The 288,358-nt window shown below is 46.6% G+C and overlaps 1 protein-coding gene and 1 pseudogene across 3 annotated transcripts; one reads left to right on the top strand and one right to left on the bottom strand.

Moving 5' to 3' along the window:
* Window positions 1-44,895: 44,895 nt before the first annotated feature.
* CCBE1 (collagen and calcium binding EGF domains 1) lies at window positions 44,896-269,081 on the bottom strand. 2 transcript variants are annotated; one of them, XM_080821048.1, is made up of 11 exons: window positions 268,537-269,081; window positions 268,097-268,177; window positions 76,308-76,360; window positions 71,370-71,504; window positions 69,175-69,327; window positions 59,803-59,906; window positions 53,735-53,855; window positions 48,125-48,264; window positions 47,990-48,025; window positions 47,269-47,304; window positions 44,896-45,556 (listed from the first exon to the last, which is right to left on the bottom strand). In XM_080821048.1, the coding sequence occupies exons 1-11, from the start codon at window positions 268,665-268,667 to the stop codon at window positions 45,323-45,325; spliced, it is 1,224 nt and encodes a 407-aa protein (XP_080677174.1). In that variant the 5' UTR covers window positions 268,668-269,081; the 3' UTR covers window positions 44,896-45,322. The 2 variants fall into 2 exon arrangements, with proteins under 2 accessions (XP_080677174.1, XP_080677175.1); XM_080821049.1 differs by lacking the exon at window positions 44,896-45,556 and adding an exon at window positions 46,796-47,008.
* LOC308353922 (glyceraldehyde-3-phosphate dehydrogenase-like) lies at window positions 111,470-112,590 on the top strand (annotated as a pseudogene). Its single transcript has 2 exons — window positions 111,470-111,483; window positions 111,600-112,590. The product of its transcript is annotated as a glyceraldehyde-3-phosphate dehydrogenase-like (transcript).
* Window positions 269,082-288,358: the final 19,277 nt, after the last annotated feature.

Raw genomic sequence — 288,358 nt, 5'->3', positions numbered from 1 at the left:
CCAGTATTTTCATTTAACATCAAGGCTTTGCCCTACCTATTTCATTTACAAGAAACAGTCCTCTTTCTCAAACTATATGTCTATCTTCCCTAAAATAATACATTGAACATCTTAAAAGCCCTTCTTCAAGTTTTTCCCAATTATAAATCAGTCATGAATGGCTTCCCTTCCCTTCTTTACAACAGGATGACGTTTTACCTTTGGGTCAATACCATAAGGTTGGTTTTTTTGTTTGTTTGTCTTTTGTCTTTAATATCTAAGTTTTGTAAAATACAGCGAGAAGGGATTTTCTACCACCCTCTAGTGCCCGAGTCAACTTTCCAAAAAATTAAGCTCCAGTTTTTAAGCCAGAAAGGGGATAAAATTATGGAAGTCTCTCCCCATCCTACTGAGCCCAGCACAGAGATAAGACATGAAGTAGCAGCACTGTAGCTCACTTTGGTAACTGATTCCTTGTAAATCCTTCCTGGTAAGAGCAGTGACTCTTTGTGTGCCTCTCCTGGTTTTAGTGTCTTAGATGCCAGAAGACTGACTGGACTGTCCCACTCAACAAATCTATGGTGTTGCTTTGCTCTTAAATGAGTAAAAATACCAGGACCAGAGTGGGAGGCATCTTTTCTGTGGATCAATGTGTTGTTTTTCCATAATTGGTGATCAATTTAAAAAAAAAAATTTTTTTTAACCCATCTATATTACCCTTACCAGTGGTACTCATTCTTGTTGGCTAGAGTCACGGATAAAACTCTGTGGTCCATGAGACACTTCAGTAACCTTATAATAGATCCTCATTTTCATTTAAACTGGCTGGAAAAAATTTCACTTAGTTGCAGCAAATATTGCATTAAAACTAAGGCTACAGGGGCGCCTGGGTGGCTCAGTCGTTAAGTGTCTGCCTTCGGCTCAGGTCATGATCCCAGGGTCCTGGGATCCAGCCTCACATTGGACTCCCTGCTCAGGGAGAAGCCTGCTTCTCCCTCTCTCAATCCCCCTGCTTGTGTTCCCTCTCCCTTTGTAAACATACAAAATCTTAAAAAATAAATAAATAAAACTAAGGCTACATGAACATTCATTATTTGCATTAATGGATTAACTATTTCAGGGACCTCCTCATGACTCTAAATCAATCATATTTGATAAGAGAAATGACAATGATGATGTTATCTGCTTGATCCTTCAGCACGTGATCATTCATTCATGCGTGTGTCTGCTTGTATCACTCATTAAGCATAATTGAATACTGCACTTGCCAATTACTAGAGGCAAGGCAGTAAGAATACAACCTGTATAGAGAATTCAGATTTAATCTTAAACAATGAGAAAATTAGTATACATACTTTAATAAATGGGATCCTTGGGGCTACAAAAACAAAACAAACCAACAAGAAAAAAGACCAACTCAATGTAAAGTGTCTGAAACAATAACATAAACTGTAAGCTTTCCCCAGAACTGTAAATTACAGATAGGACTGGGTACAAGGCTCTGCTGTACATCTTTGAAATTTCCTTGGCTCTAACTTGTATTCACTTTGTCCTCAGTCTTCTCTCCAACCTCTAAGATGGCAGTTCCTTCTTCATATTCCATGGGAGAGAGAAAAAAATCTCTTCCAACCTTGGAATTTGTTCTTCTATTCTTTTTTGGGGGAGGAGGGTAAAGATTTTATTTATTTATTTGCAAGAGAGAGAAAGAGAGCGAGCTTGCACAGCCCGGGAAGGGGTAGAGGAGGAGGTAGAGGGAGAGAATCTCAAGCAGATGTTGCACCGAACGTGGAGCCTGATGCTGGGCTGATCCCAGGACCCCGAGATCATGACCTGAGCTGAAATCAAGAGTTGGGCCTTAAACAAGTGAGCCACCCAGGTGCCCCAAAACTTCTGTTCTTTATTCAGCTTAGGTTACATGCCTATCTTTAGAACATTAAGAGCAGCCAAGGGAAGACCACACACTGAATTAATTACTGATAAGAGTATGGGATTATTAGATTTGGTTAAGAACGGTGGTCCTCAAATCTTAGTGTGATTCAGGATTACCTGTGGGACTCCACCTGCAACGTTCCTAATTGAGTAGGTTGAGGATGGGGCTTATGGATTTGCATTGCTGGCAAGTTCCAGTGATGCTAAAGCTGCTTGTTTGGGGATCACACTTTGAGAATCACTGGTTTAGGCAAATCATGATCTACCTCAGGAACTGGGGATGGAATTGGCTCCCTTGAGCCACATGGGCTATGTGAGTATCTGACCAAAGTTGAGGTCCAGTTTAGAAAGAAGAGGGTTGAAATGAAAGATCAGAAGACAACCAACAGCATCTCCTACACTTGATTAAGCAAGAACATAATAATGTCAGAGATTTTATACATTAGTAAGGATGCAAGATCAAAGAGTGATCTAAATCAAGAGGACATGGTAGCATGATTATAAGGACAAAGAATTTTCAGTTCAAGATTACACCATAGTTCAAATAATCTGATCTTTTTAATCGACAGGGATGCACATGTAAGATTTCTAAGGAAGATGAGCGCGGAGTTGGACCGAGTCTCAGACAGAACAGTCATGTTCCCTCTCTAGATTGCCTCTCCTGGCTTTTGGAGCCCTAATTTTCTCTGTGAGCCTGGTGCTTAACTGCTAGGGCAGAGCCATAAGCAATTTGCTTAAATCCTTGTCAGGATGGTTTTTAATTAGGGTACCTTTTATAGGTGAGTGTGTAATAATGGAATGTTTGATTGGTCAATCTTTGTATCATTTGTATCTGCCCCCATTCGTCAAATCACAGTAAGGGAAACAAGTAAGTGTTTCCCAGAGTGTGCTGCTTAAAACTCCCCAGTGCCAAGAGATGCTATGAGATTCTATGAGGATGAAAGTTTTATAAGCAAATGAGTGTAGGACACTTGAGCTTGCCTGTGCGCATTAAAATGTGAAAAGCTCATAGAAATTCCCTAGTGGTGAAGTCCAAATGATTTTGTTTTAATACATTTACCAAAGCTATTTGGTCACAGGAGCCTTTTTGCATGAGGCTGTTCACATACGGGAGGACTCCTGTCTTGTGGAACGCGCTTTTGGAAATGGTGAGCGAAACTACTTAAAAATGTTATCAAAGAAATTCTCTTCCTATTAGGAACCACTCCAAGATTTGCCAAATTTCTCTCTAAAAACAAATTCACTGATGCCTAATCTGAATGTACCATCGTCAATTTCTGAGTATTTCACCCATGCCGTGATTAAGCTATGATCAAATCTAATAAAATGATTTTCATAGGACTTCGCTGCTAATTCCTCCTTTGACCACTACATACAGACAAAATGAGGGCTGCGGATGCCTTATACATAACAGATACTTAAATATTTTTAAAGGTGTCATACCGCTGAGGAATGTAATCATGAACACACAAAGCCTTATATGTCATCAGTGAACATTCTGGTTGAATAGGACTTTAGCAATTTGACAACTTCAAAATCTGCATGAATAATATGAGGTGTCCAATCACCAATGGTCTTTCTTCCTTCCTTCCTTCCTTTCTTTTTTTCTTTCTTCCCTTCCTTCTTTCTTTCTTAATGTGTTTATTTCTAACACATTCAATTCAGTTGTTTCCTAAACACTTCCAGAATGAATGCCTATGAGATTCTAGGGTCTCCACTATTTCTAGTTTGTTACTTTTATGTTGAGAACTACTCATAATATTTTAAATGTTCAGACAGTTTCTTTTTTTAACTTCTAGAACTACACTCGATGGTTTCGGTATAGTCTAGAAGAATAAACCATCAGTAACGCTAAATGGCATGCTGTCATGATATTCTCACTCAATACCTGCATTTACTCATATTTTACTTCCAAAACCCGTCTGAAAAGGCATCTTATTAGGTGCGTTCTGAAGGTCCCTCCTTCCACTAATCTCCCTTTGAGGCCTACATAATATAAGGGAGGACACGCTAGTGCCCCAACTTTTTTCCCCAAAGTGTTAATTCTGTTTTTAAAAATAGTTTCTCCCGTTCCCTTGCTCATCCCAAATTGGTACATGAAGCTTGATGATTGCACAGATGAAATGCATAGAGTAAAACCCTGCAATTATGGTAAAAATACGTACTTAAATTTAAAGCAGTTAGTTATCAAAGACAAATGGAGGCAGGATCCTGCACCAGAATGAGTCTGCTCAATATTGACATAGTGAATTGTCCCGAGGAGATTAAACCGCAACTAGAAAAGCAGGCGGAGGAACCGTGAGTGACAGGGGCTTTATGGGGGGGCAATGCCTCCCAGGGGGAGAGTTCATCTTCTTACTCAAAGAGACGCCTTCAGGGATCACGTAACTTGAATCCCCTGTGAATTCAGTGTCATCTTAGCTCGACCAGCTCTGGAAGAACATATTAACCTCCGCTTGTGATTTTCAGAAAACCGTTCTAATTTAGCAAGTAATTAAGGGTCACATGCAGGATAAAGAGCTAGATAATCTTGGATTACCCACAGGAAGCTTTGTCTCCAAGGCAACCCCCGGTGGAGGGGCTGCTAATGCAAAGGCCAGTCGGTTAATGAACTGGGAATGGTAACTGGCTCTCAGACCCGTTAGAGCCCGGGAAATAGAAATAACAATTATTTGCTACTGAATGATTCAGTGATAGAAAATTAATGCTTCAAAAGCCATAGCAGGCTAAACCTTTAGAGAAAGGATGTAGTTGTCACTATTCTGCTAGATCGAGTCTACAGATGTAAAATTAGCTTCTCTTGAATCCAGGCTACGCCAATCTTTATTTATGAATTTTAGACTTGTCTCCAGCTGAATCCTCTGGGTCCAGGGCTTCCTATGACCTAATTACCCCACAGCCTAGTTTCTCCAGAGGGGCAGCCTCAGTAACTATACCAGGCTGGGAGATTGGCCCAAGGGACCTTTGGAAGAGGAGACAAAGGTAGCATTGTGCATCAGAGGCTTTGAAATCTCACGCTGAGCTAAAAAATAAGATAAGGTTGCACAGATAAGCACGGTAAGAGGATTTCTGTCCAGGTTGGTAAAGATGGAAGGGAAGGGTGCCGAGGACCTAATGAGGAAGTGCTTTGGGAAGGTGGGGATGAAGAGGCAGCCCCAGGAGGAAACCTAAGTGGGACAGGTTGGAGACCTACGGCACCTCGCTGACTTCTTAAGGGGTCTCATTTTCTCCAGTGGCCGAGGTTGCGTCTTGTGTTCATTTCACAAAGCTTTCTACAACTCCGTGAACCCTGTTCACTTCCCTCCTTTAGAAGATTACTGAAACGCATTTCACACTCAGCTGTATGTTCTGTCTCGCCTGCCCTTGGTTTTGGGACTCTTTGCTTGTGATCATGCATATTTTGTCAATATTCTATGAACAGTTACAAAGAATCAGTCGCGAGGTGTGCACTGTGTTGGATGCTGGAGATAGCAAGATAAATGAGATATGGTCTCTGACAGCGGGAGTCCCCAGACTGGTGAAGAAGACCAGTGAGCAAGCAGGAATATACCGTAAACCCCGAGAGAGGGAAAAGCAGCCGGATGCTTCTTTTACAGGATATGCCGAAAGTTCTTGGATATTTAGTAATAAGAAAGAGAGCTAGTAGCATGTAAGATGGTTTATGACGAAGGCCAATGGCATGGTAGACTAAAACACAGCACTCAGGGAAACCTTGGCATCAAAAATTTCAGCTCATAATCACTAAATGAAGAGACAGACGAGAAGCAGAGGGTGATGAACTTCTGGGTTAAGGCAGAAAAGCGTAAAGAGGGAGGAAGATATTTTAGCAAAGATTTACTACAACCTCCTTCCCAGGAAAATCAGCCTAGTATGCTGTGTTTTCCCCATCCACTGAGGTAGACTACCACATTTTTGAGCATTTCAGGACAGATTTGAGTATGTGAGAGATGAAAATGATCCGAAAATGATCCAAAACTTACCAGGTTTAGATGACAGGAACTGGAAAGAGACAATTCACTTAAAGGTGACACCAAATTGGAAAAGGACAGATTTCACAGTTTTGGGGAACAGTCTTATGATTCCACAAAACAGAGATATACAAGCTGATGGGATTTATGAACATTGTGTGTTTCTCTAGGAAGCTGTTTTCATGATAAAGGAATGAATGCCCAGTGTTGGGGAAAAAAAACAAAAAACAAAAAACAACCCCCCCCCCCCCCCCCCCCCCCCCCCCCCCCGCCGAAAGACAAAAGGAAACCTGATACAACAAAACTCACAAGGCTCTGGGGAGTTGAGACCCAGATAAGATTGCTGAGTGAGAAGTAGGGCCCCAAGGAAGGGCCAAAGAAATTCAGTCTTTAGGCCTAAAGGCAAAGGAGAAGAAAGAGACACCAGCTCCACGGAAGGAAACTGAAAACATTTCGTGGTATAGTGGAGACACTCAAGTGAGGAAAACCTGCTGCTGTGTCAGATGGGGCTAGGGAAGGCTCTTCGTAGGGGTCAAGGACACCAGGGTGAGATGCTCACTCCGCCCACACATGTGCACTGTAAAGAGAAATGGGGCGGGTGGAGGTAAGGGGGCTTCCTACTTCCCTTTCCGTATTTGTAAACAGCTGCAAAAAGCACTGGGGTGGGGAGGGGAGTAGATCTGGGAGCAGATACAACACACAAGCCAGTTGGGAGGTAGAAGTAAACGGAAGCCTTTTGTCTGATGACTATTTAAATGGTCTGGAAGTATGCAGGAAGGTGCTCTGTGCCTATAATTATGGTCATGATTTATAACCTTCTCTGGGTTAAATTTCAGATATGCGTCACCACATCTAAAAACCATAACCAGGGCCTAAAACTGCAATCAACTGATTAACTCACCTGATTACCATTTATTATATTCCTCTATGTGTCGAGCACTGCTCCAAGCCTTAGGGGTAGAGCAATGAGCCAGACAGAGGAGACCTTGTTCTCACGGTGTGTTACATGCTCCTAACAGGAGATAGACAGTAAAACTATCAACAGATTTTTTTTAAGGAAAATTTCAAACTGTGATATCGATTAAGTGCCGTAAAACCCAACAACAATACCCAAAACCAACAGAAATAGGATTGAGAGTGACTGGTAGGGCTGGGTGGGGAGGTGGAGGGCTCTGGGAAGGCCTCACAATGGGGAGACATTTGATCTGAGGACTGAGGCATATACAGGCAGCCAAGTGAGGATCAGGCGACAGAGTGTCCCAGGCAGAAGGGACAGAAAGTGCAAAGTCCCTGGGGCGGGAAAGCTGTGGCTTGTGGCAAAACAGAAACCCAGAATGACTGGGGTGTGGTCCAAGGTTGGAAAGGGGTCCGAGACCATTCTGGGAGATTGCAGGTTCATTCTGAACATGGTGAGGGGTTTGAATCTTATTCGAATTACAGATGAAGAGTGCTGGAGTGTTTTCAGCAACTGACTACTATAATCTTCCTCTGTGATCTGTGCCGCATTAAATGAATCTCATGGACCAGTGGTCCCAGTATCATCCAGAAGTTTGTTAGAAATGCAGATCTCAGGGCGGCTGCATGGCTCAGTGGGTTAAGCCTCTGCCTTCAGCTCAGGTCATGATCTCAGGGTCCTGGGATCAAGCCCTGCATGGGCCTCTCTGCTCAGAAGGGACCCTGCTTCCCCCTCTCGCTCTGCCTGCCTCTCTGCCTAATTGTGATCTCTCTGTGTCAAATACATAAATAAAATCTTAAAAAAAAAAAAAAAAAGAAAGAAAAGAAATGCAGATCTCAGAGCACCTGGGTGGCTCAGTTGGTTAGATGTCTGCCTTTGATCCCAGGGTCCCCGGATCAAGTCCCACTTTGGGCTCCCTGCTCAGCGGGGAATCTGCTTCTCCCTCTGCACGGCCCCCCCCCCCACACTCATGTGCTCGTATTCTCTTTCTCTCGTCCTCTCTTATACATGCATGGGTGCAAAAATAAATAAATAAAATCTCTAAAAAGAAAGCATTGCAGATCTCAGATCCCACCCCAGATCAAGGGAATCAGAATCTTGTATGGTAACAAGATCACCAGGTCTTCGCGTGTACAGAAAACTCGGAGAACCACTGCTAGCATCATATTCATGCTTTAAAAGGACTCTAAGAACACCTAGTAAGATGGCCACAACTAAAAAAAAGAAAAGAAAAGAAGGGAGGTATTGGTGAGGTTGTGGAGAAGCCTGAACGCTCATACGTTGCTGATGAGAATGTGAAACAGTGTGGCGTTTTGGGAACCAGCCTGCCTATTGCTCAACCACGCAAACGTAAGTTATCACGTGACCCAGCAATTCCACTCCCGAGGTTACGTCTCCAAAAGAGTTGCAAACAGGTGTTCAAAGAGAAACTTGTCAGTGCATGTTCAGAACAGCACTATTTGCAATAGAAGTTGGAGACAGCTCAAAGGTCCCTTAGCTGCTGCAGGTAAACAAACGGTGACGTATTTGGCTAATGGTGTATTATTCAGCCCTAAAAGGCATGCAGAGCGCGTGTGTGTTACAATTCACATAACCCTCAAAAACATGTATGCTAAGTGAAAGAAGCCATACACGATAGGTCACTTACTACGTGGTTCCGTTTATAAGAAGTATTCAAAATAGGCAACTCTATGAGGACAAAAAAGCAGACTGGTGGTTCCCAGGGGCGGGGGGGGGGGGGGGGGGAGGGAGGATGGAGAGGGGCTGCTTCCAGGGTATAGGATTCCTGCTAGGGGTGATGAAAAATGTTCAGGAGCTAGATGGTGGTGATGGTTGGACAACACTGTAAGTGTACTAAATGTCACTAACGGTAAATTTTATGTTATGTGTATTGTACTGTCATTTTTAAAATGGACCGTAAAGAACAAAAGTGGGGGGCACCTTGTGGCTCAATGGGTTAAGCAACTGCCTTTGGCTTGGGTTGTGATCCCGGGGTCTTGGGATTGAGCCCCACATTGGGCTCTTTGCTCAGCAGGGAGCCCGCATGTGCCTCTGCCTGCTGCTCCCCTTGCTTATGCTTGCTCTCCCCCCACCACTGTTTCAAATAAATGAATTTTTTAAAAAAGAACAAGAGTGGAAAACACATCAGAAGGTACTTCTTCTAGGCCACTTGTGGGTGCAGCCTGTGGTTGCTAAGTGGTGTTTTAATTTTGTAGCATTTCATCGATGAGCAGCATAGTAAAACCTTGAAATGCACCTACATTGTTTTGAGAAAACAAGCTCATGGAACTCGTAGTACCTTGTTGAATGCTAAAATTAGAATGTGCTTGGCTAACTCAGATATGAATCAAGTCCAATGCAGTTCAGCAAGGTCAAGCAAAGGAAGGTAGAGTCGATGAGGGTGGGAGAGCGACAAAAGGTACGAGAGAGAAAAGGAATCAAGGAGTTAGAGGCCATGGCCAGAGGGAGCTCTGTGGACAGAAAGTCAATTTCCACAACTGGGTTTACGTCTGGATGAACTGCAGATCATGCAGAAACCACCAGATTCCCTTTGCCGTGCCATATGCAACGTCATTCGACGCATTCTCAAATTGTGCTTCCGACTCTGGGGTGGTAACTCGGGAAGCATAGGAGAACGATGACTTGGTTCGATTAAGATTATGAGCACCTGGGGCACCTGGGTGGCTCAGTCAGTTGGGCGTCGGCCTTCGGCTCAGATCATGATCCCAGAGTCCTGGGACCCAGCCCCACGTTGGGGGGGGGGTCCCCACTCAGCAGGGAGTCTGCTTCTCCCTCTCCCTCTGCTACTCCCCCTGACCCCCACTCATGCTCTCTCTTTCTCTTTTTCTCACTTTCCCTCTTAAATAAATAAATAAAATCTTTAAATAAAAAATAAATTTAAAGAAAAGATTATGAACACCTATCAAGTGAAGTTTTGCAAATCTGTTCATTTATTTGTTGCCGCCCTTTTCCCATCACCTTGCTCACCTATTTGAGAGCTCTGTCTGCCGTGGTCTTGGATCATGCTACCACCATTTATTGTGTGTGATACTGGGCAAGTCACTTAATTTTCTGTGCCTCTGTTTTCCCATCTGTGAAATAGGGACAGTGATTCAGCGTTGGGCGAATGTACTGAGTCAATGCATGGACAAGACTTGGAGCAATGCTTGGAACCTGATTCACTCAATCCCATTTGCTGCCATTACCATTACTCTGCAGGGTGCTGGGATGATGGAGTGAGTAAGACCTTCTCCCATCTACGGTGGGGCTCACATCTGTTAGGGAATCCACAGCAGTGCTGCCTGGCCAACATGAAGTAAGAGGCGGGCACAGAGTGCTTTGGGGTCCCAGAAGGACTTCAGTTCTGCCTGAGTGGAACTGTGAGGGTTCGAAGACTCTGGAACATCTGAGTAGATCAGGAAAGGGATCACTGTAGCCAGAGGGAACGATACATACAGAGGTCAGAGGGGATGAGGGTGTCATCCCTGCAGATGCGTGGGAGAGCTCCCAGCCTCTGGAGGCTGCCAGTGATTTGTGGCATTTCTTGACAGTGGCTACCTCACTTCAGTTGCAGACTCCGAGTTCCTGTGATCATCTTCCCTCTGTGTTTCTGTGTCTACTTTGATTCTTCTCATAAGGACACTAGTCATTGATTAAAATCACCCTAATCCCGGATGATCTCATTTTAACTTGATTGCCTCTGAAAAGACCCTGTTTCCAAGTGAGGTCACATTCACAGGTACTGGGGGTTAGGGCTAGAACATATCTTTTGTTGGGGGCGGGGAGATATAATTCAACCCACAGCAGGGCCTGCTCCGTTAGACCAGGGTAGAGACACACATAAATACATATTTTACATGGATTGTTCTGGGGCTTTGAGATGAGGCATCTGGAGGACCACAAGATGCTAGAGGACCAGATAGGGATATTGTTATTGCAAAACAGTGAGCACCTCTGAGCCCTGGACAAAGATTATCTTGGAGAACACGGAGCCATCAGATGCACGACCAACCTTGTTAGGATTTTTGGCAAGAATAGTTCATAGGCAGTGAGGAAAGTGTACTTCTATGAAGAGACACATCATGTCTGGTTCGGAGCAGCCACTGATGACTCTTTCCTCCATCCATTATTTCATTGGGTTTGATAAGATGATGACATTCTTTTTTTTTTTTGGCATATAAAATATGTTTTATAAATATTTGGATCAAAATTAAACTAAGGAAAAAACCAAATATATGGTAAGTAAATGCTACCAAAATGATCTAGAAGCAAAATAAAATATGACAAACCAAAACCAAGAACATCAAAACCATGTCTAGGTAAGAGGGTCATGTCACGGAGGACCCTCTGTCTATCCGAACTTACTGATTAACCTTTAGAACTCAGTCAAGTTCTGTCTTCTCCAGGGAGCAGTCCCCATCACTCCTAGTGTGCACCAGGATCACTTCTGAACTCCCGAATTCTGCCCTCTGCCCTTAAAGCTTCTCTTCTCCAGAAGAGCTTTAGTCCCTTCTACTGCTGCCCACAGGCCATCCTGTGGCGCCTTTGGCATCGAGGTCCTCCTCCTTCGGCTAAATTCCCGTTGAGCACTAGAATCCTTTGGCAGAAAGCGCCCTCCCAGCCATTCCAGATGGGAGGCCTCATTCTCCTTCCTCCCTTCCATTCCTGCTGCTGCGTTACCTCCAGGCTGTCATTGCCTCTCCGATACCTGTCACCTGCTACCTGCCAGACTTTGCCCTTCAAACTTGCATTTCCCCAACCCCCTTCAGAACCTGCTTAACACGAGCTGGTCAGGTCACATCTTTCCCCTCCTCTGACATCACAGAGCACAGCCCACACTCCAAAGAGGTTTGAAATGCAGGGACAACACAGTTAAATTGTTCCAAACCAAAGAGTTAGTTCCCAGGCATCATCTGGAAGTGATCTCTCTGCTTCTGCTGCTTGCTTTCATTGTTTTTCTGTTTGGTGGCATCATCTTGAACTCATGGCTTTTGATGCATTTTAATCCATTTCATTTATGATCCAGGAGCCCCATTCTCTAATCTTGCCATTGGCATGACCTGCGAGGAAGTCACTTGACCTTTCCGGATCTTCCTCTCTTCCTTGTCCAATTGGGAGACGGGTCCCTGCGATCTTCAAATTCCCCTCTCATGCTAAAATGCTGAGATCTTGGGGGTGCCTGGGTGGCTCAGTCGGTTAGGCGTCTGCCTTCAGCTCAGGCCATGATCCCAGGGTGTGGGATCAAGCCCCGAGTTGGACTCCCTGCTCAGTGGGGAGCCTGCTTCCCCCTCTCCCTCTGCCTGCTGCTCCCCCTGCTAGTGCTCTCTCTCTCTCTCTCTCTCTCATTAAAAAAAAGAAAATCTTTTAAAAAAATGTGGAGATCTTAATTTCTGGCTCTCATGTGTCTCAGTTCATATAAAGGTATTTTCCCACAGAAGTCAATTGAATCATCGTCTAACTAAGTTCAGTTTACTTTCTATCTGTGCAAATTATTTTATCAAATTAATCTGTAAAACATAAACATTGTCAGATGACTCGTTCCGTTTTTTTTTTTTTTAATATTAAAAAGCACAGCCACTGAACTGATAGAGGCCACATTGATTGACCCTGCTGCTCGCCCTTTCAGAAGCTGCCGTCAGCTGGCAAACAGCTTCCCCAGCCTCCTGCCGACGCACCTGCTGAGGATCTGCAGACCGTGGTGTGTCCTCCCTCTCCCTCCTGCCTCTCCCTCCCTCTGGCCCCCCTCCCCTACCTAGTCGCCCCCCCCCCTCAGGCTGCTCATTAACTCATTAGAAGCTGCTTTAAGAGCACCTGAGGGGAGGCTTTGTTGTCTGCTGGCCAGAGCTCAAAGCACCCGCCTCAGTGTCACCTGGAAACCTTGGTGAAGGTGTCCTCCAACGCCCACACTCTGGCCTCGCACGCTGCTTTTCCCCCATAGCATTTATGACAGCATCAGGAATCAGAGCATCTCTTGTGTAAATCTTTGTGCGATGCCTGCCCTCGCCCTGGACAAGAAGTTCCTTGAGGGCAGGTTGTGCAGGATTTCGCTCACCTTCATGTCCCCCACACTCAGCTCAGGTGGCCCTTGGCAGGCATCCCAGGATTTGTTGGCTTCGTGAGCCACTGGATGCGTCGATCTGGCGGAGATCCACGGGCACACACAGAGACCTTCCTCTTGATTTTCAAACTGTCCAGGTAAGATTAGAGCACGATGTCCCCCCAGCTGGCGCTGACATCGCAGGTCTGGGTGTCAAAATATGCGTGCAGATGTGTGCGTGTGTATTCAACGGACAGCGGGGCTCTCCTGTTCTAATCCAAGGTACTCAGGGACTTCAGAGGAGGAGACTGGCCAGTTTCTGGTTCTGTGGGGCACGGTATTCGGGGAAAAAAGCATTGACTTGGTAGGCTGAAGATCTTGTCCGGTGTGGACTCAGCCCCTCTCGGTGACCTGGGTCGTTGTGAGCTCCTCACTTCTTCCTCTGCAGACCAGTAGCTCCTGTAGGGGTCTTTCTAGCATGGTAATCCTAAGGTTCTCCATGTGGGGAGTGTGGTCTCACCGACCTAGAGCCAGGGTACTGGCCGGCTGCCTTCTCAGGCCCCAAATGACAGAAATGATGTTCATTCTAAATATCATCCCCTAAACGAAACTCTTCCTTTGGGTCATAATTTTCAGACCAGATGCTGCACAATCATTGTTGCCTTTTACGAGTCTGTCTGCTTCCCGGGTTTCTGTCTCTCCCTGAGTCTCCTTGAGCTGGCTTTAAGTTATTGACACGTAACTGCATGCCAGGCTCTGTTCCGAGCACTTGACGTGTATCAGCTCATTTCAACAAGGATAAACTGCGGTTGCCCTAGGGTTTGCACATGTCACGTGCTCACAGTGACAGGCTGACCTGTGGCATGTCAGCTTCCTAATTCTTTGACCCATGCCTATGGCGTGGCTGGATTTTACATTAAAGCAGCATGGAAAGATAACTTAAGCACTTGAATACTTAAGAGGGAGTGGAAGACAAACCACAGGGCTATGCCTTCAAGTAAGTTTCAGTGTGTCAAGAAATTAACCTGCAAGGAGGGTTTGACAGCAACGAGGTAATATATAAAGCGCTAAATCCTTCGGCATACTTTCTAAATCCTCCAAGAGATCAGGGAAGGGAGCATCAAAAGGCAGCCCCAGGTAGCCTATGTTCTCGATGCTTATCTCCAAGTCCCCCTGGCAGCCTTCCTTTCTGCTGGGTCCTGTTACACAGCAAGACAAGCCAGCCGCCCTGCCCGCCAGAAGGTGATTCTGGAAGTCCACTGTTCTAGAGCATGCCTCTCCTCCCTGCAACACACTTGGCTCTCATATCTTTGCTACTTAAAAAGGTAAACAGTGGGGGTGGGGGGGTAGTGATAGGGCAGTTGGGTTATGGACATTGGGGAGCGTATGTGCTATGGTGAGTGCTGTGAAATGTGTAGGTCTGATGATTCACAGACCTGTACCCCTGGGGCCAATAATACATTATATGTTAATAAAAATAATTAAAAAAAAAGGTAAACAGTCCCCTTGACTGAAGATAATTAAGATGCCATTTTTCTGAGGATGAAAGTTACACAGGTTCATTCTAAAGATTTAGAAAGCATAGAAAAGCATAAAGAAGAAGCAGAAAAAAAAATCAACACTTTCAACTCTCAGAGGCACTCTTGGTTAAGTCAGTGCTACCTTCTTTTCACTAATTCTTATTCCTTGAAGGCAAATAAATGTTCGTGACCACGTTTCACCCGGTGCCTGGGACCCAGGGGTAGTTTTGTTGGCAAATCACACCCAGCTGGCGGGAGGAGAACTACCCCCCCCCAGCCCCAGTCTGAGAAGGGGGACAAAGGTAGGGATGACACAGGCCTGTCTCAGTACAATCTCTCCCCACGGTTCTGAAAGGGAGCCAGGGAGTTGGAACATGAAGGTTTCAGCCTGAATTCAGCCCCGTATGGGAATGAAAGGACGGGCACAGCCCGACTCACCGGTGATTCCTGTTCTGGCTAACCTGGGAAGATGCTCTGGAAAGATCTGAAATTCAACTCTCTCCATCCATCGATGGAGCCCCTTCCTCCCCAACCAAACCTTTCCCTTTCACCCCTACTGGACACACACAGATGACAGCATTTTTTTTGTGGTCCGACTACACTTTATAGTTCTCTTTTTTTTTTTTCCTTTTTGGTCTCATTAACTCCACTCCCTCAGTCTCCCCAGATTTTCCAATGATTAAAGTAGTGGGCTTTTAAAAAAGACCTCCAATTAGCACCTCATCAGCTCCAATTAGAGGAGACAAAAGCCGTGTAAAGATAACTCAATGAGAGAGGCCAGCGCAACCTCATGTAATCACTTAAGACAAGCATTGAACATTCTCTTTGCTAACCACGCTGGGCCTATTCACCTTTCTTTCTTCCTTTTGGATGCATTTAAGACTGTTTTGCTGGGAAGACAGGCCTCCCGGGAGTCTCATAATTCCTTACTCAGAGGCTACCTGTTTACAGCTCCGGGAGCCGAGGACCTAAACAATCTTATATTGTCTGCCCAACGCTTCCCTAAACTTCAGCCTCTCTAATGGCCAGTTCCCTGGGAGCAGCCGAATCAGTTAAAGCCGGGCTTTATGCTCACAGAGGGTTCTCCTTGGAGTATCTTCTAATTACACAGGAGGGCAACAATGTATTTTTTTTCAATGAGAGTTCTTTGGAGCAGTTAATTTGGTGCCTGTACTAAATGCCCCCAAACATTAATTAGGGTGGAAGGAACCCTAATTTCCTCTGCAGCTTTCCCCTCCACTTACTTCCCTCGCTTTCACATAGGCCTGGGTGAGTCTCCATAATGAAATTACCTCATTAATGCCTTTATTCTTCACAGTAACTCATTCAAAACCGACCATTTAGCTTTAATTTAATGCTGTCAAAAGGAAAAAGGTGCATTCATGGCTTTGATTAGCAAAAAAATTCCCCCCCCCCCAAGGGGCGGACAGATTTAAATTATGAAGATGGTAAGTAGTGAGTTATAATTGGGCACAAGCAGCATTTCGGGAAAGCGTAAATGCTTTCAAAGCCGGGCCGGGCCGGTCTGCGGGCTATTAACTGTGTCCAGTGCCTTGTTCTCTCTATTTGAATTGATGGCAAGTTAACTATAAAAAAGAAAATGGGGTTTAATTTTTGTTTAATACACAGTGGGGTTGTATTTACCCACAGAGCAATAGCTTTTCGATGAGCTCAGTCTTTGTTCTCTTAATAATTTATTATCTGTGCTTTCTAGCATGAGTCTTGAAGGGCGCCGTGCGTGCCTCTGTTTCTAGGGAAAAACAAACCCTTAAGGGCACGGACTGAGCGGGGGGGTGGTTGACCCAACACCCCGACTGGGGCAGCACCAGATATGTGAGCTCGAACAACACGTTTCGTAAGGATTTTTAGAGTTATAGCACTGTGGGGATTTAACCTCTAAACACCTCTTTCCTCAACATTTTCTCAGTTGATACAACAATCTTAGGAGGAAAGGCTTCGATAGGACGTGCCCAGTGAAAAAGCAGATGTTCAGGGAGCCTGAGGGATTTACTAAAAAAAAAGAAAATCACGGTTAGAGGCAAATGCAGGACTAGAAGCCACTACACTGCAGGCTTGGGGAGCTCACAATATACAGTACTCCAATTTTGAGGACAGAGCTGCCTTTTTGTAACATCCAGAGTTTCAAGTGTGTTTATGTTGGCTCCATCTCAATTTGTCTGTAAAGAAAGGTCTGCATCACTAGGTAATACCAGCCTATCTGAAATATATTGTCTGGTGATGCAGATTTATATATGTATAATCATTTAGCACATGGTTTATTACACGGCCATGAATCACAAATGGATGGAGTGGGTCGTTTGGAAGCACAGAGGTGTTTAGTCACTAAGCAATGAGAGAGAGATCCGAACAAGATCAAGCAGCTTCTCTTAAAACCTTCTCATAACCATCAAAACAATATAGAGGCTCAATAGAAAGAGTATGGGACTTGGGGTCAGAGACATCTGCTTTAAAAATCCCACCTCGACCATGAACAGGGGCTTCTATTTTCTCAGTTTGAGTTGTCCAATCACAAAACCAGTTTGGGAGGATGAGATAACACATGAAACGAGTGAATATGTAAACAGCGCCTTGCAAGTTTCAGAGAGTAAGTGCTGGGGAGGAAATACTTTCCAACTACCCTCTTAGGTTCAATACCGGAGGCTTGCAAATAAAACGGAAAAACAATGGATTAGCAGGAGAAAAGACAGCTTTTTTATTGACTTAATGAGGAATCTGGGATTTACATACTATTTTAATAGGAGATGGGGAAGAGCAGAGGAGCACTTCTGGAACAAATGACTTCTTAGGAACAGGGTTGGGGAGCAGAAGAAAAGGGCATTGAAAAACAAATGATTTTTCCAAACAGTAAATGGGCCCTTGGGAGAACAGACAGCAGATGTGATGGTTTTGTGGTAGTGTATGTTTGGGTGTGGCAGAGACTCTTCCTCTCCAAGAAGAGATTAGAGTTGTTTGAGGGGAAAGGATTTATGACAACTGAATTCTTTTAGGGGACCCTGCTTTTAGGCAAATACAGGGTTTCAGGAACTTAAATGCTTTCAGCTTAAAATATCTTTTATGCCACCGTGGCTTATTCTGGACCCCTTCATAAGGAAAACATGGTATTAATAATAACCATTTATTGAACCAAGCTAAATCCCCTGTACCTTAGAAAAGCCCCCATATTGCATTAATTCATATATTTTTGCATTCATTCATATTTATGGCTTAGAAGATAATATTTTAAGTAATAACTATTTTAAAACTACCCCATTAAGCATGCCATTATAATACTTTATATGTTTCTGAGCACTTGAGATTACAAAATATTTTGGCAACAAATGTCAAATACAAATTGTTCTGCCCATATAGAAAATATCGACAATGGGGAAAATGTGTTTTCTACACCAAGTCCATGTAACTCCATCAGATAGTCGACAAATATTTAACCTCTTCTTTGTTGTCACAGTCAAGCATACCACTTGTTTAAAAAAAAAAGTATTCATTAGCAAAACAAAGTATCTCCTTTAATTAATGTAATATCGGTTGTTTCAGCCAGTAACCCATCATACCAATGTGAGAACCAATATTTTTCTGGCCTTTGGTCATAGTTTACCAGGCTTGGTCATTGTTGAAATGGCTATGGGGTGTTTTGGGTCAAGACCCTTATTTTCTTGCATTGGAAACCTGAAGCACACTCAGGTTTGGAATAGCACGGAACGCCAGATCTTCTTGGAGAAAACTTCCTGCATGTTGGCTGTTCTACTTAAATCGTCACAGCTTCCTGTTCCTTCCCCGTTTATGGTTGCTCTGTGTGTGTGTGTGTGTGTGTGAGAGAGAGAGAGAGAGAGAGAGAGAGAGATACTGAAAAAGATTAAAACCTCTGGCTTGGACTGTGAGCTTTCCTATCTTCCTGACATGTCAGGCACAGTGATGTGAACAACAAGCCTCGTTAAATGTAGTGGTATACACAATGGCATGTATAGGACTGCTGCTCCCCTCTCCCGTACCCCATTAGTGCAATTTTCAGACATGACCTCCGGCTTTTTATACTATAAGAGAAGGATTTGCAAAGCATCTTTTTGCGCATTTCCTCTTCATTTAGGACTTTCTGTGGGCACATCATTAACATCAGTAAATAATTACAGCAGAGTGATTTCTAGAATTAGAAACATATTGTATTATATGGGCGATGCATTCCACGTAAGATACCAAATTGCTTAAAGGCCACTGGAAAATAGGTACACCAAAGATTGCTGGTCACACCTGAAGCCAGGACAGACGCCTGGGGCAGATCCTCCCCCAGAGCCTTCAGAGGGAGTGTGTGGCCCTGCCAACATCTTGACTATGGACTTCTAGCCTCCAGGACTGCGAGATAATGAGTTTCTGCATTTTAAGCCACCCATTTTATGGTACTCTGTCTTGGCAGCCCTAAGAAATGAACACAGGTGCAATACAAATGTTCTTAGAAATGATTATTTAACCTCATTCTGAGTAATGAGCCTTACTCTTCTGTCATCATGACTATGACTAGGACAGAGATTTATTATACAAATAAGGTTCATATGCTCTTATTAGTACAATATTTGTGTATTTTTTCATCATATAATCCTTTTCTTTCAAAGATCTTTTTTTCTTTTAAGATTTTATTTATTTAGGGGCGCCTGGGTGGCTCAGTGGTTTAAGCCTCTGCCTTCGGCTCAGGTCATGATCCCAGCGTCCTGGGATCGAGCCCCACATCGGGCTCTCTGCTCAGCGGGGAGCCTGCTTCCTCCTCTCTCTCTGCCTGCCTCTCTGCCTACTTGTGATCTGTCTGTCAAATAAGTAAATAAAAAATTTAAAAAAAAACATTAAAAAAAAAAGATCATGACCTGAGCTGAAAGCAGAGACTTTACCCCACTGAGCCACCCAGGCGCCCCCCAAAGATTTTTGAGCAATAGCAGTTTGATCACTGCTGGATATTCGTCAGAAAAAAAAATTTTTTTCTGAGGCACTTCTCTGACATTCTCCCTTTCCCCATCACCCCCAAATAAAATATCCCATGTACAGGCCTCTTTGGTGTCTTGCCTTTACTCTGTGGTGTTCTTGACCATAGGGAAACACCAGATGTCAAGGCGACTTTCTCATTAAGGGAAGTCATTCCCATCTCTTGTTGTTAAAATGAAGGGAATATGTACATTTCAAAAAGTTTAGGAGAAATTACATACTTACAGCATTGACAGACTCAAGAACCATGGAGTAAGTGAAAATCTTTTCTGTAAATAAATGAGAAACAAAGTTGAAAGTGTCTAGTTCAAGGGCTGGTACACAGTACGTGCTTAATAGCTACCCATTTCTGTCCTTCCACTCCTCTTTTATTTAACAGCGCATTAGTGTAATAGAAACAGGGAAGTCAGGCAGCAAATCCATGCTTTTAAAAAATATTTCTTTATTTATTTTAGAGAGAGTGCACGCATGTGTGCACACTCTTGAGTGGGGGGAGGGGCAGAGGGCGAGAATCCCAAGCAGAGTACGGGCTGAGCGTGGATCTTGATATGGGGCTTGGTCTCATGACCCACAGGATCACAACCTGAGCCGAAACCAAGAGTGGGACGTTTAAGCAACTGAGCCACCCAGGTGCGCCAGGAAATCCACTTTGAGTCAAAGAGCTATGTGGGAGATACTCCAAGAATTTTGTAAACTCTTAAGACAAATTTAAAATACGCATGGTGTGAGCTTACAGGTGGCTCAGAGCCACGAGCTTCAAGCAAGCCTTTAAAAACATAGGTTAGACATACCCAGTGTACTTGGATGTGACCTCTCCCAGCCCTGACTATCCATGTTGTCTTGTTTTTCTAAACACAGTCTGCCTTGGAAGCTGTTTGTTTGTGTCTGTGAATGATCTCCTCTAACAGACCCCTGGAGGAAAGGAGCCCTTTTATTCAACATTTTCTTTTGGCCCACAATTACTTCTCTTTGTATGTTGCCCCAAGTATCGTCATTCCTACCTCTTCTACACTGTTCGCATGTCTGCTTTCTCCCATAAGCTATGAACTCCTCCAGGGCAAGGCCAGTCACACAGGTGCATTCTTACTCCCACATCCTGCTCCAGGATGCTGGCCAAATTCACCGCTGCTTCAAAGCCACTCTTGTTTCTGGCAAAATCCTCTTGGACCTGAGCTGGTTTCCTCCCCTGGGTCCGGGCCGAGAATTTTAACTCTGTGATCTTACTCTACGCAACGTGTTTCTACAACATAACTCAGTATGAGGCACATAAGGTTGATACTTAACCGTAAGAATAATGCTTGAGCGTGTTATCATTATACATTGTGAAGTCCTGTGACATCGGATTTTCAGACAAGGTCAGCTCGTAGATGCAGAAAAATGCCATACTTGCATGGTGGTATAGAGACCGTAGTAATTGAAGGCAAGTGATGTGTAAAGCTTTATTTCACTCTCCGTGTCCTCATCCAAACAATGAAAAAACAAACGCCAGTCCCCATTAAAAACACTGTATTCATTTTACAGGGGGTAATTTACCAATGAGTAAAGAACACTGAACCTTCCGGAATATTCATACCCTTGGATTGCTGGCTCGTTTGATTCATGCTAGACTAAGAGTCCGTTCTGAAGAACACAGAGACAGCCTGTAATTATGCCCTGGAAAGTACACGATTTCATTTTCTTCACCATGGCTGTGCTGGAAGGAAAACTGAACACAAACCCCTTCTTCTCTCTCCTTCTTCCCTTGTTGCATCTGGTCGATTCTAACAAATACGACCAGGCTGTCGTATTCGTCGAATGACCAGGCTGTATCGGCATCACCTAGTCAAGTAGCCCTTTCAGTCCGCTCAAAAGAGCGCACACGTCATCCCGCATTTGGCTGAATGCACAATTCACACTGAATAGGGCAAATATTTGGATTCAAGTATAGGTCAGCAGCGACCAATTGAAATATTGATAAAGGGAGCCTGTGGGAACTAAATGTACATAAAAGAAGGAAAGAAGGAAAGGGAAAAAAGGAGGTTCTCAAGGGGTGAGCCAGGGCACGGAGACGGCAGGGCTGACGGGTCTCTCCCACGAGTAGGTGGGTGGCTTAGCTCAGGAGTGAGGGGAGCCGGCCCTAGCAGCCTGTTCTCCTGGCTTCGGAAAGCACCATGTTCAAACTGGGCCACTTGGTTCCCACATGGAATTCATCATTTACTATGAAAGTACCGCAAAACTTTCCAATAGGATCCCCCCGCCCCCGCTCACCCAATTTTATTTAAAAAGAGAATGAGGCTGGAGTCTCTTTGTGGGTTTTTAAAAAATTGTCCTATTTAGCCCCCAGATCACACCGGGGTAGGTTTTATTGACTTGAGAAGGCTCCCGAGCATGGAGGAGTCCCCGGCAACCTCCTGGCTCCGACCCCCCACCGTGCACTCACCCGGGACGCCCAGCAAATCCAGACCCCTGTGGCTCAAAGTCAGTGTTTGCCGCTGTCACAGCCCATTTCTGATGCCTCGCTTTATGGGTGGTTTCATTCTCAAACACCCACTCTGCATGTGGGCATCAACGTGTCCCAGTGCCACACTCAGCCGCGTCCCTCTCCTCCTACAACAGTCAGAAAATCTCAGTCTCCGGCTTCACCAGAATGCTCTGCTTTCTTGCGTTCTCCGACCTGCGAGAGCCCGACTGCTGTGCGGGGCTAGCTTAATCCCTCCTCTCACCCCAATCTGAAACCCCTCAGTGAGCGTCCCAGTCCCTATTGGGGTCGGTCGGTGGGTTGTTCCCAGCCTGCTCCCCCGCCTTTGGAATTGCGGTGGCCAACAGGAACGCCAGGCAGCCGCTTGTCCCCGAGCTGAATTTGGGGGTGTGGAGCGGGGGTTGTAGGTAATCGTTAGGTATCCGGGGGTCCCTCCTTGGAAATGAAGACTCTGCCTGCAGCCTGCACCCCCGAAGACGGTAAATGGGCTTGAGAGAGGAAGACATTTAGTGCAGATGTCAGACTTGAAACCAATGAAAGGCACACTGACTTCTTTGAAATGTCTTCCAAAACCCAGACAGGGAATGTTGGTTTACTTAGCCTTCTATGAATCAGGCTTCTTTATCAAGCCTGGAGTTTTAACCCTATAAGATAAAGACCATTGATATTTATCGCAAAGAACCATAACATCTTGCAATGTCAAATTGTGCTCAGAATAAAATGTTCTCTTATAGTTCTTGGTATTTTTGTTTATGGAGCGTGCGATGTTTATCTAATAATCAGAATGTTTATCCAAATAGACCATGCCACCCTGGGTCACTTCTGATAACTTTTTGTTTGGCCTTGTAGCAAATAACAAATGGTTATTTAAATGCTAAATGAAACTGCCTTAACCCCGAACCCGCAGGCCAACCACTGGGGAGGGTTGGGGCCCACTGATCTCTAGTTCAGAAATTCTCACTCCTCTGGAGCACCACCTGTGTCTCTGGGGCGTTAGGAGCTTAGACAAGGAAGTGGATGAGTCAGTTAAATTCAGGATCACTTTAAGATTAGAGGCCAAGTCCGAACTGGAGAAATAGAGTAATGGGTGTGGGTGTGTGGGCAGCACTGGTGCCTCGACAGGACTTTTATGATCGTAGGAGCAGAACCCGATCCATGCAGAGAGTAAAAAAAGGGGGGTGAGTTATAGCAGGATGAAAGGGTGCCTCAGAGCCGGAAGGGCAGCGGGCCTTGCAAGCGAGAGGAATCACGGACGGGGAAGGCAGAGGTCCTTCCCCCGCCCCTCGGCTCCTTCTGGGGCAGCCGGGTCTTCCACTTTGCCTCTCACGTGATCGTGATCGCTGGATATTAGGGCAACTTCAGAATAGAGACAAGACTCACATTATGCCGATTTCCCTCATTTTCTTTGAAAAACGGGAGAGTGCCCTGCCTTATCAATTCTAAGAGGCCTCAGATTATAAGACCCATCATTAGCTGAAGTATCTCTAAAAAAGAAAAACCACCGCCCCCCCCCCCCCCCCCCCCGTTAAACCCTGACACCATCTTAACAATAGTCCTTTGCAATGCACAAATTGATGTCACTGGTCTCTCATTGCTTTGACATTTCTTTCATCCATTCTGAGGGATTTGGCCCTTTCTTCTGCCTTCTGTTGCGTTTCTTGGTAAGCAATCCTTATCTCAGTAAACAAAAGGTGGCACAGCTTCACTTGCTTGGTTGGTGTCTACATTTCTTAGCTCTTTGGAGGTGATTTGCAAGAAAATATAGAACTGCTGTTTATTTCCACCGAAGAACATTTGCTTTACTGACAGCAAATTCACACCCGGTTGTTCTAGTTCTGCACCTCTTGGTAGACACAATGACATTTTGTTTCAATGTTGAATCAGAGTGGAATTTTCTTAAAGCCATCTTAAAGGCCACAGGAGTACCCAAAATGCACCCAACTCAGTGGGAGGGATGATAATATGCACAGCTACAGGTGATTGGAAGACGCCACGAGTGACAGCAAGTACATGAAGACTGTCACCTGGTTGACAGCAATTATAAAATGCCTTTGATTTGTCAGAGGCATTTGATTTTGTAGATGTTAAAGTGGGAAATAATGTGCATGTCATTAAAGAGGTCATTAAATTCGGTGTTTGCGGGGTGAGTGTTGAGAATAGAGGTCCTCGAAGGAGACAGTGACCACGGTTCTTCCGGAGCAGACCTGCCTACTGCTGTGAGGGTGCAGCTAGCTAGGAGGGAACGTTTCCACTGCTGGTGTCCACGTAACTCGGGAGCTCTTACGATCTGTCTCCTGTGAGCCTCGTGACAAGACCTGGGAGTAGGCGTTAGATCTTTATTGAGCGGCGAGGAACTGGAATCCCAGGGAGTCAAAAGGCGGCTCCCATCACACTGTGAGGCTGGGAGCCAGTGCTTTCCCCAGACCACGGGGTGGGGCTGAGGCCGTTAAGGGTTTGCAGGCAATTCTGCATGGATGGATGAACCACGGGGAACAGCCTGTGCCAAGTACCCTAACAGGCCCTTGGCGTGTCTTGCACTGTGGCCTGGCAGCTTCTAGCCAGGTCTGGCTCCTTCCACCCTGTCTCACACAGGCCTTTCCTCTAACAGAACCCATGAACCTCGGAGTTCATCTGAGCTCCTTCTCCGAAGCCCCCGATGGACACAGCACGCATTACATTTACATCCAGCACGCAGAAAATAAGTTACTGTAGTAGAAAAATAGAAAACAACTGAAACAAAAAACTAACTAAACTTTCAGATTTCTTGAGATCTGAATCCACATAAAACAGTCTTTGATGCTGCCCTAGGCACCATCAGAGGTGAGGAGAAAGGGGTCCCAAATGATACAGTCATCTCAAACCAAAGCTTAGCCCTCTAGCATGCACATTTAAGCTGGGAAACCGGACTCGTGTGCCTTTCTATTGATATAGAAATAGTATAATTCCATTGTGGGACATTGGAAAAGAGACGAGAGAGGAAGGAATCTTGCTTGCGAGGCAAGTCACTGCTGTTTTGGTGAAGGGCGAATTCATGAGTTTTAGAACATTTTCCCAAGCATCAAAGCAAAGAGGCTTGTGAATCAGCTATCAAGTGACCAGAACATTCAATTAACTAGAGCCCGAACCAGGAGCTTCTTGACACCCCAGAATACCAGATAATCCCAGAGGCTGGCACAGAGCTGGGTCAGCCTTGTACTGTGAGGATCTGCTGCGGGCTTCGCTTCCAGGCCTTTCCTCAGTAGCCTGGCAAGGTGGGTGGGGTGGAAGTTGGCTCGGGAGAATGCACCAGGTGTCCCTTTTCGCCTGCATCTCTCAGGCTGATTGTGGTGGGTCACGCTGTATTTCCATCAGAGGTCAGAACCAGCAGTCACATCGCCATGCAGGCACCTAGGGCAGAGCCACCTGCCGTAGGTCTCTACCTTGTAATCAAATCTGGTACCAGGTGTGCAAGTCTTGGATTTTACAGTTGGGAAAGGCGTTAGGTAATTACCTGGAGGACCTGATGCTTTCTAGGAGGGCTGGAAGGCAGCTAAAGGCACTTCCCCTGCTTTGGGGGCACTCCCTGTTGGCCAGCCAATAGTTCTCAACAGTGACAATACTGCCTCCTAGCGGTTGCTTAGGAAATGATGTGCGGTGCATGGGGGTGTAGTCGTGTGCAGGAGGGACTGCTGTGGTCACAATGACTGAAGAGCCTACAGCCTCACTCTGCTTTCCATATAAACACAATTTATCTTTTAAAACTTTATAATTCTATGTAAATTAAGGAAAGATTATACTTACCCTTGGTTGGAATTTTACTGAGAGTTATTCACCCATATAATGCAGCTCATGGTCACCGACGTTCTGCTTTGCCGCTGTCATATTTGGGTGAGTGTGAACAGGTGCAAGCATCGGGATACTCCCTCGTGTCTTCTAGCGGCTGGAATACATATTAACTTATAACACCTTCTCTTTGATTTATATATTGTCAGGACATTAGAACGATGAACATAATATCTGTGTACATAACTGGGCATTTCATTTTAGGAAACTACAGGCTAGAGTTGCACAATATTTGCTGTAAAAGGGGAGCGCGTTGGGTCTGATGGGATCAGAAAGTGCTGCTCAAATTGGACTGACAGCCCCTAACAATTTTGCCGTGCAGCAATGCTTAAGAAATCAACTGTGTTCTGGAAGATGACTGCTGTGGGCTCTGCCCTGACACACTGCAGTGACTGTTCACAGGCTGGACATTCTGCTGCCGAAACACAGGTGCCCCGACTCAGTCTTCCACACACTGTGTTGGTCCAGTGCTAACCCAGCCTCTTGAAGCCTGGGCGACCTGATGATAGGTGCCCGATCCTGGAAAGTCGGCTGCTGGAGAGGAAGCATGAACTTCTGAGCACAGTCTCTGCATGGCCTGTTCCAATCTTATAGCCAGCCTAGAACATCAGCTTCCCTTCACCCAAGCAGACAAAACAATGGAGAGCCATCACATTCTCCTTGATTAAAAAAGCAAAACAAAACAAAACTTCCTTAAATCCAGGCAATTAGCAGTCTTCCTTACAGACAGAATATTAATGTGGTAAGGAGCTGGCCCCTTACGAAGTGCTCGGGAGCACGCCTGCCTAACAGCCCTTGGCATGAAAAACAACAGAGTTTGCGTCTGGTGGGGGCGAGGGCTCCAGGCAGCTCGGCTGGGTGTTTAGGTGAAACCTCAGACCGTGTAGCGACACTGCTATTGCAGCCTCCCGCCAGGACCGCTGCCCGCCTCTGAAGAACGTTCTAGAAGGAATGTAGGTTTCTCCCCAATGAAAGCAGCCTGGGGCAGGTACTTCTGGGGGGCGTGACCCGGGCTCACTGTGTGATTCAACTGCTCCACCTGGCGGCCGAGCTAGGAAATGCAGGAGGGGGTGAGGAGGGTGCTCAGGAGAGAAGGGAAACCGAGGCTGACCTGACAGCTCTGTGGTCCTCAGACTGAGCAGTGGGGAAAGCTAATTGCACGTTCCATGCTTATAGTCTCCGTGTATCTGTTAATTTCCCAAGTGCTGCATATGACCGAGGATTTGTGTCTGCTTCTGCTAAAACATAGTTTCACAACTCTATTCTTAAACACACACACATACACACACAAAACCTCACTATTTCTTTCTTTCCTACCCACTCGTTCACAGCAGCAGAACTAAACCTTAGCATTGTCCCCAAATTCCTCCTTCTCCTCCCAACCCTGCTGCCCAACTTCCACCAGGACTGCCTGGTCTCTTGGGCCATGCCTCCTCCAACAGACCCTTTGCTTCTGCTCCCCTTACTTATATTTTTATTTTTTTTAAGATTTTATTTATTTATTTGACAGACAGAGATCACAAGTAGGCAGAGAGGCAGGCAGAGAGAAAGAGAGAGAGAGGAGGAAACAGGCTCCCCGCTGAGCAGAGAGCCTGATGCATGACCTGAGCCAAAGGCAGAGGCTTTAACCCACTGAGCCACCCAGGCGCCCCTCCCCTTACCTTTAAAGAGATGCATTCTGAAGGAGTCTTTCTCTTTTCATTCATCCCTCTCTTCTTCAGTTCTGCTTTTGGGTAGAGGACCTTGACACCTGTTAATTATTTTTGTCCGCTTACACTTCCCTTGGCCAAAGAGAAAACCGATATTGAAAGGCTAGTCTATATATTTCTATATATAATCTAATGTAGGGGGTTCTGAAAGTGTGGTTCACAGAACTCGTTAGAAATGCAGATGTTCTGCCGAGACCGAGACCAGCTGAATGGCAAGATCTGGACGTGTGAGGCAGCAAGATGCTTTCACAAGCCCTCCAGTGATGTGGAGGCACACCCAGGCTTGAGAACCACAGGGCTAATGTCTTTCTTTTCTAGTTCCCTTCCCTCGCTTGTGCAGGTGCATTCCCCCGCAAATGCCCCTGGAGGTGCTGACAAGCACTGGGGTCTCTTCTAACAAATGCCGGGGTGGGAAAAGCAGATTTCCAAAGAGCAAGCATGCAAACACTCACATTGTAGCATTTAACCACCTCCCTTCCAAGGTTAGAGTCTGGGTGGGAAGTCTGAGAGCAGGCAGCCTCTCAAAGCTACTCAGGGCCCCAGCCAGAGAAAGTAGGCCAGTCCCCATCCTTTCAGAGCTCATGTCATGAACCCTGGGGCGATGGGCTGAATAACTCTCTCATTTCCACTGAAACACGTTATATCATGGTGTCCATTCCCGACCCGAGACAAGTTTGGGAAGGTCTTCTTTTTTCTTTAAATTCAATTAGTCATCATATAGTGAGTACATCATCAGTTTCAGAGGTAGAGTTCGATAATTTATGGGTTGCATATAGCACCCAGTGCTCATCACATCATGTACCTTCCTTAATGCCCATCTCCCAATTACCCCCTCCCCCTCCCCACCTCCTCTTGGAGGGTCTTCTAATTGGCTTTGAGGATTTGCTAATTTTCACTCTCAGAGAATTTGTCTGTTTACCAGATCAGATTAAGTTTGATTGAACATTACAGAAAACTAGAAACTATCCATAATTCCAGTGGTTAAAAGAAACAGAAGTAAAAAAGAGAGAGAGAGAGAGACAGAAGTTCCTTTTTCTCTCACATACAGGGCCAGAGGCAAGCAGTCAGGGATAATGTAATGGCTCCATGATCATCAGCAATCCTGGCTCCATTTTTTTTTTTTTTCTCTGCTTTACCATCCTTAATGGTTCAATTCATGGTGTATGAGGGCTGCTTGTGTTCTCAACATCACATCTAAATTCCAGCCAACAGAAAGGAGGAAAAGAGCATGTCCCCTTTCTTTGAGGACACGTTTGGAAGTTAAAGATAACATTTTGCTTGCATTCGTTGACTGGTACCTAGTCACAGGGCATCTCTAGTTGCAAGGAGGGCTGGGAAATGCAGTCTTTCTTTTGGATGGTCACAAGCTCAGTGAAAAACCGGAAGTTTTATTCATACTAAGGGGGAAGGTTGAGTATGATTAGCCATCTGCCTCAGAGGTCCAATTTTAAGGGCTATGGGTCACACCCGCATCATTTCTAGCTTCCGGGGTCTACCCCAGAGTCTCTTGGGGCCAGTTCTGCTGAAAGATTAACCCGTTTTTCTCACTCCTTTTTTGTCTTTTAAAAAAGATTTTCTTTATTTATTTGATAGAGAGAGAGCCCATGAGAGGAGAGCACCAGCCGGGGGAGGGGCAGGGAGAGAGGGAGAAGCAGACTCCCCGCTGAGCAGGGAGCCTGGCTTGGGGCTCGGTCCCAGGATCCTGAAATCATGACATTATTTCAATAATGGAAGGAATAAATAAGCAATTTGGAATTTCCTCACTTATCCAAAAGACCCGTATGATTTCTTGCTGTTGGTGAATCTCATTAGGAATGAGAAAAACAGGGGCGCCTGAGTGGCTCATTTGGTTAAGCGTCTGCCTTTGGCTCAGGTCATGATTTCAGGGTCCTGGGACTGAGCCCCAAGCCAGGCTTGGCTTGTGACCATCCAAAAGAAAGGCTGCATTTCCCAGCCCCCCTTGCAACGAGAGATGCCCTCTGACTAGGTACCAGCCAACGGATGCAAGCAAAATGTTATCTTTAACTTCCCAAACATGTCCTCATTAAGAGTCACCTGCGGGCTTCGGGCGCACAGATGGAAGCTCTGGGCCTCAGTTCCCTGGAACCCACTGAACACCCTTGACGGGGGCGGGAACCCAGGCCAGAGTCACGATCTGGGACCTGGAGGCAGAGACCGCTCTGCTTTATGTTCTGACAGAAAGAACCACGACGCTGTGCTCTTTTCCAGAGAATCACGGAAGGATTCTTGTGGCCTCAGATGTCTCCCAAGTCTCACTTCGGACTCTTAATGCCGAGGCCTCACGAATTTTCCTGCATGTAGCTTAGCCTCCCCCCTGTCCCTAAGCCTATCCGTTCTGGCCTCTGGGGTGTAGTCGAACCACTACTTAAAGCCTTTTTTTTTTTTTTCTGGGACCATTATACCTCACAAGTATTGTATCTCACATTTCTGAAATGTCTGGTGGCAGTTAGCTCCTAACGGGGGCTCTGGAGACCGCCTCACCGCATTTCCGCAGACAGACGGACGCATTGTGACTGAACACCGGGCCTGTGACAAAGAGCGCAGTGAGGACTCAGGGTCCACGGCCTCAGCTCTGCTGTGACAGGTGACAACTCCAACAGAGATAGCGAGACAGAGCACAAAGCAGGGGAAGGGGCAGAGGAGAGAGAGAACAGGGTCCTTGCTGAGCCTGGAGCCCCACACGGGATTTGATCCCAGGACTCTGGGATCGTGACATGAGCCGAAGGTAGACACTTAACTGACTGACCCACCCAGGCGCACCCACATTCATTTAGAACTAGAACTTGCTGAGTTGTCCAATGGGACAGAAAGGGAAAAAAAAAAAAAAAAAGGAAATCTTTTTGGCATCTTTTCCCATGAGACCCAGAGTCCCACTCCACTCATGTCCCTTCTGTCCAGGGCCAGAGGAAGCGGAGAGAAGCTGGTACAAATTTGTGGGACCTAGTGGTGTGGAAGGAGGGCTATGACAAATTCCATGTCAAGATTTTAGCTTGTTGGGGCTTGGAGAACTCTTTTCCCTGGGGACCAACCCTAATCCTCTTGCTTGTGGCCACACGGATGGTGGGGAAAGGACTGTGACAAATCCCCAAATTGATGAGCCTACTAGAACATTTTAGAGGAAAACCCTGCTCAGAAATGGCTGTGGAGGGCATATGACTGAGTTTCCTCCACGGATGGTGGGCCCGCTCTGTCGGGAAGGGACGCGAAGAGTGAGAAACAGAGAGATGGGATTTCATTTCCTCCAAAATGAAATGATTTCTCTAGGCCAGTGTCAGTTCCAAACAGTGGGAACTGCTCCAGAGGGAACCTCCAAGCTTCCCCTCAAGGGACAGACTCTGGCAGCCCTGGTGGGTACAGAACCTGGATCTCGACCTTAGGGTAGTAATGCCTCCAATTAATAAGCAGCCAATTATCTTTCCAAGCTACTAAATCTTCATACAATTTTATTTTTTTAACAGTTTTTATTTATTTATTTTTTAAAGATTTATTTATTTATTTATTTGACAGACAGAGATCACAAGTAGGCAGAGAGACAGGCAGAGAGAGAGGAGGAAACAGGCTCCATGTTGAGCAGAGAGCCCAATGCGGGGCTCGATCCCAGGACCCTGGGATTATGACCTGAGCCAAAGGCAGAGGCTTTAACCCACTGAGCCAACCAGGTACCCCTCTTCATACAATTTTGAAAGGTCTTTTTTTAAAAATAATTTTTAACAAGATTTTATTTATTTATTTGACGGGGGGGGGGGACACAAACAGAGAGAGTGGGAGAGGGAGAAGCAGGTTTCCCACTGAGCTGGGAGCCCAATGTGGGACTCTATCCCAGGACCCCGGGATCATGACTTGAGATGAAGGCAGCCGCTTAACGACTGAGCCACCCAGGCATCCCAAGGCTTATTTTAAAAGACATTTTCATGGGAACATTATAATGAACATCCACGTACCCACCAGTCAGCTTTATCAACCCAAGAACGTCTTATTTTATCTTTTTAAAAAAAATTTTAAAAAAGATTTTATTCTTTTGTCTGAGAGAGAGCACGAGCGAGCGAGCACACAAGCAGGGGGAGCAGCAGGCAGAGGGAGATGCGGGCTCTCTGCTAGGCAAGGAGTCTGATGAGGGACTCAACTCTAGGACCCGGGGATCATGACCTGAGCTGAAGGCGGATGCTTAACCAACTGCACCACCCAGGCATCCCTTTCTTGTTTTATCTACACTCCCACCCACAAATGGGTGGGAGTGTAGATAAATATAAAATAATCCCATGGGATTATTTTAAAGCTATCATTTAACACATCACAATATTTTAGGTAACTATTTTTTTTTTAGATTTTATTTATTTGGGATAAATTTTTTTTAAAGATTTTCAAAAAACGTAAAACACATGTAAAGTGTTTTGATGGTGTCTTGGACTGACTTCCACAAACTCACAAACCAAAATGAGATAAACAACCCCCTCCCTCCCATTCTGTTTTTATCCTTCCCACCCATCCTTCTGCCTTTCCCCAAGTGAGTCACTGCAGTCGAGACCAATCACGGAGCTATTTGGACTTTCCCTCTCCCGACAGCATCATCTCGGCTTTGCACGCCAGGTCCAAGAACTGGGAATCTTTGCAGGCGAATCTGCACATGCTTGCGTTTCTCCCTCCTATTTGGAAACCAAATGACCTCAATGTTTGGTTTGCCATGCAAGGCTTTCATTTTTCATCTTCCCCGGTTTTTGAAGGAAATCTCTGCCCGGGGCCTGGATTTCCTCATATGCATTCCCCGAGGCAGCGGGAGCTGGGAAACGCCAGGACGGCTACAGCCGAGATGTCTCTCTTCTGAAAACAGAGTGCAGAGTTCTGCGGGCCAACACAGGCGGAGGCAGGAGGCTCTATCTCCCAAAAACGTAGGGACATGCCTACATTTTCAGACCCACAGCTCCTCGGGCACTTGCCTTGGATTGGGGTCGGACCGACTGGGGCTTAAGAGATTGAAAGAATAGACAGTCTTTGGGCATAAATAAAAGTAAATGAATTCGAGCCTGGAGTCATTCTAAAGTGGATTGAAAGTGCTAAGTAAAGAATGCATCTCACCTGTAACTGGTTTATTGAAAATCCTAAATTGGCTGAGGACAGAGTGGTCTTTTAACTTTTGTTGAGCTGTGTCCGGCCTCCTTACCCCCCTTTTTTGTTGTGGCTCCTTTCATGAAATGTTGGCCAAATTTGAACTTTCTAGACACCTTTGGGATTTAAGACCTAGTTCTGTTCATTTAGAACACTTTAACCTTGAACTTGATTTAAATCTTGGCTCTACCCTGCTCCCCAGTTCCAGTGGGGCCAGGGCTGGGAGCCTGGCTGTTGGAAAGGAGCTGGGGTCTGGAGCTGAGAGTCCCCCACCCCCGGCCTCTACCAGTTCAAGCTTCCGGGGTGGGCTGGCATGGGGCAGGAGGTGTGAGGGCTGGCCTTGGTGACGCCCACGTGTCTGAGTGGGGAGGAGTCCCCAGCACTCCTCTTCCTTCTGTGCCCCTTCACATGCAGGCAGCCCTCCTTGCAAACACCTCCACATCCATCTCCTTCTTCTTCTCAGGGATGAGAAACATGGTTCTTCAGGCTCCGAGGGAGAGGCTGCTCTCGCTGGCTCTCTGACGTCATCATCACAGGCGCTCGTCTTTAGGTGTAAGTATGTCCCCTCTCTTGAAGGCACGTGTGCCAAGCACCATGCCTCCTTCCTCATGGGGTTGGGGTGCGTAGGTGGGAAAGGAAAGCAAATCATACTCCTGGACTCTCAGAGTATCCCCCCAAGGATGCCCGGTCCTTGGTCTTGTTCGTGGGGAGTAACCACGCCCACCTGGGGGTCCCGCAGCTCAGCATGCAACTGGCGAGGGAACAGCTGCCCTCTTTCCTTCCTGTGAGCGCCCCACACTGCCATAGGTATTCCCTTCGGAGCTCCCTCTCACCTGGCTTTGGGATGGGGAGCTCCTCTTCTCATCCCCATACGTAGAGGATCACCGGACCTCCAGAACTCGGTCTTTTCTACAGGCTGTCTGTGCCTCCCCCTCCCCCCACCCACTTCTCCCACAGCCCGGGTTGGGTGGGAGTCAGCGGGGCCGGCAACGTTCTGAGCAGGAGCTGCTCCCACGGCCCTGTGCAGCGGTGGCTGTTGCTTAGCTACTTTGGGGGCTCCTGGGGGGATCAGGCGGTTAAGCGTCTGATGCCTGATTTTGGCTCATGTCATGACCTCAGGGGCACGGAATCGAGCCCCGTGTAAGGCTCCAAGCTCAGCACAGTCTGCTTGTCTCTCTCTCCCTCTGCTCCTTCCCCGGCTCTCCCTCTCCCTCTCTCTAAAATAAATAAATAAAATCTTTAAAAAAAAAAAAAAAAGAGATGCTCACTCTAGAATGTGGAGGTTCCTGATGCATTCTCTCTTCAGCTTTGGGCCCAAACACAATTTTGGCTCAATAGGAAAATTCCATTTCCTGGGCAGGCCTTGCAGCTTGCGAAAGCCACCCGTAAATACATACTTGGTGCAGAAGAGGCAGCAGAAAGTTTCTAAGAGGCCTTGTTCTCATGGCTCGTGTGGAGGTGGTTGCTTTTCCTTAAAAGGGATGAGAGTCAAAATAAATGGACGGTGTTATCTGGCATGAACCCAGTTTTGAATTGTAAAATTCAAAATTTTGTAAAATTCCCCTTGGGGGAATTCTGTACAGGAAAAAATTCAAAAGGGGCTGGGGCTTCGGTGTGTATGGACACAGGCTTGGGATTTCATTCACTAGACTGTAATCTCAGACGCCGGGGCCCAGGACTGTCTTGAGATCTGTTACATTTGCGGTGCTCACCAGTGTATGTCCCACAGAGAGCAGCTGATACATATTTTTTGAAGAACTGAATGAACAGAATTACTTGGGACCCCCAGTGGCTGTATCCTTAGCGACTGGTTGTTTCCTTCAAACGTTTTCTGAACTCTAACGGTGGCCCGGCACTGTTCCAGGCTCCCCAGGAGCTAAGAAGATGGTTAAAATTCCTGTCCTCAAGAAGCTTTTGACCAAGGGCAGGAGACAGAGTGGCACAACTTCCTACCTTTAAAGTCTCCAGATTCTATTAGGGAGAAAGTGACCACCCTGTCTTGGAAGCCAGGAAGGAGTGGGGGCGGGGCGGGGAAACCCCTTGGCGTAAGTCCTGTGACCCAAATTGTGTCAAGTGAAGCTGGGTCTTTCATGCTCTCCCCAGTATGACATGTGTGTCACCTAGCTGGTAACGGCAGTGACTCAGAAACCCTCACCTTCACGACGATGGTGAGCGGAGACGATGGTCACTGGCCTGGAAGAGATGGTGGTGCATTTGAAATCACAACGTTCATGGGTTGTCATGCCTTCTCATAACCTGCCCTCCTTCCCTGGATATCTCCCGTCATGCCTACCTCTAGCTCTCAGGTTAGGCTTGTTCCCCACCACCCCCTCATTATATCTCACCAATTCCCCCAAACTGTTTTCTGTTGGGTCTTCACATGGGATCAGGTGACTCATTTCTCCACGTACCCACTGGGTAGTGAAGGCTCTGGCTCTCACAACCGAAAGTGGTAGCCTGGGTGAATCCTTAGGGAGGGAAAGTAATGGTGAGCATTTCAGCCTTGAGGCAGACCCATGGGGGTGGGTGGCTTGGTATTTTGGGTTGTCAGTGGTGTATCCCCATTCTCTCAGAGGGGGGCCCTTCACTCCTCCAAGGTCCCTCCCATGTACCCGGGATCCTCCCCACCCCCACTACCCCTTAGCCTTGAGTGAGCCTGGGGCAAATCTCCCTTGAGAACAGTAACCAGATTCCTTGGTCTCATGGGGGGCCTTTGGGAATCAAGTAAAAGGCACGAAAGGGCCTGAATTGCCTGAAGAAGGGGTGCCTGGGGGTTGCCTCTGGATCTCTCTGCCAGCTGGGTGCAGCCCTCCGGGCTCACCTGGCCATGGACAGGCCATTGAATGGAACTTCGAGTCCCACAGTCAAGGAACTGAGCCGAGGAAGACGCAGGTGCCACCAAATGGGTTGGTTACCCAAGAAAACTAAGAGAAAATGCTTCCCTACCCCACACACAGATTTTATCTTTGGTGGTAGGATGTAGCTCCGAAAGCCAGTCCCCTGGAGCTACATTTGTTTGCTTGGAACAACCAAACCAAATCGTGTCAATTCAAAGGCTTTCATCCCACCTCGCATGAATATTTATACATCAAGTGTGTACCCACCAGGCGAGCGGCACTGGATCTCAGCAGCCAACTGCGCCACAGACAGCCCTGGAAGAAAAAATGTGCTTGGCTGCTGTCCTAGGAAGGCCGTCTGAAGGGACCTCTTTTTGAAATGTTTTCCAGCTGTTATTTCCTTTTGGAATAATCTGAGCCTAATTCAATTTGTGGCACCTTTCTCCCTTCCAGATTTTGGCAGAAGGCAATTTACCCACATCTGGCTCTCTAACATCCTGTACATGTTCTGCGGGGTTTGGCTGAGACTTTCACGGAGCTGTAAATGAATGACCTTGCTGGAGCCCCGGAGACGTGTTCCACATTACATGGTCTTTCGGTTACATGGCATGACGGCAACCTTGCAAGATGCCATGCGTTATCTCCGGAACGCTGGGGGTGGAAAGGTCGACAGCCTTCTCTGAGCTGACTCAGGGCAGATCCATCTCACTGCTGTGTTACTGTCGGGGAGAAGGCAAAGCACAGAGAGCCAAGAACACCCATGCATTCTAGTTAAAAACAAAACAAAACACCCAAACAACAAAACTTGACTTTGGAAACAGTCCCCGTCCTCCTATGTCATAAAAACTATTTATAAAGCCAAGTATGACTCCATAGATAGGACTTCCCTTCTGGTTTAATAATATCCCCACCCAGCTCCCACTCCCAGTGCGGTTGGCAGGGATGCTCAAGACAGATGCTGATATAAAGCCACAGGAAAACAGACTGGAGGAGAAGTGAGAATGGAAAACGTTGTCCCTTGCTGGAAATGGACGAGAATCGGAGTGCCTGAATTACCTGGGGATACTGGTGAAGACCGCCCCATGGGGAATAGGAGCCAAATGACACTTAAGTGGAGTGACCAGCTAAACTGACTTCATTATTTCCCTCCCATGCCTGGGAACCAGTCTCCCAAAGATTAGCAACCTGTGCTGAGGCCAGGGCCCATGGCAAAGCTTTTGTCTGCTACCCTCCCATATTCTCCGCCAGGGGCATCCCTTTCCTCCCTCCAGATGTTTTCTTTCCTCCTCACCTGGCCATTGACTTGATTCCTCATACAATGTTAAGGCAGAGACAAGTTTTACTTGATGCTATCTCGGGCTGTGCCAGTTTCCAGGGAAACCACATATATGTGTATTTAAAAATTACCGGGCACCAAGGATTGGATAACTGAACTATGAAAGCCATATTTGCATTCCTGATTCCTGTTGGAGTTCTCAGTGAATCTGATTCTCTCCTGCTCCCATCCAAAAGTCCAGAGCAGATACTAACTACGTGACAAATGGGAGTTTTTGTTAGCCACGGTGCAGTTCCCGGAGCAGCAGGAGTGAACGCAAACTCAGACTCTGTACTGCCCACGGGCGCTGAATGAAAATCCTCATTTTCATCAAGTCCCCAGACGATTCTTATGCAAAGTCAAGTTTGAGAAGCACTGGTTAAGCAAGTGGGTTTCCAACTGTGGGCTGCCATATTAATAAGTCATGGATTCAAGTTGGTGATTTTGACCAGGATTAAGAAAAATTGACAGCCTATAAGAGAAGATACAAGAGTGCACCATACATGGGAAGGGTAAATATCGAGAAACTTGTTTCAATTGTAAATACTGGGCCATTGTGTGAAATGTGTGGTGCCTCCCGTCCCCCGTGGGTCATCGTCAAAAGCACGTGGAAGCCACTGGTCTCACGGTCCTGCCGGTTACCTGCGCCGTCTAAGCTTTACCTTTCCATCAAGTTCATACACCAGACAGATAGCTGCAGCTCTTCAACTGCAGATACATCTGAAAGGAAACGTGCTTTATGTTCCCTTTTACCATGAACTTTTATAAGAAATGGTTATGTGTGTTGATCGATGACTATTTAGTAAGAACTCACTGGATACATTCCTTCTAGAAAAAAAAAAAATCCCTCCTGAATGATAATGTGTTTCCTTTCACTAATGTATTATTTAATCTATGATATATAATTTTTAAGTCTTGACTCCTTGTTTTCTTTTGGGCCGTATCTAGCGCTAAATATAGTAACTTCGTTCTCCTTTCATCATTTCCTCGAATATGTATCCGTATCGTATGTATATAGTCTCACTGTGTGCACTTGCCAGTCACCTCCTATGGGAAGGTCAGAAAGGTAGTCAATCCAGTAGAGACTAACACGCAGCCCCCCCACCCTCTGTCCTACAGAGGACTATTCTGTAAAGCTGTGTGTGAGTCCAGCATGGGGGCAGAACGTGGGCCCGGGCAGCTGAGCTGTGTGTATCCTACATGGTAACTATGGTAGTTCCATCTGATGCCTCTGTGTGTGATGGATGTTTTAGCTTTGTGACCTTGGGCAAGCTATTTGACCTCGCCATGGAGGCATACAATAGGGATAATAAAAGTATCCACCCTATAGGGTTTTGTAAAGACAAAATTCAATATGAAAAATATTGACTGGACTTCCACCATAGACTGGGCATGGTGGGAGGTGCTGGGAATACAGTCCGAAGAGAAAGAGACTGTTGCTGCCCCCGAGGGGTTTCCAGTCTCTCAAGGGAGCAGACAAGAGTCGAGCAGCAAGAGGCGGTCAAGAAACAAGGCGCTTACTTACTTCTACAGCCTCCTGTAGTGAGTTTCCCTTTTCCCATCCTCACCTTTTCCAGAACCGTCCACAAGCCCAGAAAGAAATACTGAGTCCTAACGGAGGGCCTGAAGGTTCTACCTGGACTGTGGCTGCCTCTTCAAGGCATTTTCTACCACTTCCCGGCTTGTCTATTTTGTCCCAGCTATGGTGAGCTCATTGGTACTTTCTGAGCACACCAAGTAGGTCTGCCTGAGGGTTTCACTCCGATCTCAACATCATTCCCCTCAACATCTCCCTGTGGCTCACCTCTCCCTTCATTCAGGTCTCTGCTCACAACTCCTTTGTTGGTGAGGTCTTTCCAGAAGATCACATCTGAAGTATAGCTTCCCCCCTCTACTGCTCTCTATTCCTCTACCCTACTTTATTTCCCCCTATGGCCCTTTCTAACAGACACATAACTGTAATGGAAGATTTTATGTGTCCACTTGGCGAGGCCCCAGGACCCAGATATTTGGTCAAACATTATCCTAGGTGGTTGCTGCAAAGGTATTTTTTTAAAAGATGAGATTAACATGTAAATTGGTAGACTGCACAAAGCAGATTGTCCTTCATAATGTGGGTGGACCTCATCTAATCAGTTGAAGGTCTTCACAGAAAAACACTGACCTACCCCAAAGAAGGAATTTATAGTAGACTACCTTTGGACTCGAACTGTAACACCAACTCTTCCGGGGTCCCCAGCCTGCCAGCCTACCCTACCGACTTTGGACTTGTCAGCCTCTCCAGTCACATAAGCCAACTCTTAAAGTAACTCTGTGCAAATACATAAACATTTATACTTTCACATACACACACACACAAACGCACACACACCACACACACCTCCCCCAATACCTACCTATCTCTACAGACATATTCATCCTATTGGTTCTGTTTCTCTGGAGAACCTGGACTCATACCCATTATCTATTTGTCTACTTGGACCAAAAGTCACCTCTGTGAGAGCAGGAACCTTTATCACTACTCTACCCTTGCCCCTCAATAAATTTTTATTGAAGTGGGCAAGAATTTCAGATTTGAGAAGATGCTATTGAAGGAAATAAGCAGGGTGATAAAAGCCAAGGGTTGGGCTGAACATTTCCTTCTTGCACTTGGTTCAGTGGTATTCCTCCCACTCCCTGAAGTTCATGTACACCTGGAACCTGAGAATGTGACCTTACTTGGAAATAGGGTCTTTGCAGATATACTTGAGATGAGGCTGTTGGATAATGAGCTCTCATCTAATTAGTGTCTTTATAAGAAGAAAAAACAAGGGCACCTCAGTGTCTCAGCTGGTTAAGTGTTTGACTCCTGATTCCAGCCCAGGTCATGATCTCAGGACCGTGAGATTGAGCCCCGTGTCCGGTTCCGCACTGGGTGTGAAGCCTGCTTGACATTCTCTCCCTCTCCCTCTGCACCTCCCTTCCTCCCCCCCTCCCCGCCCCATCCCACTTGTGCTCTCATGCTCTTAAAAAAAAAAGAGAGAGAAAAGAAAAGACAATACAGACACAGAACACACAGACAGGAGAATATCCCATGAAGATGGAGAGACAGAGAGGTGGAGGGAGAGCAGCGTGGGATGCGTGGGGCAGGAGCATCAGGGACGGCCAGCAGCCCTGGGCAGCCGCAGATAAGCGTGCACCGCTGCCTCGCAGCCTCCAGGAGGAGTTGACCCTGCCAGCACCTCTTCCAAGGCCAGCCTCCGGAATGGTGAGAGGAGCGATCGCCAAACGCTGTGGGTCCAGCCCCCAGGTGCGGTGTTCTGCTTCGGCAGTCCGAGCAAATGACAGTGTCCCCACCTCCTGTCTCCACCACCGCCCCAGAACCCTGCCATTCAGCACCCCCTCGCAGAGTTGCCTTTCCCTGTGCCCACCGCAGCCCCCCAGCTGCTGAGGGCAGGCGCCCACCTGGCCACCTGTCACCTTGGAGTTGCACGTGAACAGGATGAGAATCCCCACACGGAGCTGGGGGAAGGGGGTGAGGGTATTTCAGAAGCGCTGCGGGCTTCTTCGCAACTTGCAGGGTCCGGGTGTGGGGAGGCAACTAGCTCCCAGTTCTGCCCAAATCAAGACCTGAGCGCATGGGGTGACCAGCCAACCACAGGGATGGGCTGTTCAGAGGCCGCGAAGGGGAGTGGTCACTCGTCTCAGGTCGCAAGCTGCTGTTTAAATTAAGAAGGCTGCAGAAATCCTCTATGAAGCAGTCTCCCAGATTTCCCTGGGCTTGTTTCCCCGACGGGATGCGTGAGGCTTTTCTTGGCCAGGGCTGGAGGCCTTGGGGGGCTGTGGTATGGGTGCCGCGCTGACTCTGGCGGGGAGGCTGGGAGCGTGGGGCGGCTCCTCCTGGCTCGGGCTGGGACTGGCTCTCGAAGTACTTTTCTTTCCCAGGGCTTATCACAGTTTGTAATTGCATGTTTTCATGATTAATGGGGTTTTGCCTGGGAGGATCCTTGTCTGTGTTGTCAGATTCCCAGGAGGACGGGGATTAGGGCTTCTCGCTGCCTGCTATGTCTGCAGAGCAGAGCACCCGGCACAGCTGGGCACAGCTTACCAGCGTTTGAGAAGTATTTGCGGAATGAAAAGGAGCTGTAGAAATCCAGGCCAGCTTCAGCCCACTCAGCCCTGCTGAGTGCTAGCAATCTCTTAGAGGCATCCTCCCTTTTTATCGGGGAACTCCACCTCCCCTGGGGCCGGACTGATGACAATTCCCTTTTTCTTGTCTTCACCTAGGAGACCTCAGCTACCAACTCAGGGGGATGCCTCCCCACTCTTTTCCTTTCCCTTTCCTTTTTAGGTAGTCAACTTTTTTTTTTTTTCCTCCTCCAAAGGCAACCTTATGTGGAATTCTAATCCAGAACCAACTGAAAACAGAGTTGCTCACAGCATAGTAAGAGGAGGGAGCGGGACCTTCACAGGCCTCCCCTTTGTAAGCTCCTGAGGCTTTTCCCATGGTCCCTAGAGAGAGTTCTGGTTGGAAAAGCCCACCCCGGAATGGGGAGGGTGGGGGCCCCGAGGATCCCCCCCAGCTGGAGACACGGGCCTTTGAGACTGAGAATCAGTGGAACCTGGGACGTTAGACCTTGACTCAGACTTGAATGTTGGGTCCACACTCAGATCCCACCCAGGAGGCGGCCTCCCCCAGAACGCAGGTTCGAGCTCTTGGGAGAAATGTCTCCATCTCGTAAAAAGACAGCTCATTCCCCAAGCCCAGGAATCGGGACAAAACACAGTACAACCACATACGAAAAATAACTTTGTTATTAAGCATATATAATCTTATCAAAAGTACTTCATAGTATCATATCCATAACTGTTTGAATATTAGCTCAACTGCGATATGGACCTGTTATAAATAATGAACCCAGCTACTGAAGTACAGGACAGGTCACTGCATAACAACAACGGTCGTGACACACATGGAATCCTCCGGGGCACGTGATTTTGGGATCTCGGAAAGAACGCGGAGGGTCTCTGGAGGTTGTGTTGAAGGGTCGGTCTTCTATGCTTTCCCTAAAGCAGTAATATTTTTTGAAGGAGTCTGTGAAGTCCAAGATTTTATGCTTTAACAATTACAGTCGTGGGTTTTTTTTTTTTCCTTCAAATGGAAAATTATTTTTTGATTTGTTGGGAAACATACATGCTGACCGTGCCAGGAAAAACTTCATCTATTTCCCTGAATTTGTTATTAATAACTTGAGATGGCTCTGTTCTATTAGCTGTTCGGCTTGGATTCCCACAAATGAATTTCCTTTTCAGGAAGGTTATCGGAGAGATGTTAAGGTTGCTGTCTCTCTGGGACAGGCCGGCCTTAGGGGAGCAGGGAAGGGACCGTGATACCCAAAACGTGATGAGGGACTTGCTCTTGGTGCAAGGAGAAGCCTGGGACCTAGTCACAGCCATGATCTTCCCCTGCCTGCCTGGGAAAAGCCATCACAGGGCAAACAGTAGTTGTGAATCCTGGAGAAGGAAAATGACCAGAACCGGGGTGCCCTTCACCTGGTCTTTGGTGGGGTAATACTCCTGCCCCCATGCCGGTGTGCATTTGTTACATTTATCTGGGTTGGCTCTGGGCCCACCTGTCTGAATTCATACAGCAGAAATGAGCTCAGTCGGTCAGTTCACTCGGTGGCGGGTGCTGGAATTGAGACAGGACAGAGAAGACAGCATGGCCTTTGTACCCCCACGCTCTTTGGCACAGGAAAGCTTATAATTTCTCCTTTCGGGATTGGGGAGGGAGGGAGGATTTTCCTAAACTAAAATATATGCCCTCCTTGCACTATCTTCAACAGCAAATTTTTATTGCCACGGCTTTCCAAAAACAAAAGCGATGATTAGGTCCCTATTCTAAATTCTAGGTATCAGGGTGCACAAAACGAGAGTCAACAGTTCTACAAAGATCCTTTCCCCCCCATTGAACATGGGGATGGGAGTGGCTTAGCAAAGCAGTAGCGAACTTTATCCCCCATTAGGTTTTGAGAAGCCCTGTTTAAACAGTGAGCTTTGACTTTCTACCCATAACCTAAAGATACATTAGGATTAACAGCGATTATGTTTTCTCTTGGAAAAGTATAACTTGGGCATACAGAGTACCGATTTGGTCCTGAGTAGCCGTCCAAGTTCTGAAAATCTGAGGACGAAAATTATAATCTGCCCTCATCTCGCCGGCTGAAATTATACAATACAGGTTATTGGGTTTTGCCGGAGATTATGATCTAGAGTAGGCTCACGAATTCCAGAGATTATTTCCTTCAGTTCCTTTTTAAATATATTATCCTCGCCTCTGGCCAAACATGCAGTTTGGATGTATTTTAGGAGCATTCGACAATAAAGGAGTTTATATTTCTAAACACAAATCCTCATTTAAAAAAAAAATCAAAGACGGATCTCATCATTTTTCATAAGGCCTGTAAATAATTTTGCTTTAGCACTCATCCATCCACACCCTTTAAATATCGTGTTCTGCAAACAGGCAACGTTAAATGCGTTCCAGATGGGAATCAACAGCTGCTTAGCTCAGCTCTCCCTGAGCCCTGGTGTTGGCGAGGCCCTCGGTTGTGAAGATCGGACCCTGGAGAGGCTGCGGTGGGGTTGGGGGGAATGCTAGAAAAGGAGCACTGAGAAGGTGTTTGCTTGTCGCTGTGACTTTCTGGCGGGCCGGCACTGGGTATTTTGTATGAGGAAGAGACAGTGGGGCCAAAGGTCCGAGAAAGGCCCAGCCAGCGGCCAACCGACTGGAGTCAGGGCTGGTACCTTGACTGCGACAAGGAAAGGCAGGCCGGTGTCACGGGACCCTCGCAAACGGAAGCCCTTCCTGGCTTTCCGGGGAGAGACTGTTGCAAGGTGGCAGTCTCCCACACGCCAACAGCGCTCTCTTAAGACAAGCTGTCCCAGCAGGAGAGGGAAGTGATGGGCTAAAAGGAAAAAGAGAAGTAAACAAACACCTCCCAGAAACATGGGGAGAAATCGAAGGGAAGAGGAGCCCCACCACGAGCAGGCGCGAGTGCGCCGTGACCATCCGGGGGGGCTCAGCAGAGGGGGGCGGCCCCCCCGAACAGGTAGCTGCATTTCTAGGTGGCAGATGCCAGCTTCCTGGAGGAAAACTGTGCGCTCCCCTTCAAAACCAAGAGTTTCCCTGGTCATGTTCCAAAGGAGCAGATGCGTCTGCTGGTGTCTTCATGGTCCACTCTTGTTCCTGTCTCTAAGGAACCCGAGGAAGTCTTTTCTGAAGCATGTCTCCCTCCGGGACCCAGAGGTGTATGGGCGGCCACAGACTCACTGGCAGCTTCGAGAACACGCCCCTTTCCCAGCCGCTCCCCACCTCTGCTGAGGAAGGGGGATCAAGGAGAAGGCCTGTGAGAACTAGAACTTGGATAAAATGATGGAAAAATAAGGAAGAATGGGAAGAGTGGGAAGGAAACTTCTGCCAAACAAGAAACATTGTTATTTCCCTCGGCATCCGAGAGAACTTCCAACAGTGTGTTACTCTCTGCGTTGGCGAGCTTCGCTGGCCCCAGACGAGGGGTTCCAGTTCCCAAGGAGAGCAAACAGACTTGCCTCTGCGGATTCCGTGGGGATCCTGCTCGAGGCTCTCCTCCCTCTCCGAAGACCCAAGCAGACAACCTCCTTCCAGCCTCCGGCTCCAGGGCACGTTGATATAACCAGGATCGTGGCGTAATGGTCCCTCCCGGGCACCCAGTCAGAGGCGGGCCCGGGGTTCCCTAAGGGTCAGCCACTCTCATGTAATGATCCGTGACTTACAAGCCCACTCATTTGATCACGTAGCTTTAAAACGTCTTGGCAAACCGGGAGCCCATTCTTTTAATGGGAATCCAGGCGCTTCATTCATTTACTTTGTTTTGAGAAGAGGATTTAACTCCTACAGCAAGAGGAACAAACGCACAGAGATGCGTGGCATAAACCCTTAGGCATCATTTTTGAATTTAGAATGTGGCAATTTATAGGACAAGAAATAGAAGACTACAGTTTCCCTCCATCTTCCCTAATCTCTGCTCCTTCTTATTTCCCTCCTTCCTTTAATCAAAATTGGGAAACAAGGTTGGACAAGAGGATAGAATATTTAAAAATATATTAGATTGACAAGGAAAAAGAATTATACACCAAGGTAACTATACAATGTTGTTTTCCCCTTTTAATTAAAGAAGGTTAATTTTGATACTGAGTAATAGTCTGTTTTGGACACATATCTTTTTTTTTTTTTTTTTTAAATAAGTAACCTCACATCTTTTCAGAGCTCACCTTGCCACTTTTCCCCTTTGGATATTTCGCCACTTTAGGACACCGTGAGAGTAGTTAACTCAGAAATTCAGAAATTCATGAACAAGAAGGAAGTGAAAGGGAAGTTCCTGTGTCTCCCAATCCCTCCACTCCCCCCAAGCTGGCTCTGGAGGGAAGCAGGTAAAATTAATGACTTACTCCCTCATGTCTCTGGCAGGGGACTCTAGACACAGTACTCGGAAGGAGAGCAGGAAAGAGAAGGCAGGAAAAGAGTTAAAGACAATAAAGTTGTATCTTTTCTAGGTCTCCAGTGGGTTGGCTTTTTTTTTTTTTCTTTTTCTGTATAGGACTTAACTGCAGGTGAAAAACACTCTTTTCTCCTCCTTTGGCAGGACGATGACGATAATGGGGCATGCTAAGGATAAAAGTCTCTGGTGGGTCCCAAGTCCCTCATCTCGGTTCTTTTTGGGTACTCGTCTCCAGAGCCAAAGTCCATGGTTTCCGGGTAGCTGGAAAATTCCTGAGGTAAAGGGAACTCCTCCGCTGACGAGTGTGTCCGGTGCCCAAACACCTTCTCCTGCAGCTCGGCGATGTCGTTGCGGATGTCAGCCAGCATAAGGAGCAGGAAGTCGAAAGACCCAGGGGGTCCCTGCGCACAGGAGAGGAATCAAAGCCAGAAGACCACAGACTCAATCCTGTGTGAAGCATATTCTTATGAAAGAATAAGAGAAGACCCCTCCTACGTTACCTTCCAAAGAAAATGGGGTAACACAGAGTAACACAGATGTGGGGATTCTGGGTTCACCTGGGTGGCTCAGTTGTTAAGCGTCTGCCTTCAGCTCAGGTCATGATCCCAGGGTTCTGAGATCAAGTCCCGCACTGGGCTCCCTGCTCAGCAGGAAGCCTGCTTCTCCCTCTCTCCCTGTCTCTCTCTGTGTCAAATAAATAAGTGGGGTCATTAAAAAAAAAAAAGAGGTTGGGATTCTATTGGGTTTGAATCTCAGCTCTGTTGCTTACTGGATAGTCTTGGGCAAGTTACTCAGTTTCTTTGGGTTTCCATCTCCCTATCTGTAAAATGGAGATAGTAATAATCTCAACATCATAGGGTTTCATAAGTGAGGATTTAAATGAGTTAATAAATAAAGGGCTTAGAGCATCATAAATGCTCCAAGTGTTATCTTTTAAAAAAGGAAACAATTAAGATGTTTATAAAGGTCATTGACTATAACTGTGACCTGAATGCAGTTGAAAGTATGTGGTAAAGACATCTATTCCCCATTGATCAGGAAAGGTCTAAGGCCTTCCTAATTTTTCTATGGATTGAACATTGTTTTTATCATTGTATGGAATTTGTTAAGCCTTGACTTCTACGTAGTGCCGTGCGGGACACATCAAAATAACGTGTGAACGGGCAAGGTCAGGGCTTGTTAGCGGCTTGCAGTAAACATCTTTATTGCCCGTGGCCTCTGATGCTCTAGCTACCGCCTTTGAAACAGCGACTCCATCTGCAAAGCACTTACAGGTGGACGTTGTTGTTTTTTTTTTGTTGTTGTTGTTAGCATATGTGCTGCCGAAGCAAGCACTGGACAGTGTTTTGATAGTAACTGATGCTCCTTTCAAGGGTGGAAGCTCAGATTAATTACACTTGCCCTGGCACAGGTGAGCGGATGGAGAGACGCCCAGGGATGCTAAGGATGGCCAGGATCAGACAGCTCAGACGGCTCATCCGAGGAAGGGCTGGGACGAGAGCCCAGACCGCCTACATCTAAGCCGAGGCTGTCTGTCTTCAGAAAGGACACCAATCTTTTCAAAAGCAATGGAGTTGCTTGAATTTCCTATGCTTTGGTTACTACTAAGGTTCATTTTTTAATCTCCCAGACACCAACATATATCCAAGCCAATTTATTCTCAACAGGCCCAAGCAGCCGTGCAGGTCTCTGCAGTTTTTTGGGAAGAGCTGGTCATCGGATCTGCTTGAGTCGCAGCGGTGGCTAAGCTCGTAAGTGTTCAGAGTTAGGAGAGCCCCGTCTGATGTTTCAGGACATACTCGGAAGTAGACTCATAGCATATATATATATATTTTTAAATCTTAAAAGAAGATCTTCCACATAAAGATTAGCCATGTTAAAAGAAAAAGAAAAAACCCAGAAAACAAATTAAAAAAAAAACAAAACAACAAGAACAACAAATCCCAACCAGCTCTTAAAGTCCTCCGAGATTCTCCTCCTCACCCCTAAGATCCCCTTGGGTAGGCTGAGTACTGGCTGGAAGGGGCTGGCTGTTGGCCAACTTAACAGGCTCATCAGAGCTACATCCCTGAGGACATTTCCCGGAGGGAGGGGGGCAGATAGTGCTACTCACTGGCGACCCTCTGGGTCCAGGCGCTCCTCTCTCTCCCTGCAAGCAGAAAGGTCACATTAGCTTTGTGGACTGCTTGGGATGCCTCCCCCGGGCTCCAGGGAGATCCCCGCTGTCACCACTGCCCTACATAAACAAGTATTTTCTGTCGGAAACAAATGGAAGCTTGAAGCTGGACTCAAGAGACCCTTTGTTTGAACAGAACTGCTGGGGTCAAGTGTCTCTCATTCCGATTTCCCCTGGGGCCGTGGATTTTCAAACCAGACCTGAGAAGAGGAATGCTTGTATTTCCAGGCAACGTGTGCAATATCTCATCAACTTTCTAGAGTAAAGCATGCTGACTTATTCGTGGGGTGAGACGCAGGCAGCTCAGGAACCGAAAGCACCCACTTGCAGAGACGGGAGCTTTTCCTGTTCTTGACGTAAACACGTCAAAGGAGTGGGGACACACCACACAGCCCTGCCAAGGAGCACCGGCCCAAGAGAAAGCCCCCTGCTGCACAGGGCTTGTGTAAAATGTACAGGGGTGCTCATTCTTAGGGGTGGTTTTTGGGTTTTTCTTTTTTTATTACAGTTGTTTGCATCTTAGATTTTCTTCCTAGCTTGGAGGAAAAAGAGTGTCTCCAAGTGGGGAGAGGAAACAGTGCTCGGGCTTTACTTGATGCCCGCCCAGTAGGTTGCAACACGGAAACCTTGGGCTGTAAGGACCACTCAGAAGACTGACCTTAGAGCCGTCTCTTCCTGGTGCACCTGGCGGACCCTACAAGACAGAGGGGTCCAGTTCAATACAAGGAAAACACATGGGACAAGAACATGTTGTCCCCAGCAACGGTAAGTGGATCTCTGATAAAATACTGACCACGGGGCCCCTCCGGCCTTGCTTAATGTGGGACAGATCAGGAGATGGTCCCATGGGTCCCATTGAGCCCCGAGGGCCAGGCTGCCCGGGAGGTCCTGGGACACCGGGGAAGCCCGGGCTCCCCTTTGGTCCCGGTGAACCTGTAATCAAGAAAGAGCTCGTTAGATCTACATCCCATGAGGACAGGGGCTCTGGCTGCCCAGAGAGTCGGGGAGCCCTTTGCAGCCATTTCTCCTTGCCATCTGCCATCTGCCTTCTGACGTCTCTAACACACCCTACAGGCATTTTAAACTTAACATGATCAAAATTCTCCATCCTTATATAATCGTTGTAGACCACATTTCTCCAAAAACATCTCGACACCCCTTCTCTGAAAGAGAATTAACAGCTTACCTCATTGTGTACCACAATACTATACAATGTCTCTGCGTATATATTAGATATGAATATATACATTAGCCATACATCTAATATAGATGTATATAACCATATCCATACACACATATGCACAACACACACACTCCATACAGGTTTATGTAGTTGTTTGTGGATACTGTTGTTCTCTGAATCTCCTAACATTTAAAAATTGGGAGATTTCCTACAGAAATCTGGATTTCTGGCATCTGTTTGAAGACGGGAAGAACTGAAGCCTGGACCACTATTTTGCTATTGGCACAATGATTTGGTTGACTCTCCGCTGCTCACAGGCTGTGCCTTTATTCACCTGTGCCATCTGCCAGGTCCCTGTAGACATTGTGGGTTTTGTTTTTCTTTCTTTTCTGAGGCCTAACGTGACAGAGCACTGGGGATATATGGAGTTTAGGATCAAGCCATAGGGCTGCTTTTGTGGCTGTCTGCGTGCCGACACACGTCCATACTGATCATGGAGGCTGACGGGGAACTGACCTACAGGCCTCACCTACCTTCACCTACGCACATAGAGAGTTGGAAACAGTCTCTCTGGCGTGGCTGTTAAGTTGTGGGGCAGCACCTGGGTGCAGACCTCAGGACACTCACCTCTGCCGTAGGTCCTGAATGTCAGCCGGGGGCAGGGGGTAGGGGAGGGGGGTAAGCGCTAGGAGAGTACTTTTCTTCATTGTAGTAAACGACACATAGAGGTGGTTATTTTAACTACTTTAAGATGGACAGGTTAGTAGAGTTAAGGACATTCACCTTGCTGTGCAACAGATCTCTGGAACTTTTTCATCCTGCAAAGCTAAAACTCTGTACCTACTGAAAAACGAGTCCTCATTTTCCTTCCCCCAGGTGCTGGCAACTGCCATTCTACTTCCTGTCTCTACGAACCTGACTGCTTCAAAGACTTATTAGTACAATCATATGGCATTTGTCTCTTGTGACTGGCTCCTTTCACTTAGCAGAATGTCCTCAAAGTTCACCCATGTTATAGCATGCAACAGGGATTTCCTTCCTTTCAAGGCTGAATGACATTCCCCTGCTGTATATACCACCTTTGGTTTACCCACTCATCCTTTACTGGAAGCAGGTAGCTTGGCTATTGTGAATACTGTTGTGATGGGTACATTATGCAAACATCTCTTCAAAACCTTGCTTTTGATTCTTTTGGATATTATACCCACGTGTGGGATTGCTGGGTCATATTAGTACCACTTGTAATTTTTTGAGGAACCTCCACCCTGTTCTCCGCAGTGGCTACACCAGTTTGCATTCACACCAACATGGTGCAAGGGGTCCCTTTTCTCCACATCCCCACCAACACCTGTTCTGTTCTTTTCTTGACAGTGGCTCTCCTGGTGGATGTGAAGTGATGCCTTGCTGGATTTGCATCTCTCTATGACGAGTAATGTTGAGTGTCTTTTCAAGTGCTTGTTGGCCATTTGTATACCATCTTTGGAGAAATGTTTATTCAAGTCCTTTGATTTTTTTTTTTTGGAAAGATTTTATTTATTTATTTGACAGAGAGACACAGCAAGAGAGGGAACACAAGCAGGGGGAGTGGGAGAGGGAGAAGCAGGCTTCCCACCGAGCAGGGAGCCTGATGTGGGGCTCGATCCCAGGACCCTTGGAATCATGACCTGAGCCAAAGGCAGACGCTTAATGACCGAGCCATCCAGGAGCCCTTCCTTTGCTTATTTATTATTATTATTATTTTCTTTTAATAAACATATAATGTATTTTTATCCCCAGGGGTACAGGTCTGTGAATTGCCAGGTTTACACATTTCACAGCACTCATCATAGCATGTACCCTCCCCAATGTCCATTTCCCCACCACCCTCTCTCCTTTGCTTATTTTTACATTGAGGTTATTTTTTATTGCAGAGTTGTAGTTTTTTTTTTTTTCCTATTCTGGATATTAACCCCTTATCAGATAAATGATTTGCAAATACTTTCTCCCCTCTGTAGAATGTCTTTCACTCTGCTAATTGCACAGTTTTTAAGTCTGATGTAGTCCCCTTGTCTATTTTTGCTTTTGTCATCTGTATGTTGGTGTTGTACCCAAGAAATCTTGCCAAATCCAACATCATGAGGCTTTCCCCCTATGATTTCTTCTAGGAATTCTATAGTTTCAGATCTTACATCTAGATCTTTAGTATATTTTTGAGTAAATTTTTGTATATGGTTCAAGAGAAGGGTCCAACTTCATTCTTTTGCATATGGAACAATGTGAGTTTTAACCTGTTTTCACCTGTCGACCCTCTGAGGGTGTGGGCTATGTCCTAATTGTCCGCACACTTGCAGAGTCCCAAGTGCATGCAGGCTCTTTAGGAAACATTTCACATCAAGTGAGCACACTGAAGACGGTGGGCTGATTGCTGTGCTAGAATCGTTCACCAGCAATGTCTGTTTCAAATGCATACAGTCATACTTGTTAAAAATCCCTAGCTAGCTCCTACTAGTGACAGAACACAGAGACTGGAGGCAATAATCTCAGGCATCGGAAAACAGAACAAATCAAATCTAAGAAACAAAGACTTCCGATTTTGCATATTTGGGGAAGTCTTCTTCGAGCTCACAGCACAATGAGACCAAAGTTAAAGGCAGTGAGTGTTCTCTCCAAACATGTTTCACACCCTGACTCTCAATGCTGGTTCCAGGCACATCCTGAAAAAGTGTATCTGGGAAGGGGATCAGATTCCTCCTATAACTAAAAAATACTTCACCTTCAGTAGCACAAGGACAGGCCAGAGGTAATGTTTTGCCTTCATCTACACAATCAATGAACTTCAGAGATCACTGTGTGTCAAGTGTCCTTTGAATGTGGGGCTTGGATGGGCGAATGGCAACTTCTCATGCATAACAGTGGGGGTCGGGGAGTAGCGGCCACCCCCTCCCCGCCGAAGACAAAGGATTCTAACCCGGTGTGGTTTCCCGTGCTGACACTCCAGTCTGTGATTCATCATAAGCTCTGGGACCGGACTTTTACTTATGGGTGAGAGAAATGTCTCTTATGTCTCTAGCTGCCCCAGTACAGCTTGATGGAGGACATCACAAACTGATGCTGGAATTAAGGAGAGAGAAAGAAAAGCTTGGAGGACAAAGGAAGGGCACAGTCCATTGCTGAAGTTAGTCCTCTGTTACTCCCTGCTCCATCAAGGACCCTGGACAGCTCAAACTGTTAGAAACCAGATGGCCGAATTGGAAAGGAAAGCTAGCAAGTCATTCATTAAGAAGACAGCCAGCCAATGGCACCCTTGTTTCTCCTTCATCTGTCCTTGTTGGAGTGATTTATAGACTGGCCTGGAGATGACCTTCCTCTCGGGAAGCAAAGCAAGAACACACTCTTAGAGAAGGGTGGGAACTCGGAGTTGGGATCAATCTGCAAGGAAACCCACATTTACTTAGGAACAGCAAGAGGCTGCCTGTGGGAGGGTCTGGAGAAAACTCCACCTGTCCCAGAGGACCTCGGGCCAAGGGAATTAGCAAGAGGATAAACCAAAGTCCTGGACCAGTCCTTGTTCCCTGTATAGACTGAGACCCAGGGCACCTGTGTTTGGCAGAAACGAGATTAAGATATAAGTGAAAAAGAGAAGAAATAAATAGTCTGGAAAGAATTTGGAGCCTTGGTTGTTGGTGAACTTTCGGTCTCAAATCTGTCCATATTCTTCCTGCTTGAACAAAACCGTCCCACTCTTCCATGTCCAGGTCAAACCCAGGTCCTGGGATCACTGCAGACCATCGCTGTGGTCTCTCCCTTCTGTAAGCTCCCGCAGCAGGGAGAACCTTTTCACTTACTTAGGGGCAAGCAGATACTGTTTTCTTCTATTTGCCTTTGCTCTTTGTTTCTTGTCTTTCTCACTGGAAGGCCAGGAGGTCACTCATAACACTTAGCACACTACCAGGCAAGGACAACCAGGGAAAAGGCACTCTGTGTTTTAGACTCATCTGCTAACACTGACATCATTTCCTTTATTGGTGTGGATAAGATTCTGTTGATCTATCTTATCCGTGGAGGGACTCCTAATAAAATATAAAACATCATGTGACTATTTTTTAAAGTTCTCATTGTAGAGTGCCTGGGTGGCTCAGTCAGCTGAGTGTCTGCCTTCAGCTCAGGTCATGATCCTAGGGTCCTGGGATTGAGTCCCACATGGAGGGGGGCGGAATCCCAGCTAGGCAGGGAGTCTGCTTCTCCCTCTCCCTGTCACACTCCCTGCTTGTGCTCTCGTGCTCTCTCTCTTTCTCGTAAAAATGAAATATAAACCCTCCCTCCCAAACATTTGTTAAAAAGAAAAATAAAGTTCTCATTGTGTACTTCCTGATGGAATGATGGGACATTTGGGATTGTCTTCAAGTGACGATGGTGGATGCCTAAAGCAAAATGCTGCATGCGAGAAGCCCGACAAGCAGCACACCCGTAATGAGATTCCAGTGCTCTGAAGTTCTAGAACAGACAAAACTAGTGATAGAAAGCAGGTCAGTGGTTGCCTACAGTTGGGGACAGGGGAGTAGATTGCAAAGGGGCACAAAGGAACTTTTTGGGGTGATAAAAATACTCTGTATCTTGATGTAGGGTAGTGGTAAGTAAGCGCTTGATGGGGGATGTATATTTTCCTAAGACCTTGTTGAACTGTGGTTAAAGCGGTACAGGTTACTGTGTATAATTGTATCTCAGTAAAGTTGACTGAAGAAAAATATATAGAGGCATACACACACACACATACACGCACACACGTATACATATAAAGAAACACAGATGTGAGTGTGTTCACAACTAATAGGGGAAGGAGGAAGTAAGGCTGAGGAATAGCACGGACGAGGCTGGCCATTGGGGGTTACGGCTGGCTGATGCGCCTCCGTGGGTTCCTCACCCAGTTCTATTTTTGCACATTAACACTCAAAAATAAGTCTTCATTTTGTTTCTCTGTAACTGGAAATTATTTCTAAGAATCTTACCCACGCCCAGGACAATGACCTTCTTCTTCTCGATTTCTCCTGGTTATGAGGGTTTCTCAGGCTCGAGGACCCAATTTCCCCAGGCTTCTCATGACAGGGGGGTGGGGGCTCCCCTGACTCCCGCCGCTGCCCTCACCCTCACAGTCTGAACCTGGGCCGGCCCGCACCCATGGTGGCTTCCGGCAGGCCGCGGCTCGTGGCTCGGTCACCCTCCTCTGCCCTCCTCCCCACTCACCAGGAGGGCCCTGGCCTCCAGGCAGCCCAGGAGGTCCCGGGAGGTAGGCGTTGGAGGCCAGCACCTTGTTGCCGGTGATGTACTTGCCCAGGTCGGCTGCGCTGTTGGGGAGCAGGGCGATCTGTAAGGAGAGGATCTCTGGTCAGGAAGTGATGGCTCCAGGCCAGGAAGATGGTTGCATCTGTGTGTTTGCAGGGGCTGCCAGTCCTTTTGGTGGTTGTTCCCTTCCATCCTCAAAGGGGTCTAGGGATCTGCTTCCAAATCCAGAGGCCTTCCAGTGAACATGACTTGAGGGAGATCCCTTGGCTGGTTAGTGGATAAACCTGGACAGGCTCCAGATAGTCTAGATATCATCATTAGACTCATTATTACCAAACTGATAGGACTGACCTGTTTCAGAAATTCAATTTGTTAATTACTTTATTTAGTACCTATTATGTGCCAGGCCCTGTGCTTGGTTATAAGGTGACAATGGTGATCAAGACACAGCCCCGCAGCCTTGGGAGCCAGGACCGAGAAGGTGGCCTGCGGTTCACCTCAGGTGCTCGGGAATGAGTGGCCAACAGTGCCCATGATGGAAAAATAGGTCTGCAAAGTTTTGGACACTCCTACCTTCAAAAGGTGGTGCCTAACTTCCACCCTCTGAGGGTGGGCTGTACTTACTCACCTCCAATAACTGGAAAATGGTGGAAGTGATGGTGGGGAACTTCTGAAACGGGGGCATAAAATGTATCATGGCGGCTTCCTCTTCGCTTTCCCTTCTAGGTCACGAGCAGCTCCCTCTAGGGGAAGCCAGAGGGGCCATCCATACAGATGACCTTCACACTCCTTGAGGTCAGGTAAGCTGTGTGAATCCATGAGACCTTCTGGGAGAACCGAACGCTACAAACCTACAGTTTGTCACCAATAAAGGGAACATCAACACCCACCTTTAGGGCTGTGGGGATTTAATGGGAAATGTAGGTTAGGTGCCCAGCACAGGACCTGGAATATAGTAAGTGGCTTGATAAATGGTAGTTCTAGTCTCTGTCTTCCAAGAAGCTATTTTGGCAGGGCAAAGTCAGGGGGAGAAAGGCACATTTATGGGATCAGAGCTAACCTCTCCAGAAGGCTTACTCTGGATCCTGGAGTCCCATAGAAACCAGGTATCTGAGATTTTCTGGAACATGTTACATCTGTCCCTATATCCTACTGGAGGAGGCCCTGCTTGGAAACCCTGTGCCCAGAGAGCAACAGATTCCAGAAGAAATAGTGTAGCAGAGCTCCTCCTTAGCCTTGGAATGCTCTGATGCCCTACACCCATCTTTAGATCTGAGAGCTCAAGCCTGGAGGTTGAGATCAACTCCCTTTGCTCCCCAGTAAAAGCCATGAGGTGATCCAGTAAACGTCTCCGCTTCCCATCTGACCTCCTGCTGGGTGGTTATAGCCCGGCTCCCTTCAGTTCCCGGATGCAATGCATCAGCGGGATGTGTGGCAAGTCAAGGCGCTAGAGTTTTGGAGGCAGATGTCCAGGGTCCTTGGCTTGACTATGCTGCACAAACACAGCAGAGGGTGGGCTGGTGGGATGCAGGTGTTTGCGAAGGTCATAGTAATATAGGAAGAGTCTATATTAGCCTGGACTCCAGTTGCCGGAATCATGGATATCATTATCTCATATTAACCTTCGTAGTAAAGCATCTACCTCATAGAGCTGTTGGTAAGAATCAGGTAGGTGCTGCTATGAAGCACTTTGTAAGCATGTATAATACATTATGCATATAATATGTGATACATATAATTAACGTTATTTAGGGGCTCTTGAGGGGCTCAGTCAGTTAAGCCTCCGACTCTTGGTTTCAGCTCAGGTCGTGATCTCCGGGTCATGAGACTGGGCCCCGCACGAGGCTCTGCACTCAGTGGGGTGTCCGCTTGAGGTTCTCTCCCTCTGCCCCTCCCCCCACACTCATGCTCTCAAGTAAATATTTATTTACTTTTAAATATTTTATTTATTTATTTGTCAGAGAGAGAGATGGGGGAGAGAGAGAGCGAGCGAGCACGTGTGCATGCACAGCCAGGGGGAGTAGGAGGCAGAGGGAGAAGCAGGCTCCTCGCTGAGCAAGGAGCCCAATGCGGGACTCGATCCCAGGACCCCGGGATCATGATCTTAGCTGAAGGCAGCTGTCAACTGAGCCACCCAGGCATCCCTCAAATTAATCTTTTAAAAAAAATGTTGATTGGTAAGCATTTACAAAGCTCTAAGTAGCAAACACTGTCTCAAGTCTTTTATAAATGTTAATTCATTTGATGGTCATGAAAACAAAAATAATATTGTCCTCCCCTTTTAATCCAGGGGAGGCACGGAGACATTAAGTCACTTCCCTAGGGTCATACATCCAGCAGGTATCGGGGCTAAGATTTATACTTAGCTTATGTGGCTCTGGAATCTGTGTTTCCAAGACCACAGCTAGCTGCCTCCCTCAACGTTACCAGCGATCCAGTGACTCCAGTCACTGCAGTATGGATCAGGCTTCCCAGCGTCCCGAGAAGGGCCCTTCTGCAGAGGAGCTTGATCAAGGTAGCAGAGGAGGTCACAAACGACTGAGAAGCCATTTATTTGACCGGCCCTAATGGCGGTGCTAGAAGGTGCAAAGGCAGACGGCGGGACGCAGGTGTGCACAGGCCTCCGAACCCACACTGACCTCTAACTTTGGAGGCTCTGTCTGCCCCCCGCCGCGTGGCAGCTTTTGGTGGACTCACACTGCTGGCCTCACTGCCCAGATAAGACAGCTGATGAAGGCAGGGCTTGATTCTGCACTGTCCGTATTCCCTCATCTCCCAGTCTACCGGAAGGCATAGTAGATGCTCAATAAACCCTTCCTGAGTCGTCAGTCACACTCTGCAGTTGCATGACGCCCCCCCCCCCAATCAAACCGTCCATGCAGCAGGAGCCCAAGGGGCTTTCTGGAAACTGGCTGCTTGCCTCAGACTTCCCCCCGCTGACAGGCCTGGTGCCCTCTTTATGAAATAAATGATGGGTATTTTACTTATTCCCAAATCTCTCTTTCTAGCCAAATCACTTCCCCCTACCCCCAAAGAGTCATCTGCATACAATTTTTAAAAACTTTTCATCAGAAAATGAAAGCACAGAATCTGGAAACCCCACAAATCTATATCCTAGCAAATGAGTATAAGGCATGTATCTTTTTAATGAAACCTAAGTCAAAAGACAGATCTTAGCCACTTACCAGAAGTCACCCTCCCTGTGCTCTGACCCAATCACAGTCTCATCCTTCCCGCCCCCCCTCCCCCTGCCAAAAGTAACCACTATCCTGATTTTAATGACTTCCTGTGTTTTAAAAATAAGTTAAAAATAACCTAACTATGCATGCCCACACACTCTGGTTTAGTCCTGGTCATTCTAAAAAATAACAGGTCTTTAACGTTTCTTTTAATCTGCAGGTCACTGCTCCACCTTTCTTCTTACAATTTACCCACCAAGGAACCCACGGGGGTTCTGGAACTGTTGAGTTCCCCACAGTTGGGGTTTTGCTGACTATACTCACAGCACAATTCAGCATGTCTGCATACCATGTTCTACCATGGGGTTGGCCATGGTCCAGGACACCCAGTACCTAACAGAGGGCATCTGTCCTAGTGAGGTGAAGTTCAAATCCAACACAATCCTGCCCCCCGCACAGGAGCAGAAGCCTGGCCTGCCTCTTGGGCAGTGACTTGACTTCTCTGAGGATACCTGCATCTTTCTTACAGGGTCATGCTGGAAATTAAACGAGATCCTGGATGTAAGACTGCTTTATTAACTACAGAATGCAACACCTGCTTACAGATGTCTTTAGAAATGAGTCGCTCCTCAGGATGTTCTTTAAATGCCAGCATTAGCTCAGACTTGCAACGATGCGTTTGCAGAATTCAGTATGAGGTGGACCAATTTCAGTCTGAGTTACTGCATGAGTTACTGGAGTACTAAGTGTGTGAGAGTTACCACATATCTGTTTCTGGAGTATTAACTATGTGAGAGTTAACCTCATGAGAGTCACCGGAGTACTAAGTGTGTGAGAGTTACAGCATACTCATTTCTGGAGTATTAACTATGTGAGAGTCAGCCTCATGAGAGTTACTGGAGTACTAAGTGTGTGAGAATTACCGCATACCCCTTTCTGGAGTATTAACTACGTGAGAGTTAACCTCATGACAGTCACCGGAGTACTAAGTGTGTGAGTTACCACATGCGTTACTGGAGTACTAAATGTGTGAGAGTTACCACATACACATATCTGGAGTATTGACTATGTGAGAGTTAACCTCATGAGAGTTACTGGAGTACTAAGTGTGTGAGAGTTACCACATACCCATTTCTGGAGTATTGACTACGTGAGAGTTAACCTCATGAGAGTCACCGGAGTACTAAGTGTGTGTGAGTTACCGCATACTCATTTCTGGAGTATTAACTATGTGGGAGTTAACCTCATGGGAGTCACCGGAGTACTAAGTGTGTGAGTTACCACATGCGTTACTGGAGTACTATGTTTGTGAGAGTTACCACATACTCGTTTCTGGAGTATTAACTACGTGAGAGTTAACCTCATGAGAGTCACTGGAGTACTAAGTATGTGAGTTACTGCATGAGTACTAAGTGCGTGAGAGTCACTACAAGAGTTACTGGAGTACTAAGAAGTACTTGCTACTGGATTGTTTGGAGCTCTACAGCAAAGTCTTTAAAGGTGGTGGGTACTAGGACACGAAAGTCAGATACTGATTAGTAACTGCATTTCCGAACACCCTGTGAGATTTAGTGGCACTGGACTATTCTGACGATCCTCCAGGCTGGAAAAAGCTTCCCTCTAGCTCCTGGATTTTCAACTGTCCAGGAGAGGAAGCAGAGAGCCGCCTTAGGCTCTGAACAACTGCCTCCCCCGAGCCCTAATCCTCTGGCCTATGAAATGTGAGCTTACTTCTTCCCTGGACCCATTTTTGGATTTGCTCAATAAATGGTAACACCAATCCAAGTTTAACCGAGGGGTTGTGCGGGATGTGTTTATGTGCTGCACTTACAGAGTGTTCCGCCCGTTCTAATACTGGATCGCAGACTACTTCGGATCGTGTACAGGATACATGGACAGATCTTTGCCAACAACATACAAAAGACCAGCAAAGCCATTGCCCTTCTCTGCCTGTTGATCGGCTTATTTCGCTGGAAGCGGTGGTTCTCATTTTAAGGGCTGCGTGTATGTTTGGGGAACATGGAAAAGCCATATTATCTTATGCTTACCCTTTGCCCTTTGGCATAACAAAGTTAAACAGATTACATACACCTCCTTGATGTGCTAAGAGCCTCGGGCAGAAGCAATTAAACAAACAAGCCCCTACGATAGGTTTTCTCAGCGTAAGAGCGATCTTGGAGGACTGAGGGATCATAAATACCATCGAGCCGGGGCCAGGACAGTTGCTCAAGAAATCAGGTCCCCAGATCCATCACGGGGGCATTACTCATGGCATAACAATGTTACTAGAAATCTGATAGTCTCTGCGGCATGCGTGGGAGCCTTTTAGAAAGTGACTCAGCCCTCATTCTTGTTGACACGAGGCACCCAAACGGCTGCTTTCCAATGCAAAAAAGAGAGCCGCTACGGAAATTCACCGTCCGCTTAGGGATGTTTATAGACAGGGTGTTCTCGGTTGTAAAACCTAACCAGAATGTTAGATGAAACAGAACTGCGTAAGCCTGCCCCAGGACCATGTGTCTGGACGTTCCTTTTACCCAGAGTTTCAACAGTCCTAGCTCAACCTCCTTACTCCTCTGCCGCGCGCTCCCCCACCTCGAGGCCCCCTTCACAGTTACCTAATTGATCGCTTTCTTGCCTTCATGGGCGTGTTGCCCTTTGCACGGCAGCTCCGAGGGTGGGCGGTCGGAGCAAAGTCTCAGTCCCAACCCAGCTGGCAGCGACCTTCGTGAACGTTCACGGAGATCGTGGGCGACAACTCGTCGTCTTACTGTTTCTCACTGTTCTTCCCTTTCCTCCTTGCCGAGTCCTCTTCCCGCGGGGCCCGGCTCTAACAGAACGGGCACGTACCTTCTGCTTCAGCTGCAGCACCGTCTGCTTCATCTGGTGAAACTCCTTGCACGTGGCACAGCAGCTTCCGGCCTCCACTGCGTTCTCGGACTTCTCGTTGTGCCCTGCGGGAGGGGACAGGCTCGGGTGGGCTCGGGAGGCTACAGACAGCCTCGAAAACGGCAGTCCCCGAGGAGGACCCGTGGACAGCCGGCCGAGGGAGGGAGGGAGGCTAGTGATTTGCCGGTTCTTGGGTCATCGGCCGCACACCTGGGTCAGGGGGGAGAAGGAGGCAGCCCCACCCCCCGCCCCAGGCTCCTCCTACTCTGGCTTCAGCTGTTCCCAATCAGGCACCCCGGTATTTTCCTCTTTCAGGTGTGAACATGGGAACTATGGCCCTTTCGTCAGTGCTTTTCAGGAAGTGTGATCTCCCAGCCTGACATGATTTATTCTCCTCCATCTGAAGGCCAGCGTTCACCACGCTGTCTGGAATGCAGCTGGGGACAGCCAAGCAATGTCCCTCTAAGCCACTTCTTGTCCTCCTTGGCTCGTGCTTTTCTTATTCCCCCTCTTCTGGGAAGCCCTCTCTGCGGTCCCCATTCACAGAAACCTATCAACGATCGAGACCCAGGTCCGACGTTCCACAAAGCCTGTTCTCTCTCTACAGAGATATTGTGGTCCTGACCTCAGGCTGCACTCACCACGTGTCCGCTCAGACGGCGGGGGTCTCTAAGTTAACCTGCAGAGTGGCTGCCCGCCCCGGAGCACAAGCCACCTAAGAGCTGGACCTGCGGGGAGCTCACGAGGAGGACACGTGCTACGTGAGGCAGAGCGTCGCAGGTTGAACTGTTCTGCCAAAATTCGTATGTTGAGGCCCTAACCCCTAGGACCTCAGAATGTGACCTTATTCAGAAATAGGGTCATGGGTGATGTGATAAGATGAAGTCCTACTGTTGCAGGGTGGGACCACAGTCAACGGGACTGGTGTTCATAGAAAAAGGAGACATCAGGACCTAGATGCGCACCCAGGGAGACCACCGCGTGAAGATGAGGGCAGAGATCAGGCAATAGGGCAGGAGCCAAGGCAGGCCAAAGATCGCTGGCAAAGGCCCCAGAAGCAGGGAGGGACACGGGACAGATCGTCCCGCATGGCCCCCAGAAGGCACCAACCCTGCTGATGCCTTGGTCTCAGACTTGTAGCCTCCAGAACGGACAGGATGCATTTCTGTCCTTGAAGCCACCCAGCTGGTGATGGTCTGCGGCAGAGCTAGTGAACGGATAGACGAGTTGGGGATTCATGCTCTCATGAACCTTCCTCAAGCAGCCGGGCTGGTTTCTCCGATGGCGCCGGTCCCCTGCCTGGTGACCCATGTGGTGACCAGTGCTTCTGTTCTTTGGGGAGGCGGGAGGGGATCTGGGGGCAACGTGGCGACTGAAATCTCTGCCTATTTACCTGCAGCACGGGCACAGGGCTCACCCGCCACACCCCATCCCTGCACGTCACGGGAGGCCCGAGGCTTGGAGTACCCATGCTGGGAACACACTTCTCAAGCCAGCAGGTTCAAGTGGGGGAAGCAGGGCTCCATCTCTAAGTTACCGTAAGCAACAGGGCCAACCAGTCAACCTACAGCGCAGGTTTCGAGTGGCCGGAAAGAGCACGTGGATCTATGGGACCGAGGCCGTCTCTAAATCCACCTGCGTATGCCGGGTAACGTGACCGCCCCGCTCATCCCCACTTCTTGGGCCGGCTGTCCTGTCGGGGGCTTCCCACGACAGCGCGGTCAGCTGGTACCCTCGGGGAGTCACGCTGACTCCCACCGCAGCTGTGTAACACTGAGCTGAATTATGAGGCTGGGGAAGGTCTCTGCTTGGAGGAGGTCAAGTGGGTCGGTCAAGAGCGTGGTTTCCCAGGGGCTGTGGTCCCGGCTGCGCAGCCCAGCTCCGGCATGACTAGCTCAGGAGTCTCGGGCAAGTCATCTGGTCTCGACAAGCCCCAATTTCCTCAACCACAACATGGAAGAGTAATTCCTATAGCGCAGGGCGACTGTGAGGGTTAAATGAAGGTCCTGCCTGTGGGACAGCGGCCATGCCACCTGCCGGTAATAAATGGGAGACCGTGCCTGGCCCAGGCTTCAGACCCACCCAACCCTTCGCTTTGCTTTTGCCTGAGAACCCCAGAAGTCTTGAAGGACAGTATTAACACAAACAGAATGAGGGGAACCGGACATCTGGTACCTGAAAGTCGTCTCACAAGTTGACTGATGTGGATTTAGAGTCGCGATTTCCTGAATCTGAGTCCAACACCGTTTCTACACATCAGGCAATCTCCTCTGGGCCCTTTGTCCCTGTGTAGTGTGCCAAACAGTCCTACTTGCCCACAGAGCTTGGGCTCCTGTGAGGATCCATCTCCAACAGAACTGAGCGACACGAGGACGTTTCCATGCAGAGCTCACTAGGCGGGGAAGACCGGCAGCCTCACCCACTCTGGTTGTGCTGATGGCAGGGAACGGTGGACCCCCACACACATAGGGGACCCCAGCTGCAGGCTGACTAGGTTTGTCAGCGCTGAAGGACGGCTGGAGGACGTCTATCTCTGCCAACCTAACGTTCCTCCATTCCGTCCCATCTACTGGTCGATTTATACAATCCCGTCCCGTAACCCACCTCTCGCTCATCCACTTGTCTGTGCATCCACCCACACGTCCATCCCTCCCCATTCCCCCTCTCGTCCACCCATGGAGCGTCTGCTATTTGCCAGGCCACATGAGGCACTGAGAATGCAAAAACAGATGAGAACACCTGCCTGACAATCTGCAACCAACCTCTGTAAGGAACTAGCCCTGTTGGCAGAGCCAGGCCATCATGAACACAAGTTAGAAGCCCATCTTCCTATTTCTATATACTCAGAAATATACTATACTATATACTCAGCTGAATTTCCAAGTGTGGGTGTGATGAATGCAACTTGAGATATTCATGATTAGAATAAACCTCCCTACCAGGTTCTAGACTCTACTTCGTTTAGATCCGTGGAATATTAACATGGATGTATTTTGGGATCAATCTCCTTTATAGATAAGGAAAGTAACTTGCTCTAGGCCCTCTAGAGGGCTGTGTGCACAGGCCGGGGGCTTGCAGGTCCTGAATCCAGCATTGTGGGGGGGGCAGCGAGCTGGCTATGGGGTGTTCTGTTCAGGATCCCCAAGTGCTCTCTGGGAGGCAGACTCCAGGGCAGTGGTTCTCAAGAGTGACCTCCTGACCAGGAGCAGCACCGTCACCGCCCAGGCACCTGTTGCCAAAAATCTGAAATCCTGGGACTGGGGCTGAGTGCACAGATCTATCAGAGCCCTCCATGGGATGCTGAAGCACATGCGTGCTCAGCCAGCACTCCCCCAGGGAGTAAGCTTTGCGGAGGGACTATGACTCGAGAACGCCTGGTCTGTTCTCCATCACTTTGTGTAATCTTTGGAACACAGACATCAAGATGAACTGTGTCGGTTCTGTAGACACAGAGTAACAGGGTAGCAGGGAGCAGAGGCTCTGGGGGAGTCAGATGATCAGTGTTTAAATACGGATGTTGCCGCTTAGTATCCTTTAGGTTGGAAGCCACAGCTTCTGGGCATGTTCCTCCAACAGTAAAATGACAAAGGCACTTATCACTTGGGTAACCGCCATAGTAGCAAGGAAGACAGACCTGTAAGTTCCTAGGACAGTGCCCAGTACATGACAAGTGCTCCGTAAGTGTTATTGTTGGGGATATTGAATTCCCTACAAAATAACAGATGTGGGATACGGCTCTTTACACCATCCTCTGGAAAGAGCTCTCAGACAGCTCCAAGATAAATTGGGTGTGCAGGCCTGGAACATGCGATCAGTTCTGCATTGGGGCTCATTTATCCTGCAATTTGTCTACAGTAATATCAAACGTGGAGCTAAAAGAATCTCGTGGATGCTACGTTAATAATTCATTTAGAAATCTGGGAAGACATCTCTGATCTTGCATGTTTTCAGTCCTGGCAATCCATGCTGTGATCACCGAGCATCTCGAACCGTGACCACGCTCACCTTAAGTGAAGGATTGATTACTCAACACTCTGCTCCCCCCGAATCAGATTTTAAAGGTGCATTATCATTCATTGGCCACATGGGGGCACAGAGCTCTAATTTTTACTAATGCCGAGCGGGCTAGGCATCCCACAGCATTAGAAGAATAATTCCTCAGATACCATATTAATAATATTTCAATAAATCCAGAAACTAAAGGATATTCCCAACACCTTGCACATGAGCAATGTCACCAATGAACAGAGTTTTTTTTTTTTTTTTTTTTTTTTTAAGATTTTATTTATTTATTTGACAGAGGGAGAGAGAGAGAGAGAGAGAGATCACAAGTAGGCAGAGAGGCAGGTAGAGAGAGAAGGGGGAAGCAGGCTCCCCGCCAAGCAGGGAGCCCGATGCGGGGCTCGATCCCAGGACCTGGGATCACGACCCGAGCCGAAGGCAGAGGCTTAACCCACTGAGCCACCCAGGTGCCCCAGAGTTTGTTTTTTTTAAAAACTTGACCGTGGAGGACTGTGCCCTGGCCGGCAGTTCTCAATGCCGGTGGCCCATTATAACCACTTGAAGGGGTGGAGGGGGCGGAGGTTAAAAAAAAAAAAAAATCCCATTATGTTGCATCCCACCCACCTGGGAGCTGCAGCCAGGGAACAGTATCGACAATTTTTAAAGCTTCCCGGGTTGAGAACCACTGATCTATGGATTAGCAGAGCTTGAAAATTACATGAAACACCTGGCCATCCCCGACGCTTTGAACTGCCGGAGGGTCACGGTCGCTCTATCAGAAAGTAAACAGAAGTTGAAAAACAGGGCAGTAAGCTCATTACTATGGAGCCAACGTGTCCCTAATTTGTCTCCCCATCAGTGCTGCACAGACTCCCTGGGGTGTCTACAGGGGCTCCGGCTACATATTTTCAAAGCAAGCAAGCGACCGAGCGCGCCGTTCTGGCCGGGTAGCCGGGGGCTGGTGCCGCCAGGCCTGCGTGTGCGCCGCAACCTTTCACCCCCCCACTGCTCTCTAACAGCAAGCGGAGGCTGTGTTTGATTTTAAATTCCTCTGACTATAACGTCACAGACAATAGACAATGCAAAGTTAAAAAAAAAAAAGAGGGGGGGGAGGGAGATTTTAGGTCCCATGGGTTCACATTCAATCATCATTATCTCTTCATCAAAAAAATAACCACGATGAAATATTAGGTTTATTAATCCGTCCAAAACAGACGAAGCTGCTTAGCTGCTTTGCCTGGCCCCTGACTTCTCCGGTTGCTGAGCTGAATATCTGCCTGGTCCTGATTCATCTTCTAGATATGGTAAGGAACGTTCTCGGCTTAGCTGTTGAAGCTGGGCATCCACAAGTTCTTGGAGCCTTGGGGCTCACTTAGATGGAGGACAAAGAAATGAGGGCGGTGCTGGGGCTGGTCAGGCTTGGGTGATTCACGCTACACCCCACCACCTTCTGGAAGGAACATGGGAGGGCTAGAGGGTCTAGAGCTCACACAGTCTGACGCTCCTGCTCCTTCTACAGAGCAGGTAGCGGGGGCCCGGAACCTGCCCAGCCACGCTCCATGGTCAGTACCGTAGCAGCTCCTGCGGCCAGCTCTCCTAGCCCCCAGGCCATGGAACGTTCCAGGGCATCGCTGTCAAAGCAACGCGTCCAGGGTGCTTGCTTTTGTTGCCAGCACCATCAAAGCCACCCCCCCACCTTCTGGGGGGGCTCATCACTCGAGTTAGGACTCTCATACTCAGGGCCTACGACATGCCTGTCCTTGTTCATAATTTTAACGACGGGTCTGAATTCCTCCTCTCTGTCCCTTCCCTCCTGACGTCCTTGGCTACTGGTGTTGGAATGTTTTTCTTAGCAGAACACTAAAACCAAATGCTCGTCCCATGTGCATGTGTGGTGAACTCAATAGACACCGGTAACTGAAAAATACGGAGAAATTCTTTTTCTAATGCTGTTGTCAGCAGCCCGGGGACGTGGTGGGGGGGGGGTGGAGTGTGAGCCAACAGACAGTGCTGTTTCAGCTTTGGCTTTGTTTTGTTTTTTAAACTGTTCGTAGCTGTTCTATGAAGAGGAGGATGGAGAGAGAGAGGAGAAAGGGAATTTGCAGCCTGGGCTCATCTGTAAATGAGTTTTGTGCGATAATAAAGCTCGGTGGTAGAAGCACCAGGCCGTTCTTGCTAATTAGACAGATGTCTCCCACTGAAGCCACTGTAAACGGGAACAAACAGTCTCTCTGTGTGGCAGGATGGAGGACTCCTGTCCTGTTTTTGTTCATCAGAGGCTCTGCAATCCGCAGCAAATGGCTTCCGCCTGGACTTTCGGCTGCTTCATCTGGCGATGAAGACATCTTTGCCCGAAAGCCAACCAGACGACCTACCATGTTCAACCCCTGAGCTCAGGCCTTTGAGGTTAATACATTAGAATTTTCCAAATTTTATTTTTCAGGGCACTCTTGTCTGTGAGATGTTTACAGGCCTTTCTTAAGAAAATAATTTGGGGGAATTTCAGGCTTAATCAAAATTAACATCTTTGAAAAAGGCAACCTCTCTGAGCCATTCATGCACTTGGCCCGTGAACCCCTAAGTGGAGGTAGTAACATGTTCTTCCCCAAACATCTGAACGCAGATGCTTCTAAAGAAAGGAAGGCTTGGGCACCTGGGTGACTCAGTCGTTAAACGTCTGCCTTCAGCTCAGGTCATTGTCCAGGGTCCTGGGATCGAGTCCCACATCGGGCTCCCTGCTCTGCGGGGAAGCTGCTTCTCCCTCTGCCTGCCACTCTGCCTACTTGAGCTCTCTCTCCGTCAGATGAATGGATAAAGTCTTAAAAAAAAAAAAAAGAAAGAAAGAAAAAAAGAAAGAAAGGCAGGCTTATTTGTAGCTCACAAGACCCCGAGCTCTGTAGAACCCAATGGGGAAAGGCTGTAATAAACGGTTGGGAGAAAATAGGTCATCTTTAAGTGAAAAGACTGTGAGAGAAGGTACAAAAGAAAGTTGCTGGTCTACACCCCTTCTCATTACCACTGCTTCAGTTTTTCCCAGAATTCTCAGCCAGAGAAGTCACTGCTCATCACTAAAGGAAAATTCCTGATCTCTTGAACTTGCTCTTTCCTGCTAAAACTTCTTGTGTAGTTTAGTGTAACACACTAAAAACTTTTAAGTTGTACTATTCATTTCTCTGGGAGGGAAGCAGAAGACTGCGTTCTGAGGACCGACCTAACACAACAGACGGCGAACTTCAGAGACACAAGGAGAACTTCTCGGCCCGGCTCGTTGCTGGGCCCCCTGCCCGGGTCTACATGGCCAAAGCAGGAGGGAGGAGGTGAGTGCCTCTGACCGGGCCCACCTTATCACTGTGCTCAGGCAAGAGCCCTCCCTACAGTGTCACACAGGGAGGCCACCCCAGACCAAAGAACATTTCAGTGGGAAACTCTCATGCTGTCTCGGAAAGTTCCAACCGGCTTCTCTGGTTCTCTGTGAGGTAAAGGCCGGGTGCCCGGGCAGACCAGCGCCAGGTGGGAACGGCTCACGGGTGAGGCTGGGTCTTGTTATTTGGGGATCCGTCCTATCTAATCCCACCCCGACACTCGAGCAGTAAGCATCTGTGGTTGCAGTGTCTGAGGGTTAACGTCTAGATTGGGTTGTTCAATGCTGCCCTTCGTGCCCAAGTAAACAGGGTTCACCTCGACAGAAACGTAAGGCAGAGAGAGAGAGAGACAGTGGAGTCAGCTGCACAGTCCCTGGGCTTCCTGGCTCGGAGCAGAGCTGCAAATCCAATCCCAGAATGAAAGCTAGAAAGCTGCTTTCTTGTGGGTCCTGTTCAAGTTGGCCCATGAATTAAGTCAGTGGCGAAAAGGCTGCACTTTATTTTTCAAAGGATTATCTCATTAAAGGAGATAATCAAATAGGTAAGCTCCACACCCTGCCCCTCTCCCACCTTCTCCACCATGGGACAAAAATGAAGTGACTTTAATTTTGAATTTAAAAAAAAAAAAAAAAGGCCTGCAAACATTTTTCCTCAATCAACCCTTCTACCCAAAAGACTGTTCGTCCCTGTTCGAAGCGCCTCTGGGCGTGCAGGTTCCACATGCTTTAGACTGGAACAAGTGTCCCCAGGCCCTCTGATTCATTCATATTATTCCAGATTGCCCGATCCTGAGCTGGCTCCAGACACATTTCGCATCTACTTCTAATACACGATGGCTTCCTCATGACTCAACCCGCCCCTTCTCAGAATTTTGCTTTGTAGTTTTTCCATGTGAGCAGCTGTCCGCCAGCTGTTTGCTGTCCTCAGCTGATGGCAACTGTCTTCCACTTTTTTTCGAAATTTCGGGCTACACCCAAGAGTCACCTTCTCCCGAGTGTCCACACCGTTCCGCCTTCCCAGCTCCCTGACTACTCAGGACAGATGATTTGCCCAGGAACCCCTGCCCCACTCAGAGAGAATCCAAGGCCCAGCCAGCCTCTCTGGACAGACCGTATCCTGTCCCCTCCCAAGAGGGACGGGTTAGAGCTGTGCCCTGAGCACAGGAATATGGGAGCAGCTTCCCGCCCTGTGAGTGTCAGATACAGGAGCACAGAGGCTCCTTCTTCCAGACTTAAAGGAGTGACCCAGCCTTCGAGCAGATCGTTTCCCTGGGTGAGAGACATGTCAGTTGGATCGGGTTGATGGAATGTGGATCAGTTTCTCAAACTCCGAAGGCCAGCTTTTAACCTCGTTGCACTTGACTATTTGCAAAACACAATAAAAACCAATGACTAGTAAAAGACGACAAAATACAAGCATTGATCTTTGGATCGGTGTCTACAAATGGGTATAAACACGCCTGAACACTCAACTTCTGTTTTTATGCAATCAGAAACCAAGTAACAAATAGTTCTGGGCAGGCACAGAGCGTGGGCTCTACATTAAGCAGCGTCGATGTACACGCGGACCTGACACGGATGTGTTTCCTATTGATAGTCAACCCATTCTCTGAAAGAACATGGGGTCCTGGCCTCCTCTCTGCTCATCTGAGTGTGGTCCCAGCACCTAGCTAAGTTCTACTGATTTCCACCTGAGCACACACATCCACATGGTGGAGAGTTTCCTCAAATACACACCAGCTCACAACCCTCACTGCCAGCTTCGCTCCACTGGGGCTCGACCTTGTGTCCCACCCCTCTCTTAACCCAGGTCCCACCTGCCCTTCGTGCAAACGCCCCTTCCTGCCCACTGCTCCCTTTCTTGTTGCTCATTTTCAAGTTGGCCCACAAATTAATGTCAGTGGCTGAAAGCCCGCCCCGGTGGGCTCCCAAGGGCCTATCCATGGGGTAACGTGGCTTGCCCCACTCACCAGTGTCATTGGGGTATTTGTCTCCCCGGGTGCATGTCCTCCCGTCGTCCTCCTGGATGTAACCCTCCCGGCATTCGCAGCGGTAGCTGCCCACGGTGTTGATGCACGTGTGCGCGCACAGCGTCTCGTTGCTGGTGGCACACTCGTCGATATCTGGGTTTGGACCAAAGGCAGAGAATGCTCCGGTTCAGAGAACTCTCTTCCCACACGACCCATGACATTCGGCATGGCCCTCCCATGAACGTCTGCAAAGGACACTCTGCCAGCCTTGGTCAGGGAAGGCTGCACTAGAGCAGGACGCTAGAGACAGAAGCCAGCGCACCTGGAGTGCCCCGGGCCGTGTCACCATGGTGCCAGGCTGATCAGTGACAGGCTTTCCAGTCGGGGCGAGTGTTGCCAGCCCTCAAAATTCCCATCTACAAAACATGACCATGATGCCAGCCCGAAGTACTTGGCTGGGCTCCTCAAAAGAGGAAATGAGTGCACAGAGAGCAACACTGTTTGAAAAGCAAGCATCAGGGCCATGATTTTCTGCAAGGACCCGAGTGGGCTAAGGTGGTTTTTTTTTTTTTTTTTTTGGTCTCCTCACCACCCCCCATCTTTACGGCTCTAGGTTCGGAGCAGCTGGATGGTGACCCAAGGTCAGTTACGAATGGCTCCTCCCCAGTTAAGAAATGTAACGAAATCTGAGAAAAGCCACTTCTGGCGAAAGAAAATAGTCACAATGGATCTAATGGAGAGTTTTCCCCAGGAAATTTCGGGGTCATCAATGACCCAGACGGACCGCCCGTGAGTGGTGGAAACGAGCCATGAGACCATCAAACAAGTCACCCGTCAGAGTCCACATAAACTGTGCACATCACAGACTTGCTCCCCCGCGGAACAGGGAACTGTTTCCCAGCAGGGGAAGAGAGGGAGGCCCCGGTCTGTTTCCTGCTCCCTGGTTGAAGACATCAGGGGTTGGGGCTGAGGGGGACGGACATGACACTCAGTCATGTGTGCATGTTGGGGAGGGGGACAGAGAGAGCTCAGCCCTGCACTTCAGGATGTGGATGACGCCCCAGCCCCTCTCTGGACCAGCTGCCTGGGACCCACCTGGGCACGCCAGGGGATGTGGTCCTTTGGAAGGTCCCCTGGCGGTATGCACTGTCACCTGTGGACTAAGTGTGACACCAGAGCTCCCACAAACTGAAAGCAGAGCCCCCACGCCTGGGACCTCAGGGAGACAGCGTGGGAGCTCTGCTTTCAGTTTGTGGAGGCGCCACGGGTCCCGGGTCCAGCCACTTGGTGGTCTCACCCCTCTTTGTCAGTGCAGGGAGCTACCATCGGTGGCACCTGGAGACCTAGGAGGCCCACGTCTAGAATGTCTCTTCAGTGGGGCGCTCTAGAGCCCCGGACGGGGCAGAGGAGGGGGCCGCTCCTCGCAGCTCGCTTAGTCTCCACCCGGACCCCCCACCTGCTCCTCAGCTACCCTCCAGCTGAATCCCCAGCTCGCCCGCGCGCGCCGTCACCAGAGACGCTTGTGTAAGTGCAGATTTCTGGACCCACCCTCAGGCCCTGGAGGGGAGGCCGGGAATCTTTTTGGAAATCAAGGACCCCAGATGTCTCTGAGGCAGGTTAGCCACAGACCGACCACACTTGGAAACATGTGGCTCCAGGGGACCCTCACCATCACCCCGTCTTCGAGGCGAAGAGGGCACGCCCGGACAGCCCCGCCAGCACGGGAAGGACCCGGCCGGTGGTGACGGACAGTGCTGAGCCCGCTCAGCTGCTGTCCAGGTGGCTGACTCCCCGCCAGCCTGCCCGCCACATGGGCCCTTCCTCGTCCCCGGCCTCTCTGCCTGGCCTTCCGAGAGAATGTGGAGACTGGCCTGCCCGTGTTTTGACGTTTCTGCTCACTTCTATCCCGTTTGACACTGTTCCTGTTTTCACTTGCTAATGCTCCCCTTCTCCCGCCCCCGATCTCACTGCCCGTTAGGATCTCACAGGTACCAGCTCCCTGAAGAATTCCTCGGCCGAGGCTGGTTCGATCAAGGCAGTGACGGCTGGTGGGATACTATCTGAGTGTCGGGACATAAGGGAAGAAACAAAGATCAGAGCCGTCCGGGGAGCTGGCCCCAGGGATGGAGTGTCTCCAGGAAACGATCGAATCACCAGCCCAGGGGCTGGAACATTCGTGGGTGCTGCCAACACACCCAGGCAGTAGGGCTTCTCGCGCCTCCGGTGTCTCTCCCGGTCGTACCGGAACCCCGGGTAGCAGGTGCACAGCACTCGGCCGAAGTTGTCCGTGCACTGCTGCTCACAGGGAGCCTCGGCGCACACGTCGTAATCTGAAAAAGACAAGGGTAAGGGTGGGCTCACGTCAGCCACAGTCATTCAGCAGATGGGGCGGCGGCACTGGGCCTGGGTCTGGCACAGACCTCCTGGGCTGCACTCCCCTTGGGGCCTGTGGACGTGCCCAGCTATGTTTACAAGGGCGTTAAGCCTTCGGGCCACGGGCTGCCTTTTAAAAGTACTGGATCCCGGAGCTTCGTGCTCAGGCTGGCCGTGGCGGAAGGCAAACCTCCCCTGCGACTTTCCCCCGGGCCATCTCCTCATCCCCTGGGGTCCGCCGCTCATGGGGATGGCCCGGCCCTGCAGCAGCACCTGCTGGCCTGTCTGGGCTTTTTCAGCAGCTGTGGTAGAGATGGGGGAACTCCTTCCAGATGCACATCAGAGAACAGCGGGCCCTGGTGAGGGGCGTAGGCACCGTCGGAGAGCGCAAGGAGTAGAAGTCACGTAGGCACGGAGGGGTGGGAGGGAGGCTCTGGAACAGGGCTGGTGTGAGTGATGCGGGGCTAGTGCCTGTGTGTGTCTCTGTTGAGTGTGTGTGTGAGTGTGTGTGTGTGTGTGTGTGGACCCTGCATGCTGAGGAGCGGCTGGAAACAGCTGGAGATCTCTGGATGGCCTCCGACTTGAAGAGAGTTAAAACATCTCCTCCTCCCAGTCCTTACAAACGGGGATTTAACAAGCCTCTGAAGGGACTTTGGCTGGAGTCAGGAGCTCAGGCTGCGCCGCCTTGGCCTCCGGACTAGAGCCAGCATCTCCGTCCCCGCGCTGTCGTCCCCGGGTGCTGACAGATGAACGATCCTCGGGCGCGGGGTAGGCCTGGTCTGCTCCGCCGCACGGGAAGGTGGCAGGGGTGGGTTGGCCAGCCTCCCCGCCGGCAGGGTCCCTGTGGCAGGCATCGTGCCGCTCCCATGAGGACCTGGAAGGCTGCCCCGGCTAAATCCTTTCCCCCGAAACTGTGATGATGGCACGTCTGCTTTCCTGCCAGTCAAACACGGCTTCCTCCACTAACTATCACCTCCAGGGAGCCAATGGTTTTTTTTTTTTTTATTTTTAAAAGATTAAAAAAAAAATTTATTTGAGACAGGGAGACCAGAGAGGGAGGGTGGGGCGGAGATGCAGACTCCCTGCTGAGCAGAGAGCCCGACGCAGGGCTTGATCCCAGGACCCTGGGATCAAGCCAAAGGCAAGTGCTTAGCTGACTGAGCCACCCAGGGGCCCCTAAGCAGCCCATGTATCGTGCTCTGTATTTTTCTCTTGCTCCCATGTTCTGCCTTATTTCTGGAAGGCCTACTCTGCCGCAGGCTAGGAGGCATGCCGCGTTATGGGGAGGAGTATGGGTTCTGCAGCCAGTCCTCCCAACTCTGCTACTCTCTTCGTGACCTTGAGTCCTTTCAGCCTCATCCTCTCACCTATATACCGGGATGGCAGTAATACAGCCTTTATGGTGCTTTTATGAAGGTTACCTGGGAAGATGCCTTCCGCACGGTGCCCGCCACACAGTAAAAGCTCAACCTGGTCTTCTGCTTCCTTTATGAGTAGGTCTTACTGTTGTCTGGGTATCTGGCAAGGACTGTGTCCCCTGGAGGGATGGGCACTACTCTCTTCCCACAGTTTATGCTCCATTAATAACTGTTGAGCTACAACAAATCAGATTATTCTATCACCTGGCAAATCAAAATAATACAGCGGGGCTTGGCAGAAGAGATCTGGCTGGCAACCACTCCTCCACTCCGCAGTGGTAGGGCAAAAGCAGCCATGGATAATACTTACGTGCAGGAGTATGGTTGTGTTTCAATAAAACTTTGTTTACAAAAATAGCCAGTGGGTCCGATCTGGCCCAGGGCGGCTGACTTTGGACTTAGAGACACACACATGAGGCAACAACACTCTTAAACTGCACCCTTCTCCTCAGTACACTTGTTCAGAAATTCTAGTCTCTGTACTCTCCGCAGTGGTTAATTTTCCAAGTCAATGTGGCTAGGCCACAGTAGCCAGACATTTGGTCAAGCATCGTCTACATGTTTCTGTGGGGATATTTGTTAGATGGGATCCACATTTAATTCGGTAGAGTCTGAATCAAGCAGTTTGCCCTCCACAATGTTGGTGGGCCCATTTGATCAGGTGAAGGCCTTCCTAGAAAAAAACCCCACTTCCCCCAGGGGAGAGGGAATTTCGGTGGCAGACGGCCTTTGGACTCCAACTGGAACTTTCTTCTGGGTCTCCAGCCTGTCCTATGGACTTCTGAGTTGCTCGCCTCCACGATCTCGTCAACTAATTCCTTTAAATAAGCTTCTCTCTGTTTCTCTGGACAATCCTAATGGATATGCTGTCTTTCCTGAAGTTCCACATCTGTACGTGGAGGTCTTGCTAGGGGAAATCTTTAGGACTATAGAGATCTTTGGTAAGAAGCCCACACACACAGACTTATTCCCACAGATGAAAACGCTGAAGTGTTCTAGTGACGGCAACAGAGGCGAGTAGGAGTGTTAGCTATGGCGAGGCTATGCTGTTCACGGGCACCACAGACCCTGCTGAGGGGGAGGGGAGACTACTTTTAGACTCTGATGTTTGAGGCCACAACACTTAACATTTCAAGAAACCCAAAGTATAGGGGCGCCTGGGTGGCTCAGTGGGTTAAAGCCTCTGCCTTCGGCTCAGGCCCTGGGATGGAGCCCCACATCGGGATCTCTGCTCAGCGGGGAGCCTGCTTCCCCCTCTCTGCCTGCCTCTCTGCCTACTTGTGATCTCTCTGTCTGTCAAATAAATAAATAAAATCTTAAAAAAAAAAAAAAGAAACCCTAAGTAGGTGGTACCCGTGTAATGTGTTTTTATTTAGGCCGGGCGAGGTCTTTAGCTGGGATCTTAAACAGACTGGCCTAAACTTCGTTTTCTTAGTATCTGCCAATGGAAATATAAAGGACACAGCTGCAGACTGAGAAAATCTGGCTTATAAAAGAATGCAATTATTTTGCATTTTTGTGCATTTTGTGGATTTTTTTTTTCTTTTTCCCCACGAGGCTCTAACCGACAGAACTGGCGGGCAGTGAGAAATTCAGTCTCAGAGAGCCCCGAGGCCACATAAACCATCTTATGGAAAGTGATTTCCTAACCAACCTTCCTAAAGCAGCTTTCTCCAAAGTCCCAGCTATGGTTTAGCGAGCTCTTCCACCCGAAGAGCGGTACACGGGGTGGGGGGTGGGGGGATGATTCATTTATTTCTCACCGAGACAAAGAAAGTGCTCTCTGTGAGAGAATGGAACGGGAACTGGCTTGGCTGGGCTCCGGGTCCTCTGCGGAGCCCTGCCTTCTTGGGGGAGAGTGAAGAAGCCCGTTTATCAATACCCACCCGCCTGTGCCTCTGCCTGGCCCCAGGCAAACTAATCTCGCGCTCTCCAGACAGTTCTTAGGGTTCTCTGGATCCGAGGCTGGGATCTTTTGCAGCGTTCCTCCTCCCACTTGTCCAGGTCCTGGGCAGCCTTCCTTGATCGGCCGGCTCCCCCTCCTTCCTGAGACCCCCTCGGACGGCCCTGGATCCTCTGTGCTCCGTGCCCGCTCCAGACACTTGCTGCTCTGAATGGCTTCACCACACAGGTTGTAGTTATTATTAAAAACAACAGCAGGAACCACCATTCATCAAACGCTTAATAAGAGCCGGCTTCGGTTCCAAATACCTTACATGTGGGAAGATTCTTAAAACAACCATGAGTCAAGTACTAATACTTTCCCACAAAAACGAAGCTGGATGTGTGTTATGAACGGAATCCTTGTGTCTCCTGAAATTCACATGTTATAATCCTAACCTCCAAGGTGATGGGCCTTTGGGAGGGACTTAGATCACGGGGTAGAGGCCTCACGAAGGGGCTTGGTGCTTTTATAAAGAAACCCCAGAGAGCTCCCCCGCCCCTTTAGCCACGTAAGGACATAGCAAGAAGGTGGCTAAGTATGAATCAGGAAGCTCGCACCAGACATGGAGCTTTCCAGGGTCTTGGTCTTGGACTCAGCCTCCAGAACTATAAAAGAAATAAACATCTGTGGTTGAAGCCACCAGACTATGGTGTTTCTGTTAGAGTAGCCAGAATGGACTAAGGCAATATGGAAAGTGTAATTAAAATTCAGGTCTCTTGGGAAGTCTGGGGTCTCAGTGGGTTAAGTGTCTGCCTTTGGCTCAGGTCATGATCCCAGAGTCCTGGGATCGAGCCCCACATTGGGCTCCCTGCTCAGTGGGGAGTCTGCTTCTCCCACTGCCTGCTGCTCTCCCTGCTTGTGTCCCCCCTTTCTCTTTGACAAATAAATAATAATAAAAATAAAGCCTTTAAAAGAAATTCAGGTCTCTCTGGTTCCATGCTGTCTATACCCTGTCTCCCCAGCTTGAGGGTGTGGGCTTTGAGGTCCGGGCCCAGGTCTGACCCTGCTCTGTCTAGCTAGAGCTGGGCTGGGCACAGGGCTTGAAGGGGCTTTGAGTTTAGCATATGAAAAGCACAGAGGGAAGTGGGAGGATGCTTCTGTCCTAATTGCGTATGCAATGCTGATTAGGGAAATAGAGCCTCTGCAACTTAAAACCTGAAACACATGTATATTGTTTGCATATATCGAGGATGCTCAACATATGTGTATAAGTTGTGTGACAACTTAGTTAGAGCATGCTACATGTAGCCAATCTGGCACTAGAAGAATTTTATGCCAGAAAAAGCCGAAATTACACATAGATATACCACATACATCCTCCATACATCTGAACTTTATAGCCATCTAATGACTAGTCCCAAACAAGGTGACAAGACAAAATCTTTTATATTACATACCTTCTGGGATGCATTGTCCAAGAACAAATTTATACCCTTTGCAGCATTTTTTCCTAAGAGACAAACAAAAACATATTTTAAATGGGATGTTAGATTAACAATATAATTCTTTTCAGTTATGGAATGATTTGTGCCCGAGAAAAAGTGAGGACTAAGGGAAAGAAGGGGTTGTGTAGTTTTTTTTTTTATATAAATTTTTTTTTAAAGATTTTATTTATTTATTTGACAGAGAGAAAGAGATCACAAGTAGGCAGAGAGGCAGGCAGAGAGAGTGAGAGAGGGAAGCAGGCTCCCTGCTGAGCAGAGAGCCCGATGCGGGACTCGATCCCAGGACCCTGAGATCATGACCCGAGCCGAAGGCAGTGGCCTAAACCACTGAGCCACCCAGGCGCCCCGGGGTTGTGTAGTTTTAAGGGAAGCAGAGATAAAAAGCGGAAATATTATCAATAGCACATGGCCATATCTTCCAACAGCAGGATGCCCTTTTCACCACGTAATATATGAAATCAATCACTTGAATCCTATGAAGTGGATTAACACAGAGACTTCAAGACACTTAGATCAGACGATGGGAGGCCTCCAGGATACAAAGGAAATTGGAGGCTAGCCAGGCCCCTTGGCCTACGAGCCCAGAGTTCACATTATTTGCTAATTATAACAATTAGCTAATACTAACTAGATAATCACAACACAATGATGGCTAGTTATAATAATAATAAAGACTGAGAGGGCGCCCGGGTTCCGGGTTGCTCCATCCTTGAATGTCTGCCTTTGGCTCAGGTCATGATCCCAGGGTCCTGGGATCGAGCCCCGCATCGGCCTGTTTCTCCTTCTCCCACTCCCCCTGCTTGTGTTCCCTCTTGCTGGGTCTCTCTCTGTCCAAACAAACAAACAAACAAAAACCCACTAAGGCTTGAGCCAATGCATTCTGACTCTCATCTGGGTGCTTTCTTTATACCTATACCCCTTAAGGTACTGAAGGGGTATCTACATTATTTGAATTAAAAAAACAGCAGACAGGTAGTCATTCATTCATTCATTTTGAGAGTGAGCACTTGGGAACGGGGCAGTGGGAGACAGAATCTCAAGCAGACTCAGTGTTGAGTATGGAGCCCAACACGGGGCTTGAGCTCACAACCCTGAGAGCATGATCTGAGCCAAAATTGAAAGTTGGACGCTTAACCGACTGAGTCACCCAGGTGCCCCCCAAAATAGGCAATTCTAACGAAAACTTCCAAGACTTGTATCTCTGCCTGAGTTAGACAAGTGGTGCCATCAGTTCAAAACATAGGTCTCCACTGGAAAGATTATGTCTCCGGTATGGAGTTGTAAGCTCCTAAGAGACCAACCCCCTACAGACAGTAACTCTAAACTCTGGACGAAACAGAAGAAGCCCGCCACCAGTGGGTTCTGGTGAGTAAAGACAGGCAGGCAGGATTTAAGAGGAGAGCTGAAATTCTGAAAAAGGGACCAACCCAGGCTAAGTTTCCTGCTTTTGTCTATCACAGTGCCTATCAGAGTTGCTGTGTGGTGTGGAAAGCTCAAACACAGGGAACCTGTGGTGTGTTTTGGCTCAATCAAATGGAGGACAAAGTTGAGGCAACCCGAGGCGTGAAAAATTGAGGGAAACCCTGGAAAGGCGAGTGCTGGAGAAGGGGAGCCTTAAACTCGGTGTATAAATTCTGCCCAAGCTCTCGTAAGCCCTGACCCAGGTGCGAGGAGCAGACTCAAAACAGCCCCGCTAAGTACAACGCAGACTGGGTGAAGGCTTGGGCTGCCGCCGACTGTAAGGCAGTTTTCACATTACATCCCACGGAGCTACTTGCCTGCTGAAAGGAAAAGACCAACACTTCTTGGATGGACAGAACAGGACCCTGGGTCTCCACAACATCACTTGAACAAATGTGACCCATTCTCAAGGGAAAGACAACCAACGATGCCAACTCCAATTCCAGATGTTGGACTTACCAGACACAATGTTAAAGCAGCTCTTACAATGATGTTTGATGTTATAAGGGAAAATACCCTTGTAATAAATGAAAAGGCAGGAAATCTAAGAGAAGTATAAACCATGAAAAGAACAAAATATAAGAGCTGGGAAATATACTAAATTAAAAAAAAAAAAACCCATCTTGCTGGTTGAGTTTAACAACCAAAAGGTGCTAGGAAGTGGGAAAGAACCTGTGAATTTGAAGATATAGGCATAAGAATTACCCAATTTTTAAGAAAAATTTTTTAAATTTTCAAGTTTTTAAAGATCTTATTTATTTATTTGACAGAGAGGGAGAGAGAGAGAGCACAGCAGAGGGAGCAGCAGGCAGAGACTGAGGGAGAAGCAGGCTCCCCACTGAGCAGGGAGCCCGATGTGGGACTTGATCCTGGGACCCTGGGATCACAGCCTGAGCTGAAGACAGACGCTTAACCAACTGAGCCACCCAGGCATTCCAGGAATTACTCAGTTTAAAGAGAAAAAAATGGTTTAAAAATGCACCATGCCTCAGTCCCTAAGACAGTCTGAAAAGCTATAATGTATGGTATTTGGAGTTCCAGAAGGTGAGGAGAGAGAAAATGGAGCAAAAACAAATCTGAAACGTGGTTGAAACGTCCCAGCTTGACTGCGTGCCTGGGTGGCTCAGTCAGTTAAGCGTCTGCCTTTGGCTCACTTCATGATCCCAGGGTCCGAGGACTGAGCGCAGAGAGCCCAGTTCTCCCTCTGCCCAGGGCCCCCATCCCCACCCCCCGGCTCATGCTTGTGCTGTCTCTCTGAAATGAATAAAATCTTTAAAAAAAAGAGGAAATATTCCAAATTTCGTGAAAAACATAAATTTACAGACTAAAAATATTTAGGAAACCTGAAACAGGTTAAATACATACACACACGTGCACACACACACACACACACACACACAAAATGTCTGGAGACATCATAGTCCTCCTGCTGAAAAGTAAAGAGAAAACCTTGAAAGCAGGCGGAGACAAAGTGCACAGCATCTGAGCGTGCGGCCATGTGCGCTGTTCATCAAAAGCGATGGTAACCAGAAACAGTGGGAGGTCATCTTTTAAGTGCTGAGAAAACAAACCAGCCTGATGATCTGGAATCCTATATCTGGTGAAAATACCCTTCAAGAATGAAGATGAAATGAAGACGTTTCAGATTAAAGAAAACCAAGCATTCATCACCAGCCGGGCTGGGCGACAAGAAACGCTAAAGGGAGCCCTTCAGAATAAAAGACCGGGTACCAGCGGGAAACTTGGATCTTTAGAAAGGAACGAGATGCTTCATGCTTGGTAAGTGTGCGGGTACATATAAAAGACTATTTTTTTCATGCTTTTTTTTTTTCACACTTAACTATTTTAAAGCAAAAATGATACCACTGTCATGTAGGATTTATGATGCAAGTAAGAGCAACAAATAGAACTGCAGAATTAAACAATGGCAGGTTGTAAATGGGCTCACATGGTCACAAAATGTCTACACTGTGTGTGAAAGTGGACAAAGCTGACATTTCCACTGCAGCAGACATTCCCCTTTGTTCTCCATCTCTCCAGCCTCATTATTCTTCCCTTCTCTCCCATTCTCTCCCAGCTGGTTTCCTGGTAAGCTACCCTCGATCACTTCCAAAATAGGTATGTTAATTCAGAGGCCAAGAATTAACCTGGGTGTGGCGAATTTGCAAATCTCCAGAATATAGCCCAAGATCTTCTGCATTGACTATAAAGGTTAAACTTAAAAAAAAAAAAAAAAAAAAGACTTCTTTGTAACCGTAAGAGAAATCATATTCAAGGTTATTCCCATTGAAATATCACTCTCAATTATTTGTATTTGGACATGCTTTCTAGGTGGGGAGAAAGGGAGTTCAATATGGTCCAGTGATCAGGAAGAACACATTGCCTGTAGGCTATTGAAGACGCCATGTATGTGAGCATATCATCTGTATGTTGTGGTGAATATGGGGGCAAAAACCATAGATTTGGGAAATTAGGCATTATCTGTGTCCTAAAGCAAATTTCCACCTTTGTCAAATGGTCAGAACCTTCCACCAGGTCAGACAAGGCCTTCTATCTGACAAAAATTTGACACACTTAAATGTATGCTTTCCATCATATTTTAGTAAGACAATAATTTAATAACATTACTTTCTACTTTTACAAATTATTGGTCAATTTTATTTATTTTTTTAGGATTTTATTTTTAAGTAATTTCATACCCAACATGGGGTTTGAACTCACAACCCTTAAGATCAAGAGTTGCCTGCTCTCCCACTGAGCCAGCCAGGCTCCCCTGTCAAATTAATCTTTGCAGACTGGTCGGCTAGGCAGGTTACCACTCATAGGAGAAACGTCAGCAATCTCTTCCTAAAACTTTTATTTTTTAAAGGACTTTATTTATGTATTTGAGACAGAGAGAATACGTGAGAGAGAGAGAGAGAGAGCATGAGCAGGGGGTAGGGGAAGAGGAGGAAGCAGGCTCCTTGCTGAGCAGGGAGCCTGACGCAGGGCTCGATCCCAGGACTTTGGGATCATGACCTGAGCTGAGGGCAGGTGATTACCCAACTGAGACACCCTCTTCCTAAAACTTTAAAAAATTTTAAGACTTTTATTAAATCCATGTATAAACTTTGTATAAAATGTATTAAACACGTATACAATGTATACAACTTACAAACGTCACATCTGCTCAGAGAACATTCTGAAGACCATCTGGGTGCGGCAGCACAACCCCATCTCTCCCTGCAACGTTTCTCATGTGCAATCCAGCTGCCGTGGACAATCTTACTTCAAAAGCATAGTAAGTGGGCTTCCATGATAAAAACCAGTGGCATCTGAGATGCTCCCGAATCAGACCTGAGTGAAATAACGAAGGGTCCCCTCCCGGCAAAAGACGCATTTGCCAATCTCTATGTGTACACTCAATATAGATTATTTTGAATCTTCCCTCAGCATATTTTATGTTTTATGTGTGTGTGTGTGATTTACTGCTATGAAGGACGTGTGGCAATGTCCAGAGTTTTCCAATTAAACATAATTTCCCAACACCTCCAAGTGATTTATAATTTTACACAAGGGAAGCCCCTGGGGTGGAAATTTACGATTATTATTATTTCTAACAGAGGTAGAGGACCTACCTTTATAGTCCATGAAACTTACACTCTGTCTAGTTTTCCATGGTTCAAGAAAGTCCAAGTTCCTAACAACCAGAAAGAAAACTGCTTGATAGGACAAATCATTAAAATTTTACAGCTCTTACTTACTGTATTACCTGAAGCTGTCCTACAGAAGACTGTTAGAGGAAGAACAGGGCCCTAGATTATCTGAAACTCAAACAAATTACGAGAAAGTTGGATGGAGGGGAAACACGTGTTTTTGATACATCTTAAGTACAACGGCACATTTAAACATATGGTTCTATTTGTCTATTTCTATTTAAACAGTGCACCTAACATACAGCCGCTGAGAAGTTTGATGGCATTTCAAAGTTCATGCACATGCAACCCTTACAACAATCTTTCTTTCTGTGTCCAAGACCTCATACTTGGGCATTCTGATCTTTCTGAGCATTGCAAAGGCTTGGGATTGTCCATTTAGGGGAGCCCAAAGTAATCTGTCATTTGCCTTTTTATGAAATTAAATAACAGTGATTTGATATGCTTTCCAAAGGCTACAGAGCTCTACCAGGAGAAGATCTAAGCTTCAGAATGGCCATGTTGCATTTAAATACCTGCTCAGTTAAGAATTAACTCCCCCTTGGCTGTTTTTCTCTCCCTTGCATACCTAACTCCACCTCTCTGCTGGCGAGAAGGAGGTCTGACACAGCAGGGTACCCTCCTGCTTCTCTAGAGTTCCCGGGAAGACAGCATTACATTGCACGTTAAACACCCATCCAACATAAGCCACCATTTAAAATAAACCATGAAATATTCCAAAGTATAAAAAAATAAACACTGGCTGCACATGTCATGCCATTTCAAAGATTACTCACAACATAATTTATGTATAACGAAGTCAAGATAGCCAAAGTAAAATCCCCCTCTTGTTATGCAAGCGAGGCACTTGTTAGACCCAGCTACACACATGGCCGTGTGGTTTTTATCTTTAAGAAAAACAAACGAAGATGGGAAAAGCTCATGTGGATTCTGGGGAGCCGGTCCTTCTTAATCCACTTCATGTGTCATAGCTTGGTTTTCCAAATGCAGATGCTTTTCTCGTCTCTTGGCGAGGAGAAGTGGTGATCCGAGGGGTGGTTACATATAAAGGGCGACATGTGCTAATCAGGAAAGTCTGTGGAGGCTTCCCCTGGGTACCCCAGAGCATTAACACACACACAGAATCATAAATAGAAATAGTGCAGCCAGAGATCTATCCCAGCAACCAAGTGTGTGTGAGAGCTTTTGGAAGGAAAAACAGAGTCGGGAAAATGAAGATGATAGAGACACCACCATTTGACTGTGTGCTGTTAGAGAAGTCTAGAAAAGATTTTTTTTTTTTTTTAAACTGCCTATAGAATTAGAGGATGAGAAGGGACCTGGAAAGGTCAACTGAGTTATAGGGCAAGAAATATTTCAACACTTGCTCCACTGCAATAGTAAATTTTCCCAAGATTTATTTCGGGTTTCCTTTGCCTGGCTGTCTAGATATGCACCAGAGAGATCAGAACTTTTTTTTAAGTTCTGCACTTTTTAGAGTATTTTAGGGTTCTCTGTGCCAAGCCACATGTGGCGGATGAAGCAATGGCTCTGGGGTCAAGCACATCTGGTTTACAGTTCTGGCCCTGTCATTTAAAAAGCTTGTGATGTGACCTCGGGCTCATCTCTTTAACTCACTGAGATGCAGATGCCTTATGGATAAAACAGGAATAATAATATCTGCTTTGCAGAATTACCACAAGGGTTACAGATAATAAAGGTAACCCGCACAGGGCCACGCACAGGGGCAGAACAGTGATCCAGCTGCCACTTTATGAACACAGAAAGAAGACAGCAGAACACACTCTTCCCAGATGCCTTCATCTTAGGACTTGTCTCTTCCTTCCACTTCCTACTCAGTGGCTGAGATCTTCAGAAACAAAAGAGAGGCGGAGAGGGAGAGAGGAGGGAGGGAGAAAAGTTTTGATTTCAAGATGATGCAGGGAAAGTAGCATTTTTGGCCTCTTCTTTCACAAGTTAATAACCCCAGATAATGGGCATAAGAAATAAAAATGCAAGGTCAAAATCCATAGATTAGGAATATAATTCTAATATTGAGTCTGATAGGAAAATGGCCAGTAGATGGGAGAATGGGAAGTGACTTTTTTTTTTTTAAAGATTTTATTTATTTGTCAGAATAAGAGGGAGAACGTTTGAGTGCATGACCGCACAAGCAGGGGGAGGGCAGAGGGAGAGGGACAAGCAGACTCCCTACTGAGCAGGGAGCCTGATGTGGGACTTGATCCCAGAACCCTGGGATCACGATTGGAACCGAAGGCAGACGCTTAACTGACTGAGCCACCCAGGTTCCCAGGAAGCGATTTTGCAGAGTGGAGAAACTTCAAACCTATGAGCCTCCAGAAGAGGTTGTTGCGGAGAAACCAACACCCTGCAGAACCTCAGCCAGGCTTAGGAACCGGGCACACTAGGTACTGCGGAAAGGGGAGGCTGGAAGAGAGCCAGACAATCTGAAGGTCTGGTGAGAAGCTGCATTTCCCCTTCCCTCCCCCATGTCAGCTCCCCTTCATCTACCACCGCAAGAGGCAGAAGGTACAGTCTTTGGGGAGACATGGACCCGAGAAACTCAAGACTGTCACACCAAGCCAGAGGCCCCTGGGGGACATACCCACGAGCAGATAATCTTGCCCAGACACACAGAATTTCCAAACCCTTTTAAGAATGCTTTCAACGAAAAAAAAAAAAAAAAAAAAAAAAAAGAATGCTTTCAACGGAACATCTCATTCCGAAACAAGGCAAGCCTCCTGGTGATGGCTTCCGAAGGCCGACTGATGGCAGCTTCCCCACATCTCCAACTAGTCAGTCCTTACTGAAGAGAAACGAGGCTAGGAAAATGCAGAGACCAGTGTGCACAGCCTCTTCCCCCACCTAATCCTGCCGTGGCGTGCCCGACGAGGGGGTCCACGAGAGACTCCTGCCAGGAACAACACAGTCCACGAAACCCCTGGGACTCCATGAAAGCCCTGAGGATGGATGGATGAATGGACTGATAGGTTTTTAAAGATTTCATTCATTTATTTATCAGAGAGAGAGAGAGAGAGACAGCGCATGAGAGGGGGAAGGAGCAGCAGGAGAGGGACAAGCAGATTCCATGCTGAGAGCGGAGCCCAATGGGGCTCGATCTCACAACAGAGATGATGACCCGAGCGGAAACCAAGAGTCAGTTGCTTAACCGCCTGAGGCAGCTAGGTGCCCCTAGAGGCCTGAGGATTTAAAAGTGGTCCTGAATTTCCCTGTAAAACTCCTTAGAGAGAGGAAGTTTCCTCTCTTTCTTTCTTTCTACTAGAATTCCTTTTCTACCAGATGCTCTGAGAACAGAACCCAGTAAAAGGGCTCACTTCCCATCTAGGCATGCTCGGTTCCAGCCCTTTAGCCAGAAAGTGCTTCTCCCAGGCAAATGACATTATGTTTAAAATGTCAATTATAGCAATTATAGCAATCAGTGAAGGTGAACAAACAAATAAACAAAAAAAGGCAAATAAACCTACTTACTTATTCATTTGCATATAAGCTTGTTCCTGACCAATGTCAGTGACAGTAAGAAGAGAATCATAGGGAGTGTGTTACGTATCACGTGCCCTCACACGCACAGTCACTGATGGTCAAGATCAAAGGCAGAAGGTGGCATGGCAGCTCCTTAGCACGTTAAACACGGAGGAACCACAGGCTCCCACAGTTCTGGGTATATACCTGGAAGAAGGGAAAGCAAACTCCAAACAGGTGTTTGTCCACAGCAACATTGTTCACAAGAGCCAAAGGTACAAACACCCCAGATGTCCCCTGCCAGATGGATGAAGAAAGAAACTGTGATACACACACACACAATGGAGTATTAGTCAACCTATAAAGTACATTGTGACACGTGCTACGATATGGATGGAACTTGAAAACATGGTGCTAAGTGAAGTCACCCAGAAAAAGGAATATTGTATGACTCCGCTTAAAGGAGGCACCTCAAGTGGTCACATTCATAGGCAGAAAGTAGGATGGTCGTGGCCCGGGACTGGGTGGGGAGGGAACGGGGAGTATAAATGGGCACACGGTGTTAGCTCAGGAGAATGAGAAAGTTCTGGAGATGGATGGGTGACAGCTACCACACACCTAAAAATGGTTAATATGGTAAATTTTATGGTATGTGCATTTTACCAAACATACCCAAAAAGATCAAATGAAGAGAGAAAGCTGTTGGACTCATCCCTCTAGCCAGTAACCCCCTGGGAGTGGTATCATCTGGGTTTTAGTTCTGTGAACTACAGACACTTTTTTTTTTTTAGGCATGTGAGGATTATTCTTAGATGGGGATAAATGGGAAAGCATTTATCCCTACAAGTCTTCAAGGGGGAACAACCTATTCCTTCCACGAATGTTTGTCTTACATATCCCGGGAAGACAGAAGAGCTGGCGGTTACGGTTCTGGCCCTAGAGGGAGGTACCTCCCAGGTGTGAATCCAGGCTCTGCTGCTTTCCAGCTGTGGGACCTGGACAAGTGACTTAACCCCTCCCCCCCCCGCCCCAGCTTGATTTGTAAGTCTGTAAAATGGGATAGTAATGGCGCACACCTTGCTGGCTTGGTGCAAGGGGCCAAGGAGCAAAGCAGCACGCAGGGTAGGACAGTGTTGTATACGTCAAGCAGAAAACGTAGAAAGAAACAGGCTGGTCTTCCTGTTGTGTCCCTATTCCAGTGCTCACCGTCGCGGATGCTGGGGTGTTTTAGAGGAGGGGGAGCATTGGGAAGGGAGCAGCTGGGCCGCAGTCTGACTGCCCGTGGGCGTGGCTTTCAGGGAGATGCAGGCATGCTGACTGAGGGCCGGTCAAAAGCCAGTGTCTTGGCAGTTTCGTTCCCGTGGTGGCTCCTGTGCAAAGATGACTTTGTCAGCTAGCAGAAGGAAACCCCGTTGGGCTACTACCGAGTTCCACTCCCCTCTCTCTGATCAGTGTCATTTCTGTTCTCAACGATGAAAGGCACGCACATGGCCGGATCTTATACCGTTTGCTCAAAGTTGGCCTGGGAGCTCCCGGGAGGTGCGGACAATGGCCTGGGGTGTAGGGCTGAGAACATGTGTGGGCCCCTTCATACGTTTCTGCCAGCACCTCCCTATCTCCCTGCCCTGTCAGCACTTCTCAGTCACACATGATCAGGGACCCCCGCAGAGGGCCACCCGGAGTCCACACAGGTCTTGGAGACGAGAACCTGCCTCTTGGCCGCAATGTCAGTGCTCGACCTCCAGCTCTCTCCTCCCTGTTCCCTCCCTCCTCGTCTCCCCCAACGAGTTTTCTACTCCATCAGCCCTCATCATCTTGCTTGCTGGCTGCCTTTTCCCTAACTCATTTGAGAAGCTGATCATTTCTGAAACATAAGATGATAAATTGAGAGAGGTAGTTTGGCACTATCTTTGTATAAGAAATAATAAAACTGTGTCCATGCATACACACACACACACACACACACACACACGCACACATGTAGTATCTTTTCATTAAGAAAAGAAAGGTTAGGTTGGGTATTCACAGATCTATGTGGGTAAGATGGAAGATGTTCTTTGTGGGGTTTTTTGTTTTTTTCTTGCTTGTTTTTTTTTTTTTTTTTTGAGCTAAAATTGACTTATAACTTCAGACCAGCTTCAGATGCACAACATATGATTTGACATCTGTAGACACTGTGAAATGATCACCACAGTAAGTCAGATTCTTTTTTACGTGTTGTCTCATTTTCCTACAATGAGCAGGTACTTACTTTTTTAATAAGCGAAAATCAAGGAAATAATAAAATAAAGAGGCCTTTGGGGGATTTTTCAAGGGTGTTTTGGTACATTTCTAATGCCAGGCTCAGCGATGGTTCTGGAACCTGCTGGTTTTGAAGCTGGTAAAGAAGCACATTTGAGAACAGCACATACAGGCATCTACTGTGATTTCCCTCACCCAGAGACTCCACAGGATTTACATTTTGGGCACACTTGACCAAAGAGGTTTCAACCAAATGGATTTGGACCAAGTCATGGGAAACAATACATGGCATTTATTAAGAAAATGTCCCTGGGATTCAGTGTATCATTTAGAAGGATGTTCATTCTTTTTTTTCACATCAGAAAACTGGTTGAATAGAGGTTTGCCTTAGAGAGTATTTTAATGGAAACTTCTCCCCCATTTGTGAGACGTTTTTAGGCCAATGCATTTCTGATGTTTATTCCCATGGCTGCTAATGTTCAGAAGCACCGAGAACTGGGAACTGTGTCTCACTCCGTGGGGCATGGTCCACGGACAGTGCGTGGACGTGGAGACTACTCCCTGCAGCTGTGTAGTTCACCCAATGCTGTGACACCATGGGGCCCAGAGACCTAGTCACTGCTGTGTTTTTATTGTATCAACCCTCCAACCATAACCCTAGGAACACCTGAATTTTTTTTTTTTTTAATTTTCTTTATCTATTTGAGAGACAGAGAGTACGAATGGGGGCAGTGGGGAACAGCACAGAGAGAGGGAGAAGCAGACTTCCCGCTGAGCAGGGAGCCCAGTGCGGGGCTCAATCCCAGGGATCATGACCTGAGCTGAAGGCAGACGCTTATCTGAGTCACCCAGGTGCTCTTGCCTGAACAGTTATTAATCTGCTATAATGGCATTCATCAAGGCAATCATATCTTCAAGCCCTGAATTATTCACGGTAAACCAAACTATACAAGAAGTCATCCATGGTTCCGAAAGCATTCCTGAAGTTTCCTGACGGCTCCACTGCCTTCTCATCCCTACTCCGGGCTTTCTCTGCAGCTCAGCCCAGCCTTTCCTCCTCCTCTCTCTCCTTCAAAGGTGGATTCAGCGTCAGGTCAGGATTTCAACTCTGACCTCTCTGTTGGACTCCTAAACTGTGAACTCCCGGCACTCTCCTTGAATTCATTTTCCTTGCCCATATTTCCCAGATTTCCTGCAATGGCCGGGTAATAGCTTCCGTAGTGAGAACGTGTTATACCTTAAAAACTAATAGAAGAAAATGAACTTCTCACTGCCGAACTGGAAGAGAAGAGCATCCTCGACGGGACCAGAGATCAAAGGCAAATAATCCACAAGGCTGTTTTTAGACATCGCCTTCTAGTGTTCTCCCTAGTAAGAGACCTAGATGACCCATGACCACTGCACTTCCAGAGGTCATTACTGTGGCAGAGAGAGCTAGTGGTTTCTCCTTACCTACTTCCTTTTCTTTTCTATTGTAACAAAAGCCCAAATTAGAGCTGGGTCCATAACCACCCAGGAAAAAAAGGGAACTATTCCCCAGCCTCTCACCCACTGCACTGCTAGGGGAATGAGCCGGCCAACAGTACGCAAGTAGCCTTGATGTGTACAACTGCCAGGCGCCACCCTTACAAAGGAGGGGCGCATAGTCTCTCCCTTTCACGTTCCCATGAGCAGCATGGACATGGCAGTGTGCCATCTTGGACCATGGTGATGGGAGGCTCAACATACAAGAAGCTCAATGATGCTTTCCAGCCACCATATCAATTAAGGACTCGGGACGCTTTTGTGTAAGAGAAACTCCCATCTTGTTTTTGAAGCTATTATTTTTGTTTTCAGCTTTGAGAGCCACAATAACTACAGGAAATGAATCTATGGGAGCAAGGTTACTGACAGGCAAGGTTAGTAAGCCATAAGGGGACCTGGCAGAGACCGAACCTTTTACTCTGCTCCCGGAACGACTGGGCATGGAGCCCTTGAGCCTTGTGAAATACTGACCCTTGAAATATAAATGTCTGGAGGCTTCCTCGTAAATTAACCAGAGCTAGAGTCCTCTCTGCTTTGACAGGGCTACGATCCTCCTTTCTGCATGTGGGCAGAGTTTCGTTGGCACTCGGCCCCCTTCCCTGCACTTCACCTTGTAAATGAGGCATTTCCAGGGAGCTCTCAGTACAGGAAACGTAGCTACAATTTTCTGGTTCAGATTTTTGCCCACGGGTCTGTCACCTGGGAATTAAATGAGGAAGTCTTAAAGCAGAGAGCTTTACTTGTAATGACTTTCAAAGACGGAGGGGACCCGATCTGAGATCGTCTTTCTTACATTAATTACTCATGTGACATATTCCTTACGTGCATCAAACTCTTATGGAAAATGAAGTACAACGGATAGTAACTCAGGTCTAACTGCATGCATTACTGAAAGTGGGATTTCTACCCTAAATCATTTGCAGATGAGAGCAGGAGTCTTCTCCTTTAGGTACCGAATTATATAATGATCCAATATCGCGGTAAAAACTTCATATTAGCTAACAACTGGAAGCATTAAATTTGACTTAATTCAACCAACACTTAATTGAGAGTTTCCTATATGCCAAGCCAAGCATTTTCCATAGATTACTTAATTAAATTCGCATAACCACGCTTCTTAGAGATAGGAAAACTAAAGCACAGAATTCTTAAGTAACTTGTTCAAATCAGTAGCTGGGTTGGACACAAATCCAGGCTATAGGGTTCCAGAGGCCACCTCTCCCGGGAACTGGGTTTTACAGGAGCTATGGTGACGAGTGAGGTTTGCATGTGGCGCCTGAAGACGATCAGTGTGCGAGAAATATATATTCATAGCTCCCGAGAACACAAGACTGGGCATTAACAGCACTGTGACCTAAGTACACTGGGAAGAGTGGTAACTCAGTGTCAGAGGCTGCAGCAACGTGTGGCCCACAGAGTTGGTCCCAGAAAAATATATCCGGGCCCAGGCAAAGGGACACTCATCCTCACTATATACTCACTATAATTGTCCCTCTCTAGCTTGGCCCCAAATCCAGTTTGTCTGGCAATCTCCGTTTCCTTCTGGGGAATAATTCCCTGTCCTTGATTAAGGATGGAGACCACTTTCAGGATGTGTTTTCCAAGCCCGAACCTCAGGGAATCCATGAGTCAGGGAATCACAGTACCGGCCCAGAGCAGAAGCCGGATGGGAGAGACCGCACACAGCAGTTAACGAAGGCCACCGAAATATTTCAGGGAAGAAATTAAGACAGTGGAAATAGGGTCGTGGAACTGAACAATGAGGATGGACTTTAAAGAAATTTTGGAGGCAGGATCTATAGGATTTCCTAACGCATAGGGTGTAGAGAATAAGAAACACAGAGCAGACCAAGACTAGAGAATTCTCTCAGCAGAGCTGTCTCGAGGATGAGGTCACCATTGACTAGTTGCTGGTTAAGCAGGGAAGAGCTAGATCAGAAGAATTTTATGGCACAGATTTTGGGATGATAGAAGGGATCAATTACCCTTGACTTGGACACAATGTTCAGGATGGCTGAGGCCTCGGACAACTCAAGGGCGAGGCAGGGTCTTCAGAGGAACGGGGGAAGTTGAGGGCCAAGGACATGATTTGGGGAGATGTCCTCCCGCAAGAACGGGGCCCGGGAGAGGACCCGGAGAGAGAGAGGACTAGTCAGGGAAGTGATACCGAAGAAGCCAACAGACTATGCCATGAGCTTGAACAAATTGCTGTCCTGCCCTGGGTCTCTGCTTCCCATTCTGAGAAGAAAGGGTGTTGGACTAGGGTGATCTTTAAGTTCTCCCCCAACCTCCAAATATCCTGGCTCTTGAGGTGATGAAAATGTTCTAGCTCTCCTTGTGGTGGTAGTTACAAGGCTGTGCACTTGTCAAAACTCACTGTACACTTAGAATTGGTGCATTTTACTGGATGTAAATTAGGGGTGCCTGGGCGGTTCAGTCGGTTAAGCGCCCAACTCTTGATTTCAGGCCAGGTCAAGATCTCAGGGTCGGGGGATCGAGCCCTGTGTTAGGCTCCATGCTCAGTGGGGAGTCTGCTGGAGAGTCTCTCTTTCTCCCTCTGCCCCTCTCATGCATGCACACTCTCTCTAAAATAAATTTTTTTAAAAGAATGTAAACTATACTTCACTTAAGTGGGTTTTAAAAATTTCTAAAAAAAATTTAAAAATTCCTGTCTCCAAATAATTACCGTTCCATGCAAAATTATTAATGATAGTATGAAATATTCCATTTATGAGTATTTTTGCATTGGAAAGAAAGAAATACACATCAAAAAAACATACATCCTCAGTCCCCGGGGCTGGGGGAGGGGGAATAGGCACGAGTTAGAAGGAGCTGCTGTAAGAAATTAGTTTCTGACCATTCCAGACATTGGTACGAGTGAGCAGATGTCTTGAAATGTTTTACAAACACATGGGGAAGTAATGAAGGCCTCTGGACAGCTCTCAGACCTGGCTCGTGCTGTAGGTTCTTTAGGGCAGCTGTGCCTCCCTGGGATCTGCAGCCTGCAGGTGCTCATGACTTCTAGACAAATCTGCTCAAGTTGAGGTTCTCGGGAGCTCGTCCCGTGTCAGTCATCACACGGATAAACTCAATAAGGGTTCCTAAGGCACAGGAATGGATGTTCCCAATGCATGGTATACCACTTTTAAAACAAACTGAGCTCCTTGATATCTGAAGGGTCAGTTAGAAGGGAAAGGCTGCCCACATTTCTATGTTGAGTCTACTCTGCAATTTGTCATTTATCATGGTATTTTCTCCTTTTTGCAAAAATTTTAAAAAGATTTTATTTATTTACTTGAGAGAAAGCATAAGAGGGGAGAGGGTCAGAGGGAGAAGCAGACTCCCCGCCGAGCAGGGAGCCCGATGTGGGACTTGATCCCAGGACTCCAGGATCATGACCTGAGCCAAAGGCAGTTGCTTAAACAGTTGAGCTACCCAGGTGCCCTCCTTTTTGAAAATTCTGAGAGAGAGTTTCTTAGAGTAGTAAGTCTGATCCCCAACAACAAAGTATAATTTGGGGCTCTATAGTAGAGGTGGCTCTACTGAGACTCTTAGGGGCTACGGGAAGCTATGTGAGTCTCTCCCATTATACATGCTGCAGTCAGGTTCTGCTAATTGACCATGAACTCCTCCAGGACGGGCATCAGGTCTTAGTTATCCTGAGTACGAGCCTAGTGTGGGATCCCAGATGCTTGGCACAACCTGACGGAACCCAGCTTGGCTAGAACTCCCGCCTCAGGAAGAATGTATCCAAGATGCTGTTTACGTGATAAGGGTAACAGCCTTATCTTCTCTTTTCTTTTTTCCTTCTGTTTTATCTTTTCTGGCTTCCAATGGACTTTTCTTCCTTCCTTCCTTCTTTTCTGTATTACAAGGTGTAGAAGGAATTAGGGGGCTGGCAGGAGTAGTGGCTAGAGATTAAGGAATAAACCCTAGTAATGTTTCCTGCATGGAATAGTGACAAATTATCTTTACCATCTTCTGCCTCTTGCAACTACAAATAGTCAGCTCTGTCTGGAGTACACAGTATGTGTTCTCAGAGATGAACCAGGTTGCCCGGCTAGTGTGGGTAAGCTATCCGAGACTGTTCAGTGGAGCGGCTGGAACCACAATCCAGAGGCTGCCCGCAAACTCAGTCTCCCTGTCCAGGGAGGCTGTGTCGGATGCTAATTTTGGATCTTTGCTGAGTGACAACATAAGCCTCTGTGTTTAGGAGGCCCGAATGAATCAAAACAGTTAAACACAAAAATGTGGAGACCTTGCATATTATCACTTTATGGACATCTGTTTTAAAGTCGGGCAGACCTGAGGTTTAAACCCAATTCCCCCACTTACTGGTTTGATGAATTGATATTAGTTATGTATAAATTTACATTTTCACAGTTTCTTTTTCTGAGAAATGCAGTATTGATACGTCCTTCGCTAGGGTTTCAATGGGATGGATAAAGCACTTTGTATAGTTCTTGTTATATAAGAAATATCCATGGGGGGCCTGGGTGACTCAGTGGGTTAAAGCCTCTGCCTTAGGCTCAGGTCATGATCCCAGGGTCCTGGGATCGAGCCCCGCATCGGGCTCTCTGCTCAATGCAGGGAGCCTGCTTTCTCCTCTCTCTCTCTGCCTGCTGCTCTGCCTACTTGTGATCTCTGTTAAATAAATAAATAAAATCTTAAAAAAAAAAAAAAAGAAATATCCAGGGGTGCCTGGGTGGCTCAGTCAGCTAAAAATGTCTGCCTTCGACTCAGGTCATGATCCCAGGGTCCTGGGATTGAATCCTGCCTCGGACTTCTTGCTCAGCGGGGAGTCTGCTTCCCCCTCTCCCCTGTTTGTGTTCTCTCTCTCTCCCTGGGTCAAATAAATAAATCTTTAAACAAAATGTCCAATAAAGGGATAGTAATAACGACAGCAGGAAGAACTGTTGTGGTTCCTGTGACTCTCTGTCCTCTGGGGTTATGGTGCGTATTAAAAGAATGTTCATAACAGTTCTGACAAACTGCTGTGAAACACTGGAAGACAGGAAGGTAAACAGCACAGTAACTGACACGAAATCAATGAATACTCATTGAGCGCTGACCCTGGGCAAGTCACCGATAGATGCCTTAGGAAACAGAAAGCATCCCAAAATAAAAAGACGTGGTATAATCACTGAGGATTCAGAACGTAGGAACAGTTCAACGGCAGCTTGACCTTCAAAAGGAATCTGATACTCAACATATCAAAAGATACTCAGTCCATCAAAGATAACCACGGGACAGGGCAGGCTCAGATCAGTGCAGTCTGGAGAATTCTCTGTGGATTTGATTTGGATTTTACAGGAGGGTTAAGATGTATCTAGACAGTGAAGAGAATGGAAGGCCACTCAGGGCAGAGACAGGACATTCAGAAGAGCATAACGAGGTCCTATTTATCCTGGCATGAGGGTCACAGCACTGTTTGGGTTTTGTTACATGGTAAGAGATAGTAGTGCCTTATTAACTAGAACCTCATATTACCCAGAGAGGTCAGTCTCTGTGTGCCTGCCCACCCTTGGTCCCTTCCTAGGGAGAATTCCCCAGCCTGTAGTTGCTTCTGACTGGGTAGCCCGGATAGTCCTACTTTGTACCAAGAGGCAATACTTCTGCTCCTCTGGGTTGAGAAGGCTGGGAAGGGGCATCTGGATCAAGGGTGTCCAGTCCAGCCATCTCTCCCAGGACAAAACAGTGCGACAGACCAATCTCATGCTCCTGTCCAGGGCTCTACACTAACAGACGCCCCATGAGTAGGCCAGCTAGCCATAGTGGTACGACGGAGTCTCCCGCAGTTGAGAAAGGTCTGGAAGAGCAGTGGGCTGAAAGCCTGAGTCAGGGGAGGAAGCTGGGTGTTGGTCAGACTCCTGACCAGAGACTTCAGGAGGGAGATGAGGGCAGAGTCACCCACCGGGGCGGCCCTGTTTTCTGGCAACGTCACCTTTCTCGCTTCTCCCTTGCCCATTTTAACACCAACCATTCTAACCACAGCCTTCTTTGTTCTTGAGATTCAAGCGGCGCTTCTGCTCTTCGCAACCAAGATCTTGAACTTTTCCAGTTATCCTGGTAACATATGGATGATCTAGTCTTGGGAAATGATAGTAGAAAAGGCTTTTGATTTGGGGATTAATCGTAAGTAGGGTTTCCATGACTGCTGTGCGTTTTATCAAAAGCACAAATATTAGTTTCCTATATGGAAATCACTCATGGATGGTTCAAATTCATTCTTATTCACCTGTAAGACTCAGCCCTCATCACACCCTGTCAATAACAGATGAATGTTCAGATGCTCTTGGCAGTTAGTAAATGATTTACTGCTAACCTTGAGCACGAGTCGCAGCTTGAGTTTCAACAAGAAACCAGTGGTGCTGGCTGTGCAAAGCAAGCCGAGGGGGAAACATGCTTCTTAACCGTCAGCTTGCTTTAGGAAACAAGGGAAGTTCTAGTGTCTCCGCCAATGTAGGTGTGTGTAAGTCCCTGGCGGTGCCTCAGTGCCGTCCTCTGAATGGTTTCCCCTGGGGTCTGGTGCCTTACTCCCGGCGGGAAGACATCCTTCCGTGGGTTTCATTAGGAAGAAGCGATAAGACTGACAAGCAGATGCACTGGTGTTTCGTGCAAAACTGAGTGTGTGCCAGGTTGAGCTGAATCCTAGAAAACCCCCTGTGACGTGGAGGAAACCCCCTTCCTGGAGTCTCTGCTTGGAAGTGTGACTAGTCTTCCCCTGCCTGACCCCAAACACACCTAACCTACCTTTTGGGGTCCAGCTCCACTTCTCTTCCTCTAGATGCCTTCTCTGAACTCCTCCCCACCGGGAGGGGTTTCCGGTTCCTGTGCGTACTATCTGCTCATCCCAGGCTATCTAGGAAAAAAAGCCTCAACAACGGTGGGTCTCAATCCTGGCAGCTTGCTGGAATCTACTTCTTGAGATTTTTCCTTTTTAAATGATGAAAATACTTATGCCCAGGACGAACCCCTGGATAACTGAATCAGAACTTCTGGGGTAGACACCAGGGGATCAGCATTTAAAAAAAATTCAGCGGGGATTGAGCACCAGGGTCATAATGGGTTGAAATCTGCTATGTCCTTTTTTGCTGTCTAGCTGGGAGCTGCTCAGGGCACGACCCCAGGCTCCTGTCCTGCTTTGGGGAACACCCAGCCCAGCCTGCCCACTGCCTGTGTGCACTGAATGTTGGCAGAGGGACCACAGCCTCAACTGAAAATCGAAATAGTCCCTGGGGAGGGTATGGGGCATGTTTTGCGATTTTTTTTTTTTTTTTTTTGGTAAGAAAACAGTCCTATGTCTTCATCCTCTGATACGGGCAACCTAAGAACATGAATTCCAAAGACGATAAATCTCCCCTCAACCCCATTAACATCCCACGGGAGGAACAGGCTGTGTTGTTGGTTATCTCCTGCTTTCAATTACAGCCTTCAGCCAGATTCCTGTGTGCGCCTCTGAGGCCTGAGCCATGTAAATGGCACCCTTTCAATTATTTATCTAAACAAAGGTGAGCCAGAGGGCAGCGCAAAACACTCGTCTGTTGAACTTGAGCCCAACTCTGCGCCCTTGGAATTCTTGCAGGACTTGGCTTTGTGGCTCCAATCTCCTTACCAAAAAAAAAAAAAAAAAGAAAAAAAAAAAGGAAAAATGTAAAAAAGGCACATTAGAAATACAAGGCCATAAATTCTGTTTCAGAAGTGAGAGGCGGGCCCGAGGGGATCTGCAGGGTCCCGGGCGTTTCGGCTGGCGGCTCTTCTGCGGCCAGGCTGCTCGAAGCCAACAGTCATAACTCTTCCGCAAAAAGGAGGACCGCGGGCTCCCCTCCAGTTTTGCACCATCTCTCCTGTCAGTGGACGCTTCACAGTCTGTGTCACCGATGAATAATAAATCCCCTTAAAAAGAAACAGAGACGACCCACAGTGACGGGCAGCTATAAGGAGAGGAAAAGCCCCCTCATGCGGGTGAAGACAGGCTCCCGGCTCGTTGTCAGCAGGACAAGTGCTCTGACCTGTTCCGTGTGGGGCCGCGCTGGCGCCCATCCCAGCCCCCTCCTACCCGCCCCGGACCAGCCTGTGGCGTGCCCATGACATGATCCGTGGTGCTGTGGGTGCCCTGGCAGCCGTGGAGTGAGTAGTGAGAACCCCCCTGTGGGGCTCAGGCACCCCCTTCCCGTGCCATCGAAGGTCCGCTGCAGAGAAAGGATAATTTGGGTCCAACTGACCCGCCGGCGGAACAGCGGCTGACATGTCCTACCCCCGCCCCCCACCGCCGTCTTCCGTCTTCCAAGCGCTCTGCACCACAGGGGGGCGTTAGGCAGCCACATGGAGGTCTGGGGAGGTGAGGAGATTGCTCTGGGCACACACGTGATGGGGCTGGAATCGGTTCCAAGGTCCGCCAGACTCAGAAGCCTGGGTTCCTAATCACGCTGTTATACAACCTTCCCTCGCCCCAGGACGGACACTCGAAAATGTTTCTAGAATCCACCTCTCCTCTCCATCTCTGCTGCCAACTACCTTAGTTCAGACCGAAAAATCACTCCAGCCTACTTTTTTTTTTTAATAGCCTCTCAATTCATCTTCCGGCCTCCCATCTTTCTCACAGCCCAATGAGTGCAAATATTTTAAAGCATGTCTATTTTATGACCCTGTGTAAGAACGTTCCTTGGCTCCCAGTGCCTAATGCTCCAGTCCAATCCTTCGTGAAGCGCGAGTGGCCTCACCTCACCTTGCCTTTATCATTCCCCACCGGGATCTGGCCACATCAAAATTCCAGCTCACAAGATCCCCCTGTAACACATTCTCTGTCTCGTTCAGCTCTCGCTTGCTTAAATGTTTGTCCTTCCACCCAATCCGTGAGCTCCTAGGAGACAAGAGGCTTGTTTTCTTCACCTTCGTAATTTCCCCCAGATCTGGCAGAAGGAAAATGCTGATAAATATTACAAAGCTGACTCACCGATTGAATGAACAGAATCTCAAATTTGGGAGTGGGGGGAGGAAAGCAAAGATCACTGAATTTTTGACCACTGACCATATATGCATGGGGGGGGGGTGTCTCAGTATAATCAATCTCAACAATTCCTGTGTTATCATATTATTGATTTTACTCATTTTGGGAATAATCATAGGACATGAAAAAATTAAAGATTAAATTCTAACTAAAAACAGGCTTCCTTCACATCTTAGTCTAGACTTACTCCATTCAAAACTATTTTCCTCAGTTAACGGCTAGCTATTATTAGTAGCATCTGGTCCTAGAATGTCTACTTTTTTCTTTCTTACCCAAAGTGCAATTTTCTTGATCAAAAATTCTCATTGACCACTACTATTCTCACTTGTTTGGATAAAGAGCCAGTACCTGGTTAGGTTGATGGGCTTATTAAATTGAGTCTTGGACATCTTCCTGTCCCCCCTTCCCCCCAACCCCCGCTGCCATGAGAACTGGAATTTAGTGTGTGTAGAGGTCAACATTGAGGTTTATCTCAACCTACTCTTCTTGGACACCCTCCCTGGCTCTCTGAGTCAAGCCAGAAGATTCTTCCTCTGCCCCCGACTTCCATAGTACTTGCTCTTTGTGTCTCTTGGACCCTGTCAAGGTCACACACAGCAAATCCCCAATGGAAAAGGTGCTGAGCTGGGAACATCCTCCCCAGCTAAAATACAAGCACATCATGGGGCACTAGGTGGTGGAGTCTCGTCTCTAGACGTTTGTTTACTCACTGCAAAATAAGGGACTCACACGGGTGGGTTACGTGGCCTCTTTCCAGCTTCTTCCCAGTTCTACAACTGTACGAAAAATGCCAGATATCTTGATACTATTTGAAAGCTCCCTCGTGGGGTGGAGGGTAACGAGCAAGAGTACAGGACTTTGGGTCACAAACTCTTAAGAGCTGAAAACAACGATTTGGAAGGAACGTTCCTCTTCATTTTCCAAAGGGCCACAGGACGGCTTCCTCAAACTCAACATGCAACCAGGAGGTGGCCCCAGGAGATGGGTGAGAGTGACCATCACTGGGCCAGATGATGTAGGTTGTATTGACTATGCCATGACATGCTCATCATGATAAAAACGGGCGATCGCAACTACACACAAACTCAGAATCACACACACGGGAAAAACGATGTGAACGCTCCTCTCAGTCAGGATCAGTTCAAAACATAATGCTTTACAGGAATTTAATATAAGCATTAATAATAATGCTTTACAGATCAATTCAAAACATAATGCTTTACAGGAATCAAATGTACATCCCCCGAAGTGTGAGAAGCAGATGTCCAAATGGATTCCTCCAAGGATGAGCTTGAAGTTGTAAGGGACTTGGCCAGAGAAAGGGAGCCTTGGAGAACCTGCATTTTCTTACTAAGCTCTACTTCATATCACTTAAAATAATTTATAAAGACATGTTAAAATGAGAACAAAATAATAGTTATTCAAGGGGAAAGATAAAGATAGCAGAAATTACACTTAAAGAGAGCTTCTACACAGTTGAACACAATGTTTAGGGCTAACTTTTCTGGCAGCAAAACCCAAAAAAGGAGCAATGATGAGTTAGTTGTAATATGTACAGGTTTGTATAAAAGGTAAGAAATTTACTAAAGGGATGTTCATCACTCAGAGTCCCAAGTGGAAACAGAAGTTGCATTGAAATGAGGATAACCCAAGGAGGGGTTGTTTCCAAAGAGACTAAGGTACAAATATGCTGTCAGGGTGGAGGGAAACCACAAGGGCAAGTGCAGGAACTCGGGGCTGACGATATAGAAGCTGTTGCCCTTTGCAGGGGACTGAATACTGCCCTCCACCCAGGAACCTCAAAACGTGTTCTTATTTGGGAATAAGGTCTATTACAGACGTAAGGAAGGGAAGGATGGAGAAAGCATACTGGATTGTGGTGGGTCCTCAATCCAATGTAAGAAGGAGAAAAGCAGAAAAGGATACACAGAGACAGAGAAGGTGACCGTTTAAAGATGGAGGTGGAGATTGGAGTGATGTCCTTGCAAACCAGGGAATCCTGGGATTGTTGGCAACTGCCAGAAGCTATTAGAGGAGCACGGGATAGCTTCTCCTTAAGAACCTGCAGAAGGAACCAATCCTGATGACGTCTTTGATTGCAGACTTCTGGCTCCCTGAACTGTAGAATACATTTCTAGGGTGTTAACCCACCCAGGTTGTGGTAATTTGTCACGGCAGCCCCAGGAGACGAATACAATGCACCGCAATTCCCAAAAGGATGAAAAGAGGGTGAGAAACTGAGCACAGGGGAATGTGTGCACTAGGTGGGCCGCTGGGTGGAACAGGGACCTTCAGTGGTAGGAAAGGACCGGGCTGAGGCAGCCTTGCAAGAAGGGAGCCAGAGGAATAAGTGTGCTGACCTCAAACCTCTTTCCTCCATCCCTCCCATCTCCACCTGGGGTCTCCCATTAGTTATACCTAACAGGGAGCCAGAGGGGGTACGGGCCCTAGAGACATGGGCCACATGGGCCAGCCCCCTGGCAAAGGGTGGACAAAAGCTCCCAGCATGAGATGCAACCTCCCAGTGATCACTTCTGGGATGAAGAACCTGGAAAGTATTAACCTACGTCTTCCCTTCCGGAAAAGGGGCTGTTACTCCCCCGGAAATGAGAGACGTGGGTCTCTCTTCTCCTGTACTGGGTCCTCTTTAGATGAGGTTTCTAACTCAAGCTCTCTCTTTGGCCTCTTTGTTCTTTTCTTCTGTCTCCATCCTCAGCCCTCGTCGTGGCTTTCACTGCTACAGGGATCCCCACATCCGCACCGTCAGCCCAACCTCTCTCTCCAGTTCCAGCCGTACTTACCAACGATCCTGGGAAATCTTCACCCAGATAGCTCATCAACTGTTCAGAGTCAAAACATTTGAAAATCAACCATATCATCTTCTTTCCAAAACCAAGATCCCTTTGGAATTCCTCATCTCAGTTCTCTAATCTGTCTAGGTTTAAACTCTCCAATTCATTCCCTTTACCCAAACATCAAGGCCCGTTGGTTTGAATAAAGGCATTGTACTTCCATTCACCCTTTCTCTCCATTTCTACAACTGCCACCACTTGCGTCGAAGCCACATCCGTCTACACTGGGGAATGGCTAACAAGCTCTGAGCTGGTTTCCACAACTCCAGGTTCCCAGGTCTTTCGAGTCTGCCATGGCCAGGGCAATACCGCCTTCCCTATGCCACGCTATTATTCAAATTCGCAGTGACCCCTTCTGCTGCAGGCCCTCACTTGTCAGATCCATGGTCCCCTCTCCCCCCACTGACTGCTGAGGATTGTCATGTTCCAACTCTATTCTCCTCTTCCAACCTCATTCTGCACCACCTGTCAAAGGAGAACCTTGCTGTGGCCAGGCTGCTTCCTTTGCTGTCCTACCCTCATGCTGTGCTCAAGCCTGTCCCTTTCTCATGAGAACAATCATCTATGCTCTGTATACGAATCTGCCATGAATCCAACTGAACTGAAAGCATTTGTCAGAAATGTTACAGACCTCATACGCAGTCAATATTTTCTTGGTGATCAGTGGTAAGGATATACCTGACCATAACCTTTTGTATCCCTCCCTGTATCCTCATTTTTCAGATTAACCTACAAACCATGTGCGATGGTAGTTTGTGCTTCTCTCGGTCAAGGAAGATATTACAGCACAGTAATTAAGACCTTGAGCTCTGGTGTCAGACGTGAATTAGGCTTCAAGTCCATCCACTGCTATTTGTGTGACCTTGGACAAGTCGCCTACCTCCTCTTTGTGTCTCAGTTCTCTCATCAGTTAAATGGCAGTTTGAAACTTGCCTCATAAAGTCACTGCGGAGGTAAGAGCTAGCTAGTGTATGTGAAGCACTTGGCACAGTACAGGCATAAAACGAGGTTCTTAATGATATAAACAGTGAACAGCACAGTCAGGCAACTTCTCCTCAAGACTTCTAAGTGTCATTTCTGCAGCCCAGACATGGCAGTTGGTTGCTGGGTCACATCATGTGGTCCCCATTCTCGTTATCCTTGTCTCTTAAAGCCAGCAATTTTGCTCAGTCATGCGAGGTCTAAGAAAAAGCAGAAATAAACTTCCAGACCACAGTTTTTCCAAACAACCAAACCTATAATCAGTGCTTCTGTGGGTCCCAAACTGTCTTGTATCCTTAGTAGACTCTGTGAGAAACTGGCCATAGTTGGCAGACGCCTGTCATGTCCACATTTATCAACACCGTTAGCTACATTTTGGGCCTTGCTCAAGGTCAAAATCAAAAGCTCATCAAAAGGCTATCTATGTAGAGATGCAAACAGGAATGAAGAATTATACGCACATTGCAGTCGCTGCAATGGATAGTAATCTAGTATGAGTGAGAATTTTAGTGACCCTATCTACAAATTATTTGCTATCATTTAATACATACAGGAAAATTCAGCAATTTTATTTTTATTTTCATTGTTGTGCATTCATAGATGCACGGTAAATACCAAGAAAAAGCTAACATTTTTGAGTGTAATTAATACATTCAAGGGGATAAAAAAGGAAAAAAGAAGAATTTGGTCTTTAACCAGAACCCGTCACAGGCACACACAGCAGCCAGGTGATTCTGGACATAACAGGAATCCGGCACATTTCTAAAGTTGCAGAAGCCCATCACACAAAAGAGGAGCTTCAGTGCTCAATGGAAACGAGCCAGATTCATACAGGAGGGAATTAGGAAAAATTCTTTCATGTATACTTTCTAACGACCTTTCAAAAATCCAGATGGTTCCTTTGCTCTCAACGTATTCTTAGATAGGGCTGATTTATTGAACGCTGTTGTTCATGCACTGGGGGAGAAAAGAAGTAATTGTTTAAGTGACCCAACCTGTTTTCCAAGCGATGGCATGGCGATTTTCTCAGGGGGCAGATCGGGGAAGGGAGTCACTGTGTGAACCGTGTGGTCCAAGGGTGCTGGGTGACCAGAAGCGGGAGCCAGGAGAAAAGTCCACAGACCCAAACACCAGACCACCATGCTGCTGGTGAAATGTGAGCCACCATCAGCACAGGCTTCTTGGACCAGACAGACAAACACTTGGGGGGCAACAGCACTACAGAGCGACCGTCCCGTCTTCTGAATGACCATCAGTTCTCACTGCTGGGTGAACGGGCGGGAATGCGGGGGCCATTTGCCATACTGTGTGCATGGTGTGATATACTTAGTAGGATTTAATTACATTTTCTCCATCTTTGCTCCAACCCTCCTTGTCTTTAGTCTCTAACCTTCACCAACCTCTGCTCTCTGCTTTCTTTCCTTACTACCTATAGGGCATTGTTTTCCCAATAACCAGGATGACCTTTAAAAAAAAAAAAAAGTCAACAGCCCCTCTGCTCAAACTCTGCCGCTCACATCCCACTGCACACAGAGTAAAGACTCATACTCCCTGCTCGGGTCCAGACAGTCCTATGTGATCAAATCCCTGGCTTCCTCCCCAAATGAAGGTCCTCCCCCTGGTTCCCTGGGCTGGAGCTACCCCGGCCTGCTTTTGCCCTCTCCCTTCACGTCACGGCACGCCCCGTCACTCCTGAGTTTCTCCGCAGACCCTAAGGGCTGACATTCTGGCACGCTTACACGAAGCACGAATCTGGGCATTCTTCAAGAACGTTGCTGTGTTTATGGACTGGTCACATGCCATCCGTGTGAAGATCCGCTTGCTGGGCAAACTCAGCCACAAGACAGGTCCCCAAGATGTCTCCCCCCAAAACCAGATCCCTACCTCCCCTAAGCTTCCGCTGGTCAGAGTTCTGCACGCTCGGTTGTTGATGACATTACTGTATTTCACTGAATACGACATTATCAATCGTAAGACGCACCCTTATTTCACGTAACACATGGTTTTTTAAGTTGCCAATTAAAATCCGACACGACGCTTTATCACTGAAATTCTTCTATGCTTGCCAAGGTAGTTCTTTTCATCCTGAATTAGACACAGATTGTCATATGTCATACATGTGGATATACATGGAGGATAACAAAAGAGACAAGTTAAGACAGTCTTAAAACATACTCACATATGAAGTCTGATTCTTCAGAATCAGTCTATTAGCTGAGAGACCCCGATTTCTGTGCTTTTCACCACAAAACATTCTTTGTGCCATGGGAGCATCGGTGATGCAGTTTTTTAACTATTTATTTATTTTGGGGGGAGGGGCAGAGGAAGAGGGAGAGGAACTCAAGCAAACTCCCTACTCAACATAGAGACCAGCGGGAGGCAGGGGGTCTATCTCATGACCCTGAGATCATGACCTGGGCCAAAATCAAGAGTCGGATGCCCAACTGAGCCCCCCCCAGGAGCCCCTGGTGATGAAGCATTTTAAAATTAGTACTCTGAGCACCAAGAGCCTCCTTCTGACTCCTACTCCAGGAATGCTGAAGATAAGGGATTCCCCAGGGCCCCAACCCCTCTTGGTTCTAAAGAGCTGACAGTCAGCTGTGTCTTCTGAATAATCACTCTACTGTGTCCCCAGGACTTTTCCCCAAGTGGCTAATACCCGTGACGCACACTGTGACGCAGGCATGTTTGCAAGCAGAGTGCTCCCAGGCATTACAAAAATAGCCCCGCAGCCTCCCCAGTACAGTGAGAGGAAGACACCCCCCATATCTTAAAATATCTGACAGGTGGTCATCACCAGCATCGTCACGATGAACGTTATTATATTCTAGTTCTGGCAACGTGACCTTCTCGTAGCTTCTGAAAGAGCCCCCCTCCCCCCAGTGCATCACAGTTCAGAACCCCTCGGTGCCCGCATCAGTGGACGCCAGCTTCACAGAGGGACCACAAACTGGGCTGGGCCAAGCAAATTTGGGCATGAGTTTCATTTCGGAGAGCCATGCAGGCAGTTCGCTGCAGGGGGCAGAGCAGAGCACGCACGGACTCGGAGGCTGGGGTAGCCCACTGAGCAAGCACGAGAGGGTCACACGGAAGAGGCAAAATGAGTGGATTCAAACCACAGTGAGAGTGAAAAGACGTTTAAAGAGACAGGGGAAGTAACATTAGCTTTTGACTTTCCAATCACGATCACGCAAGACTCACGCATACTTCATTCTGTCCTTGGGTTTGGTGGTTTCTCTGTAGTCTTATAATTTATTCCCATTTTCCCGAGGTAGATTTTGGCTTCTGGCAGCCGGAGGAGTTCTGGCTTTGAGAGCTGGGAAGTCCCCTGCCCTGAAAGCAGTCACTGCATAGATGGGACTAAAGAATGTGCAGGGGGTGGTGATGTCTCCTCTGAGACCGGCAGAGCAGGTGTCCTTGTGTGATTCTGGCAGGCCCAGAGCACGAAAGAGCCCCCATGGGGATCTCCTTTCCCAGAGTCCCACTCCTAGGATCAGCATCCTTTCCTCCGGATGAGATATGGATGTGCAGTGAGGAAAAAAATCTGTATTATCAAGAGAGGTGCTTGAAGAATGGGCTCCCTGGTAAGCAGCAGGGGTCCACAGGCCTCACTGCAGGGGTGAAGGAGCGAGGACACAAGCACTCCTCTCCTCTCCGTCCCCTGCCCTGGGTCCCACCCTCCTCCCAGCCCAGGCGGGGCAGACGGCAGGGCTCGGCTCTTCCAGGAAAAGCCAGGGCACCCCCTGATGACGGAAGACTCGGGGGCGGGGGGAGACAGTGAGACTGCTTTGGAGAGTGTCATTTTCTTGAAGCGAAGGCTGAGGTCATTCAGTTGAGAACGGAAGAGTGGCAGGGGTGTAGGTACCAGGGAGAATCTGAAGGGAGGGAGGGAAAGAAAAACACAGGTAATAAGGACCTTCCCTGTCTGGCTCTCGGCCAAAGTTCAGCTGTATTCTTCCTTCTGAGGATTTCTTTCCCGGACTGCGTAGCCCCGGCAACAGTCAGCAGCGCCCGCCACCCCAGTCAGGCATGTGGAGTCTGGGGGCAGGCTGTGGGATGGGGGGCCTGCGCGCCGTTCCAAAGGGAAAGGGGAGGGCAGCGGTTTTCGGGGGTGGGGGGGTTGCTGAGCACGGAGCCAGTGGGAGCGTCTGGGGGCAGAAGCCAGCCTGTGAATCTGGAGGTGGCAGACAAGACAAGATAGGCCTGGCATCCCTGCACGGTAGCGAGGGCTGCACTTCGACAGACAAAAACGGGGGAGGGCCAGGCAGGCGATACTCCCGTGAAGGAGCCTCATCTCACACGGACTTAGGAGCCCCGAGTTAGAGGTAGGGAAACGGAGGCTCAGAGCTGAGATCCAGATGTGGGTCTCACTGGCTCCAGCTGTGCTTCTGCCGGCCACACGGTCCCAGGCAGCGAGGAGGGGGCGGCCCCCTCCTGTTCTGGGGTAGCCTGTGCGCCTCACTCGGACCACGGCGGGTGGGCTGCGGAAGGCGCGAGGGACTTGAATGGCCCTGTTGACCTCCACGGGATGGCCACAGCTTGGAGCTCTGGGACACTAGACACCATCCGGAGAACAGTGGGATGACCACCGCCTAGCATGGGGCCATGGCTTTATTACCCCTTCAACGAACTTTCCCACCCAGGCCACACCGCTTGCTTATCCCAAGTTTGTAAGATCCGTAAAGGAGCTCTTCTGGGCCTTGTGCAGCATCTAGCAGACTGTGGTGAGGCCTTGCAGTATCCAGTGGCACTTAATAAGTGATCACCATGCCAGGACTTCCAGGGGAGCTCTGCTTGCTTGGCTCCTCCGTGGACACAGGGCCCTCCCACGAAGCTGACTTGAGAGCAGCGCTCTCACGGCTTTGATCTGGTGCTTTGTTTTCCCAAAGCTCAGCCTTCAGGGCAGCCAAGAGCGGAGGCCTGAAGGGCTAGTCTAACTTGGAAAGCCACAGGTGACATTTGCAGCTGGCTCAGACCCTGAGGTTGAAGCCCTGTGCGTGTAAGGGTAGCTTCTGGCTGGGGCTTTGTTTGCTGTGGAACACAGAATTCTCTTGGGGAATTCAGGCATGTTTTCTTTCCTTTCCCCAATTCCCACCCCCACCCCCCAAAAAGCTGCAGCCCTAATCTAAGTGGCATCTGTTGACTTTAAAGAGCACACACTTAATCCTTACCCCGGAGTACCCTTGCCACGACACGGAATGAATGCCTCTTGGTTTTCCATCACTGAAACACAGGGAAAGGCCATCTATTTTGCTGGATACATTTTAAGTTGTTTTGGTCATGGCTCCCTAGGCTTTCAGTGGCTGTCGATAAAACTCTATCGTTTCAATTTTTGACTCTCCTGGTCCTAGCTCAAGGGTCTTTCTAGATGACACCTGGAATGACAACAACCAGGGGGCCAGGTTCACATGCACATGGTTTTACTTTAGTGTTTGCAAAGTGGAGAAGCAGGAAGTTCTGACGTTTATTTTACTTTTTAAATGTATGCATGTCATAGTTTTCTCCGAAGAGGATATAAAGTAAAGTGATACGTGAACAAGGGCAAAACCTTGGAGGGGCAGTGGCTCAAGGGGAAGAAGGGCGGGAAGATGAAGCCGAGCTACAATGGGGCCCCAAAACAAAGATGCACAGCCATCGTTGACCTGCACCCTGGAATAACATGTTTGTTTCTCAAGTTTCTGAGCTGCTATTGTAGTCATGCACATAACAGCGATGTTTTATTTCAAGACCAATTATTCTGGAGTCAAGATAATATAGATCTCAGTAACAGATCTATAATAGATCTTCCTAAGAAGGGCCCTGGGCTGCAATTTGTCCATAAATGGCATCATTTCCAAAACTGGACTGTTAAGAGTCTCCTCCGCCCATGTGTTTTGAGATCTTCTTGGAGCTACTGTGCTCTGAGCTTCTGAGCCCAGAAACTCATGGGGTCTGATTCTCTCTCTGAGCGGTAGTTCATCTGGACTGTCAACACAGACCCTCCAGAAAGCCTATCTTGGACACAACTTCAGGTTAGAAGGCCAAGGTAATCTTTGAGTTTGATGAGAATTAATAAGTAGAAGGAAAAATGATCCTTTGGGAAAATATTACCTTAGCAATTGTGCTGGCTCTAGGCTGTTCCTCTCTCGGCCTGGAAAAATCTGCTCTGGAGGGAGTTGGGAGTGAAGACGCTGATGTGTCAGGCTTTCTGAGTTCAAATCCTGCCTCTGCCATTTTCCAGCTGTGCTCTGGACAAAGCTAATATCCCCAAGCCTCAGTTTCCTTATCTGCAAAATGGGCACGCTAGGCAGCCCTACTTGATAGGTTTGAAGGAAGACTGAGGAGACTGTGCAAGTCTCGCTCCAGGAGGGTGCTTGCTTTATCTTGGTACTCAGGAAACATTAGAATTTTTCTTTCTCATTTACTTTGCAGGGCACCATTGCTCTGACTCATGGAAGCCATGTTGCTAAGGAAAGGGCACAGGGGACAGGGAACCTCTACTTTTTCTCTTTGGCTAGAATGCAAATATCCCCAACTCTTCATGAAGGCTGAGGGATAAGAGTGAGCCAATGAGAATCAGAAGGGCCAGCAAACATGTCAAGTGGCCGATAGGAGCTGCCAGTGTTTGTTGTTGCAACAGCTTCATGTCGATGGATGGGAGTCATTAACATTCCACTGATAGGGGGTAAAAACCATCTGTACTGAAAAGGAAAGTTTGGGGGGTGGTCGCCAAGGTTTATCTTTGTTTACTCTCCTGTTATGACTCATCTTCAGGGTCTGTTTCTCTTCGTAGGACATGATTTGGCTCATTACCACAGACCTTCCCGGCTTGCTAACCAAATTTCTACTTAATTGGTTGTCATGCGGTGACCTGGCCCTTGAGACCCCAGAGGCTTTGAAGTCCAGTCCTCAGTCCTCTTGGGCAAGGTCATAGTGAAACGTAGCATGAAACCTTCAAGGTGGTTGCCAGAATTATCACAGCAAACACGGAGAACATACTGGTAAGTGTCTGGAATGGCTGTCCACGCTACTCTGCCAAGAGAGTCTGAAGTTTGGACTTGGTCCAAACTCAACTTTTTCACTTGGGTCTTCCTTAGAAAGCACTGTGTGACTTTTTTTTTCCGACCAGTATCTCCCATTCCGGTCATCTCGCAATAAACCAAATATCAATTAAGCTTTTTGGTGCCAGCCAGCTCGCCTTGACCACCAGTTTCCCCGGCACCTTTGCCCGTGATGCAAACTTTAACTATGTAAGGCAGAAGTGCCTAACCAAGAATGCACATTTTCCTCTTGACAGATGGGACACTGGAGAGGAGCTTCTGGTACTGCATGAGCCCTTGAACATCTATGCTTCTATTTCTTTGTTTTTACAAAAATAGGAGTAGGTGAAATCGCTAGGGCCCTTCTGAGCCCAGGATGGGGAGAACAGGGCATCCACCTCAACTGTATCACTACAAACAATTCATCGTTCACTCATAAACAAGTCGTTCTTTTACTTTGTTGCTAACTGTAAGGAATCCCGGGTATTTGACATTTTTGGATCATTCAATTTGGCTGCATTGGGGGCAGCGTTTCCTTCTGTTGGGGTAAGAAGAATTTTCGCCTGTTCGTGTTCAGAAGGATAAGCATCTGTGATGACTCTCCGGGCTCTGCTTCAGGTAAAAAGTCATTTACTTATGTATAAAGAAGACAGTATCATAGAAGCATTATGTACAATCTAATTACTCCTTAAACCAAAGCTCACTGCCTTATTTTTTTTTTAAAGATTTTATTTATTTATTTGTCAGAGAGAGAGAGCGAGCACAGAGCACAGGCAGACAGAGTGGCAGGCAGTGGCAGAGGGAGAAGCAGATTCCCCGCCTAGCAAGGAGCCCGATGCGGGACTCGATCCCAGGATGCCGGGATCATGACCTGAGCCAAAGGCAGCCGCTTAACCAACCGAGCTACCCAGGCGCCCCTCACTGCCTTATTTTTGACTGGTCCAGGATCATTGGACCCCAGAGCCCCCTGTCATATGGAAGCCCCATTTAAGATTGAGTATGTGTACACTGATTAGGTAAAAGCATTTGATAATTTTTGTTCCTTTCTTCCTAGAGTCATTTACACCGAACTTAAAACCAGATGCTTCTACCAAGCAGGCATGGAAAGAAGTGGGCTTTCTTTCTACTGAGCCATTAGCAGTTGGGTTGGCAGGGGGTTAGATCCACAGTCACTGAAAGGCCCATGTCTTGACTTTGGAAGAGAGACACATTTTCTTGACCACACAACATACAAGGACGTGAGGGAGTTTCAAAGATTAAAAAAGATGTGTCACAGGATCAGCATGCCCAAGATTGTTGGGTTGGCAGGGGAATGCTTCCTCCCACGACACTGTCCATGGTTCTGAACCAGGCAGGGCATTTCACTGGGGAAGGTGGGGCAGATGGAACATGTGTCCTTGTTGCTAGGCCTGTGATCAGCATCATGAGAAAGGAGATGTTGTTCTGTTGGTCTGAACATAAAAATATAGATTAAAAAGAGCCCTGGGACCTCATGGTGGTTCCCAAAATTTTTGTATCCTATTTTGTATCCCAAAATAGGATACAACTCTAAAGCACACAAATTCCTCGATGGTAATAAGCTTCTCCTTTGTGGGGCTTCTCAGGATCTTGGATGGGAGTCAGTATGCAGTAACACAATAATAATATCAAACACATTTAGTGTTTACTTTGTTCCAGTCACTGTTCTAATCAATCTCTCTCACACACACATATGCATATACATATATGTTTCTATCAAGAACTTTAAAAACCTTGACATGAATAATTCCTTCTTGGAAAATCAGATTTCAAAATATCAGAGATATATCTAAAAAGGGTCTTTCTTCAGAATCATTACCATCTCTTTGGTGGATATCTTCCAAAGTTTGTTTGCATGACTTAAATGTTTGAGTATGTTTGTATGTCATGAAGCCTGAAACCATAAAACGCCTAGAGGCAGTAATATCCTTAACATCAGCAGGAATACTTGTTTAGATAGGTCTTCTAAGGCGAAGAAAAGCAAAGCAAAAATTCATTACTGGGACTATATAAAAATAAAATGTTCCTGCACAGTGAAAGAAACTATCAACAAAAGAAAAAGGCAACCTACTGAATGGGAGAAGATACTGGCAAATGATATATCTAATAGGGGGTTAATACTGAAAAGATATACAGAACTTATTACAACTCAACACTCCCCAAAAATCAGTAAGCTGATTAAAATGGCAGAGGCTAGACATACATTTTTCCAAAGACATACAGACACATGGCAAGATGCTTATCCTCACTAGTTACCAGGGAAATGCAAATCAAAACCACAAAGAGATATTGATCTTACACCTTTCAAAATGCCAAGAATCAAAAAGAAATAACAAGAGTTAAGGATATGGAGAAATAGGAACGCTCATAACCTGTTGGTGGGAACATAAGCTGGTATAGCCACTGTTCAAAATGGTACAGGGAGTCCTCAAGAAATTAAAAATAGAAATACTGTATCATCCAATAATTTCACTACTGAGCATTTACCCAAAGAAAATGAAAATACTAATGCAAAAAGATACATTCACTCCTATGTTCACTGCAACATTATTTACAATAGCTAAAATATGGAAGCGAGTGTCCATTGACAGATGAATGGATAAAGAGGATGTGGTACACACATGGACACACATACGCACACTAGAATATCATGCAGCCAAAAAGGCCTGAAATTGTGCCATTTGCAGCAACATGGATGAACTTACAGGATATTATGCTAAGTAAAATAAGTCAGACAGAAACAAATGAATAAACAAAAAGCAGAATCAGACCTATAAATACAGAGAATAAACTGACGATTGCCAGGAGGGAGAGGGATAGAGGGATGGGTAAGATGGGTAAAGAGGAGTAGGAGAAACAGGCTTACAGTATGGACTAAGGAGGTTACAGGAGGCTCTCACTCCCCCCCTTTGACAGACAGCTTCATCTCTGGTGCAGTATCAGCTGTGTCCCTGAGACACTAGGATAAAGGTGGGAATAAACAGATTTGACCATAATGGGGACCTGATCACCAGTGCTGCTTTTAAGTCTAGCAAAGCAGATACTGTCTTCATCAATGACCCCTTCACTGACCTCAACTACATGGTCTCTATGTTCCAGTATGATTCCACTCACAGCCAATTCAATGGCACAGTCAATCTGAGAATGAGAAACTTGTCATCAGTGAAAAGCCCATCTTTGTCTTCCAGGAGTGTGATCCCACCAATATCAAATGGGATGGTGCTGATGCTGAGTATCTTGTGCGATCCATTGGAGTCTTCACCATCATGGAGAAAGCTGGGGCTCACTTGAAGGGTAGGGCCAAGAGGGTCATCATCTCTGCCCCTTCTTTGACACCCCCATGTTTGTGATGGGTGTGGCCTATGAGAAGTATGACAACTCCCTCAAGATGATCGGCAATGCCTCCCATACCACCAACTGCTTGGCCTCTGGCCAAGGTCATGCGTGACAGCTCTGGCATGGTGGAGGGACTAAGGACCACAGCCCATGACATCACTGCTACCCAGAAGACTGCGGACGCCCCCATTGGGAAGGTGCGGTGTGGTGGCCAAGGGGCTGCCCAGAATATTAACCCTACTTCTGGTGCTGCCAAGGCTATAGGCAAGATCATCCCTGAGCTGAATGGGTAGCTCCCTGGCATGGCTTTCCATTTTCTCACCCTCGATGTGCTGGTTGTGGATCTGACCTGCCGCCTGGAGAAAGCTGCCAAATATGACAACATCAAGAGGATGCTGAAGCGGCATTGGAGAGCTCCCTCAAGGGCACGCTGGGCTCCACTGAGGACAAGGTTGTCTCCTGCAACTTAAACAGTGACACCCACTCTTCCACCTTCAATCCTGGGGCTGGCATTGCCCTCAATGACCATTGTGTCAAGCCCATTTCCTGCTATGACAATGAATTTGCTACAGCAACCAGATGGTGGACCTTATGGTCCATATGACCTCCAAGGAGTAAGAGCCCCTGGGCCACCAACTCCAGTGAGAGCAGGAGGGAGAGAGAGGCCCTCAGCTGCTGGGACATTCTCACCCCAACTCATCCCCCAACATGCTGAGAATCTCCCGACCTCTACACAGTGTCCATCTCAGACCCCCTAAAGAAGGGGAGGGACTGGCGGAGCCAAACTTTGTCACATACCATCAATGAAGCATACTCGACCCAGCCAAAAAGGAAAAAAAGAAAAAGTCACAGGAATAAAGGAATATGTTTGAACGCGTTTGTATGTCATGAGACCTGAAACCATAAAACTCCTAGAAGAGAACACAGGCAGTAATCTCTTTGACACTGGCTGTAGCATCATTGTTCTACATGTCTCCTAAGGCAAGCGAAACCAAAGCAAAAATACATGGGGACATACAACATAGGGAGTATAGTTAATAGGACCGTAATAGTTACACTCGGGGTGAGCACAGCATGGGGTAGGGTTGTGGAATCGCTATGCTGTACGCCTACGATTCATGTCCTATTGTGTGTCAACTATACTGAAAAAAATGTGTGTCACACAGCCTGGGAGGAAGAAAAGAGGAGTACCTCAGCTGCCAGCTAGCCACATCCCTGCAAACTTGCAGACTGGGGTCAGTGGGGTGGGGTGGGGTGGGGGGGGGCTCTACTCTGGTGAGTTGCTGATAGGCTGGGACTCCAGCCGTGGACCAGATCCCTGTCTGGGAGGCCTCCTCTATTTATCATCGCTCAGCTTCCAACCAGTAGCAGCACATTATTCAGTTAGTGCTTGCGCACATTTGGTTAGAGGGTCATGATTAAGAAAACAAACCATTCATAATACAACTATAAACAGAACTCTAAGTCGTTCATTTGCTAATGGGTCTTCCCTGCTTGGCCATCACGTTCCCTGCTGTCTTCATTCTTCCTGTAATTTAAGGCCCATGTGTGAGTCTTGCCTATTTGCCAGTGGGTCAACCAGGATGGGAACGGGTGTCACTCCCCCGCAAAGAGCACAGAAAGTAGTATTGGTGGCATATGTGTGGTGGCCAGGAAGTTACAGGGAGACACACGTGGCAGTTCCCATCGGGGACCCATGAAACTCGCAACAGCCGGCATCTCTCTTTGCCTCGGCACCTTGTCTGGCTACCAGAACCCGCGTGCCTGCTCGGCAGGGCCACCCAAGCAGGTAGGACGTGATGCTGGGGAATTACCCGCTCCCTGGGAGCAACCCTTGACCAAGGTCTGGTAGCTTGCAGATCCGGTTCTATACTAGTCCCAGAGTTCTGGGCAGGGTGAGGTCCCAGGGCCCCGGAGCAGTAACTTATTCAAAGCACGCCCTCTGCTGGCTGCCCGCCCCACAAGTGTCCCTTGGGATCAGCTCTCAAATATACCGCAGATCTACAAAGCCTGGTCTCCCGGCCAGCTTCTGGGAGAACCCAAACTGAGACCCATAGCATACCCATCTGTGTTGTTATAAAACCATCCTCTGGGGGCGCCTGGGTGGCTCAGTGGGTTAAAGCCTCTGCCTTCGGCTCGGGTCATGATCCCAGGGTCCTGGGATCGAGCCCTGCATAGGGCTCTCTGCTCAGCGGGGAGCCTGCTTCCTCCTCTCTCTCTCTGCCTGCCTCTCTGCCTACTTGTGATCTCAGTCTGTCAAATAAATAAATAAAATCTTTAAAAAACACACACACACACACAAAAACCATCCTCTGAGCAGGCCAATGAACGAAAAACTAACCCTAATCAGGCAGGCTGCTCCGGGAGAGGCTCCTCCCCGGGTCTCCATCATCGTCTGGCTCTTGGTTCCTCCACCAAGAGCCTCTCTGCGGATCAACACCAGCTCGGAGGTCCTCGGACATCCTCGGAAAGGAACCCAGTAAGAGGAATGGAGTAAAAGAAAAAGAGATACCATGACACTGCAGGCTATTCTTATATGAAATCCGGGAACGAAGGAGTCCTCTGGACACACAGCTGTCTGTGAACCGCTCTGAAAAAGCCAGAAGACATATGGCTTCCCAGAGTCTTTGTTTCAAATTCAAATCAATTTTAAAAATCTAAATTAAAAAAAAAAAAGCACTCTTTTGGTGGTAGAATTCTTAGCATGGTGTGGCAGGGAGAGAAGGGGACCAGAGACAGTAGACTCAGTACTTTATGATCAGATCTGGTTTTCACGCTCAGCAAAAGCGGAGCAATTAACCCAGGAAATCCTCTTACCACCATGAGCAAGGTTTGCGATGGGTGATTGAGACGGGCTCCCTTTCAGTTTCATGAAGGCTATCCTCTGAAGCTTCTGGGATTTATCAACAGCACAAGGCTTCAGGCTCTTGGAGATGTACATCAGAAGTGATTCACACGTGTGCATACATACGCACACATACACAGACACACATTTTTATCCAACCGTCCATAAATGATTTACTGAGAGTAAATTCACTGAGGTTTCCTGCTGTGTGGGAGGCATCAGGGGAGGTCCTGGCGGAAGAGATGCTAGATCTGTCCTCAGCTCACACTCCAGTGTGGGAGAATGACGGTCAGTCTTACACACACATGTAACGCCGCCAAGTGTGAAAGAGGATTTTTTTCAAAGGGTAAAAGAGCAAGAGTGTGAAGAAACCAGTCTCCTCATATGGTGTGGCTGGGAAGGAACTTTCTAGAGGACAACATATGAGAAAAGTCCTTTAATAGTTGGTTCTCCCGCTGACCCAGAGAACTCCAATATCTAGGAACTTGTTCTAATAAAATGAGAATATGCACACATTTGAGGATGTTCTTCATACTGTCCTAAAAAAGGAACAAAAGCACAAGCAGCAACCTAAATATCTAACAATTGGACATTGTTTATGTAAGTGACAGAATTCATAGATGGGAGTACTAGGGATCTTTAAAATGTAGTTGGAAAATATGTAAGGAGTTGGGACGAGGTTAATTTAGTAATGAAAATAAAAAGACTAAAAAATTACCACATAATCCCATTTTTAAATATCCATAATACTTCCCAGTCTAAATGTTAACTGACGTTTTCTTTGTGTGACAGCATTATGGTGGTTTCCATTTTTAAATTTTGGATTATCAGTGTTTCCTGATTCTGTACTAAGCAAATCTCTGTACCAAGAGAAATCTCTTACTTGATAAGAGAAAAGGAACAATTACTTAAAGACAAGGCTTTCTAGGTCAGTGAGGAATAGTGAGGGATCGGGGATGAAGTCTCCACACATGTGAGGGTGCCCACACTCTAAGTACGGATCAGCCTTGACAAACAGGGTGTCAAGAGAAATGGCTCTTGCTAGCTGATTTGACAGAAGAACAAGAACACAGGCAGACTTTTTGCTTAAAAATGGTGAAAATTGGCTCTATAATGCCGGTGGTGCTAGAACACACATTTTAACGGGTGTGTGGGGGGGATCCATAAACTAGGCCTTCTGGGAGCCCCGTCCCCGGAATTCATGTCGCACAGGCAAGCATCGTCAGAAGGAATCGCTCAGCCCCCCTTTCAAACATCCACCTAGAGAAGGTTCCTTCTCTAAACGCTTGCTGGTGAAACTGTGCATCACGCTGCGGAGGGGGAAGGCAACAGAGCCAGAAAGAAGAGGACAGTGGGTAGGGCAACACAGCATGGGACCAGAATAAACGTTACAGTATCCAGCTGGTTACTGTACTTTCCCATGTGGTTTCTGTACCGGTTGGTGTTCATGCAGTTGAATGAAAATTTAACCCAGATGCAACTAAGGAGCAAGGGAACTAACTGGCTCAGACAGTTGGAAAGATCTAAAGGACCTTTCTAAAGACCTAAAGGACGTTCTCATGCCAGGGTGTGAGAAGTGCCATCGGGATCCTTCTCTCTACTGCTGCTCCTGGGTCTGCTCCACTCTTAGACCGGCCAGGCACCTCCCTATAGCTTCAAGCACACGCCTTCACAACACCACGTCCAAGGATCGGATGTCTCAGAGGACGACATCATTGCCATACACGTCCCAGGACTTCCTCTCTCCCACTGGCCCGGACTGGGTCCCGTGCCTATTCCTGGGCCAAGCAATGTGACTTTGGGGCTAATGCTTTGGCTCACGCCTCAAGCCCAGGCTCTGACCAGCATGGGAGGTCTGTTCCACTTGCCGTACTCAGAGTGAGAAAGAAAGAAAAATTTCCAAAAACAAAATGAGGATGGCATTACCAGGAAGAAAGAGTGGATGTTACAGAGTGAAAAAAAGTGTTGTTGACTAAATTGCTATGTTTTAGAGGGAAAAATATATATTAGGTGAAAAATATTCTCTTTGGTTATTTCTAAATTGACAGACCTTTGAATCAATCCAGGGATATTTCCTTTCCTGTCTTAAGGCTTATAAAAGATGTTTTTAAATATTTTTTAAAGAATTTATTTATTTGAGACGGGGGGCAGGGAGAGCAAGAGAGGGGGAATGGTCATAGGGAGAAGCAGACTCTCCGCTGAGCATGGATCCCAATGTGGGGCTTGATCCTGGGACACCAGGTTCATGTCCGGAGCCAAAGGCAGAGGCCTAACTGACTGAGCCACCCAGGTGCCCCGGTTTTTAAATTTTTATTACTCTTTGGAAATGGTTAAGAACTTGGTAATTTACATTACCATTTTATGATTATAAATTAATATGCCCATATATCTGACTATATAAATCCTAGTAATTACAGAAAGATACAAAGAACAAGATAATCACCCCAATTCTACAACCCAGAATATCAAGTAATTGGCAACTCTCTTTTCACGTTTTTATACGTATTTGGTAAACAGCTGAGATCGTCCTGCTATGCTATTGCCTACACTGCTTCTCTCACTTCATTTCACAGAATAAGCTCTTTATCTCAAATTTTAATTTCTGATGGCCACGAAATTTTGTTATTTTTAGAAAGCATTTTACTATCACCGTGTATGCTATATTTAACGGAGCTTTTAATAACCTTTGGCCTCATCTTTAAGATTTCCTTAAATTCAGTTCCTTGATCTGAGTTTTTGGAGATATATATGTATATATATATTTAAAGATCTGATTCAGAGAGAGAGGAAGGAGCATGCAAGTGGGTTGAGGGGCAGAGGGCGAGAATTGCAGACTCCCATCCAAGCAAGGAGCCTGATGCGAGGCTCGATCTCACGACTCATGAGATTATGACCTGAGCCGAAATCAAGAGTTAGATGCTTAACTGACTGAGGCACCCAGGTGCTCCAATTTCTGGGTATTTTTTAAGGCTCCCTTATCATAGCAGAATAATTTAATTAGAAAAACAGCGTATTCGCCACATTTCAACTGAAAAGTAACACCTGACTCTGATCAACTTTCGGCTAAGATAGCTTTTTACTAAATATCCGGGATAAATGGCTTCTTTAGGAAAGATCTTGCTTCTTCAAAGGAAACATCTCCCAAATTATTTAGGACTTGTGCCACGACCAAAATTTAGATGTTGAATCTAAACTTTGGTCCACTAATGGGTTTTGGATTAAGATTAGTCAGCATTCAAGACAGGCTATGTTTACCTGCTTGACTGGATAATGAATCAATGACAGTTTTTAAGGGAGAAATGTGTGTTTGAACTTCCTCCAAATAAGTTCTTGCAATGGGAACTTTTCAGATAAATGTCAAAACATCCGCACAGGGAGAGTTAACATGTTGCAATTCTGCACGCTCCTACACACAGAGTAGCTGACAAAACCCATGGGATGAAACAAGGTGGACTCGAAGATTCCGAGTAACAATTGATTTCATCTTCCCTGACAGTGTAGCAGCCACCAGAACCACATGTCTCTGATTTTCCATAACGATTTTCAGTTGAGTTGGATTTGGTGGATGGCCAAAAGGAGCATCCTGCTTACCGTCAGCTTCCTTCTCCAAAAAATGTTCGTTCAAACCCTCAAGATCCAGACATGCTAAACACAAATATAAATTAATCCAACCTGGCACAACGCCGCTTAACTGTAGCAGTGTACACAGCTGGGTGTGTTGTTGAAATAGTGTTTTAGAAAGTAATAGATTTTTTTTTGGTTTTCATCAGTCGCAAAAGGACTATAAAGCTATTTTTCTGGAACAATGTTCTCTGAATGCTGAACTTCTCCCGTTACTCACTCCATCTGTCTTCATCTCTCAGCCAGAAGTGCAGATTTTACAGTCCAAAGTGGAATCTTTAACCCTCCCGGCCAGCAACATCTAAATCCCATGTGGCGGACTCACATTCAAACGTTGCTCCAGAAGAGTGGAGATGACTATTTTAAGCAAACAAAAATTTTACTAAGTTGAAAATGAAAGAGCCAAATTCCAAAAAGCATTACACACAAAAATCCCCCAGCTCTGCCTTTCTTACCCATCAGAACTGTGATTTTTCTGGGTTTCAGGATTTCAACACAACTTTTTCTTTTTTTTTTCCCCAATACAGCCTTCCCTGGCTCTTGGTTATGGTGACGAGATATGTATTCTGAGTTATGCGGAGGAGTCTGCGTGAACACGTCCTTCCAGAGAAAAAGTTACTTTCTTTTTTCGGGAAGCATTTCCCCAGAATATACAGATCAGCGGGAAACCCGGGGAATGGCGCGTAGCCTTTATAATCAGCGGTGGACCCAGGTGCCCCCGGGTAGTGTCTTCCGGCTTTCTACCCCACACCTGTGGAAAGGATTTCCTTTCTCTGTGTTTCCCTCACTCTAGACTCAGGTGAAGACACAGGGGATTTAACAAGGAATCAGATGTCACTATTGGTCTATGGTCACAAGTCATCACACCACTTGATCTCACTTCATTTTTGTTTTTTAATGCGGAGAAAGTGCTAGAGGAAATCTGCAGGCTTTGCAGAATGAAAAAAGACTGCTAGAAATTCTATTTGTAAAAGACTAAATTCATTAGACTTAGTGAACTCTGAGAAAAGATTTTAAAGTAAAGCTTTTCCAAAAAACCCCACAATACTACTTGGTGATAACATAAAGTTGGGAAATATAAAGCATGAATAAAAATGTTCCATAGTACTACTTCTCATCATATATAAATACTGAGCACATCTTATTGTATAATATATATTTAACATACATATTAAACAAAATAATGACTGTACGCTGTATGGTTTTTTTCTTGGCTTTAATTCGAAAGTCTTCTATTTTCTGTCATTGAACATTTTGTGAACACAAGACATTTATTGGCTACATTATATTCTATATTATGGATAAACTATGATTCAACTTTTCTCTTTTTACTGTGTATTTGTACAGTCTGAAGTTCTATGCTAAGATACATAATCCTTTAATAGACACCTTTTATATGAACCCTGGTTATTTCTTTATCACAAATTCCTAAACAGGACTTCAAGGCTCTTAATGGCCAAATCCCTCTCCAGAAAGTTCTATCAATGAACCCTCCCATTGACATGAAGTAAAAGTGTCCACCCTGTTACCCTCATCAGCACTGAGTACTGAGTTTAAAATATCGTTTGCCAGTTAAAGAGGCATGTGCTGAGATTCATTATGGGGCAGAAATAGTGGCCAGGATCAGAGGGATCAGGACATTCCCAGCTTAGAGACAAGCAGAGCCCAGCAGTGGGCAGGCTACTTTATCAGAAAGGCAGTGGGCACAACGATAAAGTAAAGAATCCTGAAGTCAGACCTTCTAGATTCAAAACCTGGCTTTGTTATTTACCAGCTGGGTGGTCTCGGGTAAGGTCTTTATTAACCTTTCTGTGTCTCCATTTCTTCAGCTATACCATGGGAATTGTAACCATCTCAAGGGCTGTGAAATTTGAATTAGATAATGCATCTATAAGGTACTGTGGCTTAGCCACCATTCTGCTACAGTTGTGACAAAATTGTAAATTGTAATAATTAGATCATTATTTTGTAACTAATTAGCACATTAGTGTTGTCAAAGTGCTTTCAGGCACATTTACTAAATTTCGTTTTGAAGACCATTGTGGATGGTAGTCAGGGCTTGGTAGGGCTAAACCCTTTTTAGAGATGAGAGATAGAGAAAAATTGAAGCTGAAAGAGGTAAGGTGTCCATGGTCCATGATGGGCAGAACCAGGATGGTCCTGGCCCCCGTGTCTCCTGCGCCTGAACCCTGCACGGTGTCACGCCTTCCACTGGCACAGGACAGCCTTCAGAATCCCTGATGTGATCCCGAGATAGGTTACTTTAAATCAAATGCTCCTAGAAGTTCAACTTTCCGTGACTAATTGAAGATTTCCACCTTGGGGTAACAACAGTCCACCTCCTAGGCCAAAGCAGAGTCATTTGCTTGCCTTGTGCCTTCAGACTGCTCCCCTTAAAAAAAAGCCCCAAGAACCTAAGAAGGTCATGAGATGCCCTTCGTACAGGAAGCCAGGCTACTGGCTCTGCAAAAAGGCTGCTGATTAGAGAAACAGTTAAAGGAGCAGACGATACAGTAACCCAAGGCTCAACTCCCCAAACCCCGACTGGCTCTGTAGCTTTTGTGTACCTACAGAGTATGTGTGCGCACTGCACTGTGTGTCTTCCACGGAGCCTCGTCCTCTCTACTCAGGTCTTCCAGATGCACTTTTTCAGGGCTCAACCCTCTCTCCTTATCTAGCGAAGCTGTTTGGAGAAAGAAATCTGCTTGGGAGATGGCAGAAGACCAGTGTTAGCATCTGCTTTCCAAGTTAGCAATAAAGGCAGAGGGGAGGTTAAACCACACTGTCCTGGCTCCTGGATAGAGAACCAGCCTCTCAGGTCTCTAACAGAGACGGGGTCCTTAGCTTCTGACTCTCTCGAGCTCTCTAGACTGCTTCTTGGGTCAAGGGGAAAACTCAGGGTCCTGCACGTCATGTTGAAGAACCCAGACTTAACAGCTGTAGGTCGGGGAGAATCACTGTTGTTCTCTGGGGAGGGGAGTGCCGTGCGTGACCACATGGGAGTTCCATATGTGCCATCTGTGGAAAGGGGACTCCAACTGGAACCAAGCAGGAGGAGCCGATGAGGACAAGACTGAAGTCTGAGGGAACAAGCTGGGAGGGGAGGCTATCCCAGAAGCCCCAAGAGAGGGAAGATAAGGGAAAGATATGAGGGGATGGATACAAGAAATAATTACGTAGAAATTTAATCCAGAGGCATGCTGATAGATCGGACGTAGGAGAAGACAACTTCTGTGCTTCTAACAAAGCTGTGAGACGCACTACAACTAACACTGGAAACACATGAGGAGGAAGACAATGGGGGCAGAAGACTGAATCCAAACTTCTGGATTATCAAGGACATGAGTTCAGCCCTCAGAGAGCCCACAGTGGAGGGAGAATTTGGGAGCCCTCAGCCAAGCGGGGGCGGGGGGTGCTGCGGATGTTGCGATCTTATGAAGCCTTGGGGTACCCCAGTGAGTGTACTGGGGAAAATGGTCAGAGAGACAGGAGAACCAGGGAGACCGTGTTTAAGAAGGTTGAAAGGGTAAAGAGCTTAAAAAAAAAAAAGGCGATAAAGAGCTTTAAGGAGAAAAATGTGCCTCAGTAAGAGAAAATGAACACTGCGTACAAGAAGAAGATCCTCGTGTTCTGAAGAACAATTTCAGGAGAGCAGTGTGGGCAAAAGGCTTAATACTGTGAGCTACTTGAGGGGGAACTGGATAAAAATGAAACAATGGAGAGAATGAACATGGATGATTCTCATAACAACTTTCAATGCTCAGCGTGAAGGGAGACTAACAATAGCCAGCAGGAATGTTGGAGAATTTTTTTTAGGTGAGAACCCGGAAAATAACTGAGTGAGGACGGCGAATAGGACAAGTTCTTTGAAGAAGTAGGAGAATGGGTCAAGGTCAGTTTGGCTTTGAACGGGAGGCTGGACAGCCCATTCTCTGCTGCTAATTTTCAATTCCTCTATGAGCTGGCATTCTTAAAAGTGACATGGCTTCTGTAATTTTCTTGAAAATCTGGCTTGAGCTGTGGTTCATGGCACAAAACAGAGGATGAGAATAGTGAGACACATAAAATTTCCATAAAGCACTCCTTTTCCATTGTTCTAAAACAGTTTTCTTCTCAAATACTGCGGTGATCAACGGCACTAGATGTTGTTATACAGATTTCCCAATTATTTTGATATTGTCTCGTTCTAGTACTGAATCTATTGTTTCTTGAATTACTAATATTTTTCTTAAACACAGTATTTTAATCAGAGCTTTATTATAATGAGAAAACTATGTCAGCTAAGTGATGGCCATGGCCAAGATTTGATGGGTTTAAGACTGTTCAAGCAAAATACCAAAAAGCCCAGTTGAAATGTCCCCTAGAGAGGGCTGTCTTGATAAATACATCTGAGTCCTCAATGTTCTTACAACATAGTAAGGGATCACGGAGTAAGCTGAATGATTTGATACCCCTCTAATCAACTTGCTGGCCATGCAATTACTGAGTAAAAAGAACTCCCAACTTCAGAAAAGAAATTCTCCAGACACCTGAAATACCACCTCCTCAGTGTCCCCGCCAGAATGAAGAGACACATTCAAGATAAAATTAAAAACCACATTCACTTTCAACCACACGTGATCTTTCTCCTTCTCCTGTTCAAGAATCGCATGTGTTATCGAATCAAGCCTCTTACTAGAAAAATGAACAAGAGAGGAGCAAAAAAAGAGGTTCTCAGGAACAAAAGAATATTAAGTACCTACTATTCATTTAAGAGACTATATGTAAGACAAGAAGGTGATACCCTCAAATGGGAGCCAAAACACACAAACATAAAACCTTTCAAGTCCGTGTCCAGCCGGGAGAAGTAAGCGGCAGAGATGGGGGGGGGCAGGCTTTCTGCAACAGGGAGATAACGGGGGCAGCACCCCAGGGAGAGTTCTCAGACAACAGGAGATCAAAACTGGTTATCATAAGCCATGTCTTTGACAATTCACCAGAGGATAGCAGGTCAGCAAAGGGATAAGTTCAAGACTGTACAGGGCTTCTCCAGGGCTTGGCAAGAGCTGAAGACGCCTGTAGAATGACAGAGATATGCCCACATGGATGAGAAGGGGACCCCATGTTAGAAGGGCCTTGGGTACAACATGTGGGAGCTCTGACGCGGGAGCACACGGTACAACAGTTGCAGTAGTGGTAGTTAAAAAGCACACGCCCTTCAGCGTGGGACGAAAGCCCATTTTGTCCTAAAGAGGGTCCTAGAAATATATAATAAGTCAACTAAGGAGGGCTAGAACCTGAAAGGTTAGGAAAATACAGTATAACAGAAAGAACGTTGGAGTTCAAGGTAGGATATGTGAATCCCAGGCCAGGTCCATCAGCTGACCCTCCTGACTTCAGACAACTCACTCTGGCCATCTGCCCACTGGTCTCTTCACGAAGGTGGTGTGGACACACAGTCTTAACCCTACAGTTCTAACATCTGGATTTCATGTAATAACACTTACCTCATAGGGTTGATCGGAGTATAAACTGACATAAAACACATAAAATCCTTATCACGATGCCTGATAGAGAATAAGCACTCCGAGAAATGTCGGTCGCCTTTGACGTACTATGACTGAGAATTATTTTAGGATTTGGCTGCTTTGTATGCGCATATGTGACTCAGGTTAACAAATGCATGAGACTACCTGTCCGTTTTGGGAAGTGAGTAATAAAGTTTCCTGGTTGAGAGTCCACCTGCGAAGATCTTGGAATAATAAACATTTCACCTGAAAACCAGAGTATGTTGATTATAGGATAGCCTGACTTATACCTGCTAAGGTTTCAATGTAATCCTTAACCCTTTAAAGGGCCCCCAGACTTGAAAGCTGCAAGGCACTTAGAAGCAGGCCTGGCGGAGCAGCAGGCATTCCTGAAGTATTAACTATTTTACCCGTCCAGTCACTGCTTTGAAACGACGGACCCTTCAGGTCATCACAAAGATGCGGCCCCGCTACAGTCAAGACAAGACGTGAAGATGTTCCATGAGTCCTTGTATTCTAACTGAAGAACACAAAAGCCTCAGCCGATTAAAAACCAAGTAGGCAAGGACCCTGAATGGTGTTCTTCCGCAGAGCTCCAATCCCGGACTCATCCTCCAGAAATAACGACCCTTCGGAGACTATCATTCATCATCATCCCATCGACACATATGCTGGGGGCAAACCTAGAGGTCATCTGCTCAAATACTGAGGATTCCTTATCCAACTGACAGGTGCTGGGCCAGGTGCCAGGAGTGCTGAGCGGGAGTGAGTTCTGGGCTCTCGGGAGGAGAGGCCACCCAAGAGGGACAGACACAGACCCTCAGTCACTATGCCAACCGGTCCAGATGCCCCCAAGAGGGACCCAGTGGAAGTGGCATCGCTTCTCCCTTTGCCCCCCAAGAAGAGCACGTGCCGCACTGATTAAATTTGCTTTAAAAACCTACTTCCGTGTCACTTTCATCTACTAGACACCAAATAAACACACTTGCGGACTTCCATATAGCTCTCCATTTCATGTTCTTACATTGTGGTCTTTTTAGGTGCTGACAGTCCAGAAGGCAGGACCTGTGTCAGGAAACATGGTTCACAGGCCACTCAATTCATCTTTCCCAATGATGGGGCCAGGCAGTGTGGACTGGCCCCACGAGTCGGCTTCACCTATGAAGCTGCTGGTGCTGTGTTTCACGGGGCTGGGAGGAACGGGGGTAGTATTACTAAGTACCAGTAACCTGCCTCTCCTTTTCTCGTAGGTTGTCTCATGTCATCCCCCAAATCCCGTGAAAGCCCAGGACACCCAGTCCGCAGGCTGAAGCAGCATTCTCACAGATCTATTTAATTAATTAACCTCGATTAATCACAACAGCCAGAAACGGGAGGGAGGGGGAGTGTGACTTCCCGATTGCAAAGTTCCCGTTCTTTCCACCACGTTACGCCACTTCAGACTCAGAGTAGAAAGATTTCTGATTAAACTTTTCTCTTGGGACAACAATATATAAAATGAAAAGTTGCCTGGGCTTCATCTGTTCTCCTTACAGCGAGCCCTTGTCCACTTCTGCCAGATCCCATCAGAGGCGCCCAGAACTGCTGTGCATGCCTGGTGATTGTAACCTTCTCTCTGGAGGGTCACCAGCGCCTACAGGCTTCAGAGCACTTTGCTCAGGGTGGAGGGTGAGGAACCAGAAGGAGAGGATCAACATAAAAGGGAAGTATTGCATTGGATGATTTCCTTTTCATAATATTTTGAAACCTTGGTCCTAGTTTTTTTTTCTCCCCCTCCCCAATGCTATTCTTGGTTTTCATTCCATTATGTTAAGTATATGTTCAAATAAAATCTTCAGAGATAAGAAAACAAAGACTACAATTAGAAATGACATTTTATTCTGAGCACGGCAAGTTCAAAAGAAATGGACCGTGAGAATTGTCAGGGGACAGTGAGGGGTTCATGATATCCGCTGTGCATGCATACGATTGTCCATTACTTTGATTATGAATCTATAATGTGTCTTTTGAAATAGGAAATAAGAATGGAAAGTTACACCAAGGCAAACTTGGTTAGGACACTTAAAATAACTAAATCCTCCCACAGAAGATCAGTTATAAAGACAGATGTAAGTAGAATAACACTTTTTTATATTGCTTTTAGTCCATACTATTCCAATTTTATGTTCACACAGGGACATATAAAAAGGTACAAACTCTAATTAGCATGCATAACTTTTCTAAAGAAATGTAAGCACCATGGAAATTAAATGATTTTTCACATTATTCATATTTAAAGCATTTTAGGGTGAAACCTACATACAGAGATCAGCATGAAAATTATGTAGTCAGTGGAAACAAATGTTTATCAAATAAAGACCTGTGTAACTATCATCCAGGTTAAAACACACCAAAATTTCTCTTCCATCCATATGCCTGCTCCTAATTTTTATTTTATTTTTAAAAAAGATTTTATTTATTTGAGAGAGCGCAAGTGAGAGTGAGCCCAAGCGGGAGGGAGGGGCAGAGGAAGAGGGAGAAGCAGGCTCCCTGCTCAGCAGGGAGCCTGGTGTAGGACTTGATCCTAGGATCCTGGGATCATGGCTGAGCTGAAGGTAGACACTTAACTGACTGGGCCACTCAGGATCCCCCCAATCGTTAATATTTTTAAACAAAGTTATTTTGCTTTTCCATGCACAGAAATGTTAGATCACCTTACACAATCCAAGTTACTCAGGAGATCCATTACACGTATGGGTTATATATATACATGCATGTGTCCATGTGTATACCTAAAGATAAAAATACATTAATCCATTTACCTAAGTAAGTCATAACTTCAGTTTGTAATGACAATCGTCACAGGACTCAATCATCACATGTCCTGGGCATCCATGATCTTAGGCCTAATTCACGTCATTGGGAGACCTCAAACAACAGAAAAAAAAAAACCCAAAACAATTTGGAGAATCATCATCATGACCATTTCTTTTAAAATTGCATGATTCATCCTTCATAACCTGGCACATGGAAAAGGATAACTAAAGGTGGGGTAACGATAAGTAAATGCCATGCCTATTACCATCACAGAAATAGACTGCTTAGCCATACATTCCTAAAAGTCTATTGACCTAAAAATAACACACTTGCAACATTCATATCATGTACTAAAATTTTTGCTTGAATTTTAAAAATTCAAATTCAAAATAAGAACCATCTGTTATTTATTGAATCCCTAATCTGTGAGGCCCTGCAACTTCACTTGGTTTTACTTAGTCTTGTCCTTAATATTTTAAAGCACATGCTTACTTTAAAATATGTAGGATATGACTAAATTACCCCCATATGTGGATATGACCCTCAGTCTGAGAGCTCCATCCTGTTCCAGTACCATCCCTACTTTGGGGTAAATGGCTCTAAAGCGGTGATTCTCAAAGTGTGGTATCAGGGAAACTTGTGAGAAAGGTAAATTGTCTATCCCAGACCTACTGAACCAGGAATTTTAAGGATGAAGCCAGGCCATCTGTGCTTCGACAAGCCTTTTGATGCTGACATCTGAAAACCACTGCTTTAAAGACTGGGTTCTCCCCAGATTCTGTTTTTTCCAGAAACTTCTCTGTACTTCCTTGAAACTGTCTCCCAGAACTTTTGTGGCCTGAGACCTAGACCTGTGTAACCTGGATTTCCTAGCCTGTTCATCTCAAAATTCACTGAACTGACCATGTACATCAAAGTCAAGTATTCATTGGGCAAATGGGAAGGAGAAAAGTAGTCGTAAGTTATGGCGCTAAGATCTAGAAAGGAAAAAAATCCCATTTCATCCATTTTTATTCTGAAACTGAAAAATTATTCCTAATTTTTAGAGAGGTGAATAAAATGTTACACCACAGTTTCTACAAGTGATTTCTTAATTCTATATAACAGACTTCTGAAAACTGTACTACAATTTCTTGGATCTTAGGGCAAGCGATTCAGAATGTTGTAGTTTTGCCTTCAGCAATAATGAAATCGATGGCATAATTAAATCTTGATGCTGGAAAGGTACTAAGAAATGTTGAGACTCTCAAAGTCAGTGAATGGAGACTTGAGATTTGTCAAGAGGGTGGTACTCATTAAGCACTGGCCTTTTTTTTGTAAAAAGGAAGGTTTTCATCAGTAGTAATTATAGCTATGCAAATTGAATTTATTTCACACCCACCAGACTGGCAGAAACCCAAAAGCTTGATATAACCAAGTGTTGATAAGATGGAGACCAACAGGAACTCTCAAACACTGTTGTTGTGAGTGAAAATCAGCACATTTCAGAGAGCGATGTGCATGCCTGCGGAAGTTGGGAATGTGTGTTTTGCCACCGCAGCTCTAGTCCTAAGTGCACAGAGACCTGGGACACTGAGAAATTCATGCACATGAGTACAGGGTGCCTATATAGGTATGTTCACTGTGGCACTGTTTTTCATAACTAAAAATTTTGGAAATAACCCAAAAGGGCATCAACAGGAGAATGGATATATAAATTGTGGCTTAACATACAGAAAAGTAATACGTATTTGGATACAGTAATATACAAAAAGCAAGCTAAAAGGATAGGTCACAATACCACTTCCGTCAAAGTTTACATACTTGAAAGTAATAGTATTTATTGCTAAGGAATACATACATATATCAGCATAAAGACATTTCAAGAAATATAACAGTCCTGGGGTGCCTGGGTGGCTCAGTGGGTTAAAGCCTCTGCCTTCAGCTCAGGTCATGATCCCAGGGACCTTGGATCGAGCCCCGCTTAGGGCTCTCTGCTCAGTGGGGAGCCTGTTTCCTCTTCTCTCTGCTTGCCTCTCTGCCTACTTGTGATCTCTGTCTTTCAAATAAAAAAATAAATAATCTTTTACAAAAAAAAGGAAATATAATGGTCCAGATTTGGGATAGTGTGTACTTCTTCCAGGGGGAGAAGGATACACGGATTTCAATTATTGGTCATGTTTTATTTTTTATTTTTTCCAGGTGAATACAAGATGTTTTCATGATATTCTCTAACATCCATAACGACAAAATATTTCATCTAAAAAATACTTTCTAAATTTAGAGAGAGAGAGGAAGAGCACTTCTAGCCCTTACTAGTAGGAAAACTTTGGTCAAATTAACCTCTATGAGCCTTCATTTTCTTATCTGGCATGGGAGCATTTTGAGGGTCCAATGACATGCCATCTTTGAGGTTATCTATATTGTAGAAATACATATTGCATTTATTATATTTCATGCAATGTTCACAGTATTTAGAATAACTCATTTAGTTCCCATAACAGCCCTAAGAAGTAAGCACTATTATTATCTGGGACACAGCAGGTACTCAAGAAATCTTTGTGTCCCTTCACTGGGCTCACCGTCTTCCTTATTCCTTTCACTCTCTTGGGCAACATGACACCACTTCTAGCTCGCCTCTGTTGTCAACCAGACTCCTTCGAATGCTTCAGCATATGCAAGAAAGAGGTCTGCATTTTAAAATACCCAAAACAATGCAAGAGAGAGATCTTTACGTACAAAGTTAAGGTTATCTTGGGCTGGGAAAATATCGACTCTCCCAGGGAAACGGAGCAGAGAAAAAGTCCAGGAGAACCACAACATGGTAATGACGACAGTACAGAAACAAGTGAGAAGCATGACTGACACAAACTCGTAGAGCAAAATGGTTTTAAATGGGTATCCTCGTTTCTTGATGCTAAACAAAATAAAAGAACATTTTGTGTTCTTCTTGTTTTTGCTAGCTTATAAACTTGGAAAAAGCAAATTCTCAGGACATAGTTCCTGGGAACATTTGTGAGACCTCTGACGTCATCAGCTAAGATTTAAAAACTATTTTGGGCTGGGGTTTGTCAACTGTTAATGTTATCTATCTTATATTGGCTCTGACCCATTTTCAAGGCTGCCATTTTCTAATCTTGTCCCTAAATTTCAAATTCAGATTGTAGAGTTCTCTCTATGGTATTCATAGTCTCTGTGGGCCAAGGTGGGCCACGCCAATGGGACATATACTAAGAGTACAGTTGCCAAGTTTATCACGCCAATAAAGTACACAGCATTCAATATGTATTCTCATTAGGAACCCGGCTAATCCTTCTGTTCTCAATATGTTTCCCACCTCATCCATCAAAACTGAACTTGAACTACATGATGTACCTTAACGGGATCTGATTCACAGCTCCACCCTTTCCCGTGTGCCATAGTGCAGGTCACTAAATCTCTTCAATGGCACTTTTCCCATCTAGAAAATGGAGATATTAGTGCTTACTTTATAGGGGCATTATGGAGACTAAACGAGCTATTTTAAAACAACTTGAAGAGTACATAGAACATCAATGTGTATTTCTAAATTAATATGGTTATGGGACACCTGGGTGGCTCAGATGGTTGAACATCTGACTCTTGATTTTGGCTCATGGCATGATCTCAGGGTCATGGGATCAGCCCTGTGTCAAGATCCATGCTCAGTGGGGAGTCTGGTGCTCTCTCTTCACCCCTTCCCTCGCTCTCACATATGGATGCTCTCCAAATGAATCTTTAAAAAAAATATGGTTATAAATAAGCTACATTTGCAAGACAAGGTGATAACTAACAAAACATTTTGCTTTTCATTTAGTATGTCTTAGAGATAATACATCTAAAGATTTACGGTCCCATACAGCAAGGATGACAAGAATGATACGAGCATATTTCAATATAGTATAGGATAGCTAGAGTAAAAGCTACGAAATGGATGAGTTCATTCTAAAAAACTCCACGGTAAATTTCAGATAATTCCCAAGTTTCAAAGAACTTTAGAGAAATGTTCATCTTCAGTTGCCCAAATATACATGAATATTTGTTCTCACTCCCATCCATAAAGAATATCTCTGATAAAGCCATTATTTTTCAGTACAACTTCGCTCCATTAAACAATCATAAACAGGTTTGTATCTATTATTGAGATACTCTCAAAAACGAACAACGCTAAAAAACAAATATTTCAGTGGACATCTCTCAAACTGTCACCCCTGTGTTCCCTCCATAGAACATAGCGATTTTCTTGGCTATCTTACTAAGTAACACAAATTCTCAAAAAAGTAATTTAAGGGCATTGAAATATTTGTTCTTAATTATGGGAACTACTAGCCAAAGGCGCTACCCATGACAACTTGAAGATCAATGCCTAACATGGAGGAAAAAGAGAAAACAGCCGAAAGTAAATCACATGTTGTAGACGCTAGTGACACTTACAGGCTCTCTCTCTGTTCAAGGACTAGATTGGCCTCACAGGAGAAAACTTAGGAGTCTGAGCAGACTTCTACAATGACCCCAAGGATACCTGTCTCCTGGCATTTATCCCTTTTGTCATCCCCTCCTCCAACCTTGGGAGCAAATTCTTCCCCAGTTGAACTTCAAACAGACCACAGTCCACAGCTGTTTTATTGTGGCCTGTGAGAGGTGATGAAAGAACCCAGCTCAGCAGTGCCCGAGCAGCTCACCGACAGAAACTAAGATAATGAACATGTACTAAGCTGTTCAGTTTGGGGTTATTTTGTTAGGCAGCAACTAACACAAGGTCTATGAACTGGTGAAAATCAGAAAAGACATAAAGCTATTTGTATTAATATTATCCTAATTCTCCAGATCTACATGAATCTGACTATATCTTTTTTTCTTTTAAAGATTTTTTGAGAAAGAGTGAGCACCGGTGTGTGAGCATGGGGTGGGGTGGGGAGGGGGAGTTGGCAGAGGGAGAGGGAGAAGCAGACTCCCCGTGGAGTGTGTGGGGCTCTATTGGGCACTCCAGGATCATGACCTGAGCCAAAGGCAGATGCTTAACCGACTGAGCCACCCTGACTATATCTTCTGGTTCCTCAAAATCTCTAAACTTCCATTCAGCAGTTCGGAAACTAAATTGAGAAATTCTCTAAAGTTTCTCCCCAAGGTTGTGTTGCCAGATTTGTTTTAAAACCCACATAAATAGTAAAGTAACATGATTTTCAGCTTCTTTTAAATCATGTTATACCAGACTTAGAGTTCTATTTATTTTACTTCTCTAGTCCTTTTGTTTTTGAAAGATTATTTTGTAATAATCAACAGGCTTTTTCAAACTCTACATGCCCTTGCACCATGGGGAATTCTGTTTGGTAAATTCTCCCTAGGGGGTCATACTTTACTCCCCACCTCCAGAATTCTTTTTGAGAGGCACTTGATTGACTTTGAAGACCAATGCATGATCTTGAATCATAAAATTCTGCAATTTTAGATTGTCCTCTCATTTCCGATGATGAATAAAAGAATGGGATTAATTTATAAGCCATTAATGTATACTTAATCCATTGCTGCTATCTTTGAGAAATCGATAAACTTACTATAAAGCACTTCTTAACATCTCCTCCATAGAGGAAGGCAGTTAAACATGTTAGGATTTTTATTATTTGTCTTGGGTTTTTGTGTTCTTCATATTGCCTCTAAGCCAAAGAAGTCCACAGTTCATACTTTATCCATTATCTGAGAAAATTATATACAGGGTCCAGAAAGGCAGCACAATTTAGGTCCCTTATAAAATGTATTAGAATCATTCAGGGTCAAATAATGTTCCAGTGAAGCTGAATGTCAATATTGGCTGTGTTATATTTAGATTCTTGTTGACCCCAGTATGAGGTGGGTGGTAATGGAGAGGAGAGTAAAGGGTACTGTCATTCTATGATTGTTGTTGGTGGGGTTGGGGAGGTTCCTTTTTGACTTCTTACAGTTTCAAACTGTAGTGGTTTAGGTTAAAGTGCCAATACAATCAATCTTCTTAACTACTTCCAAAAAAGAAACCAATCTATGTTGCACGGTTTTATTTCTAAATGAATTCAAGTTCTAAAAGAGGTGTCAGCAAACAATGGCTCTCTGTTTTTGCAAATAAAGTTTTATGGGGACATAGCCACGCCTTTTATTTACATATTGTCTACGGCTACTTTCACATCACAAGGGCAGAATTAAGTAGTTGTGACAGACCACCACGCCCATATAGCCCAAAGTGTTTAATATCTGGTTCTTTGAAGAAAAGGTTCACAGACTTCTGTTCCAGAAATTAGGTAGAACTGTTAGAAAAATAACAAATCAAATTCAGGCTAGTTACCTCTTCCTAGAGGCTCTGGATCTGGAGTCCAAAGAATGACATTTGAATCTTTACATCATCCCTGCAAGACAGGGCAATCTTAAACAACTCATTTAAGTTCTTTGAGACTGTTCATTACATGTGAGATTATTATCTGACTCATTTCTCAAGGTTGCTTAAGGACATGGTACAATTTATATGGGGTAACTTAGTAAAGAAGCCACCTTTTTTCCCACTGTTTATCAGTATGATGTCTACTATTCAATTTGAGGAATTAAGTAGACTTATCTTAAAAATGGATTCACTTAAATTCTAGTCAGTCTTCCTTAAAAGTCAGAAAAGAAAATCATGAAAAATGTGATGACTGGAAGCCAAAAATAAGGAGAAGATGATGTCCATAACCAAATGACAAACCATGGGCAAAATTCCAGATTAATTTAAATGAAGCTTTGCAATAATTAGAGGGATGCAGGGATCATTTGGAATCAAGGTGGATTTACTAAGTATATGTGATTTTCAAATACTCCCATTACTTTCCTGGAGAAGGGCAAGGGGAAGGGCAAGCAATGGGCATATCTGGATTTCAACAAGATATTTAACAATCTCTCATAATCTCATTGAGGTCAAGCCGGAAAAACACATTGTGGATGGAAGGTGCTACTGAGTCAATTGTTCTAAAGGAGACCAATGGATTGGTATCCACCTTTGGCCTGGAATTGTTCTACATACTTATTAATGACCTGGATAAGAATTTTGACAAAAACTTGCTTAAATATGTAGGTGACCAGAAAATGGGATGGATGGCAAATGCAGAATATGAAATTTTCCACAGTATTTCACTGTCTAAATATATTTTCATAACCATTTTGTGCATTCTGCATCTCAGTAAACTGCCTGTTAAATAATCTAGGCTTTAGCAAAATTTGTTAAGTGGGTACCATTTCCATCTTCATTTTACAAGGGAGGAAACGAACTCAGCTGATGGGGGACAACATTGGGAGTTAATCCTGTGTTCTAGTGACATGTCTACTGTCTCTCCACCATGCCTGAGCTGAGGCAGGACCCCAAAGGATTAACAGGCTATAAAGAATATACCAGCTGTAATAAGAGAGTAAGTATAAACAATTCTAAAAACCAATTTCAGAAGGTTAGAATGGAAAATAAGGGGCTTAAGAGCAGTCAGTCTGCAAAAGGGTTTAATTTTTTTAGTTAACCAGAAGTTAAATGTGAGTTGCTCTATGATACAGCTGCTATTGAGAGGTGAGAAACTATTCAGCCATAAAAAAGGAAGAAAACCTGCCATTTGCAACAACATGATGGACCTTGAGGGCATTATGCTAAGTGGACTTAAGTCAGACCTAAAAAGACAAATCCTATATGATCCCACTTATATGTGCAATCTGGAAAAAAAAATACAAAAACCCAAACTCATAGCAACAGACCAGATCAGGGGTTGCCTGAGGTGGGGTGGGGGTAATGGGGTGGGGATTGGGAGAAGGTGGTCAAAAAGGACAAAATCCCAGTAAAGATGAATTAATTCTAGGGATGTAATGTACAGCATAGTGACTATAGTTAAATACTGTACTGGGTATTTAATAGTGAAGAAACTAGATCTTAAAAGCTCTTAGCCCGAGAAAAAAATTATAACTAGGTGAGGTGATAGATATTAACTTACAGTGATAATCATTTCTATATATACATTCATCAAATCATTCTGTTATATACCTTAAACTTGTACAATGCTATACCTCAATTATATCTTCATAAAACTGGGGGGAAAAGATAAGGCTTCCAGACATGTGGTATTCAGAAGGTCCTGCTGAATGCTACTGTTCAGACTACCTAAAGGGCAGAGTTCAGGCCAGGTGTCCATATTTAAGGGTCACTGGTAACCAGAGCCATCCAACAGAGATCAGCATGTGGAATGAGTGTCCTTGATACTGGCCACGGAGGAAGTGTTGAAGGAAAAGCATGCTGAGGGAAGACACAGGATGATACACCCACTGTATTCAAACAGGTGAAGGGATGTGATGGAGAAGACCTTGGATTTCTTCTAGCTCTTCTCATCAAGCAAGGTCAGAATGAGAGAGTCAGGATACCAGGAGACAGATATCTGCTCGATTAAAAAATCTTTCTTACAACTAGAGTTGTCTCTAAGAGAATTCTTGGAGAGAATTTCCTGGCTTTCCAGGCTAGGTCTGCATCCCCTATTACTGAACAATATCTTGGATGTGTTTCTATTGAAAGCCTTAAAGAATTTAGGGGTTATTTGTAGGGTCTACGAGGCCTAACAACCTCTCCAAACATGAGGTTCTAGAATGTCTATGAACAAGTTATTCACGTAACATGATAATTAGTTCTTGTACAAAGAACTCTCAATAGAAACCTAAAGTCCCACAGAGAAGTTGCATGAACTGAAAATGATAGATTTGAAAAAAGGTTATACCTATGGATGTTTAAAAAGCATACCATAAAGGATCAGGAGAGAGGATGATATCACTTTAATGGACTGAGAAGTCATTCTTAATGTTCTTGAGCTCTGTGCTCACCTCAAAAGTGGAACACACTAAGAGAGGCAAGCACTGTTTTTAAAAATTTATGTAACATTGTTGGGAAACTAGCAGCACTGCTATCAAGTGTCTTGGCCAAGAGAGTCCAAGAAAGGCAGAACAGAAGAGTGCTTTGGAGTGGTGAAACATCACCGACCACACATCCCTTCTTCCCCTCGGGCAGGAATTCTGGCTCCCTCTCTTCTCGGCACCCTGAAGGGCCACTGTGTTGGTGCCCCCTTGTAACTGAACCTCCTCCCAAGCTCTGACCCACCAGCATCCTTCTCTTCTTGGCCACAGTTGGCTTCCCCAACGCTGCTAACCTCATGAACCCCACCAGGGAGGAAGACTGATTCCTCCAAGATCCAGCCAAACTCAGGCCACCCAGAAGTGACCTCTTTCCACTTTTTTGAAAAGTTCTTCTAAATTTTTTATAGAACAAGCCAACAAGCATAATTAGAATCCTCCTCAGAATTTTGGCTTCCTCCTCAGGAAGTCCTAGACTTTTCTAGCTCAATTCTAAGTGTTTCATACTTCACTATATGTTAAAAACTACCTGGGGACTATTAAAAACATAGGGGCCAGGACCTTGACTCAGTGTGGGGGAAACACTGGGATCCTGCATAAGTTTTCTCTCCCCATGAGCCCAAGGATTACACCTGGAGAAACCCTGCTACAGAACCTAGAACTCCACGCCAACATTCTTTAAACATTATGTAGGGAGTCTTACAAGAAAGGTGCAATAAAATATTTTTATTTTCCACCCAGAGAAAGACTTAATTTTTTCTATGGCAAATATTTTAGGTTGTAAGAAGGAAACCGTTTTGCCACGCATATATGATTTTCAGGTAAGTTAGGCAACAGATCTGAAACAAACAAACAAACAAACAAAAAAAAACCCTAGCCATCCTCATGTTTACCTAAGACAGGATAGTACAAGGATTCTATCCATGAAACCAGTATGTGAGAATCTAAAAGCAAGTTCAGATTTCTCAGAGTTCTGGGATTCTCAGTTTGTGTTTCAATGAGTGTCACCTGTTCTGCAAAACGCTGAAAAGGGAACACAGATATTCTGGAAGGAGCACATTTTTTTTTCCATTATAAAAATACTCCTAGGAAATAACACATTGCATGCTCTATTTAAATATTTACATTGTATAACGTTAAAAACTAAGTGTACAGAATATCTAGCACAATAAAGATAATATATAGACAGCTGACCAAGGTATAACAGAAACAACCACTTTAATAAACCGTCTCAGTGATGTACTGGGTTGGGTGTTTTTCCTAAATTCCAGAAAGAAGTGTAAATCATTACTGGGTGCTGCTTTTGGTCCACCTTGAGACTTAATGGATCCCCCTCCGTGTGACTATAAACCAAAATACAATAGTCCTGAACATATTCGTCCGCTAAAAAACATGTTGCCTTCAGATGCTTTTTATCACTGAAGAAATTTTAAGGAAATGACCCCTCTGTTATGAAATAAAAGCTTTCAGTATGTTTCTACGCCACTGCTTGATCCTTGCAAAAATCGCCAGATTTGATTATCATCTTGCAAATGATCTCTTCGAATTAAATGAACCTTTGTCTTGGGTCTCACACACGCTTGACCTTGCAACAGCTCTGAACTAGAAGAGAACAAGGCTTCCTTCGGGCCCTGTCCTCTTCGACTGGGGTAGCTTAAAGAGCTTCACAGCACGGAAGCTAGCGGGGCTGTTCTTTTCCTTGCTAGGGAGAGGAGGCTAAAAAGAGGAGGGAAACGTGGCAGGGATTGGTTCAGGTACCAGGAGGAGGAAATGCATACAACAAATGCCAGCTCTGACTGACTATCCACAAGTGAGTTCAGACAGTAATAAAGGTGTCCATTTGCCCATCACCCCTTCCATGACTCAGCCCTGGGTTGACCTGTACCCATTTCACGTTGGGGTCAGAAGATGCCGTGAGTAGTTTGTGCTGCACTGGACATCTAATGGAATGGGTACACTGAGTCACATTTTCTAACCACCCCTCATTCCTAATATGATGTTTGGTTCCAGACACTGAAAACACATTTAAATATTTTTTATTAATATCATCAATTTAAAAAGCTTAAAATTAAGTCATAAAAAATATGCCTCTGGGGTGCCTGGATGGCTCAGTGGATTAAGCCTCTGCCTTCAGCTCAGGTCATGATCTCAGGGTCCTGGGATTGAACCCCACATTGGGCCCTCTGCTCAGCAGGGAGCCTGTTTCCCCCTCTCTCTCTGCCTGCCCTCTGCCTACTTGTGATCTCTCTCTGTCAAATAAATAAATAAATAAAAATCTTTAAAAAAAAAATGCCTCTTATTAGGAATTACAAGGGACTCACAGACCTCTATTTTTCCACAAGAGAGAATAAATTTGAAGGCCCTGAAGAGAACAAGAGGTCAATTGAGAGGCTTCTGGGCAGAGCATCGGTATCCAAGAAAACTTCTCCTATGTCTTAATATTATTATTATTTTTTAAGATTTTATTTATTTTCCAGAGAGGGAGGACAAACAGGGGGAGCAGCGTGCAGATGGAGAAACAGGTTCCCTGCTTGCGCAAGGAACCCAGTATGGGACTTGATCCCAGGAACCTGGGAGTATGACCTGAGCTGAAGGCAGACGCTTAACCAACTGAGCCACCCAGGCATCCCTTCTCCTCCATCTTCTACTGTAACTTTATGTACATCTGTACATGCATAGACACGCGTGTTTTAAGGGAGCCTCCCCTCTTCCCCATCATGAGAGCAATGAGTACTCATCAGAAAAGATTCCAAATAATCAGAAGTTAATACAAAACTGAAAAGTAAACACACTCCCCAACCCAATTTCATTCCAGACCCTTTTCTCACTCTGGTATATATTTACCTAAAATTTTGTTTTCATGAAAATGGTGACACACGATGCCTATTTTTCTACTCAACAATGTATCTGGAGATCATTCCACATCAGCATGCACTTAACTAATCTTAATAAGGCTGCTGGAGATCCCATAGTATAGATGTACCACAGTTCAGGCATTCTCTTACTGATAGACTCTTATGTTACAGTTCATTGCCATTACAAGTAACGATGTATAAGCATCCCTCTGTAATATTCTGGGGAACTTACAGAAATATTTTTACACATAGGAGTATTTTTACATGTAGAAGTGGAATGTGCTGAGTCATGCACGTTTCTCATTTTGATACGCCCTGCCAAATAACCTTTTAAAAGGGCCACACTAATTTACACTCCCACCCAAATGTAGAAGATTCTCCCATAAGCTTGTTAACACTAGATATTAACTAGATACTACAGATCTGTCACTTTCCTAATGAAAACAGCCTCTTGCCATTTGCATTACCTTGAGTGCTAACAAAATTGTGCGGTTTTTCATGTTTATTACTCATATTCTTCTTTCTTTTTTTTTTTTTTAAGATTTTATTTATTTATTTGACAGACAGAGATCACAAGTAGGCAGAGAGGCAGGTAGAGAGAGGGGGGTGGGAAGCAGGCACCCCGCTGAGCAGGGAGCCTGATGCGGGGCTCAATCCCAGGACACTGGGATCATGACCGGAGCCGAAGGCAGAGGCTTTAACCCACTGAGCCACCCAGGAGCCCCCACATTCCTATTTCTTTAGTGAAGGGCCTGTCGTACAAGTAGGAGGCTGTTACATCGGTGTTCTACAGTGCATCGTACCTCATTGTTCATGCTCTCGTGTTATCACCACCTTCACTGGACTTGGCCAAGTGACTTGCTCTGATCAAAATGTTATTAGCAAGCATGACTCATTGTTGAGGCTTGTTGAGAAATGCTTACGCAGGGGGGCAGTTTCCTTTGGAAAGCTCACCTTTAGAACCCTAAGTCACTACATTAAAGGTCCAGTTTCTTTGCAAGAAGGACCTCACGGAGAAAGAGATGTCTGGCTGTTCTACTCACCCCAGCTGAGGGCCCCAGACAAGCCAGGGAAGAAGCCACCTTGGACATCCCAGCTGAGCCAGCCCCAGACTGCAGAAATCGGTGTTGATACAACCCAGTGCCCTTTAGGTAGTTTATTCAGCAGCGACAGATAAACAAAGTCCTTCATCCATTTTTAAATTTCTGATTTGTAGAAACTTGTTCTATTTGGGGAATATTAGTCCTTTATCTGTTACATATTCCGTAAATATTTCTCTCAGTTGGCATTTTAAGCACGCTAATCTTCTGTATGGCAAGGGTTATGTAGTCAAATCTGTTAATCTTCCAGATGTTGTCCATAGAAATTTTAAGGCAATTTATTATCTAAGTTGATAGAACTCGGAGTTTTCCACAGTAATCTCACTTTGATCTCTAGAGCTTCTCCTTTCCTCTTCTTCTCAGAAGGGAAAGATCTGAATAGGATTTATTTTATACTCACCGAGGGGGGAAAAAACCTTGTCGTGTTACTCTAACTTATTTTGAACTCTTGCACATATCTCATTTTGATACAGCCTGCCAAATAACCTTTTAAAAGGTTATATTTTTTGGCTTACACCAATTATTCATTAATTCATGGGTAGTTCTAGACAGTGGAGTACCTATAAGAGGCATAAAAGGCTTTTAATGCATATTTAAGAAAATTTTTATTGAATAAAGGACAACTTGAGTTCATTAATTGGTCTATCCTATCAAAAATTATTAATTGGATGTTTCGGGGTAGCTAGATTCACAAAGCATTAAAAGCATGGTCTATGGCCACAGGGTGTTTATAATGTAGATGGGCTGGGATATGTGGACAAAAGATCATAACTCAAAGGTTGGAATTGTGGGTGGTCAAAGGAGAAATCAGGCTAAAGAGTAGGGAGGAGAAGAAAGACCCAGATTCCTGGAGGTGGTGCAATGTGGGCAGAGTCTCTAGGACTCGTGGAACTTGGATATGAAGGTGGACATACGTGAGGCATCAGACAGAGGGAACTGTAGGCCCACGCCCCCTCCCCCCCCCCCCCCCCCCCCCCCCGGGAAGGTGTGTGTGTGACCGCAAGCTGCTTACTTTGAACCTTGGAAAAGTCACTGTGGGCCAGGTCAAGAGCGACATCCAACACCAAGAGTGGGACTTAGTTAGCTGGGAGTAGCCTGATGAGATCTGGTCTGTGAAGATTATTCTGGGAGTAAAATGGATTAAAGGAAAGAAGGTGAGTAAACATACTGTTAATGCCTAGGTGAGAAGTATGTAGAGTTTGAAGTAGGATCACTCAGCCTACGGTCAGAGGAAAAGAAAAGGCAGGGGGCGGGGAGGAGGGAGGGAAGGGAGAGGGACATTTCCAGGACAGAATCAAAAGCATTTGGTAATGACTAATTACTGGTGACCTCTAAGATATCTGAAAAGAACAGCAGATAGAAATCTCGGGAATTTCCATCCATGATAAGAAATCACATATCTTGTTTAGCCCACGGCTAAACAAGGCTATCCACCTGCAGCAAATGGGGGTGGGGGGGTGAGGGTGGGAGGCGTGGGGGTGGGATGGGTTTGATTCTTGAAATTTGGCAACAGGAGGTACTTCACGCTCTTTTAAAATTCTGGCATCAAAACGTTACCTTTGGGGTTTATCTACATATTTTGACACTCTGCTTATGCAAGTCTCTCATTTCCTTCACTTCCCTGAAGAGCGAGGGAGCCGGGATGCCTCACAGAGGAAACCTTGGGGAAGCAGGATCTGGGCACGGGGCCCCCCTGGAAGTCCAGCCGTCTAGTAGTTCAGGCCAGCCAGTGGGGACTCAGGCCAAGAATCCGGCTGGGGAGCGAAGAGACCATCCTCCTCCCTGGTCTCACACTTCAGGAAACGACTTCGTCTGTGGACAACTGACTAAGCAAAGGGGAGAGCTTTCCCTTCCGCTGCCTCGTGTGACAGCGCACCCACAGGAGGCTTCTTCCTCTGACACCCTGAGGCACTTCCTGATCGCAAAAAACCTACATATTTCTCCCTCATGTGTAGCCCTGTCCTCCTACCAACCTCTCCCTGGTAAATATTTAGGTCAAAAAGTTCAGCTAGAGCCACAGGAGAGAGAAAGCCACACGCAAGGGGAGGTGGTCCCTATGCGGACTTGAAACTTCCAGATGGGGACACACACGAAGCCTCCCCCCATGGGCCTTCTCTCAGGAACATTCAGTTAAGCCAAGCAGTGGCCAAGAGTCTCGTCCTGAGGGAACGATTTTTTCATCCGTTCATGTTCGTCTCCTAGAAATCTTTCCAGTTGGTGAAGTGTCTTGACTGGCAGCTGGTGGGCAGTTGTCCTCTATCCTCGGCCGAGGATAGACTCTAAGCCCAAGACACAGAAGGGACTTGGGGTATCAGCTCCAGGGACAACAGAAAGGGGCCATCTGGTGACCTCTGACCAGCAGAAAAAACTATGGTTCTGTGCCTGGTAGTGAAGATGAGTACAATCCAGTTTAAAGCTTCCTTCAGGCCAAGGAAGAGAGAGCTGCTGGGCAGGTGAGGAGAGGAACGGCATTCCTGAAGGAGAGAAATGGGCTGTAACCTCTGTGCGAGGGAACAGCCACCAAGCTTGGCTCCAGTGGGCCACTGGCCAGTCCGTTGGTGAGAGAGTCTGCTGCTGCTTCGGGGTCGTCAGGCCAAGTGCCTGACGGCTAAGTTTTCTGGTTGTGATGTACATGAACACGAAGCTTCTGCGTGCCGAGGCAGCCCCTTCAAAAACATCCATTTCAAAGAAACATACTGCCAGGGACAGTGGCACCCGATGAGGTGCGAGCCCCGCCCCCCCCCTCATGAAGTTCTCCTTTTAGAAAACCCTGGGTAGCCTAGACTAGTGAGCGCTTGAGTGACCCTGCTTTCCCTTCCCATGCTTTCATTCCCACTGTTATGTTTTAAATCTACCAATAAAGAGTGGCCCCGTGAAACCTGCACCCCCCGCCCCCCCCCCCCCCGGACTCCAAATAAGGCAGAATGCCAGGTCTGCATTTCCTCTCTTGCTATGTGGCCCTTGTACCGTCCAGGACGTGTCCTAAGCCTTGTTGTTTTTTCCCAGCGTTGCCTGATGGCCGCTGCCGAGCTGTGCCCTGAAATCCCCAAGCCGCAGGGGCCGGTGCAGCCAGCCACAGGCGTGGCGCGGGGCGGGGAAGTGTCTGCAAGGCTCCCCACCAGCAGCCCAGCCCCGGGCCCAGCCGCGGAGGCATTCCTAGCCAACAGCATCACTATGCATGGGCGGACACCAACACAAAACAGTGCAGCTATGACAACTACAGGCTCACAACCTAGCCAGGGAGGGAACACTCATCCATGCAAAATGGCCAGTAAGGGGACCAGGCAATGCAGGATTTATACTAGACGACTAGAAGGAATTCGAACATGGAAGTTAGGGAGGGCTTAAGAGAGTGAAATTCAAGTGCCTGGGCCGGGGTGGGGCACCTAGAGGGTATTCTGGAGGAAGGGTCCCGAGGGATGAGGGCACAGAAGCTACAATGAAGGGTAATGGCTTGGCGACGGGCCAGAGCAGACCCAATCGTGTTTCCGTAGGAGGCCATGAGAACGAAAGCATCCGGGACTTCAGAAACCAAACACAGAGGTGCAGATTTCAACTGGAAAAGAGAAAACCGTGCAGAGTTTTTGGGTGGGAAGGCTGGGGACTATGTGGGCTAAGTGCATCCAAGGACCACTACTGTCCTGCAGGCATGTGGTCACGACAAGACGGCGGAAGAGGAAAGGATGGCGGGTACTGGAAGAAAACAAGGACAGCCCGGGCTAGAAATGGTGGTGATGGGAGGGAGGTGGTGTAGCGAAGACAGCGTCACAGAGCTGAAGCTGAGAGTTCACCCTGAGAGGATGGCAGAGCCCCCGGCGGAACTGGGAGAGTAAGCGGATTTGGGGGAGAAGAGGAGGAACTTGGTTTTCAATATGTCAACCAAAACTCCCAACTGGCATGCCCAGCAGGCAATAGTAGAAGGGACGGCCCCTGCGGGAGGGACAGGTGTCCAGGTGAGGCTAGGGCACCACCAGCAGAGCCGTAAGAACAGAGTCGCTTAAATTAGCATGAAAACCAAAAGGTGACATCAGAATGATCTCACCCCACAGCTCAACAAAACCACTCATGGGACGTGGGTCACACACCTGATAAACATTTTGATACATGCAAGGTATTTGCTTCCAACTGAAGACAAGTTTGGTCTAAGTGCTAGAAGTACTTGTGGCTGTTTTTCACAACATGGTTGAGATGGAGGTAGTGACTGTGAACAGTGAGATAGCCAGGGACCCCTATGGCCGCCCTGCACCCCGCCTCCCGCCCCTGTGGACTGTGTGTGGAGGGCCCAGAAACGTGCCACCAGGAGCAGTGCTCCGAGGCCCCCAGGCGAACTCTCCCTGGTCACAGCGAAAGAGATCTCTGATCATTCTGCTCCTGCAGAGGAGGGTAAGCTGACTGAAATGCAGGGAGTGGACATCTCGGCTGAGATTCTGAAGACGGCTGCTTTGACACACTGTACTTTCATTTTCCCCGAGGATGAAGAAAGATGCTGCCTCGTCGCTCTGTCCTCACAGGGCCGAGAGCAGCGCACAGGCGAGCGCTCTTGCGTCTCCTTCGAGGGCATCGGTCTCATTCATGAGAGCTCCATGCGACGGATGCCGCCTACAGCCACCCCGTTGGGGGCTAGGGCTCCAACACGTCAACTTGGGGGAGGACACATTCATTCCATAACAACAGCTAGAAAACCTACTTGCGAATCCCGGTTATGGAATGAATAAGTCACAGGAATAAAAGGCCCAGCATAAAGAATGCAATCAATGACCTTCTCATAGCAGTCTCCTGGGACAGACGGCGGCGACACCCGTGGGGAACACGATGTAACCTATAAGCTCGCCGAGTCACCATGCCGAACGCCTGAAACTGATGGAACACCCTGTGTCAGCGACACTCAAAAGAAAAGCAAACAAAAACAACAATAAAAAACTTGGGAAGAAAGCTTTGATTTTTTCCAGTCTATAAAGAAAGAGGGGTAGGGACCGCAGGGCCTGGCTGAGTAACTACTAAGATTCCTTTCAGATTTGGCGAGGAACAATTAGAAAAAAAAAATCCAGGAAATTCTTCAGATTAACCACAGACAGAGAGACAGGGGGCATCGGCTGCTGCAACAAATGAAATCATGGACCAAAAAACCCAAAAATAATCCACACTTTAAAATGGGAGCATCTGATTCAAACACAGTAGGGGCCAGAAATGTAACACTGGTGAAAGTAATAATGATGAACATAGACTTTTCTTTTTAAGGCTTTATTTATTTGAGAGCGAGAATGAGAGGGGGAGGGGCAGAGGGGGAAGAAGACTCCCTGCTGAGCCGGGAGTTGGACTGGAGACCCGATCCTAGAACTCCAGGATCATGACCTGAGCTGAAGGCGGTCACTTAACGAACTGAGCCACCCACGCACCCCGTGAACGCAGACTTTTAACTCAGTGATTCTTATCATTCTACCATCCCCAAAAGACTTCCAGCAAAATAAGTCAGACAAACGGCAGTTTGAAGGAGCAAATAGTACCAATGGGCATCCCTGGAGGAACACAAGAGCAAACTGATTTAAGAGCTGGGACTCTCCGATCTCAAGGACTGAGGCGGACTTTAAAAACAGACTCCATCGGGTGCACCCGGGCCCCAGGGAACCTCTGCCAGGCAGCTGCGAAAGCCCTTGGGAACACCAGGCACCAACCCCCCAGCGGCCCGGCAGCCCTTCTGTCACCAATGAAGTGACAGCAGTGAGGGAGATGTGAACAGTCAGACCGGCGGATGGACGAGCGAGGCCAGTGGCCAACAGCACCGCGGTGATACGGCGTCTGGTCGGGCAATTAACAGGGCCCTCGTGCAGCTCGTGGCCGGTAATTACTTTAATGATCCACAGCTACTCTCCACGCTTGGCAAGGTGAGCACAGGGCTTGATTCCCCCCCAACTCCCTCCCCCAGCATGGGGCGGGGGATGGGCAGGGGGAAAAAACACCAGTGCGGCACAGAGAACCCACTCCTTTTACAGAGTCTGGTCCCGATTATCCTCCCCGGTGTACAGATAAGCACAAGCACCCTACGTCTCAACGATAATTTGCCCAAGGCCATAACTGGGGAACTTCCCTGGGCCACACAGCTGTCAGCCAGCCACGTGGCTTCCTAGGGAGTCCAGCAGGATGATGGCACTATTGGAAGGGGGGCTTCCGCGAATCCTTAAAAGCATCTCTTGGTCTGATCCCCCTGGCTCCTCTACTCCCAGCTTTAGCCGGTCTACACAGCAGCTACCTGGAAGCTAGGGACTCACTCAAACCAGACACCCAGGCCAGCAACACAGCGTCAGGTGGTCTCTTGCTGGGCAGGCGTCCTCTAGTTCGGGGGTCGGCAAACTACGATCCGCACACCCATTCTGGCCTGCCACCCCTTTTTGTAAATAAAATTTTACTGGAACACAGCTACGCTCACTTGTTTACATATTCCTCTAAGTGATTTCAAGTTACAAGGGCAGAGCAGAGTGACAGAGCTGTGACAGAGACCGTATGGGCTGCAAAGCCTAAAATACTATCCGGCCCTTTACAGAAAAAAAAAAGTTTCCTGACCCCTTGTTGGTGGCCTCTTTAGAAGGGCCCTAACCCATACGACTCCACAAGCTTCCGACCACCGAGCTCTGCGGTGGGCTGACCCCTTGGCAAATCTTTTCACCAAGTGAGCTGAATAACCCTGTGAGCTCAAGAATCCTGTTCTGGAAACACAGGGGATGCCGTCTCCAACAGTGTTCTGGAAAACACTTCCTAATGAATAAAAACAGAAATGTACTAAAGAAATTATGTTTTAACTAGTTTTGAGCATCATCTGTTTATAAGAGACTAGGTCCTTAACATTTCCTGAAATTAAGGACTTGTTCACTTACGGGCAACAGTTTTGACCCAGACAAGCAATGGGGGATTTGAGATCATGAGACGGAGTTCAAATCCTGACTCTACCACCACTTGCCTCGACAGCCTCTGGGCAAGTTCTGGAATGTTCCTGATCCTCGTTAATATTCCTGATCCTCGAGGTCTTCATCCTTGATGTAGACCTATGTAGCTGTTCTCAATTCCTATGTAACCCTTCACCCCAAAACTCAGCGGCTTCAAACAATCACCCCGTGTCTGACCGTCGTTCTGGGCTCAGCTGGGCATTCCGGGCTTGGCTCCCTCCTGCGGCTGCCGTCATTCGGCGGCGGACCTTGCACTGGAGAGTATAGGAAGGCCTCACTCCTGTGGCTCGTGCCCCGGCACCGGCTGTCATCTGGGCCCCTCTCTTGCCTGGGGCCCGTCATCATTTCATCAGGCAGAGCTCCATGTGTGGAGGCAGGAACCTTCCAAGAGGAAGGCGAAGCTGTACCTCCTGAAGGCGACGACCACGGGACATGCTCATTATCACTCTGTCACATCCCGGAGGCCAGGGAACACCGCGAGCATTGGGGACACGGACCCCACCTCTCCATGATATAAGAGCTGCAAAACACCGCAGCCACGTGTCCCCCACGAGGCGCCCACCAGTGTGTGCTGCGATCTGGAGGTAACGCACGGAGAACGTGTTGTCAGGGGGTCCGTACATGAAGCAGCGGGGGCGGAGAAAGAACGACTCCTCAGCCAGTGTTTGGTAAGGCGGGTCTTAAAGACGTTCCCCCCTGTTAACATGCTCCCTGCTGCTGTCGGGGCCCGCGGCCAACCGGGCCACTCCTGTGGCTTCCGCTTGCCCCTGGATCCAGTGGCTCATTTAATCCAGAACCGATGCCCGTCAAGGTTGGCAAGAGTTCTAACATAGTTTTTCCATCAGGTAAAAATGAAAAATGAAAAAATGAAAGGTGACTTCATTCTAGAAAGTTGTCTAGATGAAAAAGGAATACTGGTCGAACTCAGTGTCACAGTAAATACTGCCAAGTGGCAGCCTGCGGAAAATACGGAGTATTGGCACTCACCTCTCTAGTGAAAGGACCCATTTAATCATTTTAGGGGGAGAAAAGCACTATGTGGGTATATACATGTTTTTCTATGCACACACACACACACACACACACACACACACACATGCATTTTTTAAGAGCGAGGTTGGGGAAAGAAAATCCCAAGCAGGCTCCACACCCAGCCTGGAGACCGACATGGGGCTTAATCTCATGACCCTGAGATCATGACCAGAGTCAAAATCAGGAGTCTGACGCTAACTGACTGGGCCACCCAGGCACCCCACTGTATGTGCTCTCAGAATGAGTGTTTAGGCTTGGTTAAAGGTGGCATTTTCCTCTCTTGAGCCGAAGCCGGCCTTCCTCTGATTGTGCAGGTGACCCGCGTGTCCAGCCACACAAAGATAAAATGGGAAGGTCGGGGAGATATGGCGGAGATGGGACACTGGTCTCCCAACTGCACGACTCTGCTCAGCCTGCTGCAGGAGACCCTCTGCACGCGCGGGGGGTTCGCCCCACTAACCAAGGCTGGCTGCGCCCGTGTCATCAGAGGGTTGACCATCATAACCCCGGAGTCCACAAAAGGCAGCAAAGTCCTGACCAAATGAGACAGTTCAGAAGCCAGAGTCCAGCTGCGGGGACAGAGTCCCGAATCACAGGCACGGCTCTGAGAGGGGGTGCTGGGGCACTGCGGCTCCCCTGACGTACGCAGACCCCCTGACGCCCCCAGAGACCTCAGAGGCACAGGGGACCTGCGTACTTGATGGAGGAGTAAACTGAGGCCCAGAGAGGCCCTCGCCCTCGACTAGAGTGACGGCCACACCCGCGGCTACTGCACAGACCCGGCTCGTGTAGCCCAGAGGCAGGGACGCGCCCCTCAACCCCACCCCCGTCGCCACCGTGGGAATCGGCGGATGGGCTGCAGGGCCCTGGGTGGGTGAGGGGTCACAGCTGCTGAGAAATGTGGCCAGGCCATTTCAGTTGCACACTCGGGCCACTCAAATCCTTTCCGTAGCCATGGCAAAGAAGGCCAGAAGCTTGACATGGAATAAAGAACTCAGGGAGGGATGCGGGCTTATAATTCTTATGATCCTCTGCTTACATCAGATTATAAACATGTAAATCCAGTTCATCACGTTTGATCGTATCTGTGTGTGCGGATCCCCTTACACAGTCTGACTACATGACTGTCTGGCTTAAAATACATCATCTGGCACAAAGAACCTCACGACTTCACCGTGGACCAGAGGTCCTTTGAACAACCAAAATCTCTCTCTGTACCAACCAAGTTTAGGTCTTGGCCATTTCCTTTGGGTCACCAGGATGACAGGCCAACATGGCCAGCTCTTAAGCACCCCCAAGTTAGACCTGCCAGATACCCACGGGTGCCTAGAATCTCTTCTCTCCCTAGCACGCTGGGGATTTTCTGCAAGAAGGTGTTCCACTGTCCAACAGGGATGACAGTCTCGTAGAGGCAGAGGAGGACAGCGGTCATGGCTCTTCTGCCCTGGCCCAGCCAATATCTGGAACTACATGCACAATGAAGTGGGACCACAGGTCTCCAACCGAAGGCCCCACTGTCTGGAGGGAAGAAGGCTACTTTGAGGCATAGTGGAAAGAGGCTAGACTGGGAAATGAACAGTGTCAAATTCGAGTCCTCTGCCAGGAAGCAGCAGAGACCTTAATTAAGCAAGGCACTGATTTAAAGTCATTTGTATCATGAAACAGTGGGAGGACACAATTTCTTAGATTCCCCTGGCTCTTGACATCCATTTTATCCTCTCAGAGCCAACTTAACAGACGCATGTGTCCTCAGATCTGCACATAGGGTTGGAAAATGTTACCCATTCTGCTCTAATGGGAACTACAGCAAGAAGTGGTTTTGGAATCTAAAACTTTTTCTTGAAATGGCTCATTTAAAAAATTCTTCCAGAATTGTTGATGGCCCAGTATTCAAAGGCAAAAGACTAAGTTTCAACCAATATAGGGATCCTTGGTTTTTTTCTCCTGGGGGAGTGAGCTGAATTTGATGGTAAATTGTAACAGGTGCATGTAACCGTTGATCAGAACCGTGCGAGTGGCCGATGACCGATATCCTCAGCTCTTGTGCTCTCTCTTGTTACGTTCGCTGAAACAGGTGATGTTCCGCGTCTGCTCTGAAAGTCCAGCTCCGTTATCATGATTCGAGAGTCTGGCTCTTGGGCCAGCTCCTTGGGCTTCTGTTTCCAAAAGATTGAAGTGACTGAAGTCACTGTATTTGCCTTACATGGAATTATGGCGCTAACTTACAGTAGAAGTCTTCGGTTGCGCTCAGAATGTTCCAAAGTGGAAAGAAATGCTGCTGGATCACGTACAAATGCCAATGACCCCGAGGCATTCTTTATATTCAATTATAGGAAGGGAAGTCAGCGTTACAGTCACAGCTCGCGCTTCCTGAAGAAACAGACCAACTCCATCTGTTGTAAGTGAAGGAAGTCCTCTCTTGGCAGGGAAATCACAGCTCAGGAGTTTGGGGGCCGGTGTCGCAGAAAGTGCCCCGGAGAAGCTTTGCTGCCTGCAGCCTTGATGATGGAAGACACGTCCTACGCGTATCAGGATAGTCAGACTCTCACCAGTTTCAGGGTTTGCTCAGAATAAGGGTACCCAGGTCTCAGCTATGCAAGCTCCCTGGGAGGCTATTCGGCCCCAGGACCTCTTCCCCTCCTCCCCTAATACCCGGCGTCCTGTTTGGTGACCGCCTTGAATGACATCTCAGTGGTCCTACCTGCTACAGCGTCGGTGGGGGGCTGCTTCGGGAAATGCACGCGATAAGACAAGGCGTCTTGTCCTCAGAGCCCCTGGGATCTCGGCAGGGCCAAATCCCAGCTGTGGACAAGTCCCAGGAGCATTTGGGGCCCAGCTGGGTTCTGTCTTCCAGGCACAATTAATGTGGAGGACGTGATGGAGCGCAGAGCACGAGGAGTCCTCAGAGCAGCAGGACAGGAGACAGCGACCTGCGGTAACAGCGCCTCCCCAGCATTCCTTCCTGGAGATGATTAATGGAAGCCCCGGGAGTGACCTTAATCAGATGTGCTGTAATTACTTATTGAATGTGACCCAGCTGCAGAAGACAAAGGTTTATGCAACATTAAAGGCAGCTGGAGACAGAGCCATGACAGTGACCTTGTGTGTTGGAATTTAATTAAAAGGCTCCTTTCCGCTCAGAGAGCCAGCCATTTTTTAGCAGAAAGATAGAATCACTTCTGAAATTATTTGATCAATACATCATCATAGTAACTTCAACCCACGCTGAGATTTTTTTTTTCTTCCTGCTCTTTTTTTATTTCACTGAACTACTAGTATTCAAGGAAAGAGGTATTCCACGGAAGTCCGTTTTATGGCTAGATTAAAACAAAGATAAAATTGTTTGTATTGTATATGGGGATATTTACACATTTTCAGACTCTGCGCATTCACTCACGCTGCATTGGCTGAGCTGAGCTGGGACTGCGTTTCTCAGAATGCCTGGCCCTGCACGGTTTTATATGAACTTGGTCCCCAGCAACAGGGTGCCTTTTAGAAGGTGAAGTGCAGCCGCAACCATGCTTTGCGTGCTCCCAAGGTCATCGGAGGGCATCAGGTGCTGTCACAGCTGGCAGACCAGCAGCCGGGCACGCCCCCTCCTTCCACCTGTGTGTGTCCTGGACCAGCTTCTCCCGAAGCTTTATCCACATTGTGCTAGTCGGAGGCCTAGAGGCAGCAGGAGACAGGTTCTAGCTCACCCTCTTCTCCACTTCATTCCCATCTTTCCTTGTGATGCCAGCCCCACAGACTTCAAGTTTAGCCCCAGATAGAGAAGTGACAGCTTTACAGAGACCACCCAGCACCCACAAGGGTGCACAGTTCAACACCCATGCTTCTCTAATTCCCTCATGCGTGTATCTTTACTAAACTGTATATGGATATGTATCTGAAGGTTTGTTCTTAGGACCAGAGCCTTTTCAGGACCATTCCATGTCAAAGATGAGAAGGTGTCGGGAAGAAAGACCCTCAAAATTCTCCCAAGGGAGAGTGGAAGGCGGCTCTGTATTTGCTGACTCAGGTGCATCCGTGTTCCACATTCTAAGTGACTTACAGTGCACTGGTTAAAACTTTTTATAGAGTCTGTATATATTATGCCTGTGATTACTGGAGGAAGATTATGAATTCCTGCCCCGTAGGAAATGAATCCATGGCTAAGCCAGGAGCCAATCCAAATCTCCCTTTTCAGAGATGTAAATATGATAGAACGGGGGAGGAGAGAAGCCTTTACCCACCACGGGCAAAAATTCATGCATTTGCAGACAGGCAAGTGAATCAACCAGATACGGAGAGAAGCAGGGACAAGACCCTGTGGCCCCAGAGAGACAGAGACAAGGGGTCAGTGTGGGCCTGAAGACTTGCCCCTTTCCAAGGGACCCAGCAAACTTGCTGCACCTCCTTCCTAAGAGAGCCCCCTGACCTTTACAGTAAAACTGCTTTCTCCTTGGAGCTACCTGGAGAGCTCTTTCCTACAGCCAGATGGGCGCTGACTGGAACCCAGGTGTGGTTTCCGCACCCACACTGTGTACGCTTGTGTCACCTCTCAGCCCCTGGCCCATGCCAGCTCTGGCTCCTGGCACCGCAGAGAACTCAGCTGCCTCTATTCCAAGCGCCTTCACCCTGAGAGGTCACCCGTCTCTGCGTACCATCCTCTGTGCCGTCACTGAGCCGGCAGCCAAGTCTTCCCAGACGTTTCAGTCTGGTCTGGGCTGTGTTGTTTCTGCTTCCCTGAGCAACAGTGTTCAAGGGAGGAGGTCTTCCATATGCATCAAGTTTTATGGATTGCTTAAGCGTCAAACAAAAACTGTTGGCATGTTTCTGGGAGTATTTACCTATTTTTATATTCTGGGGCATCTGTGTCCATGATTAGGCCCGGGTGGTGGAGGGGAACGTGGCCAGAGCCACAGAGGCCAACAGCAGAGAGGGAGAGATGGAGAGATGGAGGGAGGGAGGGAGGAAGGGGACAACCAATCTGCTAAAACGTGATCCGCTGTTTCTACTTTTTTGCCATAATACTCGTCTGCCACTTGTGCAGTCATTCGGCCCTGTGGCCAACGCTCACAAGCAGACAACTGGTAGCAAATATCAAGGGTTTCTAAGAAATACATAGGAAATATACAAAATTGAAAAAATTCTGCTTTACCTTCTTTTTTCCCCTATGAGCTAGGAAATAATACTCCCACTGGGTTTTGGCTTGGACATCCTCGGCCTGGCTCAAAGAGCACAGAGGCGTGAGCAGCACTGGTGCTCAGTGAGGCCCTTTCTGGGGTAAGTGAGCAGACTGTTGGACGGACGGTCGGAAGCTAAGCTCCCTGGGCTTCCGTTCAGCCGGTAAGTCTCTACTGAACGTTTACGAGGTGCGCGGAATTCGCATTTTGGTCTTGTTTTCAACAAAAGGATTCAAAATTTAGGAGTTGGTAAAACATATGTACCAGTTCCACGAGGCTACAAGGTTGTTCGTGACCATGACCCCAAATCAGGGGGCGCTCCGTGTCCAGAAAAGGAAGCTCTCGCTGGGGACCGAGCATGTGATGAATAGTTTCAAGTCAGTGAAGAAGGAATTCGCTTCTGGAGGGAAGAAGCCATGCTGGCTGGCTGGAGAGTTCCAGAAGGCAGGGTAAGCAGGGGCGTGCCAACATCAAGAGCCGGCAAAACCGACACGGGAGGATGGTCCCTTCAGAGCATTCTGACTTGAGGAGCCACACAGAGAGACAATGTTTATAACAATCAGCAGGTCCTGTCCTCCTTTACTCTGAATCCTTCGAACAACTGCCTTTTGAAAACATTTCATTTTTAAATTACAAATGCAGTACAAATTTATTTAAAATTCAAACTGAATAGAAATGCATGATGGAAGAAGTTAAATTCTCTTCACTCCTACCCAGTAGGGACCATGATTCACTTGATTTTCCGGACTTGCCATTTTCAATGCAGAGACTGGTGGAGGTAATTCACTGACACAGAAACGAGGTCGTAGAGTGCATGTGCTCTTCTGGGTTCCTTTCCTCTTTAGTACACATTTTCCGACATCAGTACACACTCCTCTACTGTTTCACATGGTTGCATGGTATTCATTGCATGGACAGGTCGTGGTTTATGGAACCATATCTACACATTGCCGTATAGCTGGCTCGTTCCTGGTTGTCTCATTATAGAGGACAATGTTTCCAGCATTTCCTCTGCAGCCTTCATAGGGTACCTATCACTAGCTGTCTTGCATTTTACCGATCGTCTCACTGACTACACACCAGGACATCTTTGGAACCTGCCTGAAACATGCTTCCTACACAGCGAGCACATTCCAATCCCATAGCCAGAATGAAGGGCAATGTACATGGGGCCATTCGGGGCTCAAGGAGAGGAGAAACCAGGGGCCATCAGAAAGGCTTTGCCTTCAAGAACCCAAGAACGAAGCGATCAGCACCTGGGCTAGGTCCGTGGTGCTGAAAGTAGGAAGCAAAGACGAGCCCTAGGAGCGACTTAAAGGCAGATGACAAGGGGACTTCAACATAGGAGTTCCACTGTCCCTCACATGAATCACAGCTAAAACCAGCAACCATGATGGTTCCGATGATCCAGCATAACCACTGAAACAGAACTAAAAACTTTGCTTTGCTCCCTGTGTTCCTGACTGGGCTGGCTGCCAGGCCTCCACAGAAAAAGAGGAGCCAGGTGGGGGGCCAGGGAGATCCACCAGGGGAGTGGCAAGGGTCTAGCGGGCTGAGGGGGTGGCCTTCCTTGGCTGACTCTGCCTGTCAACATGCGGGGAGGTAGGACGAGGAGGGGAGTAAGCAAGAGGGGGTCAGAGGTTGGAATTAGGTAGGAGGTAGGTCATATTTCCAGGAAATATGTCTGTTTTCTTCCGACAGGATCCCAGCCAATGGTGCAGGCTGAGGGTCGGGGGCACAAGAACCAGCCCCCACGGAGAAGAGCCGAGAAGGATGGTCACGGGCTGTGTAAGGGGAGGCTGGAACACAGCCTTCAGTGCGCACTCTGTGCTCCCGACCTGCACCAGGTGACAGCAGGCAGATTTCAGGGCCTGAAGTCCGCATCAGGCTGACCCTGGAGGCAGGCCAGCTCCACCGTCTACCAGACCCAGTGCAAGCTGAGAATGTGGGGCCCTTCTCACAGTGGCGACAGCAGAGCACTGGGCTACACACGGGGTGCTTCTGAGATCGGGGTCCTGTGTGTGTGCAGAGGACATGCGGCCGTGAAGCCAGCCCTGCCCGTCTTGGGGAGACAAACCCACACCCTGCGGCACAGGGATCCTGGGAGCACGGGGTTTATTTAACAGCACAAAAAAACTTGTTGCTTCCCCAAGTCGAATGCAAAACCAAACTTGATGTATGAAATAGTGGAGGGCGGAGCATTTCAAGCTGCTACTCCAGGACTCTTGTCCACAGCTCCCCTAGCCCCGTCAGTCGTCACGGCACCAGGGACTCCGAAGTCCCCACCTCCTACCTGCGCACACCCGCAGGCACAGCTCTCAGGCCGCAGGAGGCTCTGCTGGACGCCCTGACAGCTCACACCCAAGCCGAGGACGCTGAGAGCAAAATGCTCAGGACAGGCGAAAAGGAGCTGCAGAAGCAGCAAAGCCGCTCATTCCATCCAGTCTTCCCACCCAGCATGTGGGAGCGCCAACACCTCTTCCAGGACCACTCACAACACACCTGTTTCCATTATAAAAATTATTCACTTGACCCTTAGGACCGTTTTGAGAGCAGATTTCCGGAGCGGGTGCATGGGGGACCCTTTCATGTTGGACACGTCTGCTTAAAGCTCACACGCATCATTCAGCAGTATTCCCCAATTAAACCTGTCTGCTTCCATTTTTACAATATTTTCAAAAAGGCATAGAAAATTAACCTAAAAGGACAAAAGTACCATCATTAAACAAGCGTCCCTTTCTGCAGCCAGTTAAATCCCATCATCAGTACAGGCTCTCCAGATGCTGCTTGGAAAACCCCGTAACAAAGGAGGAAAGAGGCACCCGTGCTGGGAAAGGAACTTTCTGGTTTTCTGTGCACTGCCAAAGATCATGTTTGCTGGTGCTGCTCATCTTATCTGAACATATTAATAAAATCCCTAAATTCCCTTATGAAGAAACACCACTGACATTATGACTGGTTAGTGTTTGCCTCTTAGGATCACTCCCCACTGTTTTTTTTTTTTTTCCCCCTCCAAGAAAAAAAAATGAGGACTGCTTCCTGGAATGTCTAGCTACCAAAAAAACAACAACAACAACAAAAAAAAACACAAAAAAAACCACAAAAAAACCCCACTAAAGTCTCATAAGACATTAAGAATAAAGATGAAAGTCAGGGTGAAATGAGCAATCAAGATAAACTAAGTGGATTTTTTTTTTCCTGTTTCAGACAAGCTTCCTAGACCTACCACATCACCACCACTGATCATGTTGCAAAGGGTCCCCTCGCTGTCTGTAATGCAAAGATTCTCTCCCTGTTCTATGGTTCTGGCTTTGCTGGGAGACAGACTCATTTTCTGTCCTTCGTGACTTTATTTTGTGAGAAATTCCTTGCTCGTGGGAATCTTGGAGGACACGGCTCTTCAGTTAGCTAATGGGAAACCCAGGAGGCCGTGGTGGGGACGCAAATTGAGATGATGTTTTGTCCTTGACTTGACCTTCAGGCCGTTGTAAACTGCTGAGTGGATCCTGTGATACTACAGTGATTCTGCTGGTGCCCAGAGCCTCTGCTGGAAACTGAGGTCCCTTCCTGGTGTATCTTCCAGGGCTGATGGCCTGTGCTCCACCTAGAATGGTCTGAACCGTATCCAGGATGGACCCACAACGTGACTTCGTACAACAACAAAACTGTTCTGACGTGGACAGAAAGTCATTGTCAATAATGTGCAGCTTTAAAGGGGACCCCACGCTGGGTTTGAGCAGCAGACTCCTATTTCACACATCAGAGCGTGGATCCAAGACATCCCTTTCCTGCTGCTATTTTTAAATTGCGTGGTTTTCAAAAATTTTTAACTTGTTTTGAACTTTTAATGTTGTCTATTTATTCACACAGGCTCTTCGAATACTGCTATTGTGGCTCTTTTTCTCATTTCTGAAATCTGTATTCACACAGAAAGAGAACCACAAGAGAAGAAAATCCTTCTTGGGGGCAAAAGTGAATCCCTCCAGGGGTCCTTCCAGCACTTTCCAAACTTGAACCTTCCTGTATTAATCAACTCAGGCAGCCATAACAACATTCCACAGGCTGGGTGGCTTCAACAACAGATTTTTTTTTTCTTTTTTTCTGGAAGCTGGGTTGGTGTCCGGTGAGGACTCTGTCCTTGGGTTGCGGACGGCAGCCTTCCGTGTCCTCACAAGGCTTTTCTTTGTCCCCTGGGTGCAGAGAGCGAGCACACACAGTGGAGCTCTCTGGGGTCTCTTCCTACAAAGACACTAATCCTATTGATCAGAATTTCACCTTTATGACTTCATGTAACCTTAATTATCCCCACAGAGGTCCTTTCTCAAATATAGGCACAGTGGGGGGTGGGACTTGAACATATGAATTATGTGTGTGTGGGGGGGGTTACACAATTAGTCCACAGAACACCTCCCAATCCTGGCTTCTCAAATTATCTGGCAGGAATGAAAGGCCAAGATTTTCGGCAGAATAATGTTCAATTCTGTTCTGCTGTCAAAGTGCTGTCTGCTCACAGCTATTCAGTTGCTATATAAAAAGAGATTTCATCCAAAATTCCTCCTCGACTCTGTCCAATGATGGATTACTAAGCCAGAGACGTGTGTGTGTGTGGGGGGGGGGTTCAGTCAACAGACGTGTGACTGGAAACAAACAGCTTACTTCTCGGGGCACCTGGGTTGCTCAGTGGATTAAGCCTCTGCCTTCAGCTCAGGTCATGGTCTCAGGGTCCTGGAATCGAGTCCCACATCGGGCTCTCTGCTCAGCAGGGAGCCTGCTTCCTCCTCTCCCTCTGCCTGCCTCTCTGCCTACTTGTGATCTCTCTCTCTGTCAAATAAATAAATAAATAAATAAATAACCTTTAAAAAAAAAAAAACCAGCTACTTGTCCCCCAAAAGACTTCCTGAAAGGAACTAGCACAGAGGGTCTGCGATATGTATTTTGAGCTCCTCTTTTTCCTAGCTGGTCTCCCACAAAGATCAGCCATTTGACTAATTACTTCTCAGAAGGGTTTCGAGAAAATGAAAGCCTTCCAACTTCTCCCTTGACCGTGAGAATGAAGGAGAAGACAGCTAACCTGAAGTGACCAGAAGCTAGTCTTCCAAAAGCCAGGCAGCATCTGGTTGGTTTACCTGCAGAGAAATTAAGTAACATGCCTTGGGCTACTGACCATCACCACAGTCAGGCCCGAACCTAAGGGAGAGGATCCACAGAATGTGCTGGGGGACATGAGCCCCCATGAAGGAGGGACAAAGCGTTATGCGAGGCCAAGTAGAGCTGCTATCTGAAACAGACGACGTACTGGGTAGGGAGGGCATCGGAAAGTCAGTCTTCTAAGCCAGACCTTAAAACAGTTCACGATGAGTTTTCGATCAGGAAAGCACAGTGGTGTTTAAGAGGCCTCTGGTCCCAGGTCTGCTGGCTATAACATTTCTGGCTTCTGCAAAGGCTTTGCATATATTCTCTTGGACAGGACTTAGGCCCCAGATGAGCGAATAGGGCAGGGACCCAGAGATCACAGCCAAGGAAGAAGAGTGCTGTGTGACGTGGTCAGGGCAATGACCTCACGGAAAATGAAAGGAAAATCGCCTTCAGGGACGTGCTAGGGAGCCAGGACCTCCCAGGGGCCCAGGGCAGCTCATCCACAGCGATGTTCAAAGTGCTCTGTGTGTGAGGCTTCCAGAAAGGACAAAGGGCAGAGCTGCTGCTGGGCAGAGGAATCAGAGCAGAATCCCAGCACACAAGCTCTGAGAGCGCTGGGTGCCCCCTCCGCTGCCCACCAACCAGGATGTAAACGAGGCATCAGAGCCTCTGTCATTCATGTGGTCCCCAGCAGGGCCGTGGGCCCAGATCCCACGAAGCGGGGCCTTCAGCTGGGGGCCATATTGCTTCAATTTCATGCTCCATCGGAAGGGTAAGTTGGCCATTGGGTTGGAATGTATGAGCTTGAGTCAGAAATGCACCCTACCCTTTCTGATCATAACAATAGTCATCAACCCCCCAAAGTTAAACTTGTTTTCCTTTTTTTGCTCCACAGTGGGGCAAGCCAAGATTATTTCCTTTTGGTGGTCGACTTCCTAAGGGCAGGAGGAAAGGCTGAGGCATGTGGTGCATCGTATATTGCTTTGCGGCATTATTACATGACTCCTATGTGGTTTGTTTTTTAAAAAATTGATTGCAGGGTCTCTGGTGATGGTTTTTTTTATTCATACAGTAGTTGCACTAAAAGCTGAAATAAATGAATAGACGGTAATAAATGGATAACACGGACAATAGGTAGAAATACCTGCATCTTCTAACACGATTAATTTAATCGATTATCTCTGACGCATCAAAGAGTGATTCTCAACGTATGGCCTGGACCTGAGAATCCCACCTCTCAGACCCCACGGCAGACCTACTGAAACAAACTCGGGTGGGGGGCCCAGCCATCTAAGCCAGTTTTCAGTGTTGTCCAGACCCTGGACCTCCTCCTGAGGCTACTGGAGAGTCTAGTCTAGGCCAGCGGCACCCTGCGTACTCTTGAGAATGATCTAACGTTGACACCGAGATGGGTCTTTGTGGTGCTAGTTTTGGCAGGGGGGAATCTGGGGGAAGAAAACAAAAATGCAAAGGACAGATCGCTTGGCACCATCTTCAGACGCACTGGCATTTTCCTAGTTACTGAGCATAAGAAGAAAGAAACCATGCAGCCCGTAACAGTGAGTTTGTTTTTTAAAAAATGTCTTGTGGCATCAAATCAATTCCCTGATCAGCTTGCTATTGAGTTTAATCCAGCCAAGCCAGTATTATTGTAGCTGTCACAAATTTTGTTTTTTTCTTTTACCCTGTGAAGCTGGAACCAATTGTTGTTACAAGGAGACTAAATAAAAGAGGTCCCGGATTTCCTGTTATTACAGATCGATTTTTCGAGATGTTAAAATAGTATCATATGGGTGTTTGGGGCGGGGGGCAGTTGGCTTTTTTTTTTTTTTTAAACATAATTAAACCCACATGAAATGGCACTGCACAAACTTTGTCACGGATTGTTTTGACAAGGTTTCCAAATGAAATACTTCAAGGAAAAAAACGACTATATAACATTGTTTTCTTTCTCTTAACATTCTCTACCATGATTTTATAATACATTGTTTAAAAAATACCCTACTTTATGTGGAATGTCAAAATATGTAAATCAGTCAAGATAATTTACATTGCTTGGGCATGCTTGGCCGGATTAACTTCATTTACTTTCAAACTTGAGCAAATACAGATAAGCAGGGTGAGCCAGAGTTCTTGAGATGGCCTGAATCCCACTGAATCCCAACATTCAAGAGGACGAACTACAACCCTATCACACGTCTGTGCTTCCTTCAGGATGCAAGGTCTCAAAGACAGTGAAGACAATGCACAGGTGTGCGCTTGAGATGGTTCATTTTATGTGTGCCCTTAGACTCTGCTGACTAGCTGTTTGGCCAAACGCTCGTCCAGATGTTACTGTAAAGTTATTTTTTAGATGGTATGAACATTGGAATCAGGAGACTTTGAAGAAAGCAGGTTAGCCTCCATAATGTGGGTGGGCCTCCTACAATCATTTGAAGATCTCAAGAGCAAAGACATAGAGTACGGGAAAGAGGACGCTGCCTCCAGACTCCAACACGATATCTCCCCGAGCTTTCCACCATTGGACTCAAGATCGCTACAGCAGCTCTTACTCATATCTCTAGCCCTCTGGCCAGTCCTACAGATTGCAGACTCTCTGGTCCCACGACTACATGAGTCAATCACTTGAAATCAATATTTCTCTAGAGATCCTATTGGTTCTGTTTATCCGGTGAACTCTACCACAGCCCTTACACCCTAACTTTTGATCCACAGTTTCCAAGACACTTTTACTGTTCTTCCGTTCTCCTTTTAGTGGACACAATTTGGTCACAATAGAGGGAAAAAACTCTCTTGAGTTAATTCTAAACCTAAGTGTCCCAACTTTCCAGGCAGAAGATGAAGTTCTTGCTGTACTGGGTTATTACAAGTTGGAGTAAGCACCATAAAACATCTGAAGTCCCACAGAACTTTGCCTACACTTCGTTATTTTGTTTACTGTATAATTTCATGCTGGTGTCGTGCTTAGGTTCCCCAATCCATTGTGAGCCTCTTGAGGACAGGGAATGCCTGAAATTTCAAAAGCCTGATGTACAGAGTTTTTGAATCACCATGTTGTACACCTGAAACTAACATAACATCATGTGTTAACTATACTTTAAAAAAAAAAAAAAGTCTCCATGCAACAGGTGTTAAGCACACACTTTCCCGCCCCTTGGGAGGCCCTTGCTCTATCTGGGCCAAGCACGACAGAACAGCTGCTGGCTTTAAAAGGCTACACAGGTCTATGATGAGTGCTGTGAAATGTGTAAACCTGGCGATTTACAGACCTGTAGCCCTGGGGATAAAAATACATTATATGTTTATTAAAATAAAATAATAAAATAAAAGGCTACACAGGTGCCAGATAACTTCTGAATGACCTCCTGTTTAATCCCTGCTGGTTTGCACCAGCACCGCCCCTGTGATCTGATGAAGTTGGATGGCATTTCGGTGTTTTTGAGACCGAAGCCAGATTTTACCTTTGAGAGTTGACAGTGCGGGGATTTGGGCAGACTTCCTTCGCTTGAATATTTCCAGAACTTGGGTTGAAGGCAATGGATAACCTGAAACTGAAGCTTGAGCTCCACACATCAATTCCATGAAAATGTACCTTTAACGCTCCAGGCTCTATTTTGGAAGAAAGGTTAAATCAAAAGCCAGCTTCTTGATGAAGCTTTCATGAAACAAATTTACACAGATCGTCTCTTTCTGACTGCAGCCCAGCAAGGTGTTCAGCCGTGGTCCACAGGTCTTGTGGCATCCGGGTATTCGGCAGATTCGGGGTGAGGAGAGACTTTTACCTCCAAGTAGATGTCTTCCTCCCCGGCGGAAAAAAGCAGTTGGTACACAGTTACGGGTTGAAGAGCGATGTCCTCTCCCCACCCTCCAGGCCAATTCATATGTTGAAGTCCTAACTCCTAGTACCTCCAAATGTGACCTTAGAAATAGGGTCATCATAGATATAATTAGGTAACATGGGGTCATACTGAAGGAAGGTGAGCCCCTAACCCAATATACTGCTGTTATAAAAAGAGAAAATTTGGATGGATCCACAAACGGATCCACACCGATCCACAAAGGGGCAACTGTACAAATCACAAGCCAAGACACACCGAGCACGACAGACACAGAGTGTGCACACCCTGCCCGGGTTATTTGTAAAGCCAGCAGCCAGTCTCTTACCGAATTCACTTGTGACAACAAACCTATAGGAGTAAGGAGTGTACATTTTCATAAAAGTGACATCTGAGAGACTGAGAATATTCACATTACAATTGGGTTTTGAAACTAGGGATGACTATCTAATACAGACGAGCGCAATATGATCAATGTGGACAAAAGGTAGAACTTGAAAGAGGAGAGAATGGGAATGGAGATCAGACAACACTGGTAGAGTTTTGTGCAGGTTACCCATAACGGCATAGTTCTAATTTCATTCACGTGCCTTCAGTTTGGATGAACTGCTGCTTTGCCAGTCATTCATAGAGTCCTAAGTTAAAAGGAGACTGGACTAGGATGCCTGGGTGGCTCAGTTGTTAAGTGTCTCCCTTTGGCTCAGGTCACAGTCCCAGGGTCCTGGGATCAAGCTCTGCATTGGGCTCCCTGCTCCACGGGGAGCCTGCTTCTCCCTCTCCCACTCCCCCTGTGCTTGTGTTCCTGCTCTTGCTCTGTCAAATAAATAACATCTTTAAAAAGGAAAAAAAAAAGTACACTGGACCCAATCCACTTTGGCCACCACAGTTCTGGTGCCCCAAGTGGGCGATAGGGGTAAGATCCCCCCCCATCTTACAGAGCTGATTTCATCTCTCCCCACCTTTTTAAATATATATTAAGGCAAGAATCACATACAGTAAAATTCACATTTTTAAGTGTGCAGTGTTGCAAGATTTGATACATGTATTGTTAATAATTGCTTTCCACGTTCAGGATACAGAACAGTTCCAAACCCCCTTAAATCCTGACCCTAGTGCCCCTTTAGTTAGCCCCTTCCCCTCTAGCCCTAGGCAACCACTGACTTGTTCTCTGTTCCCATTACTCTTCCTCTGCAAGAATGTCACAGAAAAAAGAAATCACAGAGGAGGTCACAGCCTTTTTGTTTTTGTCTTTTTCCACTTAGCCTGATGCATTTGAAATCCATTCCCCTTCCCACATGGATGAGCAGTTTATGCCCGTTCATTGCCAAGTGGTGTTCCAAGGTAGGGATGCACCATGGCTGTCTTCATCCCCCCAGAGGAAAGGAATCTGGCTTGTTTCCAGTTTTTGAAGTTTACACATCAAAGCCACTATAAATATTTGCGTGCACATTTTTGTATGAGCATAGGTTTTCATCTCACTTGGATTTAAATCCTTAGCAGTGGAACTGCTCAGTCAAATGATGAATGTATGTTTAACTTTTTAAGAAAATGTCAAACTGTCTTCCAAAACGGCTATACCATTCACACAGTTGCTTTTAAAGTAGCTTTTCCCCCACCTCCCCCGCCCCCATACTACATGGGCTCCATATTACACTTAAACTTCCAGGGAAAGATTAGTCAGTAAATGTTTTTGTTAGTGAGCAGCCTCATTACAAATGTCAGTGTTGTTTTAAACGGAAAGATGTCTAACGCTTGTCAAAAACCTCAGTATTTATAATTAAGCCAAGAAACAAACGTAGCAAGGCTGTCAGGGAACAGAGGTCGAAGACTAAAAGCCACTTCTTTCTGCTTTTATTTTGTTTCTGATTCAATGTGGGATTAAACAGCTTCTGCCATGCCCCCCTGCCCTCCCCCCCGCAGCAATGAGCTGTGAGTGGAGCCATGCCTCAGTTTTGACTCTGCCATTTCCCAGAGGCTCGACCCCCCACCTACAGCTCCTACCAAGGCATTCTGGGCCAGTCAGATGAACGGGCACCTCAGAAGGACGGAGGATTCATGCACGTCTCACCCACAGTGCATCTTCTCCAGAGATCCATCCGCCATCTTGGTCTATGGATGGGGTCTGCTTACCTGAAGGAGGTCTTTCTTCTGACTACACCTCTCCCTAATCCCTTCACGCTCCCTGAACTTCAGGCCAGTCACGGATGTGCCTTTTGGCACAGCACCAAGAGAAATCCTGCTGCTAAGTGTAAAGACCAGCTGGTTCATGTTTCACAAAAAAACCCAGTTCTCCAGTTTCTTCTCTGAAGTGTCTTCACACGAACCCGTGTTTGTGCAGAAACGGGCGTGCCTGAGAGGATATGGCCACCCTGGATCTGGACATGAATGGGAAAGGGATGGTGGAGCGCGAGAGAGAAAGGCAGCGGCATGGACTGTACACTTGGGCACATGCACACTTAGGGAGAGAGGGGGGTGACGGGGTCACGAGGGGCAAGGGCTCTCTGCGGCTGCTTTAAGTCTCCAGGCAACAGCTCCAGCTGGACCTGGTTTTCGAACAAAAGCCAAGTCTGGCAGCGCAGTGGAGGCTCGAAGATTAATTTAATAAAAGAAAGCCCCCTGGAAAGACACCAGGGACCTGCTCAAGCTGCCCCTGATTGACACCACTTCTGCTGTTCCCCAAGTTCTGAACCCAAGTCATCAGAAAGTATAACCCTACAGGTCTCAGATCGCGCTTGCTAAAGACAGGCTCAAATTCATTTGCCGCACAGAAAGAATTGTTAACAGGATTTGTGGATTTTTAAGAACTCTATAGGTATCTATGAATAAAGCGGCACATAAGTTACAGAGAATGCAGCCTGTACCCACACACATATATGTGTCTCATTGGGAAAACCCACAAAGGAGTTGTGGTAGAGCTGTATCTAGTTAATTTTAAACAGATGTAAAGAAAAAAAAATCAATGTGATTTATTTGAGCAAGGCGAATTGGTCACACAGGGAAAGGGCCCATCTATAGGGCTGACACAGTTTAAATAGAAGACAGGACCAACGTGGAGGTCTGTCACTTTGCCTCACTGCCTAAAGCCTAGTCCCTGGGTGCTCAGACAGAATAGGAGAGAATTTCTATCCAATTGCTCCCAAAGTGTAAGAATCCCCTTAACAAAACAAAAAGCCTGACAGGCGATTCATCATTTTTGACAACTTCTGAATCCTTTCTGATGACTGGTATAGCTGTGCATTTGCTTGTTATTGACTTCTTGATTTGTTAAAATTCTTTGGAAAAGCAAGAGGAACTACAGCAGGACGAGGAAACAAGCAACAGCTGACGGCTTCAGAGATGTGCACACAGGATGGAGACCACACACTCGATCCCCCCTTCCCAAGAGCTGTTCCCTCAACCTGCTCTGCACACCTGAATCCCATGGGATCGGAAGGAAGGAGGGAAAGAGAGAGAAAGGAGAGGAGAAAGGAAAAGAGGCAGGGAGGCAGGGAGGGAGGGAGAAAGAAAGAGGCATGGGGACTTCCGGGTGGCTCAATCAGTCAAGCATCTGCTTTCCGCTCACTTCCTAGGGTCCTAGGATCAAATCCCACCATCGGGATCCTTGCTCGGAGGGAGCCTGTTTCTCCTTCAAGCCTGCCGTTCTCTCTCACTCTCTCTGACACAATAAAATTTAATTTCAAAAATTTTTTTTTAATTTTTTATTTTAATAAACATATAATGTATTTTTATCCCCAGGGGTACAGGTCTGTGAATCATCTGGTTTACACATTTCACAGCACTCATCATAGCCCATACCCTCCCCAATGTCCATTTCCCCACCACCCTCTCCCGTCCCCCTTCCCCCCCGCAACCCTCAGTCTGTTTCTTGAGATTGAGTCTTTTATGGTTTGTCTCCCTCCCAATCCCATCTTTTCATTTTTTCTTTTCCTACCTCCCCCCAAACCCCCCCACCTTGCATCTCCCCTTCCTCATATCAAAGAGATCATATGATAGTTATATTTCTCCGATTGACTTATTTCGCTAAGCATGATACCCTCTAGTTCCATCCACGTCGTCGCAAATGGCAAGATTTCATGTCTTTTGATGGCTGCATAGTATTCCATTGTGTATATATACCACATCTTCTTTATCCATTCATCTGTTGATGGACATCTAGGCGCTTTCCACAGTTTGGCTATTGTGGACATTGCTGCTATAAACATTCGGGTGCACGTGCCCCTTCGGAGCACCACGTTTGTATCTTTAGGATATATACCCAGGAGTGCAATTGCTGGGTCGTAGGGTAGCTCTATTTTCAGTTTTTTGAGGAACCTCCACACTGTTTTCCAGAGTGGTTGCACCAGCTTGCATTCCCACCAACAGTGTAGGAGGGTTCCCCTCTCTCTGCATCCTCGCCAGCATCTGTCATTTATTGACTTGTTAATTTTAGCCATTCTGACTGGTGTGAGGTGGTATCTCATTGTGGTTTTGATTTGTATTTCCCTGATGCCGAGTGATGTGGAGCATTTTTTCATGTGTCTGTTGGCCATCTGGATGTCTTCCTTGCAGAAATGTCTGTTCATGTCCTCTGCCCATTTCTTGACTGGATTATTTGTTCTTTGGGTATTGAGTTTGATAAGCTCTTTATAGATTTTGGATACGAGCCCTTTATCTGATAGGTCGTTTGCAAATATCTTCTCCCATTCTGTCAGTTGTCTTTTGGTTTTGTTTACTGTTTCCTTTGCTGTGCAAAAGCTTTTGATCTTGATGAAATCCCAATAGTTCATTTTTGCCCTTGCTTCTGTTGCCTTTGGCGATGTTCCTAGGAAGAAGTTGCTGCGGTGGAGGTCAAAGAGGTTGCTGCCTGCATTGTCCTCAAGGATTTTGATAGATTCCTTTCGCACATTGAGGTCCTTCATCCACTTTGAGTCTATTTTCGTGTGTGGTGTAAGGAAATAGTCCAATTTCATTTTTCTGCATGTGGCTGTCCAATTTTCCCAGCACCATTTGTTGAAGAGGCTGTCTTTTTTCCATTGGATATTCTTTCCTGCTTTGTCGAAGATTAGTTGACCATAGAGTTGAGGGTCTATTTCTGGGCTCTCTATTCTGTTCCATTGATCTATATGTCTGTTTTTGTGCCAGTACCATACTGTCTTGATGATGACAGCTTTGTAATAGAGCTTGAAGTCTGGAATTGTGATGCCACCGACTTTGGCTTTCTTTTTCAATATTCCTTTGGCTATTCGAGGTCTTTTCTGGTTCCATATAAATTTTAGGATTATTTGTTCTATTTCTTTAAAAAAAATGGATGGGATTTTGATAGGGATTGCATTAAATGTGTAGATTGCTTTAGGTAGAATAGACATTTTCACAATATTTGTTCTTCCAATCCATGAGCATGGAATATTTTTCCATTTCTTTGTGTCTTCCTCAATTTCTTTCATGAGTACTTTATAGTTTTCTGAGTATAGATTCTTTGCCTCTTTGGTTAGATTTATTCCTAGGTATCTTATGGTTTTGGGTACGATTGTAAATGGGACTGACTCCTCAATTTCTCTTTCTTCTGTCTTGTTGTTAGTGTAAAGAAATGCGACTGATTTCTGTGCATTGACTTTATATCCTGACACTTTACTGAATTCCTGTATAAGTTCTAGCAGTTTTGGAGTGGAGCCTTTTGGGTTTTCCACATATAGTATCATATCATCTGCAAAGAGTGATAGTTTGACTTCTTCTTTGCCGATTTGGATGCCTTTAATTTCTTTTTGTTGTCTGATTGCTGAGGCTAGGACTTCTAGTACTATATTGAACAGCAGTGGTGATAACGGACATCCCTGCCGTGTTCCTGACCTTAGCGGAAAAGCTTTCAGTTTTTCTCCATTGAGAATGATATTTGCGGTGGGTTTTTCATAGATGGCTTTGATAATATTGAGGTATGTGCCTTCTATCCCTACACTTTGAAGAGTTTTAATCAGGAAGGGATGCTGCACTTTGTCAAACGCTTTTTCAGCATCTATTGAGAGTATCATATGGTTCTTACTCTTTCTTTTATTAATGTATTGTATCACATTGATGGATTTGCGGATGTTGAACCAACCTTGCAGCCCTGGAATAAATCCCACTTGGTCGTGGTGAATAATCCTTTTAATGTACTGTTGGATCCTATTGGCCAGTATTTTGGTGAGAATTTTCGCATCTGTTTTCATCAAGGATATTGGTCTGTAATTCTCTTTTTTGGTGGGATCCTTGTCTGGTTTTGGGATCAAGGTGATGCTGGCCTCATAGAATGAGTTTGGAAGTTTTCCTTCCATTTCTATTTTTTGGAACAGTTTCAGGAGAATAGGAATTAATTCTTCTTTAAATGTTTGGTAGAATTCCCCTGGGAAGCCGTCTGGTCCTGGACTTTTGTTTGTTTGGAGATTTTTGATGACTGTTTCAATCTCCTTACTGGTTATGGGTCTGTTCAGGTTATCTATTTCTTCCTGGTTCAGTTGTGGTAGTTTATACATCTCTAGAAATGTATCCATTTCTTCCAGGTTGTCAAATTTGTTGCCATAGAGTTGCTCGTAGTATGTTCTTATAATTGTTTGTATTTCTTTGGTGTTGGTTGTGATCTCTCCTCTTTCATTCATGATTTTATTTATTTGCGTCCTTTCTCTTTTCTTTTTGATAAGTCTGGCCAGGGGCTTATCAATCTTATTAATTCTTTCAAAGAACCAGCTCCTAGTTTTGTTGATTTGTTCTATTGTTTTTTTAGTTTCTATTTCATTGATTTCTGCTCTGATCTTTATGATTTCTCTTCTCCTGCTGGGTTTGGGCTTTCTTTGTTGTTCTCTCTCCAGCTCCTTTAGGTGTAGGGTTAGGTTGTGTATTTGAGACCTTTCTTGTTTCTTGAGAAAGGCTTGCACTGCTATATATTTTCCTCTCAGGACTGCCTTTGTTGTGTCCCACAGATTTTGAACTGTTGTGTTTTCATTATCATTTGTTTCCATGAATTTTTTCAATTCTTCTTTAATTTCCTGGTTGACCCATTCATTTTTTAGAAGGATGCTGTTTAGTCTCCATGTATTTGCGTTCTTTCCAAATTTCCTCTTGTGATTGAGTTCGAGCTTCAGAGCATTGTGGTCTGAAAATATGCAGGGAATGATCTCGATCTTTTGGTACCGATTGAGACCTGATTTATGACCCAGGATGTGGTCTATTCTGGAGAATGTTCCATGTGCACTAGAGAAGAATGTATATTCTGTTGCTTTGGGATGGAATGTTCTGAATATATCTGTGATGTCCATCTGGTCCAGTGTGTCATTTAAGGCCTTTATTTCCTTGTTGATCTTTTGCTTAGATGATCTGTCCATTTCAGTGAGGGGAGTGTTAAAGTCCCCTGCTATTATTGTATTACTGTCGATGTATTTCTTTGATTTTGTTATTAATTGGTTTATATAGTTGGCTGCTCCCATGTTAGGGGCATAGATATTTAAGATTGTTAGATCTTCTTGTTGGACAGACCCTTTGAGTATGATATAGTGTCCTTCCTCATCTCTTATTATAGTCTTTGGCTTAAAATCTAATTGATCTGATATAAGGATTGCCACCCCAGCTTTCTTCTGATGTCCATTAGCATGGTACATTGTTTTCCACCCCCTCACTTTAAATCTGGAGGTGTCTTCGGGTCTAAAATGAGTTTCTTGTAGGCAGCATATGGATGGGTTTTGTTTTTTTATCCATTCTGATACCCTGTGTCTTTTGATTGGGGCATTTAGCCCATTAACATTCAGGGTAACTATTGAGAGATATGAATTTAGTGCCATTGTATTGCCTGTAAGGTGATTGTTACTGTATATTGTTTCTGCTTCTTTCTGATCTACTACTTTTAGGGTCTCTCTTTGCTTAGAGGACCCCTTTCAATATTTCCTGTAGAGCTGGTTTGGTGTTTGCAAATTCTTTCAGCTTTTGTTTGTCCTGGAAGCTCTTTATCTCTCCTTCTATTTTCAATGATAGCCTAGCCAGATATAGTATTCTTGGCTGCATGTTTTTCTCGTTTAGTGCTCTGAATATGTCATGCCAGTTCTTTCTGGCCTGCCAGGTCTCTGTGGATAGGTCCGCTGCCAATCTAATGTTTTTACCCTTGTATGTTACAGACTTCTTTTCCCGGGCTGCTTTCAGGATTTTCTCTTTGTCGCTAAGACTTGTAAATTTTACTATCAGGTGACGAGGTGTGGACCTATTTTTATTGATTTTGAGGGGCGTTCTTAGCATCTCCTGGATTTTGATGTTTGTTCCCTTTGCCATATTAGGAAAATTCTCTCCAATAATTGTCTCCAATATACCTTCTGCTCCCCTCTCTCTTTCTTCTTCTTCTGGAATCCCAATTATTCTAATGTTGTGTCGTCTTATGGTGTCACTTATCTCTCGAATCCTCTCCTCGTGTTCCAGTAGTTGTTTGTCTCTCTTTTGCTCAGCTTCTTTATTCTCTGTCATTTGGTCTTCTATGTCACTAATTCTTTCTTCTGCCTCATTTATCCTGGCAGTGAGAGCTTCCATTTTTGATTGCACCTCATGAATAGCTTTTTTGATTTCAACTTGGTTAGATTTTAGTTCTTTTATTTCTCCAGAAAGGGCTTTTATCTCTCCGGAGAGGGTTTCTCTAATATCTTCTATGCCTTTTTCGAGCCCGGCTAGAACCTTGAGAATTGTCATTCTGAACTCTAGATCTGTCATGCTACCTATGTCTGTATTGATTAGGTCTCCAGCCTTCGGTACGGCCTCTTGTTCTTTTTTTTGAGGTGAGTTTTTCCGCCTTGTCATTTTGTCCAGGTAGGATTTGCTTTCTCCTGCTGTGGAATTCCGCTGTTCTTGGTGACTGAAGTTGGTTTTGGATCGGTTTCTTGTTGATCTTCTGGGGGAGGGGCCTCAAATTTTTAAAAATTTAAAAAAAGCAGCAGGTTCCTGGGTCCCACACTCTGAGATGCTGACTGAACGCTGGGCCCTGGGTGCTTCCGAAGCTCCTCCCTTGCTGTTCAGCAGAGGCGGACGACCACCGTCCGGTGCCAGCAGAGGACAGTGGTAGCGGACTCACTGTCACAACACTGCCTACATGCGGACACAGTGACTGAGAAGTTTGTGTCACTGTAACCCTGAGAAGTAGTCCAGAGGACCTTCGAGACTCCCCACGTGGGGTGTGGCGGGGCCAACAGAAGGAAGCGTTTGGGTTCTTGCTGCACGAGTACCCGCCTCAGGGAGAGCCCTCGGGGCTGGCCCTGAGCGGCAGCTGGGTTGGTCAGTCTTCCAGGATTTCAGAGAATGTTCCAGCACACCAGACCTGACCTGCCCCTGTCGGGACAGAACAGGCCTCGGGTACGCTGAGCTACCAGCGTCTGCCTTCATGGTCTCCACTAGAGCGCCTGGCCTGCTGGATACCCCAGAGAAAGCTGCTTCTGGGATCTGGTAAGAAAATCTTCCTGAAGCTCCTCTCTTTTCTGTAATTCAAGGACAGCAAGTCACATTTGATTTAAGTGGAATTTCTTTTCTGGAGAAAACAAGGAAAGCAACCTCTGCTGAGAGTCTGAGAGGGTGAAGCCCGTCGTCGGTCTGCTACAGAGTCTTAGGGTGAAGGCAACTGCGGACATAATTGAGATCAACCTTCTCACCTGGGGCATTAGGCCATGGCGTCCTAACCATGGCAGTGACTCAGCCAGAGGGGAACAGCCTGCCTTTTCCCACCAGAGGGACAGTTCTCAAAGCTAGGCAATACTCAGGGACCCGAGAACATTAGAAGAGGTCACTGTGTGTTGGCTACACTTGGGGCTTGTGTGTTTTTTTGTTTTTAAAGATTTATTTGAGAGAGAGAGAGAGAGTATGCACACACTGGGGGGGAACAAGGAGAGGGAGACAGAACGTCAAGCAGACTCCCTGCTGAGTGTGGCGGGGGGGGGGGGATGGTCCCCCCCGAAGGGCTCGATCTCATGACCCTGAGAGCATGACCTGAGCTGAAGTCAGACGCTTAGCCGGCTGCACCCCCAGGTGCCCCTCAGGGCCCGTGATTTTAATTCTCCTTTACGTGCTTCTCATTCGAAGCTGCCTGAGGGTGGGTGAGCAGAGGCACCAGGGCTGTGCGCTGTTTCCTTCGGTGAGTTTTACTTATTTCCTCTAACTTGAGCCGTGGTTGCCGCCACGTCTGAAACTGAAGCGACAACTTTTCATACGGTGTTTAACACTGAGGAGAAGCCAAGCCTAATACACATCGACAGGAGAAATGTAAACTCGCCCGACAGGCTTCCTAGTTCTTGCAGAAAACGTTCGAGGCACTCCTACTCCTGCCTCTTCAACGTCCAGCTTTGAAAAGGAAAGCCCGAGAGTGACAGACCCTGGGGACCAGGAGTAAGAGTTGTGTCCAGGGGTAAGGGACCCAGGCTTGGGAGTGCCCAGGTTCACTGCGGAACAAAGCACGCTCTTGCCTCCCTGGGCATAGACTCGGGCCAAGGCTGCTACCATTTTTGTTAACCTCAGGGAAAGAGGAAGGGAAGGGGACTTTTCGGTCCCTCCAAGTACACCCACCACGAGCGCATGCTCAGTGTCAGTACCGCTGACATTGGGGCTGGATGCTTCTCGTATCGGGGTGGTGGGCGGGAAGGGGAGCTGGCCTGGGCGTTGTAGGACGTTCAGCAGCATCCCTGGCCTCTACCCATTAAGACACCGACAGCGCCCACCTTCCGTTGTGACAACCGGGAAGGTCCCCACTACACAGCTGAGAACCACTGCACTCCGGGGTCTCCACCCCATCAGCCGTTCCAGCCGATGTTCTGGGTCTCCTGCCCTCCTCTTATTGCAAGAATAACCCTCCCTGTCACGTGAGCTAAACACGAAGCTGCAAGGAGAGGGTGAGAAAAACCAGGGGTTCCCACCTGACCCTCAGGCACCTCTGAGGTTCAGGGCTTCCCTTCCTGTCACAAAACCGCTGTACCATTCACCAGGCCTGCCTCGGTTCCCGCGCTGGGACAGCACCCTCGTCCCCACCAGGAGGAAGCCTGCGGGTTTTTGAAGGTCTGAGCCAAGAGCAGCGGCCCCGTGAAGCCCTTCCTTCCCCACCTTCTTATACTTTTCTGAACTCATTCCCGTGAACAACGTAAAGAAATGAACCTGCATTGTGACCCGGTGCGGGCTCCACTGATTTTTTTTTTTTTTTTTAAAGAACCTCAGGTGTTAGAACCCAGGTTATGTTGTCGAAGCCTGGGGCTTTATTCAGCTGAGCAGGTACTGGCCTTATTTTAACCACCAGGCGACGTCGAATGCCACGTACTTGACAAGAAAAGGCTGGAATTTAGGGGTGCCTGGGTGGCTCAGTGGGTTAAAGCTTCACCTTCGGCTCAGGTCATGATCCCAGGGTCCTGGGATCGAGCCCCCCATTGGGCTCTCTGCTCAGCAGGGAGCCTGCTTCCCCCTCCCTCTCTGCCTACTTGTGATCTCTATCTGATAAATTTTAAAAATCTTAAAAAAAAGAAAAGGCTGGAATTTGAATGTGCTATGTGCAAACAGACCTTGAATCTGTCTGAAGGCGCTCGGGGGACACTGGGGCAAGAGGGACTCTTGGCTTAGGAAGTCACGCCCTTCCTCTTGGCCCCTTGTGCGCCTTGGGGTACGAAGCGGGGGGGGGGGCGCCTGTTGGGCTGCGGTGGGGTGCCACCAGCCCTTGCCCACCAAGCGTGGCTACCAGCACCATAGTCTGATGTCCTCACACCCTCGCCCTGGATCCAGGACTCTCCTCAGGCTCACGGAGAAAAAGAACATGCTTTTACAACCTGCTAAAAAAATAAATTTGCTACCTGTAAAGTAGTTATGTGTTTTTATGAAGGATAAAAGTCAAGTTTATATGAACCATTTTTAGACTAAATTCTAACATGGGGTTAGAACTCAGCAACACCTCAACACCTCCACATGGCGAGTTCTCCCAATTAAATATCTTCACTAAATGGAAATGTACACTTTCAGCTGAGTTCCTGTGAAAAAATAAAACATTCTCAGAACTTCAAGGCAACTTTCTAGCTCTCCATTTTAATGTTTACTATTTCTGGATTTTCTTCCATATGTAACCAAACCTTGTCTCCTGTGGCGGGAACGGCAAAACTGCCCCCAGATGAAAATCTCATGATAACAAGAACACTCTCTCTTCTTTGCATTGGTTTTTTATTACCCAAACAGCCAATGTCCTTTTCCAAAAGAGCCATGTGACAGCTTTCCCTTAGGATTTATTGCTGGGGGAAAGGTTTCTCTCCTAGAGACAAGAGCCAAAAGCTTTGCTCCCGCACTGTGCTTCCTGGCTCTTGGACTATGGAGTCGAAGTGGAGACCTTCCCACATCCTTTGGTCCTAAGGGTGTGTGACTAGTGTCATGCTCCTTTGGAACTTTCAACAAACTCTGGGCCTTTTGCATATAGCCTGAGAGAACCCGCTCAAAGCACAACTTTGATTCGGTCACTCACCTGCGTGAGATCCGAAGTTAGTGGCTTCCCATCGCCGCACAGGATCCAAATAACACGCGCGTCCTGCCCTCAGCCTGTCTCACAAGACACACCGTGGACCACGTCTTTCCTGGCGGTCCGCGTGTGAGCCCCACTGGCCTTCTTCCAGCTTCTCCAGCGGGCCACGTTCCTTCTTGCCACATGGCATTTCAACACGCTATGCCCTGAACACGGAGTACTCCTACTCACCCTTCACGTCTCCTAAAAGTTACCTTCTCCAGGAGGCCTTCTCGGATGCCTACTCCTCTCCCAAGGGACCCAGGCCTTTCTCATCATCACGCTCATCCCCACCACATAATCACCTTCCTAGCACCTCCCCCAGCAGTAGCTTCGCATTTCCTCCAGGATTATTTGGGTATTATTTGCCCCGAGGCTTCATGCTCCTGGGAGCCGCAGCAACCACGTTGAGAACAAGGATTGTTCTGGGTTTGCTACTACCAAGCCCCGGACACCAAGGCTACTACGAAACCCCCAACCCCAAGGTCAGAGCGGACACATCAGAGCAGCTCAGGGAGGACCTGGGGGACATGTGAACTCCGAACCAAATCCATGACCACTTGCACAGCGTCAGCCGCAGATGCCTCAAATTCTAGCTTCTCCTCTCAGAGGTGGAAACGTGGCAAACATCTTACACTATTAAGTATCAGCAAAACAACTTTTTTTAAGCTTTCACAAGCCCATGTGGAGGTAGAATGGCAGACAGTGAAGATGCCCGCCCCCTGATCTCCTCGGCACCCCGGGCTCCACTCCTCGCTGTGTGCGTCAGGCTCCCCACTTTTTGCTCAGTCTGTACCAACAGCTGCGCCGCACAGCAGGGACACGCTCCAGAACCGGAGGCAAGTAGAGCCACTTAGTGAGAGTAGCACGTACTGGTTCATTCCATTCTTTAACTGTGCACCTGTCCTTCAGCCACTCCTTTCTAAGTAGCTGTGTTTTCACATGTGCACGTTTTTTATTTTAAATAAAAATTTTAATAAACTGGATTTGAAGTGTGTGAGATTTTTAGCGTGAAATAAAATCTTAGGTAAAAGTAGTAAACTTCAGGTCTTAAAAATATCTGCTACAAAACTGATACCAAAATGGAAGAAAATCTGTCTCTCAATAGTGACCTTTCAGTAATAATTTGACTTAAAATTTGACGTGCCGTTTTCTATCTACGAGTGGCACACAGAAACTAATTTCATGGGGAAAGGAAGTGCTCCGTTTAACTTTGGGGTAATGTCCTACTTCAATTCTTAGAGGTGTCTCATCCGTTCTGAGTCCAATAAAGAACCAGGAGGTTTAAAAAGAGAAGTCACGTGATAACCATTGGTAAGAGGGAGGGAGCTCTGAATTACATGTTCCTTTCATTTCAAACACGCAGGGAGGCTAGATAGGACATAAATACTTGGGCGGTGGGGGAATCCAATCTACACAGGCACACTTGAAAGCAATAAGGAAAATCTCCATGTCTGGAAAGAGAAAACGCAGTGGTGAGTGGTTGAAACCCTCTGGTCTCTGGATTTAGGAAATTCGGCCAAACAGCCCTCATGAGCACGCTTTGGGACAAACCAGAACCAAGTTCCCTGGGAGGGTAGTGGGATCAGGCTGCCATTAGACCTCAGATGCTTCTGCACCAGCTTCTAGACACGTTCAGAAACATAATACTCTCTGATGGTCAAGGAGGAAAGCGCTTCAGCCATATGAGACCGAGCCGGCCAGACCCACAAGTTGGCCCAGCAAACAGAAGGATCGCTGTGAATGACAAACCCCACACTTCAGTGTGAGACCCCTCTTTTGCTCTGCAACCTTAGCAGACAGGCTGAGACACACGGAAGCACAGGAGAGGGGCTCACAGGACACGTAGAGCGCTGAGCAGGAAACTCAGTAACAAACACATGGCAGACCCACAAATGGGAGAACTCAGCTGATAAAACCTGATGAAAAAGAAATAGGGAGGCAGCCTAAAAAGGACTTCAAAAAATATCCTTTACAGAGAAGAAAGAGGGGCGCATGGGTGGCTCAGTGGGTTAAAGCCTCTGCCTTCGGCTCAGGTTGTGATCCCGGGGTCCTGGGATCAAGCCCCTCATCGGGCTTTCTGCTCAGCAGGGAGCCTGCTTCCCCCTCTCTCTCTGCCTGCCTCTGTCTACTTGTGATCTCTGTCAAATAAATAAACAAAATCTTTAAAAATAAATAAAATAAAGAGAAGAAGGAGGGGCACCTGGGTGGCTCAGGTCATGATCTTAGGGGTCCTGGATGGAGTCCACCCTCCCAATCGGGCTCCTGCTCTGTGGGGAGTCTACCTCTTCCTCTGCCCTTCCACCCACCTCAATAAATAAAATCTTAAAAAAAAAAAATAAAGAGAAGAAGGAATAGCAAATTTCCAGTGAGTCTGGAGATTAGGGGGAAAAGAGGGTATGAGACCAAGTCAAGTGCAAACCATGAACATTAAAATCTTAAAAAAAAAAAAAAAGATTATTTAATCAAAGAAAAACTAGTGATTTTGAAAAAAGAATTGAAAACAGCTTAACTTCCAGATTCTACCAAATATGGACTGAATAATTCCAATTTTGTGAACTCTGAGAGATAAGATGTACTTCCTAATTCACTTTATAAACCTTAAAACCCAGTTTAAAAAATATATGAGAAAGGATGCTAATCTCAATCATGAACGTCAATGTGAAAATCCTAAACAAAATATTGGCATTCCTAACCTAGCAACAAACACAAAATAATGCATTATGACCAGTTTGGGTGTATTTCAGGAATAGGAGTTTGTCTTAACACTGATAAGAATGAATATAGTTTGCTACATAAAGAAGAAAAATCATAAACATAGTGGATGCCAAAAAAGCATCTGCTAGCATTCAACACCCGCGTATGATAAAACCTTTCAACAAACTAGGAACTGAAAAGAATTGCTTTTACTAATATGATTGTTTCAGTCAGGACAGGATATGCTACAGTAACAAGCCCAAAATTTTCACTCCATAATATATCAAAGTATTATTAAGTATATCATCTATAGGCAGCATCTCAAGGTAGCTCTCTTCCAGGTGAGATTTATAAATAAAACATGTGAAGATTCAAAAAAGCAATAAAACTTGCTTGAATCACTGATAAGATTACAAAACAAAATCCAAAAGAACCTTCAGATAAATTTCTAGCATAGGAATTTATTAAGTTTGCTGGATACTCGTTTATGATTGAAACCAATTTTACTTTATAAAGAGATCACAAATGAAAATATTTTAAAAAGAGACCATTTTAATAACATTAAAAGTAACTAGCAATAAGTTGAAGGATTCTACAAATACAAGACTTCGAGATACACTGAAGAAAGCCAAAGGAAACAGAGTAAAGAACTAGAAGACTAATAAAGACATCAGTTCTCAAATTCATCTACAGATTTAATGAAATCCTAATAGCTTTTTTTGGTGGAATTTGACACTGGTTCTAAAATTTACATAGACTATGAAAGGGCCAAGAACAGCCAAGATTAACTTCTGAGGTGTGCCATATAGAGTGAATTCTGTAATTTGCGTTCATCTACGTGTCCAGCCTGGTTACTTTCTACGCAGGTAGAGCTTGTGTAACTACCACTCACATTAAGATGTGAAGATTTCCAGCACCACCAGCACCGTCGATAAGGTTCCCTCATGCCCCTTCCAGGTTACAATCCCCCATTAAGTGGCAACCACTCTGCTGACCTCTAGCACTCCCGATTAGCTTTGTCTCATCTTAGCTCATCTAACTGGAATCAAAGAAAACGTTTCCTTTTTAACCAGTTTGAAACATGTGAAGAGGAGGCAATCATTCTGTCGGATAGCAAGAAGTCCTCCTCTGCCCAGCTCCGGTGGGCACCTCTTGCTAAGATCCCGCAGAACATGGTGCCTCTCACGATGGCAATGGCCGCAGGCGGCTTCTCAGCACTGGGCTGAGGCGCTAAGCGGTCAGCAGCGCCCGCATCCGTTAGCTTCCTGCAGCTCCTCTTCAAGCAACTGCTCAGGGAAGGCCACCCTCGAGGCCCCTCAGAAATGCCTCCCTGACACCTCAGGAGACTTTGCAGCAGAGCGTTGCTGGCAAGGAACGTCTCCACAAGTGGCTTCCCCACCACCTCCTTGGGTAGTTTTGCAGTGATTTTCAAGGTATGGTGCTTCCTGATAGAGGAAGGGGCCAGCATCTCAGAGGGAGTATTGCCAGCACATTCCACGGGCACAGGCTCTTAGCAATTTCTGCCACCATACACAGCAGTGCCCTTTTCCTCAAGGTCTGGGTCTCATCACAGAGGAGCCTTGGAGATTGGGGACAGGGGGAGGGGCTCCCTTCATGGGCTTTATCTCAGCCTTAGGGGTAGTACCTACTCCCTATATTGTCAATTCACAAACCTACATGAAAGGTCTAATTTCCTAGAAAACGTGCAGTTTATCAATACGGACCACCTTACTGATAAAGTTTAAATGAGCCAGTCTCACGTAAATAAAGTTACCCCCTCATAAAATGGCTTTACTGAGGTGTTTTACTAAACCATTGAAGACCAGATCCAATGTTAGATAAATAGTCTATCACTGATGGCACCAAAAAAGAGTATTACAAACAGCATCACATAAGAATATGGATATAACTTTCAAAAGACAATAGCAAATAGAATCTAATATCTCATTAAAAAAATAATGAATCACAACCAACTATTTTTAAGAAATCCCAACTGGGATATACTCAAGCAACACACGTTAAATTGCAGAAAATGCATCAACAAACCTATCTTATTAACAGATCTAGGAAAACCATAAAATTAGTTCAATAGCACTAAAAAAAAGTTGATAAAATTCAACACCCATTCCTGTTTTAAACACACACACACGTGCGCACACGCATGCATGCATGCTCAAGAAAATAGTAATTTGTGGATATATAACCTTAGTCCTAAAATCAGCACCTTATATAACATATTCACCTTTCTAAATGGAGTCACATTAGAGGCATTTGCGCCACAGTCAGGAACAAAATACAGATGCTCCCCACACTATTTAACATTACCATCATTTTATCTAGCCATAAAATTGGAAAATAAATAAAACTATCCCTATGTGCAGATGATAGGGTAGTATACCTAGAAAAAAATAAAACAATTTTAAAGATCTCCACAGTAAAAGAATTTAGTGAGGTGGCATGTGGCCTAGTAACACAGGAGATAAAATACTTGGGAATCAGCATAACAAGAAATTAGCAAAACCTAGATAAAGAATATTTTTTTAAACACTCTTGGAAAATAAAGAAGTCATAGGATGACTCAACATTATAAATCTGTCAGTTCTCCCTAAATTAATTTATAAATTCTAGTAAAATTACCAATTTCAATAAAAATATGAACAAACATTTTGGTTTTTATGGTGCTAGACAAGAGGATACTAAAGTTTATATGGAAAGACAAACATGCAAGAATAGTTAAGAAAACAATAAAAAAGAAAAGCTAGAGCCAGGGAGAAAAATGAGGCATCTCAAATCACTGGGATAAAGATGCACTTAATAATAAATTGTGCTAGGACAACTGGATAGACATTTGCAGAAAAAATCAGATCCAGATTTCAATCCACACAAGAGAATCAACTTTAAATGAATCTTGATATAAGGCAAGAAATGAAACAAAAGTGCTAGAAGAAAACATGCGGGTGGAGCGCCTGGGTGGCTCGGTTGGTTCAGTGTCTGCCTTTGGCTCAGGTCACGATCTCCGGGTCCTGGAATCAATCAAGCACCACGTCAGGCTCCCTGCTCAGTGGGAGTCTGCTTCTCCTTCTATCTCTACCCCTCTCCCAATTATGCGCACATGCTCTCATGCTCTCAAATAAAATCTTATGAAAAAAGAAAACATGGTGGAAATGCCTCTATAAAGAGCAAGAAGCAGCTAATTCGAAGATGCAATTCTTAGAAAACTGATAAATTTCACTATATAAAAATAAATCTTTGCATCATGAGCTATACCATAAGTCAAATGACAAACTGGCAGAAAATGCTTGTAATGCAAGCCAACTAAAAGCCTGACACTTATTTATTTTAATAAGCATTTTTGTATATTACATGTAATTGCATATTAAATCTATTTTTTTGCACATACATCTTTTTTTAAATGGGGGATGAGGCAAAAGCCCAACAGAAATATACAGTTAAGATCTAAAAATGGGTGCTTAAACATATTAGACGATGTCCAGGTTTACCCATAAGAAAAGAAATTTAAAATTACCCTAAGATACCACCTTTTATCTATTAGATTAGTAAAAATTAAAAAGCTTGAAAACACTGCTGTCAAGGCTCAGAGAAACAGGTGTGCTCAGAAAGAGCCGGTGGGCAGGCAAATGGGTACATGCCTCGTGGAAGGGAGTCAGGTAATACTTCAGCAGCCAGCAGATAAAACCCTACAAAGGCATTTACCACTGGACCTTGGCAATCTCACCTTTAGGAATTTGAGTCTCAAAGTCAAATACGTGGACACAAGTCTATTTACTCATGGCAGGACGATGTGTAACTACAGATTAATGAGGAAAGTACCCACGTAAAAGAGACACGTTGAATAAACCACGGTAGATCCACGTCGTGGAATATTCTGCCGCTGAAGAAAAAGAGAATGAAGATCCCTGTGAACCGACAGGGAGGGAGACCCCCACAAAATACTGCTAAGTGAAAAAAGTAAAGTGCCTAAGAACGTAGGTCGTATGTCAACTTTAGTACATACAATAAAAAGGGGATGATTCTATGTATTTCTATATACATGTATCTATTTTTTGCTAACAAACGTAAGGATAAATGAATGAGGTTATGGGGTAAAAATGGAGCCCGTGGATTAGCGGAGGGAATGGTGCTTCTGAGAAATGTCTTTTGCGTACCTTTGCCTTCTGGAAATAGGTTAATGCTCCACATCCTCCCTCAAAACCTGCCTCTTAGTAAGGATGAGTGTTCAGTCTGGCAAAACCCAGACCATGGAAAACTCTACAGACCAAAGGGCCCAGGATTTCAACAACTGTTAATGAAAAGAAAGATTTAAGAAGATTTTAAAAGATATTTGAGTTGTAAACGGGCAAACCATAGACTTTAGAGAAGCCCGTGCTTCCGATGGGCCACGGAACTGTAGAGAAATTCAAGGAAGTGTTGGGAGAGTAGCTGCTTTTGGAGGGACGGGAGGCTAGCGTTTTAGGACACGGTACGTGGATCGACTGTTAACTGGGTTTTTTGTTGGTTTTTTTTTTGACCCAGCTGATGACTACCAAGATGTCTACCGTACGTCAAGCTGCACAGCTGTTTCAAGTGGTATTCTTTTTTTTTTTTATAACATAAGTGAAAATGCCTAGATTTTTTTTTTTAAGATTTTATTTATTTATTTGTCAGAGAGATAGAGTACAGGCAGGCAGAGGCAGAGGGAGAAGCAGGCCCCCTGCGGAACAAGAAGCCCGATGTGGGACTCGATCCCAGGACGCCGGGATCATGACCTGAGCCGAAGGCAGCTGCTTAACCGACTGAGCCACCCAGGCGCCCCTCGAGTGGTATTCTATTTCCATATTTCATGTTATGATACAAAACTTTTCAAGAAAAGACTAAGTGCCTGGCCATTTCTCCACGATTGGTGTCATGCTCATCTGAAGACCTCCTTACATCTTTAGCAATTTTCTACCTGAGTCAGTACAATTCTCTAACATTCCTTCCATGAGCTGGTACGTGATCAGAGAACATACTCTAATTTTCAGATTAGCTTAAGAAACACAGAAGAGACTAAGTACTGCCAACGGTAACTTTGGTCATGCGTCTGGGTACCAACTGTAAATGCTCAATTGTGGTTTGTTCTCTCAGCTGTTTTGGATTATCTGCATGGCTATCCTCCCGCATAGCACAGACAATTAAAAAAAAAAAAGAAAATTCAATTCATTTCCTTAAGGAAAATCTAAGAAAAAGTAGAAGAGGCCTAATGTTCCTACACAGGACAAGGTCTGAAATTCTGTGAACTTGCTGGACACGTCTATAAGCTTCATTATCCTGGCTGCAGGCAGTTTTGGCGTGAGTACGCCCAAGAGTCTTCATTTATGCTGACATCTGAACATTTAAAACATCTTGTGGATCAGATGGGTCGTTCCATTTTCTGAGGACCTTCCATAGCAGCTGTACCAATTTATAATAATTCCACCAACAGGGCACAAGTGTTCCCTTTTCTCCAAGCATTTGTTATCTCTTATATTTTTTGATGGTGGCCATTCTAACAGGTGTGAGGTGATCACTCACTGTGGTTTTAATTGGGACTTCCCTAATGAGTAGTGTTTCTGAGAGCCTTTTCATGCACCCTAGGATCTCGCAATTCCACTTCTGGGAATATATCCACAGGAACAAAACCACTAATGAAAAAGACCTCCGCACTCCCACATTCATTACAACATTATTTACAAGAGGCAAGACAGGTAGTGTGTTGGTAGAGGAATGGGTAAAGTAGTTGTGATCGGTGTATACATGCACATGGGAATATTATTCAGCCATGAAAAATGGGGGAAATCCTACCATTTGTGACCCTAACGGATGGACCCTAAAGGCAAAATACTAAGCGAAATAAGTTACAGAAAGACAAAGACCATATGAGCTCAAGTATACGCGAAATCTTAAAAAAAAAAAAAAAAGAGTGATACCTCACAGAAAAAGAAATCAGACGTGGTTACCAGAGGCCGAGGGGCAACTGGAGGAAGGTGGTCAAAAGGAAAAAATTTCGGGGCACCTGGGTGGCTCAGTGGGTTAAAGCCTCTGCCTTTGGCTCAGGTCATGATCCCAGGGTCCTGGGATCGAGCCCCACATCGGGCTCTCTGCTCAGCGGGGAACCTGCTTCCCCACCCCACCCCCCGCCTGCCTCTCTAATTGTGATCTCTGTCTGTCAAATGGGTAAATAAAATCTTTAAAAAAAAAAGGAAAAAATTTCCAGTTATAAGAAATACAAGAACTTCCAGTCCAAAGACATTTATAAAAAGTACAACATGAGTACAGCTAACACTGCTGTGTGATATACAGGAAAGTTGTTAGAGTTAAGTTACCATGTGGGAAAAAAATTTACTGTTCCTACAGGAGATAACAGATATTAGCTAAACCGATAATTAGTTCACAGTACATGTACATCAAATGATCACACAGCACACCTTAAAGTTATGCAGGGATGTGTTCACTTACTTCTGACAAATAGAACACACTGGTGAGACAGGGGAGCTGGTGTTCCAGGACCACGAAGTTTCAGGTGGGGGAGACAGAGTAAGTGCTGGAGATGGATGGTGGTGATGGTCACACAAGGATGTGAAGGTTCTTAATGATACTCAACTGTCCACTTAAGATGGTCAAGATGGTAAATTTTAATTTATATGTATTTTACCACAATTCTTTTTTTATGAAGCAAAAGACAGGTGGCTACTCTTGAGCAAAACAAAATTCTTTTGTCAAGTTAATTGTTCTGTTGAGAAAGTCTGTTTCTCCTCAAAGGGGAACTGACCTTCACATAGATTTGCAAAGGCTTTCTCTGAAAGGGTGTACTCCTCTCCCAATATGAAACATCACTAAGTCATACATTTTCCAAAACAAGCTACACCAATCTACCCACCCATATAGGCAATGATCTAGTTCTGGGCAACAGGCACAATATTTCAGTATGATTGGACAAGAGAAAGATTTCCATTTACTACCAAGAAAATACAAATGAAATATTTCTGCCTCCGATATTCTTTCTCCGACTTTGGGACGCTGTTGCAATGGGATAGCACAGGATATTGAAACAGGGCTAACTACAACTATCTGGGTCCACATGGACATCGCACCTAGTGTTAAGCGAAAAAAAAAATCAAATTTATATGAAACTTAACATGAAAAATCATACCATATTTCACTTAGGGGATGCACATGTAAGTAATCAAAGTATAGGAAATACATCGCGTCATCAACACTAAGTTTGGGATTGTGGTTCAGTGTGGCGGGAAGAGGGGGCTGACATCAGGGAGGGGCGACCAAAGGCTGTGTTCACTACTGATATATTTCATATCTTAACCTAAGTGTTAGAAGGGCCTTTGCTGTATGTTTTACAGGGAGGCAGGGGCAGAGGGAGAGGAAGAGAATGACAAGCAGACTCCCTGCTGAGTGTGGAGCCTGACGCGGGGTTCCATCCCACAACCCTGGGATCATGGCCTGAGCTGAAACCAACAGTCAGAAGCTTAACCGACTGAGCCACCCAGGCGCCCCAGACAAGCAGTGGTATTTTTAGTCTCCATAGTTTCAGCCTTCAGAATGTTAGATCGTTGGAATTGTATGGTATGTAGTGTTTTGCAATCGACTTCTCTCACTTAGTAATTTACGCATTTAAGGTTTCTCGATGTTTTTCATGGCTTGCTTGTTCATTTCTTTTCAGCACTGAATAATATCCCATTCTCTGGATGGACCACAGTTTATTTACCCGTTCAACTACTGAAGAACATCTCGATTGCTTCCAAGTTTAGGCAACTCTGAATGAAGCTTTTTTTTTTTTTTTTAAGTTTTTATTCATCTATTTTGTCAGAGGGAGAGAGAGAGAGAGACCACAAATAGGCAGAGAGGCAGGTAGAGCGGCGGGGAGGGAGAAGCAAGCTCCCTGCTGAGCAGAGAACCCAATGCGGGGCTTGATCCCAGGATCCTGAGATCATGACCCGAGCCGAAGGCAGAGGCTTAACCCACTGAGCCACCCAGGCACCCCCTGAATGAAGCTTCTATAAACATCTGCAGGTTTGTTCCCCCCCTTCCCAAGTCGTTTGGGTAAACGCCAGGGAGCATAATTGTTGGATCTCACAGTAAGAGCATGTTTAGTTTTGTAAAGAAAACTATGAAATGGTCCTCAAGGCTGCTCTGCCATTTTGGATTCTGCCAGCAACGAAGGAGAGCTCCTGGTTCTTCCAACCACTGCCAGCATTTGGCGGTGTTGCTATTATGGGTCATCACCATTCCAATAGGTGTGCAATTGTAGCTGGTTGTTCTTTTAATACCTTTTTTCTTTTCCTCAGTTACCTCAGCTGTGAAATGGAAACAACTGTAGAACTAACCTTGTCATGTCATTATGAGGATTAACTACAGCAAAGCAAGAAAAATCACTTAGCACTGAGCCTGCTCATTGTAGATTCTCAGATGTTTTATATTTTTATCACCAGCTGAGTTTCTTCAGAAACTAGGCTAAGTTCCCTTGACCAAAAGTATCTTTCCAACTCTCACACCTGCACTTCCTTAAATTCCTACCACTGGTGACGGCTCTTAGCTTTCAAATTTTATAGCATTAAAAAGTAGTTTGAAAAGCAAATGTGTGTATAAATACAGCATAAAACAATTCTGTTTTCCTACTGAATGTATCAGTTCTTTGGCAGGAGAACAAAAGTTCTGGAAAAGAGGCTGGACTAGTACATGTTAATACCAAGATGAAGGCATTTAGGTCTTATCAGTGGGATCCCACAGTGGTGGCCCTCCCCACCAGCTACCCTAAAGGCTCTGTCACCTCCAAGAAATGACTGAAAAGTAAAATTAAGTGAATAAAAATTGAAATTAAGGTATAAAAATAATTGTCATAGATTTCCTAGAAATATTATCCATTAAAACCTACATAATTTAAAAATATCTACATGAAATTGGTAATGCCTATTCTGTGGGACTTTAATTTTATAACAGATCCCCATGTGGGTTTTTGTTTGTTTACATAAATGGCAAAAGAATGGGGTACACGAAAGTTCTGAATATAGTGGCTGTTTGTCCTATAACTTTCCATTTCCATAAGGGAAGCAAAGTCTCTCCCTCAAAGGGATGACTTGAAACGTTTCAGTGATTTACAGTAAAGTGGGAGGGGAAGGAAAGAAGCCCAGGCGGGAAGGTCCAGACGTCAGGGTCCATGATCCTGACTCCAGGCCAGCTGAGAACAGATCACGACGACAGAAAACTTTTTAAAAGAATCTCTCCAAGTAATTGTTTTTCTTGTTTAAGTAGTAAAAATTAGGCGTGCATGGAAATGTTTATGGGAGTTGACCCGTTTTGAAATATTTCAATATCTGCATCATTTTCATGAGTCTTAGGTGGCTAATACTTCAGAAACGTGCTAGCTCTAAGTTGACAGGAAATCACTCTTGGCTGTAACATACGACAAGAGGGAAGAAAGCTCTAATAAGCACTGCCTAGAAGGGGTCAGTGAAGATCAGCAGACACCACACTGGCTAGTCCCAGCAGGAAAGGATTAATTACCGGGTATTAAGTGATTTACAAGGCCTGGACTAGTAGGTTCTAGGTCGAGCAGTCGAAAAAAGCCCCCTACCCCGCAGAAGGACGCTGCCTCGGCCAGGATCTGGAGAGTCGCCCACCCCTGTGGGACGCCACCATGTTCTGAAGCTGCTGAATCACACTGCCACAGACATGCTCCAACCCAGCCAGAGGCTGCGTATTTACCTGTTGAGTACCAGCGACTGGCAAGACTTAATTCCCAGCAAGAACCCAGGTGCAAGCAGCAAGGAAATGCTGTTTCCAGATCTCCACACTCTCAAGTGTGTGGAGGCCTACGGGGTGGTGGCTGGGAGGGCTGTTGAGGTCACCTCCTCACAGCACCACCTCTGCGTCCCAGTTCTCTTCGCACGACCACTCTTCCCACAGTTTAGCTCTGTGGCTGAGCGAGGGATGGCCGCACCCCCAGCCAAGGGTAGCCGGTGGTCCAGACCTGGCCAAGCAGAGTCCGACGTTCCCCTGGCCTCAGGGATGGGTTCTCTGGTGGGCACAGGGCCTGAGCCGGGAGGGAGGCTCAGCTCCATGGTCTTCTTGAATCCACTGAAAAAGAACACCTCTTCCAGACAGATCTAGAGCTACTGGGAGGTGAGCCTGGCATTTCTGGAGGCTGTCGCGCCATCACAGGGCAAAACGTGCTGCAGAAAGAAGCCGATGCAAAGGTGAGTAGGAATCAGATGGAGAAACTCAAAGCTGGTGTCACTGACGCGGGCTGAGTCCAGCCGTAGCTGCGGTCAGACCCACTTGTGGCATTCTATTATTGCTTCTTTCTTTGTTAACCAATCTACTCTTCTATGTTCCGCTTAAGTTCTAGGACTCCCCCCTGCAACCAGTCCAACAGTCCAAAACAGAGGTTGGACGGATACAGGAAGGGGAGGTGGACAGATGAGGGCTGAGGAGGGGTGGTGAAGGAGGGTCTGTAAGTTTTATTACGAAGGTTTATTAATTCTACTACACGCTAGGCACCACACTGGATGCTATTCGTTCCATTATCTCATTTAGAACTAATTTAGGAGCTGATGTATGTGACAAGCACTTCACTGAGAAAATAATGCACTTCGGGACCCAGCAGGCATTTAAAATTAAGATAATTACCACACCTGGAGAGAACAGGCGCAGCGCTGAATTATATAATGACTAAAATGAAAATCCTGTTCATTCTGTTGCAATTCACTTCCTTAATTCTCGTCACGACTGTGTGTAGTGCAGAGAATGAGCCAAATGCAGTTCATTCATGGAAGTCACAGGTTATCCCCAGGCACTGCTGAAGGAGCCCGTCACCGTGACAATATGGCTTCGGGCGTGGTGGCTACACGCACAAAATGTGGCATCAGATCTGGGTTCAAATGTCAGCTACAACTCTCTTCCTAAGATCCGGGTAGGTTACGCTCTACGGCTTAACTTTTTCATCTGTACCCCTGGGGTACTCATACCCGCGTGTGGAATTGTAAGCAGCACACACAGGCTGGGGTCTACAGACAGATCCAGACACGTGAAAGGCTTCCAGAGGCAATAAGGCATTTCTAGAACATGGGAACTGTAGTTAGTGGCAATTCAATTCTCACCGGAATCCTGTCACTGCATTTTAGGAGAATAGCCCATGCCCTTGCACACCTGTTGTTGATTTAAAGAGACTCCAGGGTCACTCCTGGTTCATTCCTATTCCGGCCATCATTTGAGAGCAAAACTTCCATCGCTGCAGATCAAAACCTCACCCGAACCCTCGCAGACCTGTTTCCCAAAGAAACAGGTCATTCTGGAGGGAGAGCAGGAGTCCCCCGTCTCCCAGCTGTTATGGTTCATGGTATGTCAGAAGAAGCGTCAGCCATTCTCAGGTGAATGAGGTGGGTTTCACTGAAGGATATGTAGGGAGACCAAGGAGAGGATTACAACCTTCGGTCAGCAGGGCCCCTCCATGCCCTAGCTGCCCCCTTCTCCTCCAGGACCACCCCCTCCTCCAGCACCCCCTTTTGGCTGGTTACCACCAACTCCTCCCCACAGATTCTCCCCCCTCAACAGCTTGCCCCTTTTCTTATATGTAGAGAATTTCACCCTCTGATTTCTCCAGTTGGCACCCCTTGTCCCTCCCCGCCAAGCCTTGTGACTCATACTCCTTCAAAGATGTCAAGCCTGGTGAGGGGAGGCAGAGAGGAGCGTGCGATCATTTCCCCTTCCTATAATTCACTGGGCCCATTTCCCCTGAAAAGGGGGCCTATGCTCAGCTTCAACCAGAGACTTATTTTAGCTAGATCTTCGTTTTCTTTTAATTGCGTGCATAACCCATCTAACAGCAAAACTTGGACGAAGGACGTATGAGGAGCCCAGAACATTAGGGAATTAGAGGGAAAGGATGTTCTGCTCTTGTCAAACCAGACACTTGAATTCAATCTTTTGAAATTTTAGAAGAAATTTTTTTAAAAGAAACTCTGCCTCCCCCACCCCCGCCCCATGCTTACACCCCTCATTCCCTCTGTCAATTTTTCCGAAAGAGCTTTTCAACTGTACCCGTCTTTAAACAGTAAATTCAACATCTGATCTGCTTGCTTGTACAGGAAAGTTAAAACACCCACAGATGTGAAACATTTTAAGACTAGACCTAATGCAACAAAACGGGAATGAGAAATGTCGAGAAAAGGGTTCCCTGCAAGTCACAGGAGGGCTCGTTATTCAGGAGACCACTTGTTACTACCACTGAGCTCCATCCATGGTCCTTGACTAAACACCACAGACGGGTGTTATGGGGCCCAAAGTACAAGATCTTGTACCAGGATCCTTCTCTCAGGGGAGGGTTTGGGTGGGGGGGGGGCATCAAGAGAGGTCAGAGTAGCAAAACTCGCTGAATTTTCTGACTTTCTTACACCTTATTCTGCTTTTACCTTTGGACAAACGTGTCAAGAGAGACCGAGAGGTTACCAGCATTACCATCATCATGTGATTCTTTATTCCTCCCTTCTTCCATTACCGTTAAAGCATCAAAGCACTGACTTTCTCCTTATTTTTCATTCGTATCCCTGTTTACTCACAGAGTACAAATTCAATATAAACCCTCTGGATGGATAAACATTTCCCATTGACTATGACCTCACAGGAAAACACCACCTTGTGAAAACAAGAAACACAGAAAGGGAATGTATGTCGGTCGAACAAGGCAGAGCAGAAAGAAATTCCTGAGTTCGAAGCGGGGAGAAATCTCAAGGAGTAATCACAATAAGCTCGAATAACCACGGAAAGCTTTGGGGAACCCTTGAAGTAGGAGTAGGACTTGTAATAGTGACACGGACAGAAGGGAAAGAGGGTTTCCATGGAGAAGCCACCCTGGGAGAGAGGGTAAACCCAGAGGACACAGGAATTGTGAGTCCTAAATTATCTTGCCCAATACCAACAGGACCCTAAGACTGGGGTGAGGAGGATTATATGATGGTCAGTTTCCAAACCCAACTGAGAACCCACAGTCTGACAGAAAGGAGAGACCAAGCAGCCAAATGGTAAAAAGCTCCAGTCTGAAGACAGAGACTGGAGATCAAAACCCAGCTTCCCACCTACAGGATCTGTGCTCCCGGACAACCTGCGGAACCAATGTATCCTATGGTCCTGAGCCATAACATGAAATGCCCCCCCCCCCACCCCCGGTCCGGTGGTTGTGGGAACTAGTGATATTGCTTGAACTGCAGTCCTATGCTCCCGGGGGCACAATACTCAGTGTATTTGCTATTGTGACATGTTTAACTTCAAATGATGCTTGAAAAAATTGCAGTGTGTGTGCGCACCACAGCCAAACGCTAACCGCTCACTCAAGATTCCGGAATAACCACGACAAGCAAGGCAGCCATGATTCCTAGGGCCTGACGTATCAGGGCACAGAATTTAGTCCCTGGGGCTTGGAACTCTCCTTTAAAGAAGCTGAAGAAACGGGAGATGCTTAGTTCTGCAAGGAATCATCAGTTAATGTCAGCTAGGCCCTTTGGGTCCTTGGCTGAAGGGTTTCTGTAAATAAAGTTTTTATTTTTATTTCTAAAACAATTTCTCTCTACCGCTGTGAAGAGGCAGAATGTGGCCTTTACAGATAAGGACGGTTCATCTCTCCATAAAACATCTGATTTAAATAGAGTCTTTGGCTTTCTCCGGGGAGCACAGCTCCTGACTTCAAAACCTTTCACATCCTGGGTCATCTTCAAGTCATTGCTCATCTTTAAGTAATTATGGAATTATCTACTGAGTAATTATATGTTCCGATGTTGTTAAATCTAACAAGAACACAAAGCGTAGTGTCCCCCTCCTAACACCAAGTCACTGTTTTTTCCTCTCACCCCAGAAAACGGTCTCCCTTATCTTTTATCAAGAAACCAATTTTATCTTCTGAGAAAGAACCTCTTGTCCTTGTTAACATATTGTAGACTGAGCAAAAAAACTACCAGATTAAAAAAGAATAATAATAAAAGTAGCTCAGACATCAGAAAGGGGCCTGAGGTAACACCTACAGCCTGAGGTGGACATCGAAACTTCTAATGGGACTTCCTCAGGCTGGAAGGTCCGCAACCACTCTGTGCCCCAGACTCCACATCCAAACAGGGAGGATTCCACAGGGCCGTTGTAAGATGGAGTGCAGGGCACAAGGGTGACTCCATCGGCCGGGCATCCGACTCTTGATTTCGGCTCAGGTCATAATCTCAGGTAGTGGGACTGAGTCCTGCGTCAGGTTCTGCGCTCAGTGGGGAGTCTGCTTGAGGATCCTCTCCCCTCACCCGCCCCTGCCCCTCTCCCCTATGATCCCACTTGCACACTCTCTCTTAAAATGGCTGCTGTGGGGGCGCCTGGGTGGCTCAGTGGGTTAAGTCTCTGCCTTCAGCTCAGGTCATGATCTCAGGGTTCTGGGATCGAGCCCCACATCGGGCTCTCTGCCCAGAGGGGAGGCTGCTTTCCCCTTCTCTCTGCCTGCCTCTCTGCCTACTTGAGATCCCTCTCTCTGTCAAATAAATAAATATATATTAAAAAAAAAAAAGTGGTTGGCGTGGAAAGCCTGATCCTCTGTTTATGGAAACATCGACCTTAACATTTTTTTCACAATTGGAAATCGGGGAAGGTCTCTGCTATTTCTCTGGTACTTTCTCTCATCTCGGCAGACCAAGGAGGAAGAACCCAATGCAGAAACTTGACAGAAGAAACCAAAGCCTATCCGAACGGGGCCTCTCCTCCCCTGAAGAGGTTCAATGCCACAGAGCTGTACGAGGCCAAAGAGTCACCAGACAGAGCATGGCACCACCAGCCAGGAGTCCGGGAGCGCTCTCTCCGGAGCGGGGGCAACGTCAGAGGGCACGTGAGACAGACACTGATCCAGTAAAAAGCAAGACGGTCTCAACCCGACTTTCTCAACAGGCCTCTCTACCAGACAGGTATAAAACACAATCAGTGCATTTCACTACTCCCTGGATACAAACGGACACCTCTACTAAGCTCCTCACCACAATCACCTGTATTTCAAAGGAGAGTTAGTTCCTCTTGCTCTACTTTTATAAAAGGAAACAAAAATGTCAGATAGGAGAGGAGTCGTAAATAAACAGTTTCCACTATTTATGATTGCTTCACTAGATATTTGCATCCACGGCCAATGTCAACTATGATTCATCATGGTAATTTGATCCCTGTTAGATGAGAGCTCTGGCCTCTTAAACGCTGCCGTGTCCTGCCTACTTCTGTCAGTTTAGTAACATGCGTATTTTTAAGATCTCCTGCAAGCCTTTCAAAATGCTTCACTTTTTTTCAGCTACTGCTAAGACGCTGGATCAGGCCAGTCTGGGGACAAGACCCTTGTGTCTGATATCCAGTGACCAGCACAGATCCTGGCAGCGCCAGTCCTGCCTCAGGCCGGAGACGGGGGCTCAGTCACCACTCTCACTGCCACCAGCCCTGCGTGCATTGGGGAGGATGAAAGCAGTGCTTGGGGAGAAACGTGTTCTGGCCTGATTACAAATACCAGACAGGGCATCCACTCCGGGGGCCTCACCGGCAATGCTGGGGCTGGTGGACCCGCCCAGCAGGGGTGCTGTCCCTTGTGAGGCCAAGGGCATAGAAATTGACAAAGCGGAAGAATTGCTGGGCAGCAAGGTGACCTCTTCTGGAACGTGCGACAGGTATAAGAAATTCTTTCAGAACGATAAGGCCCGTATATGGACTCTTAAACACACACACTATGCTCACAGATACATAGAACAGATCAGCGGCTGCCTGCAGGATGGGGGTAGGCAAAATAGGTAAAAGGGGTCAACAGGTCAACAGGTACCAGCTTCCAGTTATGTCATGGTGAGGGGCTGTCCAGCACGGGGCCTATAGTTGACACCGCCTCGCATGTTTGAAAATTGCTTAGGAAGTACCTCTTGAGAGTTCTCATCAAGAAAAAAATTCTTTACAGTGATGGATGTTAACTAGACTTACTCTGCTGATCACTTCTCAATACATACAAATATTGAATCATGGTGTAGATCCTAAATATTATCCTCTATGTCAATTAGAGCTTGATTTTTTAAAATCCCGGAAAAATTGAAGACACAAGAACCATGAAGCCTGATCATTCCTTCATTTTCTGAAAGCCAGTCACTATGCCAGGCACCAGGAGTCGTAACAAAGAGGACACGTTCTGTCCTTAAAGAGAACAGACGATCAGAGTTTGGAACAAGGCGTGAACCTGGCTATATCTCGCACGCGGTCGAAGGAATGCTCCTCGCTGCCCGGAAAAGACAGGAAGGGCTTCACGGAGGAAGCATCACTTGAACTAAGCCTTGAAGGACCGAAAAAAAAAAAAAAAAAAGGGTGATCCAGGGGGATGCTGCGAGGGTGGCAAAGGGAGGAAGCTCTGGGCAGAGAAAACCATGTCCTCTGGCCCGCTCCTCAGCACCCCCATTTGCAACCATTGGGCTCAAAACTCAGCAGATGTTTCCTGATGGTCTCTCGTGTGCTGAGACCTTGCTGGGAAATCGGGGACCTAAAGATGACAGGGAGCGTCTTCAGGCAGGTCATCCCCCACCTCTCCCTCATTCCAGTGAGACGTCCCCAGGTAGATGAGGCACCTGCTCCTCCACTCCCTGGAGACCCCAGACCGAGTTCCAAGGCACCTGCACGCTCATCAGACAGGAAAAGCCAGAGGAGGGCTTGACGGTCCCAGCGCCCTGGCCCCGGGACAACCGCCTGATAAGGTAGCCCTGAAGAACCGGTTTTCCTCCTGGCAATTTCCATGGGAAAAGGTGAAGGAAGTGACCCGCGCCACTTGAACACTGCTTAGGCCAGGCCCCAGGAAACTGGGCTTGGAGGCGAATCGGAATGCTTGAACTTCGCAGCCACAGCTTCCTGCCCGAAGCATGTTACCCTTCCCAAACAACTGGGATGATCTCGGCTCCTGCTGTGCTACGGGAGGAACTCCAATCCACCCCAGACGTAGAGTCTGACAAACAGAGCTTTCTCAGTAATACAAACTTCATCCTTAATGTGAACTATTTCAGACAACAGGCTTCGTGGGGCTCTCCGAGGGCAGGGATCACGCTCACATGTCCTTTGCGTGCTTCACGACAGAGCTAAAGGCATTCGAATCCCACCCCCCCCCCCCAAAAAAATTGTTCAGTTCCTTGGGATGTAATTCATCAGCTGTGACAGACAGGGACACAGTGACCCTTTCGGGGAAATCAGAAATGCATCCTTGATGAGGACAATGTCCCACACAGCAAACCACAAAATGCATGTGCAAAATGCTGACTTCCTACGTGCATTTTTGTTTTTGTTTATAAACCAAACTTTGTTTTAGTTATCTACATACTTAGCAAGCCTATCATGACATCCCATTACAAACGGTCTTCCAAAAAAAAAAAAAAAAAGTCGTAAACATGACTTCTCGTCTTCAGAGATAATGTCCCTGTGGGAACCCCTGCCATCTTTGGACCCCGTCTCGGAGCCAGCTGTGCATGTGTAAATCAGGCATCTCCCACTGGTCACACAGGGACATACGCCAACCTCGGAGGGGTGTCAAGAAATGCACCGAGAGTCCTCTCTGGAGGCCGTATTTCATTTTGGATCTTTTGTCGCTCTGGCTATTTTACAACGAATACAACGAAAAGAGAACCCGGCAATGTCTTTTTATCCAAGAAATCTGACTTTGAGCAAAACTTCTTTCTTAACCAAAGTGGGTTGACCTTACATTGATGAACACAAATGCAGGTTTTCTCAACTTTACATTTTACTAGCTACTCGGAGAAGCCCTTTTCGACGCACGCCCACGCTCCACGCTCCAGATGCAAACCTGTTAGCACACTCATGCATCAGAAAGACTGATGAAGGGGAAAAGCGGAACTCCTAAAAAGAGTCTAATCCTAGCTTAATCCCAAAATCCTGTCCCGCACATCTGGAAATGTTCAGGATTTTTGCAGTTGTGGATTTGGTCCCCTAATTAGGTGTGGTTCAGGTTGATATTTACATATAAGCGTGTACCAGCCAGTAGGGGACATGGGGGTTCACAAGCTTGTGTAACCATGATCTTCCTCTTAATGTGCAGAGTCTGATAATCTGAACCAACAAAAAAGGAAGAATTATTCACAAGGATGCAGACTGCTTATACTGGAGACCTACCACCATTTGGGATATCGTTCCAACTGCAGGATCATCCCAAATTTCAAAGTGACATACAATGAACTACAGGGCACAGCTCATCTAATGGTTGGTGGGTGCTTATAAGGAAAAAAATGTACAGTCCTATAGACCGTCTGAAGCAAAAAAGGATCCCATGGCTGGATTTCAACATTGTTTCTTCTGCGGCCCTCCCTCCGTGCCCTTCAGCTGTCCTTGACAGACTCCCGCTTCATCCCAGAGCACCACCCTAGGGCTTGGGAACTAATAGGGCACACTGGTGAAACACAGGTTCTAGAACCTACCTAAGTTCCAATTCTAACCACTTACTGTGTGACACTAACAATGCTATTAGCCTCTTCAAATCTCAGGTTGTGGGTCTACCATGTTACAAAATGGGGATAATAAAATCATATATGGGTGGGGCTTATATTACAAATTAAAATGTAACAATCTACTCAGTACAGTGTTTGACCCACAAGTACTCAATAAGGATTAGCTCATATTGTTGTTGTAGTATTTACAAAACTCTTTTTTTCCAGGTTTTAACTCCCTATGGGTCAACACTACAATGAATTTCCCTGCGTTCCTCTAGACTCCCCAGAGCCCTGCTTCCGGCTTGCTCTGAACAGATGGTTTAACACACTTCGGCCAAGGTGTTAACTGCAGACAAAAGGGTTTGGTGTTCATCTTACCAAATGCTATCTTTGCATTTCGAAGGAGAGGCGCTGCCCTCGGTCTCTACTGTCTACTGCCCTACGTAGGGAAGCAAAAGGCCCGATTTTATATCAGCAGTGGAGGAATCTGGAGAAGGTTCTTTGTCCGAAGTTACATATCTGTCAACCACTCAAGGAAGTTAAGGATTTCCGAGGAACTTTGGGAACCGGCCTGTGAGCACTGCAGCTGGAGCTTTAACATAAATAGGGTGTTTATCGTGAATGAACACTAATCAAATCCCTATAGAACCCTGAGCTTCACTGTCTTAAGGCCCAAAGACTTAAGGCCGATGCACCCATTCATTCACCTTCCATTTGTTTATCTGAGTTTTTTTAAATATGTATATTTTTTTAAGATTTTGTTTATTTATTTGACAGACAGATCACAAGTAGGCAGAGAGGCAGGCAGAGAGAGAAGGGAGGAAGCAGGCTCCCTGCTGAGCAGAGAGCCCGATGCGGGACTCGATCCCAGGACGCTGGGATCATGACCTGAGCCGAAGGCAGCGGCTTTAACCCACTGAGCCACTCAGGCGCTCCTGTTTATCTGAGTTTTCAATGGCCATTTATCCACCATTCTTCGTGAGCCATACACTGATTTAGCTACTGGAATATAAAGTTTTATATACTGTTGAGTTGCCTCGGTTGACCTGAGGTGAATAGGTTTCAACACCCGAACAGAGGCCCTCAGAGAATGAAGGTCTAACACAGCAGGCAGCCATGGGTTTTAGCGGGGGGCGGGGGGGGGGGATCTTCAGGGAGGACTCCAGCCCAACACCCGCTAAAAGAACTTTCCGCAACGTTGGACATGTTCTATGGCGCCACGTAGTGGTGGCCACTATGTGGCTAATGCGTCTTTGAAATGTGGCCAGTGTATTTAGGAACTGAATTAAAAATTTTCAAGTTTAAATAGCCACAGATGGCCAGTAGCTGCTATGTTGGGCAGTGCAGCTCTGGAGGAATCCTATGTGACTCTTGTAAGATGAATAGACGTTTCTTGGGATCGGTGGTGGTAGAGCAAAGTAAGTGCAGAGGTAAACCAGTAGAAACATCTTCAACTTCCCAGGCTCCCAATTACAAATTTATCCCCGTCCCCCACCAGTCTCTTCCCTTTGCCTTTCCTTCTCAGTGGGAAATCTCTTCCCTTACCCAAGGTTGATCCTTTCCCTTTTGTTTTGGATTCCATTCCTTCCTATTTACCAAGTATCTCCTCTCTCAAGTCTTCTTTCTACACTGGATCCTTCCCTTTGGCATAGAAACATGTTCATGCCTCTCCTGTGTTCAAAACAAGTCTCCTCCGTCCTATCTCTACTCTCTTGCTGCCATCTGTTTCTCTCAGACCCAACCAAAGCTCTTGAAACAGTATTTCAACATCTCCTTGTTGTCCCCTTTCTGTCATTACCCAGTCTTTGCTGATTCATCATCTGGTTCCCACCCCCACCCTTCCACTGACCCAGCTCTCCAGAAGATGACCAATGTCCTCTTTGGTGCTATATCCAATGGACTTCTTTGGGTTCTTGCCTAATGTGACTTTTCTGTCACATCTGATCTGTTGACCAATGCCTCCTCCCAGAAACTTCTCCAGCCGTCTTCAGAACAGCACTTTTCTCCCTCCTTTTTTAGGCCTCCACCTTCCACCCTGTTGTGCAGGCTCCTCTTTGTGTTCTGATGGGTTTGGTCTTCAGCCATTTTGCCTTCTCGTCATACACGCTCCATCTTGGAGCCTCAGCTACTTCTGTGACTTCATCTGCCATTCACTTGCCAGTGACTCCCAGAAGTCTATCCCCAGCTCACATCTCTCTCCTGTCCCCAGACTCCTATAGAACTGCTTACTGGATATGTTACAAGCAGCTCAAAATCAACAAGTCCAAAATTAATCATTGTTATCCAACCTCATTGCCACTAAAATGGCTGTTTCTGAGGAATCCCACGTGCTAAAGAACGGTTCCATTATTCACCTAATGGACCAAAGCCAGACAGAAATCATTCTCGTCACCTTCACATCTGGTCTACCAAGTACTACAGGTTCTATCCTCTTATTAGTTCTCTGATCTTTGTAGGTCTCTCAATCCCTGTCACCAAGAAATCAAGGACTTCCTACTTCCTGACCTAACTTACCATAAAAGTAGCTTTACTTCCCATCCAGTTTCACCCTCCTCTGTGTGCTCAGAATTGAGATTTGCAAAGCCTTTTTCTGAAAGGGTCTACACCTCTCCTAATACGAAATATTGCTAAAGTATGAATTTTCCAAAACACAAGCTTCACCAATCTACTGATACAGGCAATGATCCAGTTATGGGGCATAGGCACAAGATTCACAATATTTTGGCATGATTGGACAAGATTTTCATTTATTACCAAAAAAATACAAATGAAATATTTCCACATGAATAACTATTCTTTCTCCAACTTTGGGACATTTGCTACGACAGAATAATAGGAAAGTGAAACTGGGATAACTAGAACTATCCGGGTCAATATGGATATTACCCCTAATGTTAAGTGGAAAAAAAAATCCTATCTATTTATGTAAAACTTAACATGAAAAATACTATACATCACACTTAGAGGATACATACATAAGTAATAAAAAGTATAAGGAATACGTAGAGTAACAAATACTAAGTCCAGGATTGCGGCTCAGTGTGGCTGGAATAGGGGGCTGAAATCAGGGAGGGGCGACCAAAGGCTGTGTTCACTACTGAATAATTTCGTATCTTGAGTGTTAGAAGGGCCTTTGCTGTATGTTTCATAGTTTTTCAAATATATTAAGTATTTAGTAAATGGTTTAAAAGTAATTTCTAAAAACAGACCTTTTTATGCAAAGACTCCTGAACATTTTTCCAAGCTCCGTCACTCCTCACCCCTTTCTCCCAGAAAGCCACCGTGTAATCACGTTACCGACCAATATACCACAAGAACAGAAAGGATTCCTAGACTCTGGCCATAGGAAATCTTATTCTCGAGCAATATTCCGAATAAAAATTCCGAATAAAAGATTGCGGAATCCCCCAGAATTGGTGCACACGGGGCTTTAACCGGACTGTTCGTGTTCATCTTCAGAAGGGCTTTTGTTTTATGCACATTACATAACTGCACTTGTCTGACCTGCTTTTGAACAGGGAAAGCGGCATTGGCGCCTGCAGCCATTTCCGGAGGGGGCTCCAGCGCTCGCCCAGAAACTCATCCCACCAAAGCCCGAGGTGGATACATGAGCTGGGCTGAGCCTCGCGTGGAGACCAAAGGTGACAAGGCTCATTCTCTCTGCTGAGCCAGCTAGAAAAGTGAATTTCAGCACACAGCTCCTCTCCCTTCCCACCAAAGTCCCTGGGGAGTTTCCTGAGCTGCCAACAGGACAGTGACAAGGATGGCCCAAGGGGCCTCTCTATGCACAAAAAACGACCTTCTGAGATGTCCCCAAGCCACTATCCTTTGAATCAGCCTGACTCACCTTTCTGAATTGCTTTTACCGTGTAGGTCTCCAGATTTAGCACAAAGAGGAGGAAGTGAAAGCATCTGCAACAGCAGGCCTGTTTTCAAAGAACTGGGAGGTCCCTGCACCTGGAAGTGACCGAGACATCAACTGGTTGATCTCACAGCTGGCTCTGGCTCTTCCAAGGTGAGAACAATGTCATCTCCTGGGGGAGCCCCACCATCAATGCATGTCCTTTGTCATTTATCAGGTGTCACTCACCTGGTGTTGTCAGCATCAATACTCCCTCCCTGAGGAGAGCTGGCAAGCTTGCCCCTCCCCCCCCCCTCAACTAGAGTGATAACACGGGAAAGGGGAAAGGACCCCCAGGGCACCTGCTCCTGGGCAGTTTCTCAGCCCGTCTGAGCACAGCTCAGAAGGAAAAGTGCAGTAAAGCTATATTTTTCAGAAAGCAGAAAAACACTCAAAACACTTTTTAGGAGACACCCATGCTTGGGCAGAGCAGAAAGCTATCAAAAAAACATTCCTCTGAGTGAGGACAAGTGGCATTCATGGTATTGAACTAAAGGCTTCACAAGGGAGCCTGACGCTTAAGCATACAGTTTAGGCTGAAGCATATGCGGATTCAGGCATACAGTCGCCGAGAAGACAGGTCTAAAAAGTTTTAGGAGCAGGGCAAGAGCTGCCTAGTTTGCTGATAGAGAGCTGCTCCGTCTGCACCCTTCTGAGTTCCTGGAATTCGCAGGTCCGAGCAGGAAATCTGCCGTGTGGGCCCAAAGGACGGCATCTTAATCAACACGCTTTCGCTCACCTTCGAGTAAGTTAAGAGTGATCGGGGCCGATCTCAAGTGTCAAATGAGATCTTAGTTAATCCTTTGGCAGAAGCAATGGCTCCTCACGCTATACTTAACCCTCCCCCTCCCTCCGGCACCTTAGAACAAGGCGTTCCAGAGAGAGCCCGAACCTTCCTCCCGCCTTCTCCAGGGCAGCACGACAAGCCACAGCCAAGCCCCGAGCTGTGAGCGAGGGTACAAGGGTGGCCCCAGCTGCTCCCCCTCCTCTCTGGCCTGGTCAGAGGCGGCAAGGAAGAGGTCTAGCTGGAGGCCATTCCATTCTTCCCGAAAACACAGCAGCAGTAACAATAACAATGAATATTTATGGAGCTCGGAGCTCTATTGCTTGGCAGGCGCGGGGCTAAGGGGCTGCAGAAACTGAAGGCCCAAGTAAATTAGCCAAGTTCACTCAGCTAACAAGTCATGGAGCCCAGATGGGAACCCCGGTACTCTGAAGCCTTCTCCCCCATTCTGTAGGAACCATGGATGTAGAGGATCCTGAAAACGCACCTCCCGTGATTCCCCTGCGTGCAGGACCATGGTTTCGGGGTCAAGAACTCAAACCCAGTCTACCCAAGAGGTGGGCTTTTCTTCTGTATGCTTTTTTAAAACCTACCAGATGGCTGATCGGAGGTACGATGGGAGGAATAAAGAGATAATTCCTGCTCCGGTTGGGAAGACAAGACTTACTCACACTGAAAGAATTCAAGACTGTGACAGGAGGGCATATACTTAAGTAAAATTACATAGTATGGACCTTAAAACCCTAAAGGCAGTCAGAGCAGACAGACCTAAAGGAAGTTCCCTGACCAGGGCTTGAGGTGGGGGTGGGGGGAAGGAAGGTGGTGGGGGGCAGGGCAAAGTCCTGCTCTCCTTGGGAAGTGACAGGAGCAAAGACTGAGCAAAGACTGCACATGGACCCAGACAACTACACAGTGACCCGCGGGCACAGCTGTCATTTCTCACCACCCGCAGGGTTAGTACACAAACCGTAAGGCACAGATTCTTTCATAGTTTCCAGAGTGGTTCCCGTTACACTTACAAGTTCAAAAGTTATTTCTGAATTTGTTACTTTAGAGGTTAATAGTCAATGTGTTCAGGTTTACAAACCCAAATCCCTCCTTAAGAATTAAAGTCCCAGGGCTGCCTGGGTGGCTCAGTCGGTTACGTGCCCGACCCTTGATTTTGGCTCAGGTTCTGATCTCGGGCTTGTGAGATCGAGCCCCATGTCGGGCTCTGGGCTGGGCATGGAGTCTGCTTAAGATTCTCCCTCTCCTTCTGCCCTGCCCCTGCCCCCACTCTCCTGCTCTAGCTCTCTCCCTCTCTTAAAAAAAAAAAAAAAAGTTCCACCTACAAATCTAGATAAGCATACTTTAACAATTAAGAGGGAGTTCTCACATTATTCTCTGAATGTTTTAATTTAAAACCTCAATATAACCAGTTCTTAATGTCTCTCATGTTCCCATACTTAACATAAGTCTAAACCTGTTACTCAATTACCTATTTTAAATATAAGCATAAAGATAATATTCTTCTCTCATGGGCAACACTTTTATTATGTTAAATGCCACCAATACTTAAAATAACAAATGTACACAGATTGGTCTTCAACCAAAAAATGATGTGTTTGATTTACTTTTACTTAGTTCTTACTTAAAACATACTTATCCCCTAAAGAAACAATCACGCCTTCCCAAATAATTTAAGCCTCCTTCCATCCTAGTTTTGGGGAATATTTTTCGTCCAGCTGGGTTTGCACATTGGCCACGATCTGGAGCAGCGGACAGCTGGGGCAAATTTCCTCAGCATCCCATGCTATGTTTGTTGTGTCAACACAATCCAGAAAGAATGGCCTCACAACCCACAGCCCAGCGTTAAGTACAGGTTACCCATTTCTCAACACTCTTAAAATTAAGTCTGAACGCTGGGAACGTAGCGCACTTCCTTCAAGCCAAGGTTGTAGTTTTCCGGTCTTCGGCTCAGCCCATCTTTCTCAAGGCTTTGCTGGCCTCTGGGGTCACAGTTCGAAAGTTGAGCTGACGACAATTTCCCTGACTTCCATTAACTTGGTATAAAACGGGTGACATTACCCCACCTACACATCTCAGAGCTGATTTCCGAACAAATGTTAACATGTGAGAAAAGTGTCCAAATCACAACTCCAGCCTATTTCTGTTCTTACTGAATGACACATCCAGATGTCCCAGGCAGAAACCCAAAGTCTCCGGTGACTCCTTTCTTTCCTCGCCCAGCACATCTAATTACAAACGTCTGACAACCATGCATCCAGTGTCCTTTGCCTCCTGCCCTCTCCCCGACCTGCCCTTCCCTGGATGGATGCCCGAACCTCCTCCTGACTTGATGAGAAGATGACCCACCGTCCACAGTCCTACCCAGTCTCCCCCGTATGTCCTCCATCCTACACTACCACAGCGACCGCTCGCTGAACACCAAGCTCTACTGGGGTCAACCACTGAGCTGTAAAACCTGACATGGTTTCCGATTATCTTCAGGGTCATCCCTTAGGATCTGTAAGGCTCTCCAAAGATTTACTTCCGCTGTTATTCCCAGAATCCCTTGTTCTTGTTCCTAACACCACGCTCACCCATGCTCCACACTTTGGCCCGCCCAGTTCCTCCTCCTCTCTGTCCACTTATCAGATGCTATTCCTTGTTCAAAGGTCACTTCCAAGGTCATCTGCAACTGGTCAAGCTCAACCATCAAAAAAAAAAAAAAATGGTCCCCTCTTCCACGTCTTTTCATCACCCTTTGCTCTACACCTTGAGTGTATCAAGCTCTAATTTTATTTCCTAGGTAGGCTGTGCACATAAAGTCAGGAGAGGTTTTATTCTTTATTGATACAATATGTAACATATTTATTTAACCTACTGCTTGTTCCATGGAATAGGAGGTTATTCTTGGCACAAAGTAGGTGCTAAATAGATGTCCTTCCCCGCCTCATACAGATATCACCTTAGAAGGCGAGATCCGAACAGGCTCCATTTTGTTCGTCGGCAGAGTCACAACAGGGCACACGGTAAGGCCTCAGTGTAGGAAGAGGAGGAGAAGGAACAAAAAAAGATGAAAGCAGGCAAGCAAGCAAGCTTCACTCACAAGGCGAGGCTTTCTAAGGGGACTGCAGTGGTAAAAGGTTACTTTCAAACAACTACCACCATGGCCATATCAGGATCAACAGGAAATTCTACGGAAGCCACAGGAGCCAGAGCCAACCCAAGCTGTGACCCAACATGGCAGATGTCACATGAATGGATGAATGGACGGCTGGGCCTCCTCCTGGCTAGCACACCCCCCTGGTGCTTCCCTCCCAACCCGAGGACCCTCGTGAGGGCACAGTGAGAGACAAGCTCCCCAGAACCGTCCAGAGCTAGACAGTATGGGCAGCCTTGGCAAAGGAGCGGGGGCTGCTGTGGGGTCTGTCAGGGGAGCTCGTGCTATTGGACGGAGGGAGGGAGGGACATCGAGAGGACAGATTTGTGGAATGCTGGTCTTAACTGCAAAGTTGACAAAAATGGGGGGAAAACAAAACAAAACAAAACAAAACCAGAAGGTGAGTCAGAGGAGACCCTGCAAAAGGGTGAAGCAAAAGGATTTACGGGAAACCCCCAAATGGGGTTAACACAAACTCTGAGGTGAGGGACGGTAGGTTAAGCAGCATTATCTGAAACATTTGCAAAGGTAGATCTGTTTCAAGTCTAGACATCAAGAACATGACAAAGGGAAGAGCTGCCCCTTTCCCTTCTTTGGGATTATGGTCCCTCAGGGAGGAAACAGGACCCCCAGGCTGGAGGGGGGTGGGTAGTGCCATCTTGGCTGGAGTCTGCCTCTTGTGAAACTCCCTCGGAGGCTTGATGCCAAATCCGTTCCTTTGCAGTCCTGGCTCCTCCAAGGGCCCGGTCGCCTTCATCCTTGTCCCGCCTGGCACCAGAAACGGGGTGCCTGGGAGACCGTCCATGCCGGCTGGAGCCAGTCCAGGGTCAAACACGCTGCATTACATTTCCCAGAAGTGGATTTTGCATGTAATGACCCAAGAATTTCACACAATGGCCACAGTGTGATAAATGAACTGCCAAATTTAACCTGAAAGTCCACTTGGAGACAAGGCTTTGTTTTTCAGCCTCATCTGCCACTGACGACTTGGGTCCCGTTGGGCAGGTGGGTCCCTCAGCGCTGGATGGGTGACAGTCCTCACAGCGCCGGTCCTGTCTGCCTCTCGGGGCTGACGCGAGGCTGCTGGCTCTCAAACTGGCTGCACAAATCCGGCTGTTGGGTTTCACCCCAGACCCGTTACAGGGGGACCTCCGGAAGTGGAGCCCAAGCATCGGCATTCCTGGAGGCTTCCCAGGTGATCCTAACACACGGAGTCTGAAGGCCACGCCACGGGACTGACAAGACGATTGTCCCCGATTGTCACTTCATGTGATTGGGGGGTGGGGGGGGGTTGAAAGAATTATTCTGGTATCTCCTCAGAAATGCTTCTTTTGCATTTCCCATCACCCTCCCTGCACACTTTTGACATCAAAGGAGGAGTTCCTGAATGCCTAAGGGAACTTGGAAAACGCTCACAGGTTTTGGTCTAAGTTTCTTTGTTGAACAAAACTACCTTTGAAGACGGCCCATGCTTCACCACAAGCCCGGCCTTTGGCAAGGGCAGCCCCCAAACACACGCTCCTTACACTCAAGGTCAGCAGCTGAGGAAAAAAAAACGGGAAACACGAGAAGGGCGAGTTTATTTTAAATGAAGAGAAATGCAATTTTCCATTGGTGAGTGGACTCTGCCAGTCCTTGGCCAAGAACAGGTTACAGGGCCGGAGGACGGATGGAAGCCGGAGGCAAAAAGCCACTCGAGGTTCTCCTTCCAGAAATCTTCCCTGATGACCTGGAAGCAATGCCCACTGCCGCCCTGGCTGTTGGCCTCTGACTGCAACCAACACCTTTTCCTAGAGAGTTCTGCGGCCACGTTTTTCATTTTTAGGTTCATTAGGCATCTAGGTCGGTAGAAACACTCTTTGAGACAACACTTCTGACTTGGGGATTTCTATGGTCAGACCTGAGCTGCGCTGGGCTTGGGGCTCTGCCTGCTGAGAAGGCCCAAGGCACAGTGGCTGAAGTCATCGTGGCAGGAGTCCTCAGGCACAGTAAATTAACTGATGGATATTCAATCACTCGCCACAAAGGCCGAGCTGTGTAAGTGGATCTAAGATGCATTTCTCTTTGACTATTTAAAAATCTAAGACCCGGGACGCCTGGGTGGCTCAGTGGGTTAAAGCCTCTGCCTTCAGGTCAGGTCATGAACTCAGGGTCCTGGGATCGAGCCCTGCATTGGGCTCTCTGCTCAGTGGCGAGCCTGCTTCCTCCTCTCTCCGTCTCTGCCTGCCTCTCTGCCTACTTGTGATCTCTGTCTGACAAATAAAAAAATAAAAATAAAAAAATCTTTAAAAAATTAAAAATTAAAAAATTAAAATCTAAGACCCTTAAGACAACCAGTTAGAAACATACTTAACTATGTGTAAAAGTCGAATGTCGCCATAACGGATTTTTTTATATTAGTTATTTTTTTATATTAGTTTTGTGGAGGTTTTTGTGTGATTTAAAGAAGTCAAATTTGGAGCCATGAAAACTTTTGTTCTCCCAAGTCTGTGAGACTTTCAGAAATCTACATCCATGGTGTCCTATTAAGAAAAAGCCCTTCGGGGGTGCTGGGTGGTTCTGTCGGTTAAGTGTCTGCCTTCGGCTCAGGTCATGATCCCAGGGCCCTGGGATCAAGCCCCATGTCAGGTTCCCAGCTCAGTGGGGAGCCTGCTTCTCCCTCTTCCCCTGCAGCTCCCACTGCTTGTGCACTCTCTCCCCCTCTGTCAAATAACTAAAATAAAAAGAAAAGCTCTTCTTCAAACTAGACTTTGAGGGCTATTAAGTGGTGCCTTCTCTACTCAGGATGAAAGAAAGTGCTGAGAATCATCATATGCCTATGAACTATCCAGATTTTTTTCTTTTTTAAAGCAACAGCTCAATTACTTGAGACTAAGAAATGTTTCGTAAGTGTATTTTACTTCATACAAAAATGGAGAGATGGAATGAACATATGCTACCCCCAGCTATCTTGGGAAACCGTTACTTGATATCAATGTTAACATTAGGACAGTCAAACACTCATAATTACAAATCACAAGGGTTTTATGCTGGTTGTTAGCACTTAGAATTTTTTTCTAATATGAAAGTAGTAGAGAAAGTTGGAAAATACTTGAAAACCATGAATGTGTCAGCTACAAAGAATCAGTATACTTTAAAAGCATAAATGATTTAAATAAATCACACTGGAAATGGTTCCACCATCACGTTTTATGTATTTTCCTAAATCTTAAAGTTTCAAAATATTTTACTTTTTCTCAGTGTCTAGTATCCAGAAAAATATTGCTATGGCCCATGCGAGAGAAATTACTGCCTGTGCTCTCTCTTTTTTTTTTTCTTTAATAGTTTCAGATCTCACATTTAGGTCTTTAATCCCATCTGCGTACTAACCAGGCCTGCCCCTGGTCAGCTTCTGAGATCAGATGAGATCAGGTATATTCAGGGTAGTATGGCACAGACAAGATCTTCAACCCATTTCAAGTTTATTTCTGTGTACGGTTTATGAAAGCGGTCCAGTTTTCCCAACACCATTTGCTGCAGAGACTGTCCTTTTCCCACTGCCATTCTTGCCTCCTTTGTCAACAAATGAGCGTACTCATGGGCTTATTTCTGGCCTCTCTATTCTGTTTCTGTGGATCTACGCATCTATGTTTGTGCCAGTATTATGCTGTTTTGATTACTGGGACTTCGTAGTGTATATCTTGATATCTGGGACTGTGATGTCTCCGGCTCCATTCTTCTTCAAGACAGCTTTGGCTTTTCAGGGTCTTTTGTGGTTGCATACCAATTTTAGGACTCTTTGTTCTAGTTCTGTGAAAAATGCTGCTGGTATTCTTTTTTTAAAGATTTTATTTATTTATTTGACAGAAATCACAAGCAGGCAGAGAGGCAGGCAGAGAGAGAGAGAGGGAGAAGCAGGCTCCCCGCTGAGCAGAGAGCCCCAGGTGGGGCTCAATCCCAGGACCCTGAGATCAAGACCTGAGCTGAAGGCAGAGGCTTAACCCACTGAGCCACCCAGGTGCCCCGTTGTTGGTATTTTGATAAGGATTGCACGGAATCTGTAAATTGCTTTGGGGAGTATGGGCATGTTAATATTAGCAATTCTTCCAGTCCATGAGCATTGGAATATCTTTCCATTTGATGAAAGAAATTAAAGACAATATAAAGAATGCTTTACAGTTTTCAGAGTATAGCCCTTTCAACTCCTTGGTTAAGTTTATTTCTAGGTGGGTCTTTTTTTGTTGGTGTTTTTGGTGCAATTGTAAATGGGGCTGTTTTCTTAATTTCTCTGCTACTTATTAGCATATAGCAATGCATCAGATTTCTGCGTATTGATTTTGTATCCTGTAATCTTCCATTGGTTCTAGTAGTTTTCGGTGGCATCTTGAGGATGCTTATATACAGTATTATATCATCTGCAAATAGTGAAGGCGTTACGTCTTCCTTACCTATCTGGATGCCTTTTATTCCTTCTTCTTGTCTGTTGGGGCTAGGATTTCCAATACTATGTTGAATAAAAGTGGTGAGCATGGACATTCTTGACTTGTTCCTAATCATAGGGAGAAAGCACTCCATTTTTACAATTGAGTGTGACATCAGCTGTGGATTTTTCATATATGGCCTTTATTACGTGGAGGTGTGTTTCCTCTAATCCTGCTCGGAAGGTTTTTTGTCATGAATGGATGTTGCATTTGTCTAATACTTTCTCTACATTTATTGCAATGATCATACAATTTTTAATCCTTTCTCTTGAGGTGATACATCACGTTGATTGATTTTCAAATACTGAACCAACTTCCATCCTAGGAATAACTCCCACTTTATTATGGTGAATGATTTTTTTTTTTAATGTATTGTTGGATTTAGCTTGCTAATATTTTGTCAAGGATTTCTGCATCTATCTTATCACAGATACTGGCCTGTACATCTCTTTTTAGTGTCTTTATCAGTTTTTAGTATCAGGGTAATGCTGGCCTCCTAGAATGAATTTGGAAGATTTCCTTCCTTTAGTATTTTTAGGAATAGTTTGAGGAAAAATGGGTATTAACTTTTTTTTTATATATGTTTGGTAGAATTCACCTGTGAAGAAATCTGGTCCTGGACTTTTGTTTGTCAGGAGTTCGATTACTGATTCAGTGTCATCGCTAGTAATCGGTCTGTTCAAATTTCTTATTTCTTCCTGATTCTTGTTTGTAGGAATTTATCCATTTCTTCTAGGTCGTCCCATTTGTTGGCCTGTAATTTTCCATAATATTCTCTTTTAATCCTTTGCATTTCTCTGTGGTGTCAGTTATTAGTATTTCTCCTCTTTCATTTCTGATGAGTCCTTTTTGATACGTCTGACTAGAGGTTTATCAATTTTGTTGATCTTTGCGAAGAACCAGCTCCTGGTTTCATTGGTCTGTTTTGGTTTGTTCTGTTTTTATTTCTGCTCTAATCCTTAATTCCTTCCTTGTACTATTTAAGGTTGGTTGGTCTTTTTCTAGCTCCTCTAGGTGTAAGGTTAGGTTGAGATTTTTCTTGCTTCTTGAGCTAGGCCTGTATTGCTATAAACTTCCCTCTGAGAACAGCTTTGGCTGCATTCCAAAGATTTTAGACTGTTGTAATTTGTCTCCATGTATTTTATTTCCTCTGATTTCTTGGTCAACCCATTGTTTAGTAGCATGTTATTTAAATACCATATTTGTGTTCTTTCCAGATTTTCTTCTGGCTGATAGTTTCATAGCATTGTGATCAGAAAAGATGTATGATAGGAGCTCAGACTTCTTTTAATTTATTGAGTTGCTTTGTGCCCTAATATGTAATCTACTCTGGAGAATTTTCTGTGTGCACATGAAAGGAATGTGTATTCTGCTCTGTTAGGATAGAATGTTCTGAATATAGCTGTTAGATCCAGCTGGTCCAGTGTGTCACTCAAAGCCACTGTTTCCTTGATTTTCTGTTTGGATAATCTATGTAAGTAGGCTGTTAAAGTCCCCGACAATTACTATATTGCTATTCATTGCTTCCTTTATGTTTGTTATTAGCTACTTTATGTATTTGGGTGCTCCCTTTTTGGGTGCATAATATTTATAATTATGCTATCTTGGTGAATTATTCCCCTTATGATTATCTAGCATAAAAGGATACCAATTCCTCTAACGGAAGCCGGCTAAGCAGGTAGGGAATTTATAACAAAGACCTGATGAGGGAAAGCACTTATTCACTGTCCCATTAAACATTTCTACAGCTTTTGGCCTTCATCCTTGTAAGCCAAGTCTAGAGATGGGGAGGGGAAGGAGGGCACAGTTGCAGAGAGATATGCGCCTGCATGTGGGTGCACACACATGAACACTTTCCCCCCACATTGTGAGAATCCTGATGTCAGGCTTCCCGTGTGACACTCCCCCACCCCTTTACCTCTGGCCTTAGTACTCTTCTACCTTCTTTACTCTCCCCTTCCAGTGTCCTAGACATTCCCCTGATCAAAAGGAGAAATTTACTTCTCCCAGGACTTTCTAGGGATGTACCTGGTTGGGGGGAAAGAACTTCAGAGTGGCTGGAAAGGCTGCAGTTTGCAAGGCTAGACTCCCCTCTCCCTCAACACACACACCTGCTTCCCTCAGTGTGGCCCCCTGAAGCTTTCAAAAGAAAAAGCTGAACCCCTCAGGACTTTAAATTGAAGGTTTTTTATTTTTAATCTTCATGGGATTGCGCAAATTCAGACACTGTATTTGGCAGGATCCCAGCTTTCCTGCAAATGGGAAGGATTTCTAGAATAATGTCCCTGCATTGCCCAGGGCTGTCAGAGCAAATGAACTTCAGTGCACTGGGTAGGAGACCACGGAGGGGTGAAACAAAGAAAGGAGGAGGAAACGCTGGAGCCCACCAACTCGGCAGCTGAAGTCATGGCAAAAATGTGACATGTATAAAATGGAAAGACCACACCTTCCTTAGAAGGGCATCCCAGGATTCTGGAACAAAACACCATGGCCCTGGGGACCCATAGGCGGCCAAAAAATAATGCATTATTCAACAGTGTATTTGTCCTTCCATTTAGCTCTAAAACAGCTAAAACCTAACTCCATGCACACTCAGACCAAGCCAGATGAACAGGAGAGCAGCTTGTCAAATCCACAGTTGGTCTAAAGGTGCAGAGATGAGTAGCCCATCAGGAAAATTTAATCAGCCACTCATTCCTCTGGGTGATGGAGTCCGCAGGTGGACTCGGTAACCAGGGTGGGGGACATCGGAGCTGCCCACAGCTTGTCGCTTACGTGGCAGTTTCCCTACGTGGAGGTAAGCCAATACTTCTGGTGTTAAGGCAAAGAAAGGGACAGTGGCTGTGTCCTCGATTTCGTGTGGGGTCTTGAGCCACGCAAGTGATGAAAGGATGACTGGGCTTTGGAGTCTGGGAGTTTGCTCCCCAGCAGTGTGACTTTGACAGATTTCTCACCTCTGAGCCTCTTTGCTGTCCTGTGAGATGGAAATAGTCCCATGTTTCTTAGTTTGGATTTGGTTATAACCTATGTAATGTGAGACATGCAGAAGATGCTTTTTATTTTATTTATTTATTTTATTTATTCATTTGAGAGAGGTAGAGCCCAGGCAGGGTGGGCAGCAGCTACGCAGTTCCACGACCCCACCAGGTCTCCAGACTTTGCGGGGTTCCTCCGTCGAAATCGATTATTTTTATAGGCTGCAACATATTAAGTATTCTGAATGGCAGCTCTGTGAAGAGTTCTGTCAAGGGTCAAGCCTTCTCCAGGCCCAAATCTGATGAACGAGGGACGTGAAAGGCCGTGTGCACACACAAGGGAGGAGAGGGGCTCACGATCTCATGGGTCACAGCTGTCACCGCTGGCGACAGCTGCCACTGGGCGGACACCTGTGCTAGGCCCTTTAAAAATCATCCCTACCCTTGAAGCAACCAGGGTCACTATTGTTACTCCCATCAGAGGCATGGCGGGTGGGGCGAGACACGGAGCAAAGAGGGCAGAGCACACACTCGAAGTCCACTGTCCTGTGTCCCACCTGCCATGCTCTCTCCTGCAGGGCCCCTACTCTGGAGGTCGCATGCACAGAACACGCACATCCACCCGGCACACACATGGCAGTGGGACTGAAACTCCCAGGTTCATCCCCTACACGCTAGGGGCCCATGACCAGTGGAAACAAGGGTTTTTTTTTTGCCTTCAAGCGGTAAGACCCTGGAAGGCTGTTGACTAATTATTGTTTACAATTCCTTCCACATCACCAGCAGCCACACGGAGGAGGCGAGTCTGAGCTCACGAAAACATGGCTGGTTTTTAAGGACACACATGAATTCAAAGGAATGCCTGATTTTGCAATAAAAAAAAATAAACTGAAAATAGAAGAAAGTCACGAGCAGCTCCTCACTTGAGGAGAGATGGGCCAAGGCTGTCAGGATGAATCGTGTGGTTTTCATTAGACATGTTCCCTAGCACACAAAGACCCAAACCACAAGGCCAATAGGAATAACTCATTCCAAAAGATAGAGGCGGATGGACTGAACTTAGGGGCAGAATTACCTTTCTGTAGAAAAAGGAGGGTGGTCTGGCCAGGCCATGGCTGGAGTCACTAGAAATGCAATTTAAGAAGAGGTTTCTGGGAGCTTCTGGGTAAAGAAGGGCTTCGCAACTCTAGCCGCCCTCCTTCTTCGCTGTGTGGCTGGCAGAGAACATTATTGATATTTCCTCTTCATTGGCCAGACTTGAACATTTCAGCCCCAAATTCTCTTTGGCCTGTGCTATAACCATTCCAAGGCCATGACAGAACATTGGGGGCTCAGCTACATACACACATGAGAGCATCTTGGAGCAGAGATGGAGGGAGATGGGGGTAGGAAGCAGGGCTGAAGGGATGTAGGTATCATTCCTGACACAAGCAGATTTGTTTTCTAAGTTTTCAAAAGATTTGTGATTAGAATATCAACATCTAGTGAGCACAACTCTCCAGGGACTATGAACAAAATACAGAGTTGGGCATCCTGATGCTTACGTGGGAGGCAGAGGCCAGTTTGTAAATATTGTTACAGAGGCGGTGGCCCCGAAGCAAGAGGACCAAGACCCAAGAGGTCCTTGGCTTCCTGTGAGTATGAGCACACGGCCACGGAGCCTTCAAATCTGAGAAGCCTCTGAACACAGCTAATAAGACCAGAACAAGGAGCCTCAGACAAGCTCAGACTTGCTACCAGCCCGAAGCAATGTTGGCCAGGTCGCTCCACCTCCCTGGGCTCCGTCAGTGTTCAGCCAGCCCTGGTCATTCCAGTAACCACTGGGGCTATTAGGGCTTAACCCGATTATCCACTGACCTTAAAGCAGCAACCACATCATTGTGGATACCAAAAAAAAAAAAAAAAGAGAGAGAGAGAGAGAGAAACAACAAACAACCATGATTATAAGTTGATGGTTCTCAACCACAGCTGTATCATAGTATCGGCTGGGCGGTTAAACGGGTGGGACACAGCAGAACCTCTGGGGGCGGGGGACCCAGGACCACGGTTTCGTTCCCCAGGCTGCACATGGAAACTGAAAGGCGGGCTCCAACAGAAGGTCAGATCCTGACAGCGGAGCAAAATCATAGCCATCTACAATCGTAGATACTCATGTCTGCAGGGGGCTTTGGAGACTCACGGCTTTGCAAAGGAAACGGAGTTCTGGAAAGCGAACCACCTCCCCATCTGAGTCAACATTCTCGACTGCAAAACCAGCAGGGGGTGTGATGTGGGGATCTCCAGGCACCTTTCAACAGTCTTGAGTTCTAACATCAGTCACTACGGCTTTGGTGAAGCCAAGCAAATGCCGAGGGCTGAGATGTTGTGCAGAAATATCGCAGTGCAGGAAAGGATAGCCCCAAGGACGCCCGATGGACAAGGCAACGTTGGAGGTTACGTTTATCCAATCTGAGTACCTATTCCACATCATGCCAGAAGTTCCTGGAAAGACGACCTGAAAGAAGGGAATTTCCTAAGGGCCACCTCCAAGTGCTAGTTCATTTAAAGAATCCCATGGTACATCCTGGAGTACGTTAGGCTACATCTCCCTGCATCTGCTTTGAAAGCTCAAGCTGTCCTTGAAGTGAAATGTCCTTACAGAAGCATTTTTGCAGGACCCGGAGGAGAATGGAGAAGGTGGCTGATACTCCATTTCTAGGTGCAGGAGGAGGAGGAGGATAGGACGACAATGGGAATAATTAACATATATCAAGCTTAGGCCCTCATCCTGGCACTCAAACGTTTTAATGTGGAAAACACCGCAAGAGCATTTATTCTGTTCTGGGCACAGTTTTAAGAATTTTACACACATCAACTCGTTTAACTCTCCCAACAAGGTAGCTGTTGTCCTCGTTTTACAGAAGTGGCAACTGAGGCCCAGAGAGGATGAGCACCTTGTCCAAGGTCACACAGGGAGTGATCCCTCCGGCCGGCTGACTCCAGATTCCATGCCCTCACCAGCAGGCATGACGCCACCTCCACATGAATCGCAACTCACAGTCTCAAAAGAACCCTGTAAGTACAGTCAATGTCCCCATTCTACAGACAGGAGAATTAAGGCCCCAAGGGGTTATGGGCTGGGGTTTGCCCTGTGCCCCAAGATACAGCGTCCCCGCTCAGAGTACATGCATGCGCCACAAATCTCAAGAACTGGGAGGGGAAAGTTAACACTTACCTGACGTGGTCTCAACTTTTATAAAAGAAATACAAAATCTGTCACTAAAGCAGCAATTTAACAGTTACTGTGATCAAGCATTATTTCCTTAGCTAATACAGCATTTTACAGTCCGTTTTGCTTTCCTTCAGTGTCACAGTGGGTCTCACTGGGTCCTCCCACAAGGTGTGTTCAAGCCCTCGTCCCCACGACCTGGGAATGTGACCTTATTGGGAAATAGGGTCTCTGTAGAGACAATCAAGATGTGGTCCTACTGGATTCAGGTGGGCCCTAAGCCAGTGCCTGCTGTCCCTAGAAGAGGGACCTTTGAACTGCGACACAAAGACACACAAGGAGAGGGCATATGACTGGGAGCACCACAGTTACAAGCCAAGAACACCAGGGATTCGAGCCACCAGCAGAGGCAGGAAGAGGCCGGGAAGGATTCTTCCCTATAGATACCCTGACTTCAACACTTCTGGTCCTCACAGAATGGGACAATGTTCTTGTTGTTTTAAGCCACCCAGTTTGTTGGTATTACGGCAACCCCAGAAAAACAGACGCAGGTATGCTGGAATCTATACTGGAAAGTGCGTTAAAATGCAGATTGGGACCTCCATCTGTGGGGATCCATTTTTAATTCATAAAACATCAAAGATCAGCTATGTGGAAGTTACTACTTTTGATTCGTAAAGGAGAAAGGAATAGGACCGAACAAAGTGCTACTTTTATTGGCTTCTCAGAATAGAACAGTACTTTTCCGAATAGTTTTTCTTCCATTCCCAATTCCCCTACCCCCGAGTAATGCGAGGCAATGGAAAAAACAAATCGATCTGTCTTCAGGCTCCTCAAACTTAAGTACACACAGAACCAGAGAAGCCCATTCTGTCTGACCGTGCCAACAGTCCAATCCATGCTCTGGGCCAGCAGCATTGTCACACAGCCAACTCTGGGTCGGTGTCGTGAAGCAGCTTGTGTTTCTGTCACCACAACAGCCACAGCTTTGCAGAAGAGTGGGCAGTCATAAGACCTGATGGCCTGAAGCGTGTTCGAACACTCAGAGACACAGCTGTGTGCCCGCTCTGCTCAGACACCTGACCTAACTCGAAACAACATGTTGGGAACAGCTTTGTGCTGAAAGCCTGGTTCTTGCTCTGATGCCCAGCCCCACATGACCAAATGCCTACCCCTCTCCACCTGGCTGTCCAACAGCCCTCCCTTCCAAATGCATCATGGCCCACGTGGACCTGCTTAGCTTTTCCCAGCCCTGCTTCCTCATGGTTTCTTCCCTAACCTCCTAGATACAGATCAAAACCTTTAGAACCATCCTTGACTTCTCCTCCCACCCAAATCCCAATCCACTGGCAAACACTGTGGACCCTACCTTCAAACCACTCTAGAAATCCCACTGCTTCTCATCTCTCCCATTGTCTCCTTCATGCATCCAACCACCAACTCTCAGCCATGTTATTACAGGAGGCTCCCGTGGGATCTCCTTTACAGCCTCGTATCCCCCACCCCCAGATTATTCCTAACCAGCAGCCAGAGCCATCTCACAAGTCAGATCCTATCACTCCACCATTCAAAACTCTCCAGTGGCTCCCATGTCTCTCAGACATGGTCCTTTGACCTCATCTCCTATCTGCTCATGACATTCAGCCTCTGTTCTAAACTGTACCCTGGTTCTCTCCCTGCCCAGTCATTAACAAGGCTCTGGGGGCAAAGGACAGGCTATAGGTCTGCAGGGGCGGGGAGGGGAATGAATCAAGATTTCAGAAAGGAAGCCTACTTTCTATTTTGCAAAACCACTGATGGTACACACTCCACTTGCCCACCAAGCTCCATCTACACGAGCAAACAGAAGTTCTCCAAGTCCCTGGGGATGTGTAAGCCAGCTGCCATTTGCAGCAAAGCTGTGACAGCAAGTAAAACCCTGGCCTCTGCCTCTCGCTGCACTAGGCTCCCTGAGATAAAAGGAGGCAGGCCGCCAAGAAGCTGCTGGCAAGAGGAAGACATTTATTCAAATTTATTATTTGAAAGCCTTTTGGGAAAAAAAAAAACACTTAATCTTTCTTCATAAACAGCTCTTTTTATAGCACAGTTGCGTTGAGATCATAGTCAAAGTAATGTGAAATGTGTTTGGTCTTCACTTTTTCATTAAGGTTGAAGAAATGGCAATTTGTTCCAGTTACGTATTATTGGATAACTGGCCACCCCAAAATGTAGTGGCTTAAAACCACCACCGTTTTACCACCTCTGACACTTCAGTGGGCCAGGAAGTCAGGCAGGGTTCAGCTGGGAGATTCTTCTGTTCCACGCGGCACGGAAGGTTCCATGCTGTCTCTCGGCTGGCAGATGGGCTGGGCGGAAGGGTCTCAGCCAGCTGCACTCTCACTTCCAGTGGTTTAACAGGAATGACTAGCAGGCCGGGCTTATCTGGGACTACCCCCCCACCCCCCTAGCACCCAACTGTGGCCTCTCCAGCATGGCGGGCTCCTGCTGAAAGCCTCGTGTGGTGGATAGAGGGTCTAGGATCAAGTGTCCCAGTCAACATGGCTGCCTGGTCTTTTACAACCTCTCCCCGGAAGCTTCATGGGGTCACTTCTGCTGTAGTCCATTGACTGATGCAGTTGGAAGCCCTTCCTGATTCAAGGGGAGGGAACACAGAGCCCTCTTTCCAGGAGGAGACTAAGGCTTAGAACTATCAGAGAGTGGTTTCTGAATTTACCCACAAGACAGATCCTTAATTTTCGACCCTTCCCCCAGGTACCCAATGGCTTTGTGGAGGCTCACTGGCCTCTCTTCTCACCCACCCCCTCGCTCAGCTAGGAAGGATCAAACGCATATTAGATATCCAGCAATTTGCAAACACTGGCAGGTACCAGAGCAAACGACATGCTAGCCAACAGCACAGACAGCTGTTCTTCTCACCTGTCTGGCATCCAATCCTCCTTTTGGAGATCATATTCCCATCTTCCTTTAGGAAAGAATTTCCTTCCTTTCAGTGCATGGGATTGGTGTGGGCAGGTGATGGAGACCCGGCCAGAGTTCAACTTTTCTCCCCCTACCCGGTATATGGTAATCGGTTCCAGAATTGATACGTGGCCCCAAAAGAATAAATCCTGGTACTTTCGCATCATTTAGAGGGGAAGGCAAAAAGGGGAGAGGGTAATGGGTGGGTGCCCAGTGGAAAACAATTGCCATTAAATAAAACCAAGAGCAGAGCCAAGAGATCATGAGTAAGAAGCTCAATTCAGAGGAAACATTCCCAGCATGCCTGGTTTTCCAGCTACATGAGCTGATGCACTCCCTTTGTTAGCTTGAAAAGAAAAAAAAGAAAAAAAAAAAAAAAGCCTGAGTTGGGTTTCTTTCACCTGTAACTGAGAATCCTGACTTACACCCAGGAAACAATGACAGAGGAACACGATATTGGGATCAATGGATAGGGTACAAAAAATAAGACGCCTCTCATGGGATGGACCTCTAACGCTAGCCAGGAAAGGCTCTCGGGACAAGGACCTTGGAGCAGCAGAGTACCGATCAGCCACCTTTGTGTGCATCTATGCAGAGTCTGGCTGACTGTACTTTGCGTAAGGGTCGCAGGGTCCTAGTCCTATCGCCTACTTCCTGGCCTTCTGAATTCCTCCAAGAGCCTGGGGGGAAAGGGCCAGGCCCTGAGCAGCCTACAGTTGCCATTGTCTCCCACTAGGTGGCACCCATGCATCAAGGAGGCAGAAATCTGGGGTTTCACAAGTTAGGGCACTATAGAATTAAGACCCTTAAAATTAAGTCCTGGATGGTTTGGCTGGAAAACTTAGAGAGACAGCGGGAAGTATAAGATAGCAAATATGTGGGGCCGCTACCACTTAGTACCTCCTCTGTATTCAGTACACGGACAGCCACATCTTGACCTACAGGTTCAAACAGGGTCAGACGTGGACAGCCACAAGAACTTAAAAATACAAAGCTTCAATACAAAGAGAAGGAGTAACTAAGCACCAAATGTCACGCTGTCCGTTAAAAGGACAGTTGGAATCTCCCTAGAGCCGAGATAGAAGAGCCAGTCCACCAAGCTATTCACGTCACTGATGAAGCCGCAAAGGTCCATAAAGCTTGTACAAGGACCTCAGGATGACACGAGGCAATTGAGGGCTGGTAGTCAGAGAGGAAGAGCCGATGGCAGATATTGGTTCTGGGAAGGACTTGAAAATTGGGAATCGTTTTACAAAGGAAGGAACAGAGTGAACCAAGGAGAGGGTCACAAGGGTACGGCTGGGCATCCATGCTTGATGTAATGTTTTTGAAACTGGTTTTAAGCCTTGTGTGCCTGAAGGACTTCATCAGCAAGAGGCTGGTCCGAACAGTCTCCTTACTTTTCAATCCATGCATACTTCAGGAGCTCACAGGGAGAAGATCTTGTAAAATTCAATACGGGCCAGAAATGACCGATGGTGGTGGCTGAAACCACAGCTTCGAGGCAGTAATCCTCTGCAAGCTGTTCCACAAGGATAACAATTTTATTATTATTTATAAGACTAAAACTTCCCTACTCCCTGGTGTTAGGTCAAGGACCAATTAGCTGAAAATAGCTGCAGTGAGACTGTCCATCCTCTGTGCTCCCAGTTCCTCTGTGGATCCCATCTTCTCTGCAGAATCCCTGCTCTGAGAATCACTGCAGATCATTTTTCCAAAAAAAAAATACATTACTTTTCTCTAGCCAAAATTCAGGCGTATTCTCATTTCATTATTTATGGCCCACAGCATTAGTTTCCCCTCTTGTTACTGAGCTCTTGTCCCCACTGAGAATGGAACACTTCCCTCTCTCAGCATCATCTGTGCATCTCATTAAACTGCGTTTCCAGGCTCCTTTGGATCCCTGGTGTCCTTATGGAAGGACACTCAGCCAGCAAGAGCCCTTGAGGCTAAACACTGAAAGCATCGTCCAGATCCCAGATCGTTAAGAGGTTAAGTAGCCAGGAGAATGAAAGGCAGCCAACCTATCCAGAAACAGTCTTTTCTTCCTGTATTACACATACACATTTATAAAATTTGTTCTGTGCCTAAAGTGATTTTATGCATGTAATTTTTTTATTAATTATTTTTATTAACATATAATGTATTATTTGCCCCAGGGGTACAGGTCTGTGAATCGTCAGGCTTACACACTTCACAGCACTCACCATCGCACATACCCTCTACGCATGTAATTTTATAGTAATATCTTGGATTTCTTTCATGGTGTCAATATTCCATTCACATGAGGCCCAAACATAAATGGTAGATCTTATAACTGGAAAAACACCAGCACAAAGGGGCATATCCTGACTTAACAACCAAAAACATTAATCAAGTTGTGGGTGAAGATCTGCAATTTCAAGGGAGACGTGGCCAATGGGAGAAACAAAACCAGGCAGGCAGATGCGCCCGCCAAGTTGCAAGAGCTGCAGTAAATGCACGAAAAACAAAGGAAGGACTTCTTGATAATTTGGGCCTTGATTCCTGCACATACTAGGGACCTGAACCCAACGAAGAAGTCCAGACCAAGACAAGCGCAGCGTGCTGAACCTCAGACTGAAGTCAGACATGATCATTTCACAAAATGGTAACAGAATCCTCCAAGGGGTACTCCCTTCCGTGAAGGGATGGGTTGCCCGACAAGGGAAAGCAACGAGAGCACTTTCCACCTGAGCTGAGGTCCAGCCAGACAAGGCCTCCCCTGTGCGTCTATGTAATTACAGGTCTACATCCACGCAGTTCAGAAGCTGCCTTTATCCTACCTGCAGGACCCAGCATCTTCTGACCAGCAAGGTGAACGGAAAGTAGTTCCCATTCATGGTACCTGGCAGAAGCAAGGCCTGGCAGAAGTAAGCAACCTCTCATCCTTAAGCCAAACTTTTCAGGATTCCCACAGAATACAGTGGTTAAATAGGGGTTCACCAGGAAAAAAGTCACGGAACACTGAGGACACACGATTCCTTGAGCTAGAGTCAGCAAAAAAACAGAAACCATCAAGAATCACAATGCTTAAGTCTATCCATCTGAATCTTCGTGGGCTAAAAGGAAATATCCAAATTTAAAATACCATTTAAAGAAATAACATAAGCAAGGAACAGAAGATCTGACGGACCAGGGAAATCTGGGGGGGGGGGGGAAACTAAGCATTTCTAAATATGCAAAATCTATAATCACTAATATTAAAGACCCCCAAATGAGTTCAATAAGTCAGACAGCCTCAAGACTGAATCAGTTATTGGAGAGAACGTCCCAGTACACGGTCACCAAAAAAATTAAAGAGGGATGAAGAGACAGGAGGGCTGAGAACAAGAAGAAGGTCTAACATACATCTAATTAGATCTCCAAAAGGAAGACAAACAAACAAAACAGTCAGCATTTGAAGGGGTAACAGCTGAGAATTCCCCAGAATTGATGAAAGACAAAATGCTCACATTCTGAAGGCATGACAAATTCTAATTAGGGAGGAGGGAAGAAAGGAAGAGAGTGAGCAAAGACAGAGTAAAGATACAGAAAGCAAAGACCGTTTCCAGGCAGAGAGAAGACCAATTACTTCAAAGCAATGACAATTTGACTGACATCAGACTTCAATAGGTATAAATGGGAGCCAGAGGACAGGGAAATCATAACTTCAAAGTGCTGTTAGGAAATAACTATCAATCTAGAATCGTGTGAACCACTAATTTGGCATTCAACAAAACAAAACAGAATTTAAAGCACACCAAAAAAGGGAGAAAGTACGAATGGCACATCACCAAAGGAACTGCCAAAAGACGCACTTCATTAGAAATGAGAATTATCATGAAAGGGAGATCAGATATGCAATAAGGAAAAGCAGGCAAACCGATCAACGTGATGAAATCTAAAAAAATCAGCAACTGTAAAAACCAATAGCAAAAATGTGTAGCGTGGGGGACTGGAGCAAAGATCTAGAATCCTCCTCAGAACTTACAGAAGGTATGATCAAAATTAAAGTAGTCTAACAAAAGTTGGTATTATTCAGGAGAAAAAGGTACTAATGACAGACTTCAAGGTCAGTGTGCACGCTGAACATTGAATACGAATAACACATTAAATGACTAGAAATAGTAACTGCCAAAAAAAAAAAAAGTAAAGGGAAATATTTTCAGCTGAAAAATCCAAAGACGGAAAAACAAAAAGCAAGCAGCAGCACAGAAAAGAAAAAGCACACAATGACATGGGGAAAAGTAATTTTTATAATATCCGAAGTCCATATATTTTCAAAGAGTCAGATTACATTTTAAAAATTGAACTATGGGGGCACCTGGGTGGCTCAGTGGGTTAAGCCTCTGCCTTCGGCTCAGGTCATGATCTCAGGGTCCTGGGATCAAGCCCCGCATCAGGCTCTCTGCTCAGCAGGGAGCCTGCTTCCTCCTCTCTATCTGCCTGCCTCTCTGCCTACTTGTGATCTCTCTCTATCAGATAAATAAAAATCTTAAAAAAAATTGAACTATGTGCTCCTTAGAAAAGACACATCTAAAGATCTAGAAAAAGGGAGCAGAGTAAGATGATGGCGGGAGGTGGAAAAAGCTGTATTAAAACCAGACAAAACAGACATCCAGGTAAAAAGCATTTAGGATAGAGTCATTCTGATCTTGTCACTATGGGGTTGCGGGGGGCACTCAGTTATAACCACAGACCATTTCAACCAGGTTTTCATGAAAAACACACAGAAATAAACGTATTTTTGACTAGTCACAGGTCTAGGTAGCTGGGGATGGGATCGCCAATTCTCTCTGAAGGAAAAGTTGATCCCAGGTCTGAAGAATTCCCACAGATAAAGATCCAAAGGACAAGAGGTCACTGTCAAAAATTATAAAACACAAGAGGGAACCAGAAAGAGTAAGACTGTCACACTCAGAAAATAAGAAAAATATTCAAAATATTCAAGGAACAAAAGGCCTCTTTCAAAAATACAATATCAACATTTCAATATCAGCATTTATAAATGAATATTTACCACCAACAGATCTTCACTAAAAGAGTTTCCTGAGATTTACCTTGGAAAGAATATCCCACATAGAAGGTCATTGATATAAGAAAGATTCGTGGGCAAGGACACTGGGTATATGAGGATACATGTGAAACACTCATGGCAAAATACAGTAATACCTAACTTTCAGGGAAGGAGAAGAACAATTAAGAATTAAAACACTGGCTAAGAATAGCATTTTACAGTGGGAGGTTGTGATCTTAAACTTTGAGAGGATAAAGGCACTGATAAGACCTTTATAGGGTCTTACCTTCCGTTTGCAAATAAATCTCATTAATCTCTGGTGTGATGCCTCCTAATGATCTAATGATGCTTGCGTGCCTGCTCCTCAGAGTAAAATTCTCCAAAGCAAAATCTTTTGGGGGGAAGAAAAAGAACCTTCGATGAATGCCAGAACTGTGTAATTATGGGCAGTGCTTCTCTTTCATGCACTTTTATGGGTAAGATATGATCAAGAATGGAAAATAATTTAGAAGTAATTTGTACACAAACATCAAATTAAATCCCAGCAGCACATCTGAAACAGATACATGCAATCATAAATCAAGTTCATGTCTGTCTTACACAAACATGAACTAATCTCAATTTTTCATGTTCTTTAGTACTTCTATCTTTGGTGCTATAAGAGGTCTTCTTTCATAACTATTCTCCCACATTTGCTGTTTAATGATTCTATAAAGTTAAAATAAAATGCACAGTGAACAGAACTACTTAAAAAGAAAACTCGTTAATTGTTTATCAATTACTGAGAGGGTGTGTTAAAATCTTGGTCAATCCAAAAGTGAAAAAGAAAAAAAGGACAAATAAAACACAAAATTAGACTTTGAATATGAACCAAAGTAGTCGAAGGAAAACAGAAGTACAAAAAGAAAAATTTAAACAAAGATTTTTTGGAAAGACAAAATGGCCAAACCTTCGGCAAGATTAATGAGGAAACAATGAAAAATGGGCCTTTCTATATAATGAATAATTTCATGCCTCTAAATTTAGAAACTGACAAATCATGGAAACAGATGAATTCCTAGGGAAACTTGTCATAATACAAGTGACTCAAGAGGAAAAAGAATACCTGAATATTTCTAGAACCGTCCAATCAATTAAATCCAATTAATCTTCTCACAAAACAAAAACCAGGCCCACTGGCTTCCCAAGTTCTACCAAACGTACAAACATCAGATAACTCCAATTTACACAAACTCTTCTGGGGAAAAGTAAGCTTATGAGGTTGGCAAAACGTGGATAATGAAACCAAACAAGAATATCACGAGAAAAGAAAGTTCCAGGAAAATTCTACTCATGATGCAACAACATTAACAAACGGAAACTAAAAATAAAATTTAAAAGGAAACGCAAATGGCGAAGAGCCAAAATGCTTCTGAAGAACACAGTAGGGATAACTTTCTATTAGATATCAAGATACATAAACCTATAGCAGTCAAAATAGTTCAATACTGGTGTGGAAATATATGGTTGAACAGAATAAAATCAAAAATCCAAAAACAGATACGTGTATATATGAAAAACTGATTCAGAATGATGGCATGGAAGACCTGATGAAATATTAAATAAGAAGCTTGCCCAACTGGGTTTCCATAAGGGAAAAATGCAGTTGGGTTCCTATCTCACACTATACATAAAATCAGTTCCAGGTCGGTTTAGGCCTGGTGGTGGGTATTATGGAGGGCATGTATTGCATGGAGCAATGGGTGTGTTGCATAAACAATGAATTTTGGAACACTGAAATAAAAAATTAAATTAAATTTTTAAAAAAGAAGGCAAACTATAAAACTTCAGGAGACAATTCAGGTGGATATCGAGACAAAAATTACAAATCCTAAAAGATCAATAAACTGTTACATTAAAATTACAAGTATCTTTTCATCAAAAGACACCAGCATAGTTTCTGTAGCACATAAAGTGAGAAAGTATTAGTATTCAAAATCCGTAAAGAATCAAAGAAAAAAAAATTCCAGTAGCAAAATAAGTCAAGGGCATTTCACGGTGGAAGAAACCCAAACAGCTCAGTAACTTATGCAGAGATGCTCAGGCTGGTTAGGAATCAGAAATGCAAATGCAAACCACAAAGATATTTACATGTAAGTGATGGAAACTGAGTCAGACAATGCCCATGTTGGGAAGGTGCTAACCAACAGGCGTCCTCTCCCAAGATGGGTGGGAGGGTAAACGCCCCCAGAGGGGGAACCTGACATTCTCTAGCAAAGCTGAACACCCCGAGCCCACCCCCCTGTGGCCCTGCAGGTACACTCTCGACACACCACCAGAAGAGCTCGTACAACTACAGAGCCTCAGTGCTGTAAAAGCAAAAACCTGGGCACTCCAAAGTCTATCAACAGAATATGTAAATTGTGTGGTTTTCATAAAATGGAAGACTTTGCTGCAAGGAAGAATGAGCCAGCCCCCTGGGGGAAGGAGGACTCCAACACTCACTGGGTGAAAGGGAAAAAGCAAGGCGCAGAAGGAATACAGAAAATAATTTAGGAGAAGAGCTCTCCTTTTATAAAAATTAGTTTATGAATGGATGGTTGATGGCCCCAGTCATTCACATGTTTATGTACATCTTCTGTAAATTTATGCAATTACATCATGTCATTTACCCCATGTGGCATCTCTTATTCTGTTTCTTCTCATCAGACCTTAACTGATCTATATCTGTGGTTCTCTCTTCAAACTAACCCTCAAGGTAAAGAAAACCAGCCACAACAGAGGCGACTCGAGCAAACGCTCCACTGTTCGAAGGCAATTTAACTAGAGCTTTAAAAGCCTGGAGTCATGGCAGCTGCTTTGGAAGCTTGGAACCCTCAACAGCCACTCACCAGCCCAAGCAAGGGCGCCTGGGTGGCTCAGTAGGTTAAGAGGCTGCCTTCAGCTCAGGTCACAATCTCCGGGGTCATGGGATTGAGCCCTGCGTCGGGCTCAGCGGGGAGCCTGCTTCTCCCTCTGCCTCTACCCCTCTCCCAGCTCATGTGCACACACCTGTGTGTGCTCCTAACTCACTCTCTCTCTCAAATGAATACTAATCTTTAAAAACAAAACAAAAACCAGCCCAAATGCACAAGTTCTTGAGGGTAGAAGGTGTTCCTTGGCCACGCAATTTAGGGAAACGCTTCCTTACTCCAGCTAAATAAGATTCTAAACTGCAGATCTTCTCAGAACCTTTAATATAGGCTTGTTTCCTGTGGATGCCTAAGTCAGAGGTGCAAGTGGTGCTTCCCAAATATTTTGACCAAAGATCCTTCCTCTCTCCTCCTCTGAAACCTCCCACAGGGTTAGTGCTCTCTGGAACTCGATCTGAGACACCCTGACCTGGATCATCTCTCTCGGTCTCTGCTGGCTGAGTGTAAATTCCGGTGTTCCCATGCTCTGGGTTTATGGAAGGTGCCCCTCCCAGACTATGCTAGCAAGCCATTTTAACCTGTCCTCAAAGAGCAATACGCTCCAAAATGTCCCCAGGCATTACGTCTACAGAACCACTACCCTCAAAACAATCCGACGGTTTCATCGAATGCCCATGTGGTTAAATCCTTTCAGGCACCACTCGCCATTTCCAAGAACTTGCTAAATAAAAATGAATCTCTAACTGGTACAATGTGTGATGAAATGTTTATGTGTATAGATGTCTCCCTAATACCTCAGATCCCTTCCTCCATATTATAACTCCCAGCGCGAATAGGGGGGAGAGGTTGAGGGGAAAAGATTCTGTACCCACGCTACCTCCCCCCTAAGAATGCCCTTGCCAACTCCTAACAGAGTATCATCTGCAAGCGAATTAAGGCCCAGAGTTACCAGTGCAAAAAAACTGATACCTGTTGCTCTCCTCTGCCTTTTCTATTAGATATGAATAATGATGCAAAATTATGCCCCCCAAAATGCTCTATTGGGGCACCTGGGTGGCTCAGTGAGTTAAGCCTCTGCCTTCGGCTCAGGTCGTGATCGTGGGGTCCTGGGATCGAGCCCCGCATCCGGCTCTCTGCCCAGCGGGGACCCTGCTCCCCCCCCCGCCCCCGCTTATCTCTCTGCCCACTTGTGATCTCGGTCTGTCAAATAAATAAATAAAATCCTTAAAAAAAAAAAATGCTCTGTTAGTTCCCAGTGTAAGTCATTGGTTGGTTTACCAATCCCGGGTATGTCCCAAATCCACAGAAGGTTTCTGTGAACCAGGATTTTACATCTGGATGTTTAACACACGCTATATGAAGTCATAAAAATTTCATCTGATGTTGGACAAGGCCCTCCTGCTTCTTGGTGGGAGAGAAACAGAAGAACAAGATTTTAAAACTACCCGCTTCCTTTCAGAATCATTCTGAAGTCCTTCTTCCTAATACAAAAGATGTTCCCTCCTCTACCTCCTTCCACTGAGGTGCCTTCTCTTGGCCGTAGCAAGAGCAACCCAGGGTAAGATGTCAAAATGGAAGACTGGGTCTCAGAGGGTCCAGGAACTCGGACAGAATACTCTGCAGCCAACACTCTCCCCATCATTCCGAAGCTGCCGACACCCCATGCGAGATATTAAGTGGTCTAGAAACCAACTCGGCTAGCCTCTGCCCAGGGTTTACAGACCGTTGAAGGGAGATGTAGAGAATTTCTCTGAAGAAAGGTAATGAGTCCACTCTTCTCCCTGTACCAAGCAGGAAGGGGCTCCAGGCAGCGGGTGTCCACTGGAGTTTGCAGAGCTTGGTGACAGGGGCTGAAATCACACCTGCTGAAGCCTTAAAGGCCAACAAGACCGATGCTCATTCTCAGAATCTGCCCGAGTCAAGAAGGTGAGTTTCCTGGGGGTCAGATACGGACTTCGAGAAGGGACCAGGGCCCCACACCCAAGAGGACTACCTGGAGGAAGAGAGGATCCTAACTAAAAAGCGGGTGGCCGACAGCTCATTGCTAAAAGGGAGGCTGCAGGGTCATAGAGGAGCTGGGGCCAGTGCTCAGGGAACGCTGGTGAGGAAGCACAGAGGGGTCAGAGCTTACAGTGTCTACAGCAAGATCTCAGCTTGGGAATGAGCTTGGGCTTAGGGGACCACAAATCCCGTGAAGTCAGTGCAGAATTTCATATGTATGTGGCCAGGTATGCTGACTCTTAGCCACAGTAGGCCACGGACCCATCTAGGAACAGCCACCCCAAGGCTGTCTGGCTGGCTCAGGCAGGGGAACATGTAGCTCTTGATCTCAGGGTTGTGAGTTTGAGCCCCACATGTTGAATATAGAGATTATTTTAAAAACAAAGACAAAACGGCTGCCCGAAAAGCATAAATCTCTCCCATAACAGCTGACGTTTTTGATCGGTCTTAGGTAGCGATGGTTTCAAAACTTTTCTTCCTGAGGAGGGCTGGTGGGCCGTGGGTCGGTTACTGATCAGGTGCTGGCCCATCTGCTTCAACCACCAGCCAAGCTGAGACTGGGACCTACCAGGGTCCTGTGGTCATGAAGGAACCAGACAGGATGGCCAGGTCCCTGCAGTATTTCCTCCCAGAAAGCCCTTTTGAATCTGGGTTACCCCCTAGATACACACTAGGGAACACCAGCCTTAGCCAGACAACACAACGAACTTGGCTCATTCCGTTGTCCTGAGCAGGGAGGGGCCCATAAACTCTGGAAGGAATTTGCTGTGTTGATCTTCTCTACTAGAAATACTGACTAAAGCAGAGAGCTGACGCTGGTGCTAGACTTGGGGGTGAAAAAGAACAGTCGGGAACACTTTCCCGGATTTTTTCTTTAATCCCTGTTTGCATTTGGTTTCATTTCTGCCTAAAAATAACCACCATGTATTCAGTAACAGAACAAATTCAGCCCTAAAATGTTCACAATGAAATGGAGGATGTTGGGCACCTGGGTGGCTCAGTGGGTTAAGCCTCTGCCTTCGGCTCAGGTCATGATCTCAGGGTCCTGGGATCGAGTCCCACATTAGGCTCGTCCCACAGCAGAGAGCCTGCTCCCCCCTCTCTCTCTGCCTGCCTCTCTGCCTACTTGTGATTTCTCTCTCTGTATGTCAAATAAGTAAAATCTTAAAAAAAAAAAGGGGGGGGAGGATGTGAAAAGTCATCCTCAAGGATACCTATTCTGTATTATTTCAAGAGCTGTGTAATTAATGACATAGGAAATATTCACTACAGATGAAAACCATTCAAAACATGTATATATGAGCTCAACAGGGTACAGTTGCACATACGGGAAAAAACAAAAACTATGCACTAATACATCAGTAATGCTGCCTCTGTCGTATGCAATTACACATCGACTGTTTTCCTACTTCTGGAGGCCTCTTTGAACACTTTGCTTTGTCATCAGATTATGTAACAATCCAACTTACTCTGCAACATTTGCTCTTTACAGCACCATTGCCAGAAAATTCCCATGCATGTTAATTTCTTTAAGAAGTCCTGGCACTTCTCATAAGCTAAGTCATAAAGGGGAATGCCTGTGTTGTATTACAGAACTGTCCCTCCACTTGTGAATGAAGAGTTATTAGAAAATGCAGATTCAATTGGACACTGGTGAGGAAGGATGGAATTTTCACAATTTTCTATCTGGCACACATTTCAATTTCTTGTATGCAATAAATTTCTCATTTCATTAACATAGAAGCACTTTATATTTGTTTTATTGGGGTATAATTGACCTGTATTAGTTTCAGGTGTAAAACAATGACGTGATATTTATATATACTGCAAAATGATCAAAATCTAGTTTATACCGATTACCATACAGAATTTTCTTGTGATGAGAACTTTTAATAACTACTCTTAGCAACTTTCAAATATATAATACAGTATTATCTTTAAGGTTTTGTTTTTTGGGATTTTTTTAAAAAGTAATCTACAGTACCCAATGTGGAATTGAACTCATGACCCCAAGATCAAGAGTTGTATGTTCTTCTGACTGAGCCAGCCGGGCGCCGCTAGAGTACAGTATTAATTGTAGTCGCCATGCATCCCCATGGCATTTTATAACTGGAAGTCTACTTTTCAATTCCCATTTCATCCACCCCCCAATTCAAAGTGGTCCGTTAAGACTGTTCATAAAATTTGATGTGTATTTCCCAGTTAGAATGGCCAAAATTGACAAGACAGTAAACAACAAGTGTTGGAGAGGATGTGGAGAAAGGAGAACCCTCTTACACTGTTGGTGGGAATGCAAGTTGGTGCAGCCACTTTGGAAAACAGTGTGGAGGTTCCTTAAGAAATTAAAAATAGAGCTACTCTATGACCCTGCAATTGCACTAATAGTTATTTACCCCAAAGATACAGATGTAGTAAAAAGAAGGGCCATCTGTACCCCAATGTTCATAGCAGCAATGGCCACAGTCACCAAACTGTGGAAAGAGCCAAGATGTCCTTCAATGGACGAATGGATAAAGAAGATATACTTTTTCCATATATACTTTGGAGTATTATGCCTCCATCAGAAAGGATGAATACCCAACTTTTGTATCAACATGGACGGGACTGGAGGAGATTATGCTGAGTGAAATAAGTCAAGCAGAGAAAGTCAATTATCATACGGTTTCACTTACTTGTGGAGCATAAGGAATAACATGGAGGACATGGGGAGATGGAAAGGAGAAGTGAGTTGGGGGAAATCAGAGCAGGAGACAAACCATGAGAGACTGTGGACTCTGAGAAACAAACTGAGAGTTTTGGAGGGGAGGGGGGAGGGGGATAGGTGAGCCTGGTGGTGGGTATTAAGAAAGGCATGTATTGCATGGCGCACTGGGAGTGGTGCATAAACAATGAATGTTGGAACACTGAAAAAATAAATTAAAAAAAAAAAGTCGATGTGTATTTCTATGAGCAGATAGGAAGCATCTCATGAAGTACATACAGCACACTATTACTGTTTAGTTACTAGGATACAAGAGACTTCTGGAAACTTCCATTCCTCCCTGTACCCTGTGGAGAACAGTGGCCATTGGGAGCTCTGTGCACTGTCCCTTTGAACCTGGTGGTCATGTTTCTGGGCTCAGCCCCCATAGACCCTCCAAGGACTTCCTCAGTGAGCTGGGTGAGCCCAGAGAACATGCTCCACAAGTTTGGCAGCCAGAGACACTGTCTGAGTTCAACCACTGATACAACGAAATCCAAGATGCCCCACACTCAGGCCTCCTTAACTCATCAAGGACTCATTTCAGGAAAGGTAACCCTTTATGAGAAGCAGTAGCTACTATTAAGAGAGCACTTCAATAACACATGCCAAGCCTTTTACACACAGTAGTTCATTTCATCCTCTTAATCATTGTACAGATGGGGAAACTGGGCCTCTGAGAGGCTGAGGGGGTCCCACTATCCCCGTAACTAGGGAGTGGCAAGAATCTGGATTCAATCCACATCTTGCTCATTCCAAAGTACAGACTTTCAATCCACCTCCGCTACTGTTCGGTTTTAATGGAACAATCATTCCTTGCTCAGTAAAACCGGGGCCAGGGGAAGGCAGGAGAGGTAAAGGGGTTATAAACCTAAACCACTGCTCAGTGGCTTGGACCACCGCACCAGTCCAGGTGTGTGAGCTCCAAGAGGGGCCAAGCCAAGGCCGCCATCAAGGAGCTCAGAGCTCCATCAGATAGGACAAAAGGTCCAGGAAAGGGGTGGCTTCAAAGGAAACACAGGGAAAGGGGAGGGGCTCAGGCAGACTCCGCCCCTAGGCTTTGTTAACAGTTGGAGGAGGGGGCTGTGAGCCAGGGTTAACCCGCTGGGCAGGACAGGGCAACGCTCTTCCTCTGCATGGCTATCCCAGCTTCAGGACCTGAGAGAGGATCTGAAATCCAGCAAAATCCATCAAACGGCTTCTCAGAGAAAGGCTTCTGCCACAGAGCAAAAATAATTCACATGGAATTATCTGAGAGAACCCGATTAAAGAAGACAACACACTGTGCAAAGGGGCATGGGCTGGTCTCCGCCGTCCCCCTCTGCCTGGACACCAGCTGAGTGGGATGGGGAGGGACCAAGCGGAGCGCACCCACCAGCAGAAGACAAGCTCTCTGATCAAACCAAACAAAGGCTCCACACCTCTGCAGGGTGACCTCTTTCCTCCCCAGGTTCCTACAAGTGAATGACATTTAACCTCCTGCCGCCTTCAACTTTTACCACACCCTGGGAACCGTCCTAATGTGATTGGGTTCAGAAAGCCTCCGACACATTAAAAGGTGCCTAATCCTTTTAGTGTAGGGGATAATCTCAGAGAAAAGTTTCACCAGCTTATGTTAAGTGCCATTTCCTCTGAAGTTATTATCCCAGCTGGAATTTGAGTGTTCAGGCATTTCTGATGCCCTGGGAAAGCACCCCAAACATTCCAGAACCACCCTTCTCACCCTAACCCACTCTCTGCTTGGATCTTACTGTCACTCCTTTTGGTTCCTGAGCATCTTAACGGTTTCCTAGGAGTTCCCGATTCCCCCTACTGGGCAGGTGCCACTTGAAAGGACATTTCTGTCTCTGCGCCCAGACCTCACCTGGGAAAGTAACAGTAGTTGCAGAGTTAGCCCTCAGTGGCTGACAAGCGCCAGGGACAGATGGAATACGCGGAAACAAAGATTCCCCTCCTGTGCTCAGAACCTGGACAGAAAGACTCTAGCACAGCTTGAGAAACCACAGCATAGAAGAGTCGAATCTACAGCGCATAAGGGGCAAGGTGAATTTTCCAAGAATGGACTATTTCCAAGCCACGGACAGCGAAGGAATCTGAATATTGTGTAGGATTTCTTAACCTCACCCAGATCGTGATGATTTTTTTTACCCTGCTCCATTTCTCCGGAGGCATCAACAGAAGAAGCCAAACCCAGGCTACAGAAAGAAAAGGACCGAGGATCCCACCAACTGCACTGCGTCCAAGGGGGTGAACGCTCAGGCTGTTCAGATAACCCACCTCTGGACAACCAACCAAGCAAATCTCAAAAGATGAGCTGCCAGCGCTGGGGTTTGCTGTAGGTGTTCAAATGCCCGTGCAGGGGCACTGGGGTGGCTCAGTCGGTGAAGCATCAGACTCTTGATGTCAGGTCATGATCTCGGGGTCGTGAGACCAAGCCCCAGGTAGGGCTCCCTGCTGGGTAGGCAGCCTCCTTAAGATGCTCTCTCCCCCTCTCCCCACCTGGTCACCACCACCCTCACCCCCCCCCCGCCACCAAAAAAACCCACTAGTGTACCTACTGCATTGTTAGGAAACGAAACCGTACAATTCTAAGTGAAAACCTTCCACTACCTTTTTGGGACAGGTATTGCCAAGAGCGCAAGCTAAGTGCGCTTTTTCCCTTTAGGCTGAGCTTAGAGTTCTTTCTGTAAATGAGGACTTTCTGGCAGTTGTTCCGACCTAACTCGAGATGTCTCTGTCCTGTTCATTTTTTTTTCTGAGAATCAAATAACCTGTCCGCGCTGGCTCAGCATATCTTAGAGCAAGGAGCTTTCCTGAGATGGAGTGATCGACAGGAACCAAATTGATCTGCTGCAGCTGTATGAGTGGCAATTTTTCTAGGCAAGAACCTCAGGGGGAAAAGGGACGGGTAGGAAGTGCGAAATTTACACGGCACAGCGAGGGACATCACTGTGCGCCTTCAGACTTGAGACCGAGACACAGGACTCCTTCCTGCCATTCATGTAAACTTCAGCTCTAGGAAAACAAGGGGGAAAGCCAGGGCTTTCATTTTAGAATAGGCCTTGGAATCTAAAAATCAAGCAAAATTCAGGCCTCTTCAATCACTGATGGGTGAACAAGGGACAAGGACCCCAGCTGAATCTGGCCGCAGGTGCTGCCAATAACCAGCAATTGGTCTGCTGTGTAGGTGGGGTGGGGTGGTGGCACAGGGCCGGGGTCTAGCCTGAGCCTGAAGGACAATTAGGCTCCTTCTGCATGCCTTCAACGATCAGGAAAGGCAATACACCAACTGACCTCCCTTTTGACTTTAAAATGCGAAGTATGCAGCCCAGAATGAAATGCTATAGTCCTGAAGAAAGCTTAGGTCTATAGAAACAGTATTTTGTGACAATAGGATAAAGAAAGGAAAAAGGGGAGGCTGCCACTCCCATTCCGCTCTGACTTGGAACCCAGTAAGAAGCCCTTTCTCCTCTGCCGAAGGAATTTCAGTTCCAGGATGGCATGATGGGGCCCCACTGCAAAGGTGCTTTTACAGAAAACTGTGAACAGGAGGCGGGGTCAGACTGCTCTCACCATTTGACTTCTCAGCCTCTGTCCCCCCACATTCCACAAAAATCATCACGTAGGTTTGTGGCATAAGCCTGGACAAATATTCCCACTAAGCTCTTACCCTCCCCTCCAGCGTGCTCAAAGAATGACATTGCTCTTACCCCCAAACCCCCTGCAGAGCTGGCAACCATCCCTCCTGTCCCCAGGGAGCCCAGGAAGAACCAGACTAGGCCTCTTATAGTCCCCCTGAACACAGCTGAGGGTCACTCCTTCCGGGAGGGAGCGAGACACCAAAACTCTTCACACCCAATTTAGGGGAAATGCAATCTGGTCTTTAAGGCCCCTGCTTAACAGAACCAGTATATCCGAGGCCTCATCCTTTTATCTAAACAGCAAATGATTTAACAGGTCACATAGCTCTAGAAGCTTCTATACAGAAGGTAAGTACCATGTTAAACACAGTACTGCACTTTTCACTCATTCTGCCCATTTTCCCTCACAGCAATCCTATTAGTACATTAGTTCTACTTCGTAGATAAGGAATCTAAAGCTCAGAGAAGTTAAGGAGATTGCCCAAGGTCATTCCATAAGCCCCCAAAGTCATCCTCAACATCAATGCTGCTTTACATTCCCAGCAGAGTAAGGGATCCCACGTGGACAGCGAAGGATGGAAAAAATTCGAACTCCCCATAGCACTGCTTTCCACGGGGCTAATCTTCGTATAATTCAAAGATCAAAAGTGTAAATCTTAGTCACTGTCCAACTTACTATATTGATCTTTCTGTTGAGAAAATAGGGAATCTTATCAGAGGATGGCCACGTTATTTACAAAAACTGACCAGCTTATAATAGACAAATCATAAGCAAAAACATCAGCTCCATCAGGAACATTAATACGTAAAATTGCTGATTCCAGAGGTTACCGACACACCTGGAAGCATCGCTAAATGGTACAAAGAGAAAGCATACAAAATTCAATGGTTTAAAATGAGGCTAGGAAAAAAGTGGTAGAATTAAAATTATAGAAGAGCCAAAGATGCTCCATTCGTTCTGACGGCTGCGCACTGATCTAATGAACAGTGAAGGAAAAGACTACGCCGACGCGGCCTGAATAGGATTTTTGCTTTTTCTTCTGAGCACAAATCATTTCTTTCTCTCCAACCTGGTATAAAGCGACATATGGCAAAAATGAAGAAAATGTTCACAAGATCCGAGATTACACGGCCCGTGTTTTGTTTGGGCGTGTGCACAGCAGCAACATGGTCTCTGTGGGAAGACAACTGGGACAAGGGCCAGGAGACCCAGGGGAGACCCTGATAGCCACCACCTGGATATGTGACCTTGGGCAGTCCCTCAGCCTCTTGGAATCTGGACACTGTCATCCAAACAAAAAAGGAGCTGTGACCATGAGGGGTGAGTCTCTCCTGGTTCTAAAATTCACTTTCATACTTTAAGATAATATGTTAGTTTGTGACTAATATAGCCCGGCTCTATCCAACACAGAAATCTAAGGACAGAGTCTATGGCCATAGGTCCATGGGAAAGCCAGTCCCCAAGCACAACTCTGCAGGACTGGTCACCCATCCAGAGTATGGGGGGTAGGGGGTCGGGGAGAATCCAGATAACAGCTGAGCCATTGAGCAGAAATGCAGTGAACGCCATAAAGAGACAAGCTTCAAGGACTTGTTATATCCAATTGGTTTTTTAACATCTCTTGGCAACTTTTCGGGAAAGGGCCAGATACTAAATCTTTTAGGCTTTATGGGCCATTCGGTCTCTCTCCCACAACTACTCAATTCCGTCTTTGTAGCAAGAGCGCAACCATCATCAAAGAAATGGGCATGGTTATGTTCCAGTAAAACTTTATTTAAAAAAACAAAAACAAAACAGAACACAGCAGCCAGATTCAGCAGATGAACGGTTTGCCAAGCCCTGAGACAGAACAGGATTCCTCGGAGTCAAAACAATCCCCAAAAGGCTTGTGGGCCTCAGAGAGCCCACCAGCCACAGTCACTGGCCGGAGCCCGTCTTCCCGAGAGGCTGCTATGTGTGACTCCCAAGGACTGCCACTCAGCCAGCAGACAGTAAAGCCCCATCTGAACACACCAAACACACACGTCAGCACTCAGAAAGCAAAGAGCCCACATTCACTCTTTTATGAAGTCTGAGAGCAGGTCTGCAGTGTTTTCACCAACCTGTAAGCAATCTGGTCTGGTGATTTCATCCAAATGTTGACTCTACTTTTGAGTGTGGTACTCGGGAGGACGGAACATGAGAGGGCGGTAGGAGGAAAAGGCAGGGACAATGAGGTATCCTAAATATAATTATATCATTTCTGCTTTGGAGTTAAAACAAAACAAAAAACGGGGGACCATTCCCACAGAAGTGAACTTGCACACTATAATTTTACAATTAGATTCTCAAACGAGCAGGTCCATTTCGAGGGATTCCGAAAGAACCGTGTTCATTCTCAGTAGGACGGGGTAGGATTTCAGAGGGCACGGCAGTTCACTGGAATTCTCTCATACTTAAATGAAACAGGCAAGCCAATTATATTCTGTACTATTTTTAAGCAGTCGAGAAGAATTTTTTTAAAGCCCTACAAAGCATTCGTGGTTGTGGCTCATTTTACTGCAGAATGTTTGAAGGAGTATTTTAAGTTATATTAAATCTTAAGAGAGCAACTACTTTAACACGGAATTTTCTCGGGTATTTGGTAATTGCTAGTTTGCAATACAGGGAAGAAGGTTAATTTACTTTCCAGTGAGCCATGGCTTTAAATTGGTTTTTTACAAAGGGAGAACTTAGGGAACTCCGCTCAGAGGACATGAATTTCGGGCCATTAGTTTTTGTTCTTGATGGTCAGGCATGGCATCTGGCCCTAATTACTTGCACGTGTATCCAGTGGGCGATTGTCTGGTTAATATATTTTAAGAGGCCGGCATTTTTAGTGATGGAGTTGTAAACAGAAGGCTTATTATTTTGTCTGAAGAACAAACTTTCTTATACGCCGGATGCTAAAGTCACAGGCTTCCTCTACCACAGAAACTACTGTGGGTTCAGCATTACTCTGTACCACGGCTAAGACTTGACTGGAGCGTGGGGAAGGCCCGAAGCGCCTCTCTCCCCGCACGCTTCTGCACCCGGAGGCCACTGTAATTTGCCATTAGCCAAGCCCAGAGACCCTGAAAGGGAGGGGAAACTACCAGAGCTGGGAAGACGAATTACTGCGGTTTACTGGCTGCAGAGTGCGCCCTGAGCGCAAGGACCGGCCAGCGCCCCCAGATGTCTCCAACCTTCATCTTTCACAGCCTGAAACTTGACCCTGAACCTTTCAGTTCCTCGGTCTCATCATCTCCAGCAGTCCTGTGTAGCCACAAGAGGACTTTCAAAAGCCACCCGTCTCTAAACTATGGTGCCCCACAAAGTGCTTTGGACGTAGCCAAGCTATTCAGCAAAGCATCCAGGGAACGAGACCTAAGACAGGTTTTGCAGGTGAGTGGAAGGTGAGGAGTGAGAAGTTCAAGGACGGGGGAATGCAGCTCGGCAGTGAGGCGTGAACGGGCAGGCGACACCAAGAACTGAGCAGCTCTCAAGGGAGAAGGACAGAGAATAGAAACATCAAAACAAAGCTCATTCCGCCGTTTGCATCCGGCCTCACTGGGGCAAGGCATGGCATCGCCCTCGGCCTCCCAGACAATGGCCACCAAACTCGGAGTCCTCCCCGGCAGAAGGGATCGCCTTCATGATTCTTCTGGGTTCTCAGAGTTTCAAGACAGTTAACGACCCCAACCTGCAGGCTTAACATGAGCTGCTGTAAAATTACAATTTTCTTTTTTTTATAAAGTCCGATGAAGCCTTAGCTGCCTTAAAGGCCGTACACAGCCTGGTTGTAAAAAGGCCACATTAGAGCTCGGGAACGCAATACACCGAGAAGCGAAGCATGGGGACTGTGAAGGCAGATGGCCCGGTTCTGAAACGACTCTGATGCCCCCCAGCTGTGTGACCCTGGGCAGGGTACCCGAGTTCCAGGTCACAGTTTACTCATCTACAAATGCGGGTATCAGCGCTACTTCTCTTGGAAGGCCACAGGGAGGACTCAGCCAGGTGGGACACACAGGGGGCCTACCACGGCACCTGGCGCATAGCAAGGACCCCACACAGGCTTGCGGATTCTACCTCCCCTTTACTGTAAGTAATCACGTTCCATGGAAAGGTGCGAGGTGATGCTCAGTGCTGTGTCATCAGAAAGGCTCAGCCAACGGATCTTTCCATCAGCACCAAATCGGTGCCGGTAATACCACAAGTAATCATCTTTTAAAAATGGAAAAGGAAAGCCAGCCGAGCCTGTGCGTGCCACGGGGTCCCCTGCACGGCCTCCACCTGCGCTACGGAGCTGGTGGGGGGTCGCAAAGCAGCCGCGAGTACTCTGATCTCCTTAGAGAAAGGTTCCATGTAAACAAGGAGGATTAGGTTACTGGAGAAGTTTTACAAGGAAATGGGGCCTCCCACACTGAAGTTGGTGCGCATTCCATAAATGCTCTTAACATGTTAAGGTTTAAAAAATAGTGTTAAGTTCTTTTAAACAGGAGCCAATTTTGAACATGAGAAGCCAGTACAGTCACGGTTAAATCGAACAACACAGATTTCCTACATGGCTTTCGAATAACCAACTAATTCTTGAAAGTACTCCCTCCATGCTTCTTGTTCAGCACCACAAAAAAAGAAAAAAAAATTGAAAAATGGGGGAGGTAAGAGGCGCCTGGGTGGCTCAGTCACTTAAGCGTCTGCCTTCTGCTCAGGTCATGATCCCAGGGTGCTGGGATCGAGCCCTGGGTCCGGGATCTCTGCTCAGTGGGAAGCCTGCATCGCCCTCTCCCTCTGCCCCAGCTCATGTGTGCTCGCACTCTCTCACTCTCTCTCTCTCTCTCTCTCTCGCTCTAATAAATAAAATCTTAAAAAAAAAAAAAAAGAAAGAAAAATGGGAAAGTGGGCAGGCAGAAACTTCCTCCCAGCATTTCAGAGAGTTTCAAGAAGTGATTTGGTTGTCCTTTTAGCAACAACTATTCATCTTGTGTCGAAATGAACAGAACAGCCATGAAACAAAATTCATCGCATCTAGTGCGGAGCCAGAAAGCAGAACCACGCTAGGGGTGTGCCCGGCCACAATGTCAGGATTTCTGGAGAGCTGGGGTGGCAGGAAACACGGCCAGGCCTGGCCTCAGCACCCACAGACCTGTGGCTACGTCATAGGGACGCGAAGGCCACAGAAGGTCCCTTCTCAGTGGACTGCGGCAGAAATTTCTCTACCACCAGCAGGGAGCTACGATCAAACACACGGATGAAAGCTGCCGAGACAGTTTGCTCATCTGTAAAATGAGAGGGGTGTAGAGACAAAATGGAGCACAGAGATCTTTCTAGTGCTAAGCTTCTGTGACCAGAGCCCCTTTATCCCCAGCACCACCCCGTGGAACACGGTCCTCTTCCCGCTTTAGCTGTGTCCTGAGCCAGTGAGGGACAATGCCGGAGCTTCTTATTCTCCTGGCCCGTGATCCAGGAACCAGGACCTCTCCATACAGTGGTATAGCCTTGCCCTTCATATGGGCTCCTAGCCAGGGGGAGCTGGTCGGGGCCCAAATCCAGCCTGCACACACCCACCCCCCGTACCCACCCCATGTACCAGCCTAGAGGAAGAGGTGCCTTTTCCTGGTTCAAACAAAAGCCTGCTCACATCCTAGCTGCACCGCATCCCTGCTTAGAAACAAGAACCTCTTCACGAAGTATCAACCTACCCAAGCAAGCAAATGATCGGTCTAGTGCATGAGCGAAAAATAGGCCCTTTAGAGGGAGACTGACTGCTCACATAGAGCTGGAATCTTCACGTGTTCATCTTTTTAAACTAAGGAAAATAGAAGCTTACCATATTCCAATTCCTAAACACTGACATTACTCTCTTCAGAATATCCCCCTTGCAATATCCTGGATATGTCTGGTGCAGAGGGTAAAGGCTTTCTGAGCCGAAGATTAAACATTCGGTGTATATTAACGATTTAGACCACACTCCATAAATACCGGAGAGGTCCTCATCCTCGACATTTCTATGTGCTCTTTACGTGTTTTTCCTTCACGGGGAAATTTATACAGTAATGTCCCCTTAAGTCAAAGACTCTGTTCCCATTTTCTGCCTCTACGAATAAATAAGAACCCAACCCAATCTGTTTTTCAAAAATGATATGAAGTCATCCAAAAATTCCTCTTGAAAAGCTTAGAAAATTAGATTCCTGGAGATAATCGGCTGGAACTAGTCTCTCATTAGAATAACTTCATAATCCCATGGCCAAAAGGCTAACCACTGATTTACAAATGCCCTTTTTTGCCTGAGACATCTCAATACCTGGCAGACTAAGGGGAAAGGTATAAAAAAGTACATCTTTGTAAACTAATTCCTCCCACGGAGACTTGATGATCGTGGAATGGGATTTTTTTTTTAAGTGTGTATTTTTCCCCCTTAACCAAAGCTATTTTCCCTGGAGATGTTCCAACAATATACTGCTAACATACTCCCATTGTGGAATTCATCTGGAAAATTTTGCAACTTAAAAAAAACAACCCAGCCATCTAACAGGCGTCTCTACGGACCTGCAGATTGGAGACCAAAAACACACAGTAAATATTTTTGGTCTAGCTCAAAAGGAGTTTGGTGATGTGTGTGACTGAGCTTATTTGTTTATGATAATTTACTGAAGAAGTTAGGACACTTTGTTCACATCCATTTGTTTCGGGGGTTAAGGGTCTGGAGGGTCAAATGTACACAGCGCCCAACTAGTAGTGGTTCAGTAAATATTTGCTGAATGAATGAGAGCATCAGGTCTTGTACTCACGGGCTCTTTGCTTTGATGCCAGACACTGAAATTCTCAGGGCTTTAATTTCCCCCAGGAAGTGGGGCTCATCATTTACCATAGTGAGATTCTGGAAGGTTGCCGCAAACACGAAATTTGCAAATACTCTGTTCCTGGGGGAAGCACACCATTGCATTCCTACAAGACTCTGGTCACAACATTTTTGTCAGCTGATTGCTACATAACCTTATTTTTTGTTTCTGTTTAAAGACATCTTATTTGATAAGTATTGCTGACTCGTTAACAACGAAGTCACAACCAACAGCACTAACTCATGCCTGAACGGTGTTTCTCTAAAAGCGTAGAGTTTCTCTGGAAGCAGACCATACTTCCTTGGCCTTGGGACAAGCACTATAGACAGCACTATACTTGGGGTCCATTTTAAACAATGAAATCACCAATGAAAAGCACACACACACACACACACAAAACCGTGGAAAACTTGGCACAAGCAGACCACAAAAAAAGCTACCATGTTTACAGTAGGAGAGCAGAAAGAAAGCCAACTGTCACCTTGATCCCCCTCAGCTGGGAATTTGTGCATCTGGACAAATTTCTCACTACTCTGCATGTGTCTGCGAGTGACCACAAAAAGCCCCACGAGTACAGATCTGAGGGTTACAAATAAATGTCAGCAAGGAGGCAAGTTTGCAAATACATAATCACAAACTAAGAATTCACTCTATCTGTTCCCTAAATGTTGATGGCCTCCTTAACACCAGCCACTGTGGTGGGAAGGGGACCAGAACAGACAGCTTCTCTCCTCACTGTGCTAATAGTCTGGTGGGGGAAAACAGACCAACAGTCACCCAGATGCAGAATTACAAAGTGGGATAACTGCGTGAGGTATAAGATATGGTGTCTCTCCGGATATTCCCATAATTCCACAGTAGGTTCAGAAGGAGCATGGCATCTAAGCCCAGTCAGTACCAAAGCACAGGTAAGGCTAGAAGGCAGAAATGCAAGAGCCCCGAGGCAAGCTTGGGCATAATTAAATCCGGTCAGGAATATTGAAAGTTTGCAACACAAGGAAACTTATAGACTGGTCCCAAGTTCAAAGTTCTTACTTTTTAAAAATGATTTTAATTCAACAAAGATTGACTATTTCCTAAGTGCCAGGCACCAGGCATGATGCTAGGGATACAGAGGAGGAGAAATATTGTTCTTATAGTCGTGGGGAGGGGGGGAAAGATTGAGGGACATAGAGCATACACGTGCTTTAAGAACAGCACGATAAAGCAACATGAAGCCACAGAGAAAACTTAGTTGTTTTCTCTGGTTATAGAAGGGTGCACAGAGCAGGTAATATCTGAGCTGAGTTTTAAGGATAGTGGGAATTTGCCTGAGTGGGATCCCAATAGAAGAGGCAATATCGAGTCAACAGGTGTCCTGATCTGCCCAGAACAATCTCCCTGTTTCCCTAGGATATTGGCATAATCATTAATAGCATTTTCATTCTCAGAAGTGTCAGGACACTTGTGACAGTGGAGGACACCATCACCCCACTGATGCAGCAGAGTTCAGTGAGGCAGGGACTTGAGAATGGGAAGTGGAAGAGGGGGCAGCTAGGGATTGGCCCCAGCGGGTCAGCCAAGCCAAGATGTGGTTTCCATGCAAAGCCAAGCAGAGCTGGACTGAAAGACTGGTTGTCTTAGGAAAGTGACGTGGCAACAGTAAATCAAGTCCAGGAGGAAGACGGTTCAGAGGCCAAGGCCAGAGGATGTTATTTAGGGCAAGAGATAGTGAGCTCAGCAGCACTGGTGATGGACAGAAAGATCTCATTTGTGAGACTCTGGTGAGAAGGAGGGACAGGCCTTGGTATCAACAGAGAGAGCCTGGAGATTTCTCAAAGGCAGAGAATAGTGGATAACTCCCATGACGGCAGTTGGGAAGACTGGGAAGTTGCTGGTGAAGCCACTGACCCAGATCTAGAATGCAAGGCAGAGGGGAAGGAGTGGCCAGAGAAAGGAAATTGCTTCAGACGCTATGTTTGCGGAGCCTGCAGGAACCCCAGAGGAGTGCCACGGGCGTTTCGAACTTCGGAGAAAGAACCATCCGTGTGCTGTTGGCAGTTGAGGGTAAATAGGAACAGATGAGATCACTCTGGGTGGTGACGGGGCCAAAGATGGAGAAGGGACCCGGGGTAAGAACCCTGAGGGTGAACCCACCTGCCCTAAAACACGCCCAAGAAACACACAACTCAAAAAGCATGGGCCTTCTTCTCAAACTCCTCCAGCATAAATCCCTCCACCCACCTCCACTCTCGGCCTTCCAACGAGGTCGCCACAGTTAAGTGCCTCCCTCCAATTTAAGAGCCCCCCGCCGGCCCTCTGAGAAACAGCATCGAAGGTGAGCTGGGGCAGACACAAGGGAAAAGACTGGTGAGAAACGAGGGGAAGAGAGTCGGGATTCTTCAATATCCTCCCATTGGCTTCCTCTCTTGGGGATTACATTTACTTATAGAAGTCCCGTAGCTAAAGTTAGCCTGGACTTCAAATATATTCCACTGTCATTTTCTCATGACTGGATGGGAGAAATCCCACAAAGCTAGCGTGGTTGCACGCATCAGCTGGCATTATTCCTTTCGTGCAACCGTTTGGCCCATCGGCCAGGGTGCTCCCTCCAAGACAGACGCTCACTCCTAAGGACACAGGCAATAACTGTCTTCAGGAGACAGGGACCCGCCCTGTCTCAGGATTTCAAACCTGATTTTACTGGTTGGAATGGAAGATGTGTTGACTGTTCGGTTCATTAGCATTAAAGGCTCCCAATGGCTAACAGCAACCAAAATATCAGACTAGACGGCTGGTAATCACAGAAGGAATCCACAGGAATTTCTTTCTTTTTTTTTTTTTAAATCCCATTCTTCTAAGTAAGTGTTGGATAATCATTATTAAGCTTACCAGATGAAGCAACCTCATGTGAAAACTCTTCAAAAAGTAGCACTAGTTTGAGGCGTCTGGGTGCTCAGTTGGTTAAGCGTCTGCTTTTGGCTCAGGTCATGATCTTAGGGTCCTGGGATCGAGCCGCTATGGGGCTTCCACTCAGCGGGGAGTCTGCTGCCCCTCCCCCTTACTCATGCACACGCTAATAAATAAAATCTTTAAAAATAAAAGAAAAGGGTAGGAGTCTATCCCATCATCTTAGCCAACAATTTATCTGGCTATGCTTACAGGTCCAAGGGCAAACAACTCAATCCCATGGAAATATCGGAGTAGGTCACTTCACTATGGGCAGCCAACAAGTTTCCTCTGAAGGCAAAGTAAAAGCAAACTGCTGGGGGTCGGGAACATTCCATGGTAGAGCAGCTAGAACATTCCACCCTAGAGCGTTGGTGTGTGCGCACGCGCTGGGCCAGCTGTTGCCGGTTTAGTGTCCCCACTGAAAAGCACGCTGCCCCCCAGGAGACGGAAAAAATAGGTCTAGGGGACATCTGCTTCACGGCCAGCACTGCCAGCCGAGGAGCATGGCTCTGCCGGAGCACCACCGCCATGGGGGCTGGACTCAGCCCGTCAAGCTCACCGACGCGTGAAGGATACGATGTGCCAAACACAGTGGTGAGCCCCTCCGGGTGATGCCGAAGGACCGGGGAGCCGATGCCGCAAACCACGCTCAGAGGGTCCACCTGCCAGAGAACGAGACCCCGCTCTCTTCCCGGCCTGCTGGGAGAGCTCCCCCTTCGTGGGAAGGCTGCGAGCAGGGGACATTCCGCTGGAGGGCACAGCCACGTGACCGGAGCCAGCGACGGCGACTGCTTCAGAGGCCCCAGGGCCCGCGGAAGCAGGGGACAGGGCTCGCTTTTAGCACAGAAGTCACAACAAAGCTACGGGGCAGCTTTTGCTCTTTTGTAAGGCACGCTCACTGCAGAGAGATCAGGAAAGTTCTGCTGTGCAACTATTCCCGAGGACGGGGTCGGGGCACACCACGCCGGGGTGGGAGGTGCCAAGGAGCTGGCAACCCCCTGTCCGGCTGCGCTTCTTTTCTCTATTTTTCTACAAGGTATCGCCCATCTCCACGCACCATGTTTATGAACGGTAAAGACATCGGGCCTCGGCGGCAGTCTGAGCACCCAGGCCCTTTCTCCGGGCTGCGGCCACCCCGCCCAGGTGCTCCCGCTCCCCTTAGCCACCTCGCGCTCCCCGAGGAGTTTCTGGCCAACAGCTGGCTGCTCCCTTCAAGCCGCGACCTCCAAATCCACACGAGGTACTGGGGCGACCACAGCACTCGAAGATGCAGCCACAAGGGGTGTCCTGCGGCTCAAAGGACGGTCAGGGAGGGGAGGCTGGGGACCATCGCCCCTCAGGGTGGGTGGGCGGTGGTGGCAGCTGAGACAGGTCCCTGCAGCTCTAAGCAAGCTGCCTTCGAAGCCGGCTCTCCCACAGACGCTCATGCACCCAGAGGCTCAGATGCGGGAAGTCCACGGTGACCTGGGGACACGTCTCCGCACCCCCGTACCATGCAGGGCCAGAAATGACCAGTCTGGGCATTACTTTGGGTTACTCCCATCTCCCCACAAACTTCTGGGCAGACATGGGTGTCAGGGCGGCATAAGGGGAGCCCCTGAGCCCAGGGTCGGGCTGACCTGGAAGGAAGCCCAGCCGCAGGCACCCCCCACACCCTGCTGTGGGATCTCAGGCCAGTTCACGAACCACGGCCAGCTTCTGTGTGCTGCGGGGGCGGGGGTGGGGGGGGGAAGATGGGAGAATCGGCTGCCTTGTGAGGTCGTCGTGTCAAGTGCAGCCAGGATGGAGCACGGAATGGGTGCCCGACGAAGGTGGTCGTAATTGTCACTACAGATGCAATATTAACTTGAATATCTATTTGGCAGCAACAAAGTCAAACAACAAGGACTTGAAGACGGAGCTTTCGCTCGCTCGTGTGATGTGCATAAACAGCACAGGCTGACAAGATGCCAGGCTAATGCTTCTTGCTTTCCGATCTCCAACATGGGCTTCTATTTCAGCTCCCACATCGTGTCTGTGCTCCAGGCGGCAGCAGAGGGGGACAGAGAGAAGAGGGCATCGCTGTTGTGTGTGTTTTTTTCTTTCAGTTTTTAAGGCAAGACCCCCAGGTATTAGGGTTTTGATGGTTACAGCATTCCTGTTTTTTGTTTGCTTGTTTTTGTTTTGTTTTTTGTTTTTAAATCTCACAACTACAGAAATGGACCCTCTCATAGGAATGCTTACAGTCTTCGTCCAGACTGCTGTGCCCGAGTACCACAGACCGGGTGGTTTCAACCACATACACTTATTGCTCACAACTCTGGAGGCTGGGGAGTCCAAGATCAGGGTGGCAGCAGACGCGGTGTCTGAGGACAGCCTGCTTCCTGGTTCATGGTGTCCTCACATGGCAGAAAGAACGCTCTAGCTCCTTGCACAAAGGCATGAATCCCATTCCTGGAGGCTCCGCTCTCATGACCTAATCACCTCCCCAAGACCCCCACCCCCTATTAGCATCACACCAGGGAGGCTGTGCCCACATTCAGTCCACCACAATTTTCGGTCAATGGAAGTGTTAACAGATTCTTTCTTCCTTTAAAGGGGGATAAAGTGCCAGTAAGGGAAACAGAAACATGTCTGAGATGAGGACACGTGAGCTCAGGATGGGAAGAACGATCCTGAGGGACAATGTATGAGGATGGAGAGGTCCTCTGCCCCCTGTATGATTAAGACTTGTCCCGTTGTCACGCACGTGTGTTCACAGGCATGGGATGGCTCATGTCCCACACCGCTCCTGTATGGCCATGACCTTAGACAACTCAGGCCATGTGCCCACCTCCATAATGCTACTGCTTCAGACTCCACTCGTTTTTTTCCTGAGCAAAACATCCTATTCGCCACCACGCACCCCACCTGCCCCCATCGATCCTCCCAAATCTTCAATGCTGTCCCTCCACTGTACAAAAGCATTTCAGAAGCCCTTCAGAATAAAATCTAAACCCAAGACGTTCAAAGCCATGTCACAATTTGGCCTTGAGCAGAGGTCTACATAAAGCGGTTGAATTGGTTTTCATGATTGTAATAGGGGAAAATTCCCACCTAAATATTTACTGAGTTGGGGGGAGAGAGGGCAGGCATAGCCACTGACGGGTCCGGAACAGAGGAAAAACGGTTCAAGTGGCGAGCTGTAGGTGACTGGCGGGAGGGAGGGGTCAGGATGCAGGTTTCATCAGCAGCATTCCCTAAGACCAGCCTCTGGGGGAGAACAGAGAGGAACAGGGGGAAATCAGGGGGAAGGACGCTCTGCAGAAGACCGTCCAGTGCAGGATGAGGGGACAGAAGCCTGAGCGGCAGTGGTGAAGGAAGAGGCACATGTCAAGGCTGTTATTTGGTGGGTGAAACAGAGCATAGAGAGGAGGCAAGAAAGGGATCAATACTGTAAGAGAGCGGGTCTACTGAGCCAGGAAAATGTTGGCCCCATCAGCAGGATGCTCGTTTGGAAATAACATAATAAACTCAAGAGGAGTGAAATTAGCGGAACATTCAAAAAGATGAGAGAAGAAAGCAACAAGGCCCTTATCCGTGGACGTGGGGACGGTCTTTATTCGCATCGAACAGTAAGGGCACTAACACAGCCATAAACTAGAACTTGGGGCCAAGAGCTCTAAACTGCTATTGTGCACAGAAATAGAAAGGGAATATAAAATATGGCAGAGAAACGTTCGGAGCAGCTGTTTGGAAAGTCCGAGTATCCACATGAGACTCTAAGTCAACAGAAACAAAGACGTCAAGTGAAGGAGGATTCAGGTCTGCAGGGTGGTGGTTAGAGACCTACAGCAAAGCTTCTCGGCAGTCACAGCCTCCAATAATCCTCCCATCCCTCTGCAGAGGCCACCTCCCTGCAGTCCAGGCTGAGCCTGTCCCCCGGTTTGATGAAGAGCGTACAAAGACTTCCAGGGGAGGCGGCACAGTAGTGTGAGTAGCCCAGAAAACCCTTTGAAGCCGGGCAGAATCAACCCCACAACTGCCTGTAGAGCAGAGGCCGCCTGGAAGAGGGTAGGAAGGGGAGAGACGGTCGGGAGCTCCGTGGACCCACTGGTGCAGAGAAGGGAGAGAAGCAGACCCTCACACTGGAGAGCCCACGCAGGGACGATGAACCCCACAACATTTGGTTTTCAGAGCCAGGGGCCGGATTTCAGGAGTTCCTGCAGTCACAGTGGGTCTGCAAACCTGGAATTTTAAAAATCAGCAGGCTCGGCGCTGGGAGAGCCCCGAGGGCAAGAGGAAACGGAGTCCTCAGCTCGAAAGAGAGCATAGAAGGAGGAGTATGAAAACCGCCTGAGGCATGCGGGACCCGTTGCGGGGAGGTTCCTCCGGGAATAAAGGACTAAATAGGCGCCATCTTCCTCTTCGACCGCCCAGCACAAACGCACGGCCCCTTGGGTGACCCAGCACAGCACCAGCACACATGACTCAACTCGCTTACACCACCTCTCCCGCCCCCTCTGATACCTCTTGGCCAAAGGCCCTAGGTTCAGGGCAGCGTTGGTTACGATAGCCAGATTACGGGAGCAGCCCAAGGGTCCATCAACAGATGAAAAACAGGTGGTGTGTATGTGTGTACGTACACACACACACACACACACACACACACACACGATCATTTAGCCATAAAAAAGAATCAGAGCTTGCCAATTACAAGGAGAACGAATATAATGTTAAGTGAAATAAGTCAGTCGGAGACACACAAATACCATAGGATTTCACACATACGTGAAATTTAAAAAAAAACAACAACAAAACAAATGAAGAAAAAAAGAAACCAAGAAAGACTCTTAACTATAGAGAAATGGTTGCCTACCAGAGGGAAGGGGGGGATGGGTGAAATAAGCGAAGGGGAGGAAGAGTTCGCTTCTTCGTGATGAGCACGGAGTAACGAATGGACTTGCTGAATCACTGTATCGCACACCTGAGACTAAACAACACCGTAGATTAACTGTACCGGAATCCGATACAAAAATACGCGAGCCACCAGTACACGAGCCACCAGTACACGAGCCACCCGTACACGGCCACGGTGACCTCCACTACTTCCGGTCTTCAGTAATCAGGCCTGAAAAGCTACCTCCCGCAGTTTGCATCTCATTTCTGCTGGAATGTTCCTTCCCCCTGGGAAGGAAGCCCCGCCCAGACTCCTGATAAAGGCGCAGGTAGAGATGTCCCGCAGGTAAAGATGCCCCTCGGTCAGGAGGGGTGTTTCTGGCTGGCAGGCGGCACCAAGGCTCCCCACATAAGACCAGGCCCCCGTGGTTCTTCCAGCCACCCCGCGCCCCAGCCCGAGTCTCCCAGCCACCACGATACACAGCAGATCCAAACCGCTGAGCCCTGCCCCCGCGGCAAACCCATAGAAAATCTTCATTTCAGGTCAATGAGGCCTGACGTGGTTCGTTATGCCACGACAGAGGACGGAGAACAAAATCCGGTTGAAATTAAGAAATGAACAAATATTCAAAATTGGGAAACACTACTCCACCGTGGCTCCGTCATTTAGAAGCTGTAGGACTTTGGGGAAGCTGCTCGAGAGGCCTGAGTTTATCTCAACTGTAAAGTTAAGAATAAAAAATTGCTAGGTCAGTATTTCCGAACGCAACCAAATTTAATGTTAAGTGTGTATTTGGCAATGTCCGGGAAAATTAAACACAATCTCTTCTGTTACACAATATTCGCATTCTTTTAAGAAATCTTGTATAATCAACAATTGTGTTATAAAAATGACTGCTCCCGTAGGGGAAAAGGGGCTTAGAATCTCCAAAGGTTCAGATTTACAATGAAAGTTATTTTTTGCAAGAATTTAATAAATAACCATAGTTTATGGCTCTAAAACCTAAACCTCCCTGAGCAAATCCAGCTTTTAATCATATCCAGGTTCTGCTCAAAAGGCCTTTCGTGTACTATCTCCACCAAGACTGTCAGTCACACGTCCTCGTACACATTCCTATCTGTTCATCTGTGGCTTTTCACAAAGCACAAGATGGAAATAGAGTTAATACAGTGCCCACCCCCACCCCAAATCACCACTTGGATCATAAGAACGTTGAAGGAAAGAACCCAGAGCCAGTCAGCTCAGCAAATCAAGTGTCACCAACTTTTGCTGCTATGCACACTTCCAGTTCCAGTCAGAAAAGTTTCGTTACAGCCTGGCTAGCAGAGGAGTTGTCATCTGTCGCATTATGTTGCATTTTGGGGTTAAAGCAGTTCCTGCGGGAGAAGAGTCTATACCGTGGCCTACCTGTGATGCAAAAAGATCTGTTAACTCCGCTTACCTTTTGTAACAATGACTGGTATGTTCGATGGCTGGTTGCGCTTTGAGCTATTTATGTAGAGAACAAAGCCGTATTAACTAAAATCTACAGCTCCTTCACCTGCCCCCCACCCCACAGGATTATGGAATCATGAAAGCGTCTGTTCCTCTCGGTACAGTTTTGCTCTGAGCAGCCTAAGTGGACAGCTCCCACGTTAAAAGACTTACTTCACTCTTCTACCAAGCTAAGGAAAATAATGTCCTGTCTTTTATCTCTATTTTCTTCTTTAGAGTCATAGGGACTGTGTGAACACAGACTAGCACTGGAAAGCTCCACCGCATCCAGGAGATAAAGAGAAAACTGGTCCATCCAGAGTAGAAGACACCATGTCAAGCATGCAGATGGAGAAGGTTCACGACCAGCACTTGGAGACCAGCGCTGGTTAAGCTAGAAGATGCCGCTTGAGGGGAAGTGTACGCACGACCCACAGATGGGGAGAAGGATTGAAGTCTGGAAGGAAAGAAGCAGGATCTCTAAGATGTTTAAGCAGGAGCCAGTAAGAAAGAGAAATCATGCCATCGCAAGTAAAAGCCAGCAACATTTGGGGAGGACAAAGAGGAAGTCACAAATAGTAAAAACCAAGTAATGTACCTGTTGGCACCCACGTAAGGCATCTCCTGAAGCAGGCAGCCGCACGAAGCAAAGCAGCAGCAAAAATCACAGGGCACAGACAACACCTGGGGTAGTGCATGTAGAACCTGGATGTCATAGGGACCCACCAATTAACCAAACTGGACTGGGCAGGACGGCAGCAATCTATACTGGAAGGTCATGGTTAGAGTTATTCCTGTGAAACTGACCATATCCGCTATAGGGACAATTTCATCACCTTACATTCCACTCTTTTTACAGTGACCCTGGGGTGAAATTTCTCTTTGGTCTTAACATAAAGAACAGTTGTGGTTCTCCCAGGCATTGGTCAGTTTTTACCATAGGGACTCATGCAGCATTTTCTCAGAGGCTGCTGGAGAGAGAGCTCGGAGCCGACTGGCCCACCCATAGTAAGTTTGTCTTTGTGGTATACACTCTTACCCTCAATGCTGGCTCGATTTCTTAAGTCCCAGGCTTTCTTTCCTTTTGTCCTTTTAATTTATGCTCTCTTCTCATATTTTATGTATTATAAACGGCCTTACATTTCTGGAATAGATCCAAGTACAAATTTAAATCCAAAGAGCATAAACATGGCTCTGTTTCAGATGATAAGCTTACTGCCCAGGAACCATGTGTATTCATTCACCTTTCCCGAGACAAGCATTCTCTGTGGAGAACCGGCAGGGTGTGGTGCTAGGCACAGGGGATTCAGAAGACAGACGTGGCCCTGCCTTTACATCCAGTCAGGGAAAGACATAAGATAAGCTATGAATTGCTTTAAGTATGTAACGGAATAAAGGAGAACCGAAGGGACTGGAGATATACCATGGTAGCACTGTAAATTCTGAAGGATTGGGAGCTGGGATGGGGGGTGGGGGGTTGTTTTTAAGTGGATGAAGACCTTTTATCCAGGCACAGGGAACAGAATGGTCACAGCCTGAAACAAGGAAGATTCTGCCATTTAAAGATATGAGACAGAGCTGAACTGAGGAAACAACATAGGATGAGAGTAGACAGGCAGAGGTCAGATCACTCAAGGCCTCTCAGGCTAATGTAAGGAGTATAGATTTTGTCTCCAGGTCAGTAGGAAGCCACTGCTTTTTAAGCTAGGGTCAGACATCATCCCTTTTAGGATTCAGGATCTCACTTTCTGCCACATGCGAATGAATTCCAAGAGGCAGGGCAGAAGCAAAGACAACAGCTGCAATAGTCTGGACCAAAGGTACGGATGGCCTGGACCGGGTAGGTGGCAGTCAAGAGATCAAGTCTGGATATGTTTGATGAAATATTAGATGCAGAGGATATGTGAAAAGGATCCAAAATTGCTTCTGGGCCCATCCAGAGTAACTCATCAGGTGTTAGTGGAACAAGTGAGGGCAGGAGGGTTTGTATCTTGAGTTGGGAGAGTAGAAACTACCATCTCTATTTGGATGTATCATTTCAAATGTCTTAAAGACAGGTCTTAAAGGCATCCAGTGGAGCTCAGGCAGACAACTGGACATGTGAATTGTCCTTCCCAAGACCCTTTCCCAGGGTCTAGACAGTACGCTCCACCAAAACAGAGTAAATCAGGAAAAAATCAGAGTAAATCGGGAAAATATGGGATCCAGGAAACCCAGAATCTGACATCAGAAAGATTTCTCAGGCTGACAGTAAGGGAGATCCCAAGGCCACAGCTGGGTTAGCAAGAAACCAGTTCAGACCAGGGCAGGCCTCAAGTTCTGGAAGGAATTCCTCCAAGAAGTTTGAAATGACAGAACACTTAATAATTTTAAGTATGTTGAGAGGAACTTTATACAAATGAGGGTGATGTGGGGGGTTGGACTCATGATTCCATTTTTTTTTTAAAGGCCAAAAAAAAAAAATTATGAGCTACAGGAAAGGCAAAATACAGAAGAAAAGAAAAGCACTGAGTGTTCCCCAGGGCTCAGAGGTCGATAGCATCTGCACAGTCATCCCGTAGACAATGAAAACTGGTCTATCCCAAGCCATAAGTACACTGGAGGCAGCGATGGGCCGCGCGTGGATGGTGGCTCAGGACAGCTGAATTCTCTCATCCCACAGAAGGAATTTGTCAAGAAACGATACCAAAAATTGGAGGGAGGGAGGTAATATAAGTTACTTAGAGCTATAGACCCAAAAATCAAAACCAAGTTTTAACCATTGGAACGTGGTTGTTGTGGAGGAGGGCCTGGGAAGGGGTGAGGGCCTGGGAGGGGTGAGGGCCTGTCTACTCAGCTGTGGAGTCATTGGACTCTAATTTAGATAATATTTAAAACTATGGTAGGACATTAAGTAAAAAAGTAATTCATAGCACTGATTTTACTGGACTCTAGCACACTGACAACGCACATGAACAAGCATTGGAACATTAAAAAATAAAAAATTAAAGGATTAGGGCTATGGCTACCTTCACTTCAGAATATCTACATTGCTTTCAGACGGTAGTGAGGCTACTGCATTAATTGTTAATATAATTTTGCTACCAAGAAAGAGTTGAAAAGAAAGTCCTGTTCACTTGATTTCAAAAAATCCTAAGTAGGGGCGCCTGGGTGACTCAGTTGGTTCAGCATCTGCCTTCGGCTCAGGTCATGATCCCAGGATCCTGGGATCGAGCCCCACATCGGCTCCCTGTTGGGCAAGGAGCCTGCTTCTCCCTCTGTCTGCTGCTCCCCTCGCTTTTGTGCAAGTCCTCTTATAAATAAAATCTTAAAAAAAAAAAAGACCCTAAATATAAATGTAAACAGAATAAATACAAGTATAAAAATAAATAACATATTAGCATTCCTTTTGAAACGACACTTTCATCTGCTAAGAACACACTTCATAGTACGGTATTATCTTAGGGGTCAACCCATGGAAATGCCTTTGAGGAAAAACAATCTTATTCTTGCGAAATGTGACTGTCCCTGGTCCGTTGCCTCATACAGAGTTCTACTCCTCGTGGACTTCCCAGGTGTAGGACTGAACTTCCCCTCTAGGAGTGCTCTCAGAATGGAGCATGCCTGTGAAAACAGGACATCGCACATTACCGATGATGGAAGCAGCACTTAAGCATGATTTCATCAAGAGAAGTAACTCCACAAAACAAACCCCCCTTTTATTTGGGGGTAAAAATGATTAGAAACATACATTCTTAGGTTTTTGTTTCCTTTTCTGGTGTGATGACAATTTGTTACTACCTGAAGACTGCATTTCTCAGAGACAAGCACTGAAACGTATCATGGTAAAAGGACACGTCTGGGATTTGCTTTAAAATACTCGAGCAAAGGAAGAAGGGAGAATCTCGATCATCACGGGTGTTGGTAGTGAGTCTCTGGGACTTGATTTTCCCACCAGGGATTTCATATTTTCATAATTAAAAAATGCACCCCAAGGGAAAATGTGGTCAGCTTTTCACCTTCGAAAAAGAGGGAAATCTGTACTTTTTCCCCTTCATGTTTGCAATGCAAGTGTACTGAAAAGCCAGGGCTGTAGTTTAAGACCATCCCGGTTACACCCGCAGCCTGGTGAAAGTGCTCTCAGAAGGAACCCGGGTTGAGATGTATTCTCCCCTCCCAAGCAGAGGACAATGCAAGAGATGAACGTTCCTAACGAGGAACGTGTCAACTTAATACAGAACTCTAGTGAACCACCGTCTTGTTAAAGCAGGACCACCTAGGGGCGCCTGGGTGGCTCAGTGGGTTGGGGCCTCTGCCTTCGGCTCAGGTCATGGTCCCGGAGTTGAGCCCCCTCATCGGGCTCTCTGCTCAGCAGGGAGCCTGCTTCTCTTCCTCTCTCTGCCTGCCTCTCTGCCTACTTGTGATCTCTGTCAAATAAATAAATAAAATCTTAAAAAAAAAAAAGCAGGACCGCATAACCATGGAAACAGGATGTTAAAAGAGAATTAGCTGGTCTAGGTATTTATACCCAAAGGATACAAACAGTGATCCGAAGGGGCACCTGCACCCCAATGTTTATAGCAGCAAGGTCCACAATAGAGCCCAGATGTCCATTGACAGATTAATGGATAAAGAAATGTGATACATATCTATACAATGGGATATTAACCATCAAAAAAAAATGAAATCTTACCATTTGCAATGACATAGATGGAACTAGAGGGCATTAAGCTAAGTGAAATAAGTCAATCAGAGAAAGACAATTATCACATGATTTCACTCATATGTGGAATTTAAGAAAACAGGATGGTAGGGGAAGGGAGGGAAAAATAAAATAAGACAAAATCAGAGGGAGACAAACCATAAGAGACTCATAACTGTGGGAAACAAACAGGGTTGTTGGAGGGGAAGTCTGCTGGGGCGATGGGGTCACTGGGTGAGGGGCATTAAGGACGGCATGTGATGTAATGAGCACTGGGTGTTGTAGGCAACTGGTGAATCACTCACCTCTACCTCTGAAACCAGCATTACACTGCATGTTAAATAAAATTTTTATAAAAAATAAATAAAAGGGACCAAAAAGGAGAATTATCCGGTAATTCACGAGACGCCTCCTCCTCTTATGTGGGTAATTTGGCTGAAAATGAAGTTCTTGGTTCACCCGCGTTTCACCCTGTCCCTCCCTCTCTTGGCGGCTCTAAACAGAGCCAAATACGGAACCAGAACCAGGGCAGCCAGATGAGGACTCGGGCAACGCAGGGCTGCAGCGGGCCAGTTAGCACTTGAAGTCTTCACAAGAGCCCTTAGATAAATAAACTCGAAAGGATACACAGCGAAATGTTAATTCGCAATAAAAGTTTTTGTAAATGTAAGACACAAAGATTAAGCCCACTATGTTAGGATAAAAGAGGTGAAGGAAATTTTATGAGAAAGCCTTCTCATCTGAGCTCATCATTCCTTCCCACTTTATTAGCATGAGTCTCCCCCAAATGGAACAATCTCTCCATTCTCAAGGTCACGGATTCCTTCCCTACGTGAGGAAATGCATACCTCACCCTCCTTAGCTTAGTCTGTGGGATGGCACGTTTTGAAGGCCAGCAGACAGGAGTCAGCCGGTGGTGCGGGGTGGGGGTGCGGGGATGCTTAACACCTGGGCAGAGTAAGACGCCCCCCACCCCCACCCCACTCACACGGCGTGTGCTTGCAGCAAAGAGAAGCTCACTTGCAAGAATATATAGACCCGGGGAGTAGAGAGACATTCTTCTCTTTAATAACGGGGTAAGAAAACCACCCAAGGCATTCAAGAGATTCACTTCACAGAGCAAGGGTGGCTCTCCTGTTTTTAAAGCTGATTAGAGAGAATTACCCAGAACACCCCAGAGTATCTTCAATTTCAATGTTCTTTATGTCAAGCAAATCCCCTGGGCTGAAAACTAAGCCCATTTCCGTTTGTCCTGCTCTCTGTGAACGAGTCATCAGTCACCGACTGCCAGACCTAGAAGGAGCTCCATCGAAGCCCCAACCTCCTGCGGCCCAGGATCGGGGAGCACCAGAGGATAACAGGGACCAGCACCCGTACGTTCTAGAAGGGCAGTGGCAGGTCGTACGGGTCCTGCTGTTCCAGACCAAAGTGCAATCTGGTGACACTAACTTATGTTTCTTCTGATTCGTTTAGGTAAAACTTGATCTATTGGAAATTTGCACCTTCAGTTTAAAACCTGCACCTGTCCAAGCATCAGGAAGGGCCCCTTAGCACCTGCTGCTTGGGAAGGCACGCTCTCCAGCGAAGAAAGGAGTCAAGGCGTATCCGTACAAGGAAATGGTGCTGTCAAAACGGATTGGTGCCCGGGTGATAAGTATTCTTCACCTACTATGTGAAAAAAGCAATTGCAGAACAAACCTATTTCTGTAAGGAGCAACTACAACTATTCTGTGCTACAGGCACAGAAAAGAGCAAGAAAACCACACTCTAGTCCCTTGGCAGCCGTTACCCTGGAGAGGGGAATTATAGAGGATCCCAGTTCAAAGTCCTGCATCCCTATGATGTAAACGTGCAAAGAGTGAGTGGAAAAAAAAAAAAAAGGACGATTTCCTCTTTTTTTGTGCCCCTTTCCCTGCCAGAACTTCAAAGCACGATTTCCCTTTCCATCCTTCTCTAGAAGAAGAGCAGCGTCTTCCTCTCATTGTTATGGCAACGTCCTTTTGTAGACTCCTCAGAAGTGTAGATGAAACCCTCCTCTCTTCAGGACACAGCGTGCTCACTGGGGTCCCGGAAGCCTGCCCAGGGCTGCACACATCGCATCAAAGACACGTGCATGAGCACATACCAAGTGTGTCAGGACAATGCAACAGTCGAGCTGTATGCAAGTGAAGGGGTAAGTAGACATCCTAAGAGGATACCAGTCATTTTAAAGGATGGACATGGGAAATGAGGTTTTTATAAACAGCCCAGAAAGGATTCACCGAAGAGGCTTGGTGGGGCAGCTTGCCCAGAGCTCGAGGGCTAAGAGCCATGGGGGTGGGGGGTGGTTCTACAGGAGGTGCCCCCCTCCCTGCTCCCACGACCCAGAAGTGGCCCCAGGTGTGCGAAGACAGCCTCCTCCTGCCCTAGGACAGCTGGTGGCAGCCAGGCGGCCAGAGCCCCCCGGGCTAAGCATCTCCAGCCCCGAGCAGCCTTTGTTACTGACCCCGACGCGCCCTCCACAAACAATTTTCATCTGTGCCTCAGCCTGAAGCTGCAGTTCCCAAACACTAGGGGTCTCTGGGAAAAAGACTTGGAGATGGTGGGGTGGCCGAGGAGCCGAGTCTCTTGTCAGGATCTTTTCGTGCCTTCCCTTGCGATTTTAAATATCTGTCCCTGTTACGTCCTCCCAAACAGGGTGTCCGCACAGGTTGTCAAACTCTGAAAGCGTGTTTCTAAAGCAGAGGTCACTTACGAACCACTTTGTCTTATCAGCCTCTGATTCCAAGGAATCCCTCTTCAAAGAACCTCAGGAGAATACCCATCCATGAAATGCAACTGCCTTTCGTCGCTCGATTTATAATAATTTCTATTTCTATGAGGTTATCAACATAACTGCTGTTAACTCTGAAAAGCAGCCCACATACACACCTGTGCACTCCATACAGACGCACTTAGGGACTGCCTGGTTTAAGGCCCTACGGGAAGCATGGGGCTCAGGGGATAACCACGCAGGCACACTAGCATATTATCTCGTGGGAAAGTTAATTACAAAACTATAAAAAGCTCCATGTTCGCTAGGGATTGAGACGTTCTTTCAGTTATCAGAGGAGAGAACTGCCGAGAACTAAAACTAGAAAGGAAAGAGACTCCTTTTTTTTTTTTTAAGATTTTATTTATTTATTTGACAGAGAGAGAAAGAGATCACAAGTAGGCAGAGAGGCAGGCAGAGAGTGGGGGGGGGGGGAAGCGGGCTTCCTACTGAGCAGAGAGCCCGAGGCGGGGCTCGATCCCAGGACCCTGAGACCATGACCAGAGCCGAAGGCAGAGGTCTAACCGACTGACCCACCCAGGCGCCCCATGGGAAGTGACTCTCTTGCCAGCACACAAATTGTCTATCGCACTATGTGAAAAAAAAAAAAAAAAAAAAAAAAAAAGGCTGTTTGCGTTTGATGCTTGCAAGGAAAGAAAAACACAGCTTGACACTGAAAAGCTTTCATTTATAATACGCTGAGCCATGTTTATATCTTGGGAGAAGGTTCATGCGGTGCAGCAACAAAGTAAAGTATTTTGGGGGGAAAAAAAATGCACCAAAGGTCACTAAGTAGCTCCAGACACCAAGCTGAGAGCCTGCGATAGGAAATGAAAAGTGATGGAATTTGCGCGTGGGACCTCGAACTGCTCAGCTTCGGAAACACAGAACTCATGGGGACCGACACAAACTTCAGCTAGAAGTTTCCCTGTTGAAGGCATGAGGACCCAGGCTTCGCGACCACAGAAGCAAGCAACCATTTGTCCCCTAGGCAAAGGGCCAGGCTGCTCACCCCTCTTTGCCCTTCACTCCGAGGTTTTCCGCCGTGGCTAAAAGTTGGAATCATGCATGGGGCTTTAAAGATTTCTGTTCCTGGGTGCCCACCTCCGGAGTTTCTGATGTACCTGGTCTAGTGTGCTATGCGGACGCTAGGTTGTTTTCTTTTTAAACAGTCACTGGAGGGGCACACACACCCCAATGTTTACAGCAGCAACGTCCACAACAGCCAAACTATGGAAAGAGCCCAGATGTCCATCGACAGAGGACTGGATCAAGATGTGATATTATTACTCAGCCCTCAAAAGGAATGAAATCTTGCCCTGTGCCCTGATGCGGATGGAACTGGAGGGCATTATGCTAAGCAAAGTCAGTCCAAAAAAACCAGTGTCATAGGATGTCACTCATACGTGGAATTTAAGAAACAAAACAGATGAACGCAGGGGAAGGGAAGGAAAAAATAAGATGAAAACAGAGGGAGGCAAACCATGAGACTCTTAACTCTAGGAAACAGGGTTGCGGGAGGGGAGGTAGGTGGGGGGTTGGGTAAGTGGGGGCGGGCAGTAAGGAGGGCACTGGATGGGATGAGAACTGCGTGTTATATGCAGCCGATAAATCACTAAATTCTGCCCCTGAAACTAATACAGGTATGAAGTTGAATTTAAAAATTACAATAAACTCACTAAGTGATTCTGATGAGCAGTCCAGACTAGGAATCACTGCCTATGGCTGTGTATAGCCTGCAAAGAGGAGCCCCATGAGAGCCAGCGAAGGCTGGGACAATGTGGTGGGGAGCAGGACCGGGCTTCTCAATTTAATGTGCACAAGAAATACAAAAGGACCGAATTCAAAAGCAGAGTCTGCTCTGCTTCCAAGGATCTGGAGTGGGGGCTCAGCATCTGTATTCCCACCGCGGGTGTCAAGGTAAGGGCTCAAACAGGTTCTGGCCTCCATTGCCCATCCTAGAGGTCCCACAGACGTGAACATCGCAGACTACATTACGGTTCATGGCACTTTAGGTGGTTTAACCCTCTCCCTTCTTCGGTGGCATTGCTAAAGCCATTTTAGTCCCATCGGCTCCCTCAGGACCAGCCTGGCAGACAGGGATCCCCACGGGAAGGACAGTGTCTACAAAACAGCCTTTATGTGGCCCAGGGTATGCTGGGTTTTATTGGGGAGGGGAGGGTATGGGCTGAACGGTGGCCTCCCGAAGTTGAAGTCCCAACCCCACTACCTCAGGATGTGACTGTCTGTAGAGACAGGAGTCTTGAAGAGTCTTGAAGATGGAGTTAAGAGTGCTGCCCTGACAAGAGAAGCTCAGACACAGAGAGGTACAGAGGGAAGACCCGGGGAAGACACAGGGAGGAGACAGCAGTCTGGAAGCCCAAGAGACCCATCGAAAGGGGCCAACCCTCCCAACACCTTCACCTCAGACTTCTGGCCTCTGGAAACTGTGAGAAAATTGTTGAAGCCACACGACACTATGTTGTTTGGGCGGTCCTAGCAAACCAACACAGGGGCTTGGTTTGTGGGTCTTTTTCTAAAGATTTATTTTAGAGAGAGATTGAGAATTCCAGGGGTGGGGGTGGGGGAATCCCAAGTAGACTCCGAGCTGAGCGCGGAGCCCAACTTGGGCTCAATCCCATGACCCTGAGATCGTGACTTAAACCTGAAACCAAGAGTTGGACACTTAGCCAAATGAGCCACCCAGATGCCCCTGTCTACTTTTCAGCCCCGGCTCTGCCACACACCTGCTGAGACCTTGACTGAGAACTTGCACGAAGACTCATCCCCAAAGGAAGTAACCACCCCACTTTTCGTTTTGATCTCGGTTTCTGCTATTCAAACTTGCTCCCCTTCCTCTTTCTGCTGTGCTCCAGAAAGAAGCCCAGTTAAGTGACCTTCACCTAAGTCCTGGGTTCTGGCATAAAACTTCTTTCTCTATGCCCACCCAGCTAGGCCAGAATGGGCGTGAGCGATCTCTAGCAAACCTATGTAAATTAGTATTAAATTCAATTTTCACAGAATTCACACAAAAAATCCTTCAGGTTTTCTCAGAGATAAAATCTCACTGATGTTGTGTTCTAGGTTCTTCTAACCTTTCAGGAACTGCCAGAACTACATTTTTTTGGAATAACCTTGCTTCCAAGGAACAGTCCTTGTGGTCTTGGTGGGTTCCCGGGAAGGCAATCTCTCTGCTCCATGATGCAATTTTTCCACCATAAAAATCATGAGCAATTTCACTATAGAAAAATTCCAAAACAAAACATGGACACGTTACCAAGAGCAATGCCAAGCGAAAGCAAAGCAAGAGAAAAGCTGGAAGGAAAGCATGGCGCCCTTTCCGCATGGGCTGAGACTGCCTGACCTGCAAGGAGGTAGTGCTGGGCACACAGGAGAGGTCACAGAAATCGCATTTGTAGGGCAGTCAACCTTTCTAAGCTTAGACAGCCTCTGCTTGAATCCATGAGAAACAGCAGTTACCAAGGTCAGAAGCTCCCATGTGAGTTTAACATGAACTTTTTCTCCACCCAACTTCACCTCCATAGGATACTCTGTTCCTTGTCAAGTTTTTATACTTCTCTCCTCTTTACCATGCCCCATAGCATTTCTCCTCCTAATAGGTCAGGCGGTATGTTCCAACGACGTCCTCACTTCCTCTCTGCAAAATGCCATTAGATTTTGCTTTTGTCCCCTCAAAATATTTGTGCTTTCCTTTACCACGCCCCCACCCACCCGTGCTCGGTGTCAGAGAGCATCGCTAAGTCTTCAAGAGCTCTACGGAACAAAATAGTTGACGTTGTGAAAAGGCACTTCAGAGTTTACTTTCTTTTTTTTTTTAATAAAGATTTTATTTGTTTATGACAGAGAGAGATAGTGAGAGAGGTAATACAAGCATGCAGGAGCTGGAGAGGGAGAAACAGGCTGCCTGCTGAGCAGGGAGCCCGATATGGGGCTCGATCCCGGGACACCGGGATCATGACCCGAGCTGAAGGCAGATGCTTAATGACTGAGCCGTGCAGGTGCCCCCAGAGTTTACTTTCAAAAGTTTAACTCTGGATACTGCTTAGGGGACCAGAGAAAAGGCAGAACACTTTCCAGCCACAGGAGGAAGAACGTAATGGTGCGATTCTGATTGAAAGGGACTTTGTTACATGTTCCTCAAACAGGCACCCTCGTTCGATGTTTGAATGTGAAGTTTTCCACCGTAGAAATTCAAAACAAATTCATGGACAGGCAGCTCTGAGTCAATTAAGCATGGGATGATCAATATGCAAGTTAGGAATTAAGAAAGTACGGAATGAGAGGTACAGGGGGAGGGGAAGATCAGCCAAGGCGATCCACAGAGCACTCAAGCCGTGCATGAAGCCTGGTCTTGGGACCATGAGGAAAAGCAGAAGTTAGTACTCCACTCCTTGCAAACTAGTCATCTTAAGAACACTGACAAGTTACTTCCATTTATAATGCATTTGGGGATGATGACTGGGGAGGGGGTAGAATTCCAGCTCAATAACCAATTCCCCGAGATCAGGAAACCAAGTCACAATCAAAGATGTTCAGGCCAGGAGACCCAAATACAATAAAGCGACATGAAGGCAAGGACCTAAAGATGAAGCTAGATATCGCCTCCCCCAAGTCACCAGCCTGAGAACGTAGATCTGTGGACAAGGTTATGTACGGAGAACCCCACTCCTGATCTTTGTGTTAAGACGGATCTCTACACAGTGACTCAGCCGGTTAAGTGTCCGACTCTTGATCTCAGCTCAGGTCTTGATCTCAGGGTTGTGAGTTCCAGCCCCACACTGGGCTCTATGCTGGGAAAAAAAGATGGCTCTCTAAAAGTTGGCAAACTTTCTATAAATGGCCAGATGATAAAGATCTGAGGCTTCGGGGGCCAAATGAGGTCTCTGTTGTACAGTTTTGTTTTGTTTTTTTAAACAACCCTTTAAAGATATGAAAAGCATTCTTAGATCATGAGATGTATAAAAACATGCCACAGGCCCTACTTTGCCAATTCCTGCCCTGTACCAAACTCCCAGAGCCAGATCCTAGAGCAGAGGGCCCTCCTGGCCTCCCACCCATTCTCTACCAGCAGCGGCTGGGCTGACAGCTGCCCCCACCATTCCCAGAGGATGGAGGCTGGAGGGCTTCACCCCAGCAGGCCAAACACAGAACATCCCCCAGGCATAGCCAAGAAAGAAGAGTTGAGAACAGAGATTAAAGCTGAACACAGATGTGGTCCACATTTCTGAAATGCTAAAGGGAACAAACAGGTGATCTAGTTCATGTTCTGCTGCACTGAACAAGGCAGTATATTCAGGCATCCAAGCTCACACACGTGCTTTTGCCTTGAAGCTGGAAAGATGTGCTGCTTGGCTCCAAGGGGATTAAATACGTAGACCTCATACCACCACCCCACCCCCACCGAGGTCTCAGAATGCAGACCACGCAGAAGGTTCAGATACAACTACAATGATCTACAATGGATTAGAAGGAAGGAATGTGGGGATGGGGGGAGCAGGCCTTCTTAGAACAGTCTGCTTAAAGATGCTGCTGGAAAACAGGAGGGAGGCCAGTGCTGAGGCTGCCATCCACCTCCCAGGGCCAACAGCCAGAGACTTGACTTCTTTGTAATACTTCCACATTCCAACACGTCTTGAAAGAGGCTTGGAGTACAAGCTCATTTCTCCCTAACACCTCTGTAGAACCAAACTTTGGTCACCGCTAGCCCTGGGGTCCTGTGTCCCTGCTTGGTGGGTTTCTTTTGCTGAAAGCAGACAGCTTGTCCCTAGGAAATTTCAAGCTCTTAGCCCCCCAAAATGGGACTTTAGTCAGATGTGTGCCTAAAGAACTCTTAAAAATATCCCCAAAGACAGCTTTGACCCAAAATTCCCTTACTGAAAGATAAACTGAAAGATAAACTGAATTAAGATCTTTAAGTTCTAGGAGAGCAGAGGCTGGAGTTTTTCTGCCTTTCACACAGATGGATTCTAAGTTCCTAGAACTGTGCTTGGCACACAGGAACTCCCAATATTCGAATTAGTGAACAAAAGTTGTTGGTAAAACTTTAAAACTCGTACATGGCTTCATGGAAGAGAACCTAGCCTGAGAAGCTGATGGTATAGCTGTTCATGTTTTCGTCCCCAGAGAAAAGCAATAAACAGAGGGAGGGGAGACCTTTGTTCTCTGGACATGCAGCAGGGCTCCCGACGCAGGCAGACCTGCTCACTCACAAAAGCAGGGAGGGTCCTGCCGGGCAGCGGGCAGCGGACAGCAGGTTTGGAGAAGCTGAACTCACTGACACGTGAACTACTGATTGAAATGCAAACTTTCTCCCGAGAAGATAGAGTAATTCTAGAATAAAAGAGTGCATTGGCTTTTTCCGGGTGCACCCACGCAGCTACACTGAGGACAGATGAAGCTAACATCGGAAAGTCAGGCATCAATGACTCGAGGGACAATGAGCGAAGCCGTTGGACCCATGTCAAAGGGCACTCCGGTGAAAGCACAGCCTTTTGTGGGGAACTCGGTTGTTTCCTATCGCTTTGTGTCCTTTCTCCGAGAATGAGGGAAAAGTGATACGGAACCCGCCTTGGCCAACACCTTCCGCCTCCCCGCCCTCCTCCAACAGCTGTTCTCCAGCTGAAGAAGATAAGCGTGGGAGGGAGCGGGATCCCCTTTAAAATCGCAACCCCCCACTTCAAAGCCAGGATCTACAGGGTAATTAACACAGGCAGGAACACCTGTATCCTCATCAGGTGTCTCGGAAAGGAGCAAGGTTGGGGCATCAGCCGCAGCGGCCCGGAGCAGCACCGGTAACACATCAGCAGGGCAAGACAATGAGAGCGTCTCACAGCAGCGCAGGGAATCCGGTTTCCAAAAGAGCCTGTCTCTCAGCTAGAACAGGAGGCCTACAGCGACAGGATAGCAACCACCATTCTAGAATGCCTAGTACATGGAAAGTTGACTTCGTTCACTTGTAATATTCACTCGGCCATTTGACAATGTATGGAACCCCGTCCAGGCGAGAGACTAGCCTGGAGGGTCTACGGTCACGGACTAGGCTGCAGATGCTCCACGCCCCCAGCGGGCTGACCATCCAGTGACAGAGAGGGCTTCACCCAGGGAAACCGAGGCTGCTGGCATCGTGCCAGTGATTCAGACTGTTCTGCATGAACCGCGTCCACCGGTCTCCTGCTCTTTTCATACCACCTGAGCTTTAATCGGCTGCGGGCCAGGGAGGCAGAAGGGAGACAAGAGTGAAGGGCTGAAGCCCAGAGGGTCGGCTTCCCTGTCTTGCCTCTGCCCGGAATCCCCTTCGAGACTCGAGGCAAGGGGCAAGCCTCGAAGATCCTTTAAAGTGGGACACCTATGCCTTCTGCCTATTCTATGGTCACATGAGTAGGGCACCTTGTGTGGTCAGGAAGCAAGAAACAAACATGCTTTGTGATTTTTTTTTTTTCCACTGGATTTCTGGGGCTTTTCTACATTTGAAAAGGTCTCTAAAAACAGGTGTGTACAGTGGTGTATAAACACCTTGTTTCTGGATGTGGGGTGAGTTTGCTTGTTCAAAAATTTCTCCCATACTCTCCAAAACGCAGTGAATGTCCAGCGAGCACCTACTATGTGCACCAACATGACAGACTTGGGGGGATTCGAAGTGATCATGAGGGGTAACGTTTGTCCAGCACTTTCTACATAGGTCAGCTCATTTAATCCTTCACTGGAACCCTGTAACTCCAATACTAACAGGATCTCTGTTTTACAGAGGAGACCACTAAGGTAGATTAAGAAACACTTCGGGACTCAGTGGGTTAAGCCTCTGCCTTCAGCTTGGGTCATGATCTCAGGGTCCTGGAATCGAGTCCCGAGTTGGGCTCCCCGCTCAGCAGGAAGCTTGCTTCTCCCTATCCCACTCTCCCTGCTTGTGTTCCCTCTCTCCCTGTGTCTCTCTCAAATAAAATCTCTAAAAAAAAAAAAATAGGATTTTCTGGACATTCCCTACACAATGTGTTCATTTTTAAAAGCCTTTAACAGGTCATTTTACTGACAAACCCAATAAATGAATGGTAAACATGAACCTTTTTTTCCAAAACTACATGGTCGGGGGTGGGAGGTAGGGAGTAAACTCATGGGGAATAACCTAACAGCCACAAAAGGGTAACACCCTAATAAATATATGTGCTTAGTTTGGCTATAATAGAGCCTTAGATAAATCACACCCCGCTAAAATCTTTACTAATAAAGGAGCACACCCTGAGTCCAATTATAACGCTGAGTAGTACATCCTCTAAGCTTGGTAAGCTGTCACTGGCATTCACTCAAGTGTCTATTAAACTTTGGGCACTTGGCCCAATGCACATTGGGATAGAGAGTCTCAAGAGACAGGCCCTGTGATTACGAAATCCTTCAAGGAAGGAAAGCTATACACATATGAACCGATATTGCATAGGACAAGAGAATACATGAAGTCAGTTACTGCGGACAGATCTCCAGGATAGTGGTCACTGAAAAACCACTGGTTATGGGGAGCGTTGGAGTTTTCTACCAAACTGTCGTGAATTTACAGCCATCTGAATTTATAGTCTTCCTTAGACCCCAGGATCCTGAAAGTTCTGCCATCTCTGTAGGCACCTCCGGGATGATGAAAGGGCCCCGGACCCAGACTTTGAAGTCAGACAAACCTGGGTTTGAATCCTGGCTCCCGTGTGTATTAACTTTGTGACCCTGACCAAGTTTACTTAATCCTGGAGTTTGGGATCTTCCTCTGTAAAACTGAAATACAAACGCTTTGAGGATTAGAGATAATGTACGTGAAGAGGAGAGAATAGAGCTGAGTTCAAAGTCCTCAGGCCATCATTTCACATACAGAAGGCGAACCTGAAAAGGTGCTTGGGCGAAACCACAGGAAACAAGGGTTCAAAGGCCATGGCTGGGTGGTGGTGGTGGTGGGGGGGTGCTCCACAACAAAGATTCTGAACCCACCCAGCTTTCCTTCTCCATATCATTTAGGTCTCCATAGATTTTTAGGAATAACAGATCAGATTAACACTACCAGGAACATGATAGGAGTAAACGCATCCTCCATGACTTTTTTTAAGTCCCATAAAATCATTTAACAAGGTCAGAAGGACTTCTGTAGTTCTCTCACTTGTGCTAAAAACTGTGCAAAGGACCAGTGGTAAAATCGGAGCCATCTGTCAGCATTCCCTAAGAAGCACCTCAGTGACTGCACTTAAGCTTAATTAAGGGTCATCCAAGAGTCGAGAGGTCTGGTCTCCTGGAAGGCTGGTTCTTTTCGTTTTTGGTTGATGCGGGAGGATTAACAACGCGTGCACCTGGAGAAGCCTCGGTGCCCCTCGGAGGATTTAAATGGGTTTGCATGGGGACCAGATCGAGGACAGTGGTTTCTATATGAAGTGCTTGCATTAACTCACAGGCTTCGGAAGGTTTGGGAACAGGCTCCTAGAGGATACTGCTGCTGGTTTCCAGATCCCACTTGGAGCAGCAAGGGTCTATAGGAGCCGGGACAATGAACTCACAAACCAAGCACAAGTCCCTCCATTCTTGGCGTTCAAAAGCAAACAGGGGAAGCAACTACCAACCAACTTGGTCTTTAGGAAATTACTGAGTCATGGGAATGGTATAAAACCAATGGAATATACATAGAACTCTGGATATCCATGAAGGAAAGCAACAAACCCATTTTCCCCAGCTGAAAACCCCCTCTCCCATTCCACTCACTCCCCAAAACAAAGTTCCTTACTTTTCTGTGATATAAAATAGACTTTTTGTTAGTTCTCATAAGCTGTCTTTTCGGATAGCTGTTAATGAGAACACTTACCGAGACACTGGTAGTGTCTCTTGTTGCATCTCAGTGTAAAAAGAAAAACCAGTTTTTAAAACACCAGGGAAGAGGAGTAACAGTCAACCTAGAACACTCCTCAGGCACCAGTGGTTTCTGAAAATTGGACATGCATTCTGCAAGTGCCCCTGATTTATGCGCAGTCTGACCTTCAGGGACTGAACAAATGAGTAAACCATCTCAGGGACACTTTCCCTTGTTAAGTTAGAGGCTTTGTGCTAGGATGATAGGAAAACAACATGTCCCAATACTGTGGTCATGCGGAGGACACACGGGACTAGCACCAGGCAAGCAGTCCTGCGGCCAGCACCCTTGGCCATCCCACCGGCTGGAGGACCTTGCTTACCCAGTTAACCTCTTCAAGCATTTACCTACAAAATGAACACACTCCCCCTGCCCCGCCCCGCACCACCCCCGGCCCCAGCACATTCCATGGGTGTTGAACACCCGTGTCCTGGAAAAGACAGCCCTTCCTAATAAGCCCAAGCCTCACTTTAACAATGGTGGTCATTCCATGGCCAACAAATTTTAAAACACAGTATGCAAGGTAACAGATTCCTGGTTTTCATACCACAAACTCACCAGCCCTGGAACCACTTCTGTCTGAACCTTTGAGCACGGGAACTAACATTTCTGCGGCTCTGAAAGCATGGCGATGGATTCATCCGTTACAACATTATGAAGAGGAAAGCTTTTTTCCAAATTCACTTCTGGGGATTGCTGTTACCTTGTACTACCCAATATTTATCCCGGCGCCCCAGAGCAGAGGACCCACAGAAACAGTCTGGCCGGAGTGTGCGATTGCCGGTATCTTGCACAGTACTTTCAAAAAGCAATTTGTGTTTATGGGTTTGTGCCTCCCATCCAGTCAAAGCACTCGACCAGAAACCAAAAACTTTGGTGAAAACAAATCAACCCTCACCTCCAAAAGGCTGCAAGCAGGGGACAGTAATCCTTTTTGTTTCAATCAAATGACAACCGCCTGGAAAACATTTTCCAATCTAAATGGATTCCCTAACCCTGGTCAGGGTAATTTAAACAAGCACCCAGGTGATCTGTGGAACGCCCTTTCAGGGAGGGCTCTCCTTGTGGCTCAACAAGCTTGACATTCTTCCTAGACAGCCCCTCCCCCCCGCCCCCAACCACGTCCACTGCCCGCAAACCACCTCCATCGTTTTGTCCCCAGTGGCCCTCAAAGTGTTACACTCTGTCCTGGCAGAAGGTCAAAAGGCAGTCAAGGACCAAGTATTTACTTGTCAACTTTGTTTTTGGAACAAAACACGAACGCCGTCATCGTCTTTGCTACTGCGCACAGTTTACACCCACAATCCCATCCACTTTCCTTATGAACTTTCAGCCTCTTCCTCTCCATCACGCAAAGTATTCCAGCAAGCGGCAAACAAGTCAGGGTCCTAGGGTGGAAACTCGAGGTGCACACTTGGTCGCCCGTCATTGCTCTGGCCCCAAAACCACACCGAAGAACTCCCCAAGCACGTCCCCGCGCAACCGCGGCCCTCGGTCACCAAGCGAGTCTCCAAAGCCTTCCCCTGCGGAGCCGCGTTCCCGGGTGCGTGGCGGACTCGGCAGAGCCGCGAGACTCACCTGAAACACGTGGTGAGCTCACCCGAAGGCTTCAGACACGGGTATTTCGTCGTGGCGATCTTGTTTTCTGAGCAGATCTCTCTAGAAGACAGTGGGAGCCGCCACTTCGCCGGCTGTCCGCGGGAGAGCGCAGCACAGGGCGCGCGAGGGTGGCGGGAGCTGCGTCCCGGCGCGCCGAGCAGGCGCTGGTCCCCGCACGCGGACTCGGGGACCGAGCGGGAGTCCACGGGCGCGAACCCAGCCCCAGGGTGGCCGTACCAGGGAGCTCTGACCCACTGACAGGGGAGCCCGGGCAGGGCGTGGAGTGTAATGCCGCCCAGGGTAGTGGAGCACCCAGCCCGTGCCAGCGGAACCAGGGCGCGCGGGTGCCCGCAGGGGCCGGGGTCCCGCTCCCACCCCACGAGCCGGGCGCGCACCCAGCCGGGGCTGGCAGCGCTTACCTGTCGCCGTCCTCGGGCTCCTCTCGGTAGCTCCACGTGTGTCCCAGCGCCAGGAGCAGCAGCAGCGGACCCAGGCTCCTGCCCAGCTGCCCCCTCACTGCTCCTCCCCGACTCGGAGGCGGCGGCACCATCAGGGAAGCTCCCGGCTTCTTCCCCGCGCTGGAGCTCTCTCGCCGCCTGTGCTCCGCTCCTCCGCGGCCGCCGCCTTCCCTCTCCCCGGCAGGGGGCGCCGGAAGGCAGGGCCGTCTGCGCCACCTGCGCGAAGCACCGGGCTGGGGGTGTCGCGGAGCCCGGGGTCGGGCCAGGAGTCCAGGGTGTGGGGGGGTGTGCGTGCAGATGCGCCGGAGGGACAGGGAGACGCGTCGCCTGCGGTGCTCGGCCGGCGCGGGAGTCGCGGGGTCTCAGCCGTCTCGCCCGGGATGTTCACTCGGGACCCACGGACTCGCCGGGCTCGGCTGCGGGTAGCGCCCTCCCCTGTCGCCTCCTCCTGGACTGGGAGGGACCGGCGGGGCGCGCAGAGCCGGCGGCGGAGTGCATCTTGCCCCAGGCTAGTTCGACCCGGAGGAGGAGGAGCCGGCGCGCACCCGGGGGGGGGGGCGGGTAGCCCAAGGGTTAATAAGCGTCCTTCCTGGCGTCAGGTCCCTTCCGAAGGCCGGGGCAGGCCTCGGGTCGCCTTTCGCCCTCCGGCGCCTGTGCCCTGCTTTCCCGCCACCCCGGGCTCCTCTCGGCGGGATTCGGGAAGAAGGGATCGGACCGACTCGCCTCTTCTCCCCAGCGGCCCTTCCACGGCTGCGACCGCACAGCTCACAGGGCGGAGCAGCCTGGCTTCCTGAAAATCCTAGAAGAAGGTTCTCCGGTCGTTTCATTTGTTCGGAAAGTCTCTGTTTTCTTCCTCACTGGAGGAGGGGACAAGCCAGGAGCGCGCTTTCTTTCCATCCTTTCTCCCCTCTTGCTCCCCACCCCCGTAGGTGGGGATCTTACAGGCCCCTGCCCCGAGCGGCTTTCACGAGGTTTCCACGCCACGTGAGCCACCGCGGGTGAGCGCTGGGAACTCCTCGAAGACCAGGTGACACGCCAAGGGGCCCTTGATCATCGGCCCTGCCCGCAGCTACTTAACAGCCGGCGTGTTCGCTGGGAGCCCGAAACCCCCCGGGGGGGGGGGGGGGTAAATCCGCTGCTTTGGTGATGACCCCACCGTGATGTGTTGCACCCCTGCATCTTAACGCTCTGTTACACATCAGCAGCTTCAGTGCCTGGTAAGGAGGACCTCCTGACACAGGCGTGCCCCACGGGGCCAGGCAAGTGGTCGTGGCCCAGAAAGAAATCGGAAGAGCCTGAGGTTGTAACGCGGCACCTCTAACAAACGCGGGGTTCTGCAGCAGCCACGACGGGTCGCAAGTTACCGGTGTAAGCAGGTGTTTGGGCACAGAATATTCTAGTCAACTGAGAATTACCGTGCCTAAGAGCCGTGGCAGCCTGCTCCCTTTGTAGAATGCTTTTATATTTTCCAAAGATTTTTCAGATTCATGATTTTATCTGATACACTATACCTTGAAACTAGCAATCTGATTTCGTAGTTCAGTAAGGTGGGTTTTTGCCCCCCCCCCCCAGGAATCTTACACAGACTCGCTATTAAAATATGGTGCTACAGGAGCGTGTGGGTGGCTCAGCTGGTTAAGCGATTGCCTTCAGCTCAGGTCATGATCCTGGGGTCCCAGGATCCTGTCCCCTGTTGGGGCTCCCTACTCAGCGTGGAGTCTGCTTCTCCCTCTGCGTCTCCCCTCTCTGGTGCTCTCTCTCCCATTCTCTTTCAAATAAATAAATAAAATCTTTTTTAAAAAAATAAAATGTGCTACACACAAAGAAGAGTTTCATGTGGTAATTCAGAAGACACGTTAGAAGCTTACAACACCTGAGAATGGGGATCACGGGGACAGGAAAAAAAAACCCATTCAAATACAGGCTGTGTGGTTTACCAGCTATATGACTTGGGGCCAGTTGCTTAACCTTTCTGAAACTTATTTTTCTCATCTGCAAAATGGGGAAACCTCCCTTATAAACGTTTCTGAGTATTAAATGAGTTAGGTGCATACAAAATATTTTTCACAAGGCCCTCCATGTATTAAGTGTTCAGTAGACATTATTATTATTATTTGTAATGTAATTATTGCACAGAATTTTCAGTTTTAACTTTCTAGCTTTCTGCTTCCTAGATAAATACAGGTTTTTTTTCACAATAGTTGTCTGGGCTTTTAAAGAGATACCTGTCAAGGCACATTGAAAAATAAAGGCATCCGGAACTTACAAAAATTGTATCATTTTCGATTGGACCATAAACCTGTTTAGTCTCCATCTTGCAGGGAAGACGCAGTCCTGTAGGAGGTTCTGTTTTTATTTTATTACCAATTACTCTATTTTGATATCTTGCTATCTTTTTTTCTCATTTTTACTTGTTTTGTTTTTCTGCTGTCGCGTTGTGGACGTTAGTTCTGCAAGTAATAGAATGGTGAAGGGGATTCGTTATCACTTTCATTAAACAGTTAATAAGCCCATATGGAGACACGCAGCTTGGCAGAGAGAATACACGTTGCAAAATGGTAAAAGCAAAACCATGCCCCTTATGCACAGCTGTGTAGCAGAAGATTGGGGACAAAGCCAACTTTGCCGCCAACCTTATTTTCAGCCCAGGGCACTGAGCACGCATGACAAAGAGGCCGCAGAGAAGGTGCCGGGGCCACGCAATCAGCCCAGGTTTGTCTGGGGAGGAAATCCCGAGAGTGGGTGGTCGGAGCATTTCTGGAAGAGGTGAGCTGGAGCAGAGACTTAGAGGAAACCTTTGCCCCGGGGCCTGGAATTTAAACTCTTTGGAAGCTACTGACAGCCCCACGTTTAGTGTGAGGCTTGGGGTGGGGGTTGGGCAGGAGAACATGACCAAGCAGGAGATGTGATGACCTTGTATGGATCACAGTCCCCTGAACAGTTAAACACTCCTGCAAAAGACAAAACCTGCATTTGCTCAGGCTGCAGCCTGTATGGGAGATGTCACAAGGAGGTCATAGGTTTTCTTTCCTGGCACCCTCACTCTCTCCTGAACCAGGCACGAGCTCCCCACTCCCCGGCTTGCCCCCACCGATCTGCCCCATTCCCTCCTTTATAAAACAGTGGATGAGAGGCCTCACCTACTGCCTCTTTCATAGGAGTACGGCAAAGATTAATGATAGGGACCTAAATGCTCCTCGGCGTGGTTCTGCACGATTACTTCTTTTCAGCATACCACTCTCTGTGATGTTTTCCATATAGACCTGTCAGCTTCCCTGAAACAAACCAGAGGGTGGATTGTTACACAATTGACCATGTCCTGAGGATGTGGGGCTGTGCCTAGGGCTTTAATGTGCACACTCAGCTCTAGGTTAGACTCCCTGGTGGACCGGATATTGAGTGTAGGGGGCGGTGCGGAGGGAGACAGAACACCACCAGCTGAGAGCACAATTCATTTCATTTCATTTGTTTGCTCAAATTTTTCCTCTTCATAAAAAAGGATTTGCGGGGGCAAAGACCTAGTATTTTTTAAAGATTTATTTATTTATTTATTTGACAGACAGAGATTATAAGTAGGCAGAGAGGCAGGCAGAGAGAGAGAGAGGAGGAAGCAGGCTTCCTGCTGAGCAGAGAGCCCGATGCGGGGCTCGATCCCAGGACTCTGGGATCATGACCCGAGCCGAAGGCAGAGGCTTTAACCCACTGAGCTACCCAGGCGCCCCAAAGACCTACTATTTTACCGTGTGTCTATTTCTCTATATTATATGCATTATGTATAGTATATATTCTACATAGAATAGAGCAAGATTAGATAAAGCAATTCAGGCAAAGGAAAGTCGAGATAAATAATGAAATGAAGCTGAAGTGAAGGGAGTTGGCATGATCATTACACAGGAAGTCCTATGCTCTGTTCAAAGCACATCACAAATCAGTCCTCAGATTGTCAGGTATCAATTCAAGTAAGTCCATGATCAGTTACAAAATCAAGGTAGCTATAAAGGAAAAGTCTATAAATTGCTCAAAAAAAAAAATCACAGATTTCTCCTGTTGGTCTCCCTGAAATATAACGTCATCTGTTAAGTAAAGGTCTTTTCATAGAAACAAGACTTAACAAGTGTGGGTAGAGTTTCTACTGAATTTGAGTGATATCCACACAATATAATATCCCTAAAATAAACAGATTGCCCTGTTACCTTTCCTTCAGTTTCAGTTTTCATTGCCATACAGCCAGGTTGGCTTAGAGAAACAGGGTTACACCTTGAAAAGTGTTCAAGTGTGCCTGTCTCCAAGCCTTTGTGAGGAAATGCTGCAGGCAAGAAGACTCAAACATGTTAACACAGTAAAAGGATTTTAAAGTTCTAGTTTTGGGGTGTGTGCGCTGTCTTTGCACTCCGTCTGCCTTTGTTTTAACTTGCACAAATTCTGAACCTATATGGAAGCTTTGGGTCTCTGGAATTTTCATCCAGAACAGGAAGAAACATTGATGTCCATGACAGAATTCGAATTTTTGCCAAACTTTGAAATAAAACCAGTTTTAAAAGATTAGTTAGCCTATGTGTATATGTGCTGCTAAAAGATAAATGTACAAACAATAAAGAGAGAGAGAGAGAACCTTCTTGCTCCTTGGTTGAATGTCTCCGAAAAATCAAGAAAAATTGTTCATGTGATTTGGATGTTGTATTCTTGAAAGTTCACACACACACACACACACACACACACTCAATCCCTATCTGGGGGAGCTGGCAGTCTCCTTGACCTGTCAGAGCTGTAGGATCAAACCCCAGGTTTCTAGGAAAAGTGTGTTCTAACACCACTCAACTTTGCAGCTCTTCCTGGGACAAATGGAAACCGTAGGACGTGCAGCTGGGATGACCCCATCTCTTGGGGGTCAAGCACAAGCACAAGCAAGGAAGGATAAGGGACCGACACTAGAGACAGGACCACCGGCCCCCACTACATGATCTCTGGTCCAGAAAATGACATCATTAAAATTATCCCAGGACTGGGGCCCCTGGGTGGCTTAGTCGTTAAGCGTCTGCCTTCGGGTCCTGATGCCAGAGTCTTGGGATCGAGCCCCATATAGGGCTCCCTGCTCAGTGGGAAGCCTGCTTCTTCCTCTCCCACTCCCCCTGCTTGGGCTCCCTCTCTCTCTCTCTCTCTTTCTCTGTCAAATAAATAAATAAATAAAATCTAAAAAAAATTTATCCCAGGACTTTTGAGTTGACTCCTTTGAGTGTCAGCCATGCCAACACGCAAACTTCTGTGCTTTATTTCTGTAGAGCTAAGTCTGTTTATACCCCCTACCTCCACGCAGGTTAAGAGTTCTTATTTAACACTTATGGAGAACTAGGTGATAGCTAGTAATACGGCATCTAACCAATCTGACAGGTAATAAAAATGTTGACCATAAAAATTTTCTAATCTGAGCCAAGATATCCTTTGGGATATCTTAGTGAAATAACGTGCTACCAGAGGCCCAGTACTTACTATAATCCACAATTTAATTATATTTTCCCTCTGGATACGAAAGGGAAAATATATTTACCTCCCTCTTTAAAAAATGGATAGAAAAAGCCCTGTGAAATGGGAAGAAACTGGACTTAAAAATCGGATTTACCTAGGTTTGAAATCCAGCTTACCACTTAAAACCTCAGTGACCCTGGTCAAATTGTGAAATCTTCCCGGGGCCCAGTTTATCCATAGTTAATACAGAAACCACAATCTCCAACCTGTAGGATTGTTGAAAAGAGTTAATGGGATATATAACATACCTGTGGCGTCAGAGGCCATACAGGACAGCCAATATTGCTTTAATTTTTTTTTTTTTTAATTCTGATGCAATTCTGGGGGACCATCCACCCTGTCAGCTATAATCTGCTTCCACGAGAGAGAGTTTGTGAAGTGGATGGCCGAGGCTTGAGACATTCTGTCACAGCAGACTAAGCAGCAGAATTGAGACTCATGTCATTACCATCGTGCTCGAATTAGACGTTACGTACTGACTAAGGCTCTGGGTACGTCAAATCCGTTAGGGGTTGCTAAAAGTGAGAACTTGTATACTTGGAGAATCTCTGTGATTTGAGTGCTGCGCCCAACTGACTTGTATATATTTTAAATCAAATCATGTTTTTTTTTCTTTTTTTAGATTTTTATTTATTTATTTGAAAGAGATGGCGTGGGGGTGGGGCAGGGGGAAGGGAGAGCCGACTCCGCCCTGAGCAAGAGCCGAAGGTGGGCTCATTGTCAGGACCCTGAGATCATGACATGAGCCTAAACCAAGAGTCAGTCTAACCAACGGAGTCACCCAGTTGTCCCAAATCAAATCGTGGTTTAAAAGTGTTCAAGGAGTTGGCTAGTTAAGACCCAGCTGTTGTCAATTCTAGAGTGACACGAATGTTCTCCATAAATCTATCTATTGGAGAGATCGAGTTAATTTCCTGTGAGCTTTTTCTCATTGGGTCAGGCCTAGAAATTTTGCAACAGTGTGACGGGCCCCTGCCTAAGGATGCCACAGACTTTCAGTAAGTAGGGCAGTTATGTTTAAAGCAAATGTGGAGGGGCGCCTGGGTGGCTCAGTCGCTGAGCCTCTGCCTTCAGCTGAGGTCATGATCCCCAGGTCCTGGGATGGAGCCCCGAATCGGGCTCCCTGCTCAGCAGGAAGCCTGCTTCTCCCTCTCCCACTCCCACTGCTTGTGTTCCCTCTCTTGCTGTCTCTCTCTCTCTGTCAATTAAATAGATAAATAAAATCTTTTAAAATAAATAAATAAAAATAAAGCAAACGTGACAACCCATATTGTGTAGGAAAATCTTGGAGTTCACTTTAAAGATTGTTAGATTCTTGTAGAAGGTGCGATATATTTCTTAACCACAACAGGGAACCATTTGTCCTATGATACTAAGAAAGCCACATTCCTGCAAGCTTTTAATGGATGGTGATTGTCCAAGAATTTGGCACCAAGAATAACAACAGGTGCATGTAAACATTTCTAACATACTTTACAAGTCTTATCTCATTTAATCCTTATTATAATCCTCTGTCACTGACTCTATTATTATTTGCATTTTACAGATGAGGACACTGAAGTAGAGATTTTCATTAGTTTGCCTAAGGTACAGAGTTAGGAGTAATGAGCTGGATTTGAATTGGGGCCCCAGGGCGCATGCTCTCAACACTTATGTGAAATTGCCCTTTGGAGAGGTGAGCATCTGGACAGTTTCCTCCTAAGAGACAGACTACCTCCAGGATGTTTGCCCAGGGATAGGAGAACCAGGCAGAGCCTAAGGTCTACCACCCTAACCTGTAACCCTGAGAATCCATCATGGTTCACGCTGAGGCATGACCCTTCCTCTGCATCTCTGTCCCAACCAGCTGGCCCACTACGTTCTCACCTATGAGTATGAGCTGACCTCTCTCCACAGCAGAGCTGGGCTACATCCACTGGGCCTGTCCTCGTGGAGCCACACAGTCTGCTAATTTATGTGGAATGCTGGCATGAGAAGAATGAGCTCAGGTTTCCAAATTCTTGGCACTCTGGCACTCTTGCAAACCATCCTTCCAGTTCTGTCCTTGGCCCCGAGACAGCTCTTTATCAGACCTAGAACTCTTATGGAACTCAGAGATTATGAAAGGACTGGGGGGTGGTGGGGAGCATTCTTGCAGCCCTCACAAAGAAATATCTAGGCAAAAAGGTTTTTAAAATTTCAGAGCCCGGCATCATACCACGGCGTCTCCTTTCAACTTGAAACTGATTCTTTGAGACCCAGAGAGAATACAGGACAAGAAGCAGTTGTAAGTTTCGCTCAGGAAAGGTGGTGGAGTTTGGGACCTCTCCCCTCCTGCCTCTCCTTCCCCTCCCTGCCCCACTCCTCCCCACTGCCCCCTTGCCATCCTGTCCCCACACCCAGCACTCAGAGGTTGCTGGCTTGTCTGGATGTTTAAGAGCAGCATGGGTTTGCATTCTTTAGTCCTAATCTTTACCAACAATGCAGAATCCCAAAGGAATGCCAGATAAAATAAGCTGCCCCTGGTTTAGGTTCACTTAATTGACTTGCATCACTTTTTGTTGGGGTGGGGTGGGGTGGCTCAGGGCCATTGTTTGCCTTCTTTCTGCTTGATCAGTGATGTTTAGAGCTGAGTCTATCTTCTAGTATTGTTTGTTTGGTTTGATCACTGATGAGCGTCCTGGTCATTCATCAGAAAGGGAGTTGGGACCTTGCGGATCTTTCTGCCAGTCCAGCATTTATCTGTCGTGTAATTACAATGAGCCGGAAAGTTGTGTGATTGCGATTTGACGTGTCTTTGGCTCTTACATCTTCACGTCCTGATGAAGACGAATGGGGCCTGACCCCTTGTGTTGGTGACCTGCCATTAAACCCCCCAAGTGACCCACTTTGAAGCTGATCCCCTCTAAGGCTGAGTCCTTCCTTCTTGGCCAGTCATCCCTGCTTTTCTTTTGGGTCTTTCTCTCTTGTTTCTGCTTTTTGCTTGCTTTCTTGTCCATTCTCTTCCATCCATCATTTTGCCTTAACTCCTCCTTTGCTTAGATTCTGCCCTTTTACCCACCAACTTTCCCTTTCCAGCCTATGACTTGATTGTCTCTTCTCTCTTCTCTTCCTTCTACTGCTCCTTTTCCTTTGAGTACAGCCTTCCCCCAGTGCCCCGGTGCAAAACATATTCCTTGCTCAAACCCATTTCCTCCTTGAAATCGTTGGTTCTCAAACAGGAGGGATTCAGAATGCAGAAATGCAGTGATATCTGGAGAGATGTGTTTTTTTTTTTAATATTTCATTTATTTATTTGACAGACAGAAATCACAAATAGGCAGAGAGGCAGGCAGAGGGGTGGGGGGCGGGGAAGCAGGCTCCCTGCTGAGCAGAGTTTCCGATGTGGGGCTCCATCCCAGGACCCTGAGATCATGACCCAAGCCGAAGGCAGAGGCTTAACCCACTGAGCCACCCAGGCGTCCCTGGAGAGATGTTTAATTGTCACACTGGGGAGGATGCTGCTGGCATCATGTGGGTCAAGGCCAGGACAGCGCTTACCCTCCTGCAATGCGCAGGTCAGCCCCCCAACCCCAACTGCACACAACACAAAATTGTCTGGCTCAAGACGTGAATAGTGTCAAGGTTGAGAAATCCTGGCCTATGGACATTTATCTGTTTCTGTCTCTTTTATCTTTTATCTCCTATTTCCAAACCCCAGTTGCTTAATCCTTCCCGTCCCCAAGCCTGTCTCCCAGCTTCTTGCTAGCCTTTCTTCTAAGCCCCGGCATCCTCCTCCTTGGCTGGATCCCCTTTATACCTTTAAACTCGCTCAGATCCTATCTCTTAGACTCTTTCCGTCTCCCTCCTCTTGCCTCCGTGTTCCCATCTTAGTTCAGCACTTGCCTTATCTCTCGGCTGTCCTACAGCGGCTGGAGGATCTGGGGAAATATTTGTCTTGGAATTCTGTTTATTCTCCAAGTTTTCACAAATCCCATACAGCCCTTAAGCTTCTGGTTAAGACCCTTCTTCTGGTTAAGACTCTCAAGCCTCTCTTGAGCACATCACGCGTGCCTGCAGGTGCAGTCCACCTCCTTCTGCCCACGGGCTGCTGGCCACGGAGGCTACTCTGTCCTTTCTCCAGTACACCGGCGCTTCCTCGCTGCTTGCACTCTGGTGCACCACTTTAAGAGGGGAGAAACACCTTCCCCTACCTTCATTCGTTAAAAAAAAAAAAAATCAAATGAGTATTTGCTGTATGGCAGGCAATGCTGGGTATGTTAGTGAATAAGGTAAGAGAACGGCAGTCCCCAGGGAGCTCCGGCCCTTAGGGGGCGATAAGCAAGATAATTAAACACACCCAAACCAGCTGCGGCTTACCGTGAACGAGTGAACGAGTCTGCCTGCAACAAGCAAGAGACTATCAGAGCAGGGAGGAGAAAACACCTGTGTTGGTTTCCTATGGCGGTTATAAGTTACCACAATTCAGTGGCTCGAAACAACTTTTATTATCTTGTGGTTCTAGAAAACAAGAGTCCAAAATCAGTCTCGTGATGTCCTAACATCAAGGTGTCAGGCAGGATTCATTCCTTCTGCAGGATTTGGGAGCAGGTTTCGGTAGGTGAGGGAAGGGAGGAACCAGAGAGCTTATGCCTTTTTCTTTGAAGACTAGCGTAGGGCTTGTTGGTTAACTGTTTACAGGCGAAGAGACGGAATGAATGCACGAATGAAGAAATAGTAGCAGCCCTTCGTGGGGAGCATCCAGCAAAGCAAGGATGGAGGCATCAGGGGCCACCCATCACCAGTTTCCTTTCAGCTGACCTCAGAGCTAAGGCTCCTCTCTCCCAGATGAATGGATTGTGACGTACGGGCATCAGGTGGACACCCATGTGGCTTGGTGGCATGGCTGCAAGAATCCAGGCATCCTGGGATGTCTCGGTGGCTCAGTCTGTTGAGCATCAGCCTATGGCTTTGGTTGTGATCCCAGGGTCCTGGGATCGAGTCCTGCATCAGGCTCCTTGCTCAACTGGGAGCCTGCTTCTCCCTTGGCCGGCTGCTCCCCCTGCTTGTGCTCTCTCTCTCTGACAAAGAAAGAAAGAGAGAGAGGAAGAAAGGAAGGACAGAAGAAAGAAAGAATGCAGGCATGCTACATTGCTTTCTCTCCTCCAGTACCACCACTAAAGCCCAGCATTCAGATAAAGACCATTGTAACTGGAGATTCTCACATGGGAGCCCACAGCACAAAACACCTGTGGCTCTATAAGGAGCCCCTCTACCACTTGTGACAGCCCCATGGCTCTGGGTTTCTACTTCTCCCTCCTTGCAAAACCACTATTGATGTTTCAAAGAAACATCAAAGAAAAAGGTCAGAAGGCACATGGTTAAAGTACCTATACTTAACAGCCCCCCCCCCCCACTTTTTAAAGAGTTTATTTATTTATTTGACAGACAGAGATCATAAGTAGGCAGAGAGGCAGGCAGAAAGCGAGAGGGAAGTAGGGTTCCTGCTGAGCACAGAGCCCGATGCGGGGCTCGATCCCAGGACCCCGAGACCATGACCTGAGCCGAAGGCAGAGGCCTTAACCCACTGAGCCACCCAGGCGCCCCTTAACAGCCCCTTTTAACAAAAAGTATTTTCTTTCTCTTAAGGCCAAACCCCTTCCCCACACTGTGAGGGATTAATGAATGAAAGCAAGTTGAGTCGTGTGGTTACCATAGGAAACTCTACCCTTCGGGACGCATCAAGCCTCATCCCTGGAAATCAAGATATTTTTTAAAAGTGGGCAAGCTGCTCCAGCTCATTGATATTGATCGGATGCCTTACAACATTATGAAACTTGTAGCCAACAGTGACTATTTTGAGGCTGGCTCTATTTTTCTTCTGGCCCGAATTCCCTGAAATATAAGGTCAAGGTTAAGAAAACTTAAAGCAGTAGTTTGAGGGATTGAAGGAAACAGGAAAATTTAGCATACGCTTTCAAAATGCTGTCATTCCTGTGGGGGGACTTCGGTACAGAAAACTTGGTGTTAAGGAAGAGATTTTCTTCCCCCTGAGATCAAATGGATCACAATACATTCGAAGCCCTTTTGCCGAAGCATTATCACCTTATATTTTCCCACGAGAAGGGCCTTTTCCCTGTGGCTCTGTGGGTGTCCCCGAGAGGGCTGTAATCCTGTTTGTGATATCACAATTGCCAGGCTCGGGTGCTGGTGCCAGACCAGGGATTACAGGCACATTCTTCGGTGCTCTGTGAAATTAATGTGGTCTCGGGGAGAACACGGGCCTTGCGGTATCCCTATCAAGGTTGATCTTGTGTCCTATTGTGTCTCAACAATTTTGCCCATCCTTTATCGACTGTCCACTATATCCCAAGCACTGTTCTAAGCGATTACTGACGTGATTTCATCCAGTCCTTATAGCAAGCCTGCCATGTAAACCTGATACCCATTTTATAGATAAGGAAAACTGAGGCTGGGAAAGGTCACTCACTCACTGAGGACCACTGGGCTAGTAAGCAGTGGGGCCTGAAATCAGACACAGGCTGTCTGGTCTGGGAACACGCATGCTTAGCCACAACCCTCTCTGGCTCTGGCTCTAGACAGAAAGGCAATTTTGCATAAGAAGTCACTGTCCAGGCCGCTGTCCCCACAGAAACCTCATCTGGTCTGTCACCATTGTTTCCCTTGGGTCCCATCTCCATAGAGCCCTCGGAGACCCCTAGTGGCCTGAGTCACCAGGCCAGACAGCTTGGGCTTTGCCTGCAGACAAGGTCTGGGGTTTCCTTAAGGACAGAGGAAGTGAATCCAAAATTCATCCTACACAATGTCCTGTGGTGAGTGCTTGTCATTCACGATTAGCTGGCCAAATTGGGTGCTTTATGGTATCGAGGTTCTAAGCACAGTCCCTGTGTGAGCTAGACAGCTCTGCTGAGCTCCGTGGCCACAAGCTATGGGCCTAATTCCAGGCAGCCACCCTGCAAAGTCATAAAGAGGGACTTTGGTGAGCAGATGGCCGTGGATGATTGCAAATGTTATCACAATCAGAAAAACTTCAAGCATGTGCGGGGGTGAAGCGTGTACGTGCAGATGAAAGGAAGATGTGTTGCTCCCTCATTTATGAGAAAACATTCAGAGTCATTGGGGTTTATCTAGAGCCTGGAGCCCAAGTTGGAGATTGAAGACAAGGAAACTTACACATTTTTGAATATTTTATTTAGGCCTTATGCATAATATGCTCTTAATAAATGCTTGCTGAATCAGAAGAAAAAAGGCTTGTGACGCCTAAGTGGCTCTGTCGGTTAAGTGTCTGCCTTCAGGTCATGATCCCAGGGTCTTGGGATCAAGTCCCACATCGGGCTCCTTGCTCAGCAGGGAGCCTGCTTCTCACTCTGCCTGCTGCTCCCCCTGCTTCTGCTCTCTCTCTGACAAATAATTTTTTTAAAAAAGGTTTATTCAGCACATCACTGCATTCTCCATATATAACATGCAAGTCTCCTGTCTGTTAAATGATTTCACTATGGTTAAAGAAGGGACCCGATCATGTTCATTTCATATGTCAGTTACACACCATTTGCAAAGTTTTATCATTATCACCATCGTCATCATCATCACCATCATCATCATCGTCATCATCATCCTAGTAGTGAAGAAGACCAGGTGCTCTGAGTATGAACACCGAGAGCTGGTATCCAGTGTCCAGATTGGCCTGTCTCACTGGGACCACATCCGTTTAGCCCTCAGCTGGGCCGGAGGCTAGAAGATAGGTTGGTTGCCTTGCTCAGCCCCCTGTTATTTGATTTTTCTGGTTCTTTTCTATCATCCTAGCTTCTGGGGGGTTCCAGCTATAGCTGACTTTCCTGAAGAAAAAACACAAGTAGCAGAGGAATGTCATAGGAGCCCTATGACAAAGGACTTAACAGAACCCCAGAGATAAAGCAGGTGGTAAGCAGATGCCCACCCCGGCAGGGGCCGGACGGGCTCCCTGGGTGGACAGAGGGCAGAAGTAGAGGCATCTGGACAGCAAGGCTCTGTCTGCAGCCACTTAAGGATGACACCCAGGACTGGAATGCCATTCCCCTCTTTCTGAATCTGGGTCAACGCTTCCGGCTCGTCAGTTATTATTACTCATGTAATTAACAGACAGCGGTGGGTTTCCGAGACCCTCTAGACGCCAGTTCTTTTGGAAGCTCGTCACTGCTTAGCCACCCCACCAGACCCGAACCGTCTGGCGGAAGGAGAGGAAATAGAATTAAAATTCCATCCGAAGCTTTCCCTCCTGGCACAGTTCGGCTGGGAGACAGAGGAGGAGAGGTTGGAAGTTGCGGTTTAATGAGGTGTTGTGATTGTTGGAGGTGGCCGGGTCCCTGCAGGGAGGTTACTGTAATCACGATGAGGTCTGCCAGAGGCAACGGTAAGCAGACGGCCAGAGGACCGGGCAGGCAAGGAGGCATCTGTGCGCTGCGCGCGCGCGCGGAGTACGCGCCCCCCACGGGCATCACCACCTTGTTGGGAGCCCACGACCTCTCTTTTAGGGACCAGAGGAATGTAAATGTTTTATGACGATCAGAAGGGAGCAGCGCCTTCCCGCCTTCTCCAAGGCCAACAAACCACCGAGCCTGAAGGGAAACAGCTTTGTCATCCCCCCCGCCACCCCCTGCCCCCCGTTGAGATGTTAGGGAAAAGGCTTGTGCAACAACTTGGCGGGGATGGAGTGAGTAAGCTCTTCTTCCTCCTCTCTCGCATTCCCCATCAAGGACTGCTCTCCAGACGGTTTCTAACACCTCATATAATTCAGTCATGAGAGCCAGCTGTTTGGGTTTTTTGTTTGCATTTATTTCACTTCGGGGGCAAGTGTTTCTGGAGAGAAACAATGTATTTTAGAAACAAATCCGGGAAGCGGCCGTCCTCGCCGCCGCTCACGGTCACAGACCTACCTCCCAGCACTCGGACCCGAAAGCGTGGGTTTCGGCGCACAGGCCCAGCTGGCCAAGGTTGCCACCACTTACTCATCTTCCTCTAGGCTTCCCAAATGTCTTCCCGGAATAGGCTCATGGTGGTGGGGGGGGGGTGTTAGTTATAATCTCACATTGTCCTCCTCCTCCTCCTGAGCACATCCAGGGGTCGCTTTTCACACGAAGAGTAATCGCTCCCGTGACTTGGGAGGAAAGCGAAGGAGGTCCTCGGCACTCCCCACACCTCCACATCTCCACCCCACATCTAATTGGCCAGAGGCTCGGCCTCCTGAGGAAGGATGCCCCCCCACACACACACACACTTGTCCGAGCCTCTGCTTCCGTGCACGCCCAACCTGCAGCCGGAGCATCAGGGCAAGCTGCGGTGAGGCCACGTCCAGGGTGGTGACTGATTCCATGCTCTTGTGACATCCTTGTTCCGTGACGGCTCACACCACTGGGCCCACCTGGAATCAGCGATGGATTCTGGAATGAACACTGGCTGGAAACAGCTAGAGAATGGCTTCAAGGAGCCACCTGGCTGGCTCAGTCGCTTGAGAATCTGACTCTTGGCTTCAGCTCAGGTCACTCATCTCATGGGGGTGGGATGCAGCCCCTTGTGGGCTCTGGGCTCAGCGGAAAATCTGCTGGAGTTCATGTCCCTCTCCCTCCCCCTCTGCTCCTCCCCCTTTCTTGCACACTCTCTCTCTAAAATAAATAAATAAAGTCTTTTTAAGAAAGAGACAGCTTAGAGATGCTACTGAGAGGAATGGGAATAAAGCAGCCTTAGGGCACAGCCAGGCGTTGACATTACCCCATGGATTCAAGTCCACACTGAGCCTTAGTAGCCTGGGGCCATGGCCAAGTTCCTCGACCCTTCTAGTCCTCAGTTTCCTCATCTTTAAAATGGGGGTGATGACAATCCTCACTACTTAAGGTCACTGTGAGGTTAGATAACTCATGGAAGGTCGCACAGGACAGAGTAGTACTGGACACATAAAATGTGCTCGGGAAACATAGCATATATGTGTATCTGTGAGTGTGCACTTAGTGACCGAGAAATCACAAAGCATCCTAATTCTATCCAACATTTAGGATCCTTAGAAAGTCCTTTGGTTATCGCTGTGTCTCAAGTCTTCCTCCTGTAAAACATCCTTCCACCTCAAGGACAGGACTATTTAAACGACATTGACATAGCGCTACATTCTATTGAGAGGTCCATTATCAACACAAAATGTCATTTGTTATCTTTCATTGGTTCTAATGGAAAGAAAAATCATCTTAACCTTTGTAAGAATCTTCGTGGAACTTGTTCTAGGAGTATTTTATAAGTCATTCCCCCTAAGAGTTTGTTTTATATACTATGAATTCTGCACAGTTGGTTAAATAAAGCACAGTGAGCTTTGGGGTTTTAGAGAGTGCTTTCTGAAAGATCCTTGTGGCTAATAATTACTTATCCAGAATGACAAGGAGAGAAAATATGAGAAAACCCACATCGCAATGCTTTCTTTAGTGATTCAAGATATGGCCAATTGGCTGGCAGTTAGAACATACTGGGGCAGGTTGTTCTAATTAAGCCTCATTCTGAGAAATATCTTTTTCTCCTTTGACTCATCTGCAACCGAAATGGACTCAATTAGCCAAATCACAGATTATATGAGGGGGTAGGAAATTTGTCCTTTCCAAGCCGTATCGTCCTATATCGCACACTACTGTTATTCTGGGTCACATCACTCATGTCGAAATTTAGAGAAATCTGGGAAATTCCCAGAAAACCCTAGTTAACACAGGAGGTTCCCTTACTAATGTTGTGATCATTACACATGAGATGTTAGGCACTCACTGCTCACATGCGACTCTGGATGTTTGGGATTTAAGCAGAATACATGTTGGTAAGTGACCAAAAGGGAACTTTTCATTATTCTATTAATTGAAGCTATTCCACGATTGCAGAAACATGTTTTTATTATTTACTCACTGTTTCCAGCTTAGCCATAGGGACAAATACTAATCTGGGGTATTTCAGTGACTCAGGGCTTTAACTTTCCATTTCCTGGTGTTATGGATTTAACTGTGTCCTTCAAAAAGACACGTAAGTCTTAACCCCAGTACCTCAGTATGTGACCTGATTTGGAAATAAGATCATTGCAGATGTAATTAGTTAAGAGGAAGTCATACTGGGGCAGGATGGCCCTTCATCAGTATGACTGATGTCCTTAAAAAGAGGAGAAAAGGCATACAAGGAAGGGTGGCTATATGACAGGTGGCAGAGGCAGACATCGTGACAACGCAGCTATAAGCCAAAGAAACCAAGGATTGTTGGAAAACACCAGAAGCTGGAGGAAGTGAGAAGAATTCTCCCCTACCGGTTTCAGAGGGAACATGGCCCTGCCAATACCTTGATTTTGAACTTTAGTCCCCCCAAACTCTAAGATAATAAATTTCTGTCATTTTAAGCCAGGCAGTTTGTGGTACTTTGTGACAGTAGTGTTAGAAACCCAATAGTCCCGGTTTGTACATTTCTTTAAACTCTGTTGGATATCAATTTGTAGTATAGAATGGGATAGTTAGGTTAAACACTCCGAAATTAATTCTTCAACCATTCAGATCTGCTAACACTTCAAGCCTCATCGATTCGTCAGTATTGCCATCCTCTCAGTGGTCAACCAGAAGGCTACACCCAGCTCCGTAGAATGCTACACACGGCCCCAAAAGTCCTTATGATGAGAGGCCATCGACATTGTGAAATGTCAAAATTCTGTGATTTAAAGATTTAATATGTTTGTCTAGAAGGAAATCACTAGAATTGTCACCAGGAAAGCATATGTTACTCTTAGTTCCAAGATAATAAATAAACCAGATATGAACCTTTAAAGAAATTTTGTGACTCTTGCTGGCACTGGTGAATTTTGGCTCCTGTCCTGGTTAGCCTCACTGGAAATAGTTGAATTGTTTTAATCACAATGTCTACTAAAAAAAAAGTTATAAAGTTGTATAAAACAGAATTTTATCAGTCTCTGGGCTATACTCCCTTTGTCTTTAGTTGTTTTTCAAAGATGTGCCTTATACATTGTGTGGAGGGGCACCTGGCTGGCTCAGTCAGGAGAGCATGCCACTCTTGATCTTGGGGTTGTAAGTTCGAGCCCCAAGTGTGGAGATTACCTAGAAAATAAAATCTTAAAAAAATAAAAATAAAAATAAATTGTGTAGTAACATGACTTAAGAACATTGACAGATGACGATAAGGATAGTTTAAGAAAGTGATTGGGTGGAGAAATGTCTACATGTTGGCGTATTTGTTAACAAGTTTTGTTTGCAAAGCATATTTAATGACATAGGAAATGCTTAATGTATATTTTGGTGGGAAAAATTAGGATGAGAAATTCATATATAGTTTGATAGTGATTAAACAAAACGAAATCTGTGCATAGAAAAACATTAACTTGGGTAGTGGGATTTCAAATTTTATGCTTCTTACTGTCCTCCAAATTCTTAACATGGGCAAAAATGACTTCTCTAATCCCAAAGCAATTTAATGTTAGAAGTAATTATACCAAAACATTAATACTCATTTTCTGTGTATTATAATATTGTGGATGATTTTTTCATTCCAAAATAATTTTTTTTAAATTTTACAATGGAAGAAAATTAAACTTTTAAAAAAATTATGTTTCTGGATGATCTAGCCACATGGGTGTGTGTAAGATATTGAAGCTGCTTTAAAATGACCCATGAAGGTATTGTTAAGGTGCTCAGTCCGTTAAGCATCTGCCTTTGGCTCAGCTCATGGTCCCAGTGTCCTGGGATTGAGCCCCGTTTTGGGGTCCCTGATGGGCAGGGAGCCTGCTTCTCTCTCTCCCTCTGCAGCTCCCCTTGCTTTTGCTCTCTCTGTCAAATAAATAAATAAATAAAATCTTTTAAAAAATAATAAAATAATAAACAAATCTTTTAAAAAATAAAAATAAAAAATGACCCACAAAGCTTTTGAGATGATGTCATGAGGATCTTCCATATGCATGTTGCAGATCGTGTAAGGGTTCTCAACTCTTCTCTTATTCCCATACTCATGTGGCTTTGCAGTTCCTTCCCCTAGTAGAAGAGAACATTCCTCTACCCCATTGATGCCAGGCTAGGTCTTGTGATTTGCTTGGGTTAGGGTTAGGGTTAGGGTTAGGGTACAGTGTGCCTGTTTTTAGTTCAAGTCTTGAGATTCATCACATTTTGGCTTCCTAATTGACATATCTGCCACCACCATGAGAGGATCCACCCAAGGGCTCGTATTGCTCCTTTAGCCCGGGTAAAAGAACACACATGGAGCAAGTTCAAGTCCAACCCACAATGAAGAGCGAAGCCCAGCAAGCCAAAATTACTCAGCTGAGCCCAACCTAGATCAGCCAACCTACAGACCTAAGTGCACAAAAGTAAATGTCTATTAATGAAGGCTATTGAGTTTGGGGATGGTCTGTTGTACAGCAAAGACTAACTCAAAAAATCTCACTGACAAAGATACAATATCGACTTAGATGAGTAAGGGCCCAGTATGGGGACTGACAAAGCATATCCACTCTTTATGATAAAAGGTCCTTACGCTATAGCTTAAAAAATATAAATGACCCCGCATCTTGATGTAATGGGGTTTTGTGGATTTGTATGTGAGTTTCCATTGTGTGTCTATGACAAAATTATTGAATGTATGACATACCACTGTGTTCATATTTAGTTGTCTTTTCTAGCTTTCAGTTAAATCTATGAAATATACATATTTCACTTTGTCATATTCTGGTTCCCATTGAAGAATACTATTCTGAGTTATAATTCTCAATGTTCATTTAGCAGGTTACTCAAAGAATTCTAAGAATATTAACCACAGTGCATGAATATTTGGTGTGCGGACTGGAATTATCCCTCTTTTTTAGAGCAAGTTTTTCCAATCTTCTCAGTATTGGCATTTTGAGACACAGAATTCTTCATTGTGGAGAACTGTTCTGTACCTTGTAAGATGTTCAGCAGCATTCCAGCTCTTTACCTGCTAAATGACGGTAGCACACACCGCTATCCCCAGTTGTGAAAGTCAAAAACATCTTCAAACTTCCCGGAAGGGTATCCTGGGATTTGGTTTGGTAAGTCAAATTCACAGTGATAAATATCACTGGCCACTTTTTAAGGTCTAGGTTTGTAGTAATTCAGACTGTAATAAAAGAATTTAAACTCTAGAGCTTTTTGATTCTTGTGGTCATCATAAATATATTGTTACTGCAATGGGAAAGCCCAAATATGTGTGAATGGCCTGACAAGTATATTGTTCTGAACCTATCTACACCTAGTCTGCAGTCGGGCTATCACCTCCCTCA

The sequence above is a fragment of the Martes martes genome (assembly GCF_963455335.1).
Source record: "Martes martes genome assembly, chromosome: 13".
NCBI classification, from domain to species: Eukaryota; Metazoa; Chordata; class Mammalia; order Carnivora; family Mustelidae; genus Martes; species Martes martes.
Note: the sequence above shows the minus strand (reverse complement) of the source record. Positions and strands in the feature narration are given on the sequence as shown.

What these genes read in the sequence shown, in the direction of transcription:
- CCBE1 (XM_080821048.1), bottom strand. Translation starts at nt 268,667, where the DNA reads ATGGTGCCGCCGCCTCCGAGTCGGGGAGGAGCAGTGAGGGGGCAGCTG. An exon ending in TGGACAATGCATCCCAGAAG is followed by an intron (nt 71,505 to 76,307) that starts GTATGTAATATA and finishes TGTCTTTTTCAG; the next exon opens with ATTACGACGTGTGCGCCGAG. An exon ending in TGGAGGCCAGGGCCCTCCTG is followed by an intron (nt 48,265 to 53,734) that starts GTGAGTGGGGAG and finishes TCTTGATTACAG; the next exon opens with GTTCACCGGGACCAAAGGGG.